The sequence below is a fragment of the Haliotis cracherodii genome, unplaced genomic scaffold (assembly GCF_022045235.1).
Source record: "Haliotis cracherodii isolate W230 unplaced genomic scaffold, xgHalCrac1.p SCAF_19, whole genome shotgun sequence".
Taxonomy (NCBI): Eukaryota; Metazoa; Mollusca; class Gastropoda; order Lepetellida; family Haliotidae; genus Haliotis; species Haliotis cracherodii.
The window spans coordinates 14,864,412-15,101,330 of record NW_027266274.1 but is presented as its reverse complement, the minus strand read 5'-3'; the positions used below and the strand labels follow the sequence as shown (position 1 = coordinate 15,101,330).

The following is a 236,919-nucleotide window of genomic DNA, read 5'->3' as shown; positions in this document are numbered from 1 at the left end:
TATTTTCTATTCCGAAATTAAATTTTCTCACGTAATACGCCCCAGTGAACAGCAATTCGTTCGTGATTTTGCAAATAAAAAAGTGATTGTGAAATCGAAATAATATGAAAAAGGCCAAACTTAATTAAGGTCAGTATTCAGTATTCTATGGTACATTTTGTATGACGCGTGTACAACAATCAACAGTAGACAAATGTAAACCTAAATATATGCGTAAATTCAATATTTACGAAAGAGCCATTGTACCCTAAATTTCACGTGTTGAAAGTTATTGTTTTTTCATCAGATCGTTACTATCAGAAAGGTGAAGATTAAGGCCATCATACCCAGTGGTAATCTGATTACGGTTCAGTGTCGCCCCTTGTCAAGTTGTTGTTGTTGTTTGGACGTACACACATTGGGCATGACATCAATCTCATTAAAATCAGGACCCACTCGCACAAAACGATCTTAGGGCTAAGACTATCGTAAGCCTATGTTAAAGAATGGGAGTTACGATCATCTTAGCGCTAAGATCGCTTTGTGCAAGTGGGCCCTGCTGATCTAAGTTCTCGCTGCCGCTAAACAAATCTGATTTTAATGAGATTGGGCATGAAATAGGCTGACAGATCTTCACATGAAATTGATGGGTGTAGTTTTTCAAGCTGATCTCAAGTTCATACATTGGAAGCAGAACTACATTTCCAGTATGTATAGGCATGATACATAATTTTACTTTCAACAATGTATTCATCTAGAATATTTTCATGCCAAAGTTGAGAGGAAGATTCACATAACCATACTGACTTTCTTCTTGTTTAACGCCACACTTAGCAATGGCGACTTGGACCAGACAAACAAGTGATTGATATAACGAGCAATACCCTACGCCATTGAGGCGTGATGACACGCAATCATCCTGGAAACGCCAGTGCTATAAGAACAATCTCATCATGATGATAAGCTCACCTACCAAAAGCGCAATGCCACCACGTTATCATGATTATAGGTGGAGGATGTGTATTGTTGTGACGAGTTTGTTTGTTTGTTTGTTTGTTGTTTAACACCGCACTCAGCAATATTCCAGCTATATGACGGCGGTCTGGAAATAATCGAGTCTGGACCAGACAATCCAGAGATTAATATCATGAGCATCGATCCACGTAATTGGGATCGATGACATGTATCAACCAAGTGAGCGAGCCTGACCACCCGATCCCGTTAGTCGCCTTTTACGACAAGCATAGTGGCCTTTTACGGCAAGTATGGGTTGCTGAAGACCTATTCTACCCCAGAATCTTCTCGGGTCTGTTGTGACGAGTATATAATGGATGTTTTTGACACATCTAACATTTATAGTGCATGACATGTAGCATTTGATGTGTCAGTACTGTCATCAAATCTTTGTTTCCGATTATAATTCAAAGGTACCACAGGCTTTTATTCGCATGCACAATCAATTATTCAGCTACATCCAAGCAAACCTAAAAACGACAACTCTCACTTGATTTTATCTTGATCACATGTTTCATTTGCAATTGAAAATATCTTAGGTTAGCGATACATCCAAAACATTAACTGTATTGGCACTTAGTAGCATTCAAAGAATACTTCTGCATCGTTTTTTTTTCTTTTGTAAAATTTAATTTGGTTTTAAAGTTTTAAAATAATAAAATTGCATTATACACAACTGCCGATTGGTATCTTAGACATTTTATCTTTGAAAATTAATAAATTTGCTCAAATTCCACACAAAATCATCCAGCCACAGATAACCTTTTACAAACTGTTACAGGAATGGGTGATGGTTAAACATAACCAAATTGCTTGGTTGGTTTGTTGTTTAACGCCTAACTCAGCAATATTCCAGCTATATGACGGCGGTCTGTAAATATTCGAGTCTCGACCAGACAATCCAGTGATTAATATCATGAGCATCAATCCGCGCAATTGGGATCGATGACGTGCATCAACCACTTCAGCGAGTCTGACCACCCGATTCCGTTAGTCGCCTTTTACGACAAACATAGTCGCCTTTTACGGCAAGCATGGGTTGCTGAAGACCTATTCCACCCCGGAATCTTCACTTGTCTCCACGCAATTGGGATCGATGACATGCATCAACCAAGTCAGCGAGTCTGACCACCCGATCCCGTTAGTCGCCTTTTACGACAAGCATAGTCCCCTTTAACGGCAAGCATGGGTTGCTGAAGACCTATTCTACCACGGAATCTTCACGGGTCGATTAGGTCCAGTGTTGCCCCTTGTCAAGTTGTTGTTTGGACGTTCATACATTGGGCATGACATCAATCTAATTAATTGGTATCTTAGGCATTTTATCTTTGAAAATTAATAAATTTGCTCAAATTCCACACAAAATCACCCAGCCACAGATAACCTTTTACAAACTGTTACAGGAATGGGTGATGGTTAAACATAACCAAATTCAACAGTTCTTTCAATTTTCAATTACATATAAAACATTTCTTGTTTCACACAGTTTATGTTCAGTGTCGAACGAAGAAATAATATTTAATTATTCAAATAGCTGGAAAAGTTCTACCAGTTAGGAAGCATATTTTATAATGAACCTACTTAACAAAATAATAACTGATATTTATGATTGGAATATTGATATGTATGGTATGTAGGCTATTAATTTCTAAAGAAAACGCAATAAATTCTAATGAAAGGAACAAATAGACTTTGTTGATGCATGTCATCGTATCCCAATCGATGTGCATGATATTAATCACTGGATTGTCTGGTCCAGACTCGATTATGTACAGACCGCCGTCATTTAGCTGGAATATTGCTGAGTGCGGCATTAAACAACAAACAAACAAACAAACAAAACACACAAAAATATAAAACCGTCAAACATACAACCCCACAGTTCCTTGTTTAAATATACAAAAATCGTAAAGGTAATTTCACTTTCTATTTTTACACCAAAGAACAAATTATCAAATTAAGATATGAATGATTTATATGGCGTTGTCGCACAAGGGCACTTGTGACGAACATCGCACTTGTGTTGGCAAGTGAAGTCCGGGCGGAAACAGGTAGAGGTATTTTACGTGCGCATCTGAAGGGAATCCAGAGGATATTCTATTAACAAAAGATTAATATTTTGATCCGGAAAGTTGTAAACTTAATTCCCTCCAAACACGTTGATCGGAAGGGAATCCAGAGGATATTCTATTAACAAAAGATTAATATTTTGATCCGGAAAGTTGTAAACTTAATTCTCTCCAAACACGTTGATCGGAAGTGAATCCAGAGGATATTCTATTAACAAAAGATTAATATTTTGATCCGGAAAGTTGTAAACTTAATTCTATCCAAACACGTTGAGGGTCTAAACATATGAAAGGAGCTATCGTCTCACAGCGCTACAACATTCCTATAATCTAAACGTGTTTAGATAGAAGATCGTTTAGGATTTAAACACATTCCTAAACATGTTTAGATCTAAATATGTCCTGCATGCGTTTTCACTCTAAACACATTGTTTTACAATGTATGAAGATTACCATCAAGTACCCCATTAACGAGAGAATGAATTATATCGTAGCATTGTTTATTTCTACATTTTCATGTTAATATTGTAGCATACCCGTGAAGAACCGGGTGGAAATAGGTCTTCGGCAACCCATGCTTGTCGTTAGAGGCGACTAACAGGATCGGGTGGTCAGAATCGCTGACTTGGTCGTTGCATGTCATCGTATCCCAATTGCGTGGATCGATGCTCATGATATTACTCACTGGACTGTCTGGTCCGGACTCGAGACCGCCATCATATAGCTGGAATATTGCTGGGTGCTGCTTTAAACAACCATCAAGAACACAAGCAAAATATTGCACTAATTTCATTGTACCTCCTAGTGGTATGCGTGATGCAAGTTGAAATTTGACGACATAACTGCGTTTGGGAGCGTTAAGTACCCTACATCAGTGACCTAAGCGTATTGGCGTTCCGTGTCGTCATGGGCAATGTCAGCCATGACTCTGCAATTGGCTTTGCCTGGAGAGGGTCTCTAAGTCAAGTAGTAAGTGGTCTGACGACCTTTACTCCTAACTGTTCATGTACCGGTGCAAACACATACAAGGATAAACACGACACAAGTTTGATACTCACAGAACTTAACCAAGCTCAAGTCCATCTCTCAATACACAAATACTTGGATAGAACAGGCAGGAAACTGGAAAGATCGATGCAAGTCAATCTCCTCACTTTGGAACTGCGCACTACTCTGCTAGTGTTGAAAGTATCTTTTCAAAGTGTTTGAGCCTGTCCCGGTTTAATCACATGTCCTGATCCATCAATTTGATTCGTTTTGTCATATCAGACCATGAACTGATGTTTGTGTCATAATGGAAACATAATGGAACCTACGTGACAGGTTATGCATCTCTATTGATTAAATGGCGAAGACAGGATCGAAGCAATCAAACAGAAATAGAAATGTCATTTCTCTATCGATTCCCTCAAATCCGAGACTCCGATCCGATCTCGACGGTAACCAACATTTTAAAGGTTGAATTTGTCACACTTTTCTAAAAAAAAATTCGGATGCCTTTTTACCTTATAACAGTATTCACTGTGTCTGTTATTTATCAATCAGACATGTCGACCAGAGAGGATGTCCATGCATAACTCGAAGTAAGGCACTGATACAACAATCAATTGTTGCTTTGATTCCAATGAATAAATCTTCCCGCGACTCAGGGTTAGGATCATTCGTGACCAACTGGTGTTATTCCGGGACAAGCCGAATAGCGACTCTTGACCCTCTCATGGCCATTTTTTCGACCGGGTTCCGTCTTAGCGCAAACGGGCATACCTGAAATAATTGTCAGCTCGTCGCGTTATGGTTCACATATATGTTCCCATATATTATATATATTTGAGATGCAATTTAAAGCACATCTCGACATGCGGAATTATACAGTATGATTGAACACATTTAACTGTGTGTTGGGTATATTTTTAGATACAAGACATATGTAAAATCAAATATTATTTCTGAGGGATTCTTTGACGAAGAACTTGAAACCATACGCGCATTCTGATTGGTTTGTCGTATTTTCGCACATAACATTCATCGACAGGGGAACGAGTTTTCTTGCAGGTGACGGAAAGGCTCGAGTGGTGACGAATGGGTTAGCATGGGCCACAGCAACCTTCGCTGGTCATAAGGTGATCGGGCGGTCAGGTCGTTGTGAAGCAGTGATGTTTGTTGGCACCCTGACAGCGTAGACCGTTGCTGATGATATCAATCACTGGATTGTATGGTCCAGGCTCGATTATTTACAGGCCGCCCCATAAGCTGTAACGTTGCTGATGACAATAATAAACACACACGCACACGCACACGCACACGCAGGGACGCAGGCACTGAGGCACACACGCACGCACGCCCCAACACACGCACGCACGCACACCCACACACACGCTGAATACATCGTCATCAGAAAACAAACTTCTGGTTTGTAAAGATTGGTGATAGGTATATGGGTAGAAATAAAAAAAACAAGCAGTATGTACACACATGTTCTTTATTAAAAGAGTATGAAACAATGATACACAACAGAGTTAGGGGGGCCAGGAAACAAACGTCCTCATCAGTAGAGAAGGCGCGACAATCAGAATACTGATGACTTGATAGTACATATGTATCTATTCATATGAAGCATATTCTGAGGGTAATGAAAGAGATGAATATCGAACATATCGATTTATAATCAAGAGTATTATGGCACGATCCATGTGTATATAATCTGCAAAATAGTTTATTCACACATTGATATTGATACAAATATGTATATGTTCTTTCACACATCCCCGCACGCACGCACGCACGCACGCACGCACACACACACACACCCACACACACACCCACACACACACACACACAAAAGCACCAGGTAGATAAATATTGATTTAGTGTACCGACGAAGTATTATAAAAAAGTAAATGCTACTACATATACGTACATATAGGCTTTCAGAATTTTCTGCTACTGCCTCATAATAACTCACTATTGCTGCAGCTATTCTAATGTTGTCATACCCTTAGGGAGCCCGCTGGTTTTTGTCGTTTAAGTCTGTGCAGAGATGGTAAACGACTGAGACCAGTATCACTTTGGGCTTTGCTCCCACTTTAAGCTCACCAGCCGTGATATAACTAGAATACTGTTAAAATTGGCTTTGCACCAAACTCACTCACTCACTCACTCACTCACTCATACCTTTATGGAGTATTAGTATGCAGTGATATAAAATGTATTGACCACATTCACAAGAGTGAAAATGTCTTGTGAATGAACTAATGTTATGATTATCGCAATAGCGTCAAATGTCACAATAGTGAAAATTAATATTGGCTCTGAAGAATATACTGGAACCTCTTTCGCCATGGTTCCGAGGTCAAATGCCATGGTGATAAAGCATAAAGGCTCGTCATTTTAATAAGTTTGATGTTTTATTTAAAAGTCGTAAGATAACGTCTTATGATTCAAATGACCGACCATGTTACTGGCAGTAAACGGCGGAATAACCTCTATTTCATGAGGTAAGTTTGTTTGTTTTTGTTTAACGCCACACTCAGTAATATTCCAGCAACATGGCGGCATTCTGTAAATATTCGAGTCTGGACCAGACAATCCGTGTGATTGACGTCATGAACATCGATCTACGCAATGGGGATCGACGACATGCATCAATCACGTCAGCGAGCCTGACCACCCGGTCTCGTTTGTGGCCTCTTACGACAAGCATAGTTGCAGAAGACCTATTCTAACGCTGACCTTCAAGGGTGTGTATTAACATTGTAAACTTTCGTATCATTTATGAATATAACGGAATGGGGCGAGTGGTGCAGTACCGCTTGCATGTTAATTCTTCCCGGGAATACCAGTCCATGATCACCCCACAGGGAAACTAACGTCAGAAAGTTTGCTGACGTCACTTACACTTTGGTGAAAAGAGGGGCGATGGTGTTTGTCACGTCACGAAAATTGGAAGCAAACGTTGATGTTTACACCTCTTACATATTTGAACAAACAAAAAGGTTATTTGATGGATATTAGCTACTTCGAAATGAACAGCTTTGGAAGTTGATACAGATGAATTGATATGGACCATACCCATCTTTTAAAGCTGATACTGGCTTACACGAGATGTCTGCGAAAACCTATAGTCTCATGTACGTCAATCCTGCTGCCAACGTCTCCCTAACATACACAGAGAGGGTCGCAGAGTCACACCCAACACGTCTAGACGGAGACCGATCACCGGATCCTGGTCTCCGTATCCTGGACGAGACCTGATGGCGTGAGCAGGCTAGTGAACGTCACGACCTTGTAAACAGTTGTTGTAGAATAACATATTGTCTGATTTTACACACTTAAAACTTCTCGCGATGAATATACATGAGATGTGACAAGGTATGGACGAGCCTCTGTTATATGTACAATGAATGTTTATATAAAGCTGCAGTGAAAATGTACAAATTCTGTTAACTAAAGATCATTTCTATTCTTCAGTGCAGGTTGTCCATTTATTGTTCATGCGGTATATGTGTTATTGTTTGTGGAACGTCTTTAATGGTTGGAATGATACACCAAGGTATCAATACCTGTATACTTGATTCTACATATACTATGCATGCGCAGCCCACGACGCCCCAAACCCTTATCTACACCTGAATATCAAATGTTTGCACTCTATTCGAGCCACGTTGCAAAGGTACCTACACTTTGTGAACAAAGTCGATACGGTAAATAATATCATTGAGATCAACATGATGGTGTACCAGCTGATTAGGAACTCGTTCTGTTGTTATTACTTGAAGGATCAGAGGGGCACGTGTCCCCTTTGTCTTGTTCCTCTTGTTCATTTGCCACAACTTGACGCAGATGTTACATCAGACACAGGCTGACCACAGCCCCGACCAGCGCCAGTAGAATCGTTCCAGTCTGAGTAGCTGCACCTGAAGAGGAACATTTGTTTTAGTACTGTCTGAATTGAACTAAAATGAACTTTTTCCACCCTGGCCGCTATCAGCGGCATTAGAGGTACAGCATTGATACATCAACTTATACATCAACTTATACATCAACATATACATCACTATATACATCACTATATACCGAGCAGTCGCTTCAGTAAATAAAGATACTGTAAAGGGTTCAGCTATGAGTGAGTGAGTGAGTTGGGTTTAACGCCGCTTTTAACAGTATTCCAGTTATATCACGGCGTGTCAGCTTAATGTGGGAGGAAAGCCCGAAGTGATGCAGGTCTCAGACGTTTACCACTTCGGTGAAACCCACGAGCACGGGTATGGTGCTGATAAACCTAGAAACATAATTGGGACGAACCGGGATTCGAACCCAAAATCATAGGTTTCTGGCGTGCCCAAGGGACGCAACTCTGCACAGCGAATCACGGCGCCTTAAACGACTGTGCCACCCGTGCCCCCACCCGGTTCAGCTATGAGACATTGATGGGGTTAAATAGCAGCATTGTAATTTTACAAAATTTGGATAATTTTCCAAGTGTTTTTTTCATCTTTTACTATTAAAAAGCAAACTAAATTCATTTTGTACATGTGTGCAATGTTGCGCTTGTTTAATGCAATGAAATGCTTAATCAGTTTTGTTTTAAGAACAGAATTGAATTTAAGACATACTCATAATATATAATGAACAACATATAATTATTTCTTCTTATGTAACAGTTGCATAAAAAATAGTCTACTTTCCGTTTCTGATAAGGACACAATTATTTCTGATAAAAAGGAAGCTACTTATACTAATTCCTTCCGCTAGAACTCGGGCGAAGTATACATGGAGTGAAGTGCATTCTTAGTACCCCATGTGGCTTAAGGATGTGATATCCGCTCTAGCAGTAGAGTCCGGGCAGCCATAGTGACCCGTTGGTAAACTATGTTTCATATATGCAACCATCAACCATCCGTTATCTGCCCACGAGTGACATTGTGAGCGAGTTCCAGGCGATCTATTCCGTTGGGGGCGGTGGGGTAGCCTAGTGGTTAAAGCGTTCGGTCGTCACGCCGAAGACGCGGGTTCGATTCCCGACATGGGTACAATGTGTGAAGCCCATTTCTGGTGTCCCCCGCCGTGATATTGCTATTGCTAAAAGCGGCGTAAAACCATACTCACTCACTCACTCACTCACTCTTACCTGTTGTGGGGCACTCGTTTCCGCAGGATCTGTTCTGAGATTCTCTCCCTTCCCCAGGGCAGTCCGTACCATCTGTACAGAATCTGGTTCTGATGACGGTGTGTCTGGCTGCAGGGCCGCACGAGGCAGAACAAAGAGGGCTACTCCACTGTGACCACTCACTCCAGGAGCTGTAGATTACACCTGGAATCAAAGACACAACTGCGGAATACAAGTTGTCATTTATCTTATTCCAGCGCCGAGATGTTTTCTGGAACATATGTCTTTACCCTGACCTCCGAAGACATCAATAAGCATCTGTTGTCAATGTCTCGGAGGATTGTTTCTACGAAGATTTCAAAGAGTGTCTTTCGACTCTTGCTCAAAAGTTGTTTGATCAAGGTAACAACATTCAGTGCCGCAGTTCAGCTTTCAAAAGTTTGATGCTAGACACGTAGAAGACATTTCAAAATCAGTGACAAATATTATGTCCGAAGCAAATCCTTATTTTGACTTGTACCATATGTTCCCGTTTATTACCGTGAACAACTGACTTGGCTTTGCTTGTGTTTGTGATGGGTGTCACAGGTGGGGCAGGATACGTTCGCCTGATTCACGAAAGCGTGATATCATCACTATTTGATAGTGATTCATAAAAAAAATGCTAATGTTGGAATAGTACAGTCTACTCTGATTTTAGAAGAAATGCCTTGTGAATATAGAAAAGGGTTTTGTAGATTTTATTTACAAGTTCCACATTCGTTCTGCAAGTTCTAGGTGAGAGGTGAAGGAGATTGTGTAAATATTAAACGTCAACGCCAGTGAATGACCAGTCTCGATTATCCGACGCAACAGATTCCACTGAGCGTAATATGGAAACAATAGCGGTGAAAACTTTATGAATGGAACACTGAAAATGAGCGATGACAACAGATCTTCGCCAAAAATGATTCTGTGTCACAGATGATTCTGTAACTGATAGATGAACCACCTCAACATTTTGACCCGTGGAGATCCGGGGTAGAATAGGTCTTCAGCAACCCATGCTTGCCGTAAAAAGCGTCTGTGCTTGTCGTAAAAGGCGACTAACGGGATCGGATGACTTGGTTGATGCATGTCATCGAATCTCAATAGCGTGGATCGATGCTCATGATATCAATCACTGGATTGTCTGGTCCAGACTCGATTATTTACAGACCGCCGTTATATAGCTGGAATATTGCTGAGTGCGGCATTAAACAAACAAACAAACAAACAAAAGAAACCTCAACCTTTAACACATAAGAGGTTTATCTCCACTCTACCATGCCTAAAATGTGTGTTTTTATACGGACTCTTTCTTGAGCACAAATTCAGTGCAGTGAAGCCGTCGGAATGTCGTTGTCGCCATTTTCTTGGAATCGCAATGATACAGCCCATCGTTGGGACAAGATCACTGATCTGGGGAGATTGTGTAACTGATTCTGGTTCATCGCACCCTCATGTTGTAGTTAAGTTATCATGCTACATGCACCAACCACGGTGTGCACTCAGGGCAGCTGAGGACCTAGATCGTTCAGTTGCAAGACGTATAAATACTGCCCACAATCATTGCACCAGTCCCATCACATGACAAACCGCGTTGACCTCTAACTTGGCAAAACGGTTTCTTGTGCGTCAGGAGGTAATTATCAACGTGTTTCTTAACATGTATCACATGCAAATATCCTGGGTTACTACAGGGTCTATAGGGAACATCACATAAGTGATTGATTTATGTTATTATCTCAGAACAAGTTCATGTTCATATATTTCAACCGCCGTGATGCTGGAATATTGCTAACAGCGGCATCAAGCCATGCTCGCTCGCTCACTCACTCACTCACTTACTCACTCGGTAACTCACTCACTCACTCACTCACTCACTCACCCACTCACCAACTCACTCGGTAACTCACTCACTCACACACTCACTCGGTAACTCGGTAACTCACTCACTCACTCACTCACTCACTCACTCACTCACCCAAACACCCACCCGCTCACACATTTATTCATATCTAACGCTAACGTTTACCAGAAAACTATGGCGTAATACTGACCTTGACAAACAGGAAGGTCACAGGCCTTCACTTCACTCTGAGTGTTGTTTCCAGGGCAGGTGGGTTGACCTGGCTTCTGGTCACAGGTCCTGGTTCTAGCGGACGTCCACTTGACCCCTACACCGCACGTGACACCACACCCTGTATTGACCCATTGCCCCCATTCGCTCCAAGAAACGGCTGTTTCTGAAATGGAAGCAGATTGTTGAGGAGAATAAAACACATGTTTGAGAGTAGGTACAATGTAAACATACTTGCTGTACGAAAAGAAACTAATGTACCACAGAATGACTTCACCAAGCTGACATCAACTATTGTCTGCTAAATGTATATTTGTCTGCAAATAAACTTCACATTCACATCTGACACCAACAAACCAAACCATTATTTTATTTCAATGTCATATTGATTAATTACTTTAAATATCATATTTTACTACTACTACTACTACTACTACTACTACTACTACTACTGCTACTGTTGCTGCTGCTACTACTACTACTAATACTGTTGCTGCTGCTGCTTCTACTACTACTACTACTACTACCACTGTTGCTGCTACTACCACTACTTCTACTACGACTGCTACTTCTACTGCTACGACTAGTACTACTACCACCGCTACTGATACTACTGCTACTTCTACCACTACCACTACCACTACCATTACAATTACCACTACTGCTACTTCTACCACTGCAGCTACTACAACTACTACCGTCACTACTGCTACTGCTACTACTTCTCCTCATACTACTACTACCACCATAACAGCTACTACGGCTGTTTGTAATACCGCAACAACAACAACTACAACTACTACTACTGTCACTACTGCTACTGCTACTTTAACTGTTAACATACCACACACAGAAGCTGCCCCACAGTCTCGGGTTTGCATCTCACTGTTGTCACCAGGACAAGTGGCGCCAGCATTCCTGGGAGGTGGATTATTACAGGACCTGGCTCTGGTGACGGTGTGTCTGGCTGTAGGGCCACACGTGGCAGGACAGGAGGGTCCACCCCACGATGTCCACTCACCCCAGTTCCCGTTCACAGCCGACCCTGTATAAAAATGCAAATGTCGTTTGACATTGTGGCAGTCTCTATGACATTATTACACTGATGATGATGAAGACCTGCTGGATATTGATTGCCTTGTATATCATGTTCTCAAAATATTTTTGGAAGGATTTTAGAATGCAAAAATGTATTAAAAAAGTATATTAAAATTAAAAAACAACAACATTCATATATTTTTCTAAATTTTAAGAAACGAAAAGGCTCATTAAACTGTATTATTACTGGCAGCCAAATCTAGCTCTCTGATTGGTCAGTCACATTCCGATACATGTCAGCTGGCCAGGCTGAATGGATATGATGGGATGGTGGTTGATGTGACGTCACTTTCTTGTCACCTCACAATTGACCCATACCCCTATTGAGTGATACTGTTCGACGGCGGAACCTATGTATATCTTTAGTCGCGTATGCATATTTCACTGAACATTCTTTATTCTTGTGATCTTGTAGTGATAGATCGCTACATGTGACAGCTGAGGGTTGAAGGGGAGTTTACGTGCTGCAAGGTCGTGTACAGACCTTGACCGTCGGTTTCGAAGAGCAAAAGGTCATTCAGGTCATAAGATCCCCCAACTCGCTTTGCAGAGTTGCGTCCCTTGGGCACGCCTGAAACCTATGATTGTGGGTTCGAATCTCCGTTCGCCCCGATTATGTTTCTAGGTTTGTTAGCACCATACCCGTGCTCGTGGGTTTCACCGAAGTGGTAAACGTCTGAGATCTGCATCACTTCGGGCTTTCCTCCCACATTAAGCTGACACGCCGTGATATAACTAGAATACTGTTAAAAGCGGCTTTAAACCCAATTCACTCACTCATTCACGTTCAAATGTAACTGATACTTCACATTGGGAATGGTAAACCTCTCCTGTACATGTTTCATAATGGTAACGGGGAACGGGTGGCCCAGTCGTCTGAGGCACCTCTTTTCGCTGTGCAGAGTTGCGTCCCTTGGACACGTAAGATCGTAAGATCGTTCGAATCCCGGTTCGCCCTAAGTAGATTTTTAGGTTTATCAGCACCTGTACTCGTGGGATTTCCTCCCACATAAAGCTGACACACCGTGATATAACTGGAATACTGTTCAAAGCGATGTTATACCTAACTCACTCACTCATAATCACTCGCTCCACTTTACTGTCTTACATGTCAGAATAAAGTAAGAAAGAAGTGAGTTGAGGTGAAATGGGGTTTAACGTGGCGTTCAGAATTATTGCACCAATAGCGGTGTACATGGACATGTGTGTGGCTGCTTGTTCTAAGCAGTTGGTTGTATAGTAGTAGCACACTGAGAATACCCAAATCAGACACGGTAAATTGACTTTGAGCCGACCAGTCCTTGTTTTACCCCCTTAATGCCGAGTGCCTGGCAGGGGTAACAATAAGTACCATCTTTTTACGTCTTTGGTAAGAGGCGGTCGGTTATCGAACCGCCGACCTTCTGCTGGCCGGACACAACCACTAGACCACGGAAGCGGTCAAAGAGTGAGTGAGTGAGTTTGTTTGTTTTTATGCCGCTTTTAGCAATATTCCAGCAATATCATGGCGGGGGACACCAGAAATGTGCTTCACGCATTGTACCCATGTCGGGAATCGAACCCGGGTCTTCGGCTTGACGAGCGAACGCTTTAACCACAAGGCTACCCTACCGCCCCGGTCAATGAAAGAATTAATATAACAGTAAGCATTTCTTACGAACTTGAAAACAAAATATTCGTGGTGCATATGGACAACAATGCACACATTTTTTTGAACATAATGGGTCCCTACCTGTACAATTAACAGGCACAACACAAGAGTCCTGCTTTTGCTGGAGAGTGTCGCCCTGGCAAGTCCTCCCGTTGAAGGCGGGGGTCGGGTTGTTGCAGCTACGGGTCCGGATGAGTGTCTTCAGCTCACGTTCACACGTTCCCGTGCAGACGTTGTACGTCACCCACACGCCCCACGGAGAAAACCCGCCATCAACTGTTGATCAAAGGTATATCATGAAAACACTTAAGATGAAAATATTTATGATGTATGCAATTAAGATTAATACACTTAAGATGAATGCAATAACGATGAATATACTTAAAATGAATGCGATTACGATGAATACACATGTGATGAATGCAATTACGATGAATACACTTATGATGAATGCAATTTCGATGAATACTCTTATGATGAATGCAATTTCGATTAATACACTTATGATGAATGCAATTTCGATGAATACACTTATGATGAATGCAATTTCTATGAATACACTTATGATGAATACACTTATGATGAATGCAATTACGATGAATTCACATAAGATGCATGCAATTACGATGAATACAATTAAGATGAATGCAATTACGATTAATACACTTATGATGAATGCAATTTCGATGAATACACTTATGATGAATGCAATTTCGATTAATACACTTATGATGAATGCAATTTCGATGAATACACTTATGATGAATACACGTAAGATGAATGCGATTACGATGAACACACGTAAGATGAATGCAATAACGATGAATATACTTAAGATGAATACAATTACGATGAATACTCTTATGATGAATGCGATTACGATGAATACACTTAAGATGAATGCAATTACGATGAATACATTTAAAATGAATACAATTACGATGAATACACTTATGATGAATACAATGAAGATGAATGCACTTATGATGAACATACTTAAGGTGAATACAATTACGATGAATACAATAAAGATGAATACAATAATGATGTGGATGCCGAAAAAGAAAGCAGATAGTTGCGGCAGAGTGTTTTGCTTTGTTTTTTGTTGTTGTTTAACGCTGCACACTACATGACAGATATATGACGGTCTGTAAATAATAGAGTCTTGGCCTGACAATCCATCGATTAACATCATAAGCGCCTACGCAATTAGGATACGATGACATGCATCAACCAGGTCATCTTCTCTGACCATCTGATCCCGTTAGTCGCCTCTTACGACAAGTATAGGTTGCTGAAGATCAATTCTAACGGTTGATGATACGAAAGTGGAATGGATGGATTTCGATGCTGATGTGGGAAAGGAATGCCTTGAGATGTGTATTGGATGAGGAAGAGGAAAAATGAATGTGGATGATGTGAGCGCGGATGGAGTGATTGTTTTACGCCGCTTTTAGCAATATTCCAGCAATATCACGGCGGAGGACACCAGAAATAGGCTTCCCACAATGTACCCATGAGGGGAATCGAACCGAATGTTGGGCATGGCGACCGAACACTTTAACCACTAGGCTACCCCACCGCCCGAGCACGGAGGGATGATGCAGACAAAGTGAGTATGGATGGATGGAAATTATGTGTATATGAATGGCGGTGTGGATAGTGAAGGATTGCTGGTTGCGTAGAAATAACAATCAATCAATACGAAATGATTACCTGGGCATAAAATGTCGACACAGGTAAAGTTCCGTGTCTCTCGGAGCGAGACTCCGCATGTGCTATCGCTGCCACTCGGGTTGAGCACCCTGCATGTTCTGGAACGTTCCTGGGTGATGGTCACGTGACGGCCACAAGTAGACGGGCAGCTGGGGCCGATCCAGGTGCTCCACGCAGATTCTGGGAACAACATGATGGGGTTCAGAACACAGAGTGACAGTTAACCCTTAATCCTTTAACTGGACATCTTTGTGTGTCTCTCTCTCTATATGTAGCAAAAACAGAGTCCAGATATTCGTGCTTGTCAAAACTCATAAATATATACACACAAATAGGGTAAATGTTCACTCGGTGTACATGTAATATATAATAAAATAATAAAGTCTGAAACTGATATAAAGAAGATGTTGGACTAACGTGGACTTTATTATTTTATCACTTCCTATACCAGTGGATCCGCTTACATTCCAGTTATCATTCTCAACTCCCTTGGGAGTATGCGGTGAAGAAGTAAGTTTAAGGTTAAAGACCGTTATCGATAATAAGGTCGAACATAGACATTCACTTTATCTCAAACTACAGAAGATTCTTTGTATCATTGGCTGGCCTTAGGGATTTGAGTTAAGGAAGCTTCTCTGTAGACGTACATTGGAAATTGACGTAGCCTTTCTAATGATTTACGAAAGAAACGACATTACAGCCAAATGCCCCATTTTCAAGAAATATTATTTATAATAAGTTACCGTACCCGTATATTTACCTACGTTTACATATCACTGTCCCCGCCTATTTACCGACCTGTGATGTCACAATACCTCCCTCTGTTTACCAGCCTACACACGACGCTGTCCCCGATTATTTACTCACCTATAGATGACACTGTTCTCGTCTATTTACCTACCTATACCTGTCACTTTACCCGTCTATTTACCCACCTATACATGTCACTATACCTGTCTATTTACCTACCTATACCTATCACTGTTCCCGTCTATTTACCCACATATACACGTCACTATACCCGTCTATTTACCCACCTATACACGTCACTATACCCGTCTATTTACCCACTTATACACGTCACTATACCTGTCTATTTACCTACCTATACCTGTCACTGTTCCCGTCTATTTACGTACCAATGCACGTCACTATACCCGTCTGTTTACCTACCTATACCTGTCACTTTACCCGTCTATTTACGTACCAATGCACGTCACTATACCCGTCTGTTTACCTACCTATACCTGTCACTTTACCCGTCTATTTACCCACCTATACATGTCACTATACCTGTCTATTTACCTACCTATACCTATCACTGTTCCCGTCTATTTACCCACATATACACGTCACTATACCCGTCTATTTACCCACCTATACACGTCACTATACCCGTCTATTTACCCACTTATACACGTCACTATACCTGTCTATTTACCTACCTATACCTGTCACTGTTCCCGTCTATTTACGTACCAATGCACGTCACTATACCCGTCTGTTTACCTACCTATACCTGTCACTTTACCCGTCTATTTACGTACCAATGCACGTCACTATACCCGTCTGTTTACCTACCTATACCTGTCACTTTACCCGTCTATTTACCCACCTATACATGTCACTATACCTGTCTATTTACCTACCTATACCTGTCACTGTTCCCGTCTATTTACCCACCTATACACGTCAGTATACCCGTCTATTTACCCACCTATTCACGTCACTATACCTGTCTATTTACCTACCCATACCTGTCACTGTTCCCGTCTATTTACGTACCAATACACGTCACTATACACGTCTGTTGACCTACCTATACCTGTCACTTTACCTGCTATTTACGTACCAGTACACGTCACTATACCCGTCTATTTACCTACCTATACCTGTCATTATACCTGTCTATTTACCCACCTATACACGTCACTATACCCGTCTATTTACCTACCTATACACGTCACTATACACGTCTATTTACCCACCCATGCACGTCGCTATACCCGTCTATTTACCTACCTATAAATGTCACTATACCCGTATATTTACCAACCTACACATGCCACTTTACCCGTCTATTTACTCTCCTATACACGTCACTATACCCGTCTATTTACTCACCTACGCATGTCACTATACCCGTCTATTTACTCACCTAAACACGTCACTATACCCGTCTATTTACTCACCTATACCTGTCACTATAACCGTCTATTTACCCACCCATGCACGTCGCTATACCCGTCTATTTACTCACCTACACATGTCACTTTACCCGTCTATTTACCCACCTATACATGTCACTATACCCATCTATTTACTCACCTACACATGTCACTTTATCCGTCTATTTACTCACCTACACATGTCACTATACCCGTCTATTTACTCACCTACACATGTCACTTTATCCGTCTATTTACCTACCTATACCTATCACTGTTCCCGTCTATTTACTCACCTATACACGTCAGTATACCCGTCTATGTACCCACCCATGCACGTCACTATACCCGTCTATTTACTCACCTACACATGTCACTATACCCGTCAATTTACTCACCTACACATGTCACTTTACCCGTCTATTTACCTACCTATACCTGTCACTTTACCCGTCTATTTACTCACCTACACATGTAGCTATACCCGTCTATTTACTCACCTACACATGTCACTTTACCCGTCTATCTACCCACCTACACATGCCACTATACCCGTCTATTTACCCACCTATACCTGTCACTTTACCCGTCTTTTAACCCACCTATACATGTCACTATACCCGTCTATTTACTCACCTACACATGTCACTATACCCGTCTATTTACTCACCTACACATGTCACTGTACCCGTCTATTTACTCACCTACACATGTAACTATACCCGTCTATTTACTCACCTTCACACGTCACTGTCCTCGACTATTTACTCACATACACTTGTCACTGTACCCGTTTTTTTACTCACCTACACTTGTCACTGTACCCGTCTATTTACTCACCTACACATGTCACTGTCCCCGACTATTTACTCACCTACACATGTTGCTGTACCCGACTGTTTACTCACCTACACATGTCACTATCCCCGCCTATTTACTCACCTACACATGTCACTGTCCCCGACTATTTACTCACCTACACATGTCACTGTCCCCGACTATTTACTCACCTACACATGTCACTGTCCCCGACTATTTACTCACCTACACATGTCACTGTCCCCGACTATTTACTCACCTACACATGTCACTATACCCGTCTGTTTACTCACCTACACTTGTCACTGTCCCCGACTATTTACTCACCTACACATGTCACTGTCCCCGACTGTTTACTCACCTACACATGTAACTATACCCGTCTATTTACTCACCTTCACACGTCACTGTCCCCGACTATTTACTCACATACACTTGTCACTGTACCCGTCTATTTACTCACCTACACATGTCACTGTACCCGTCTATTTACTCACCTACACATGTCACTGTCCCCGATTATTTACTCACATACACATGTCACTGTACCCGTCTATTTACTCACCTACACATGTCACTGTCCCCGACTATTTACTCACCTACACATGTTGCTATACCCGACAACTTACTCACCTACACATGTCACTATCCTCGCCTATTTACTCACCTACACATGTCACTGTCCCCGACTATTTACTCACCTACACATGTCACTGTCCCCGACTATTTACTCACCTACACATGTCACTGTCCCTGACTATTTACCCACCTACATATGTCACTATACCCGTCTGTTTACTCACCTACACTTGTCACTGTCCTCGACTATTTACTCACCTATACACGTCACTGTCCCCGTCTATTTACTCACCTACACATGTCACTGTCCCCGACTATTTACTCACCTACACATGTCACTGTCCCCGACTATTTACTCACCTACACATGTCACTGTCCCCGACTGTTTACTCACCTACACGTGTCACTGTCCCCGACTATTTAGTCACCTACACATGTCACTGTCCCCGACTATTTACTCACCTATACACGTCACTGTCCCCGTCTATTTACTCACCTACACATGTCACTGTCCCCGACTATTTACTCACCTACACATGTCACTGTCCCCGACTGTTTACTCACATACACATGTCACTATGCCCGTCTATTTACTCACCTACACAGGTCACCGTGCATGGTGCTGTTCGATTCTCTGTAGCTGGCCCTGCACATGGCAGACCTCCGTTCTGTGGAGTAGGTTCAGTACACGAGCGCGTCCGTGTGTCTGTCTTCAGCCCATCTCCACAACGCACTGAACACTGACCAGCTCTCCATATGCTCCACTGACTGAAGCCGCCATCGATTGTAATATTTGCTGAAACATAAATACCACATGAGTCGAAATCGACAAAAACACATGCCAGCAAGCAATATCCGCAAGCAGCAGAACTCATTGTACGATTCCGACAAAATCATAAGCATGTGTTTCTAAATCATTAATTTATCAAATAGTGATGTTACCAGGTCATGAAAAGGTATGCGTACCCTACCTGACTGTAGGCAACTGTAACAAACACACGCTCAGGCAAGTCAATTATTCGCCTAAATTGACCTCACACCCCGACTTCATATACTAGCATATTTTCAGAAAAGGTAATCCAGTCGGGAATACATTTTGTTTACTTTTGAATGGAATGAATACATGTACATAGAGACCATCCACGAGTGCCAGTCTAGGAATGGAAGCAGTGACGATCTATTAAAGGATCAGCAATGATTTTATATGTACATGCATGAACAAGTACCACCTGCTAATAACCACTAGTAATTCTGTCTCTACTTATATACAAATTCTGTTGTTAGCCTCCATTTCAGCCTTGTATGCAGACCTTATTGAACAAACAAGCACGAATTCAGACAAGTGATGTTGTGCAATGTACGACTGATAAAGTTTAAACAAAACAGTTTACATACCACAAACTGACGGTCCACACGATAAGTCTTGTGTTTCTCTGGCTAGACCAGCACAGAATACTCCACCATTGCTGGGAGCTGGGTTTTCACAGGACCTGGTTCTGGAGACGGTGCGTCTGGCTGTCGGTCCACACGTAGCAGGACAGGAGGGATCAGTCCACTGTGACCACTGACCCCAGTTCCCGTTAACTGAAACAAATAATAAAACCACAGGTAAGCCAAGTTGTACATGTTGCTGTATTAAATATACATACCAATTGTACATATAATGTTATCACTGAAGTGCCCTTCCCCACATACGATTCAAACAGGTTGTAGTTGGTTCAATAAAAGGTTGTAGTTACACAATGAAAGTTATGTTACTGGTGTTAATACTGATGTTATAACACCCCAACCCACCCCTCACACCCTCAGGGTGCACGGGTGGCCCAGTCGTCTAAGGCGCCGCAATTCGCTGTGTAGAGTTGCGTCCCTTCGGAACGCCAGAAACGTATGATTGTGGGGTCGAGTCCCGGTTCGCTCCAATTATGTTTCTCGGTTCGTCAGCACCATGCCCATGCTCGTGGGTTTCAACGAAGTGGTAAACGTCTGATACCTGCATCACTTCGGGCTTTTCCCCCACGTTTAGCTGACACGCCGTGATATAACTGGAATACTGTTAAAAGCGGCGTTAAACCAAACTCACACCCTCACTCACTATGCCACCTTATTGATTATCATATTGCCAAAAAAGGTAAACTTTTCATGATAATTGTTCGTATACTTCACTTTTGAATCTCTTTATTTAAAGGCACATCATTTAGATTCTATATTGTTTGTTATGTACATTATATATGATTTTTGTATTCTACTAGATTATCTATTCTGTTAGAATAGAATTGTTACTGGTGTGGCAGGCAGGCACAAGCAGGATTTAACTCCGAATCCCCTAAATGAGTGTATTGTTGCCATAAACGTAAACCTTTCCTGATATGTCTTTGTTCGCTTACATTTTGCCTCCAGTGAACACATTGTGTGACATATGCGGTACGTGTGAATACGTCAGGGAACATATCATTACCCATGTCAGCAGTGATGAAGCTATGTATGGGTTTCAAATGTGTATGTGCCAGCATTGACTTAAATTCAGTTGCATTCGATGATTGACATTCTTGATTCTGACGAGATTCTCGTCATTCTTACACTTGCCAAGTTGCAATGAAATGTATAATTCAGCATAGCTTTCTACCGAACGACAGATGGTTTGCCTTCTTATGTGTTTGTTAAGATAAATGTCCCTGTCTAAGTTTTATTCTAAAGCAAGGTTATATATTTTGTCATACAGTAGACATACATCGCATGTTCCTTACCTGGGCACAGGGGAAGGCTGCACACCCTAACCTCGGAGTCCGTGCTAGAACCAGAACAGAACGGTTGACCTGCCTGTTGGTTGCAGGTCCTACTTCGAGTGGCAGTTCGTGTCAAATCAGCACCGCATGATACAGAACAACCGGGATCGACCCATTGGCCCCAGTTGTTCCATGTGGAAGTCACGGTTTCTGTTACATGATACAATTGTACGTTGTCATGGTCCTTATAGGGCAAAACGCTTTCCTTACAAGCTGTTTGGATATTATTGTCAAAACACATGCTTTTCTTCTGAAGACAAAGTTAGGTTTATAGTAGAAATTCATCATGAAACTAGTGTGAAAAAAAGGGGATTCATTTGAGATAAACGTAGCCTATACTAAACAAATCTCTCAAAAATGTTTTTCTTCATTATCAAAATGTGTTTACTCATGATTAAATCATTTGAGTTTCCAATCTTTATACCTGGCCCAATACACAACCCGATTCATTTTACTGTCTTGTAAATTCATATCTACCAGGAAACTAATTATTGATAGAGTTTATTATAGAATGAAGGAAATGCAATACAACCCTTCTACAAGAACCAAACCAAACCTGAGAGTACACAGGGATGCACATTTTGGAATACACACCACACGTTGACGGTCCACACGATACGGCATCAGTTACTTCGGCTTGACCAGGACAGGTAGCTCCACCATTGCTGGGAGGTGGATCAGTACAGAACCTGCTTCTGGTGATGGTGCGTCTGGCTGTGGGACCACACGTGACAGAACAGGAGGGACCACTCCACTGTGACCACTGAGCCCAGTTCCCGTTTACTGAAAGCAATAATAAAACAACAGGTAAACCAAGGATCACATGTTGTTGTAATAAGATGCATCAACAGCACATATATTTTCAGCGAACACTTTTTCTTTTGTGTTCTATTCAAACAACGTGTCGTAGTAAACTATTCATAGATATTGAAGCTGTAGCTTTGCAGTTGTTATTGGTGTTTCAAACATTATTGTACATTCCGAAACATTTTATTTATTTATATTCAATTATATAAAAAAATAACTGTCCCTGATTTTTCACTATTGACTTCCCTTTTGAGATCCGACGAATCAATATGATGATATGCTATTATCTAAGGCGTGTTCCTCACCTGGGCACAGAGGAAGGCTGCACACCCTAACCTCGGAGTCCGTGCTAGAACCAGAACAGAAGGGTTGACCTGCCTGCTGGTTGCAGGTCCTGCTTCGAGTGGCAGTCTGTGTCACACCAACACCACATGTTGCAGGACAACTGGAATCGATCCACTGGCCCCAGTTATTCCATGTTGATTGTACTGTTTTAAAAATGACATGGTTCAGTGAATGTATATGCAAGCTTTACATAGTTTTGGGTCTTGATTGGGGAACAGGATTTACACTATCCCCGTGTTATGGGTTTTCAAATGCTTAAGAAACATTCGTACATTTTGCTCGCTAATCACAAGAACAACCGTGAAACATTATCACTCTCTTATAAAAGACAACTTTATTTCAAAATCAAGCTATCATCTGAGTATTTACTGTCTGTCTGTCTGTCTGTGCTACTTCTTACTGAGTAGATAATACACATCGCATGTTCCTTACCTGGGCACAGAGGAAGGCTGCACACCCTAACCTCGGAGTCTGTGCTAGAACCAGAACAGAAGGGTTGACCTGCCTGCTGGTTGCAGGTCCTGCTTCGAGTGGCAGTCTGTGTCACACCAACACCACATGTTGTAGGACATCTGGAATCGATCCACTGGCCCCAGTTGTTCCATGTTGATTGTACTGTTTTAAAAATGACATGGTTCAGTGAATGTATATGCAAGCTTTATATAGATTTGGGTCTTGATTGGGGAACAGGATTTACACTATCCCCGTGTTATGGGTTTTCAAATGCTTAAGAAACATTCGTACATTTTGCTCGCTAATCACAAGAACAACCGTGAAACATTATCACTCTCTTATAAAAGACAACTTTATTTTAAAATCAAGCTATCATCTGAGTATTTACTGTCTGTCTGTCTGTCTGTCTGTCTGTCTGTCTGTCTGTGCTACTTCTTACTGAGTAGATAATACACATCGCATGTTCCTTACCTGGGCACAGAGGAAGGCTGCACACCCTAACCTCGGAGTCTGTGCTTGAACCAGAACAGAAGGGTTGACCTGCCTGCTGGTTGCAGGTCCTGCTTCGAGTGGCAGTCTGTGTCACACCAACACCACATGTTGCAGGACAACTGGAATCGATCCACTGGCCCCAGTTATTCCATGTTGATTGTACTGTTTTAAAAATGACATGGTTCAGTGAATGTATATGCAAGCTTTATATAGATTTGGTCTTAATAGGGCAACAGTAATTGCATTGGTTTTCGGACGTTTAAGAAACATTCGTAGTTTTTGCTCGCTAATCACAAGAACAACCGTAAAACATAACTTTAAAAAGACAGCTTTATTTGAAATCAAACCATCATCTGAGTTTTTACAATGTCTGTGTGACACCGCAACCCTCGCTATTGCAGGAGTACTCGCGATAAGCATGGCCGCCCTAAAATAAATGATGTCCTAAAACATATGATCCGATGATAATACTGTCAGGCTGCTATTATGTAAACAAATGATGATCACATCGCGTGACTAGACAGATATAATATTTGAAATATAACAGTTTACATACCACAAACTGACGGCCCACACGATAAGTCTTGTGTTTCTCTGGCTAGACCAGCACAGAATACTCCACCATTGCTGGGAGCTGGGTTGTCACAGGACCTGGCTCTGGCGATGGTACGTCTGGCTGTCGGTCCACACGAAGCAGGACAGGAGGGATCAGTCCACTGTGACCACTGACCCCAGTTCCCGTTAACTGAAACAAATAATAAAACCACAGGTAAGCCAACATTTACACGTTGCTGTATCAAATATACATATAAATAGCACTTTCCTTGAAGCGCCTTTGCCCTTTCTATAAGATTCTAATAGAGTGTAGTAGATGTAATATTTTAGTTTGTTTGCCAGCTACAGTCCGTCTACATGACAGCGGTCTGTAAATAATCGAGTCTCGAACAGACAATCCAGTGATTGACATCATGAGCATCGATCCAGGCAATTGGGATACGATGACATGCCTCAACCAAGTCAGCTCGCTTGACCACCCTATCCTGTTAGTCTCCTATTAAGACAAGCATAGTTGCCTTTTACGTCAAGGATAGGTTTTTCTTCCCGGGTGAGATGTTAAAGAAACAAAACGTGAAGTTACACAGTTGACAAAAAAAGTTAATTCCAAACCTCTCATTGACTAAAATATTGCACAAAAAGTAACCTTTCCCGATAAGTGTTGATTTAATTTTATTTATGAATCCAATGAATACATTATGTGACATATGTGGTCTGTGTAATACCACCTCCCTGAGACATCAGAAGAACATATTTTTAATCTGTAAGGTAGTGATGATTCTTTGAATAAATTCTCATGTATTTGGGCTCGGAATGACATACACAGATGCACTTTATGATGACTTCCGTGATTCTGTCTGTGTTAAACTTACCACTTACACTAACACTCGCTATTAATGGATATTTCAGTACCTCTATCGATATAATGACAAATCATATATATTCTATGAATATGTTTGTTGTGTTTTGATTTATTGTATGTCCAATTGAGTAGATATTCATCGCATGTTCCTCACCTGGGCACAGGGGCAGGCTGCATGCCCTGACCTCAGAGTCTGTGCTAGAACCAGAACAGAACGGTTGACCTGACGGCTGGTTGCAGGTCCTGCTTCGAGTGGCAGTCCGTGTCACACCAACACCACATGATGCAGAACAGCCGGGATCGAACCATTGGCCCCAGTTATTCCATGTGGAAGTCACAGTTTCTGTTACATGATAAGATTTCCTTTGTAACCCCATAAGGATGCATTATGTTTGAAATGAACACATGTTTTTGCGAATATATTTCAATCTAGTGTGGAATAATCAATGCTTAGCACAACATGAATTCTTTATGTTTCTTAATGTGTCCATGGAAACGGAACAAATTAAAAAAATTCAGAATCTTCAAACTAGCAAAAGACACAAGTACTCAGTGTGGTAAATGAGTGTAGCACGTTTGGTTAAGCTAGGGTGCATGGTTAAAAAGTTATGGGCCGTACAAAAGCTCGGACAGAAGGACGGATGGAAGGATGGACAGACGGAACGCTATATCCGCCCGGAGGTATAATACCAGTCTTTATACATTACCCCTTATACAACAACATCCTCATACAGTAACTTTATATTCATATTCTAATGATTAAAAACAGAAAAAACGTATGCGATACATTTGGAAAATAGAGCCATGCTACAAGAACAAAATATAATGTAAGAGTATACAATGATATCATTGATTTTAGGAGTACACACCACAAGTTGACGGTCCACACGATATGGCATCAGTTACTATGGCTTGACCTGGACAGCTAGCTCCACCATTGCTGGGAGGTGGGTTACTACAGGACCTGCTTCTGGTGATGGTGCGTCTGGCTGTAGGACCGCACGTGACAGAACAGGAGGGACCACTCCACTGTGACCACTGAGCCCAGTTCCCGTTTACTGAAAGCGTTCATTAAACTGTAGGTAAGCTACGGTTTACACGTTGCTTTTCAAATATATAGAGTGAGTGAGTGAGTATGGTTTTACGCCGCTTTTAGCAATATTCCAGCAATATCACGGCGGGGGACACCAGAAATGGCCTTCACACATTGTACCCATGTCGGGAATCGAACCAGGGTCTTCGGCGTGACGAGCGAACGCTTAAACCACAAGGCTACCCGACCGCCCCTCAAATATATAGAATAACAGGAGATGCAATTTCACCTAAGCATATTTCTCTTATAGTTTATTAAAATGAGATGTATGAGTATGCTATTTAGACGGACATTATACAGTTGGCAATGAAAGAGATGTTACCAGTGATGAAACATATGTAAAGTTTAATTCGCAGTCCTCCAAGTTGATTATAGCACTGAAATAAGTAAACTGGCTCCGATGTCATACTATGTATTATTTAAGAGATATTCATCGCACATCTTCCTTACCTGGGCAGAGAGGCAGGCTGCATGCCCTAACCTCGAAGTCTGTGCTAGAACCAGAACAGAAGGGTTGACCTGACGGCTGGTTGCAGGTCCTGCTTCGAGTGGCAGTCCGTGTCACACCAACACCACACGTTGCAGGGCAACCGGGATCGACCCATTGGCCCCAGTTATTCCATGTTGATTGTACTGTTTTAATAATATGATGGTGAATATAGATGCAGTATTTACACATACTTTGAGTCTGATTATTTGATTTACATACAGGACATTTGGTTACTATCTTGAAAACAACAGGTGATTTCATTTCGTGACGAGACAGAGCTGATATTTGAATTGTAAAAATGTCAGTTCTCTAGATAAAATACAAAATGCAATTGACAAAAACAAGCAGGGTTTTCTACATTTAATGTGTTGTTCACCTGATCTTAGCCTGAGGCTATATAGTTACAGAGACTTCCTTACCAAAAGGAGAGAGTAAGCAAAGGAAGGTGACCCTTTCACAAAGAGGATAAAGATGAGTTCCTGGAAGGCATGTTATCTGACTAAATTGAAACATAGTTTACTCATTTTAGATGAATATAATATAGTTTGTTGTCAAATAACATGTTCATCTCATCGACTGACCTGCCACATAAATATTTTCATCAGAGTGAAAAGAGTTTATGGAAATGAGTTTTCATCTAAACTCAATTTTCAAGTACGCACCACAAATTGACGGTCCACACGATACTTCATTAGTCCCAGTGGCTTGACCTGGACAGTCAGCTCCGCCATTGCTGGGAGCTGGGTTATTACAGAACCTGGTCCTGCTGAGGGTACGTCTGGCTGCGGGACCGCATGTAGCAGAACAAGGGGGATCACTCCACTGTGACCACCCACCCCAGTTCCCGTTTACTGAAGACGATAATAAGACAACAGTTCAGCCAGGTTTCCATGTGGCTGTATTAAAGTAACATGCCAATATTACTTGTACTTTTCACCGAAACGCACCCTTTTTATGAGAGTGTAACAGTAAGATATTAGAAATTCAAGTTTCAGTTTCACAGTTGACTATGAAAGAAGTGTTATTCACATATACATTGCATGTTCCTCACCTGGGCACAGGGACAGGCTGCATTCCCTAACCTCGAAGTCTGTGCTTGAACCAGAACAGAAAGGTTGACCTGACGGCTGGTTGCAGGTCCTGCTTCGAGTGGCAGTCTGTGTCACACCAACACCACATGTTGCAGGACAGCTTGAATCGATCCACTGGCCCCAGTTATTCCAAGTGGAAGTCACAGTTTCTGTTACACAATAGGATTGTCGAGTCATGAAAGCTTTGTATATAACAGTATTTCGATAGAGGCTATGAGGGTAGTATTGTCAAAACATATGCTTTTCTCATCGCGTTGCCAGGTAGAGCTGATATTTGAAAAAGAAAAATGACAACTTTCATGATATATGACAGAAATAATATTCTCAAAATAAAGACTTCTTAAATTGTATTCACCACCTGATCTAAGCCTGCAAAAGATAGAGTTACCGACACAATAATAAGAACAGATGTCTTATCCAACTCAAGTTCAATAAAAACGTTTATTTATTTCAATTAAATATAGCCCGTTATAAAGAATTCTTTAATCATTTTGTTTGCATGAACATTTCATTTGAAAGGAGATTACAATCATTACATATTACTGTATGCACAACTGGAATCTCATAAAGTGTCTTGTTAATTCATGTTCGAATGATTTGAAAGAGAAAATAAATCATTAATACAGTTTTTATTCATTTGAGATGGATAAACGATAGTTTGCGAATATCATGTTTATCTCATCGACTGACCTGACAAAATCAATATGTTCATCAATGGCGCAGACACGAGTGAAAATGTATCATTTGTATTTATTTAGATCAAAACATGATCATCACAATAAACAATAAATTAGCCCATCATCATTAAATCTCTGAAATGTTTGTATATTTCATCGGGGCACTCAAAGCATAGAAAACCTGTTTTATGGAAAAGAGTTTTCATTGAAACAGCTCAATTTTCAAGTACATACCACAAGTTGACGGTCCACACGATAAGTCATTAGTCTCAGTGGCTTGACCTGGACAGTTAGCTCCGCCATTGCTGGGAGGTGGGTTACTACAGGACCTGCTCCTGGTGATGGTGCGTCTGGCTGTAGGACCGCACGTGACAGAACAGGAGGGACCACTCCACTGTGACCACTGAGCCCAGTTCCCGTTTACTGAAAGCGTTAATTTTAATGTAGGTAAGCTACTATTGTCATGTGGCTGTATTAATAGAGCTTGTATTGCATGCGTCAGCACGTTCTTAATTACAAAGTCCCCCACAGATTAGATTATTGCCAAACAAATAAATAGTGTGAATCCGTTTTAAACATTGTGTGGCATATGTGATTCCATCAATGATATCAGGGAACATCACTCTTAATCATGTAAGTAGTCATAATTCTTTGAATGGATTTCAAATGTGTCAAAATACAAGAACTATTCTTCTGATTATTCTGGAGCAAGGTTATACATTCTGTCATTGAGTAGATATACATCGCATGTTCCTCACCTGGGCACAGGGGAAGGCTGCACACCCTAACCTCAGAGTCTGTGCTTGAACCAGAACAGAACGGTTGACCTGCCTGCTGGTTGCAGGTCCTGCTTCGAGTGGCAGTCTGTGTCACATCAACACCACATGTTGCAGGACAACTGGAATCGATCCACTGGCCCCAGTTGTTCCATGTGGAAACTACATAATTAGAAGTGCTAAGTGAATGTTGATGCGTACCTTGCACATGATATGTACAAAGGGGATACTATGCGATAACACATGCCTGATAGTGTTGACATTTGACATGTACAAATGTATGATAACTAAATTCAGGAGATACGACAATAAAACGCTTCTGGTCTTTACATGGCATTTAGAAGTGAACCACAATAGGAAGAGTGAGTGAGTGAGTGAGTGAGTGAGTAAGTGAGTTAGTTGGTTTAACACCGCTTTTATCAGTATTCCAGTTAGACCACATCGTGTCAGCTTAATGTGGGAGGAAAGCCCGAAGTGATGCAGGTCTCGGACGTTTACCTCTTCGGTGAAACACACGAGCACGGGTATGGTGCTGACAAACCTAGAAACATAATCGGGGCGAACCGGGATTCGAACCCACAATCATAGGTTTCTGGCGTGAGAAGGGACGCAACTCTGCACAGCAAATCGCGGCGCCTTGGGCGTCTGGGCCACCCGTGGAAGAGTTCACAACGTTTCGAAGCATATACTTACTCAATCGCTGATAAAAGGAATAAGTACATACTCCGAAACGTTGTGTTTCTCATAAAGAAGTTGACGTCTATAACTTCTCTTCTGTAATAAAACGCTTTTGTTTTATTCATTATTTATTATCTACCTGAACTGCCACATTAACATCAAAAGACGCGCGTGCAACGGGAGGTAACCCGTTAAGGTACATGTACATGTTCGGTTGCAAAAGAGAAAGATTTTCATTTAAGAATGTTACAACTGAATATAGGAAAGTTAGGTAATTAATTGTTTTTATTATGAGAAGATAGTTACCGTTATATAAGTATATTTGCCTGCTTTATTAATTCTATGTAGACAATATGTGGTTATCAGCCTAAAGCAGGATTAACCATTGTCCTCCTTGTCCAGTTCCAAATTGACTTCAATAAAATGAAGGATTTTCCATCCACCAATTACAATTCTTCATCAACAACCAACGAGAAAAATAACACTCAGATATCAAATCTGAAATATTTTTAATGATTGCTTTGAGTGAATTACAGGAGACTTTTGATAATGTTTATTGTGATATTACCATTGATTAAGCTGTCAGTATTCATGCAGGACATATGTGAATAGCAATGCTGACTGTAAATAGTTGTCTTTGTCTTCAACTGTTGACTTTATATATATGTGTCAACTTCTGGCACTACTAATAACAATGCTACCACCACCGCGTTGTATCCCTTAAGATTGCCATAATGTTGTTGTCGTTGGTTCCAATTAAGATAATGAATCCTGGTATCTCAGCATCATACCCGCGCTGGCTGGTTTCTCAAAATAGTAATATCTAAAATTAGCATCAATAATATGCTGTAAAGCGGTGATAACCTCCATCACTGTCAAGTCTAGCTCGCATATTGTTAAAGAAAGTCAACGAACAAAAAACACAAACTAATGTGTACATACCACAGACAGATGGCCCACATTGTTGCTCTCCACTTTGACCGCTATCACCTGAGCAGGTAGCTCCACCATTGCTGGGAGCTGGGTTATTACAGGATCTGATTCTGCTGGCGGTGTGCCTGGCTGTAGGACCACACGTGGCAGGACAGGGGGGACCACTCCACTGTCCCCATGCACCCCAGTTGCCGTTTATAGGGCCTGGAAACACACGTGTTCATGTTTTTGTTATAATAAATGCATAGAGTACTTGGAGATATATCGTCACTGATTCCTAAAAATATATATACAATCCTCGAAAACTGCCAACAGGGTGAGGGTAGTTATTTTTCAATTGCATCCATCAAACCGACGGGGGTTGACACTGATGTTGTTAAACCATCACTGTTCTGAATTATTGTGTTGCAACTCTCACCACTCCCAGAACGACGTAGTTAATATGTATGTAAATAATTATTTATAAAAATTTATATATAAAATTATATATAAAATTGTATATAACTTTGTAAAAATTAGTATTTAGTATAGCGACATGAATTTTGCATTTATTTTGTATCGTGTGTAATTAACATGTTTTGTCAGAAATAGAATTGAAATATGTTTCGCTGCACTGGACTCAGTGGACACACCACGTTAGCCATTGTACCATGAGTTCATTAGAATTTCGGGATCACAAATGTCTCACAAAAGTTTGGGGAAACGTAGAAAGTGCCTCCTAGAATTACCAACTACCGAATCTATTTCCATAAACATGTGTTTTCATGTGTGTAACCTCAGCATAAGACTTCGTTCAGATTTAGAAGATAAATACTTTGTGTGAGTCTATTTCCGGGATTTTATCGAGTATTTGCAGCTTGGAAATTCATCACGAGACCCGAAAGCGTTAGACACACACATAGTATTTATCGATATTTTATGTGTAAACCTATGGTTTAATTAGTATGTTAATACCATGTTAATTAGTATGCAAAAATTGCTGAGTAATTATGTATTCCTACACAGTGATTCGGTCGCTTGCTTCAGGGAATGCAAATCATATTTTCACCCTTTGACATTTGGTCATGTGACCCAAATTAGCCAATCACAACACAGAACACACTTTCTATAGGTTTACAATACAGTGTGAACACTCTCATGATATCTAAGAAACTGAACGAGTTCGAACATCAGCTCTGTCTTCTCAGGACACACGTTTAGGTATATATATGAGTTTATCATGGTACAAAACTGTTCCAAGTACAGAGAAGACCATACTGGGTCCAATATGCTGTCATAGCTCCAATCAAAGCACTTTCCATCCTCTGCCACGACAGCACTGCATTTGAAACCTAACGTTTGTGTATTCAATTTAGCGCCATCAAAGCTACACGTGACACTGTTCTACATTATCTGCAAATTGATGAAATCAGTCCTTTTTTAAAATTCATGACATAATTAAACCGACAAGGTTTTGACTCAAACTGCAAACTACCTCCAGACAAATGACGGCTGGTCCCTATGTGTCGTATGAGGCGACTAACGGGATCGTGTGGTTAGGCTCGCTGACTTGGTTGATGCATGTCATCGATACCAATTGCGCGGATCGATGCTCATGATATTAATCACTGGATTGTCTGGTCCAGACTCGATTATTATCTGTGGATGGATGGTCATCATGCTGTAATCAAAGCAATCAGTTCTGAGCCTTACTGGACATACCTGAGCCAACTGTCAACTGGGCTGCGGTCGTCTCTCCTTCAAAAGTGTAGGAATACCGCCCAGAGTCCGAGACTTGTAGATTTGTTATATACAGGTACTGACTACTGCCAGCGGACGCGATGATATAGTTGCCACCATTTGCAATGACCACATCATTCTTTCTCCATGTGCCTATTACACTTGTAGCAGTTGACTGAATAAACTCCACCTGGAATAGCACCTGCTCACCAACAGCTCGACTCTCGCTTGAGAGACCTACCTTGAAGATGCTTGGCGCTGTAAAAAAGGTTTAATTTAGAATGTATGTGATTCATTTACACCTGTACTGATAAAAAATATGTGTTACCAATTGATTCAGGGGCATATCTTCATACTATTACTACTACTTCTACTACAACAACTACTACTACTACTACTATTACTACTACTACTTCTGACCCGTGAAGATCCGAGTTAGAATTGGTATTCAGCAACCCATGCTTGTCATGAGACGCGACTATACTTGTTGTAGGAGGCGACAAACGGGCTTGGTTGATGCAGGTCAGCGTATCCAAATTGCGTGGATCGATGCTCATGATATCAACCACTGGATTGTCTTGTCCAGACTCGATTATTTACAGACCGCCGTCATATAGCTGGAATATTGCTGAGTGCGGCGTTAAACAACAAACAAACAGAACTACTACTACTACTACTACTACTACTACTACTACTACTACTACTACTACTACTACCACTACTACTACTTCTACTACTACTACTACTACTACTACTATTGCATCAACAACTACAAGTTCTACATCTGCTTCTACTCTTACTTCTGCTACAGTTACTACTACGACGACAACTTCTACTTCCACTCCTGCTGCAACTACTACTACTACTACTACTACTACTACTATTACTACTACTACTACTACTACACTAGGAATTATGTGTACATACCACAAGAAGCCGGCCCACACTCTAAGTTTTGACTTTGAGTAGTTTCTCCAGAACAGGGGGCGCCGCCATCCCTTGGAGCTGGGTTATTGCAGGACCTGGATCTGGAGAGGGTGCGTCTGGCTGTAGGACCACACGTGGCAGAACAGGGGGGACCACTCCACTGTGTCCACTCACCCCAGTTCCCGTTTACTGCACCTAAAATATGCGTAGGCTTGAATGTATACATGCTCCAGTATTCTAGATACACAGCGGTCGGGTGCCAATGTCGTAACAAACATTTCGCTCCTGTTATTTTAATTGCTAATTTTAATGAACGCCTTTAAAAACATAGTTAGAAACATTACATATATATTTCAAAAATTAAAAAAAAATATATTCGCACTTGTTTTAGCTCTGCAAGGATTAAGAACAGGTAGACATAAGGCTTTCATTGACACAATGCTACCAACTGCCACCGTCTGGCCATTGAGTGTGTGTGAGTGTCCAGAGTTGGTGGTATTGTATATGTTATATGTGGGGTGAGGTGAAATAGGCTTTAACGTCGCGTCTAAGATTATTGCACTTACATAGCGACGTGCATGCACGTGTGTGTGTGTGTCTGCTTGTACTAGACCGGACTGATGCCGATTCATAGTGCTAGCCCACTGAGATACCATGCTGCAGTTTAACATTAATACCGTACTCAGACACATTATACTGACTCCGAGCCGACCAGTCCTTGTTTTAGCCCCTTAATGCCGAGCGTCGGACAGGGCAACAACAAATACCATCTTTTAACGGCTTTTGGTATGACGCGGTCGGGGATCGAACCCCGGACCTTCCGCTCTCCGGGCGGACGCTTTACCACTAGACCACGGAGGCGGTCCATTATGTTGTGGGCAAAACATTGTTTTAACTTGATGCAAAGAATGAATGTTGGAGAGAGGATTGACTATTTCTGTAGTGTCGTTGTCTTCCCTTGCTTTATTGTTTGACCTTGCCGATGTGAACTTGGCCTATTTCCTTCTAAACTATTATTACTTCTGTCATCATGCTATTTCATTTTGATGAAAGCTAGTAATTTTTTTGTCATATTCATATTTTGTGCATAGACAGTCATGAAGATATATTTGCAAGATGTTGATTTGGTTTGGTTTTGACGTGTAGGGTGAGAGTATATGTCATCCTCCCCAGTCCAGTTTCCACGCTAGCCGAACAAGGCTGGAATTATGTGTTGGCTGGACTAACGAGTCTATGCATAGTCCAATCAAAATCGCGTAACGAAATCGACGCCCGGTCAGTAAACTGCCGTGCAGATGTAGGTCGATTGCAGGAGTTAAGCATTTGTATCGTCACCTGGGCATCTACACATATTTCATGTTGGTAATCAAGTTGCTAATGTAATGTGTTGCATTTCGCGAGGTAAGACCCGTTTTATTAAAATATAGATCCTTGTTATCGATCAGATAGCCTTGACGAGGCGCCGCCATGTTTTTAAGCAAATTCATATGATAGGTGGAATATGATTGGTCAATAGGAGAGACGTAGAAGGGACATAATTGCCACAGGTGGCGCTACGATCGAACCACGGAATTCTAGCCTAGTTTGGCAAGGGTGGAAACTTGACTTTTATTGACACTTAATTCCCTTGCCTCGTGAAGATGGGTATATGTTAACATTGTAGTTTAGCACAAAATTTGTTATCCAGAACGTCAAAGTAATTCACATTGTTTACTAGCATATACTCCATACAGTATTATTTCCAACTTAATATTTAGCTGAAGATGGCCCGGTCCAGACTCGATTATTTACAGACAGTCACCATATAGCTGGAATATTGCCGAGAGCGGCGTTGAACAACAAACAAACAAACATAATATAGCACAAACCACTTCAGTTCTTTTATGGTTTGGAAAGCTACCAATACAGAATAAAATGATACAGATGTGTATTCGAAGACAAGTCTTCATATTTTATGGCTACATTATCTTCAGTGATATAAAACTTCCTACTCTATTTCAGTATTTCGTGACCGCCACGGTGGTCTAGTGGAAGAGCGTCCGCCCGGAGAGTGGAAGGTCCGAGCTTCGATCCCCGACCGCGTCATACCAAAAGAAGTTAAATGATGTTACTTGTTTTACCCTGTCTGGCGCTCGGCATTGAGGGGCTAAAACAAGGACTGTTCGGCTCGGAGTCAGTATACTGTGTCTGAGTGGCGTATTCATGTTAAACAGCGGCATGGTATCTCAGTGGGTACAAGCAGTCACACCATCTCTCTCTCTCTCTCTCTCTCTCTCTCTCTCTCTCTCTCTCTCTCTCTCTCTCTCTCTCTCACACACACACACACACACGCACACACACATGCTATGTACGCGACGTTAATCCCCTTTTCACATCATCTCAGTATCCCGTGTTTCATCTTTAAACTGAGTGAATAGTAATATTGTATATTTTCACGCACTAGGTATATGCATGTAGCCATACACCTTCAGTGAGAAAGTTTAATTAAATTGAATTAATAAATTGTTTAAAAAATCGGTCTCAATGTAGCTAACGGGGAGTTTATATACCATACAAAAAACAACAATTCATACCACATGCTGGTGCACACGATCTCATTTCGCTCTGACTCCCTTCTCCAGCACAGGAATTTTCAAATGAGCAGGATCTGCTTCTGCTGGCGGCGTGCGTGGCTGTAGGACCACACGTGGCAGGGCAGGGGGGACCACTCCACTGTGTCCACTCCCCCCACACTCCGACTACAACATCTGAAATCAGACAAACGTTATTGCTTCACACGAAAACGACGAAGAACATCATAATGCTATTAATATGTGCTTCTTCCCGAATAACATAGTAAATCCACGTCTATTTAAGCAGAGCAAGCCCGCGCACACATGACGCTCAAAGTATCCAAAGTATCAAATACATCACCATCGAATAACTATTTCTTGTTTGTTTCATAGTCAGCCACGATCAAGAATGGACGTCTACCTTCCTTAGCCCTATAGTTTATATGGTTCAAGTTTCTATGTTCTGACCAATTGGTTCTTTAAGAAAATCTTTAAAACGTTTTGTTCTGAAAATTCGAATTTCGTAATCAAGCTTTTTAATAATGACAATAATATCTTTGGAATAGGTCCGTATACAGCCTAAGACGTATCCAGGCCAACAAATCTGATCTTGTCCTTTTTAATAAATCCAATGCAATCATTAATATTATTGAATTTTCTGTCCCTTTTGACACTTATGTGATTGACAGGAAACAGACAAAACATGGCAAATATGCAGACCTCGCTTTCGAAATGTCACGCTTGCATCCATAGTACCACGTTGTCCGACTACCCATTGTTCTTGGTGCCTTAGATTTCGTACCTCCCATTCATTGCGAGAGTACCCGGGTTCGCTACAAGGAATACAGCCCTTCTGACAATCTGGGTAATGCAGAAGGCTGCAATGTTTGGGAGAGTGCACATTCTCCGATAAGTTCTGGGTGGGTTTGACTGTAGGCAGCGCTTCCTGGGAGAAGTCCCAATCGCTGTCTGGGCTGCGTGTAGAGGGGGCAACAGCCCTGAGCTGATGGTGAGCCTAACCAGTCTGACTGTGCCAGGATCGCCCAAACCCTCTTTGCTACATTTTTCATTTTAATCTGCACATAATAATACTTATAATACTAATAATAATAATTTAAACAGGCACAGTGTCTACATATGGCACAAGGCACGCATTCATAATGTAGACTTAAAAACACACAGTACCGGGACACATAGAGCACGCCTCCTCATCACGACAGATCAACATCCGTCTAATCATCATATAATGGAAGTGTTATCGATAAACTAATGTGAAAAACTTTCAGATTCGATATATATGCAAATGAGATCACCTTGCATTAAATACTTTCAAGTTCAATAAATAAAATGTCAACGTGCTAAAATTACCTCACAATTACCAATTGTTCAATAAGGTGACTTTCAAGTTTAGAAAGCTTTTTGTCCAATGCGTATACGATTATGTAGACACATGTGAATACGGTTCCCTCAAACATTGCATTCAAACGCTGATTATAAATTACTTCATTGAACATCGATTATTTTTAGTATGACATTATACGATAAAGAGGGGGCACCGGTGGCCCAGTCGTCTTAGGCTGTGCAGAGTTGCGTCCCTTGGACACGCCAGAAACCTATGATTGTGGGTTCGAATCCCGGTTCGCCCCGATTATGTTTCTAGGTTTGTCAGCACCATACCCATGCTTGTGGGTTTCACCGAAGTGGTAAACGTCTGAGACCTGCATCACTTCGGGCTTTCCTCCCACATTAATCTGACATGCCGTGATATAACTGGAATACTGTTAAAAGCGGCCTTAAACCAAACTCACTCACTCACTATACGATAAAAAGATTATAACTCTAGTTTGTTTCCCTGTCGCAAATATCTTGTATATTTAATAAGAAAAACCATAATGCTTTATTTTGGCGTTTTTATGCAGAAATCCATTCGGCTAATTGTATCTATGTAGCATTGCTACATCACCTACCTCCCACTGTTAAGAAGGCTGAAGTGGTCTGTCCCCGAAGGCTGAAGCTGTATCGTCCAGTATCAGACACAAGAATGTTAAAGATGACCAGTTGACGTAATTGACCAGAAACCGCAATTTGCAGTTTGCCGGGTATATCAAACAGTTCTACTCCGTCCTTAAACCATTGTCCCGCATCTGTTATCCCGGGGCTGACTTGAAGTACAAGGTTACCGAAACTTCCTGGATCAACGTTGGTATCTGTCAAGGATTGCTGAAACACTGAGATACATAATTTGATGAAGAACGTTTCAGGTCGTTTGAATAATATATATAATTCACTCATAGTTTATTCGTATATTTATTTAAGAAAAGTAAGTAACCTGTAAAGGGAAAACTTGAAGGCGTTCGGTATGACGTTGGTTTGTGCCGGTATCTTGTGGCATTTGGGAATTTGCGTTGAAGGGAATTGTTACACAGAGCTACGACTATTGTGTTCATTTAGGATGAAGATTATATTGTAGCCTTTGATGTACGGCTGGATATATAATGTGTTTTGGTTAGGTTGATTTTCTGTGAGTGAGTGAGTGAGTGAATGGGAGGGTAGGTGAGTGAGTGAGTGGTTGGGTAGGGAGTGAGTGAGTGAGTGAGTGAGTGAGTGAGTGGATGGGAGGGTAGGTGAGTGAGTGAGTGTAAGGGTAGTGAATGAGTGAGTGAGTGGGTGTAAGGGTAGGGGATGAGTGAGTGAGTGAGTGAATGGGATGGTAGGTGAGTGAGTGAGTGTAAGGGTAGTGAATGAGTGCGTGAGTGGGTGTAAGGGTAGGGGATGAGTGAGTGAGTGGGTGTAAGGGTAGGGGATGAGTGAGTGAGTGAGTGAATGGGAGGGTAGGTGAGTGAGTGAGTGTAAGGTTAGGGGATGAGTGAGTGAGTGAGTATAAGGATAGGGGATGAGTGAGTGAGTGAGTGTAAGGTTAGGGGATGAGTGAGTGAGTGAGTGTAAGGTTAGGGGATGAGTGAGTGAGTGAGTGGGATGGTAGGTGAGTGAGTGTAAGGGTAGGTGAGTGAGTGAGTGAGTGAGTGGGTAGGTGAGTGAGTGGGTGAGTGAGTGAGTGAGTGAGTGAGTGAGTGAGTGGGATGGTAGGTGAGTGAGTGTAAGGGTAGGTGAGTGAGTGAGTGAGTGAGTGGGTAGGTGAGTGAGTGGGTGAGTGAGTGAGTGAGTGAGCGAGTGAATGGGAGGGTAGGTGAGTGAGTGTAAGGGTAGGTGAGTGAGTGAGTGAGTGAGTGGGTAGGTGAGTGAGTGAGTGAGTGAGTGGGTAGGTGAGTGAGTGGGTAGGTGAGTGATTGAGTGAGTGAGTGAATGGGAGGGTAGGTGAGTGAGTGAGTGAGTGGGTAGGTGAGTGAGTGGGTAGGAACGTGAGTGAGTGAGTGAGTGAGTGAGGTACAAAAAGGAGTTATATCCATCCTTCTGTTAACAGTATAATTATTGAATGAATATTAACTGCCGCATAACAGAAAGTATACACTTTAAAATGCACCCTTTACTCTGCCCACTACAGAGTCCTGCGAACATGTTACTTCATGACGTCATGCATGCGCACGTCACCTGTTGTGGGGTACTCATTGAGATGATGCATGTTATGTCGCATGTGATACCCGCATGAATTCACATCACCATCACCAATAACCATGTCTTGTTTCTCCATCAAACATCGGTGAACATTTTCTTATTCCCGGTATTTATAGACATGTAATCTGCATAACCTCATTATAACGCCCCGCTTGTGACGATAGATAGCGATGTGACATTTTTAGAGAATAGGCGCTATGCAGACATACGAATATTAACTGTCAATGCAAGAGAATAGCCAGCCTAGTTTTTCTGCCGAAACTGATTCCTCTTGGCGTAAAGGGCAAATAGCTGTGAAAATTATATGAATGACCACTGAAACACAGTGATGACACAAGGCGTGCGCGAAAACGGTAATCATGTCCCGCCCTACAGGCAGCACCCGCCAAGTGCAGAGATTCTGCCGCTAATAAGTACAGAAAAACATTAAGAAATATCTTCGTTTTGCAAGTCAGAGGGGCGCAGTTTTAAAGTCACGCCTCAAACGCATCTTGTCGTTGACTCAGCATAGATAGCACATCTTCAATTCCCACAATAAATAATGTTTCAGACAGGTGAGTATTATCATCAGGTATAGCCGTCTAGAAATCTTGATAGCTATGTTTATAGCACAAGCTCAGTTAAAGTTCATTCATGCAAGGGAGGACTAAACCTGTTTATTTCAAAGGCGCTATTGTAAGTAACTTCTTCCGCGTCCTATACTTACAAGAATCAGTTCTGTATTAAAGCGAAGAGCGTTTCGACATTATGTAAACATAAAGGGCGGTGAGCGGAATTTCAACAAATTATTATCAGTTAAAAGATAACTCCTGTAGGCCCTAAGGCACAGTAAACCTGTTCCTAATATTTCCCACATGACTCATATTATGAAATACTTAAGTGCAGCCTATGCGTAACGTTAATGCGTCAACAATCGGCACAGCGGGCAGCACGAGGTGAATGCAACCGTCAGTGTCTTCTTGAGACTGTCAATCGGGTCTGTTAGGCGTCATTTCGTCGCACAGTGGAGATACCCACACCCGTTTGGGAAGGGGCCGTTGTCAACACCGACCCGGGATTGTCGGTTGTCAATGACATTCCGTACCTTTTTCCCGTCAAAGGGATATATGCGTGAATACCTCTTTGAAGTGTTACGTTTTATTGTCAATGTCCCCAGTTGTTCGTCGGGTATAGGGCGCGTTCAGATTCAGTGTTATTTACAGCTGACCTACAGAGGATTGTTGAGGAACAACGGGGTATTGTCAGATTCCAGAACATTCACCTGATCACTATTCCATCTCATAATCGTGCTAGAAACGTGTAAGATTGAGTGGAATCAATGTCCTCCCAATTGTAATACTTTGTCAGCACCATACCTGTGCTAGTGGGTTTCACGTTGGTTGTAAACGCCTCTCTAGGGTTTCCTCATATATCAATATGCCACGCCGTGATATAATAGAACAACTTTTCATAGGGGCGTGAAACAACTCGCACACTCACTATTACTCATTCATGTTTTTCGAACAAAAAACTACAAAATATGTATGTAAATGTGAGTCATTGTAAAGTGTACATTTGAAAATAAATATTACCATTCTGTTGATAAGTGACTTGTAGGCTGATAATCAGACAATATCCTGCCACAATTAGGTATTGCTGTGGGGACGTCATCTGTAACGAAACGAGTGCTACTCAAACATCTGACATATTTATCAACGTAATTCATGATTTATCTTATAAAATTACAAATAAACTTTGAACCAGTCAACAAGAGTGGATGACAAGGAACATGTCTGTTGAAACAGATTTGTCAAAAACGTACATCCGTAATATCTAAGACATGTAAATAGTATTACCGCATTACGTTGACGACAAAAGTCTTACCTCTGATGTTGAAGGTGAAGCCTCTAAGCATGGATTGTATACGTATCACCCGTGCCTTCCAAGGCGTTGTTTCAGTAGCGGTTAGGTCTCAACAAGCCGGCATTCCGTCACACCCAGTCCACTATGCAGTGCGTCACGAAATGTATAGTCAGCTACCGTTAAACTGAATAGCGTTGTATAACCACACGGGGGACTGTATACGTTTCCCGACTCTCTTGTATGCCTTTGTATATTTTCCACAATCAAAACAGCAATAGAATCAATATACCGGGTGGTTAAACGGGTATGTGGGACAGAGCCTCGCTTCAATCATCATGCACTGGGGCAGGCAGACATGTTCAACTGGTTTCATTTTCTCGCTGCGCAGCTCGAGTCGTGTCAGGGTTCGCGAACTCCATCACGAAATGGCAGCAATTCCAAGATCATTAAACCCCGGGGGACATCGTGGAAGAATGGATACCTAGCACGCAATGTTTGTTGTAAAATAAGGGGGTTAAAGCATGTAGCTAGTGGTATAATCTCTTCTGTCGCATAAGCTATATGTGACTGGGCGTTGCCTATATACTTGTATACTATCGCGGATTGTATATAAGCCACCGAATGTTTTAATGTTTTAAACGTAAATAGCGTCGCAATACATAGAGTCAATAAGCTATATCTATCTCGCTCTCTCTCTCTCTCTCTCTCTCTCTCTCTCTCTATATATATATATATATATATATATATATATACAGAGAGAGAGCGAGAGAGCGAGAGAAAGAGACAGACAGACAGACAGATATATATATATATATAACAAACACTAACACACACATATATATGTATATATATATATATATATATATATATATATATACATATATAAACCAATATACATTCTCTCTCTCTCGCTCTCTCACTCGCTCTCTCTCTCTCTCTCTCTCTCTCTCTCTCTATATATATATATATATATATATATATATATATATATATATATGTGTGTGTATGTGTGTGTGTGTGTGTGTGTGTGTGTGTGTGTGTGTGTGTATGTATACCATACCCGCATATGTAATATATACCAACATTAAATGTGTATCACCTTTTCGCGAACGCCTGGTATCATCACTATTTGATAATGTTTCATAAACACATTCCCATGATACACTCGGAAGATTTCTTGTGGCTGTGGAAAGGGTTTTGTCGCTTGTATCTGTCTCCTCACATCCCACTGCCTTCACCTCATCCTGACCTGCACCCCTGGGGTGGACATCTGCCCCTTTAACACAGGCTTTTTGCTGCAGGCGGTTGTGTTCGCCCTGAGTGTTGAATGAACTTCCTGTCATCCGTGGGTTGGCTGTTGTTTCACGACAGTGTTCTGGTGTGTAGTGAGTGAGTGAGTGAGTGAGTGAGTATTGTTTTACGCCACGTTTAGCAATATTCCAGCAATATCACAGAAATGGGCTTCACACATTGTACCCATGTCGGGAATCGAACCTGGGTCATCGGCGTGACGAGCGAACGCTTTAACCACTAGGCTACCCGTCCGCCCTGGTGTGCATCTCATGCATGGGGGCCTATTGTGCCCTGGAACTCCTGTGGATGATAAGGGTGTAAACATGTTTGAATAGATATTAAATTATTCTCTGACTGATATCTCAGAGTTACATACATTTCGTGAAAACTGTAATTTGGGCAATAGCGAAACGATTGGTGTTTGATGGGTAAAACAATACGAACACGAGCACCCGTGTCATAATACCCAGCCTAGATTCAAGTACTTCATTTCAGTCACACGATCGACATCTCTTCTTACAACTATCTATGTTCAAATAGTGTTTCTCTCCAATGTCTACAGGATACATGCCATAGAAGTGACGATATCCCCCTGGTCAGGCAATCGAGACCTTGGTGTAAGACTTCAGTTCTAAATTCTATAATCTCATCGGTAGTTTAGTCCCCATCAGAGTCCTCGTCCCCAGGTGACTGCTTGTCTGTACAGTATACTCAACACTAGTTTTACAGATTATTGTCACCGGCAGAGGCCACCAGTGTTTTATGTTCCCGCTCTGTGTGTCGAAACTTACTTTGTGTTATAAGGGAACCCTTTGCACTGCCAGTACTCGACTGTCAGGCACAACTGTGTGGGCGGACCCTTGCATGTGTGTTGATAAAATATACTAAGGCATATAATGCTGTAACACTGATCAAACAGCTCTCGAGCAAGGGTCGTATGAGGCCCCATAACATCTCCGTAGATGCTTGATTGTACCTCAAAGGTAGACACCAAGGGTTGGAGCTGCTGGAAAATTGCTCAACATAAAGGAAAGTTGACTGTTGCCAAGCTGAAGTCCTCCCTCTAGTCACACAGTCTTGTGGATAGTCTATTGCTACTCCGAAACTTTGTAAACTTCAGATCACATTTGATTCCATTTATGAAACATTCCTGGACCTCTGAAGATAGTAATGCAGCAATATCTATGGTCACGCATAGAAACAAATAAATATAGGAATGAACTTCTTCCTTAAGTTTGTCGTGTTGGTTAGTGGTTGAAAAACATGACAAATACAATGTGACAGAATTGATCTTGGTTCTTTCTGAGATTGGAAAAGCTCAGGCACATCCATGTAGTTTTGAGAATCCACATGGTATTTGTTACGTCAAGAAACACACTATGCTGATACTCTCTAATCAAAGGTTTATTCCCGTTTTTCGTTCGTACAAGATCATGTGTCCTTGTAACGTTGTAGCGTTGCAGCGTTAGCGTTATTAAATATACTTGACCGATGATGAGGTAGGTCAGCAGGCTTACTCTAAACGATAACTTAATTGTGGTAGTTTACTGATGTTACAATTTTATTACCATGCAAACATACTGAGACTTTCTTGTTTCATAGTTTGTTATATGTACGCTGTGCCCTAAATGTCATCCTGACACATATCACAGTAACATTTCATACGTTTAAATGTGCTATTAGACTATAAAAAATTTCTGAAGGTTATTTAAAAAAATATAAGTTCAATAGACATCAAACGCCCTATGAACTATATGGATAGAATTGGGTTGTTTACAATCTTACTTTATGTTCAAAACAGGGAATCTGAACGAAACGGATTCGGTCGCATTTTCGATTCAACATATAATCCGACGACCCTTCTTCCAACTCGACAGCCATTACCAGGACATTGGACCGCCTCCGTGGTCTAGTGGAAGAGCGTCCGCCCGGAGAGTGGAAGGTCCGGGGTTCGATCCCCGACCGCGTCATACCAAAAGACGTTAAAAGATGGTACTTGTTGTTACCCTGTCTGGCGCTCGGCATTAAGGGGCTTAAACAAGGACTGGTCGGCTCGGAGTCAGTATACTGTGTCTGTTAAGCTGCGGCATGGTATCTCAGTGTGCTAGCACTATAAATCGGCATCAGTCCGGACTAGTACAAGCAGCCACACACAAACACACACACGGACAGGCACGTCGCTATACAAGTGCAATAATCTTAGACGCGACGTTAAACCCCATTTCACCTCACCTCACCTCACCAGGACGTTGCATAGACTGTTCATGCATATTCAAGTCTGTATTCCCCTGTGTGGGTTTAATCGATATGCATGTAAGGCGGCCAAGGTGATTAATCATTTACAAAGCCATTAAGGAGAATATCAATCACAGGTGATGTGAGCAGAAGAAATGTATTTTAGTCGATAGCCTGACACAGGTCTTAAAACACGTGGTAGCACTTTTCGCAAGAGGCGTTTTTTGTTTGAATTCGGTCTCCGAGTAGTGATTTGGTACCCGTGAAGATCAGATGGCACTGTGACCACAAACATACGCCTGAATATACATTTGAATGCCCACTGGTCCGTTAACTGGGTATCGTTTCACCATGAACATCCATCAGTGCGTGGCCATTGTTCATTATAAATACGCATGATGAGTACATTGTAATCAATAATGATGTATGTTTATTTACGATCTTGTCGTTACTCGTTGTCATGAAAGTTAAGGCCTTGATGCGTTACTATTCGTGGCTCTGTCACCGGTAAACAAATTAAAGAAGAGAATATATTGACAACTTCTATATTTTGAGGAACAGAACGTTTCGGAGTATATGCTTATTCCTTCATCGTGTTCCTCATGATAAAGAAGTTGACATCCATACATTCTCTTCCATATGTTTATCACTTTTATCTTTCATAGATCTGGTAAACAAGGGGCGGTCGGGTAGCCTGGTGGTTAAAGCGTTCGCTCGTCACGCCGAAGACGCGGGTTCGATTCCCGACATGGGTACAATGTGTGAAGCCCATTTCTGGTGTCCCCCGCCGTGATATTGTTGGAATATTGCTAAAAACGGCGTAAAACCACACTCACTCACCTTGGGAAACAAATTGCATGTACACGTGGTATAAATAGTCACACTCGTCAGGTGATATTTTGCTTATTTGTGTCTGCAACTTTTACATGTGTACAATGCCTAAAGCCAATCGTTTTCCCGGGTAGATGTTGCTAGGATGTTGCTAGATGTTGCTAGAATGTTGCTAGATGTTGCTAGCATGTTGCTATATGTTGCTGGAATGTTGCTTAAAGGTGGGTCAAATCTAAACAGAGACCACAATGTTTTTGTTATTCGTGTTATTATTTTTGTTTAACGCCGCACTCAGGTATTTTACAGCTATATGACGGCGGCCTGTAAATAGTCGGGTCTGGCCAGACAATCCAGTGATCGACATCATGAGGATCGTTCTGCGCAATCGGCATATGATGACATGCATGACCCAATTCAACGAGCCTGACCACCTCTTCAGTCACCTTTTGCCTCAGACCGATTATAAAAACTGAATTGTCAAAAATGTTTCTCGAAAGGATATCTAGCAATAACAATTAGAAATTGAGAAGTTCAATATTAGCATTATGAGGAAGTATGATATAAAGAATTATGAAATATTTGCGATCAGGTTATCTACATCATGCTTTATTCTTTACTCAATGTACATAATAAACAGATATTCTCAGTATAGCTACAGTGCAGATGAGGTAATCACAAAAATGCATGGTACAAAGGTAAGTATTTACCAAATGTAAATTCACTCGGAATAATAGTGTAAACAAAATATGTGACATAATGTATAATGTACATGTTATTGGAACATAAAAATACATATTTAAAAAGAATTATGGACATAGTGAAAACGATATATTAAAAAAATATACACCGATATTAAAGTGACTGATTCGTCACCCATAACGGGTTGACGTCGGGGTCCATTTCATCCCGCTGTAGAAAGATGATGAGACGGACGCTGATCCCCGAAACTGGCAAGGAGTGTGGTGTCATGGAATGTGCACCGTCACGGTTCGTGTTGCTATGTTGCGTTATTTTCATACAAATGGAAGGACAGGAGGATACCATTGCATTCATCAAAATATATTAACTTCCTATAGACATAGCAAGGATGTGAAGGAATAAATCATCTTAATGCCATCCCCCAGCAATCTGCAGCAAAGGGTAGGGTTCCTCTTCCCTCTGACTGTGGTTGTTTCAGTAGAAGGACCCAGGGTTACTGCGGAACACGTGCAACTAAAACACAAAGCACAGGAGCTGGTTAACTCACCTTTTTATTTTTTAGACACTTAGTTTTGTGGAAATTGTGAGTAGCGGGTGCTACCGGTAGAGGAGGACATGCACTTGCATACGACAGACGTTATTCTAAATTTACATATCTTGTTTAAAAAACAGTAAAGGCACTGTCACGGGAGGTTTTGGGTCCATTACGTCATTGGTTCGTTTCCAGGATGCCGTGGCACGGCAGGAGTACTTTTGTGTGGCACCAGGCAACAGACAAACACATACCCCTTGGCGCAAAGATTATGGCGGGTGCTGCACATGCAAATTGCGAACCTGCGTTCTTTACCACGACCATAGGTTGCTGGCATGTCCAAGGGGCGCAACTCTGCACAGCGAATTGGGTGCCTCAGAGGACTGGGCCCCCGTGCCCACGTGACCCCGTGCCCAGGTGACCCCTGTATATAGCAGCTGTGAAGGTAATACTCACAACCATACTCAAAGTAAACTTACATAATCTAAGGAACCGATAAACGCCGATGCTGTTGTTGACGACTCGTCTGTACCAAAATGCAGGCCACACTCAAGGATGTGGGCGTCAGAAGCTTTGGGGAAATAAAATAATATTTGCATCATGACCATATGTTTACATGTCGATGATTTGTACCGACGACTATAGTAGAAGAGGCAAAAGCATTGCAAGATAAAATAGAGATCTGGATATTAAAATTATCACAAGAGCAAATCTTGGAATTGCAAGGGGTCATATTCTCCACACTACGGATGCCGTGCGAAACGTCTTACGTTTGTTTTAATTCGTTTTGTTGATAAACGCCGCACTCAGTATTATTCCAGCTTGATGACGGCGTAAATCTGTAAATAATCGAGTCTGGACCAGACAATGCAGTGACTGACAACATGGATATAGATTGGGATACGATGACCACCCGATCCCGTTAGTCGCCTTTTACGGAAAGCATGGTTTTGTTTGCTTGTTGTTTAACGCCGCACTCAGCAATATTCCAGCTTTATGACGGCTGTCTGTAAATAATCGAGTCTGCACCAGACAATCCAGTGATTGAAATCACGAGCATCGATCCACCCAATTGGGATACGATGACATGCATCAACCAGGTCAGCGAGCCTGACCACCCGATCCCGTTAGTCGCCTTTTACGACAAGCATAGTCTCCTTTTACGGCAAGCATGGGTTGCTGAAGACCTATTCTACCCCGGAATCTTCACGGGTCCATGGATTACTGAAGACCTATTGTCTACCCGGATCAAACAAAACAAACATACATTTCTAAGTAACCCCCATCCTCTCACTTCTTGTCTTACCAAATATCTTGGATATGTAGACACTGGAGCCAGAGGCAACCACACCCATCAGCTCTCGCCCATCGTACATGATGCTGACAGTCGTCCACTCCGACCGTGACATGCCCTGGAGAAGAAACACCAAGATGGCAGAAACACAGCCTCAAGAATACAAACTCACCACGCGATTCCACACGCTTTGTTGTGCTACCTACCCATAGCTGGAGACCGCCTCCGTGGTCTAGTGGTAGCGCCTCCGCCAGGAGAGTGGAAGGTCCGGGGTTCGATCCCCGACCGCGTCATACCAAAACACATTAAAAGATGGTACTTGTTGTTACACTGTCTGGCGCTCGGCATTAAGGGGCTAAAACAAGGACTGGTCGGCTCGGAGTCAGTATAATGTGTCTGAGTGGGGCATTCATGTTAAACTGCGGCATGGTATCTCAGTGGGCTAGCACTATAAATCGGCATCAGTACGGACTAGTACAAGCAGCCCCACAAACACACACACTTACATGCACGTCGCTATATCAGTGCAATAGTCTTGGACGCGACGTTAAACCCCATTTCACCTCACCTCAACTAGAGCTGGAGCAACACTGGGGTAGTGATATCACACGATATTACAATATTGCATCAGCTTCCCAATAGTTTACTTTCCCTCTATGTCAGGCATCATATCAGCAACAGCAACCTTTGGTGTCTAAATTTCACAACTTTTTCACGTAGAATCGAGGATGCTATTCCAATGAAGTTTTCAAGGAGCGTGGAACGACTTTTTACAAAGGCCTCAGTGAGGCTTTCGAAGAACTTTTATTGTAAACATGAGTACATTTCCAAATTTGACGCATCAGTGACAAAAATGATTTCCGATGCCATTCCCTATTATAAATTGTGCCATATGTTCCCGTGTTTTGGCAGGTGAACAATTGACTTGCCTTTGCATGTGTTTGTGACAGGTGCGACCGATGGGGCAGGATATGTTTACACTTTCGCGACCAGTATGACTAATTGATAGTGGTTCATGAAACACATGCTTCTGGTATTGTCGGAATCGTACTCTGCCTAAAGCGGAGATTTATTTATGATTTTGGAAAGTGTTCTTGACGATTCAAGCCATACAGCGTGACAGATGCTTTTGAAAAAAAACTTCTTTTTTCAAACGTAATAAAAATAAGGCGTATATAGTTTTGGGGAAAAGACATCAGTTAATTGGTCACGACAACCACAAGGTTGTATCGTGTATTCGTGTATTCATTGTGTGCGTGACAATTTCAAACATTGATTTTTCCCAACGTTTGCCGAGATGACTTACGGGATCTAAATTTGTTACGTTACAAATTTGTTACGCTATCCATCCAAAAATGTAGATGTTTACAATTGGTAGTATATCGTCTCTTATAACACAATACGAATTATACACAAGATGTTTTTTTGCGGTAAAGTAAATTGGACAGCAATAAGGCCAATCGAGGTATCCCGCCACAATCCCCCTACATGTACGGAACGCTAGTGGTGCCAACTGATTGAATCTGTCACGGACAACGTGAGGTGAAGTGAGGTGAGGTGAGGTGAGGTGAGGTGAGGTGAGATAAGGTTCCACGTCGCGTCCAAGTTTATTGCACCGACGTGCATGTACGTGTGTGTGTGTGTGTGGCTGTTTGTACTAGTCCGGACTGATGTCGATTTTATACTGCTAGCTCAATAAGCTACCATGCCGCAGTTTAACATGAATACCCCACTCAGACACAGTATACTGACTCCGAGCCGACCAGTCCTTGTTTTAGCCCCTTAATGCCGAGCGCCAGGCAGGGTAACAACAAGTACCATCTTTTAACTTTTTTGGTATGACGCAGACGGGGATCGTACCCCGGACCTTCCGCTCTCCGGGCGGACGCTCTACAACTAGACCACGGAGGCGGTCCACGGACAACATACCCTTGTATATACGTACACGCCATAAGGGAAAAAGTAAAATGATCAGCATACCTGAGTAAAAATGGTCATCCTGGTAATGTCACCATACCACGACCATATGTTAAAATGTACACCGTCGTCGTCGACAGTGAGGAGCAAACTGTTGCCTCGCTTGCAGTTGCTGCTACGGATCAGTACCCTGCTCCCTGACGGGGCAGCAGCTTCCTTGAAGCGGAACCGGACTGTGACTGGCGTGGAGGTTGTCATCTTCAAGTCGAGGTAGACGCTGCTGCTTGCGTCGAGGTTGGCCATGCCGGTGTTGATGCTGACGTTAGTGGCGGTCAGCCAGGATGGGGAGGTATCAGAGGCAAAGTCCAGCGTATGACTAGGACTACTGGTTTCTGCAAGATGTTTTGAAAATGAAATAATCAGATGTTTCTTTGCGTGACTTTCGAGTCAGTCATGGAAAATCATTCAACCACACTTACACTCACAATCCCATCGCATCCTGTTCCCGACCCCAACTAGACCCTGTTGCTTGATCGCCTAATCCCCGTTGCCAACTTTATTCTTCTCTTCTTACTACTCTCGATCTGTTCCATGTTACCCGCTACCCCACCCGCTCCCATGTCCACTACCCCGCCCCACCCGCTCCCAGTTTCCCACTACCCTGCCCCACCCGCTTCCAGTTCCCCACTTCCCTCCCCCATCCGCTCCCAGTTTCCCACTACTCTGCCCCACCCACTACCAGTTCCCCACTACCCCGCCCCACCCGCTCCCAGTTTCCCACTACCCTGCCCCACCCGCTTCCAGTTCCCCACTACCCTCCCCCATCCGCTCCCATGCCCACTACCCTGCCCCACCCGCTCCCAGTTTCCCACTACCCTGCCCCACCCGCTCCGAGTTCACCACTACTCTGCCCCACCCGCTCCGTGTTCCCCACTACTCTGCCCCACCAGCTCCCAGTTTCCCACTACCCTGCCCCACCCGCTCCGAGTTCACCACTACTCTGCCCCACCCGCTCCGTGTTCCCCACTACTCTGCCCCACCCGCTCCCAGTTTCCCACTACCCTGCCCCACCCGCTCCGAGTTCACCACTACTCTGCCCCACCCGCTCCGTGTTCCCCACTACTCTGCCCCACCCGCTCCCAGTTTCCCACTACCATCCCCCATCCGCTTCCAGTTCCCCAATACTCTGCCCCACCCGCTTCCAGTTCACCACTAATCTGCAACACCCGCTTCCAGTTTCCCACTACTCTCCCCCGCCTGCTCCGAGTTCACCACTACTCTACCCCAACCGCTCCGTGTTCACCACAACCCTACCCCACCCGCTCCGTGTTCCCCACTACTCTGCCCCACCTGCTCCGTGTTCCCCACTACTCTGCCTCACCCGCTCCGTGTTCCCCACTACTCTGCCCCACCCGCTCCGTGTTCACCACTACTCTGCGTCACCCGCTCCGTGTTCCCCACTACTCTACCCACCCGCTCCGTGTTCACCACTACTCTGCCCCACTCGCTTCCAGTTCCCAACTACTCTGCCCCACCCGCTCCGTGTTCCCCACTACTCTGCCCCACCCGCCCACCTTCCCCACCCGTGACCTGTACCCCGCTGACCAACCCCAACTTTTCCAAACAAACTCCACCAGTTACTCATCCCTATCCGCTCCGAGTTTTCTCCTCCCCACCCGACCCCCAATTCCCCACCTGCCTCCAGTTCCCCGCTCACCACCCCCACCTGCACAAGTTCCCCTCTCCCAGTATCCAGCTCACGACCTCCGACCGTTTTCAAACACCCCCGCTTTCCACCAACCCGCTTTAAAATAAATTCACAAGTCCCCATTCCGTATCACCGATGTGTTACTGTGTATACAGCCCGGGATAATCCAGGTCAGAATAGGTCTTAAGCAACCCATGAATGCCGTAACAGGCGGCTATACTTGTCGTAAGAGGCAACTAACGGAATCGGGTAGTCAGGCTCGCTGATTAGGGCTGGGACGAGTCCAAATTTACTATCTGGGTACCCATCCCCCTATTACCCGGCCCTACCCGGGAACCAACTGTAGGTCTCAGGAGAGAGAGAGTATTTAGATACATGTATGAAAAAATCGGGTCATTCATACACTGAAGCTGAATTAAGTCAACCACATGAAAAATCAGAAGGAATGGGTGCATAGTCAGAAAGCGAACATTAGTGACTTGTAGTGTAACCATAGAGTTCCAGATAATTTTTGTCATTAAACAATATATCACGTGACTAACCACAGGTCCGGGTAGTTCTGTGGGTACCCGGGTCCTACTCAGTACCCACCCGACCCGGGTACCCGAGTTACCCGCCCAGCCCTATCGCTGATGCATGTGATCGTGTCCCAATTGCGTGGATCGATGCTCATGATGTCAATCACTGGATTGTCTGGTCCATACTCGAGTATTTACATACCGCCGTCATATTTAAGCAGGAATATTGCTGAGTGCGGAGTTAAACACAAACAAACAAACATTTGGTTTGATGTTTAACGCCGCACTCAGCAATATTCCAGCTATATGATGGCGGTCTGTAAATAATAGAGTCTGAACCAGACAATACAGTGATTAATATCATGAGCATCGATCCACGCAATTGGGAAAGATGACATGCATCAACCAAGTCAGCGAGCCTGACCACCCGATCCCGTTAGTCGCCTTTTACGACAAGCCTCGTCGCCTTTTACGGCAAGCATGGGTTGCTGAATGCCTTTTCTACCCCGGAATCTTCAAGGGTGTAAACAAACAAAAAAAACTGTGCAAACAAACAAACACAGCTGTGTATACCATTTGATTGGTCATTGCAACCACAGTCGAGGAGGTCGAAGTCAGTTCCCGTTGCACACGACGTTGCCTGCCAGCCGAATGACCCAGCGTGGAAGTGGTATGCCGTGGAAACACCGCTCCAGTCGGGTCGCTTGTCACAAACATCTGCAACAGAAAATAGCGTTGGAGGATTCTATTATATTTATTACTGAGTGTATTCGTCTCGCATATATACACGTAGGCACCGCCTATTCGTTATACTCTGGTATTCTATTATCAACCTCCAGTAACCCCATCCCTTGTCATTTGGTCATTGTATATCTTCGTAGAACCTGCTTTGACGTAACCCTTTTATTTTTAGGAGACTTGCGTTCGAGTGAGTATGGTTTTACGCCGCTTTTAGCAATATTCCAGCAATATCACGGCGGGGGAGACCAGAAATGGGCTTCACACATTGTACCCATGTCGGGAATCGAACCCGGGTCTTCGGCGTGACGAGCGAACGCTTTAACCACTAGGCTACCCGACGGCCCCCCCTTGCGTTCGAAAATAACCTTTCAGCTGATACTTTCTATAGAGTATCCCTCCGTTCCAGTGATATTCCAGAGAAACTCCTTTTATCCCATAAATATATTCTGCATTTGAACACAATCCAGTAGAACCATCTTCCCAAGGCAAGGGAGTTAACGGATCATAAAAGTCCAGTTTTCACACTTGCCGAACAAGGCTGGAATTATAGAAGTATATTTTGGCTGGACTAACGAGTCTGTGCATTGTCCAATCAAAATCGCTTGAGGAAAGCGACATCAAGTTCGTAAACTGCCGTGCAGATTTCGGTTGATTGCAGAATTTCTTAAGCAAGTGTACCGACAACTCTTCGTTTATATATATTTTCCAAATCTTTTCATGTTTTTAATCAAGGTGCACGCGTGGTTTGATGAATTTCCCGAAGTAAGACCCGTTTTATCACAATATAGATTTTGATTGTCGATCAGATCGTCTTGACTCGGCGCCGCCATTTTGTTTGAAGCAAATGCAAGTGATATGAGAGGCGGGATCTGATTGGTCAGAAAGGTGGGGCATAGAAAGGCCATAACTCGCAATAGCAACTGGTGGCGCTACAATCGAGCCCGGCAATTCCAGTTCAGTTCGGCAAGATGGAAACTGGAATTTTACAGTCAGTTGACTCCCTTGTCTCGGGAAGATGAGAAAAACACGCATTACAATTCTAATGTGTGGAATCAGGTCAAATCAAACGACAAATGTTACTTATATTTCAGTAGAATCGAACCGGTATTCGTATCTGTAGCCTAGTGAGTGAACTACATGGCTAAGCGCTGATAACCATGATGTTTTAAACAATCTTCTTCATTTTATGGACCGCCTCCGTGGTCTAGTGGTAGGGCGTCCGCCCGGAGAGTGGAAGGTCCGGGGTTTGATCCCCAGCCGCGTCATACCAAAAGACGTTAAAATATGGTACTTGTTGTTACCCTGGCGTTGTCTGGCGCTCGGCATTAAGGGGCTAAAACAAGGACTGGTCGGCTCGGAGTCAGTATAATGTGTCTGAGTGGGGTATTCATGTTAAACTGCAGCATGGTATCTCAGTGGGCTAGCACTATAAATCGGCATCAGTCCGAACTAGTACAAGCAGCCACACACACGTGCATGCACGTCGCTATATAAGTGCAATAATCTTAGACGCGACGTTAAACCCAATTTCTCCTCACCTCACCTCTTCATTTTATGTACGTCAGCAAGGGATATTTTACGTCCGTTTCCTGAGGTCCATGGTAAGTGTGTTGGAATCTATTGACAAATGTTGATTCACTTTACTTTCGGCTTATAACCCAGATAAAACACTGTCTCTGGGTTTTGCAATAAAATGTAAACCCTTACCCTTAGTGATGAAAGGGTGTTAAATCTTACACGTGACTGCCTTCAGTTGTCTGCATGCTGCCGAGGACTTTTCTCGCCCAATGAATCGAATTCGTTTTATACCGCGACAGCGCTATTGTTTCACTATAAGATATACCGATGTCTTTTTAATTCTTTCTGTTAGTATTTTGCATCTATGTTCATAAGTTGAATAAAACACTTTTCCTAGGTTTGGGTTGAAAATGTAAACACACTCGTGGTCGGGAAGAGCATTTGAGGCTTCGGTCCGCGGGCTGTTCCTGTGTTTACTTTTGCAACGAAAGCCTCAGAGGCGTGTTTTATCCACAGGTCTAGTCTGGGAATATGTGCACGTGACATTGATATCAAAGTTGAAGATAAAGAGACTCTCACCCCATGTTTGCTTATATCAAATATATCAACCCGACCGTATAAAAGTTAACCGAGGCTACCGAGGAGATTTAGATTTGAATTTGAATTTGAATATCAAAAGACACAGGGTGAAATTCTATTTAACATCCAAATCATTCACGAAGTTCCATATTTTTCAGTTTGTAAACAGTAATAAACAGTATCTTGAGTGTAAATAATACAATAACTAGCTCCAGATGCAGAGAGTGTCATCCCACTGAGATACCATGCCGCAGTTTAACATAAATACCCCACTTACACACAATATACTGACTCCGAGCCGACCAGTCCTTGTTTTAGCCCACAAATGCCGAGGGACAGACAGGGTAACAACTACCATCGTCTAACGTCTTTTGGTCAGACGCGGCCGGGGATCGAACCCAGGACTGGGCGGATGCTCTACTACTAGACCACAGAGGCGGTCTGATGCATATCATCGCACCCCAATTGTGTAGATCGATGCTCATGCTGTCAATCCCTCTTGTCCAGTTTCGACTATTTACAGACTTCCGTCACACCTGGAAAATTGCTGAGTGCGACATTAAACGACGAAAAGCAAAAACCCAACTCTATTGTTCTCACCTCTAGGTATATAGGGGGTGGGGCATATATCATCGCAGTAGAAGTTGGGGCGACACCCGTGGCCTGGGGAGAAACCGAATCCGTCGGGACAGCAGCGGGGCTCTGACGTCTTGCCATCACACACCCAGTAGGACCTGCAGCTTCCCTCCATCTTGTAGCTGGCCACACAGGGGCTGCTGCACTTCTCTTGGAAATAGATATTAGTAAGATAAGATGACCATACCGGCGATAGCCTTATGGTGCCACTTCGATGGCAATAATTTATTTTTAAATAGACAAATATTATTTAGTATTTCAAATAATTTCTCGAAATTTCGATTTTTTTCACCTTGCTCCGATTATTTGCTCGTCACTTCAAATATTTTCTCGAAATAACGATTTTATTATTGTTGCTTTGACTATTTTCTCCTTATTTTGATCATTTTCTCATCAGGGTATCGATTATTTTCTCGTTGCTTCGAGATTTTCTCTCGTTATTTCGATCATTTTCTCATTATGTCGATTATTTTCTCGTTGCATAGAGTTTTTTCTCGTTACTTCGATTATTTTGTCGTTATTTCAAATAAAGTTTGCTCAAATAACAAGTCGAGTTAAGGATGTCAAATTAATACATTTTCGCTGTATCAGGATGTATGTTGGTTGGTTGGCTTGTTTGTTGTTTAACGCCGCACTCAGCAATATTCCAGCTATATGATGGCGGTCTGTATAAATAATCAAGTCTGGACCAGACAATCCAGTGATTGATATCATGAGCATCCATCCACGCAATTTGGCTCGATGACATGCATCAACCAAGTCAGCGAGTCTGATCACCCGATCCCGTTAGTCGCCTTTTACGACAAGCATAGTCACCTTTTACGGCAAGCATGAGTTGCTAGAGACCTATTCTACCCTGGAATAGGATGTATGTAATCATTACGTGATACAGGTCGTTGTATGACACTCTGAAATATTCTGTGTGCCATGTTCTACTGTGAGTGAGTGAGTGACTGAATTCGGTTTTAACGCCGCTTTGAACAATATTGCAGTTATATCACGGCCTGTCAGCTTAATGTGGGAGGAAAGCCCGAAGTGATGCAAGTCTTAGACGTTTACCACTTTGGTGAAACCCACGAGCGCGGGTATGGTGCTGACAAACCAAGAAACATGATCGGAGAGAATCGAGATTCAAACCCACGATCATAGCTATCTTGCTTCTGGTTTGTTCAAGGGACGCAACTCTGCACAGCTATTTGCGGCGCCTTAGACGACTAATGAAAGATCATTTCATAGAGTTAGTGGGTGAATATTGCTTAACGCCCAAACTGAAATTTACAATGAGCACTGGAATATACAGTAAACTACGGTTGTGACGACAACGTTTATAACGAACTGATGGATATATCGAATCTATTTTTTGGTCCCGTATTTGATTTATATATGCTTATAACGAACTACGGTTATAAGGAACTAGAATTGGCCGTCCCTTTGAGTTCGTTTGAACCGTAGTTTACTAAACAGCGCTGGTATGGTGCTGGTGCTGACAAACCTAGAAATATAAGCGGGGCGAACCTGGATTCGAACCCACGACCAAAGTTTACAAACGTTCGCTGCACATATAGAGATGAGCGGGAAGAGCATTGTATAGTGAGGGTGCGCGGCAGCAGTGAGATATATTTAGTCATACCGATTGGACAGGTGACCTTCCATGACTCGGCACATCGGAATGTGTCTTGGTTCCAGTAGAAACCAAAGGGGCATCTTCTGAAGACGGCGATGACGCTTCCATTAGGGTTGTAGAAACACTGGATGTATTTGTCACAGTCAGTGGGATGATAGCGGTATCCCACGTCGTTCCTTCTCTGCGCACTGTCACACAAGCCGGTTGCTGGGAGAAAAGGCGTGTGTCAGAACTACGTGTATATTCCGTGTACATGTGAATGTATATGTGTATATTTGATAATAATTCCACACACGCACACCCGCGCACACACAGAGAAAGTGAGAGTTATTTACGTGTTACACGTTAGATGTGCAATAGATTTAAAGCATTAAAACAAGTATGATGATTTTATACAATAGGCGATATAATTCTTGCATAAAGTTAACCCCCACTCATGTATTACATTGGAACCGACCATTTGATACTGGGGATTTTATCGAAAAAACATTTTTTTCCCAAAATATCTTGAATAATATAATCATGCTTCAAACTGTTGAAAAAAAAATGCCTGCCACAAAACTCACATCGTTACAAGTTGTTTTTCTTTTTTTTTAAATCAGGCTCATGGTTCTAAATAAAATAAAAAATCTGGTTTGGTAGCTTTAGCTAAAAAATATCTAATCCTGGTACAAAATCCCTGCCACAAAACATACATTGTTGCATGTTTTTCTTGAAAAAAAAACAGGCTCATACTTTTAAACAATAAAACAAATCTGGTCCAGACGCTGCAGCAATACCAGAATATCAAAAGGTCGGTCCCTTGTGACACACGAGAGAAGACACGAGTTTGCGTTAAATACTGATTTTACGAAACTTGTATCAATACGCTTCTATTTTCCGGGCGCAACCAAAGTAAAACAAACATCTGGTACAAGTTTCATAAAATCCCTATGATGCAGACACAAATGTAATCATGCATAAGCTTTAAGGTAAGCGAGTGAGTGAGTGAGTGAGTGAGTATGGTTTTACGCCACGTTTAGCAATATTCCAGCATTATCACGGCGGGGGACACCAGAAATGAGCTTCACACATTGTACCCAAGTCGTGAATCGAACCCGGGTCTTCGGCGTGACGAGCGAATGCTTTAACCATTAGGCTACCTGACCGCCCCTTTAAGGTAAGCAATAGCGAGATCGTAGTATGGTGTTGTATACAACTGAGTCGTCCAAAATGACGTCGATGATGAAGGATTGCTTAACACAAGTTTAACCTCCCAAAGCCTTTAACGTAACTTCTGGTTGGATTAATAGCATTAAAAATCGTTCAGTGATTTAAGTGTTAAGTACCCATCCAGTGGCAAGACACTATACAAGTATGACTGATGGTTCGTTTAATGTTCTTCTGAACAATCAGGTTCGTCGGCACAGGATATCCCACGGTGGTACACGCAACTTCAATGTGCAAACGTGTGTACTGATTGGTCAATGCGGATAAAAAATAAATAAACTGCCGGCGAAAGAAAATATAAACGTGAAAATTGGATTTGACCACAAATTACAAACTTTATCAAAACGTTACAAGGCTGAAAAGAGTCACCGAAACGCTGAAAACTTAAGGTCTCAACTATGACACTCATATCAAATACAACACCATCGTAGAACCATTTATTGATTGTTTTCGATAGGCATTAGAAGTTGGGAGAACATGAATACATAATACTTTTTTTTATGGAAAACGACTTCTTTTATTCTTTGTACGTTTTATTCACCTGTTGAAGGAACAAGAAGTAGCTTTGAAACGTACAAGGAATAAAAGAAAGTTGCTATCCATAAAAAAGTGTCGTGTATTTATTTCTTGATGGTTTCATTCCAGCCACCATCAAACATGGGTGTATATTTTCTTTTGCCCGGTAGTTTAGATGCCTTTGTAATGTGTATTTAAGGGTTCAACTTACTTGTGCAAAGTTGTAGTCCACAGCTTTCAGTCCTTGTGTCGGTCAGCGACCCGTTACACACTGACCCTCCATTCGCTGGCGGCGGGTTTGTGCATGTCCTGGTCCTTGTCGCAACCTTCTCGGCAGACACGCCACATGTCCGAGAGCACGAAGGGGCAGCCCAGGCACTCCACGACGAGAAGCCACCATGAACTTGAAATAATCGTAAAAACACCAGGGGCTATAAATTATAAATTATCAACGCCACAGAATAACCAGCCTCGATTATCCGACACAGATTCCACTGGCGTTAAATGTGAAACTTATATGTATAGATCATTGAAAATAAGTGATGACACCAGATGTTCGCGAAAAAAGGGTAAGCATGTCCTGCCCCCACGGCTTGTAAGGAGGGACTGTCAAGAGATTTTGGTTTCACGGAGATCACATGCAGAAATATGAAGCGTGAGAAGAGCAGAGAGATTGGGATGACAGGTTTGTTTGTTTGTTGTTTAACGCCGCACTCAGCAATATTCCAGCTATATGACGGCGGTCTGTAAATTATAGAGTCTGTACCAGACAATCCAGTGATTGACATTATGAGCATCGATCCACGCAATTGGGATACGGTGACATGCATCAACCAAGTCAGCGAGCCTGACCACCCGATCCCGTTAATCGCCTCTTACAAGCATAGTCGCCCTTTACGGCAAGCATGGGTTGCTGAAGACCTATTCTAGCCCGGATCGTCACGGGTCGGGCATGACTGGTACCATGAAGACAACTATGGGGTAGACAAAGCAGTTTGACGTTTCTTTGAGGGGCAGTGAGTTGCTTTGTGTCAGGTGTGACATTGGGCCATCTACTGATGATTCATGCTGCTGAATTTGGAATGTTGTGAGTAATCTTGACTGATATCAGATAGAAGACAATACAATAATCAAGCCGAGGTATCATGAGTGAAGGGCAAGACTTGGGACACCAGAACTTAAACCGACGTCTTCTGTGTAACAAGTACCCCCATTACCTCCAGATATTGTGATAGGCAGGCTGGCCTTTAGGTTTTGAGTGGTGGCTCGTCACGCCCGGGTTTGATTTTAAACAGTGTACAATGTTAGAAGCCCATTTCTGGCTCCGGTGGTCGGATTGCTTCAGTACTAATTAGATGTCATAACTCCCTACTTAATCATGATAATAATGTAACAAATTGAGTTTAATATGAAAGCACAATTTCTTAACGCAAACAATGAGGGTACCAGGAGAACCCCAGGAGTGAGCGAGTTTGGTTTTACGCCGCCTTTACCAGAACTCAAGTAATACCACGAGTGGGGCACCGAAAATGTGCTTAATGCATTATACCCATGAGGGGAATCGAACCAGGGTCTTCAGCGTGACGAGCGAACGCTTTACCCACTAGCTGGGCTACCCTACCGCCCCTCCCCAGGAGCGATCAGCTATTTGTCTACCAAATAATTCCTTCTTACCAACAGTTGCCAGAACTTTAAGGTATCCTACTGAGTTCCCTCTCCCGTGGACATAGATGTACATCCCCTCGTCCGCTGTGTTGGCACCGGTGATGGTAAGTCTGTGACGAAGGCCCGACACGGAGTACTTGGTTCTATCACTGTCTGGCACGGGGACGCTTTGTTTGTACCACGTCCCCTGCTGCTGGGCCCCCGAGAACGTCACCTCGAGAGTTACCGTAGATCCCACAGTAGTCGTGACGTTGTTTTGCAGTTGTTGAAAACCACCTGTAATGACCAATGTAACTTCATCAAATGACGTGCTGGTGAAATTTGTCTTTCCTATTCAAGAACACATCAACTTGCGTTTAATATATTCAGTGTATGAATATCGCTTTGTGGTGATCTGTTTTTGAATATTTGAAGTAGAAGTGGCATATTCTCTGTTATGCGATACACACGCCATAACACATGACGCTATCTATCATCTATATATGTTACAGTCAATGTGTAAAATGACTTAGGCAATTACAAAAAGCCTAAACATTTCAGTTATTTTACAATCATTATTTTTTTTACATTATTATGTTTTATTATTAACAAATTCGACATAATTTGATGCTAAATTTCATCACCCAACTGAAAATGATGGGATTAAAAGAAAACGAAAGTTAATGTGTGTGTATATATGTTTTGACTTCTAATCCTAGCATAATCAGTCTATTGTGATATTTTAAGCCCTTACCAACTTCTTAATGTACCATATCCATAATGATCCATTCGATCTATCCAAGTATATTATACACGGGGCGGTGGGGTAGCCTAGTGGTTAAAACGTTCTTTCATCAAGCCGAAGCCTCGGATCCGATTCCCGACAAGGGTACAATGTGTGAAGCCCACATCTGGTGTCCCCCGCCGTGATATTGCTGGAATATTGCTAAAAGCGGCGTAAAATCATACTCACTTACTCACGCACTTTAATATACACTACAGGACATAAACAACTACCTTCACACGTCGGGATGTTGCACAGCTCTGATTGTTCCTGTAGGCTGAAGCCGCTGCAGGGAGCACCGCCGAACTGCGGGACGGGACTGTCACACTGCCGGGTTTTCTGCAGTATCCTTGTCACGTTAGTTCCGCACGTGACGGCGCAGTCCACAGCAGTCCATTCGCTCCATTCTCCATATCCACCGTCCACTGCACGTGACAGCGTGATTAGCATACACGGAACAACCCATATACATTGCTACCTTGATATAAATACTAAACAAAACCGTGACGATCCGGGGTAGAATAGGTCTTCAACAAACCATGCTTGCTGTAAAAGGCGACTATGCTTGTCGTGAGAGGCGACTAACGGGATCGGGTGGTCAGGCTCGCTGACTTGGTTCATGCATGTCTGGTCCAGACTCGATTATTTATAGACCGCCGTCATATAGCTGGAATATTGCTGAGTGCGGCGTTAAACAACAAACAAACAAACAAACAAACAAACAACATCCGAACTGAGTCATAAGGGACGCGGGGGCATTGGTAACCCAGTCCTTACCGCCGCCGCAATTCGCTGTGTAAAGTTGCATGCCTTAGCTTGGTACGCCACAAACCTTTCATTGTGGGTTCGAATCCCGGCTCACCCTAATAATGTTTTTAGGTTTGTCAGCACCATACCCGTGCTAGTGGGTTTCACCGAAGTGGTGAAGGTCACTTCAGACTTTCCTCCCACATTGAACTGACAAGCCGTGATAAAACTGGAATACTTTTCACAGCGGTGTTAAACCCACACACTCACTCACACTGCGAGCTCTCCCTCAACATTATGTTGACATACCGCGATGTTGGAGAACTTCAGCTCTACATTCTACAAACATGGCACACGCTAATTACATAATAAATCACGTTGGACTCGATTGGGCGATGGTCGCCTTGTTATGAAGGTAACCTGACGGGAAAAATAAAGGATACACCTATGTATGATGGCGGCTAAAAATGAAACAATCAAGAATTGGTTCTTCGATGGTGATGTATTTGATACGGATATCATAGTTGTGTTTCGCACCTGAAGTTTGCATTGTCAAGCTAGGAACGTTTAGATAACGTTTGTATTTTTTGGTCAAATCCAACATTTAAGCGTATACTTGCTTTTGCACGGCAGTGTATTTTAGACCACTTATAAAATTAAGGTAACTGGAAACAGAAACTGCTATTAATAAAATGGAACAAAAGCCGCCACGTATGGTATGTTGGTTGTTTACCTGGACAATTAGGCAAACTACATCTCCCTGTGGAAAAGTCTTCATACGTCCCTGCACAGACTCGTCCACCAAACTGTGGGGATGGTCTTGTACAAGTCCGGTTCCGTCTCGTCGCCCCGTTCACAAGTGACCCGCAGGTTTCCGTGCACACTGCAGCTGACCACTGGCCCCACTCGGAGAAGCCCCCGTCGACTGAAAGCAGAGACAGTACAAATTACCTTTCTGAAACACTTTGCAAGAATCTGGCCTCTAAACTCCGGTGGAAGGTTATATTATGAGGTTTGGTTTGTTTGTTGTTTAACGCCGCACTCAGCAATATTCTAGCTATATGACGGCGGTCGGTAAATAATCGAGTCTGGACCAGACAATCCAAGGTCGACATCAAGAGCATCGATCCACACAATTGGGATACGATGACAAGCATCTACCAAGTCAGCAAGCATGACCACCCGATCCCGTTAGTTGCCTCTTAACCAACGCCCAAGTCTTGGGAATCAAAGAGACATAACATGTCATAGGCCTTTTTAGGAAGACATAATTTGATATATGAATAAGTGACAAACAATATTTAATTTATTCAGAAAGACGTTATTATGTACTCTATGATGTCTATATTTCCCTTACTTGGGCATCTGGGCACTGTACAGGTCCTAGATTCTGTCTCCTCCGAGGCTCCATCACAAGCACGGCCATTGTTCTGAGGTGTGGGTGACGTACATGCCCGCCTTCTGGAGGCAACTCTCACGACATTCACACCACATGTTTCCTGGCAGGCACCAAAGGTCCAGGGCATCCATGGCGACCAACCACCATCCACTGCAACAGACAACAGACATTACACTTCCTGTGTGGTATGGAAGTCGGTCTTTTGCCTTCGGCCAAACTCGCCCCCTTCCAACCTGCCGTCCGCCATAAATAGCCGTGAAGATGGTGCCGCCAACGAATATCTTTGGCTACACTGTAAAAATATGTTTACATTACCCTAAACACGTTTAACTGTTAAAAATCATCATTAACATGTTAGGACCTAAACTTGTCAAATTATGGGAAAATCGTTTTTGTTTATGATCTGAACACATTTGACTGTGTACGTGATTTGAAAAAGGGGAGCTTTCTATGTCTTCATAAACGTTACATAAGGACACAGATGTGTGTCTCTTTGTACGTCTGTGTGGCATAAAAGCTATTTTAGCTGTTTAAATAGATTTGTTCAAGGAGGGGAGAAGTAAATAAGATTATGGGTCTAACATAGTAATCAGACTTTCATTATCAGCTTCTTGTGTGGGAGAAATACTATTCCTCGCAAAGAACACATTTACGAACATATAGATTTTCAAACCACGGCGCAATACGAACCAGAAAACTATTGCTTTTAGTCCTTCGTGCTACCACCTGTGCGCTACGGAGACTGTTGTCGTCATTAGTGGCCATTTCCTAGTCCCTATAAATCGAGTGTGGTTAAGGTGTACATTTGTATTTTAATATTGTACCAAGTTCGTTGTAAGTCCTGGTGGCATACGTGTTATGCAAGTGCCCGTGAATCTGATTTGCACATCTAATTACAATATATATTATACATCTTATATCATATCAATAAATATTTATCCACATTTGTCAGAACGCATAATGATATGCATGTTATTTGAACGTATTTGAATTCTGAACATGTTTAAATTCTAAATATGTGTTCACTTTAAACATGTGTAAACGTGTTAAAGTTCTTCATATGCTCAAACATGAATAACTTCTAAATTTGTTTAAACGTAAGGAAGAGAATTTATGGATGTCAACTCCTTTATTATGAGGAACACAACGTTTCTGAGTGTATACTTACTCCTTCATCAGGTGTATCACTTCTAAACGCCTTTCAAAAACTTGATGCTTAAACGTGTTAAATCATAATTATTAGGATGTTGCGTTTGGCTGGTGTAATAGGCTGTGGGACGACAGCTCATTTGATGTGTGCAAACCCTGACCAAGTTCGTTGTATGACCCGGTTGCATACATGTTATGCTATTGCTTTTGAATCTCATTTGCACATCTGATGTCAATCAATATTATACATTCTATGCATATTTGACTTAATGTCAAATGGTATGCAATTTATGTAAACCTGTTTAAACACTTAACCTGTTCAAAAATGTTTAAACGTGTTTGGTCTGTTAATCTTTCAATATATTGGCATCATAGGTTCTGATCCTTATTAGGCTGTTGCTTCAGCATGGATGATATATGGCGCTCTATTAAGATAAAGTAGATTCAGTTATTTACATTTGGAACTCGGCAAATTGGATACGATTACATGCACAAACGAAGTCAGCGAGCCTGCCCACCGATTCCGTTCGCCGCCTCTCACGATAAACATGGGTTGCTGAAGACCAATCCTAACCCTGGCCTTGACGGGGGTACCGAGTATCGTAATGCTTTGCTTGTTGGTTGTTAAACGCCGCACTCAGCAATGTTCAAGTTATGTGACGGCGGTCTGTAAATAATCGAGTCTGGACCAGACAATCAAGTGATTGACATCGTCAGTATCACACCACGCAACTGAGATGCGATGAATCAACCGAGTCAGCGAGCCTGACCACCCGATCCCGTTAATCGCCTCTTACGACAAGCATAGTCGCCTTTTACGGCAAGCAGACCAATTCTACCCCGGGTGTTCACGGGTGGAGTATCGTAATGCAAAGTAAGATAAAGAACAATGTGAAGTATTACATCAAAGACCAAGCAAATATTCTTACCTGTAATGTTGCATATCCCATTCATAAGGTCGAAGCTATTACTAAACGCAATCATGTCGTCGTATTCAACCACACTGGCTGCATCGGTGGCGATAGCACCAAGATCAGCTTTAAATCTGCTGTAGAGGAAGGACACTGTCTTGTAGAACCCAATGATGCCAAGGGCTTTCACCTTGATTCCTGCTTGACGCGCTGCCTCTCCGGCTGACACTGTCTCTGAGGGAGAGCTTGTTGTAGATCCCAGGATGGCCACAATGTGTTTAGGAACTGACAACCGATCTGCCGTTAGAAGAGTGCGCGCCTGATCCAGGCCTAGATTGACATACGTGGCGCCTCCTGGTTGAGAAATGGAATCCATTTGTACCCGTAAAGAAGCATAGTTTGAACTTAGAGGAATGACGGCTGAAACGTTTGTCCCATACACTACCATTCCGAATCTAACCGTTCCAAGCTGTTGCAAGGCAGCGCTAATTTGTTGTTTCAGCAATTCTTTGATTGTGTTAAAGTTGGCTGGCGTTATAACAAACCGTGATCCATCAAGCAGAACCACGACGTCCGCCGGGCATGCTGTAAAAATAAAAATAAATTAAGTTGTAAAATCTGACATCACAATAATGATCCGGCAAAATCACAGTACTTTTCTGGCAATATCACAAATACTGTTCCGGCAATATCACAATAATGTTCCGGCAATGTCACAAATACGGTTGCAGCAATTTCACAATGATGTTGCGGCAAAATTAAAATAATGTTTCGTCAATTTCACAATAACGTTCCGGCTTTATCACAAATAGTGTTTCGTCAATTTCACAAATAACTTTCCGGCAACATCATACTGTTCTGGCAATATTATAATAATGTTACGGCAATATCACAATAATGTCCCGGCTATATCCCAAATAGTATTCCGGTAATCATACAATAATGTTACGGCAATATCACAGTACTGTTCCGGCAATATTACGAATACTGTTCCGGCAATAATGCAATAATGTTCTGGCAATATCACAATAATGTTCCGGCAATTTCCCAATAATGCTACGGCAATATCAAAATAATGTTCCAGTAATATCACAATAATGTTCTGGCTTTATCACAAATAATGTTCCGGCAACATCATAGATGCTGTTCCGGCAATATCGCAATAATGTTCCGGTAATATATCACAATAATGTTCCGGAAATATCACAATAATGTTCCGGAAATATCACAATGATGTTCCGGCAATGTCAGCTTAGTGTTGCGGCCTTTTCAACATAGTGTTTCCTCAATATCACAACAATGCTCCGGCAATATCACAATATTTCTTCGGATATTTCACAATAATTTATAATGTTGCGGCAATATCACAACAATGTTGCGGCACCATCAAATAGCAAGAATGGATTTTAAACGCTTTAACCACTATGCTATTACGAGCTGACGAAAGAAAAAGTGCAAAACAGTCTGTGCAACTTATTATATATTATTTTAATATTACTAATATCATTATATTTTCCAATACAATTTTCTAATGAGTTTGGATAAGGTGAGGTGAAATGAGGTTTAACTTCGCATTCAAGATTTTTTCGCTGATATAGCCAGCATTTTTTTTGTTTTAACCCCTAATGCAGAGCGCCAGGCAGGATAACAAGTACCATCTATTAACGCGGCCTGGGGATTGAACCACCGACTTTCCGGGGTTTGGATAAAGTTTTGTTTGTTGTTTAACGCCGCACTAAGCAAATTCCAGCCATATGAAGGCGGTCTGAAAATAATCGAGTCTGGACCAGACAATCCAGTGATTAACATCATGAACGCAACTGGGTTACGATGACATGCGTCAACCAAGTCAGCGAGCCTGACCACCCGATCCCGTTAGTCGCCTCTTACCATGCTTACGACAAGCATAGTCGCCTCTTGCGGCAAGCATGGTTGCTGAAGACCCACTTTCTATCGGGGTCTTCACGGGTCAGATTTGCTAAAGAAGAAGCACACATTTTCTGAAAGATACAATCTCACCTATAGGTAAAACTGTGAGATAAGCTTGAGTGGTCATCCCGTCCATTCTGTAGCTGTACAGGCCAGAGTCCACCAGTTGACCATTCACAACGACCAACGTCTGGACAGTGTCCCTTGTTGTGATCTGGATCTTCTCTGAGTTGGCTAGCGGGACATTATCTTTGTACCACGTGCCCCTTGTTATACCAGCTTCAGAAAGATTTACTTGGAAGGTTCCCAAATATCCAGTTTGTATCGTCTGGTTGATTAAGTCGTTCATGAACTGGAGACCTGGAGAAGCACAATGAGAAATCTGTATTGGTTTGAATAACATCCTTGGTACGAGGTTCTAGGACGGCACTTATGACATGGTAGTTTATATTCATATCAATAAGTAATAGTTACATTAATAGTCAGTCACAGTTTTCGAGACGGAACATTTATTTTGCTCACCCAATCAAAAAAAAATATTTCCTTCTTTTTTAAAATGAGTACCAGAACGTTTGGCGCTCATTTTTAGGTCATCAAGTGAATTATTTTGTGTGTGTGTATATTGGTTTAATTATTTGCTCTGTGAACTGTCTATAACAATGCAACAGCATGTACATGTCTGGACTAATGCCATTTATGATAAAGAAGTCAGCATTTCACTTTGAATACACAATGCCATTTAGAAAGTGGTCAAATGTAACAAATATATTTGGGATAACACTTTCTAAGTAAAGTGCAGATTCTAATCCGGGATTCTAACCCACACTCATAGAGTTAGGCACCTAATATCCAGCACACAAAGTCGGCGATCTGACCCACTCAGCCACTAAAGCTTCCATAAAATGAAGGGTACACAAATAACGTGATTTGGATTACCAGCATTTCATTTTTGTGGAAGCCTCGGCGGCTGAGTGGATCAGATCGCTGACTTTGTTAGCCTTTCAATTTAACAAGTGTCTTGTGTTGGTTTGGTACACATGGTCTGAGTAGTCTCCGAAGTGATATGGGATGACCATCAGAAGGACACATTTAAAACGACAGAGCATCACAGACATGGAAATGGCAACACAAACGGTGATTTCTCAGAACGATGGAATCAGATACTAGTACCTTGTTATCTGGATAAATGCGAATGCTTACGTTGACTGTTATGATTGTAACGTTTCAGGCATAAATCAGATTGATAGTTTGTAGATAAGTTAATTGCATAATATTACCAAGATACTTAATAGTTCATTTGGAAAATAATGAAAAATCTGCGGATATACATCTTTGAATCAATAACATTATTTCCCAATTTCATACCATGCAACATGTTCAGTGTCTCTATATAGAGACTATGCTTGCCGTAAAAGGCGACTAACGGGATCGGGTGGTTAGGCTCGCTGACTTGGTTGATGCATGTCATCGATCCCAATTGCGTGGCTCGATGCTCATGATATTAATCACTGGATTGACTGGTCCAGACTCGATTATTTACAGACCGCCGTCATATAGCTGGGATATTGCTGAGTGAGGCGTTAAACAACCAACCAACCAACCAACCATATAGCCATAGGCATGGTGACTTATGTTTCTTCAGATCCCGTTTACCATCATGTGAGTGAGTGAGTGTGGTTATACGTCGTTTTTAGAATTTCCAACAATATCTCGGGAGAGGACACCGGAAATGGGTTTGACAAATTCTACTCAAGTGAGGAATCGAACTCAGGCCACCGGCGTGACGAGCGAACGCTTCAGCAACTATGCTACCCCACCCGACCCGTTTATCATCAGAGTGAGTGAGGGTGTGAGTGAGTTTGGTTTGAACTCCACTTGATGATGAACAGTATCTCAGGTGTGTCGAGGTGTGTCAGCTTAATGACGGGGGAGGGGTGGTGTGGATGGTCTAGGGGATCCCAAAATGATGCAGGTCTTTACTACATTGGTGAAATAAAAGTGACAAAACCCTTTTCATGTTTATAATCTCTGCTAAAGCAGAATCGATTGTACAATTCCGACTATATCATGAGCATGTGTTTATGAATCAACAATAGTGATGACACCACGTGAGCGTATCCTGCCCCGCCGATGGCACCCATCACAAATACATGCAAAGGCAAGACAAGTGTTCATGTGTATGGTGGCGCTGACAAACCATAACCCCATGGTATTTTTGGAGTAAAACCAGACTCGCTCATCAGAAGCATAACCATGACTTACGAACCTACTAGCATACGTTTCTAAGGGACGCAACTCTGCACGGTTTAGCGGCGCTTCAGACGATAGGCCTTTCGTTCTCCGTGGGGCACAGGTGGCCCATACGTCTAAAGCGCCGCGATTCGCTGTGCAGAGGTGCGTCCCTTGGGCACGCCAGAAACCTATGATTGTGGGTTCGAATCCCGGTTCGCCCCGATTATGTTTCTAGGTTGTCAGCACCATGACCGTGCTCGTGGGTTTCACCGAAATGGTAAACGTCTGAGACCTGCATCACTTCGGGGTTTCCTCCCACATTAAGCTGACACGCCGTGATATAACTGGAATACTGTTAAAAGCGGCGTTAAACCCAACTCACTCACTCACTCGCTTTCATTTTCCAGATCATTAACGAGCTATAGTAATAACACTTGATGCGGCAGATTTCCCGTAATTTATATTAGGAGACAGACTGTTAAAGTGTTGGAAGATGAAACCCACTTTCTCATTTTCTGTAATGTTTATTCAATCAGCGGTTTTATCGTTATATCCGTTTGTTTGCTCTATCCGTGTTCGTTATATCCATGTTCTACTGTACTACAAAAAGCAAAGGCATTTAACCATGCATTTTGTATTTATTCAAAAAGCCATAAGTTAACTTACATTTTGCAGCAAGACCATTTACTGACGTTTCTATCAGTTACTCTCGTTGATAATACTTTTACTGGTGCTTGAGGCACCCACTTCAGAACTCTATAAACACCAAGTACGTAGCTGATGAATGTAAAAAATGCACGTATTTTACAATACACCTACATTACAATGGTTGGTGGGTTTTAATATAATTTATATGGTTTAATCATGTTTTAAAACGTGTGTCGTAAGCCTTTACCGGATGGATATTGTATATTTGTTGCTTAAATATCATGTTATATTAAAATAATGAACAGTATGTGACACTATAATAAAATATATCTCATCTCATCTCTTCTCATCTCATCTTATCTCATCTTGCTCATCTCATCTCTTCTCATCTTGCTCATCTCATCTCATCTCATCTCAGGGGCGGTCGGATAGCCTAGTGGTTAAAGCGTTCGCTCGTCACCGCGAAGACCCTGGTTCGATTCCCGACATGGGTACAATGTGAGAAGCCCATTTCTGGTGTCCCCCGCCGTGATATTGCTGGAATATTGCTAAAAGCGGCGTAAAACCATACTCACTCACTCACTCATCTCATCTCATCTTGGTCATCTCATCTCATCTCAATTCTTCTCATCTCATCTCATGTCATCTCATCTCATTTCACTCATCTCATCTCATCTCTTCTCATCTTATGTCATCTCATCTCATCTCATCTCATCTCATCTCATCTCACTCATGTCATCTCATCTAATCTATGATAAAATATTCTCATCTCATCTTTTCTCGCTCATCTCATCTCATCTATAAAAACACATTCTCATCTCATCTCACTCATCTCATCTCACTCATGTCGTCTCATCTCATCTATAATAAAATATTCTCATCTCATCTCATCTCATCTCATCTTATCCATAATACATACCCGAGCACAGCGGCACGGAACAGGCTATTTCCTCCACTTCCGTCAGAGTGTCACTACACTGTTTCCCGCCGTTTTGAGGTGGGGGCAAGTTACATTGCCTGGATCTCGTCCTCCGCCTTGTGATGGAGCGTCCACACGTACTTGAGCATTCTGAGGTCACCCATTGTCCCCATGGACCGATCCCTCCGTCCACTGAAAGCATCACCGAATTAACCAATAGACACAAACTTAGCCCTCAGCATCAAGATTTGTCTGAATCAATACCCAACAAAACAACATTCAGCAAGCAGCTGTTGTTGACACAAACAACAGTGATCAGTGTCATTTGTAGATGTAGGAACTAGGTTAACAATAAGTCATGTGACGCCATTCGACATTCGATTTGTATAGCTAAAAAAACATCAATGTTGACGTTTTCGTTTATAACGTTATTATAAATACAGTTGACACTTTCAATTCGAAGTTCTGACCATTACATAAAAAAGCGATCAAACCGGTTCCATATCCAATAAATCTCTGCATAGCAGAGTCGATTGTACCAGTCCGACTATATCATGAGCATGTGTTTATAAATCACTATCAAATCGTGATAGTACCAGGTGTTCGCGAAAAGGTGAGCGTATCCTGCCCCACCCACGGCACCCGTCACAAACACATGCAACGGCAAGTCAATTGTTCACCCGAAAACACACGGGAACATATATAGTACAAGTCAAAATAGGGAATAGCATCATTTTTGACACTGATGCGTCAAATTTGGAAATGTCCTCCACATGTCTACCATATAACTTTTTGAAAGCTTTACTGAAGCCTTGAATGTTGTAACCTTGATCAAACAACTTCTGAGCAAGAGTCGCATTACACTCTTTGAAATCTTGGTAGAAAGTGCATGCTTGATTGTATCTCAAAAGTGGCGAAATGCACAAAGCAAAGGCTGGAACGCTGCAAAAGTAATGACTAATACACCTCTCCAAATACAATCCCTAAAGTTTTCACACCATTTCTATGTGCAAACCTCTACATCAGTGTGATACCTTCAAAGGATGTGTAATCTCTGCATTCCATGTTTGGGCTGCTATATCAGATATTCTTAAAGAAATGGCCGATTCATGGACATTAGGAAGACCTGCTTGTTGGCATTTTATGTCTAATTTGGATATTTGGGACTCCCAAATAAGTTCGAGACATCCGGAATTTCACATCCAAGTTCGACACAACGTTATTCGACTGTATATATATATCTTTATATACCAAATATCAACATGTAGTCGCATGTAGTGTATGTACTTACCTGGACACAGCGGCACATTGCATATTGTTCGCTCTGTTTGAAAATTCTCTCCATAACACAATCTGCCGCCATTGCTAGAGGGAGGGTTATTACATGCCCTTGATCTTGTCCTGATTCCTCTTACACCTAAGCCACACGTTGACTGGCAGGTTTCCTCCCATTCACTCCAACCGGACCAGTTACCATCAACTGAGAACATCAGACACAGTGCGATATTCAAACAAGTATTCTTGCGCCTCAAAAGACGCCAGTTTGAGTGAGTGAGTGAGTTTGGTTTAACGCCGTCGGGAACAGTGTTCCAGATATATGACGCCGTTCCAGCTTAACTTGGGATGAAAGCCCCAAGCGATACAGGTCTGAGACTTTGCTGAAACCCACAATCACGAGTATGATGCCATAAAGTCTTGAAACATAACCAGGGCGAATCAAGGATTGATCCAATGGTCGTGGGTTTCTGGTGCGCAAAGGGCTTTGATGCACTTATGTCCTCATGTACGGAAACCAGCAATCCAGCCCTCCACGGGGTTCACAATAGTTTAAGAGTGAAAAGGTATCAGCTTCCTCGTGGGCCCCGAGTTAGACTCGACTCATACATCTTTATTAATCAAACGTTTGTTGTTTAACACCACACTCAGCACTGGAAAAACTTGAACAATGATCACCATAATTGTCAATCCATTGTGCCACTTTGCCAAATATCACTTCTGCGTTCTATTCAGTTTGTGCCTTATGTGTAAATATAAGACCTCCATTTCTGGAGATTCGCTCGCAACTTGATGACGTCGTATTGTGGACGACGTTAGTTTTTAGAGGGGAGTGTCTAGTGAATTGTTCCCCATTGATGCAGTTTGACAACGCAAATAAACGATCGAATTCAAAAGCGGGGGAGATATGAGAATCGGCATTGGGAGAAAGGGTACAGGTAATCGACGTAAGGATTGTGAGAATATGTGGAAAATACCACACTTAACCCACTTGTTCGTAAAATGGACTTTTCTGACAATGTCGAGGTCGGATTCTATTGAGGGAGTCATCATTATTAATATACGGGTAAATATTTCAAAACTTTTCATCCTCATCCTCAAGGAGGCTGTACATAATGTTGATATCTCATAAAAGAAACGACTTTTTATGGGACACAAGAAATGTGCTTTACACATTGTGCCCATGTGGAGAATCAAACCCGGTCATTCGGCGTGACCACTAGGCTGCCCCACCGGCCCTGTTCATGTAAGAAATACAGGCACATAGGATGGGGAGGGGGTTTGGTATCCATAATGGATATTTTCTCAGTTACAGCTACAAATCAGATTCTTTTCTTAATGATAAACACCTTGCAACAACGTAAATTATGTAGCATTTCTTTTCAACAGTCTAAAGCATAACTATGTTTTTCCAGAATTTCGGACATAATTTATTTTTTTCGACAAAATCAGATGTGATTTAAAAGCACTTCTGTACCTACTGGTACACTCACTGGGCTACAGCTACGAAGGTTGCGTGTTCCATCCTCGCAAATATAAAGAAAACATGGGTCATTTGATTTGTCATTGTATTACATTGTGTTCAAATGCAAATTAAATTCCTAGCGAGAAACATTAATGTGTTACAATCTTAACGGAAGTTGTATTCATAGTAACACCGGGTATTAAATCCCATTGGATGCCGTCACTGGAAGATTTTAAGTTACATATGCAAGTCCGCCGTGATATTGCTCAGATATTTAGATACTTTTACTAAAAGCGGAGTAAAACCATACTTACTCGCTCACTCACTATAAATTCAAGTATCGAATGAGTTGATTTTGATCATGACTTACTTGGGCAGTTGTTCTGTAACTGACAGCTGACTGCCTTGCTCTCCACCCTGGTTCCTTGGCAGTCCTGTCCTCCATTAGAGGGTGGGGGGTTGGAACATGTCCTGATGCGACTGATGGGTTTCGTTGCCTCTCGCCCGCAGGTCACAGGACAGACCACAGCAGCCGGATTCCAGGCTGCCCATTCAGAAAACCCACCATTCACAATACCACCTGTAATAAGATGTTGTTAGGACTTATCGGGGTGTCAATAGGAATCATCAGAATGTCATTAGGAATCATCAGAATGTCATTAGGAATCATCAGAATGTCATTAGGAATCTTTAGGATTACATTAGAAATCACGGCATTAAGAATAATTGTGATATCATTAGGAATATTGAGGAAGTCATTAGGAATAGTGATAATGTCATCAGGAATCACGAGGAAGTCATTAGGAATAATAATAATAATGTCATCAAGAATCACGAGGAAGTAATTAGGAATAGTAACACTGTCATCAGGAATCACGAGTAGGTCATTAGGAATAGTAATAATGTCATCAGGAATCACGAGGAGGTCATTGGGAATAGTAATAATGGCATCAGGAATCACGAGGAGGTCATTAGGAATAGTAATAATGTCGTCAGGAATCATGAGGAAGTCATTAAGAATGATAATTATGTCATCAGGAATCACGTGGAGGTCATTAGGAATAGTAATAATGTCATCAGGAATCACGAGGAAGTCATTAGGAATAGTAATAATGTCGTCAGGAATCACGAGAAAGTCATTAGGAATCATCATGCCATGACAGATTTACTCTAGATACATGAAAGAATTGGGTGGTCCTTAAATTCCGTCGACTAGTATACTCAAACGTTAAACCCAACTGTTTAACTTCTTCAGACTCTTTCGTTGACATACTATTTCAAAATGACGATCTTGATGGACAAAGCGTAAAAGTTTCCACAGAGAGGACATGAAACATGATATGCCTCTTTATGAAAACCAAATGTAGGATACTGTAGGCAGTAAAATTATCTGGCACAGGGTATTCATATTTAGGTCACCTCCCTTTTGTATATAGTAGTTCCGCCCTTGACATGAAAGAAACAAGTAATTGTGGTCCAGCCACTCGCCTACCTGATACTGTCAGGTATCCATTTGTGGGGAGGTTTTTGACGGTGTAAGTGTAACTTCCTTCGTCAGCCTCCTGTGCATTTCGGATGAGCAACTGCCGTATGTCACCGGCTTGTACTAAACTGTACTTTGATCCTGCAGTCAGCGGCACACCATTCCTGGACCAGACACCGGTGGGCGACCCTACAGGGGACACGCGGGTCTGGAAGACCGCATCAGTTCCCAATGTGGCTGTGATGCTGTTCAGAGGAGCTGGAACAAAACGACGAAGTGAGGGAGTGAAATTCTATAATCTTCATGTGTATTCAATCAATAACGGAATCATCCTCGATGTTATTTTCCATTGACCGACACTATAAGGAACCAACTATTTGAAATTCGGGGGTGGTGGGGTAGGGGGTTAAAGGGTGTGAGCCTGGTTTGGCTGAGATTTCGCCTGGAGATGAGATATTTATTCAGTTGCGGCTGCAAAACCATATATTTTTTTAATTAAAACCACGAGCCTGATTTTCTTTTTAAGAAGAATGTAATTTTTGTTTCAGTCAATTTCTTTTCTTCAACAGTCTGAAGCATAATTCATTTTTTCTCAAGAATTTTCTTGGACAGTTTATTTTTTGCGAGAAAATCCCAGCCCCCTCACCCCATCCCGAATATCAAAAGGTCGGTCCCGGAATTGACGTCAACATTCCAATCTCCTATCACGAAAAGAGTACATTATTTCACCGCTTGAATCAATCAAGTGTAATCTGAATAAACGGCTGTTTCTAGCGTCCTGTTATTCGATCGTACCCTAAAAGAAGCTGTAGTGGCGAATAGGTCCAGTATATCCTTCATAATGGAACAACAATAAAGGCATATGTAGCGGGTCAGCGTATCAATGAACATACACACAACAGTGAGGGTGGCCTGGCGTACATCCCCGTCAACGACGACACTGTAGTCACCAGCGTCTGAATGCTGTACGTTGGGGATGGTCAACCTGCGATCAGCACCGTTGACGCTCTTCACATATCTGGTGTCACTTGACAGGTCCATATCTCGGGTCCGCCACATGATGTTGAAAGCATCAGTGCGACTGAGGGTGGCCTGGAAGATGCCTGAGTTACCCACGAGTACGGTAAAGTCCCCTGGAGGGCTGAGGATGATCACTGAAACACACAGAGAAAATATTGCATACTCACCCAGTTCACAAAGCCTAGGGATAGAGTAAAGGGGTTTGTGATATGAACATTCAAACTAAATTGCAATTTGATTTTCATCAAAGTGTAACAGGAGATCTAATATTCCTTCACAGGGGATTCAGTATTCGTTCACAGAAGATCTAATATTCCTTCACACGAGATCTAATATTCCTTCACACGAGATCTAATATTCCTTCACATGAGATCTAGTATTTGTTCACAGGAGATCTAATATTCCTTCACAGGGGATCTAGTATTCGTTCACATGAGATCTCATATTCCTTCACAGGAGATCTGATATTCGTTCACAGGAGATCTAATATTTGTTCATAGGAGACTAAATATTCGTTTACATGAGATCTAATATTCGTTCACAAAAGATCTAATATTTGTTCCGAGGAGACTAAATATTCGTTCACATAAAGATCTAATATTCGTTCACAGAAGATCTAGTATTCATTCACATGAAAACTAATATTCGTTCACAGGAGATCTAAAATTCCACAGGAAATCTAATATTCCTTCTTATGAGATCTAATATTCCTTCAAGGGAGAAATCATATACCTTAACAGGAGATTTAGTATTCGTTCACAGGAGATCTGCGTGCACAAATATGGCTTACCGAGACACGCTAACGCTGTCGACATTATAGCAATTTAATATTAAATATATGTGTGTTATCAGCCACTTCAGCTGTACATAAGTTAGCATAAATTATCAATGACAGAGAATAATCAGCCCAGATTGTCCGCCGAAACAGATTACAATTTGGCGTAAAGGGCAAATAGTTGTGAAAATTAAATGGACCACTGAAAATCAGTGATGACATGTACCCCAGGTGTTCGCAAAAGAGTAGGCATGACCTGCCCTACCGGTAGCACCCGCCATTCACACAAATTGCATGCAATAAGTAAGTATTTATTGCTTGACGCCGCACAGCAGTAGTCCTGTCATGCGACGGCGGCTTGTAAACAAAACAGACAATCAAGTGATCGATCAAGCAGAAAATCTTGCGACACGATAGTGTATTTTTTGTTGCAGCTGATGAACACGATATGTAAATTTTGAACTGTGGCTGTTGTTTACAAGTGCAGGGACCCTGCAGCTTAACAGAAATGAAAACGTGTATGAAATATGTTCGTTTTGCAACCGGGAGAGGACGGTTTAATTAAATAATTCCTTTGGAGTTGACTCAACAAAGATAATGACATATTAAACGAAATAAAACTCGTCTTCAGCAGGTCCCAAAAGCAAGGCGTGGCGAAGTTATGTTTGGTGAATAGTTTTCGGCTTCTAATAAATACACATTGGATCAGTAAGTGTCATATTTTGAAATGCTTTCCAAAACATAATATAAATGTCGAACTTAATGCTTGCTTTACTATAACAAACTCATTGCACGTTTGCTAACATCATATCACTTGACAAAGTAGAAACAATTTATGAATAACAACTTCTTTATTTACTGTAAAGGCGACGTTTCGGTATAGATCCTTATACCGTTGTCAAGCAACGTACTTACTTAGTTTGGGTTTTAACGTATTCTATCCGACATATAGGTATTTCGCGCCCATATGCAAGGCAAATACAGAATATATATAGTAGATGGAGGATTAACAGTAAAAACAATTGCATAGATTTACGTGAGTAGGTTAAACACCTCATCCCACCTGTGTATACTTAATCCTGTTTAATTGGTTTCCTGTCTTATTGGCTTCCTCCTCCTCCTCCTCCTCCTCCTCCTCATCATCATCATCATCATCATTATTCAGCCTTGCTTGATAGCGGTATAAGGATCTATACCGAAACTTCTAAGTAATGCCTATCAAACAATTGACCACATGTTCTTGGTTTAGATAAAAAAAACACATTGATAACATATTTACGTTGCTAAAATTACACAACACTTTTATCGTGAATAATGTTCTTTTAAACATCGCAAACAAACATTTAACATGTGAGAAACTATACAATACATCCCTAACGGTATATATGGAGCACAGTAAAAATGTGCTTACAAGTGTTAAACAAAGTCACACACAACTTCACCCAACAGAAAGTATATAGAAAAACACATTGAAAACGTATAAAACACTGGATTAAAAAAAACAAAACACGTTCGTTCTGTTTCGCCATTGACATAAATACATTACCTGTCTCCTTAGTGAGGGCTGACCTGTGCAATGCCGTGACAATGTCCGAAGCATGTCCAGACAGTTCCTCAAAGTTCGCCATCTGAATCACTGACTCGTTCGAACTAGCAATACCTTGAAGTTCACTCCTGTATTTTCGATAAATTGACTTGAACTGTTTGACATATACATCTATCCCAACAGCCAGGATGAACACCCCAGCTGATTTCGAGCTTGACGCAGCCGCCAGGGTGTCTTGTGGGTAATTAGAGACACCGTCGGTGATGACCACCATGGCCTGAGAGTTTGATGATGGCTCTTCCAGCAGCAATGTCAGCGCTCTCTGTATCCCTACATCAGTAGACGACCCCCCGCCAGGATAGTCCACCCCGTCTATTTGTCTGAGTAGGGAGCTGGAGTTGGATGAAGCTTGAATAACATCAGTTACAACACTGCCGAATACCACAATACCGACCCTGGTGCCATTGTTCCTGGTAAAGGTTTCCTCTACAATTCGTTTCAGAGCCTCTTGGATCAGACGGAAATTGTCCGTTTTGACACTATGTGATCCATCAACGATATAATATACAGTATACGGTGAAGAGTCATCTACAAAGAAAATAAGACTTTTATCAGAATATTGCTATACAGATTTTGATTGTAATTGTCGATACAGTATAAGTTGTAGCAGGATCACTCGGGGTACATGGGCTTTTATGCGACCCTTATTAGGTTTTATGCCACGAGACGGAAGAGCTGTAACCAATTTATCTTACCGACATAATTTGATATGACATTGTGAAATAATTCAAACAAATTCAAAATTAAGAGAAAACAGCTGTTCGATTAAGCCTAGGTGACCTTGCGCTATTTCAGGTGAATTCCATTGACTCGGAAAAAGAGTGCGGCTCTTTGCTTTGAGTGAGTGAGATGGGTTTAACGCTGCTTTTAACAGTATACCAGTTATATCACGGCGTACCAGCTTAATGTGGGAGGAAAGCCTGAAGTGATGCAGGTCTTTGACGTTTAACACTTCGGTGAAACCCACGAGCACGGGTATGGTGCTGACAGGCCTAGAAACATAATCGGGTCGAACCGGGATTCGAACCCACAATCATCTGCACAGCGAATGGCGGCGCCTTAGACGACTGGGCCACCTGTGCCCCCTTCTTTGCTTTGAAGCGGGGTAAAAGGGATTTGTTCTGCCATCAGAAAACCACGTGCAGCCTGACTTGCACGTGGCGGGTATCAGGGATGTATTCCCCGCTGAGAATGTTTTTCCCCTCCAAGGTGAGATACACAGTAATTAATCAAGTCCACGTGGACCAATCAGATCTCATCATTCCGACTTGGGGGCATGATGTTTGCTTGTATCACAAGAAGTTATTTTGTCATGACGATGGATAATTGGACAAAAATCATGAATATGACTGATACAATAGCAAGAGAATATGCTATCATTCATAACTGCACTTTGTAGATTTCACAACGTAATGTGATGTGAAAGTGATACAACTGATAGAAGAAAATGTGATTGTCACAAGTGTCGGATAACAAGGTTGACACAATTTTATAGACAACTTCTTTAATACTGTAAAAAGCGACGTTTCGGTGTAGATCCTTAAACTGTTGTCAAGCAAGACAACGGTTTAAGGATCTATACCGAAACGACGCTTTTTACAGTATTAAAGAAGTTGTTATCCATAACATTGTGTCTACCTTGTTATCCGTCAACTTCTAAGTAATGCCTATCAAACAATTTAAGGTGTCGGATAAGTGAGCGATCATCTCACAGTTGAAGGGAGGTAAATCCGGTAACCATAGATGGATCTTACAGACGACCGAAATACCCACACAACAAAACCCAACTGCCACTACCACTACCACTACGACTACAACACCTCGTTGTCCATCACTATCACCTATCAGCGCTAATTAACTGTTAAGTGTAGGCTTTCATTTGTCCATTGCGAATCACCTTTTAGAGCCAATTAACTGTTGACTTCCCTTGTTATGTTTCCATCTTTGTGATCTTACTACCTTTGTTGTTCAGATACATATATATTCTATCTGCTTCACAGCATTTAGTTACCCCATGAAAGAATAAGTATATACTCCGAAACGTTGTGCGTTTTGTTTCTCATGATAAATGTTTAGAAGTTGACATTCATAATTCTCTCCTTAAGTGTATCACTTTTAAATGCCAATCAAAGACTGAACAGTAAAGTAGTGCTTACCTTGTATTGAAAGATGCAGAAGGATCAGTGTCATCACAAACAAACACACAACAGGCTCTGTCCTCAATGTCATTGCTGGAAAATGAATGATCATGAATTCAGTCAGAAAATGCAAACTCTACTTGCTTTCTCATTCTGGATTAGAAAACAACCATATGTTACCAAAGTAGACCTTAAACGTTTTGTGCCATAAATTAAACCAAGTTCAAGTAAACAATTTCATTATCTATTTAGTGATGAAATGTTACATATATCACTTTATTTATTAATATTTCAATCGAGAGAAATAACATTTTAAGCGGAACTACCGACTTAACACTTAAGATTTCAGTAGTGGGTCATGCATGAACTACTTTGCAAATAATATGTTTGTCTTTTTTGGTCAAAAATGTTTATCTGATGAACATATTAACATCGCAGATCACTCGATGAGCCAAACTATTCTCAATGAATAATAATCTTCTGGAAACAACGACATTGGTGTGACTGAAGATGCTTACCGATATGTCGCTCCCGTCTCTTCTTCCCTGAGTACGAAATGACTCCATTCGCGCTATTTTTTCACTTGAGAAAATATACGATAATGTATACACAGTGACCCCTTTAAATCGCTCCACGACATACTGATTGTGTCTCTGTAGTCAAGCCTTTGTTCATTTGCATCTGAAGAATAGCCTGGGTGTTAATAGTCAGTTTGTTCCCATCGCAAGTATAGGGTAGTCGATGTTATCTTTATACGTAACATAGCAACACCTATATACACAAACCTACATACATAAAGCCAACCTCCGTTATACGAACACCTCTGGATAACCAGTTCGTGATGTGCGAACTTCGTAACTGAATAACAGTTTGAATAACTCCTCGAGATCAGGAATGCATTGTGACGACTTTTCGAGATATCCGAATTCGTGTTGTAATGTGTATCACCATACGAAACATATTCGAATGATCGAATTCATGCCGATCACTTGTGCAGTTGTACCCATATTTAAACCGGTGATATTGACACTCACACACACACACACACACACACACACACACACACACACACACACACACACACACACACACACACACACACACATATATATATATATATATATATATATATATATATATATATATATATATATATATATATATATATATATATTGTACCAGATATGTTGTTCGACACATCCGGTCGACATTACTACCTAGCCATCAGACGACAGAAAGCAAATGTAACATCGTGGATGCTTGTAAATACCATTTTTATATATTAAGAAATATAAGAGGAAGCATATTACATCTACGTTTATACATCTACATGCAATTTATACTAAGACGACAAATTGTCTCATCAAGGTAAGTTGTAATTTATTTTGAAGTCTTCGAGACACATCCGGGTAATTATAGTGGTAAATATAGTAAGATTTTCTCGGGACCAGACTGTGAGTTCGACACAACCGAGGAATCGACACATCCGATTTTGAGAGAACGTGGCGCTTCTGTACATGCAACGCTTCTTAAAGTCATAAGGTATGGTGTTTATTGACATTTTTCAATGTAAACATGTGCAATGAATCAGGTGTGTAAGGTTCTTTCAGACAATATATACATAGTGCTTTAAAAGTGCTTTAACATGATAATACTAGTGAAGATATTCCCCGTACGTGTGTACGTGCACAAGTACATGTTGAAACACCATGCATTTAACGAGGTATATATTATGGTGACATCAGCGGGGTGATTTCTTACTTGACTGAACAAAGAATACTACCTTTTGAAAAAAGTGTTCAGGTCAAGCCGGGCGTGGGAAGCCATTGATGAAATGAATTTGTCTGTATTTTAATGCGGCTAATGCTTTCAATCTGTCAAACTGGCAAAGCGCGACGGTGTAAAAAGAACTGAACTCTCATTGATGGCAAGACCAGCTTGTGGACAAAAATAAACATTGAATTTCTCGCAGAGCGTAACGCAGGTCTACATAGAGATCACCACCCAGTATATATACTAAATAGGAGTGAATGTGTTTGTGTAATTATTCAACAATTTATCACTGTACGTGTCAGGTAGGTTTGTTACAAGAGTACAAAGAGAGCTCCTTGGCTTGTAGACGGAGAAAAGTACATTAAATGTTGACAAAACCAGTAGGTTTAGCATGGCAAACGAACAGTCTAAAAGCATTAGACAAACTTTTAGAAGTCGAATTTTCGGTTTTCTCGAACTGAATGCTCCGATCCAAGCATTTCGTTTTTCCTTGTCAATTGAGTGAGTGAGTGTGTGAGTGAGTAAGTGAGTGAGTGAGTGAGTGATGGAAGGTCACATAACCATTTCATTCTACCGGGTACCCATTCACTGCTGGGTGAACAGAGGCATATTTATAAGTCACTACCCTAAGGAGACACATACCAAAGGAACTACACGTGATTCATAAAGCTCACGCCTCGTCCAATATTTTTCTGCAAACCTAATATGACACCGTATACGGCAACTAAAGACACCATAACTAATAATATATCGCCCTTCCATAAGGTAGGCAGTGCCTTGATACAGGTCCCACCACACGGAATTAGAAGGAGTGTGTAGTGGGGTATATAGCAGCTGTGATTGGATAATATTGTATAAGATTTTGATGTTTTTTATATCTACATCTACCCAGTAACCATGATCTTCAAAATGTAATCCTGTTGATTGGTAATCACTACGTAGACTGAATGTGCCCGCATATTTTTGTGTATATTTTTGTGTATCTTTAGGTTGAGACCTGCTGTTGGTGTGTGTAACTCTCTTGATAGGAAATGGGCTTGGCAAGATATATATTTTAGCTTTAAGGCCCTGGATGTGGAATGTAGGCCTCGGAATGGCTGTTGAATGCCTAATGGTTTATAAAAAAGATAACTGTGGTGTTGAAGTCACTTAGTTGTGTGTCATTGAAAAGGAATATAAGTAAAGGGAGACATTACTTGTAGGCTTCAAATTAGTAATCGTTGTTTTGTTCTAAGAGAGAAAACACGTTTACCTTTTGCAGGACATTCGTTAGTCAATCCACAGGTGTCTTCCCTGGACTGCCTGCCCTCTCCCTGGCAAAACTGGCCATTGAACAGCGTGGAAGGACTGTCACAGTTCCTGAACCTGAACACCACCTTCATGGCTGTAGTGCCACATGACACCGGACAGATCGTTGAAGCAGTGTTCCAACCTCCCCAGACACCCCATTGACCATCTCGATCTGAAATACAGACATAACCATTGATTATCTCGATCTGAAATACAGACATAACCATTGATCATCTCGATCTGAAATACAGACATAACCATTGATTATCTCGATCTGAAATACAGACATAACCATTGATCACCTCGATCTGAAATACAGACATAATCATTCACCATCTCAATCTCAAATACAGACAACACCAGTGACCATCTCGATCTGAAATACAGACAAAACCATTAACCATCTCGATAAAAAATACAGACAGAATCACTGACCATCTCGGTCTGAAATACAGACATAACCATTGAAAACTCTCGATCTGAAATACAGACATAAACATTCACCATCTCGATCTGAAATACAGACAAAATCACTGACCACCTCGATCAAAAATACAGACAAAATCACTGACCATCTCGATCTGAAATACAGACATAAACATTGAAAAATCTCGATCTGAAATACAGACATAACCATTGATCATCTCGATCTGAAATACAGACAAAATCACTGACCACCTCGATCAAAAATACAGATAGAATCACTGACCATCTCGATCTGAAATACAGACATAACCATTGATCATCTCGATATGAAATACAGACATAATCATTCACCATCTCAATCTCAAATACAGACAACACCAGTGACCATCTCGATCTGAAATACAGACAAAACCATTAACCATTTCGATAAAAAATACAGACAGAATCACTGAACATTTCGATCTGAAATACAGACATAAACATTGAAAAATCTCGCTCTGAAATACTGACATAACCATTCACCATCTCGATCTGAAATACAGACAGAATCACTGACCATCTCGATCTGAAATAGAGAACATAACCATTGAAGAATCTCGATCTGAAATACAGACATAAACATTCACCATCTCGATCTGAAACATAGACAGACCATTGACCATCTCGATCTGAAATACAGACAGAACCACTGACCATCTCAATCTGAAATACAGACAGCGCCTCTGACCTTCAGGAACTGAAGTATAGACACATTCAGTAATCATCTCAAACTTAGCCAAATACAACCCGGACAACTACATCGTCTCTCAGTGACATACCCCAACACTTCAGTTGGGAGTACTGGTAAGAAATGGTCATAAGCAACATATGACCTGTCGTACGAGATGGATGGGGTGAACAGGCTTGGTGATTTGAGAGGCATCGTATCCTGACGGCGCGGGACATTACACATAACATCACTACTAGTCTGAGCTTGAACAACGACAATATAGAGCTTATGGGTTTCATAAGACTTTATCAATTCTAAGAACATGTGAACATTTTTCTGTTTTACAATTAAACACCTTCTTTCTTGTAGGAAATGAAATGAAAGAAATTACTTTGAATTAGTCAATATGTCAGATGATTTTACACATTTGTATTAATATGACCACTTTCATTAGTTGTCATTGATAAATGATAATAGGAAAATGCATATATCTACACCAAAAGAAGATTCTTTCATTTAGAGTTTTTATTAACATTGATTGCTTTTGCGTGACAATTGGATAGTCAGTAATACGTGTCTTGTTCATAAAAATAGTATATAATTGTTGTTCGAGAGTAATGCAAGTTTAGAAACTTGTTTTGTTTGTTTGTTTGTTTGGTTTGTTCTATAACGTCACACGTAGCAATATTCCAGCTATATTACAGCTAACTGAGTCTAGACCAGAAAGTCCAGTGATTGACATCACGAGCATCGATCCACGCAATTGGGATACGATGACTTGCATCATCCAAGTCAGCGAGTCTTACCACCCGTTCCCGTTAGTCGCCTCTTACGACAAACATAGTCACCTTTTCGGCAAGCATGGGTTGCTGAAGACCTATTCTACCCCGGATCTCCAAGGGTTTTAGAAAGATGCGGAATGAAATCTAGTGATGGACATTTCAGTACCTTGACAGGTGTCTCCTCCAAATCCTGCTGGACAGACACACTGGCAGGAGAATACGTTCAGAACGCCGCCATTTTGACAGTTCTTCGTACAAGCTACAAAAAACAGTATATGATCAAATACTGATTACAAAACTGTATGAGTGAAACAAGGTGAGTTAAATACATATATTAGATAAGGCTTCCTTGGGTTCTTAAAATGATTTAATGACATGAAATTTGAGCATTAGGTTTGGAAGACCAACGTGACAAAGACACTCGCCACGTTGAGGCTTGTTGTGATATTTTTATATACACTACTCGTACATCATCATCATCATCATCATCATCATCATAATAATAATAATAATAATAATAATAATGATGATGATGATGATGATGATGATGATGGTGGTGGTGGTGGTGGTGATGATGATGATGATGATGATGATGATGATGATGATGATGATGATGATGATGATGATGGTGATGATGATGATTACAAATTCTAACCTGGTGGACACTGGCTGAGTCCACAGTTGTCATTTCTCGATTCTCTTGACAAGCCCGGGCAAAACTGACCATCATTCAGAGGGAACGGACTATCACACTGTCTGTACCTGTACACGACCTTAGTCTCATCTACTCCACAGCTCACTCGGCAGATACTGGAAGCTGTGTCCCAGCCTCCCCACAAACCCCAGTTTCCATTCCGGTCTGAAACAAGAAAATATTTTATTATTTCTTACTTAAAGTGACTTGATGAACGTCTTTTTGCATGTTATTTCAGTGGAATCACGGTGATGCAGCTTAATGTCGGTAGAAATCCTGAAGTGAAGCAAACATTCACGGTTATGGTTTTGACAGCCCAAACGGTCAGGGGATCCTGGCACGCCAAAGGGAAGCAACTTTGCACATATCATTTGGATGCCTTAATGCCACTTGGCAACCCGTTCCTCGTATTCATATAACAGTTAACAATGTAACAATGGGTTTCCAGTAAATCTGGTACTTCGAAGGATGCGCCCATGCATATAAAACAATGGTACCTCGTTAATTTGGACGAAATACTTCATACTAACAAATCATAGGAACATAGTAATGTATCAATGTATCGACCGAGCTTAATGACTTACAGGGTTAGAAATAGTTACAAAAGTATCATTGTTTGTGGCATGTTTCATGTTACAGTTATTAGTTGTGTCTTCCTTGATGGCCTACTGTGGACCTTATTAGATACTTACTCTTATCATATTTTGCGAAATGTGTGAATACTACAAACCTTACCTTGACAAAAGTCGCCCCCGTAATCTGTCTGGCACACACACACACAGGAGAGAGCGTTCAGAATGCCGCCATTTTGACAGAACTTTGTACACGCTAGAATTGAAATAAACCTTATTGTTAATTATTCTGTTATGGCATAAGAATGAATGAAAACAGGTTTTGTGGAGAACAGTAACATGGCTGAAGACTGCATGCGTAAGCGTATTTTAAGAGATTCGTTTTGTTCTAACCGTAACTTCATATGTACAAGGAAACAGCTTTTATGTATAAAATGTACGAGCGGACAGATAAGGGTGAATATATCGGTTAAACATATTACGACTGCTTAGAATTTATATCTCCGTAGATGTAAACTCCGGGGACCCAGCACCAAGTACACTGTACACCAGAACTTAGCACCCAGTACTAAGCACCGAGAACTCAGCACCCAGTACTTAGCACCCAGAACTCAGCACCCGATACTCAGCACCCAGTACTCAGCTCCCAGAACCCAGCACCCAGTACTCAGCACCCAGTACTCAGCACCCAGTACTCCGCACCCAGTACTCCGCACCCAGTACCCCCTAGTACTCAGCACACAGTACGCAGCACCCAGCACTCAGCACCAGCACCAAGCACCCAACACCAAGCACCCAACACCCAACACCCAACACCCGGCACCCAACACCCGGCACCCAACACCCAGCATCCAGCATCCAGCACCAAGCACCCAACACCAAGCACCAAACACCCAACACCCAACACCCAACACCCAACACCAAGCACCCAACACCCGGCACCCAACACCCGGCACCCAACACCCAGCACCAGCACAAAGCACCCAACACCCAACACCCGGCACCCAACACCCAGCACCCAACACCCAGCACCCAACACCCGGCAACCAACACCCAACACCCAACACCCAACACCCGGCACCCAACACCCGGCACCAGCACCAAGCACCCAACACCCAACACCCGGCACCCAACACCCAGCACCCAACACCCAGCACCCAACACCCAGCACCCAACACCCGGCACCCAACACCCGGCACCCAACACCCAGCACCCAACACCCGGCACCCAACACCCAGCATCCAGCACCAAGCACCCCATTTCTCACAATGGAGCCAGGAGCTGCTGTTGCATGTACAGCTAGTGTTTCATCACCAAGTAACCTTGTCCACATTGTGAGCAGCATGCATATTTTCAGCGACGATGGTTAGTACGACAGAGCTGACAGTCAGCAAAAGGAGTCCACATTTCCACCGCAAACTCAATACTCACTTTGTGGACATTGTTGTAGCTGACAGTTATCATTGCGCGAATCCGTATCACTTCCCGCGCACGTCCGGCCATTGTTCAGAGGAATAGGACTGTTACAAGATCTGTAACGGTTGACGACCTTCGTGGCAGAGGTTCCGCACGTGACGGGACAGGCAGTGGAGGCTGTGTTCCATCCTCCCCACTGTCCCCAGTTACCATCCACATCTGCAACAAACGCCAACCTCTCTTATACACTGAAACCCGTTAGTCCAGATCTGGCATCATTACTTTCAAGACACTGCAGGAACATCTACAGCTATACAAAGAACACAACTGCTCAACAACACTTTGGTATTCCAGAAATGTCCCTGGTCAAGTGAATATGAACTTCTTTTCCTTGTATTCTTCAATCAAATATGTATTCATTTTCTGAAAAGGTTATTTTAATAATATTAATCTCCGTATTGCTGATTTTGGCCAATGCATGTAGTTATCTGCCTTCATTGTTTGTCAAAGGTAAACTGTTTGAAAGGACATATTCAGCAATGTATTGATAAATCCAACGTAGATGTCATTTAGGAGATGACCTTTATGTATTGTCAGATTTGCGAGTTTTATTTCGTAATCGATGACCGGACATTCTATTTGAAACTGACGGCGTGTATTGACATCGTAACATGTAAAATGTATCCGTCATTTTCTGAAGCACTGTGAACTCTCACAACTTGGAGACATGAAGTCACTCTGGAATGTTATGACGATATTGTGGAATGCTTTGGCATCAATCTGTAATGCCATGACGTCACTCTGGAATGTTATGACGTCACTCTGAAATGCTATGACGTGACTCTGGAATGTTATGACACCACTGTGATGTTAAGACGTCACTCTGGAATGTTATGACGTCAATCTGGAATGTTATGACATCACTCTGGAATGTTATGACATCACTCTAGAATGTTATGACATCAACCTGGAATTTGATGGAGACATGAATGATGTTCCGAGATAACTGCGTGATAAGTAGAACGTGAAAAAAACTCAACTCTTTCACCACGACCGTCTGGTTCCATAAAGTGATATTATCTCTAAGACGATCTTTGCTCCCACTATTAAGCATAGACTAAGGGCAGTTGTACCTCTAAGGCCCAGGATACTCCCGGCATCGAATCCCATTTAATCCAATTTTTCGTCTAAAAATAGAAATAAACCGTCGTGAGAGACAAACTGTTCTTTGCAAAAAAATTATAACTACACGTGGTGCACTACCGTATTCGACCAGGCTTTCAATATTATCTTTTACTGCCTCACCATTCGTAAGGGTCCAATATCTGGATATTCTTGGTGTGCCTTGGAGGTTTTTGTGAAAAAAAGTAGTATTACTGTTATTCCGAAAATTGTGAAAAAAATGGTATCCCCAGGTCGTACAAAAACAGATCGTGCACTGGGCATGGATGTTCAAGAAAGAATTCTTGTGACCCAACTCCCACCACCCCACCCCGTCCCTCAATTCTTTGTCTCCCCTTTTGGAGTTAAACTCTGACTGGGAAAAAAAGACAAAACAACTCAAACATAAATCTCAGCCTTCCGCAGAAGATCGTTCTCTAAATTCTGGAATAATCTTACCCTGGCATTGGTCTCCGCCAGTTCCTATCGGGCAGCTACATCGACAGGAGCCAGCATTCAGGGCACCATTATTTTGGCATATTCTGTTACAGGCTGCAAACACATACATATAGATAAGTGGGCATGACCATATTCTTAACAGCAGGCAAGTAGGATATTGCATGATTATTATAAGGGTAACGCTATTTTTCAGAGCATTATCATTTGCAGAAGCCCGAGGTCTTCCATGAACTGCCCACGAACTACGGCAGTTGAAAAGGCCGAGGGATTCTGCAAATAATGCCCTGAAAAATAGCGTTACCGGTATTATAGCTAAAATGTGTAGAATTGGTTATCAAATAAAATCGGCTTTGAAACATTAACTGCAATCAACACACAACGAATGTCACTGACCCACTTTTACAAATATGGCAACGTCATAGAACAAACCAGATGACGTCACTATTGAACATCAATATGACGTCGGCTAACAGCAGGCCTGATAATTGCCCGTCGTCAAGAAATATGAGGGTATTATCAAGTTACAGTGGCCCACTCATTTTTCATAACATTCTGTTTAATGAAAATTCTATCCATTTTAGCTATAATATATTTTTACATTACCACAGAGGAACACAGGAGTTAAATCTTGTAGTTGACATTTTACATGTGAGTATAGCGTTCGCAAACATCCGTGTTAGAATTGATCTTCAGCAAACCATGTTGCCGTAAGAGGCGACTAGCGGGATCGAGTGGTCAGGCCCGCTCACTTGGTTGATAAATGTCATTGATCCCAATTGTGTTGATCGACGTTCTTGATGGTCCAGACTCGATTATTTACAAACAACTGTCATAAAGCTGGACTATTGCTGAGTGCGGAGTTAAATATCTCACAGGCACACACACAAAATGTGTGTACAGTAAAAGCATTTTGCATGTTGGATCCGTTTTTGTGTATAGCAAACATACATACGTCATTTCAACCCTGACGTATACACTGTGAAATGTGCAAAGGTATCAAACACATACTGGGCATGTTTAGCTTTCAACGTGTTTTGGCCGCCCGGAGAGCGGAAGGTTCGGGGTTCGATCCCGGCCGCGTCATATCAAAAGACGTTAGAAGATGAAACTTGTTGTTACCCTGTCTGGCGCCCGGCCTCATGGGGGTAAAACAAGGACTGGTCGGCTCGGAGTCAGTATACTGTGTCTGAGTGGGGTATTCATGTTAAACTGTCATGGTGTCTCAGTTAGCTAGCACTATAACATCGGCATTAGTCCAGACTTCTACCAGCAGCCACACACACATGCAGGTCGCTGTATAAGTTCAATAATCTTGGACGCGACGTTGAACCCCTTTTCACCTCACCACCTCGACGTGCTTATGATTGTTTGCGTGAACACTTTTGGGATCTAAACCCATGAAAGGATTAATTTCACACCCATAACATATCAACCCAGTTCTGAACAAATAATTTATGTCATAAACATGCTGTGGTCTCTGAAGCCTTTCCAAACTAAACCGTTATTTGCAGCGTAGTGTGCATGTCTTCTTGGACCATTCGAGAACGTAAACATTGACTCACAAAGATACAGGAATTAAAGAAATCTTACTTTGACAGAAGTCCCCTCCAAAGCCTGATGGACAGGAACACGTGCAGGTAACTGCATTCAGACCGCCGCCGTTTTGACATGACTTTGTACAAGCTACGACAGAAATATTAATGATAAAAGTTTCGGTATACAAAATAAATGCTGATATAACTGAAATATTGTTCAAAGCGGCGTTGAAACTCACCCACTCAATCACTCACTCACTAAACCTATGAGTTTATAGATTATCAGGATCAAGTGAGTAAGCATGAAGATTGTTGTTCGAGTAAATTGTTTCAATATAAGTTGACGCTGGATCACTGTGGGTACATGGGGTTTTATATATAGGCGTCCCGCGTTAGGTTTTATACAACAAGCCAGAGGAAATGGTATAAACCCTACCGCGGTGCGCATAAAACCGCCCGTACCACGAGTGATCCTGCTACAACGAATTTATCTTACCGACATATTTTAATATGACATTGTATAATAATTAAAATAAATTTTTGAAATTTGATAGAAAACAGCTGTTTGATTAAAGCTGAGGTTAACTTGTGCTATGTCGCGTGACTCTCATTGACTCAAAAAAGCATGCGGCTTTTTGCTTCAAAGCGGGGTATAAGGGATTTTTTTCTGCCACTGAGAAATCAACATGCATCTTGTTTTCTTCGTGGCGGGGTATAAGGGATTTACTCCCCCGCTGAGAAAATTATTTCCCTCCAAGGCGGGATGCAACGTATTTTATCAAGATCACGTGAACCAATCAGATCTCATCATTCTGACATGGAGGGATGATAATCAGTGTTATTAGACGACAGTTTCCATAATGTTTCATCCTTCAAGCATGTAAATGTTTTCCACAAAGCCAAAGGAATAAGACGAAGCTTACTTTCACAGAGGTCGCCCCCATATCCTGCTGGACAGGCGCACTGGCAGGTAGCAGTGTTCAGACCGCCGCCATTTTGACATGACTTTGTGCAAGCTACAACCGAAATATTAATGATAAAAAATTGTTTAACAAAACTAAATGCAGAGGAAGTTAAAAACACAATGATCTCCTTATCTTCTTTTCAAATTAATCAATTTATCTGGCAAGGTAGATTGGCGGCAAAAAAGTCTTCAAGGCTCGATTACATTATCAGTGTCCTCTTCACAGTTTGGTATATTGGAAAGTATAACATCCTGCATTAGGTTTGATAACACTTAGGGTAGACTGGTGATAAAGGTAATTATTCATGTATTATTGGAGAATATTAATACTGCCTTACAACAACAAACAAACACAAAACTTACTTTCACAGAGGTCGCCCCCATAGCCCGATAGACATCCGCACTGGCAAGCATTAGAGTTGAGAATGCCGCCATTTTGACACGATTTGGTGCAACCTAAAACGGAAAGAGTATGGACGTTATTCATGAAAAATAGTTGCAAAGACAATAACTAGAAAAAATATAATTTATACTACTTTCAGAGAGCAGTATCGAGAGTTAGATTATAAATATATAAAATCTTTTATTTCCAAAATTAAATTTGTATTTTAATAAGAGATTGTGTAAAGACATATCACAGGTCGTAATGTAACCATTTGTAAACAATATAGTTATTTATATATATTTTTAGGGCTTTTACGTCCGATATAGGGATTGGGTGGCCCTGTTGTGTTTGTCTCCACAATGTGCGTCCTCGCGTGAAGGACTGGATCCAGGAATCCCCCTGATTATTATTCGTGGTTTCTGAGCACCGACGTCAACACAACGTCGAGCTTTCCGCCCACATGTTCGAAGCGTCATTAAACCCAATTCCCTCCCACAACCGTCAACACCCTACGTATTACTTACCACCCGGGGTGTCTGCAACAGAACAAAAAAGATTCAGGGTTTAATAATGTCATTATCAGTATCTACAATAAAAAATAAATCAAATAGAAAGAAATATTTATTTTTGAACAGGTCATCAGGGCGAAATAATGTGGAGTACGAGCTTCCAACGGCAAACTGTTATGGTGGATTTCGCAGATATGTATTTGCCAGCCGTCTTCGTCCTTGATAAGTATCGTGACACTTTCAAATCTAAGAATGATTTCTTTCCCAAAATACAAATATGTATAGACAGACAACACTTCATAACATAAAATAATTGTGGTTTTGCTCAAGTGTAAAATGTTACGGTAAAATGAACATTCTATACAGAAATGCAAATGTAATGGTAAACTGCAGATGATACATACAAATACAAAATGAAACTGAAGAGAAATGTTTGTGCCTACACTTGATAAGAGAGACTAAACCCTGTCCATGGTTCCAGCGTTCAAAAACCCTTTTATGCCTACACTTAAAACATGTAAAGGTGTAGTGCTGCCTACAAATAGAACATGAAACTGTATACATCTACGTATGCCTACATTTAAACATGAAACAGTATATTGCTGTTAATCCATACTTACTCTGGCAGAGGTCGCCACTGTAGCCAGAAGGACAATTGCACAGACACGGCAAGGAGTTGAGGTTCCCACCATTTTGACACACCTTGGTGCAGGCTAAAACACAAATGAGAGTTTGAGTGAGTTGGGCGAAACGTCTCTTTGAATAACATTACCATAATATCAAAGTGTGCAAGCTTGATGTGAGACGAACGCCTGAAGTGATGTAGGTCTTAAGCCATAAACATAATCAGGTAGACTATGGGATTCGAACACACGATCATAAGTTTCTGGCACGTCAGGGACGCAACTATACACATCGAAATGCGACGCCTTACACAACAGGGCCACCCATGTATTTCACATAGGAACATAGCTAAACATATTACAAACGACAATATTATCACATATCCAGCAAGACAGGTCACGAGTGAAGAGTAAGACTCAGAGGCGGGTCTAGAGAGAGTTCAGGGGGGTCGGTACCCCCCTCCCAACCCCTTTGAAAACCAAATGTAGTATGTTGTTGGTAGTAACATTATCTGAGAGAGGATTTTGCTATTTTGGACCCCTCCCTTTTAGAAATGCTGGATCGGCCCTTGAGAACGCATGACATGCTGAAGGCAATGCAAAGCTTCGTGTGGGTGGGTTGTACCGGTTCAAGAATTATATAATTTCAACGTCTGCAATTATGTGGCCATCTTTTACGAACAATTTGTATATATTATAGTAATAGAACCCTTTACATGTAAGAATACGAGAAAGCATATACCTGAAGTCGTATTATACACTCACTTGCTGGGCAGCTGCCGCATGTGTAGGGGCAGCCGCTCTTATAGTTGTCGAATCGACAGTTTGTGGTACCGCTACAAAAGAATTGGTCACCTGCCGGACACTGGACTGAAAAATAGATGATAAAACTTGTTTGAAGAGAAATTTAAAAAAAAATACATTTAGTTATATCTAAATGTAACTTAACAACTTGTAATCATGCGATACCGGACCAATGGCTCCTCACAAGACCTGTAATACTTCAACAATGACTATGGGGAGACAATACTCACATGTTTCACAGTTTGGGCCGGAGAAACCACTAATGCATTCACATGTACATGTGGCAAGTTTCAATGTTCCTGAGTTGAGGCAGACTCTCCCCCCGCAATCTGAATGACAAGACAGACAATATCAGTAGTGTCCTCCTCGACGTATAATCAGTAGACAACTACTGGGATAATGTCAACAGACATCAGACAGTACACACAATATCAACTGTGTTCTACTGGTCTTCATGTCAATACATACCAGACAGTATCACTTGTGTTCCACTGGGATAATATCAACAGACACCTGACAATATTAATTGTGAATTACTGGGATAATATCAACAAACATCAGACAATATTAATTGTGTTCCACGGGATAATAACAACAGACACCAGACAACATCCCTTGTGTTCTACTGGGATAATATCAACAAACACCAGACAATATCACTTGTGTTCTACTGGGATAATATCAACAAACACCAGACAATATCACTTGTGTTCTACTGGGATAATATCAACAAACACCAGACAATATCACTTGTTTTCTACCGGGATAATATTAACTGAGACCAGGCAACATCACTTGTGTTCTACTGGGATCATATCAACAAACACCAGACAATATCACTTCATGACTATACCAGATAACTGGTAATTATACCAGGCAACTTCACTCGTGTTCTACCCTACTTCTTGTCAAAGCTATCAGACATCAGCAGTTTACTGTTTGGCCTCTTGACGACAGACAACATACACATTTTGTGGACGAGTCAACTTTTTGTCAGACGATACTTGACGATATCCCTAATGTTCGACACAATGTTTCAAGAAAATACAAACAGTACATATGATATATAGTTCATAGACAGTTTAATCGATGGATATTTCCGTTTACCACATTGTGCTTTTTGCGCCTTTTGCAGACAGTATTTAGGACATACATATATATTCTTCAGCTGGTTAATGTAATAAAAAATCTCTATTTCTGCCGATTATAAAGCTGATTATTCCTAACTTTTTGACTAATAGTTTAATACTTAGCCATGGGATAAAGAATGAATGTATGCAATCCAGTAGATATTGATTGTCTTCAGTGTTATGGCTGTTAGTATTATTGTTGTTATTATTATCATAACTATAACTAAACTCACCGCAGAGCCCCTCAGTTGATCGTTTTAAGCAGCCGCTGCTACAGGTAGTTGTCGCATCACTAACTTTACACCACGGCTTGCTCACCTCCGTACTTCTCTGTCTGAAATAATTATGTCAAATACGATGTCGGACACCGTTAGTCCATGGCCTATCATTTTTTCTGAGGGAGGGGATGGTGTAGTACCTATTTGTCCCCGAAAATGATCATGAAAAAGGCCTTTAATTTTATTGATATTTTGGTCATATTTTCAAATGCAGATATTGCAAAGTAGGAATATTACTGGATGACAGTCATCCAACTGCTACATTCTACTTATCATATATATATAGTCATTTCAATGTACATATAATTACTATCTAAGGCAATAAATATATTAATTATTCTGCATAGTGGTTATTCAATGGTTAAAAGACAGTTTCTATTATACCAGTCTAAAGGTAAGAGGACATTAACAGTTTAAACATCTCTATTTTAAAATAAATAAATGCAGCGTAGACAAATCGTGAAACACAACTTTCTTTAGCGCTCTGAATACATTTTGTAGTGTCATGATATCGAATAATTTCTCGTTTAATGCGTTCTATACTTGGAATAAATTCTTCTCTACAACATCAATAAATAATTTCTTTGACTAATGAAATAATACTAATATAGTAGCTGGCCATTATTCGCTATGGGAAAATTTCAAACTATTATGGAACTTACGATCTAACATAGTTGCAAACATAGTAATTTGCCCGATTTCCAGCGATTTCACACAATGCTTGACCGCACCCAATTCTAGCCAGGGCATCAATAGTCATCTGTAACACAATAACACATAAAGCTCACAAGAACAGAATGCATAAATTCACTGGTTTGTGTCATTCTGACAAACTAGAATCAATCTGACAAACCAAACTGAAAAAAACGACAACTTTCATTAAACATTGTTCGCTATTAAGCTTTTTCAATATCCACAATAATAATAATAATAATAATAATAATAATAATAATAATAGCAACAACAACAAGAACAAGAACAACAACAACAACAACAATAATAATAATAATAATAATAATAATAATAATAATAATAATAATGATAATAATAATAATCATCATCATCATCATCATCATAATCATCATCATCATCAGAATTAATTTGTAAAGCGCCTAATATCCAACCAGTGCTGAACGCTGGCGCTGTTTCATAGTACTGCCCCGGTCAATGGATCAGTGTGCTCTCGCAATTCATTTCATCTCCCTGGGGATTATACAACCCAAGCTGCCTGTGAGGTGCTAGAAGGTTAACAGTCACACTACAATCTACCGTGTACCCATTCACTGCTGGGTATAGTGAGGCATATCATGAACAAAGTCACTTGCCGAAGGAGACACCGCATAGTCACATATAACCACAAGCGATGCACCTGCTAATTCAATACATCTAGTTGCTGGTCCTCTTACATTAGTCACCACAAGTGATGATTATCGGTCAAACACAGACTGACAGATTGATATGTTTATTCTATTTGCATTCCATGAATGAAAATATAGACACTATGCTTCCATTAAAACCCCCTACATAGCAGAGAAATGGAATACTGTAGAGTTACGTATACAAACGGTCGAAGTACTTGAATATGAGATCATCAGGTTATAAGGATTGGATGATTGACAACAAATACATCACTGTATCACTGTAGTGGTGTTCCACAAGTACCTGTGTGTCTTACCTGTGTATAGTGGCGAACTTCCTCGCCATTAACAGAACCGAAGCCGAACTGGAAAAACTCGATTTCATCATACCAGGCTGCTAGAGCCGTCAAGAAGCTGTCCTGTCCAAAGGCAATGTTCTGTCCAATTGGAATACCCGGAAGCCCTGTGAACACAAATACATACGCAACCTATCATAGAAGCGTCATCGTATGCAGCGAGCGTACTGACATCATATTGGCATGCAACTTACTATTCTAGATTCATTACACAACTTACTATTCTAGTTGCATCATGCCACTTACTATTCTAGCTAATTTCATCATAAAACTTACTATTCTAGATTCATCATGAAACTTACTATTCTAGTTTCATTACGCAACTTTCTATTCTAGTTTTATCATGCAACTTAATATTCTAGTTTTATCATGCAACTTAATATTCTAGTTTCATCATGCAACTTACTATTCTAGTTTCATTACGCAACTTATTATTCTTGTTTTGTCAAGCAACTTAATATTCTTGTATCATTACGCAACTTACTATTCTAGTTTCATCATGCAACTTACTATTTTAGTTTCATCCCGCAACTTACTATTCTAGTTTCATCATGCAACTTACTATTTTAGTTTCATCACGCAACTTACTATTCTAGTTTCATCACGCAACTTACTATTCTAGTTCCAACATGCAACTTACTATTCTAGTTTTAACATGCAACTTACTATTCTAGTTTCATCACGCAACTTACTATCCTAGTTCCAACATGCAACTTACTATTCTAGTTTCAACATGCAACTTAATATTGTAGATTCATCATGCAACATTTTCGGGTATCGTATGCTTCTGTGCATGACTCTCGAACATCTGTTTTGAGTTCGTACCCACTCTTTCAGTACATAGTCAATTGATGTTCCTGGCAACAGCAAACAACCGATGGTAATTTAGTAATCATTTGCCCTGTTTACAAATTATATTAAAATACACCAGGGAAACTTTTTCCATTTTCCCTTTCATATTAATATAGTTAGTCTGTCATGCCTGGACAGATTAACTATAGAATTATGTAAGAATCAGCCATGACAGATTAACCTCAGTAATATGAAAGAATAGGGTGGTCCTTGACGTATTTTGAGTGGTATTTTAACTCTTGTTATGTTTGAGAGAAGGAGAGGAACCTACTTGGTACCCTTCTCAGTAGCTCTGTACTTTCGTGGCTGAGCGAGCATTGCCGTGCCCATTTAGCTGCAACTTCAGCAACATCGTCGTCCCATACCTGCAGATGAATACAGAGAACATAGTGTTAGTTTGAATTCACTTAATTCGATCGCCTTATGCGAGGGATTAATCAGTCGGGATTATCTGCGAAAGAGATACTGTTGGGCGTAACAGGCAAAATAGCGGTGAAAACTTTATGAATAGATCACTGGAAATCAGTGATGACACCAGGTGTTTGCGAATAGGGTGAGCACGTAGCACCCTCCATTATCACAGTTGACATAGATAAGTAAATGTTTGTTTGTTGCCCAAACAAACAACGAATATACAGGTTCACAGTGAAGATAAACATACAAGTGGCGTAGTGAGATTGTGATTCTACAAAGATGCTGATACATGATCCATTTTCATTAATAGGTGGAAGATAGATGGACAAAAAACTTAATCCAGCGCTGGATAGCCCTTTGAAACGACACAAAAAGCGAGTCTTTTGATGCCTCATTTAATTCGAACAGCACATAAGCATACAGTAAACTAGCTAGAATATGTAACTATTTCATCAGATGCTTTTATTTTCAACTGTAAATATCTGAAGTTAGCGATATCATATCCAATAAACGAACTGTACTGATGCTTAGTCAGCACTCCAAAAATACTTCTACAAATAATTTTAAAATATGATTTATTACTTTCAAAAATGAAAACAATACATTATTATCAATTGCTGATGGGTATCTTACGTGACATCTTATCTTTGAAAATCAATATATTTTTTTAGGCACAAATGTACAACATTTACGACATGGTAGAGCTATATGGTTGGAAAATTTAGTTCTTACCCCAGTCTTCATTGAACCAATTCATTTTTACAGAAAATTACCCGGCCACAGATTACTTTTCACAAACTGTTGCAGGCACGAGAAATGGTTAAAAGACAATCATATTTAACGAGAGTTCTTCCAACATAAAAAATATCGGTATACTTTTTTTGCCCCTTACCGCAGATAAAACAATCAAGTCCAATACAGCTAAGGCTTGATTTAATATCAGTTAAGACATCAGTGATTTATGAATTCCAACTTCTTCTTTTGCAGGTATTTATCGCTGGAATATTTGTTGTCTGTCATAGACGGAATATTAATGAGTGAGTGGGTACGGTTTTACGCCGCATTTAGCAATATGGCAAGCAATATCACGGCGGGGGACACCAGAAATGGGTTTCACACATTGTCTTCGGCGTGACTACCGAATGCTTTAATCACAAGGCAACCCGACCGCCCCGACAGAATATTAAGCGAGCTATTTGGTTTCGCCAATATTGCACAATCGCAACCATGTTATGGTGGCCGAGTATGATTGAAGAGGGTCAGGAAAATTCCAGCCATGTCAAGACGGATTGTAAATAATGCGGTACAAATAATGTAAGACACAGTCAACCAAGTCGCAAAGCCTCGCCACACCACACCATTGTACGATGAGACACGGTCAACCCTGTCACAGAACCTCACCACACCACACCATTGTACGATGAGACACAGTCACACCTGTCACAGAGCCTCACCATACCCGACCATTGTAAGATGAGACACAGTCACACCTGTCACAGAACCTCACCACACCACACCATTGTACGATGAGACACAGACACACCTGTCACAGAGCCTCACCACCCCACACCATTGTACGATGAGACACAGTTACACCTGTCGCAGAGCCTCACCATACCCGACCATTGTACGATGAGACACAGTCACACCTGTCACAGAACCTCATAATACCACATCATTGTACGATGAGACACAGTCACACCTGTCACAGAACCTCACAATACCACCCCATTGCACGATGAGACACAGTCACACCTGTCACAGAACCTCACCACACTACCCCATTGTATGATGAAACACAGTCAACCCTGTCACAGAGCCTCACCACACCACACCATTGTACGATGAGACACAGTCAACCCTGTCACAGAACCTCACCACACCACCCCAGTGTACGATGAGACACATTCAACCCTGTCACAGAGCCTCACCACACCACACCACACCATTGTACGATGAGACACAGTCACACCTGTCACAGAACCTCACCATACCACACCATTTTACGATGCGACACAGTTACACCTGTCACAGAACCTCACCACACTACCCCAGTGTATGATGAAACACAGTCAACCCTGTTCCAGAGCTTCACCACACCACACCATTGTACGATGAGACACAGTTACACCTGTCACAGAGCCTCACCATACCCGACCATTGTACGATGAGACACAGTCACACCTGTCACAGAACCTCACAATACCACACCACTGTTCGATGAGATACAGTCAACCCTGTCACAGAACCTCACCATACCACACCATTGTACGATGAGACACAGTCACACCTGTCACAGAACCTCACCACACTACCCCATTGTATGATGAAACACAGTCAACCCTGTCACAGAGCCTCACCACACTACCCCATTGTATGATGAAACACAGTCAACCCTGTCACAGAGCCTCACCACACCACACCATTGTACGATGAGACACAGTCAACCCTGTCACAGAACCTCACCACACCACACCATCGTACGATGAGACACATTCAACCCTGTCACAGAGCCTCACCACACCACACCATTGTACGATGAGACACAGTCACACCTGTCACAGAACCTCACCATACCACACCATTTTACGATGCGACACAGTTACACCTGTCACAGAACCTCACCACACTACCCCAGTGTATGATGAAACACAGTCAACCCTGTTCCAGAGCTTCACCACACCACACCATTGTACGATGAGACACAGTTACACCTGTCACAGAGCCTCACCATACCCGACCATTGTACGATGAGACACAGTCACACCTGTCACAGAACCTCACAATACCACACCACTGTTCGATGAGACACAGTCAACCCTGTCACAGAACCTTACAATACCACCCCATTGTACGATGAGACACAGTCACACCTGTCACAGAACCTCACCACACTACCCCATTGTATGATGAAACACAGTCAACCCTGTCACAGAGCCTCACCACACTACCCCATTGTATGATGAAACACAGTCAACCCTGTCACAGAGCCTCACCACACCACCCAGTGTACGATCAGACACAGTCAACCCTGTCACAGAACCTCACCACACCACACCATTGTACGAAAGGACGCAGTCAACCCTGTCACAGAACCTCACCACACCACCCCCGTGTACGATGAGACAGTCAACCCTGTCAAAGAAACTCACCACACCACCCCATTGTACGATGAGACACAGTCAACTCTATCACAGAGCATCACCACCCCACCACCATTGTATTCGTCTCTTACGACAAACGTGATATATTGGCAACCAACTCCACCCAGTAAATCCCAACGGGGGTCTTGGTCATACATGATTAAAAACAACCCTAACGGTCACCGAGCTGAAAGGAACAACTATTCCTACATCAAGCACAGCGAGATCCGGGTCGTCTACAAAGAAGATCAGAGGACAGGAGTTTCATATGTCCCACCATGAATAGACGACGCACCATGACTGTGTACAAGGACATAAAAATATCAATATCATGCGTTCACAATAATTGAGTGGACGACGGTGGGGGTGGGGGGTATGTTTTAAGCTGCTGTTAGTCTGAAACTATTTAGTTAGTGGGTCTACTTACAACATACTGCATGTTTGTCGCATCTGATGTGTCTCCTCGGTAAAAGTTATGTTTGTTGAGAATTTCCAGTTTCGCTTGCTCCGTCAACGTAACAGCAGTAACATCAGCGTTGTCGGTAAGACACATGGTGTGACCAGCGTCGATGGCAGTGAAAAGTGCACTACATGTCTAAAAGGATACAATAATTCATAATTTATTAACCATCGACCGCGAAGAATGCTTCGGAACATCAGAAATCCCTAATTTCCAGGTAAAAGGAACCGATACAACAATTGCAATTAGAGTTTTTGAAATAAGACTGCCTATAGTCTCTTTGAGTTTTCAATTACATGATAACCACGAATCGTGAACATCACGAAAATTACACATTCATATGAGTTAAAGTGAATAAAGTATTCGGATCGATCAAAAATACAAGTGAGAATGTTTGTTTGTTTATTATTTTTGCAATATTTCAGTCACATGACGGCAGTCCCGTTGAGAATGACTAGGTAGGCACACTAAGGTGTAGCTCATTTAAGATTTGATTTCCATATTTTTTGGCGTTTATTAACGTGAAAGCCGCTGTGCACAAAGTATAGATCCGGGGAGCAGAGGGGGTAACTATTGTAACATAACAACCAAGCCAAACTTGTATACCTGTCTCTTCTGTCGCAGATGTCGGGTAACTGAAACCAAGATACGTATTATTACAAACCTCGTCTCATGTGAAAATATATAAATCTATAAATATGTTGATGAAAAACATGTCAGTATGGGAATACGTTTAAGCACTAAACAACATAGTGAATGCAGGAACGAAACAGGAAATTATTTTAGAAGTATAATTAAAAACGCACCTGGATGTACGTGACCTGGCATGTCTTCAATTATATAGGCAGTCTGTTATTGTCTATTTGTTTGAAGATACATTGTATTCGTACACGTTTAACGTGACGCATATTCATCAATTGAGAGATCGTTATGGTGTCTTGTACGAAAGTGTATGAACTGTACTGTGCTCTGATACATTGTAGAAATGTGGCTGATGTGACGGTAAATATTAATTCACTCACTCTTATACATGCAGAAAGGGAAATGTGAGATAGAGGTGTTGAGAAATGAAATTAACGTCTCTTCCAAGGTTCAAGTAATTATTTAGCGACATGTACGTGTGTGTATGTGTGTGAGTATGGGTGTGTGTACGTGTTGGTGGGTGCATGTGTTAGTGTGTGTGTGAGTGTGTATGAGTGTGTTTGAGTGTTTTTGAGTGTGTGTGTATATGTGTGGGTGCGCGTGTGCGTGTGAGTGTTAGTCGGGATGTGTATGTGTGTGGATAGTGTGAGAGAGAGTGTGTGTACGCGTTAGTGTGTGTGTGTGTGAGTGGGTGTGTGTATGAGTGTTGGTGTTGGTGTGAGAGAGTGTGTGTGTTTGTGAGTGTATGTACGTGTTAGTGTGTGTAAGTGTGTGTGTGTAGCAGTGTTGGTGTGTGTGTGTGTGTGTGAGAGAGAGAGAGAGTTAGTATTAGTGTTAGTGTGTGTGAGTGAGTATGTATGAGTGTGTGTGTGTGTAAGAGTGTGCGTGTGTGTGCGTGCGTGCGCGTGCGTGCGTGCGTGCGTGCGTGCGTGCGTGCGTGCGTGCGTGCGTGCGTGCGTGTGTGCGTGTGTGTGTGTGTGAATGTAAGTGTGAGCGTTCGCTCGTAACGCCAAAGACCCGGATTCGACTCCCGACATGGGTACAATGTGTGAAGCCCATTTCTGGTGGCCCCCATTGCTGGAATATTGCTAATAGCGACGTAAAACCGTACTCAGCCAGTCAGTCTTTGTTATATCCACTTAATGCCGGGCAGAGGCTCTATCCACAAGACCACACATTTGTATTGAAGTGTAGTCTATGACTATTCATTGAGGAATGTTACACACAACAAAGATCTACTTACAGAAAAATAATCACGAGTGTATGAGCGTATGTCACAAAATTGTGGAATGTTCTAACGACAATGGGGGAAATACGTGAATTCTAACAAATGTTTGTCAAAAGCCTCAGCATACACATACGATTGCAGTAATTGCCTTATTAATCACAATTTGGGATCAGCTGTAGAGAAGATATATGTATTTTCTTCTATGTTGACAATAGTGCCGAGTAACCTAAAATTATCAACAGGACAACAGTTGTGACGTCATCAGCTAATATTAAGTCATTCCGTCAGCGACGTCTGTGTGACGTCAACAATGGAACAGGTTCTCATCAATACACATCTTTGATTCGTATATCATTTTATAACTCTGTATCTTGAACCATCTGAAAAACATGGCTGACTCCATTTTGTGAAATGTAGATGGACTTTAAATACTTTTTTTTTTTCTTTTTTTAAATCTTTTTTTTCATTATTCCATTTCATGTATATTGTTACAAGTGTAGGTATTAACATGTATATATATGACAGTATTAACACAAGTTATAGTTTTCATAGGTGAGGACAGGCAGGTTGTGTAGGATATGTCGTCTTCTCAAATTGAGAGGGAGATTATAAGTATTCGTTTACAAGAAATAGATGATTACTAATTAACAGGTAGTATGTTTCAACTGCTTCGTTAGATTATGAGATGTAAGTTTTGCCATTTCTGAGCATATTGGTTAAATTGGACTTTAAATACGTCATACAATGTTGTTTACTAGCCTTCCACGAGCACTTCAAGCGTGGCTACAAGTAAAGGTCGCAGTGGAGACCCGTCTATTATTGTCTGTCCTTTTGGAAAACGGGTAGAACGGGTTTCCCGTCAAAACTGCTCTTGTCAACAAGATTATTCAGCAGTCATTAGAGTTCCCTAGAATAGATAATGGCAGCAGAACAATTAATTAAAACATTTGTAGGGAGACCAAAAATAAACCCTGACTGTTGCCCCCTTATGACACATATCCCCAATATGACATGTATTGATTCTTAACATAGGAGGCTTATGACACATATCCCCAATATGACATATATTGTTTCTTAACATAGGAGGCTTATGACACATATCCCCAATATGACATATATTGTTTCTTAACATAGGAGGCAGCAGCACTAGCGTATACTGCATACCTTCTTTTTCCCCCGTAGAAGTTAACAGCACTAGCGTATAGCACATACCTTGTTCTTCTGTAGGAGGCAATATCACTAGCGTATACCACATACCTTGTTTCTTCTGTAGGAGGTAGCAGCACTATCGTATACCACATACCGTGTTTCTCAACATCAGAGGCAGCAGTATACCGTATACCACATACCTTGTTTCTTAACATAGGAGGCAGCAGTATACCGTATACCACATACCTTGTTTCTCAACATAGGTAGCAGCAGCACTAGCGTGTACCACATACCTTGTTTCTCAACATAGGAGGCCGCAGCACTAGCGTATACCACATACCTTGTTTCTCAACATAGGAGGCAGCAGCACTAGCGTATACCACATACCTTGTTTCTTAACATAGGAGGCAGCAGCATTACCGTATACCACATACCTTGTTTCTTAACATAGGAGGTAGCACCACTACCGTTTACCGCATACCTTATTTCTCAACATAGGAGGCAGCAGCACTACCGTATACCACATACCATGTTCCTTCACATAGGAAGCAGCAGCACTAGCGTATACCACATACCTTGTTTCTCCCCATAGGAGGCAGCAATCAAGCACGGGAACACAATCCGAAATATAAATACAGAGAGATCCATCTGTCTAGATCCCGATATGTTTACGAACTATGTTCCAAGTACACAGCTATACCACACAGCTAAACCACACATGTCAAGTATAAGACACACGCACGGCGCCCTGTTCTCAGTTTAAGAGCAACTGGCAAACTTCATACATTGTGGTACATATCCCATTGACTTCCAGATCAAATTGAATACATATCGCACCCTTTCATCTTTGTATTCTGCGGACTAGAATGGATTGAAAAGAATCGGGGCACGGTTTAAATATATATTGTATACAGCTCGTTAGGCAGGATCTCGCCTTCGTGCACACGCGTAAAGGATACACACCGAACGCTTGCGAATGGTGTTTGTCATAAAGCGGTTGACGAACAGTCTTGGTGGTTTTGTATAAGCACAAAATGATACCCGGATCATACACTTCATGTATGCTTCATCCTGTTGCGTTGTCACCTCCACGACAGTTACGTATATAGATTCTCTATGTACGTATGTGAGTGAGGTGTGTTTTACGCCGCGTTCCAGTATATCATGACGTGTCAACTCCATGTGGGAGGAGTCCGAAGGCATATTGGAAAGCCTGGGTCCCGTTGCACAATGCGATCTTAGCACTAACACGATCGTAACTCACATACAGTAAACTACGATTATAACGAACTCAAAGGGACCACTCATTTTCGTTCGTTATAACCGTAGTTCGTTATAAGCATATATGCAGCATTCATACAAGTGGCCGGGACTAAAAATAAGTTCGTTATATCGGTCATTTCGTTATAAGCGTGTTCGTCATAACCGTAGTTTACTATAGACTTAACATAGACTTAACATAGACTTACGATAGGCGTAGCCCTAAGGTCGCTTTGTACAACGGCGCCCTGGCAGTAAACGTTACCAAAATTGATGTAACTCTGATGTAACTTGCGAGCTCGGGTACGCCACGGAACTACTTATAGCCATTTCGGTATTTGCAAACGGAAAGACATGTCTTTCCATCCCACTAATTCACGGAAACTAGACATTATTCAAACCAGTGAAAACCGCCTCATCTGTTTCATAATAATGTATGTGTAAAGATCCATAATGACTAAAATATGAAGTGGGGAGACTTCCCCATAGTCAACTTTCCCTTCATGTCGAGCGATAGTCCTGCGGCTCCAGCCCTTGGTGTCTACAATTCACAACTTTTAAAATACAATCTAGCACGCTTGTTCTACCATGATTTGAAAGAGTGTCATATGACTCTTGCTCAAAGATATTTGATAAGGGTTACAACACTCAAAGCCTCAGTTTAGCTTGATAAATGTCAGATGCAATCCTGCATTTTGATTTGTACCATTTGTGATCGGGTTTTTGAGGTAAACAGTTGACTTGCCTTTGCATGTGTTTGTGACGGATAACGGGGGGGGGGGGGGGTTAATTTCTGTAGAATATAGTTCTGTGGATCTATTGTAATAAGGATAAACATCTACCATTCAATTGATTGCCAATTTAAACAAACAAAAAACACAAACAAACAAATCGTTCCTGTTTATGCAAACTGTGACAGTGGCGGTCAGGACATCCTTACCCTTTCGCGAACTGGTGTCATCACTGATTTTCCGTAATCCTTTCATATAGTTCTTACCGCCATTTTCCTTAATATAATTAATCTAAAGCGTTGACTTTATATATTTACTTAAATATCAAATATCAGCTGAAAACAAGATTATCTTCACATCTCCTCAAAACCTTTCTGGACGGTTTACTTCATACGATTTCCTTCGACTGTGGTATGTGCATAAATTATACGAAAACCGACAGTCTGAATATTACATAGAATAGGAATATTATGTACAATGTCCCACACATAAATAACAGTTTATGGGCAGGGCTAGGCAAACATACGCGCCCTCAAGTGATTAACATGAATGGATTCACCGAGTCGGTAAACAAACTATATACCTAAGCACCAATGTCCATCTCCAAACACAGAAAGTGTCAATACTTTCGCTACCGTGAGTAATATTCTTTCTACAATGGAATCGTGATCGTAAGAGGAATATTTAGACTGTGAGAGATAGATACGCCAAGTTATGAAATGGTATCGATAAAGGCTGACATGGCCGTGAGGATCACTACTGATTTGACATGAATCATAATGAAACACGTCGACATACTCAAACCATTTCGGTGGATTTTTGCACTGGTTCGAAAGTTCACCAACACAATAGCGCCCGCCTGCCCTAGAAAGTAATGGGTTTCTACGCAGATCTTAGCTTGCTGGGATTTCCCAATTTATCACTATAGCCATAATGAACCCCTCATGCCAAGAACGCCATCTTCATAAAGCCTTGACCGGTTCTGACAAAGAAGGATCATATAGTTCAGCAAATGAATATGTACACTTGCGCCGGAGAGGGGAATATCCCTTTTACTACATAGCAAACACAATACCATGGGAATCTGTGTTTGTAGTATATTGCTTACGCCGGCGTGTCGGCGACCGATGAATAGTCAGACTGTTAATCCTTGAGTCACGTCGTCGAGTGACACGTCAAACATGAACGTCGGAACAATCTGCTTAATGCTTCCTATTCAATGAGTGCTCGATTTCGACATTGGATATAGTATGGTTTTTATTGTGTAGATTTTTCGTCAATCGTTGATTTGTATTTGAACGAGAGCCAGTCTGAACCGTCAAGGAATATTAATAGTGTTGAGTTTTTGAAAGCGGGCCACTGTACGTGGCAAACGTTGAACTGGAACGCCATGGGATACCACGCCGTTATAAAGAAATGCTCATTTAATTATTTAGACTGATACAAATTTGACGATTGTAAACAAGACTGACCTCCCCTCTTTGAAACTAAAGTGTTTCACCGTGTTTACTACGGCAACGACTGACCTTCTCTCTCTCTCTTTTACCGTGTTAACAACGGCAAAGACAGACCTCGCTTTTATCCCACTCTCTATCCATAACTGTTGAAAGTGCTGCACGTCTATCGACCCTGCTGCCATATTCGTACACATTGAATACGGTAACAATGAATTCCATAAAGAGTAGATTTTGTTATCTTTTTATTTTTTTTATTTGTTGTTTAACGCCGCACCCAGCAATATTCCAGCTATATGACGGCGGTCTGTAAAATAATCGAGTCTGGACCAGACAATCCAGTGATTAATATCATGAGCATCGATCCACGCAATTGGGATCGATGACATGCATCAACCAAGTCAGAGAGCCTGACCACCCGATCACTGCAGATGAAGGCTGTCGTGCTAACTTCTACTGTGAGGATGTTTGTCCAACTCCCTACATTGCTCGAGGTAAGGTGTGGTACAATTGGGGAAGAAGTCAGAGTTAACAATGTACGACTACGGACACATTGTTAGACAATATGAACAAAAAATACTCTTCTTTATAGAATAAACATGGCAGTAGTATTCTATTCCTCGTCAAATTTGTTTGTTTGTTTGTTTCTTGTTTAACGCCGCACTCAGCAATATTCCAGCTATATGACGGCGGTCTGTAAAATAATCGAGTCTGGACCAGACAATCCAGTGATTAATATCATGAGCATCGATCCACGCAATTGGGATCGATGACATGCATCAACCAAGTCAGAGAGCCTGACCATCCGATCCCGTTAGTCGCCTTTTACGACAAGCATAGTCGCCTTTTGCGGTGTGTAAGGGTTGCTCAAGACCTATTCCACCCCGGAATCTTCACGGGTAGTAGATTTCTGGTGATGACAATAAGTAAAGATACTCGTCTAAAGACGGTTTTGTCACCAACCGATCAAGCGTTAAGTGATACAGGATAATCACAGAAATGTGGGTGTGTGGGTGTGACACTATGCGGAAAGGAATTATGTATTCTTTATTACTCAAGAGGGGTGGCTAGTGTTCAGTTTCGTTAGCCGAGTAACGACAGCAGAAGAATAAGATTAGACGTAACAGGATCACTTTGTAAGCGTCCCACATCCGTGTCAAACCACGGTCAACTGAATGCTAACAATAGTCACGATCTGACAAACACACAGTAAAAAACAGCCTTTATTGAATCTGTGATCTTATCTTTATTCTGGAAAGAAAAGGGGCGGCCGGGTTACCTAGTGGTTAAAGCGTTCGCTTGCACGCCGAAGACCCGGATTCGATTCCCGCTATGGGTACAATGTGTGAAGCTCATTTCTGGTGTCCCCCGCCGTGATATTACTGGAGTTTTGATAAAAGCGGCGTTAAACTATATTCAATCACTGTAAAGAAAACATAAAGGTGTGGAAGCATTTCCCGGGTTTTAAAACTATTTACAGTAAACTACGGTTATAACGAACTCAAGGAGACTACTAATTTTAGTTCGTTATAACCGTAGTTCGATATAATTACATATATAGCATGAAAAGTAAGTTCGTTATATCCGTCAGTTCGTTATAAGCGTGTTCGTTACAACCGTAGTTTACTGTATATACAAAGACTTGCCAATAAAGAGGTGTGGAGAACCAAAGTGGATCAACATCAATGCCCAAGAGATTAAAGATTATCATTGACGCACAATTTTCTCATCTTCACGGGAGCATTAACCGTGAGTGAGTGAGTTGATGTTTAACATCGCTTTTTACAGTATTTATCACGGCGTGTCAGCCTGCTGTGTGAGGAACTCCCGTAGTGAGGCAGGTGTCAGGTGTCACCACTTTGGTGAAACCCACAAAGACGGGTAACGGGTATGGTGCTCACAAACCTGGAACAGAAAATCGAGCACTTGTTTCTGATGTGTTCAAGGAACGCAACGCTGCACAGGAAAGTGCGGCGCTTTAGACAACTTGTTGGCCACCGTGCACTCCTCACAGCCCCACCCCTCAACTAACCGTGAGCACAACCTACATAATTGAGTCTTTCAATTGCCGTGTGCTTGAGCGGGAGATGGACCCCGCTTTAAACAGTAATATGAGAGGAGAGTTCATCGTGACGACTGGTTCGTAAGTTTGAACAGGTGAAGGTGGCTTAACCTCACTGTGCCCTCACTCCAAATGTGGCTATAGTGGATTATAGGGGATTAAGAGACACAAATCACTTGATCGCTTGGTATAGTCTGTGTCATTGAAGTGAACCCTCTTCTGAGGTTGAACTCTGTTCCATTAGTGTCTAACTGTTGTTTGATGATAATAGCTGAACAGTTTTCTCATGTACATGATTAAATGCATAGGGATGATTAAACTTATATATGAGTGATTGATGTCAATCTTGGCTGAACATAATGTTGATATTTCATAAGAAATGAACAACTCGTGGTTGTTGTTTATCGTACAATAAAAGACTGCAGGGAGAATAAACCCCTCAGTTGCAGTTTGTACCCCAAGCGAGCAACACCTCCCAAGCCAGCACAGAGCATTGCCTGATAGCCAGCCAAGGAGAACTCCAACATCGGTAATTATCACGTCATCCTTTCAGCCTTATTCACATACTCTTACAATCACTCTCACCGTTTGTTTGTTTGTTGTTTAACGCCGAACCTAGCAGTGTTCCAGCTACAGGACAGCGGTTTGAAAATAAACGAGTCTTGGCCAGACAATCAGTTGCAGTTTGTACTCCCAGCGAGCAACACTTCCCAAGCCAGCACAGAGCATTGCCTGATAGCCAGCCAAGGAAACTCCATCATCGGTAATTATCACGTTATCCTTATTCACATACTCTTAAAATCACTCTCACCGAATTAATCATAAAACCCCTAAATCCTTAAAAAACAACAACACTAAATAACCAACACCTTATCCTACCCAATCTCCCTAACACAGCTCGCACTCATTTCTACTCACACCCACGCCCACCACTCAAACACACCCTTTGACCCAACTCCTAAAAGCAAAAAACACCTAATCCCCCCTTCTCCTAAACACAACGCTCGCTCTTTCCTACTCACCACCCACGCCCACCACTCACATACCTCCACTCCTTCGACTAAATATCTCTGAATCCCCGCTTTCCACTTGTCTCACCTTATCCCAGCCTTCCAGAATCAAACTTAATCTTCAATAAATAATCCATTTCCCAAACCCTCCTACTAAAACCAACAACAAATAACCACCGCAACCTCCTCCGCCTCCTAAACACAAATCACCAAGTAAAAACAACAAACCAACTCACCTCCCCAAAACCACCACCACTCACCACAACACACGCTCTCCAACACAACACCCAAACAATATGACTGACACCCGCAACGCCACACTCGCAGACATTCCAGCTCCTTACTCACCCACGCCTGCGGAAGCGCACAACACTTCTGGGAGGTCACTCGAAAACATCGTCCCGACCGAGTATGGCGAAAACACGACATACACCACCCCAACCAAACCAGCTAACTCGCCACCACAAAACACCAAAAAACGCAAACTCGACACATCCACTCCACCTCCATCGCCAACACCCTCCCCGGCCGCCTTCCTCACCACCTTCGCCCTCTACTTCTTCTCAGCAGGCTCAGGCACCACTCTCTCACTAGAACTTTCGGCAGACAAAATAGGACTTTGGTTCAAAAGACAAAAAATAAATTACAACAATATTAAAAAAGCCAACAAAGGATACCAGATAATCTTTCCTAACCGAGAATCTTACAACGCAGCAAATAAAATAACTCAAATATTCCACGTCACGGTAATCAAACAAACACCTAATTGGCAACAATATACACGAGGCGTAATAAGGGTTAACCCAAGGGAAACAACTGAGGACTTACAATTATACTCTCTAGAAGCTAACATAAACCAAGACCAAAACCCTCAACCCCTAATCACCAGCACGCGCAGAATAACCTCAACTAGAAACGGAAAAACGGTCCCAACCTCCATTGTCATAATCAACTTTAAAAAAACCGCTAAATTCCCTGAAGCCCCCAAACACATATCCTTCGGAGCCCACACAAACTTAGAAGTCAAACCCTATATAAAGCAGGTTAAGCAATGTTCAAAGTGCCTCAAATACAACCACACTGCTTCCCAATGCACCTACCCTAAAACTAAATGTAAAAAATGCGCACAAACAGACTGCCCAGGCACATGCACACCCTGGTGCATCCACTGCAAATCCACCCAACACACTTCACTTTCAAACCAATGCCCACACAGACACACACTCACCCAGCAGGCCAACAAACACATAAACATAGAAACGGCTAAAATCCAAACACGAAAATTTGCTACACCTGCATCTAAACCACTCCTCCCTACACCACACCCAAACACCATCCCACAAACAAACACCACACCCATAACCGACAGCTCTGTCTGGGACCCCTACCGAGAAACCGCACCCACCTCACACACACAAGCAGCCACTCAACCAACCACGAACCCTCCCAAAACATCAACCCCCGCATGCAAAACAAACCTCAAAATGACCACCACAACACGACCCTCATCCAAGCACCCTACAGCCCATATGGCAACAACGCTCTCCCACAAGCAAGCACAACAACAAAACACAAACACTAAGAAAACATCAGCTACACCCATCCCGCCAACACCTTCACAACCCTCCACATCACATGCCTCCCCCATGGAAACTCAACCAGCTAAACCTAATCCAACCCATGACGAAGATTTCTCCACTACTGAGGAAACAATAGACACTACTCCAACTAAAACAAACCAAACTTCCCAACCAGCCAACACCCCAAACCTAAATAACCTCACCTTACTCCTAGCATATATGCATAGTCAAAACTCACCAAAAGCTAGTGAGGTGAAATTGGGTTTAACGTCGCGTCCAAGATTATTGCACTTATATAGCGACGTGCATGCACGTGTATGTGTGTGTGTGGCTGCTTGTACTAGTCCGGACTGATGCCGATTTATAGTGCTAGCTCACTGAGATACCATGCCGCAGTTTAACATGAATACCCCACTCAGACACAGTATACTGACTCCGAGCCGACCAGTCCTTGTTTTAGCCCTTTAATGCCGAGCGCCAGACAGGGTAACAACAAGTACAATCTTTTAACGTCTTTTTGTATGACGCGGCCCGGGATCGAACCCTGGACCTTCCGCTCTCCGGGCGGACGCTCTACCACAGGACCATGGAGGCGGTCCAAAAGCTAGTATGGAATCCTTCCACAAAGTAGCTTTCAATCTAAAATTAACCGATCTTCCCTTCTTCCTCTTTAACCTCCATCTAAAAGAACTCACCGAATAAAATAAAAACTAAAAACTAAATCACCAATCACCCGAACCCAATATTCGAAGGACTAAATATTTTTCAGTGGAACGCCAACGGACTCACCTCCCACGGCCATGAACTAAAAACTAAATTTAAACTAAATAAAGGCCCTCACATTGCTTGTATACAGGAAACCAAATTCTCAAAAAAATCGAAATTCACACTACCTAACTACAACTCAGTTAGAACTGACAGAGCTAAACCGAAAACAAGAAGAGCCGCAGGAGGACTAATCATATTTATCAGGGAAGATATAAATTACGAAGAAATAAAAATAGACACGCCAAACCTAGAAGCCAACGGCATTAAAATCACATTAAATAACCGAAACATAAACATCATAAATATTTACCACTGGGCGGAACAAAAAGTCCAACCTGAGGATCTAAACAAACTACTCAAAATAAGCGATAAATCTACTATATTCCTAGGAGACTTTAACGCTCACCATCCTACATGGAGCATAGATGATAAAATAGATACTCATGGCAAATTAATCTCCGAATGGATAGAAACAAACGACCTAGTACTCCTTAATAGCAACCAACCCACGAGGTACGATAAGATAAACCAAAAAATGTCGGCTATCGACCTAACCATATGCACCGCAGATCTAGCCCAAAGCACTCAATGGGAAGTGCACGACGTCCCGCTAGGTAGCGACCACTTCCCCATAAACATAACCATAGGAAATACAAACGTACCAATCCAAACAGAAAACCAAGAACCAAAATTCCATTACAACAAAGCTAACTGGGACCAATTCCAAGATATCTGCAACGAAGCTAACTTAAACGAAATAGAAAATAATGATCCAGAAACCTATTGTAAAAACCTAACAGACTATATAATAAACGCAGCCAAAACCTCCATCCCCTTCAAAGTATCTAAGACAGGCAAACGACGGTACCATGGTGGAATGAGGAAATAGAACAGACTAGACGAAAACGTAAATCAGCCTTCAATAAAGCAAAACGCGACTACAAATATTTAAACATAGCCCACGAACTAAACCACCAGGTTCAAAAACTAGTCCAAATAGCCAAAAGTAGAGACTGGAAAAAATTCTGCGAAGGTATAAATAACCGTACAGATGCCAGAACGGTCTGGCGCAAAATCCACGCCATTAGAGGCTTAAAACGACATAAAAAAAACCCTAACATTAACAACTCAACCAACCCCGCCCAAAAAGCAAACAATCTCGCCAACCACTTTTCGGCCGTTAGCAGTAACAGCAACTTCAGCCAAAAATTCCAAGATAAACTTAAAACAGAAAACAAACCCACAAAAGAACCAAACAATAACAATCTAGAAATAAATCAACCCTACACAATGGAGGAGCTCCTCTACGTAATCCAAAACAGGAAAAAGGGCACAGCCCCAGGATTAGACCTAACCTCTTACCAAATAATTAAAAAACTCCCCCTAAAACTGCTCCAGGCACTACTCAAACTATACAATCTCATCTACCTAAACGGACAGGTTCCTACACCCTGGAAACAGGCCCTAGTCATACCAATCCCTAAACCTAATAAACCAGCTAATCAAGCTAACTCATATAGACCAATATCCCTAACTTCAAACTTATGTAAAGTAATGGAATCAATGGCTAAAAATAGATTACAACATTACTTAACCCAAAATAACACCATAAACCCAGATCAAAGCGGTTTCACTCCTGGCCGCTCAACCCTAGATAACCTCGCCCGACTAGAACAAGATATTAAGACAGGACAACTAAATAAACAATATACCACAGGCATCTTCTTAGACTTCTCTAAAGCTTTCGACATGGTATGGCACGATGGGCTAATACAAAAACTTAAAAAAATAGGACTCAAAGGTCAGATAATAAACTACATCCAGGACTTCCTAAACAATCGTAAAATAACCGTGTGTATAGACCAAACTCTATCGGACCAATGTCCCCTAGAAAATGGCACTCCACAGGGCAGTATCCTCAGCCCCACCCTCTTCAATATAATGATAAACGATCTATTCGAGGGTCTATCCCCTAAAGTAAACACATCAAAATTCGCGGATGATGGAGCCATCTGGATCCGCACTAAAAGCATGAAAATGGCCACAAATCTACTCCAAAAATCTCTTAATAAAATACAACAATGGGCTGACAAATGGGGCTTCTCCCTTAACTCAGAAAAAACAACAGGAATAGTATTCAAACATAAAAACATGAAACCCGCCTCCCCAATCCTCCAGCTAAACAACCAAACAATCAAATTTCAAAAACAAACCAAATTCTTAGGACTTATTTTCGATGAACATCTCACCTGGGATGCTCACATCCAAAACCTAACAACTAAATGCAGTAAAGACCTAAACACCCTAAGATGCCTAACTGGCTCTAACTGGGGAGCCTCCAAAGATACTCTCCTCTCTCTCTACATATCCCTAATTAGATCAAAACTAGACTACGGCTGCGCCATATACAACACCCTAAACAACTCTCTATCCAAAAAACTTGACTCAATACAATATCAGGCTCTCAAACTCATTACACGCACCCAACATGGCACCTCCTACACCTCACTTCAGGCCTTAACAGGAGAAATGCCACTAAGTCTACGCAGGGAACAGCTAAGCTTAAATTTCTGGGCCGCGTCCCAATCAAACCCTCTCATCCAAAACTTAATAAACCAAAACATCAGCCCTAAAAACCAAGCTCTAGCTCGTAAACACCCCTTACTTACCCCAATATCCCAAAGAATAACAAACTACCTAAATGAACACCAAATTAAAAATCTTAAACAAAACTGCAAACAATCAAATATCTTCACCCCTAAACTTAAAATACCCAAAATAGACACAACACTAGCTAGCCAAATAAATAAACAAACCGACCCAAACATAGCTAAAACTACCACACTAGCATACATACACAAAAATTGGCCAAATTGGTGTCACATTTACACGGACGGATCCTCAGATCCGACCTCCAAACACACGGGTTTCGGAGTCCATACCACACAACCAACTAAAACCACACAATCCTTCCGACTCCCAAATAACCAATCAATATTCACGGCCGAACTAATGGGCATGGCCTCAGCCCTCCACAATCAAGAATCCAAAAACAACCAAAAAATCCTAATACTTACTGACTCCCTAAGTGGACTACAAGCCCTCCAAAACAAAAATACCAAAAACCGACCTAAATTAATAAATCAAATACTTAAAAGCTCCAACGACCTAACAAAAGCAGGCAAACAAATAACCTTCTTGTGGATACCCGCCCACGTAGGAATATACGGTAATGAAAACGCCGATAAAGCAGCTAAACTATCCCTTAAAATCCCAGAAATAAGCTTAAACTTACCCATCTCAAAAACAGAAATTAAAAGTGTAAACAAACAAAAAATCACAAAAAAATGGCATAACCTATATCTAAACTCAAATAGCAAAATCAAAAGAGTGCTCAGCAAACCACTAACCAAACCAAAAATTCTCCATCCATCAAAAAAAATCGACAGAGTAATCACTAAACTCCAAACAGGACACACCAACCTAAATAACCACCTAAAAAATTTTAAAAAACACACTACAGGTAACTGCCCACACTGCAAACAACCAGAAACCCCAGAACACGCACTCATCCACTGCACACACTACCTAACACATCGAACCGCATTACAAACCACCCTCAATCTAAACAAGGCTCTCACTCTAGAAGCAATACTAAACCCACAAAATAAACTAGAAAACTTCAAGGCCTTAGGCGTATTCTTAATAAAAACGGAACTAATAAAACGCATCTAAAACCATAATAACCTACCAAATCAAAATCACATAAACAAACAATCATCCACCATACCCAGCTCCCTTAGTTCTCCTCCCCAACCCCATCAGCATCTATTCCAAATCTCAAAATTCCCAAATTCTATATAAGCAACCCCTAAAGCCCCCTCTTGGGTTGCACAGACCACCCTCGCCCCTTTCGGAAACACATTAAATGGCCTGGCCGGGCCCGTGTGCGAAATACGCATCAGTCGGAAAGCGCACGTTAAATCTCCAAAGTAAGTAAGTAAGTAAGTAAGGAATAAACCCCTCGCGGCTGCGCCTCCTATGTCTTATTTTCCCTGCAGTCTTTTATTGTAGGATATACAACTCCAACTCGTCGTCTATTTCTAAAATCTAATAATGAAGACACCCGGTGTTCGTGAAAAGGCAAGCGTGTCCTCTTCCACAAAAGATACCCGTCACAAGCACAAGGTCATGCAGTGGTCAGTCAATACTGCATCTAAAAAAGCCACGGTAACATATGGTACAAGTGGATATCATTTGTCCCTGGTGCGTCCCATTTGGACATTTTCTTCACATGTCGAAAATAAGGACTATTAAAAGCTTTGCTGATGCATTGAATGATCAAACAACTTTACAGCAAGAGTTGTCTGACGCTCATTGAACTCTAAGGAAGTGAGTGAGTGAGTGAGTGAGTGAATATGGTTTAACGCCGCTTTTAGCAATATTCCAGCAATATCACGGCGGGGGACACCAGAAATGGGCTTCACACATTGTACCCATGTCGGGAATCGAACCCGGGTCTTCGGCGTGACGAGCGAACGCTTTAACCACCAGGCTACCCGACCGCCCCCTCTAAGGAAGAGCATGCTCGATTGTACCTCAAAACGCTTTAGCGTCTTTAACCATCTACTTACCAATATTGTTATATGGCAGTGTATTGTACTGTTTAACAGTGATTGTATTTGTGTTACATCGTTTTTGGTTGAGATTCGGTAGACGCTCATTGCATTGTATTTGGACAGTGACCAGTCGTCAGGAAATTACTATATTTAGATGCTTGTGTAAACTTCCGGTCCGGTATACCGCGGACGGTGATAGTATGTTATTGAAATGTCTTTTATGTTCTAGTCCCGATGGATTGGGGAGGGCACTGTGTGGAACATTCCAGTGGCTGGGTATGTTGTATATAAGGGGACATTAGCGTCCTTACGGATCACTCACGCATTTCATCGATTCAGTAACAGCTTTCATGTGAGGATCGCTCATTATCCCTGTTTTCCTGCCTTGCCCATCTGGGGAGCTTGACCACTTCACCGGGTGAATATACATTAATATCACTGACTTTCGCTTTCACCACTATTTTTGTGTTTTGATACTGACCACTGCTATCATATTATTTATTTCAATTGAATATTGCACTACCACTCTAATGTGTACTGCCATTGTAAGTGCAACGCAGTAATTTGCATTGATGTGTAAACCTTGTTAAGTTTTGTAATACATTTGTTGATTGTAAACCACTTACTGCTTGTTTGTTGGTTTCACACTGGGTTCTTTGTGTACAGATTTCTGGGTTAACATATGTTTCAATTTGAGAAAAAGACACGTAACAATATCGAATCCCAAACAATCGAATACAGGTAAAGAACAATCAATATTTAAAATTGTTCCTTAACTGTCAGTCTTCTGGCTCAAAATTGATGTAGCTTCCAATATAAATCAACCCATATTTTCTCCAAGTTGAAAAGATAGTTGTCTCTCCCAGTTGAAACACTATAATCTTCCAAGAGGTATATGTCCTTGAAGTAGAAGATGGAATCGACAAAGAACCTTCACTCACGAATCGCTAAAAAATAACAATAATGGTAACAGGTCTTTGCTAATTAATATTTTGGGTGAGGCGGAGTTTGTTCTTGTGACAATAATAATTTACAGTGAACCTAAAATGACACACGACGAATTCTTTTAATATTTTTATTAATGTTTTTCTCGACAGATACACTCAACATGTACATCGAATACATTTACAGTATGTACAAATATGTATATTATTTCCAGATTACTTCGCTCTTATTTAATGATTTATCAGTTGTGTTTTAATTAATTTTCACGGAAATGTGTACCACAATAAAAATGAGTGAGTTTCTTTTAATGTTGATTTGATGAGTATTTCAGTCCAATTACATTGTGTCGTTTTAATACAGGAGGAAAGTCCTAAGAAGATCCAGTTCGCTGATATCTACCACTTCGGTAAACCCTACGTTAAGAGCTGATACAAAGAGGAAGATATCGACTTGATTCAGCCATTCGAACTCCAGATGAAAAACGTTGAAATTGCCGTCTTATTACTTAGCTATCCTTAAATTCCATATGTGTTGTGGAGAAATCGAAAAAAAGTTGTATTGAAGATCGTTAAATGCGATGGTAGCATCTTCTGCATCAATCTCATATACTCAGATCATGTGGGATTCAGGAAGGCACAATATGTCTATGGGTACGTGGTGCTTCCAGCTGCTTCAGATGAGATTGCCAGGAACACATTTGTATATTGACACCTGCAATAAAGAATTAATATGTAATACGTGTGAAAAATCCTAAAAAAACGGATAGATAGTGTATGGTATAAAATTAAATCAGTGTGACAAAACACTCTCCGTATTATGAAGAAATTCTGAAAGAGTCCATTTAACAATTCCGACAATATAAAAACTACTACTACTACTACTATTACTACTACTACTATTACTACTACGACTACTTGTGACATATATTGGCAAAAGCATATGCATACATATACGTACATCAATGCATATAACAATCAATTTGGACCAAGTCAATTCAAATCCTTCGGGAAGTTTCAAAGTGTCGAAAGCATGTTTATTTTCATGTTCTTACCAAGCGTGGAAAGAATTAATTGGCATCCGTTGAACATTACAGCAAATATATTTACATCTGGAACAGAGGTGGGCATGGTACGTTCCTATAAATATATTCCGAAGATGCTGAAGCTGTCCAAAGGATACCAATGATCTCAATGTGTGGGTGAACATACCATCAATATACCTACAGTATCTATGAACCTACCATGCCAACATCTACAATGTCCATCATTATAACGACAGTAAATATGAACGTACCATGCCAATATCCTCAGTGTCTAAGAAGTTAGGAATAGCTTGTTTTAATCTAATACATTATTTATGAACCTACCATGTCTACGTCGCCAACAAAAGCTGTACTGGAGGTCCCATCAGATCCTATAGTGAGACCACACGCCATGATGCTCACGTCAGGGGCTGAAAAGTGGCAAATGAATCCTTTTCAAAACCCAAATTATATAGGAGGAATGGGAATTTTAAAAGCCTACCACAAAGCATGACATACGAATATTACAACAGAAATATAAATCCAAAACGCCAACCCCAGAGAATTTTAAGTCTATCTGCCGAAGAAGATTCCATTAGTAATGAAAGGCAAAATAGTGAGGAAAATTTATGAATGGGATTACTGAATCTTAATGGTGACACCAGAGTCAGCATGTCCTGCCCTACGGGTGGCCGTTCATAATATTTGAAATTGATATCAAATCGAGACATATTCAATGACTGGACTTACCATGCAACTGTGAAATGTATTTGACGTTGTCGCTCTCAATCACACCGATCAGATAGTTGTCTTTATACAGCACGCTCACTGTCTTCAGCTGGCTTCTAGGAATTCCCTAATCGGGAAAACACGTTTTGCTATATTCGTACATTAGTGGAGTGGTGTGACAATGGCCCTGTATGGCACATAGGATCTTCATAATCTAAAACAATAGCAACACTCAAAGAAAGTATGATCGTATGAATTAGAACTAGATGTTGCTGTTTAAGACACAGGCATGTTTTGGATTGATAACAACCAACACTAAATGCATATGGTAACGTTAAAACGTATCGCAAAGGCTGATTGTTTAAGTTTTGAAGGAAGCAGGTTTGAAAATTTGAACAAAAGCAAATCTGATTATCCTAGGAGCTGTAGATAAGGAGAGTACAAACATAACGTAATGAAATCATCTTGGTCACACGCTCATGCTCAGAATAGAATATCTCCTGAATTTGGAAACATAGGTCTTATCGCTCATTCAAGCCATTCGTGTGCACTTGGACCAGAATGAAAAGACTAGCAAAGTGTAAGACAGGAAAAGAGGCTACTTGTCACTAATTGAACATGTGTCATAATATTCATTACAAGTTTTCTGCAAATGTAAAATTTGACTTTCCAGTGGGACGAAGCAGTCCCTTACCTCCTGTGTCCTTCGACTTCAAAGTGGTTTTGAACATTATTTTAAGTTATATCATGACGTTTCATCTTGAGAGGAAAGAGTCTTTATTGTGTATGGAGCTGGTAGACGATATGTAAGTGGATACGGGCGCGTCTACGGAATGGAAGCCAGTTATCATTCAGTTGTGCCTTACCTGTGTTGACATGAACATCCTCGAGACGTGTCCGTACCACGACACTGTTTCAAACTGTATGCCGGCGTCATCAGCTACGACGAGTAATGTGTTGCCTTCTTTACAATCACTGCTGCTTGCAAGAACTCGACGTCCAGTAACAGCTGCTGATTCCCGGAATGTCAGCTTCAGAACAGGACACTCGGTCGATTTTACCTTGACGTCGAGATTCATGAGACTGTTCTGGAGGAAGCGAGCCATGCCACCAGATACGACAACGTTGCTCACATTCAACCAAGATGGCATTGCTGTTGAAGTGAAGCTTTCTTCATTACTTGCAACGCAGGTATCTGAAATATGTGTGGTTGGACCAATCATATATGTAGGCTTAATATCGCAATGGGAACAAACATGATTATGATCGAAAAGTCTTATTATGACAAAGACAAATACCTGATTCTGGGCACAGAGCGTGCCATGCAAATCTATACCTTTGAGATTGAAAAAATGAAGAAAAAGGGTTATTTGATTTTATCACTGTTGATACACATTTCATGAATTTACTATTTTTCTCACCCTCATTGAACGTACATATCAGGCATAGGATTGCTCTTTCTGATATTTTCAATTCTCTTTATATACGAAGACATAAGCCAAAACCAAACAGCAGATTTTAGTATTGAGAATATCACTATGACAGTATGGTACTGAGAACAGGGTGGAATTGTGTACCTTGAGCTGTCTCAACACAACCGCAATCCAGGAGGTCGAATGCCGTTCTCGATGCACACGTGGCCTGTTGCCATCCAAGGTTGCCGACGAAGAAGTTATATTCTGTCGGATTGTTCCAGCTCGGCCGCTTATCACATACCTCTGTAAAAATCGTACTTAAATGTCAATGTTCACGAAAACGTGCGCTAAAATAGTCAAGTATATATCAACCATTTGATCTTCTAAACAGACAATTGGATGACGTTAAATGTTCTTGAAAATAAATAATGGCCGCTTCTAACGGACAATGCCAATACTTCTTCACATCGTGGACTCACAAGTGGAAAATTTTACTAAGATGCTAAAATGCAATATAATGAAAACTGGTGTTGGTAATGCTTCTACTGATGCCTCTGTGTACACGGGGAGTTGTGACTGTATGAAAGAACATTTGCAGCCATACAAGCAAACACTACAACATGTCAATAGGACTAATTTATTGACCCCAACTTCGGAGTGTCGGAGTATATGCTTACTCCTTCATCAGGTGATCAGGAACGTTGTGTTCCTCACAAGAAAGAAGTTGACATCCATAAATTCTCTTCCTTATGTGTAACACTTCTAAATGTCTATCAAAGACTTAGTAGGACTACTTGACTAGGAACAGAATCCTACTGCCATGTTTATTCTATAAAGAAGAGTATTTTCTGTTCATATTGTCTAACAATGTGTCTGTAGTCGTACATTGTTAACTCTGACTTCTTCCCCAATTGTACCACACCTTACCTCGAGCAATGTAGGGAGTTGGACAAACATCCTCACAGTAGAAGTTAGCACGACAGCCTTCATCTGCAGTGAAACTGAACCCCTTGGGGCAACATCTGGCCTCAGTCCTGTTCTGACCACACTTCCAGTATGACCTGCAACTCCCCTCCATCTTGTAATTTGCCTTACACGCACCTGTGCACTTCTCTGAAAATGAATCAGAGGTATGCTGATCAATTGCTATCCCTCTGGGTTTCTAATCCTTCTTCTGGATGTGCATACATAAGGGACAAAACGTTTCCATGATTATATGAAACATGTGGTACAAGTCAAGAAAGGAACTTGCATCAACATGTTTTGTCACTGTTGCTTCAAATACGGAAATGGCTGAAACCCTCGACATGAAACCATGAATCCGTTTAAAAGCTTTATAGTGGACTCTGCGTCTTGCAAAGATTTCTTATGATCATGGAAGGAGTTTGGTCACGTATATTAAACATAAACCCATTATTAAAGAGTTAGAGGGGTTTTTTTATATCTCGGCCCAACATTTCTGTCGTAGATGACTCAGTATAGATAATTGTTCCTGAGGTTATGATGAAACTCAGTGACTTCAGTCACCATCTGAAACATCAACACAGTTCAAGTAAAAATAAAACGTCAATGCAAGAGAATAACCAGCCTCGACTTTCTGCCGGATATCAGCAGAAACAGATTCCACTTGGCATAAAGGGTCAACTAGCTTAGAAAATGATATGAATAGACTACTAAAAATCAGCGATAACACATCATTCACCCCGATAATAACACATGTTAATGATCCATGAATTATACAGGATATACTTTACAAATACAGTGGTAACATTGGCCTATACTTTACCCAGAGGACAGGAAACCTTCCAGGATGCAACACATCTGAAGGTAACTTGGTTCCAGTAGTAGCCAAAGGGACAGCTTCTGTAAACACCGAGGACGTTACCATTGGGGTTGTAGAAGCACATAATGTACTTGTCACAGTCAGTGGGATGGTAGCGGTAGCCGACTTCCGAACTCCTCACAACATCATTGCAAATCCCCGAACCTGTCATCAAAGTTGCAATGGCTATAGGCATAGTTAAATCATACATACTGGTTTCGCAACAAATATTATCGGACAATGTGCCTTGGTCAAGAGTTCCCTTGGTCCAGTTGTCCATTCTACGTTTCCAACTCTACCATTAGCGTGTGCTTATGAATCACTACCAAATATTTATCATATCAGGTGTGAAGAATAAGTTATACATGTTTGAAGTAAATTGCTGGGCAAAAGAATCAGTATACACCTCACGTTTAACAGTGGCTAAAATGAAACAAACAAGAAATGATTTTTCGATGGAGATGTACATGTATTTGATACAGGTATCATAGTTGTGTTTTGGAGACCGTATTCAGTCTAGTTACATTTATACAACGCTTGTAAGCGTTTGGTCAAATCCAATTTGCAAGGGTACACATTAATTTTCCCAGCAGTTATTTAGATAGAGTCTGTAAGAACAAACTAACTGACATGTTATTATTGGGTTCCAACCATTAATGTGGAGAGGCACTACATTACTACAAGCGCGAGCGCCCTCGGAAGGCTGACAGAACGAATCAGATTTGCGCTTCTGAGTGAATTGCGACCTTTAGAGTGACAGCCAAATTTTAAAAAGCATCATCGTTGAGGATTTCATTTTTGGGCAAACACTTATTGTTCTCTCCCAGAATTGAAGTTTGAATTCAGCTCAACGCCAACATGCTTTGTATTCTTCACCACTGGCTTCTTCTTTCCATATAATTGTATGTGACATGGGACGTCTCTTGATGCAAGGAATGGCATCACTCAGCTCTTGGATGGGGAAAAGGTGAAGCGTAGATTATTTATGTATAATTGGCAGATTATCGAGGAGATTTTGTTGAGCAAACTTCTTTGGTTAACACCTCTCTCAAGGTTGAACCAATGAGACTGGGTGTTGTTAGCCAATCAGTGTTTCCATTCAGAGTAAAGGTTCTTATCCTCCATGTTGCGGTAGGTAGTTCTTTAAGTTTCCAGAATGTAACTGGCACCAAATGTTTTGCTGCTGTCTAAGAAAACCACCTTCTGTGTGTTTCCCGTCTTAGTAGTGTTGAACTGTTTCTTGGAGTATCAAGGAAGCATGGAGAGATGAAAGGCCTTTCTGAAATCCGCATTGGTGTGGATCCGGGAAGTATTTGCAGTTAAATTCTGGAACCATTTCATATGGTGAGATGACCGCTAGAAGAGCTTCTTATATTTGAACAATTAGAACATTACTTAATAATATATCCAGTGGTCAAGATTCGGTTGAAGAACTCTGATGGGTACATGCAGAACCCGCCATACTTCAATTGTTCATAACACAAGCCATAAAGTCCTGCTGCCTTGTCTGTCAGGGAATTGCACAAGGCTTCGGACTCTTTGATAGATGTGAGTCGTGTACATCGTGATCATGGGATCGTTGATCGTCTTACCACATATGGTGAGTCATAGCATTGCAGATCTCTTTAGGGTCCATTGTCAGTTTATCACCCATGAAGATTTATGTAATGTAACACTGACCAGAAACCTTCTGATAAAACATCATAGAGTTTCTAGAGGTTACTGAAGTGAATGTTTTCAAAGTCTTTTGCAGACTTGACAAGGATTAACTGTGTTGTGGAAGGGACTTGGTTATGTTTGTACATTATTCCCATCGGGGGCATGGGTGGCCCTGTCGTCAAAGACGCCGCATTTAGCTGTGCAGAGTTGTGTTCCTTGGGCACGCCAGAAACCTATGATTGTGGGTTCGAATCCCGGTTCTCCCCGATCTTTTTTCTAGGTTTGTCAGCACCATACCCGTGCTCGTGGGTTTCACCGAAGTGGGAAACGTCTGAGACCTGCATCACTTCGGGCTTTCCTCCCACATTAAGCTGACACGCCGTGATATGACTGGACTACTGTTAAAAGCGGCGTTAAACACAACCCACTCACTCACTCACATTATGCCCATCGCTAGTACTTCACGGGTATACACAGATTTCCCCCATCACACGCAAATACATACAATCATGTCACTGAAGCATATTAGTACAAACCCGTAACGATTCCAGGGCCAGGGTAGAACAGGTCTACAGCAATCCATGCTTGCCGTAAAAGGCGATTATGCTTGTCGTAAAAGGCGACTAACGGAATCGGGTGGTCAGACTCGCTGACTTGATTGATGCATCGAATCGATCCCAATTGCGTGGCTCAATGCTCATGCTGTCAATCACTGGATTGTGTGGTCCAGACTTGATTATTTTACAGACCGCCGTCATATAGCTGGAATATTGCTGAGTGCGGCGTTTAACAATAAACAAACATATTAGTACATATTATTGTTTGCAGCTTATGCCCATCGTCAGTTCTTCAGGTAAACACGAAGTCCGTCCATCACCCGTGAATTCATACAATCATATCACTGCCTGTTTCCAACCTGAGAGAAGAACTCAGACAAAAGAACGCTCAGTTTATATCGCACAAACGGCACTATTCCTCATGCAGTTCACACAAACCCACGGAATAGCGCTTATTTGACTTCCGTTAGTCATACACGGCCCCTCCATTGCTTGACTTAAAAGAAACTATGTAATCCTGTGTATTCACGGTTGATTGGGAGATGTTGTCTATACAAACCCTTGAAGTACTGACAATGACAATGTAACAGTTTGTGTTTCAGTAGATTTTAGAGCATACCTGGACAAGGGTTTATTTCACACAGGGTCTGTTTCTCCTCCTGGGTGTCCCCAGTACAGGGGGCGCCATTATTCTGGGGGATGGGGTTGTCACAGGCCCGTGCCCTCGTGGCGGTTGTCATGATGTTAGAACCACATGTCTGACTGCACTGGGCCACGTTCCACTGGCTCCACTCGCTGAACCCGCCGTTAACTGCGACACGAAAACATTCCTGTTTAACGCGACAATATTATAATCTTACCAGGAACCGGATTAAACAAAACAGCGAAACCTCGTTAACTCTCATGGGGCACGGGTGGCCCAGTCGTCTAAGGCGCCGCGATTCGCTGTGCAGAGTTGCGTCCCTTGGACACGCCAGAAACCTATGATTGTGGGTTCGAATCCCGGTTCACCCTGATTATGTTTCTAGGTTTGTCAGCACCATACCCGTGCTCGTGGGTTTCACCGAAGTGGTAAACGTCCGAGACCTGCATCACTTCGGGCTTTCCTCCCACATTAAGCTGGCACGCCGCGATATAACTGGAATACTGTTAAAAGCGGCGTTAAACCAAACTCACTCACTCACTCACATTAACGTGTACTGAACAACAAAAGTTAACTCTCACATAATCTTTCAAGGCTATGTAACTTTAGCCTCATAAACGATGCTTTCAAGATTATTACACTTATATAGCCACGTGCATGCACGAGTGTGAGGCTATTACTACTTGTCGAGACTAATACCGGTATTATTGTGCTACCCTAGTGAGATGATAAATGTGTCTCCGAATCTCTTATCATCAGCTGACCTTTTACTGTGATCTAGTGGATAGATTGTCTGCCTGGGGAACGGAAGGTCGGGGTTCAAAAGCAAATTATTGTAACGAACTGATTCGGTCGACTTCGTGGTTTGGAGGTTGTATATCTTACTTGGACAGGGACCCCGCACGCAGACCCGTGAAACTGTCTCGGTCAGTGGATCTGGGCAGATCTGTCCGCCGTATCGAGGCGCAGGGTTGTTGCAAAGGCGGGAACGTGTTAACGTTATCGTGCCGTTCCCGCAGGTGACGGAGCAGCTGGGATTGTTCCAGGGGTTCCACTCAGAAAGACCTCCATTAACTGCAATAAGAACGTTAGTTACTCAGGGGCATTCCTATTCGTATTTCTATCACGAAAACATGGAAGAAACGATACTGATACACATTATCACAAGCCTTGTTCCTTATTGTGGACTGGGGCGGTCGGGTAGCCTAGTGGTTAAAGCGTTCGCTCCTTACGCCGAAGACCCGGGTTCGATTGCCGACATGGGTACAATGTGTGAAGCCCATTTCTGGTGTCCCCCGCCGTGATATTGCTGGAATATTGCTAAAAGCGGCGTAAAACCATTCTCACTCTCTTATTTTGGACTGATTGAAAACAGTATTTAAACAAAAGACATTTTACAAACCGACACGAAATATCCCTTATTGATAAGATACTTTGTGCTATCTATTTCCTGGCGTCATGGAACCCTCTTCTGAGCTATTGTACAAGTCCTTTACAATATAATATAGCTAGTGTCCTGTATGCTACAATAATAATACTGATATGCAGCTGAAACTGACAAAATTTTGGTTCAGAGGAATAATTATCAACAGAGGGACAACAAACATAGAAAATGTAATGGTTACCCTTCTTTTCTGCCAATGAATATTATGTTACCTATGTTTACAACGCTAAACTAAAAGCTTGGCATTACAAGAATTTGTTGACTTACACTAACAAAGGAAGATTCATTTTACTGTTCATCATTCAGATAATACTGATTTTTATTAAAACTTAATATTGCCTGGGATGACATTAACTGCAATAAACTACGATCATAACGATTATGCTTTTAACGAACTGACGGATATAACGAACTTACTTTTTGGTCCCGACTATTTGCTGTAGTAATGCTGTAAATATGCATATAACGAACTATGGCTATAACAAACTAAAATTAGTGGTCCCTTTGAGTTCGTTATAACCGTAGTATACTTGAACAGCAATTGACAAAATAAAAAATAAAGTTTTGTGTTCCCTTGGTGTTCACAAAATATCATACCTGGTTCATGTACTGTAAGGAAGCCCGATTTGACAATTGCAGGGCTTACAAATGTGTTAAAATAAATATATGAAGCAGCATCGCCCGACACAGCGCCAGTGATGGTCAGTTGGTGCATGACGCCGGAAATGGACACCGAGTATCTTGCCATCCCTGTGACGGGAACTCCATTCTTGTACCAGAATCCTTGGGCGACGCCCGCGGCCATGGGCACTTGGAGCGTTACTGTGCCACCGACATACGTCTCCGGGCTGCCTTCCAGGGGTTGAATAGGGTCTGCAACATGTGACTTTGTTAATGTAGATAGATAATTTAAAGTTTGGTTATAGCAGTTTAAACAATATAATCGGGACGAATCTGAGATTCGAACTCACGCCCAGCTAAATCCGACCTGTCTGACGGCAATCAAAGTTTTAAGATATCAACTCCTTGAACTATTTTAGTTAGAATAGGAGGTATCTTTTTTACAAAACACAAACTGTCGGTGCCTTGATCATTCGCGGTCATGTCAGAAGATATCCGTGAAGATCCGGGGTAGAATAGGTCTTCATCAACCCATGCTTGCCGTGAAAGGCGACTATGTTTGTCGTAAGAGGCGACTAAGGGAATCGGGTTGTTTGGCTCGCTGACGTGATCGATGCATGTCATCGTATCCCAATTGCGTGGATCGATGCTCATGATGTCAATCACTGGATTGTCTTGTCCAGACTCGATTATTTACAAATCGCCGTCATATAGCTGTAATATTGCTCAGTGCGGCGTTAAACAACAACAAAAAAAGAAAAAAAACACAAAAAACGAACACACAACATGTTAAGGAACCAACAATTATTGTTAATGTGTTTGAGTAATATATGTCCCGAGTCTTTACCTTGCTGGAGAGAAGTTCCAACCAGCATCAGAAGCAGACCGCAAATAAATCCATAGCGTTCTGGAAACATGGTTTCTGGAATACAAATGTTATATAACACATCACCGGATTGACTGGTCCAGGCTCGAAACTATACAGGCGGCAGCGTTAAACAGTAAACAAATAAATCTTCTATTCATTTTGACATCTGAGCAGCGTACCTAGACTTACCAATTTTTGTTAGATATCAATAGAAATATCAAAAGCACCAAATACTACCAGCACCATACACAGCAGCAAAAACCGCTATTATCTAAATTTATCGACATAAATCATTGTAATAATGACAAACGCCCCGTGAAGATCCGGGGTAGAATAGGCCTTCAGCAACCCATGCTTGCTGTAAAAGGCGACTATGCTTGCCGTAAAAGGCGACTAACGGGATCGGGTGGTCAGGCTCGCTGACTTGGTTGATGCATGTCATCGATCCCAATTGCGCGGATCGATTTTCATGATATTAATCACTGGATTGTCTGGTCAGACTCGATTATTTACAGACCGCAGTCATATAGCTGGAATATTGCTGTGTGCGGCGTTAAACAACAAACAAAACAAACAAAACAAAAATAATGACAAACAAATAAAACAATTTATCAAATGATTTTCATGATTCAACTGTTACAGATATGTGAACTGACAATAGAAACATAACACAAGACAACGAAGGAAATATGTGCTACTTACTTGCGGGTACAGTCAAGACAGGGAAAACCTTCAACCCAATGCACAGCCTCGAGGACTGAATGTGTACGTACACTGTCGTTCACTCGGGAGCTTTTTATGCAACCGTCAATACACGGCTATTCACTTGTACTTTACCTTGTCATATACATATCTACAAAAGCTCTGGGAAACATTATGAATAACAAAAGAGAGGTTACCTCAATTGAGATTCAGTTTCGTCGATTCAAAATGATATTCTGGGCCACAAGGTCCTGGGATCTGGAAAAGGTTTAATAGATGTGTTTTGAATAAGCACGGCATTTTGCCTATCGCTTATATATACATACTTGCACATCGTGACACACTCAATTGAATGAAAGATCAGTGATCCATTCGTAAAGTGTCACAGGTATGCCCTTTACCCTCAATGGAATCTGTTTCGGCCGGTAAGCGAGATTTATTATTCTGTGGCAGTTTATTTCAGAGTTTAATGTCGGATATGTACTACGGGTATTGATCCTTTCTACCTCGCGTTCTGATTAGGAGACAATCTCTGCACTTGTACACAGCAGACGTAATTCATAAGTAACATACCGTTTTTATTAGTTTCAACAAAATCAGTACTGGTACTCTCGTGTCACGTTATTCTCTGGTTCATCGCTGATTGTCTGGTTTGTTCATATTCCCGAGGGTAAAGAGTTAACTGACTATAAAAGTCCAGTTTCCACCCTTGCCGAACTAGGCTGGTATTATGGAGTTACATTTTGATTGGACTAACAAGTCTATGCATAGTCCAATCAAAATCCCGCACCGAATTCGAAATCGAAATCCGGCTCGTAAACTGTCATGCAGATTTCGGTCGATTACAGGATTTTGCAAAGCCTGTGCCCTATGCCTATTCATGTTTTTAATCAAGGTGCTCACGTGATTTGATGCATTTTGCGATGTTAGACTCGGTTTATCAGAAAATAGATCTTGATTATCGATCAAATCGTCCTGACCGGGCGCCACCATTTTGTGTGAAGCAAAACGCGAGGGGTGGAATCTGATTGGTCCATAGGAGATGCGTAGAAGGCTTTGGCTCGTCAGATACCAGAACTATTCACTCGTTTCATAAAATTCTGGTACCGATCATTTTGCGTTCAGAGTTGGATCTGCTTTGTACTTTTGTTCATAAAGGGCATATCGATAGCATAGAATTCAAATCTATGGTTATTTTGCGTTCATCGCTATATATATGAGATAATCTCGAACGCGACGAAAAACCAAATCGCACCTCACCTCAAACATTTACCGATTTATACATCCTACAAGGATTTCACAAGTTAATATTCTGGCTTCCTCCCGACAAAATTGTGACAACCACCACTACCGCCACGAATATTAAATACTCGGCCGAAAAATTCAATTTTCATACTTTGGGTAATGCTGTATTGTTTGGGAGTGTTGGATTATGCTGGATTGGGTCGGATTATGCTGAATCGTGCTTGATTGTGTCGATTATGCTTGAATGTACCGGATTGAGTTGTCTTGTGCTGGAGTGTGTTGGCTTGTGCTGGATTGTGATGGTTTGTGCTGAATTGTGTTAGCTTGTGCTGAATTGTGTTGGTTTGTGCTGAATTGTGATGGTTTGTGCTGAATTGTGATGGTTTGTGCTGAATTGTGTTGCTTTGTGCTGAATTGTGATGGTTTGTGCTGAATTGTGATGGTTTGTGCTGAATTGTGATGGTTTGTGCTGAATTGTGTTGGCTTTTGCTGAATTGTGATGGTTTGTGCTGAATTGTGTTGGTTTGTGCTGAATTGTTTTTGCTTGTGCTGGATTGTGTTTGCTTGTGCCGGATTGTGTTTGCTTGTTTCGGATTGTGTGGGCTTGTGCCGGATTGTGTTGGCTTGTGCTGGATTGTGTTGGCTTGTGCTGGCTTGTGCTGTATTGTGTTGGCTTGTGCCGGATTGTGTTGGCTTGTGTCGGATCGTGTTGGCTTGTGCTGAATTGTGTTGGCTTGTGCCGGATTGTATTGGCTTCTGCTGAATTGTGTTGGCTTGTGCCGGATTGTGTTGGTTTGTGGTGACTTGTGTTTGATTGTGCTGGCTTGTGCCGGATTGTGTTGGCTTGTGCTGGCTTGGGCTGGATTGTGTTGGCTTGTGCTGGCTTGTGTTGACTTGTCTTGGTTTGTGCTGACTTGTGCCGGATTGTGTTGGCTTGTGCCGGATTGTGTTGGCTTGTGCTGGCTTGTGCTGGCTTGTGTTGGCTTGTGCTTTGTGTTGGCTTGTGCTGAATTGTGTTGGCTTGTTTCGGATTGTGTTGGCTTCTGCCGGAGTGTGTTGGTTTGTGCTGAATTGTGTTGGTCTGTGTTGAATTGTGTTGGCTTGTGTCTGATTGTGTTGGCTTGTGTCGGATCGTGTTGGCTTGTGCCGGATTGTGTTGGCTTTTTTTTTAATTGTGTTGGCTTGTGCTGGATTGTGTTGGCTTCTGCTGGAGTGTGTTGGCTTGTGCTGGATTGTGTTGGCTTGTGATGAATTGTGTTGGCTTGTGTCGGATTGTGTTTGCTTGTGCTGAATTGTGTTGGCTTGTGCTGGATTGTGTTGGCTTCTGCTGGAGTGTGTTGGCTTGTGCTGGATTGTGTTGGCTTGTGCTGAATTGTGTTGGCTTGTGTCGGATTGTGTTAGCTTGTGCTGAATTGTGTTGGCTTGTGCTGGGTTGTGTTGGCTTCTGCCGGAGTGTGTTGGTTTGTGCTGAATTGTGTTGGTTTGTGCTGAATTGTGTAAGCTTTTGCTGAATTGTGTTGGTCTGTGCTGAATTGTGTTAGCTTGTGCTGAATTGTGTTAGCTTGTGCTGAATTGTGTTTGCTTGTGCTGGATTGTGTTAGCTTGTGCCGGATTGTGTTTGCTTGTGTTGGCTTGAGTCGGATTGTGTTGGCTTGTGTCGGATTGTGTTGGCTTGTGCTGAATTGTGTTGGCTTGTGCCGGATTGTGTTGGCTTGTGCTGAATTGTGTTGGCTTGTGCTGAATTGTGTTAGCTTGTGCTGAATTGTGTTTGCTTGTGCTGGATTGTGTTAGCTTGTGCCGGATTGTGTTTGCTTGTGTTGGCTTGAGTCGGATTGTGTTGACTTGTGTCGGATTATGTTGGCTTGTGCTGAATTGTGTTGGCTTGTGCCAGATTGTGTTTGCTTGTGCTGAATTGTGTTTGCGTGTGCTGAATTGTGTTGGCTTGTGCCGGATTGTGTTGGCTTATGCTGGAATGTGTTGGCTCGTGCTGGATTGTGGCGAATTATGTAAAGGTGTTTCGGACACAGTGATATATCATCTATTGCATCTGTATTAATATATAAGCATCATCTGGGTAGCTGTATTTTCTTGGTTTAAAACAATCTAATTAAGTTATATCTATGATGTTAACTTTCTTTTTTGCAATATCAGAATGTAGATCTTCTGTAAACAACGTTATACATATCTCTTCCTCATTCTAATGTATAAGTAAAAGCGACTAACCACTTAACTGACTTTTGATATTGCAAATCGTGTGAGGTGTCCCGATGGCCTCAATCCAGATTTGTCACGACGAGAAAAGCATGGAAAGAAAAGATTATTTACGCATTCGAGACACGATTTTCTTTGAATATTACTATGGGTATTCAGGAGCTTGACTTGTGACCCACTGTTGACGGATCGGCAGCTAATGTAATCTCCATATAATAAGATTGATGTTCATACACATACACTCTTGAGTGTCTAACAACTTAAGCGGGTTACCATGCCCACCGTCCCAAACACATCACTGTCAGGTTTGTAAAAATGAATAAATCGACACGGATAATTTTAATTTGTTTAACAAATATTCATTTTTGCTTTAAGACTTTTTTTAAATGCACATACCCATTGGGGTACGCGTGGCCCAGTCTTCTAAACGCCGCGATTCGCTGTGTAGAGTTGCGTCCCTTGGGCACACCAAAAACCTATGATCGTGGGTTCGAATTCCGGTTCGCTCCGATTATCTTTCTAGACTTGTCAGCACCATACCCGTGCTTGTGGTAAACGTCTGAGACATGCGTCACTTCGGACTTTCCTCCCACATCAAGCTGACACGCCGTGATATAAGCGGAATATTGTTCAAAGCGGCTTTGGGGGCACGGGTGGCCCTGTCGTCTAAGGCGCCGCGATTCGCTGTGCAGAGTTGCGTCCCTTGGGCACGCCAGAAACCTATGATTGTGGGTTCGAATCCCGGTTCGCCCCGATTATGTTTCTAGGTTTGTTAGCACCATACCCGTGCTCGTGGGTTTCACCGAAGTGGTAAATGTCCGAGACCTGCATCACTTCGGGCTTTCCTCCCACATTAAGCTGACACACCGCGATATAACTGTAATACTGTTAAAAGCGGCGTTAAACCCAACTCACTCACTCACTCAAAGCGGCTTTAAACCCAACTCACTCACATACGAATATATTACACTAAAACTTCTAATACAAGAACACATATATTACTATATAATTATGATAATATAAATAACGGGAAATACACATATGAATGGTTCAAAATGTATTTTCATTTTTCAAAATCCACAAATATCAACAATTATTTTTCTTAGAATTAACACCCCTAATTATGTATATCGTGGGAGGTAGGTTCCGAATACATTTATAGTTTCAGCGATGTATATATGAGTGGGAGAAGTTGTTGAGGTTAAGTCCGCTTAAACGATAAGTGTAACATGCCAAGTATAACAGTCCAGGGAATTCCGGGATTCGAACTCATGAAGAGGAAGGGAAGAACGCATGAAGACAAAGGGAAGAACGCATGAAGAGGAAGGGAAGAACTGATGAAGAGGAAGGGAAGAACTCATGAAGGGGAAGGGAAGAACTCATGAAGAGGAAGGGAAAAACACATGAAGAGGAAGGGACGAACTCATGAAGAGGAAGAGGAAGAGAAGAACTCATGAAGGGGAAGGGAAGAACTGATGAAGAGGAAGGGAAAAACTCATGAAGAGAAAGGGAAGAACTGATGAAGAGGAAGGGAAGAACTGATGAAGAGGAAGGGAAAAACTCATGAAGAGAAAGGGAAGAACTGATGGAGAGGAAGGAAAGAACTGATGAAGAGGAAGGGAAGAACTGATGAAGAGGAAGGGAAGAACTGATGAAGAGGAAGGGAAGAACTCATGAAGAGGAAGGGAAGAACGCATGAAGAGGAAGGGAAGAACTCATAAAGAGGAAGGGAAAAACAGATGAAGAGGAAGGGAAGAACTCATGAAGAGGAAGGGACGAACTCATGAAGAGGAAGGGACGAACTCATGAAGAGGAAGAGGAAGGGATGAACTCATGAAGGGGAAGGGAAGAACTGATGAAGAGGAAGGGAAAAATTCATGAAGAGAAAGGGAAGAACTGATGAAGAAAAAGGGAAGAACTGATTAAGAGGAAGGGAAGAACGCATGAAGAGGAAGGGAAAAACTCACGAAGAGGAAGGGAAGAACTCATGAAGAGGAAGGGAAAAACACATGAAGAGGAAGGGAAGAACTCATGAAGAGGAAGGGAAAAACTGATGAAGAGGAAGGGAAGAACTGATGAAGAGGAAGGGAAAAACTCATGAAGAGGAAGGGAAAAACTGATGAAGAGGAAGGGAAGAACTGATGAAGAGGAAGGGAAAAACTGATGAAGAGGAAGGGAAGAACTGATGAAGAGGAAGGGAAGAACTGATGAAGAGGAAGGGAAGAACTGATGAAGAGGAAGGGAAAAACTCACGAAGAGGAAGGGAAGAACTGATGAAGAGGAAGGGAAAAAACACATGAAGAGGAAGGGAAGAACTCATGAAGAGGAAGGGAAAAACTCATGAAGAGGAAGGGAAGAACTCATGAAGAGGAAGGGAAAAACTCATGAAGAGGAAGGGAAAAACTGATGAAGAGGAAGGGACGCAACTCATGAAGAGGAAGGGAAGAACTCATGAAGAGGAAGGGACGCAACTCCACACAGTTGGCTGGGTCGCCCATACAGCAATCGTAACGTCAAATGCATTTTAAACCCGAATTCTTTAGGACAATCGAAACATTATATATTATTTCGAGAATGCGGTAAATATAAAACATCATCGCCAGAGATCAATCAGTTTCTACAACCCACCGAAACAGATTCCAATGGGCGTAAAAGCCAAAATAGTGATTATAATTGTATGTTTAGACCTCAGAAACCATATGAATGACAAACAAACATCGTCTTGAACGATAATCCGAGTTATTAAAGTTAACGATGTTATAATGTACACCGCTAAATCTAAATTATGCTAATAACTAAAAGTACCAGAGAGTACCTAAGACTTCTGAGATGACAAATCTGGGTTAATAGCACAGCACAGCAATATCTTCCTGGTATGGCTATCACGAACCTATGTGTAACTCCTAAACATGTCCCGATTGTAATGTATGACGAATAATCCGTATTTTCATATTCGTGGAGCTGTTAACAATAACACACGAATCTATTCCCAAGGTTCGGTTAAACGATCAACGGCTGTGCAGAAAGGATCCGGCTGAGCGCTGACCCGTGAGATTCCAGTGTCACGATCTGCATTGAGTACAGAGGCGCGTTAGCTGGCGGTGTCTAAAGTAGTGGAAGGGTGGTTGAAGTGTGATCTTTGACGGGGTGTGACTGTGATTTGACCCATGACAGCAATACAGTAATAGGTGGAAGTAGTCTCGCCGACCGCAGCGAATGAGATCGTTTCATTCTCGAATATTGTTAAGGACAGTAGCGAATTTGTTTGGTAAACTATTGAAATATTGTAATGTTAAAACGTGAAAAATAGAAAATTTTCCAAAGAATAAAAAAGTGATAAGAGAAAACGTAAATGCGAAAATGAGTATGGCATGATTATGGCATACTATCATGTGAGACCCCTGGACTCCTTCTGGATCCCTGCTCTGTATCCTTTGGATCCGCCTATGGCCTGAATGTTAGAGTCACCAAATCTCGATAAAATCCAATGGTGATCGGACAAACGCATTTATCAAACACCAGTCAGAAACCTCTGTCGCCAAGGTGCAGCTAGAATAATGCCGAATGTGTGACTGATTTATCTAAAAGCTGCGAAAACCATACTCACTCACTCCCCTTATTTTAAGTTAAGGGTGGTTGAGGGTTGTTTTAACGCTTATCTTAATGCATTTCACTTATGTATCACGGCGTGCCAGCATTAATATGGATTGGAAAGCCAAAACAACTCAGGAAAGCCAACCGACGAGCAGGCGTATTGGGCAGACACACATAACAAACAGGGCGAAAAAGCAATTTGACTCTGAGAGCTGCTGATCCTGAACAGCTTAAAGATGCAACTCGAATGAGGGAATTTGACTACTTGGCCAACCGTCACTGCGAGTGAGTGTGTGAGTATGGTTTTACGCCGCTTCTAGCAATATTCCAGCAATATCACGGCGGGGGACACGAGAAATGGGCTTCACACATTGTACCCATGTCGGGAATCGAACCCGGTTCTTCGGCGTGACGAGCGAACGCTTTAACCACTAGGCTACCCGACCGCCCCTTTTACAAGTGGACGCGGCAACAAGAACTTTCATTATCCAGTGCATGTTTTGCCAGTAGTGTGTCCACTGTACTTTCTATGGGAACGGTACCGAATTAAGAAAATGTGACGATGGACGATATGCGTAATCTCATTCCAGGGTCAAAACTACCACCGCAATAGAAAAACAATTGCTTACACCTAAGAAGTAAGCATACTTGTTTTACACCTAAAGAAGCACAATAAGTAAACCTCAATTTACCATCTACATGTATTCAGTAAATTATCAATACACAGAAATATATATATCACCAACACATTTACACTAAAGTTTCAGTGATTCCAATAAGTTAAAGCAAAAAAACCCTTTTCCTCTTCGATTGAAATGTCTTCATAAAGTAGAGTTCATTGTACGATTCCGACTACATCATGAGCATTTGCTTATGAACCACTATCAAATAGTGATGATACCAGGTGTTCGCGTTAAGGTGACCGAATTAGCTCCACATGTGGCACCCATCACAAACACATACAAAGGCAAGTCAATTGTTCATCCCTAAAAAACACGGGATCATATGGTACAAGTCAAAATAGGGAATTTCATAGGACATCATGTTCGTCACTGATGCGTCAAATTTGGAAATGTCAAAGAATTCAACTTGCATATTCAAGGTCCAGATGATTACATTTATAAATCAGGGATAGGATTAGGGTTAGGGAACATTTTCAATGTGAAATTTACACTGGACCTTAAACACATAGGGAACAGCAGGGAACAGCAGGGAACAGAATTCCCCGGTCCCCAGTGAAAACTGTTTCCCAGTCAAAACTGTTCCATGGGAATAATTCACCAAGAGAAAAAAAGTACAAGGAACATTTACATTCACTTCGGGAACAGAAACTCTTATATTACTTCTGAACTCGAAATTATTAGTCTTTGTACAACCCGGTCCAGGCGAGACTGATACGTTGTGTTACTGATATCAACCAACTGTAACTAAACTTTAACCAACATGGTTGTATGAATAATTCAGATCCTTATGGATGTTGCAATACTCACAGCGCCGATTTTTCAACCATTACCAATTCTTTGGAATGACATCATTCTATACGTACCTTGACCTATGATGACTATACCATGCATGTGAGGATCGTATATTAATCAAAGAGACAAAACCCTTTCCAATCATAAGAAATATACTGCCCAATGAATGATCCCTACTATAATGAGCATGTGCTTATGACCACAATGCAATACTGATGATACGAAGTGTACGTGAAGTGGGAAAGGTATCCTGCACCAACGGTGGCCCCCATCACAAACACGTGCAAAGGCGAGTGAGTCGTTCATCTAAACTGACCCTTCATCCATTAATCACCTAATTCGACACGGGACCATATAGTACAAGTCAAAATAAGGAATGGCTTTAGACATAATTTATTTTACTAACGCGTTAACTTTAGAATTGTCATCCACAAAGCTATTTGGGAGCTTTACTGAGGGTTTGAAATCTGTATGTTTGATCAAACCACTTTTGAGCAAGAGTCGAATGACTCTCTTTGAAAGAGAAAGAGCATGCTGGATTGTTCGTCAAAAGTAGAAACGTAGACACCAAAGACTGGAGCTGCAGGACCATTGCTCGATCTAAAGGCAAAGTTGACTGTTGGTAAGTTAAAATCATCCTTCTTGCCATACAGTCTTGAGGAAATATTTTTGTCACTCTGAATCTGTATGCATAGAAAGGTTTTACTAGTTTCTTATACTTCCAGTTCAGGTGGATATGAAATCATATCATGTCATCGATATCAATACATCCCCATGGTTCATATATATTGACCTCTGTTTGTTATTTCACGCTTTGAAAAAAACAAACAATTAATTCCAGTCCCATCAACCCTTGTTCTAATGTTATTCAAATAACGTATTAATCTGTTCCACTTTATATTTCATTTAATGAAAACTACACTGACACCCAGATTTCCGATAAAACATTGTCATTCTAGATCATGTTATGTAAGAAGAGTCCGCCTCCGTGGTCTAGTGGTAGAGCGGCCGCCCGGAGAGTGGAAGGTCCGGGGTTCGATCCTCGGCCGCGTCATACGAAAAGACGTTAAAAGATGGTACTTGTTGTTACCCTGTCTGTCGCTCGGCATTAAGGGGCTAAAACAAGGACTGGTCGGCTCGGAGTCAGTATACTGTGTCTGCGTGGGGTATTCATGTTAAACTGCGGCATGGTATCTCAGTGAGCTAGCCCTATAAATCGGCATCAGTCCGGACTAGTACAAGCAGCCACACAAACACACACACGTGCATGCACGTCGCTATATAAGTGCAATAATCTTGGACGCGACGTTAAACCCCTTTTCACCTCACCTGAGAGAAGATGTGATTCGTTCTCCACAAAGTGTAGCACTCAATTGCTGGAATCGTATCTCCGATCAATTGTCGGTAACGTTGCTTTCAAGACAGTTCCTCTAAAGTTTTTAGCACGTTTTATTGACTCTTCAAAAGGAAGCGTCAATTTAAATGAGTTACAAAACACCGTTCACTGCCTTTGCCGTCGAGGGAGGATCGAGGACATACGAAAAAAGGTCGTTTTCACTTATATCACTGTTATTTCTGTCAATATCTCGAAGAACATTCTAGTAAGTAATAAATTGTAGAACCATGTGACCTATGACTTTAGTAAAAGCACAAAACGTTACTGGCATCTCTTGAAACTGTCAAGTTATTGGATTAGCCGGTGAGGAACAATTAGTCAGAAGATTTTGTTTTCAATAATTATGTTTTATTTGTTTCCCTGTCGTGTTCAGAGATTTGGGTCTCCAATTTGTCAGAACGCTGAACAGTCATAGTCACTGGTTTCTGAGTTACATTTGGTTACAAACGATGCATTTGAGACATGAGACAAAGCCAGGTCAAGCTCGATCTCCTTACAAAAATACCTTTAACACTAGCAGAGTTGTGCGGGCTTTGCAGTTGACTGAGGCACATGCCACAGTTTTGATTTCCCACTCTGTGATGAGTCTACCCTGTCCTGTTTAGAAGTTGTTGTTTTTAGCAGCGGACTGAAGCTTTGTAAATTCATATAAGTGTAAACTTGTGGTGTGTGTGTACAGCCGGTACAAGAATGCTGATGAGGGCATCTCAGAGTAACAGCTGATAGACCAATCACTCCTAGACTTACATGACACTTTCAAGACCCGGGGGCACGGGTGGCCCAGTCGTCTATGGCGCCGAGATTCGCTGTGCAGAGCTACGTCCCTTAGGCACGCCAGAAACCTATGATTGTGGGTTCAAGTCCCGGTTTGACCTAATTATGTTTCTAGGCTTGTCAGCACCATGCCCTCACTCTTGGGTTTCACAGAAGTGTTAATGGTCTGAGACCTGCATCACTTCGGCGCTAACTCCCATGTTTAGCTAACACGTTTCGATATAACTGGAATACTGTTAAAAGCGGCTTTAAACCCAACTCACTCACGTCAGGACCAGGCGAGTTGTAGTCATGGCTTTCATTGACCATGATGAGATGAAACGGCAATACGTTTCGTAGTGTTAGTGTGCTCTTGCAGTGTCCCTTATAGGCCCAAAACGTAGTTATGACAGTACTCATGCTGAATTGTGGCATGGTGTCTCAGTGGGCATCAGTCCGGACTTCTACCAGCAGCCACACACACATTCACGTCACTGAAGGAAACCACTTTACATCACTGATTCAGTGTACAACATTATGGTACATATGAAAAGGGACACAACAGCCTTTGAAACTAAACAAGCATAGGATCCTCGCATTTGGCACAGCAATGTAGAATAGAAGACAACTGTGCTCTGAGTAAAGATATTACTTTGGATCAGCATGGTCGTGCGTACCTGGGTGTTTGACACAACATACAATAAGTATGTGCAGTTTCTAATTTTTGTAGGCTTTGAACATGAAATGTGAGACACATGTAGATCGTTTTAAATTTGTGGTAAACACAAAGCAATAATGGTATACTAGTATAAATGATATCCAGATTTACAAAGAACAACTGGTATCACCACTATGTCATAATGATTCATAAGAGGCGGTGGGGTAGTCTGGTGGTGAAAGCATTCGCTCTTCTCGGCGAAGAACCAGGTTCGATTCCCCACATGGTTAGGATGTCATCCGCCATGATATTGCTGGAATATGGCTAAAAGCGACGTAAAACCAAACTCACTCACTCATAAACACATGCTTATGCTATAGTCGGAGTCAGACATTTCTTATGGAAAAGGTTTACTCTTAATGTCGAGCGTCAAGCATGGGACCAACAAGCACCATTTGTAAATACATGTGGGGCGGTCGGGTAGCCTAGTGGTTAAAGCGTTAGCTAGTCACGCCGAAGACCCGGGTTCGATATTGATGGAATATTGCTAGAAGCGGCGTAAAACCGTACTCACTCACTCACTCGCAGTGACGGTTGGCCAAGTAGTCAAATTCCCTCATTCGAGTTGCATCCTTAAGCTGTTCAGGATCAGCAGCTCTCAAAGTCAAATTGCTTTTTCGCCCTGTTTGTTATGTGTGTCTGCCCAATACGCCTGCTCGTCGGTTGGCTTTCCTGTGTTGTTTTGGCTTTCCAATCCATATCAATGCTGGCACGCCGTGATACATAAGTGAAATGCATTAAGATAAGCGTTAAAACAACCCTCAACCACCCTTAACTTAAAATAAGGGGAGTGATTGAGTATGGTTTTCGCAGCTTTTATCATTATTCCAGCAATATCACCGTGATATTGCTGGAATATTGCTAAAAGCGGCGTAAAACCTCACTCACTCACTCACTGTAAATACATGTTGGCGTGAAGTGGGCAGGGGATCGAACTACCATCCTTCCGCTCACAGGACAGACACTATATCCACTCCATTATGGAGGACATATGAGTATTAAATTTCATATTGAGTTCACAAAGCTCTGAGGAACTGAAGGTAACAGGAACAAGATACAGATGGAAAGAAATATTTATTTCTGAAACCTGATTCAGATGGTCCTGCTCAGATGTACCTGCAAGGCAATTCCTGAGATGAGGCAGTGAAACAGTCGTTAGCATTTTATGAAATGGTGACATGACAAACACGAGCTGTAGTAGAGCTATGTAAGAATACAAAAATGGAGGAAGGTGTCACTTATAAAAAAGTCAGCACTGCCGGGTCAGTCACTGAGGTAACCATGTTCTTTAATAAATAAAAGCGAAACGTTCGATTGATCATGCATGTCTTATCTTCGTCTGAAAGCCGGTGTGTCGATGAGGCAGGATTACAGTTCCAGGAGAAAGTGATATTTCATTATGTTTTGTCGATCCATGCTGTTTATTTAATAAACTTCGACTTGTGCAGATGGTGTGGTGTCAGACGACCGACTTGAAGCATGCGTATGTAAAATGAAATCCCATAACTAGTCTAACAAAATTAATTGATTTAAAGAGGAAGTACAAAAGACGTATACCTCTCACACAGGTAAACTATATGAATGAATAGCAAGGCTGCTGTTCCTAATTATACTGCCTGACAAAATACAAATTGATGCAAAAAGTTTTTAATAAAGGGTGGTGCAGCTGTATGGATAGTGTTCATGGAAACGTATATAAATGGACTCCTTCCTAGGGAGCTGAGAATGCAAAATGAAGTCACACTTGTCTTTTGAACGTACTTCCTTGTAGATCTAGCGCTTTACAATGTATTAGTATTGTCATCATAATTATTATCACTGGTGCAGTCAGATGCACAAAGTTTGCTTCCAATTTCATGCAATGATGGAATCTCCTTTCGTACATTGATACAATTCTGTGTAATACACATAACAAATACGTGTACAAAGTAGTACAATACAAGGCAACAACCATCCAGGCAATACATCTCCCAGTGCTACCACAGTGTATCATCTCAAGAAAAAATAGAACTGTCTAATTGAGTCAATGTCTAAGTTTAGCTGATGTGGAGGATGATGGTAGCCTCATTTTCAGACCAGGATGCCAGGGTCGCACTTGTAGACGGATACCTGAAACAGATTGACACACTTCAGGTATAACCTCGTCATTGTCCGAATTTGAAACACTATTACATATCTTGAGAATGTAATTGCCACGTTATTTTATAGTGGAATCGTATTGAATCCAATCACAGCTTTGTTATGGACTTTCTGAGCGAGTATGTTTGGTTGAACAGTATGTCAGACAGATTACGGTGTGTCGAGGTAATGTTGGAAGAAAAGTGAACTTTATTGTAAGCAAGTTAAATCCACGATCATGGGTAATACTATTGTGGTTCTACTTAACGATCATCGCATCCTGCAACAACTCAGGGACCCGTAGTCACTTGTAGCGCCTTACTTAGGAAGACAATGTGTGTGTGTGTGTGTGTGAGTGAGTGAGTGAGTGAGTGAGTGAGTGAGTGAGTGAGTGAGTGAGTGAGTGAGTGTGTGTGTGTGTGAGTGAGTGAGTGAGTGAGTGAGTGAGTGAGTGAGTGAGTGAGTGAGTGAGTGAGTGAGTGAGTGAGTGTGTGTGTGTGTGTATGTGTGTGTGTGAGTGTGCGTGAGTGTGTGTGTGAGTGTGTGTGTGTGTGAGTGTGTGTGTGAGTGTGTGTGTGTGTGTGTGTGTGTGTGTGAGTGAGTGAGTGAGTGAGTGTATGTGTGTGAGTGTATGTGTGTGTGTGTGTGTGTGTGAGCGTATGTGAGGGTATGAGAGTGTGCATGAGTGTGTGTGTGTGAGTGTATGTGTGTATGTGTGTGTATGAGTGTATGTGAGTGTATGTGAGGGTATGAGAGTGTGCATGAGTGTGTGTGTGAGTGTGTATGAATGTGTGTATGTGTTATTGTGTGTGTGAGTGAGACGATGGCTTGTATAAGTAATCGACCAGATATCCAGAAATTGATGTTGTGGGCATACGATCCACGCAGTCGGGGTACGATCCCCACAACCGATTCACTGGACGTGTCATACAAATGCCACACTAGAGGCTACTTACCCTGCCTACATCCCCAACGAATGGCATGCCTGGGACACGCGAAGCATCCGACCCAATCGTCAGTCCGTCCGACAAGATGTTAGTATCTTTTACTGAAGGGAAATAATTTACATGTAAATATCTTCATAGTGACTCAATCTAGTGACAAGAACTTATTCTAATCCAATTAATACAGTGGTCCATAAAGTATATTTAGGGTTTCCTCTAAACGTATCTTAGTAAGAACCTGTTCTTATGTGTTTCATCACCTGTCCATTTTGACCATCTGCCTTCATTTTTGTAGTCATAATAAACCTGTTTTAAATCCAATACATCTATCATTTGGCTTTTCCTCGGTCACGCTGGTATGTCCATGTTAAACACCTTTCGAGTTCTAATAATAATTCATACGAAATATATGACGCATATGTTGAGCTTGCATTCACTATGGAGTCAAGTAAAGAGAACACTCACCGAGCACTCTGTCCATGTACTTGACGTTGTTGTTCGAGACAGTGCCAACCAGGTACTTGCACGTGTACATCACACTCACTGTCTTCCACTCGTTTAGAGGCATTCCCTGGCAACAGAAGATCATGACAATAGCTATGGACAAAGATAATTACTCATCTAGATATTCGTTTATCAGGAAGGCACTGGCTAATGGAGAACTCGTCCGTAAATCGTACAGTAACAATGTCCCAGTACACATCGTCCGAAAAGAAGTAAAACCAAATTGGAATTGAAATTCTTGCTATTAAGTGTACTTTAGCTTGCTATTTGGTGCAAGTTAGCTTTAGCACTTTAGCTTCCATCTCAATGTTCTTTAGCTTGCTATTAAGTGTAATTGTGCTTGCTATTAAGTGTACTTTAGCTTGCTATTAAGCGTACCTTAGCTTGCTATTAAGTGTACTTTAGCATGCTATTAAGCGTAATTTATCCAGCTATTAAATGTACTTTAGCATGCTATTAAGTGTAATTGTGCTTGCTATTAAGCTCGCTCTAAGTGTTATTTGTGGTGGCATTATTATACCGTGCAGACATGATTCTTTACAACGCCATATTTCGTCCCATATGCAGCTGAAATGGCGATAACGGTTCACAGCAGACTGAAACCAATTTCACTTACTCTGAACATTTCATACGAACAGCAGCCAAAGGAGTACTATGATATATTACATTCACGTGAACATAGAACACAAACGATAATATATGCTGATACTTACATCCGTGGACAGTATCATTCTGGTAACATCTCCATACCATGAGGTGATGGTGAAGAGGACGCCCTTTGGCTCAGTTGACACCACCAGCCTGTCCTTGCTGCTCGCCAACACACGGCTTTTGTTGGACACGACAGTCTCCCTGTACGTGAAGGTGAACACGATGGGGCTGTCGGCGACTGTCATCTTGATGTCAAGATGCACTTTGCTCTTGTTGGTGAGCGACAGAGCCCCCACCCGGTTGTTGACTTGCTCCAATTGAACCCATGAAGGGCGTGTCCCGGCCACGAAGTCGTAGCTGGCTGCACATGTCGCTGAATAATGATGGTAAATGACAAGTGGTTTCAGTAGACAGTAGTTTTATAATTAACTATTTTAACAATATTAATTGTTGTAGTTGATTTATATATTTGAGACCACTGCATTGCACTTTTTGCAATGCTCCAATAATGTCACGCCTGGGGACATCGAATAAAGGTTTTCACACATTTTACCCATGTGGGGAATCGAACCCGTTCTTCTGTGAAACGAGCTAACACTTTTACGACTGGGCTATTCAATACCCCTGTCAACAGGTGACATGCAATGTAATCCTTACATTATTGAAAAAGAATATGTTCTACCTTTGTGAAGTTTATTATCCACGTGTTTAGTAAACACTGCAAAAAATAACTGGATATTTTGGAGTTATTTAATGCTGGTCACGACTATATCTCATTACGTGTATTCTGATGCTGATTCGAAAATTAAACAAACGGAATGGACAAAAGTTTAGTTCCTACCATTGCTATGCTTGCTACATGAAAATCTTATAAAGACATAAAGCTGCAAACCCAACAGTTCCTCTAATCAAGTCTTTGAAAGACATTTAGAAGAGTTATACATAAGGAAGAGAATTTCAGGATGTCAACTGATCTATCATCAGGAACACAACGTTTCGGAGTATATGCTTACTCCTTCATCGGGTGAATGAATGATATGAGGCAGGGGGCATATATATGTACACATAAGAACAAGGAGAGTAATATGATAACAAAAGGTGGAAACTTAACAAGGGAAGCCAACAGATAATTGGCGCTGATAGGCGATTAGCATTAGACAATGGAAACCAACACTGTACAGTAATTAGCGTTGATAGTTATGGACGAATGAAAGCCAATCCTGATGAAGGATTAACCTTCTCCGAAAAGTTGAATTTCTGATAATAAAACATCCTTAAATTCTCTTCCTTAACTCCTCTAATGTTTTTTTTATCGATGTTTCAGGGCTACATCGAAAAGTTATGAACAAAAAAAGATGTTATCCATAACAAGGCGCATGTCTTAATGATCTTCAAACTTCTAAATGTCTTTCAAATACATTAATCATCTATCTTTTTAAATGATATCACCAGTATCTATAGCGTCCTAAGCAAGGAAATTTTACCATATCGCTGTCAATGCATGATAATGTCTTAAAGATGTGTGTTGTAACTAATGATGATAGTTACTATTGTTTCTTAAAACGGGTGCTATTGTCAACAATGATACGAAAGCGATGATGTTAGTGCACAAAAGCACAATACGTTAGGTTTGCGACAATGCAGGTAAATATCCATTCAAAAAGTCATCAACGGAATAAATATTACATTCTGCCAAAGAACCAGTTGAGAAATGTAGGAGATGTTGGGTCCACCTGAGATTAACGATGACTTGTCTAATGTTTTGAATTTATAACCCATGGTACCTTAAGACGTTTTCTATTGTCAACGATACTGGAAAATATGACACAATATACTATTATCAGCATACACTATAATCAGGGTTAGGCAAATTTCTCTGGCATTTGACAATGCACAATTTTCAAACTGGCCCTGTGGGTATGGCTTATCTTTAGGCAATCTGCAATTATCTCATCGTGACAAGTAAAATCCCTGCTTGAATGTTTTATTGTTGAATCATAAGTTTCAAATCACAATAACTACCTCTGACTAAAACGGCGAAAAATATCAAAGTATTTTTTATTGGTCATTGTCGGTAGGCATTTCGAAAGAACCATATTTACAATTTTAGGTTACAAAAATAAGAGTATCGGTTCCTGTCAGCAGGAAGGGGAGTAAGTACGATAGAAATCAACTAAGACGTTCTCGTACTGAGACACGCACACGGGGTTTCTCTAGGAAAGCAAACCCTCTTCTGGTTCTATCTCCATCATATTGACTTTATACAAGTGACTGGTCCTCACCTGGACTGACTTGTGTACATCCGCAATCAAGAATGTTGAAGAAACTGTTTGCAGGGCAGGACATCGACCTCCATCCCAAGTCCCCCAATGAGATGTTGTAGGAGTTGGTGTTCCCCCAGTTAGGATGCTTGTCACATACATCTGGGACAGAATATAAAGAGGTAAAAAATATATTCACATTGTACACTATACAAGTCTATCTAAAAACGAATAATGTAATGATGATGATTAACTGTGACATATATACAAAGTGTATAATCTTAGGAGGAGAATACCTCGTAAAGTTAAACTAAGGTGTACAGCCTAACCGTTATACTTTGTTCGTTCAGGACCGCCTCTGCAAATAGCCGATGCATTTCAAGTCCTCGTAAGGACCATAAACAGGCTCCATCAACGGTACCAGAACACCAGCACTTCAGATGACCGACCAGGTAGTGGGAGATCAAGGATAACCACCCGACGTCAGGATCGTCAGATTGTGCGACAACATCTTCAAGATCGCTTTGTTACTTCTGCGGAAACTGCTCGACATGGGGACACAGCAGCGACACATTAGTGCGGACACAGTGCGTCGATGATTGATGAGCAGACACCTCCACCACACGCCATACCTCATTTGGCACGTCGCCACAAACACGAGTTTCAGCATGATAACGCCCATGCACACACTGCGACAAGTGACTTCCTCCAGTAAAATGGAATCAGAACCATGCAGTGGCCTGCCCTCAGTCCCGATTTAAATCCCACTGAACACCTGAGATTCAAGATTCAAAGACGGGAGAATGACGTCCGACCAAGGCCGACAACTGCAGGTGAACTGCGTCAGGCGTTCCTCAGAGTGGGGGCTCAAGTGCCTGTGGCCTTCATCAACCGCCTCATCCATTCCATGTATCAACGTTGCGCGGTAGTCATCAATGCACATGGCGGACACACGAGATACTGACTTGTGATGCCATTTTTCAGAGACAAGTGTTGTGTTTCACTTTAAGAATATTTGACACTTTAATTCCAACCTTGATTATCAGTTTTGCCAAGCTTCATCTTCTCAATATGTTTCAAAGTATGTTTACAGTTTTTAGACATGGTTTAGATTTTAAGGTTTCTAATATATATATATAATATATATATATATATATATATATATATATATATATATATATATATATATATATATATATATATATCCATGGTGACGTTTCTTTTCGGTTCAGTATATAATAACTTGTCTCTTATGATTGGTTGGTTGGTTTGTTGTTTTACGCCGCACTCAGCAATATTGGAGCTATATAACGACGGTCTGTAAATAATCGAGTCTGGACCAGACAATCCAGTGATTAATATCATGAGCATCGATCCACGCAATTTGGACCGATGACATGCATCAACCAAGTCAGCGAGCCTGACATCCCGATCCCGTTTGTCGCCTTATACGACGAGCATAGTCACCTTGTCTCTTTTGAATCGCCAACACACAAGATTGACCCTTTGCCGCTGCAGTAACACATGCTTTGTTTTATTTACCTCTGGAAACGTAGAGAGAGGGGCACTCATCGTCACAGTATAAGTTGAAATAACATCCATCCCCTGGGGAGAAGCTGAATCCCCTGGGACAACACCTGGCCACGGACTTTCCGTCATCACACTTCCAGTAGGACCTGCAGCTTCCCGCCATCTTGTAGCTCGCACCGCACGACCCTTTACATCGCTCTGAAACCACAGCAGGCACAGGCATGGGTGGCACACATTTGAGAGAAACCCTTTAAATGTCGATTCCCCGGACAGGAGCCAAAAGCAACGAAATATTTACAGAAATCGGAAGTTTGGATTACATAGGGTATGCCTTTTCTATGGAATCCTAGAAAGGATACTGTCGAACTTTGAGTAAAACAAATAAACATTTCTCAAACGCGAAAAGCGACAATGCGACAGATGGGTAAAATGTTGCATTGTCGCGCTTTGGTTAATTTTGACAGTTTCTGCTTGTTTTTATAAGGTGACATTGCGACCATGTCACATCTAGGATTTACATTGAGGAAAACGTAATTATTAACAATGTCTCCATTGACAGAAGTGAGTGAGTGAGTGAGTGAGTATGGTTTTAATATGCTTTGACCAATATTTCAGCAATGACACGACGGGGACACCAGAAATGGGCTTCACACATTGTACCCATGTGGGGAATCGGACCCGTTTATCGTATGCCCCACCGCCCAACACTGATAAAATAAAATGAAATAGGACATTCGCTTTACCTAGAGGACAATCCACCTTCCACGACTCCGTACATCTAAAGGTGTCTTGGTTCCAGTAGTAGCCGAAGGGGCAGCTTCTGTAGACGCCGATGGCGATTCCTCTAGGGTTGTCGTAGCACTGGATGTACTTGTCACAGTCTGTGGGGTGATAGCGGTAGCCAACTCCGTACTGTTTCTTCACGTCGTCACAGAGGGCTGTCACTGAATATTCAGGTTTCATGATTAAATCATCTTGTTTGGTTTGGTTTGGTTTGTTTGTTGTTTAACGCCGCACTCAGCAATATTCCAGCTATATGACGGCGGTCTGTAAATAGTCTGGACAAGACAATCCAGTGATTGATATCATGAGCATCCATCCATGCAATTGGGATTGATGACATGCATCAACCAAGTCAGCGAGCCTGACCACCCGATCCCGTTAGTCGCCTCTTACAACAAGCATAGTCCCCGGGATCTTCACGGGTGAATTCATCTCTATTCACATTGTCTTTGTCACTTGTGAGTGAGTGAGTGAGTGAGTGAGTGAGTGAGTGAGTGAGTACTGGTCTACGCCGCTTTTACAATATCACGGAGGGGGGACACCCATGTCGGGAATCGAAACCGGGCTTTCGGCGTGACGAGCGAATGCTTTAACCACGACGCTACCCCACAGCCCCAACGTTTTATAGTAAGATAGTGCAAGACATTTCAGGAAAAGCAGGAAGAACAACGTGTAAAACCTATAACCTATGTTGTTTCTTTGCACAATGCTGCCGGCTGCAATATCCTTTAGACCACACTGTGTGAGTGAGTGAGTATAGTATTACGCCGCATTTAGCAATATTCCTGCAATATCACGCGGGATACGTAACCTAGCAACTTCCCATTGTATGGTATATAGCGGCGTTAAACAGAACACATTCACCTCTTTATTTCATGTTTCAATCTTAAGGAGCTGATGTAAAAAGGAAACACTTAACATATTGGAAAGGAAAGAACAGTAATCCCCATTGGAGAAACAACGGTTTCACTCAAACAGATAATTCCTTTACTTCTGTTTCGAAAGAAAATGAATCATCATTCTTAGAAATCCAATATAATTATAGATGTTGCCTGCAGTGTCAGCATCATCACCGCCCCCATACACTACCGCGACTGCATGAACACAATCATTACATGTAGGTAATTGGGCGGTTTGCTGAAAATACCTTGACATTCGGGCACTGAGCAAAGCTGGTTACTGGTGTCGTTCCTCGGTCCAATGCAGTCGCGCCCACCATTAGCAGGGGCGGGGTTGTTGCACAGACGTTGCCGGGACAACATCCGGGTCACGTTTCTCCCACAAGTAGCCGAGCAGGGGGATACTGTCCATGAATTCCATTGGCCGAAGCCGCCATTAACCTCGCCTGTAACATGATTTTATACATAGCATAACACATATAGAAGCTACAATGACAAACATATTTCCCCGTGACGAAGGCCCCCAAAATCCACAGTTAAAGTAAAACATCAACGCCATCCTATTATCAGCCTGGATCATCAACCGAAATAGATTCTATTGGTCGTAATAGCGGTGATCAAAGGGATCACTTAAAATCAGTGATGACACCTGGTGTTCGCGAAAAGGGTAAAATATACCACAACACGTCGGTGAGATTATTAATATTGCCCAGGCATTGCTCGTATATGCAGATTATCATTCAGCATAATATTCCGTTACTTTTAAAATGATCGTATGGTGATGCATCGTCATTACCTTGACATTAAACTCTTCTTTTGTCAAAATTATTATAATACTGTTCTTTAATACAAAGTACTAAGACGCAGTGATTAAAATATAGCAATTATTAGGGTAAAATCATCTAGGCCTTTTGTGTCCTAAATATTATTTTAGTTTGGATATAAATATTATGATATATTACCAATGTATGGTAATCACGGGACAAAATTATGCTATTCAGAACTAACAGTTAATATTTGTCACATGTGAAAAGGTCGACACATTCATATAGGGGTGTTAGTGTATACATTCCTGACCTATGAGTGGAAGGACGGTTTAGATGTTTACATACCATCGCAAGGAGAGAGCCCGCATGTCTTCAGTTCAGTTTCCTGGAAGTTTCCTTGGCATGAGTTGCCACCAAACGATGGCGATGGATTTGTACATGTTCTCCGTCGGATTACTGTAGCCATGACACCTGATCCACACAACGCGGTACACTGGGGGGTCGACCACTGCGTCCACACTGACCAGCTTCCATTAACTACAACACAATAGACACATGAATACCCGGGGTAGAATAGGTCATCAGCAACCCATGCTTGCCGTAAAAGGCGACTATGCTTGTCGTAAGAGGCTACTAACGGGATCGGGTGGTCAGGCTCGCTTCACTTGGTTGATGCATGTCATCATATCCCAATTGCGTGGATCAGTGCTCATGGTGTCAATCACTTGACTGTCTGGTCCAGACTCGATTATATACAGACCGCAGTCATCAAACAAAAAATCCAAACAAACAAACAACACAATACTACTTAAAACCGGGCAAATATTAACACTTGTGTCCAATATTTGGAGCCTTAAAGTAAAATTTTAAAAGTTTCTTGTAAATAACAACAATTTCTAATCTGCGCACGGCCTTTACAGTTGACACAAAATAATCCGCTTCTGCGAATGATAAGTAATGATTGATGGACTATCTGCACATTGCAAATGTCCATGATCCATGTCTCTTAAACAATATTAGTATATTGTTATTAAAATTTGACACAATGGGTAGTCTTGAGTTATGTCGATGTGAACTATTGAGATTGAGGCTGCATTGTCATCGCAGACATGAATCATTTCAATGCTTCGAAATTCAGCATGCGTGTTTCAATTACTTACTTGGGCAAGGATTGAAGCCACAGTTCCGTCTTATCACTTCCATGTTGTTTCCAACACAACTGTTTCCATTTAACGATGGTGCTGGGTCGGTGCATGTTCTCGTTCTGTTGGATGTTCCCATGATGCTCAACCCACAGGTCCCCGAACACCGGGTGTCTGACCATGGTCCCCAGCTTGCCCAGTTTCCATTGACTGCAACAAAATATTGCCCTCTCAGATTTCTCTTTATAAATGTGTGTTGGAGTGTTCGTTTGTTTGTTTGTTTGTTTGTTTGTTGTTTAACGCCGCACTCAGCAATATTCAAGCTATATGACGGCGATCTGTAAATAATCGAGTCTGCACCAGACAATCCAGTGCTGGACACCACGAGCATCGATCCACGCAAGTCAGCGTGCCTGACTACCCGATCCCGTTAGTCGCCTCTTAAGACAAGCATAGTCGCCTTTCACGCCCAGTATGTGTTGCTGATGACCTAATCTACCCCGGATCTTCACGGGTATGTTGTGGTGTATAATATTGGGGATTCTTATATGAAATCACGTATAGTCCTGGTAACCTTTGAGATTAATATCAACACTATTTTTTTCTAAATTAATACCAATTAGAATAATAGGATTATTAAGAAAGATATAAGATAAAAATGGACATCATAGTGTTAGTATTGTTATCAACATCCAAACTATCAGTATTGTATATAAAATAACAGTCATTGAACGTGATTTGAATGTTACAAAAGAGAATATACCCAATGTACTTACCAGTTCCCCGACACAAGATTTGGCTTATGTTGTTTAAGGAGTTCGTCAAGACATTAAAGTTTGCAATTTCGATTGCTGTAGTATTCGACGAAGCGATAGACAGTAGTTCCGCTTGAAAACGTTGCCGAATCGATGGGAAGTTGAGGGCAAGGACACCAACGGCGAACACCGTTATCCCGGAGTTCCTCGCTTCAGCAGCAGCGACACGAGTTTCGTTAGGTAAATTAGACAGGCCGTCAGTTATTACAACCATCACCCTAGGATAATTAGATGTGCCTTGATTTAAGTACTGGGTTGCCCTCCGAATGCCCAGATGAGTGCTTGTTCCACCGTTGGGTGGCGTCAGTGTAAAATTAATGGCGGCTTGAAGTGAGCTAATATCGCTGGTATCCCTGATGAACGAAGTCACATTACTGCTGAAACCTATGACTCCAACTCTGATGTTGTTGTTTCTAGAAATAATGCTGGAAACAAAACTGTTCAACGCTGCCTTGACGAGTTGGAAATCTGCAGTACGGACACTTTCTGATTGGTCAACCACGAAATAGATGGTTGCTTCAGGGCATCCTGTAACAAGAACAATGTAATGTTTTAGAGGCACAAATTAAGTTATTCTGATTTTGATCTAAATACCTGAGTCAACAGAAAAGTAACCTTAATGAAACATGATATCCCATTGTATGGTATATAGCGGCGTTAAACAGAACACATTCACCTCTTTATTTCATGTTTCAATCTTAAGGAGCTGATGTAAAAAGGAAACACTTAACATATTGGAAAGGAAAGAACAGTAATACCCATTGGAGAAACAACGGTTTCACTCAAACAGAGAATTCCTTTACTTCTGTTTCGAAAGAAAATGAATCATCATTCTTAGAAATCCAATATAATTATAGATGTTGCCTGCAGTGTCAGCATCATCACCGCCCCCATACACTACCGCGACTGCATGAACACAATCATTACATGTAGGTAATTGGGCGGTTTGCTGAAAATACCTTGACATTCGGGCACTGAGCAGAGCTGGTTACTGGTGTCGTTCCTCGGTCCTATGCAGTCGCGCCCACCGTTAGCAGGGGCGGGGTTGTTGCACAGACGTTGCCGGGACAACATTCGGGTCACGTTTCTCCCACAAGTAGCCGAGCAGGGGGATACTGTCCATGCATTCCATTGGCCGAAGCCGCCATTAACCTCGCCTGTAACATGATTTTATACATAGCATAACACATATAGAAGCTACAATGACAAACATATTTCCCCGTGACGAAGGCCCCCAAAATCCACAGTTAAAGTAAAACATCAACGCCATCTAATTATCAACCTGGATCATCAACCGAAATAGATTCTATTGGTCGTAATAGCGGTGATCAAAGGGATCACTGAAAATCAGTGATGACACCAGGTGTTCGCGAAAAGGGTAAAATATACCACAACACGTCGGTGAGATTATTAATATTACCCAGGCATTGCTCGTATATGCAGATTATCATTCAGCATAATATTCCGTTACTTTTAAAATGATCGTATGGTGATGCATCGTCATTACCTTGACATTAAACTCTTCTTTTGTCAAAATTATTATAATACTGTTCTTTAATACAAAGTACTAAGACGCAGTGATTAAAATATAGCAATTATTAGGGTAAAATCATCTAGGCCTTTTGTGTCCTAAATATTATTTTAGTTTGGATATAAATATTATGATATATTACCAATGTATGGTAATCACGGGACAAAATTATGCTATTCAGAACTAACAGTTAATATTTGTCATATGTGAAAAGGTCGACACATTCATATAGGGGTGTTAGTGTATACATTCCTGACCTATGAGTGGAAGGACGGTTTAGATGTTTACATACCATCGCAAGGAGAGAGCCCGCATGTCTTCAGTTCAGTTTCCTGGAAGTTTCCTTGGCATGAGTTGCCACCAAACGATGGCGATGGATTTGTACATGTTCTCCGTCGGATTACTGTAGCCATGACACCTGATCCACACAACGCGGTACACTGGGGGGTCGACCACTGCGTCCACACTGACCAGCTTCCATTAACTACAACACAATAGACACATGAATACCCGGGGTAGAATAGGTCATCAGCAACCCATGCTTGCCGTAAAAGGCGACTATGCTTGTCGTAAGAGGCTACTAACGGGATCGGGTGGTCAGGTTCGCTTCACTTGGTTGATGCATGTCATCATATCCCAATTGCGTGGATCAGTGCTCATGGTGTCAATCACTTGACTGTCTGGTCCAGACTCGATTATATACAGACCGCAGTCATATAGCTGGAATATTGCTAAGTGCGGCGTTAAACAACAAACAAAAAACCTAAACAAACAAACAACACAATACTACATCAAGCTGGACATATGTTCAATATTTGGAGGGGTAAAGTAAAATTTCGAACGTTTCTTGTAAGTAACAACAACTTCTATTCTGCGTATGGAAGTTACAGTTGACACAACATAATCCGCTTCTGCGAATAATAAGTAACGATTGATCGACTATCTGCACATTGCAAATGTCCATGAACCGGCAGCAATAAATTGATGAAAGGTTAAGACCCTTGGGACAATAGTTTCATCAATATCACGTCAGTCCGATAGTGAATACATATTGATGTATGTTTACACCCATCAATAACACCTGCTAACTTGTTGCCAGGGACTGATCATAGCTATCCCTAACTACCTCCACACACACTGGAGAAGGTAGAAAATGGCCGAAATGAAAGGAAAGTCATGAACATCTCTTAAACAATATTAGTATATAGTTATTTACATTTGACACAATGGGTAGCCTTGTGTTATGTCGATGTCAACTATTGAGATTAAGTTGCATTGTCATCACAGACATGAATCATTTCAATGCTTCAGCATGTGTGTTTCAATTACTTACTTGGGCAAGGATTGAAGCCACAGTTCCGTCTTATCACCTCCATGCTGTTTCCAACACAACTGTTTCCATTTAACGATGGTGCTGGGTTGGTGCATGTTCTCGTTCTGTTGGCTGTTCCGAAGATGCTCGTCCCACAGGTCCCCGAACACCGGGTGTCTGACCATGGTCCCCAGCTTGCCCAGTTTCCATTGACTGCAACAAAATATTGCCCTCTCAGCTTTCTCTTTATAAATGTGTGTTGGATTGTTTGTTTGTTTGTTTGTTTGTTGTTTAACGCCGCACTCAGCAATATTCAAGCTATATGACGGCGATCTGTAAATAATCGAGTCTGGACCAGACAATCCAGTGCTGGACATCACGAGCATCGATCCACGCAATTGGAATACGATGACATGCATCAACGGATGACATGCATCAACCAAATCATCAACCGATCCCGTTAGTCGCCTCTTACAACAAGCATCGTCGCCTTTCATTTCCAGTATGTGTTGTTGAAGACCTATACGAACCCGGATCTTCACGGTTCTGTTGTGATGTATAATATTGGGGATTCGTATATGAAATCACGTGTAGTCCTGGTAACATTTGAGATTATTATCATCACTAATACAAACTTTAAAAATGATTTTTTTCTAAATTAATACGATTAGAATAATAGAATTATTAAAAAAGATCTAAGATAAAAATGAACATCATAGTGTTAGTATTGTTATCAACATCCAAACTATCAGTATTGTTTATGAAATAACAGTCATCGAACTTGATTTGAATGTTACAAAAGAGAACCAACCCAATGTACTTACCAGTCCCCCGACACAAGATTTGGCTTATGTTGTTTAAGGAGTTGGTTAAAACATTAAAGTTTGCAATTTCGATTGCTGTAGCATTCGACGAGGCAATAGACAGTAGTTCCGCTTGAAAACGTTGCCGAATCGATGGGATGTTGAGGGCAAGGACACCAACGGCGAACACCGTTATCCCGGAGTTCCTCGCTTCAGCTGCAGCGACACGTGTTTCGTTAGGTAAATTGGACAGGCCGTCAGTTATTACAACCATCACCCTAGGATAATTAGATGTGCCTTGATTTAAGTTCTGGGTAGCCCTCCGAATGCCCAGATGAGTGTTTGTTCCACCGTTGGGTGGCGTCAGTGTAAAATTAATGGCGGCTTGAAGTAAGCTAATATCGCTGGTATCCCTGATGAACGAAGTCACATTACTGCTGAAACCTATGACACCAACTCTGATGTTGTTGTTTCTAGAAATAATGCTGGAAACAAAACTGTTCAACGCTGCCTTGACGAGTTGGAAATTTTCAGTACCGACACTCTGTGATTGGTCAACCACGAAATAGATGGTTGCTTCAGGGCATCCTGTAACAAGAACAATGTAATGTTTTAGAGGCACAAATTAAGTTATTCTGATTTTGATCTAAATACCCGAGTCAACAGAAATGTGACCTTAATGAAACATGATACCCCATTGTATGGTATATAGCGGTGTTAAACAGAACACATTCACCTCTTTATTTCATGTTTCAATCTTAAGGAGCTGATGTAAAAAGGAAACACTTAACATATTGGAAAGGAAAGAACAGTAATACCCATTGGAGAAACAACGGTTTCACTCAAACAGAGAATTCCTTTAGTTCTGTTTCGAAAGAAAATGAATCATCATTCTTAGAAATCCAATATAATTATAGCAGTCGCACATTTGGAACTGAACTGAAATCTTGGCCTTATTCCCTAAAGTGTCACATTTGCATATTTGTCTTCTAATTAGAAGTATGCCAACGTTTGGTATTTTTGGTTGAAAACAGGTGCAGATCTCTTTTACCCAGTAATCATCTCCTTATGCTTGATACAAACGAATTTCGACCTGTTTCGAGAGAGTTCACCTTTGCTACTGTAACGCCATCTTACCTGTGCATGCGGCAAGGTTACAGCTCCTTGTTGCCGTCTGAGTCCGTGATCCAACACATTGTCTTCCACCAAATTGAGGAGAGGGGCTTGAACACGTCCTTACTCTTGAGACGACTTTGGATAAATTCCCACATGACCCGGAACATGGAGGGTTGCTCCACTGACTCCATGGACTGTAGCCACCGTCAACTGCAACCCGAAAAAAACGTCGACATTGTAACTTTGGCTCTTATGGTCTACAGGATATGAATTTTTAAATATTGGTCGATCTGTTCGTAATTCTATTATTAATACTACTACCTCTGCTATCATCCTAAATATAAGTTATCATAACACTACAGTGTATAATAGAACGTCGGAATCCAAATCAATCCAAATTCCTAATTCCACCCTAATTCGGTTCATGTCAAGTCACAGGGCATAGGTGGCCCCGTCGACTGAGGCGCCGCGATTCGCTGTGAAGAGTTGCGTCCCTTTGGCACGCCAGAAACCTATCGTTTTGGGCGTCATTTTTACCAAATCGGTAATCTGAGACCTGGGCTTTCCTCCCACATTAAGCTGACACGCCGTCATATAACTGGAATACTGTTGAAAGCGCCGTTAAACCAAACTCACTCATGTCAAGTCATCCGACAATTGAACAATCTATACATGAAATGATGTGAACTGATCATTTATTGAAAAGATAATCCTTTGTTCTTGTGTTCGCCTCTAATTCTTATCAAACTACGTCACAATGATTTAAAAGTTCTTAATTGCCTGTGGGATACCATGAAGGCAGATATAAATAAAGCAACAGACCCTTTCCATATCCAATAGAAATACCTGCATAAAGCAGAGTCGATTGTACAATTCCGACTATATCATGCGCATGTGTTTTTGAATCACTATCAAATAAGAATGATACCAGATGTTTTTGAAAAGGTGAGCGTATCCTGCCCAACCGGTGGCACCCCGTACCCCATGCTTGTAAAGCCCAAGCAAGGATCTGATGTATAAACTGGCTGACAATGTCCTCGTTCATGTTGGCTATGTTATCAATATGTTCTAGTTGTTTTCGCAATATGGTTGAAATAGTGCGGCATAAAACAACATTTTGTCTACCATAAGAAACATTTGTGACAAGTGTGGAGCGGTCTTAAATATTTGTCATTATCTGTTATACAATCTATATATATGTTAATGACCAGTCACCATCTTATGCAAACATTAATTTTGTGTTTATGAAATGGTTATAACCTCGTTACTTGTCCTAAGGAGTATGTGTATCATATAAGAAAAAGACATCGCGTTGTGCTTTAAACCCCTTTCAACATTAAGTTCCATGTTCCAGAATCGATGTACTTTTATATTAACAGGTTTATCTTGGTGGACTGCTAATTATACCCAAGGGTATCAAATCCTTTGTACCCGTGAATCAATATTAATACAGTAAAGTACGGTTATAACGAACTCAAAGGGACTACTAATTTTAGTTCGTTATAACCGTAGTTCGTTATAAGCACAAATACAGCATACCAACAGCAAATAGTCGGGACCAAAAAGTAAGTTCGTTATATCCGTCAGTTCGTTATAAGCGTGTTCCCTATAACTGTAGTTGACTGAAGTGATAACGTTGATATTTTGATTAGCTTATATAGGTCAGTGTGCATGATCTATCTTTTAAATATGTTCACAGGAAACCTCAATCTTGAGTAGGATGTGTATTATTGAAAACATTTGGTGTAAAAATAAAAAAATACCCCCCTCCCCCCCTCCCCGCCCCAAACTGAGATATATCGGTTTATATTTGGGAATGAAATTCTAAATGTACGTGAAGGATAAATCAACTACAAGGTTAAATTTACATTTCAAAACTTGAATTTGTTAAATGTCGGCTTAAAACTTAAGTAAAAAAAGTAAAGATATCAGTGCACTTTAAAACACCCAAGAAAAAGTGTATATATCAGTTACAAACTCGTATAATTAATAAACCAAATAGTATTGTTCCTACCTGGACAGTTTGCCAAAGAACACGTAATTCGCATGGTATCTTCTTTTGTCTCGGAACAAGTTCGTCCTCCAAACTGTGGAACTGGCTGTGTGCATGTCCTGTTTCGGGAAAGGGAGCGAATTCCTTGTCCACATGTTACTGGACATGGAGGGTTGTTCCATGGACCCCATTGAGATATTCCACCGTGGACTACAATAAAATCAATACTCCGTGAATGTGACTGACATTTTATTTTATCCCATCCAAGATCACCCAAAATAAACAGGACCAACTGTCGCTATTTTAGGATAACAAGGATTAACAAGGAGATAGTGGATGATAGCTTGTATACGTGCTGTGATTTGATGACCAAGAAGGTAAGAGACACATTGCACGTGTTATGATTTGAATGTTATGGTATGTGATGCTACATTGAGATAGGACTCTTCAGGTTTCAGTTTCATAGATGCCCTGGAGGAACACCTACTCGTAGGAGTGAAATGACCTTAGAAAAGTTAAAGACAATTGAGATGTTTTCACGTTGATAGAAAAGTGCACATCAGTCCTACGTATCACATCGTAGAAATGTAGAAATGTAGAAACGTTATGCATCAAACAGCATGTCACAGACCCTGATTGAGACGTGCAAATTTCTAAGTTCTCTCTGTAGAATATGAAAACATATTTCAGCGTATTTCTTTTCACAATGTGGTGCTATGATTGAAGGGAACAACAACCATGTGAGCACAATTCCCTATTGAGTGCGTTGAAGAAGAGAGGGTAGTAAGTCCACCTTTGCAGTGATGCAGTGATTTGACACAGGGGTATGCTGCTGTGACTTTATACCCTTGAGGAACCAATCGGAATCGAGGATTCACAATTCAAAGGCGAATCAACAACAGCTCAAGTCATCAAAGCATTCGAGCACCACTACTACCATTGCGATATACATGTACACATATAAACAACAACAGATACAAACGCGTTGTTGACTTGATTTAACCATATACCCTGTCGTCATCCATCGCCTCACACTCTGCTTTTATAGTCCAGAAACAATTATGATATCATATACTCTTTAAAGATGAACTGGCACTGTGATGACGTTACCTGGAGACATGATGGTAAGGTCGCCTTGTGTGTTGGTTCCTGCTGCAATGTAGAAATAAATCCCGGCATCTTCTGCTGTGACATTAATGAGGGTGAGCCGATGGATGTTCCCGTCAACAGAGAGCACGGTCCTCGCAGTGGCAGTCACGACGTTTAAGACTCCTTCAGATTGTCTGTACCAAGCTCCCAGAGCCTGTGCTGGTGGTCCTGGCACTGACACTTGCAGACTGATAGTCGCCCCTATGTAAGTCTGTGGATTGCTTTCCAACATGGCAACACCTTAAAACAATCGAATCAGTGAGCACATATTACAAAGTAACACCGCATTGTGATAAAGGGATGGATAAAGGCACAATGATATATATATATTTAAACACAAAAAATGTAGATTTCAAAATAATTTCATTTTACCTGTCATAAACCACTTGACAGTTGTATGTGTTTGGCTGAATACATAAGATACATTTAGTGTGTTTTTGTAATATATCGATCGTTTTATTTTATATTCCATCTGGTATAGCTATTATATTCGTCAAGCAATCCAGCACGGATATGCATTTATACTATTTATAAAGCTTATGCAACAATTATTAATTTAAAATATTTGAATGGTTATTCTGCCATTCCTACAATCTATGAAGTATGGCTATGTCACATAAGTATAGTATATCTAGCTGGTTTTAATAGATTCATATCGGCTCCCTTGTGTAACTTGAATGCATTGCAAGTCTCTGATGCGTAAACTGCTTATTGCAAAGGAACAACAAAACCATTTCCATAATCATAAAATCATTAAAGCAGAGACCATTTGTATTTGAATCCGAAATCTTAAACAAGTATTTTGAATCACTATCAGATATCAGTGGGGTTATCGGGTGTGTACGAAAAGGTAGAAGTATCCAACCTCATCGAAAGCAACAATAACAAACACATGCAAAGGCAAGTGTTCATCTGAACAAACACAGGAACAAATGGTTGAAGTAGAAATAAGGAATTGCATCGGACATCGCCTTGGTCACTGATGCGCCAAATCCTGAATGACCTCCACACGTACATGAGTCACATAAAGCTTTTGAAAGTTTTACAAGGGCCTTGAATGTTATAATACCCGTCAGACCACCCCGTTAATCCGCCACAATCTGTGTTCTTACAATCTGTCTAAACTTACTTTGACAAGCAGTCAGGTTGCAGTTAACTTGCTGAGTCTCTGCAAATTGCCCTGTACAGTTTCTACCACCAAATTGTGGGGCAGGATTGCTGCAGAATCTGCTTCTGGTTCTCAGCTTAGTAGCGGATGTGCCACAGGTGACAGGACAGGCGGATGGCTGCCAAACACCCCACATGCTAAATCCTCCATCGACTGGAAATCAAATAGGAACGTATAGATTAATGCTAGTATATGAGGTTTTTGCGTTTAAGGTATGTTTGGAAAGTTTTGCAGTTACATCACGGCGTGTCTTTGATTCCAGGTATTGCTTGACTTCAGGGTTGCTGGGTACAAAGGATACAACCATAATCACATTCGGAAGTGGAATCGTATGTCAGAAGGACTCTTATGCGTCCCAGAACTATTACTACTGCTTTTTTGGGTGCTTCTTCTGATCCTACTGCTACTGCTGCTACTACTACCACTACTTCTGCTAGTACTACTATTGCTACTTGTTCCATTGTTGCTTCTGCTAATACTACTACGACTGCTGCTAATACTACTGCATCCACTACTATTACAACTGCTTTGCTGCTGTTGCTTCTGACGTTACTACTTCTGCTACTTCTACTGCTAGTACTACCACAAACTCGTCTAATTAATAAACCAAATAGTATTGTTCCTACTTGGACAGTTTGCCAAAGAACACGTAATTCGCATGGTATCTTCTTTTGTCTCGGAACAAGTTCGTCCTCCAAACTGTGGAACTGGCTCTGTGCATGTCCTGTTTCGGGAAAGGGAGCGAATTCCTTGTCCACATGTTACTGGACATGGAGGGTTGTTCCATGGACCCCACTGAGATATTCCACCGTGGACTACAATAAAATCAATACTCCGTGAATGTGACTGACATTTTATTTTATCCCATCCAAGATCACCCAAGATAAACAGGACCAACTGTCGCTATTTTAGGATAACAAGGATTAACAAGGAGATAGTGGATGATAGCTTGTATACGTGCTGTGATTTGATGACCAAGAAGGTAAGAGACACATTGCACGTGTTATGATTTGAATGTTATGGTATGTGATGCTACATTGAGATAGGACTCTTCAGGTTTCAGTTTCATAGATGCCCTGGAGGTATATTCAGGAACACCTACTCCTAGGAGTGAAATGTCCTTAGAAAAGTTAAAGACAATCGAGATGTTTTCACGTTGATAGAAAAGTGCACATCAGTCCTACGTATCACATCGTAGAAATGAAGAAATGTAGAAATGTTATGCATCAAACAGGATGTCACAGACCCTGATTGAGACGTGCACATTTCTAAGTTCTCTCTGTAGAATATGAAAAACATTTTTCAGCGTATTTCTTTTCACAATGTGGTGCTATGATTGAAGGGAACAACAACCCTGTGAGCACAATTCCCTATTGAGTGCGTTGAAGAATAGAGGGTAGTAAGTCCATCTTTGCAGTGATGCAGTGATTTGACACAGGGGTATGCTGCTGTGACTTTATATCCTTGAGGAACCAATCGGAATCGTGGATTCACAATTCAAAGGCGAATCAACAACAGCTCAAGTCATCAACGCATTCGAGCACCAAGACTACCATTGCGATATACATGTACAAATATACACAACAACAGATACAAACGCGTTGTGGACTTGATTTAACCATATACCCTGTCGTCATCCATCGCCTCACACTCTGCTTTTATAGTCCAGAAACAATTATGATATCATATACTCTTTAAATATGAACTGGCACTGTGATGACGTTACCTGGAGACATAATGGTAAGGTCGCCTTGTGTGTTGGTTCCTGCTGCAATGTAGAAATAAGTCCCGGCATCTTCTGCTGTGACATTAATGAGGGTGAGCTGATGGATGTTCCCGTCAACAGAGAGCACGGTCCTCGCAGTGGCAGTCACGACGTTGAAAACTCCTTCAGATTGTCTGTACCAAGCTCCCAGAGCCTGTGCTGGTGGTCCTGGCACTGACACTTGCAGACTGATAGTCGCCCCTATGTAAGTCTGTGGATTGCTTTCCAACATGGCAACACCTTAAAACAATCGAATCAGTGAGCACATATTACAAAGTAACACCGCATTGTGATAAAGGGATGGATAAAGGCACAATGATATATATATATTTAAACACAAAAAATGTAGATTTCAAAATAATTTCATTTTACCTGTCATAAACCACTTGACAGTTGTATGTGTTTGGCTGAATACATGAGATACATTTAGTGTGTTTTTGTAATATATCGATCGTTTTATTTTATATTCCATCTGGTATAGCTATTATATTCGTCAAGCAATCCAGCACGGATATGCATTTATACTATTTATAAAGCTTATGCAACAATTATTAATTTAAAATATTTGAATGGTTATTCTGCCATTCCTACAATCTATGAAGTATGGCTATGTCACATAAGTATAGTATATCTAGCTGGTTTTAATAGATTCATATCGGCTCCCTTGTGTAACTTGAATGCATTGCAAGTCTCTGATGCGTAAACTGCTTATTGCAAAGGAACAACAAAACCATTTCCATAATCATAAAATCATTAAAGCAGAGACCATTTGTATTTGAATCCGAAATCTTAAACAAGTATTTTGAATCACTATCAGATATCAGTGGGGTTATCGGGTGTGTACGAAAAGGTAGAAGTATCCAACCTCATCGAAAGCAACAATAACAAACACATGCAAAGGCAAGTGTTCATCTGAACAAACACAGGAACAAATGGTTGAAGTAGAAATAAGGAATTGCATCGGACATCGCCTTGGTCACTGATGCGCCAAATCCTGAATGACCTCCACACGTACATGAGTCACATAAAGCTTTTGAAAGTTTTACAAGGGCCTTGAATGTTATAATACCCGTCAGACCACCCCGTTAATCCGCCACAATCTGTGTTCTTACAATCTGTCTAAACTTACTTTGACAAGCAGTCAGGTTGCAGTTAACTTGCTGAGTCTCTGCAAATGGCCCTGTACAGTTTCTACCACCAAATTGTGGGGCAGGATTGCTGCAGAATCTGCTTCTGGTTCTCAGCTTAGTAGCGGATGTGCCACAGGTGACAGGACAGGCGGATGGCTGCCAAACACCCCACATGCTAAATCCTCCATCGACTGGAAATCAAATAGGAACGTATAGATTCATGCTAGTATATGAGGTTTTTGTGTTTAAGGTATGTTTGGAAAGTTTTGCAGTTACATCACGGCGTGTCTTTGATTCCAGGTATTGCTTGACTTCAGGGTTGCTGGGTACAAAGGATACAACCATAATCACATTCGGAAGTGGAATCGTATGTCAGAAGGACTCTTATGCGTCCCAGAACTATTACTACTGCTTTTTTGGGTGCTTCTTCTGATCCTACTGCTACTGCTGCTACTACTACCACTACTTCTGCTAGTACTACTATTGCTACTTGTTCCATTGTTGCTTCTGCTAATACTACTACGACTGCTGCTAATACTACTGCATCCACTACTATTACAACTGCTTTGCTGCTGTTGCTTCTGACGTTACTACTTCTGCTACTTCTACTGCTAGTACTACCACAAACTCGTCTAATTAATAAACCAAATAGTATTGTTCCTACTTGGACAGTTTGCCAAAGAACACGTAATTCGTATGGTATCTTCTTTTGTCTCGGAACAAGTTCGTCCTCCAAACTGTGGAACTGGCTCTGTGCATGTCCTGTTTCGGGAAAGGGAGCGAATTCCTTGTCCACATGTTACTGGACATGGAGGGTTGTTCCATGGACCCCACTGAGATATTCCACCGTGGACTACAATAAAATCAATACTCCGTGAATGTGACTGACATTTTATTTTATCCCATCCAAGATCACCCAAGATAAACAGGACCAACTGTCGCTATTTTAGGATAACAAGGATTAACAAGGAGATAGTGGATGATAGCTTGTATACGTGCTGTGATTTGATGACCAAGAAGGTAAGAGACACATTGCACGTGTTATGATTTGAATGTTATGGTATGTGATGCTACATTGAGATAGGACTCTTCAGGTTTCAGTTTCATAGATGCCCTGGAGGTATATTCAGGAACACCTACTCCTAGGAGTGAAATGTCCTTAGAAAAGTTAAAGACAATCGAGATGTTTTCACGTTGATAGAAAAGTGCACATCAGTCCTACGTATCACATCGTAGAAATGAAGAAATGTAGAAATGTTATGCATCAAACAGGATGTCACAGACCCTGATTGAGACGTGCACATTTCTAAGTTCTCTCTGTAGAATATGAAAAACATTTTTCAGCGTATTTCTTTTCACAATGTGGTGCTATGATTGAAGGGAACAACAACCCTGTGAGCACAATTCCCTATTGAGTGCGTTGAAGAAGAGAGGGTAGTAAGTCCATCTTTGCAGTGATGCAGTGATTTGACACAGGGGTATGCTGCTGTGACTTTATATCCTTGAGGAACCAATCGGAATCGTGGATTCACAATTCAAAGGCGAATCAACAACAGCTCAAGTCATCAACGCATTCGAGCACCACGACTACCATTGCGATATACATGTACACATATAAACAACAACAGATACAAACGCGTTGTGGACTTGATTTAACCATATACCCTGTCGTCATCCATCGCCTCACACTCTGCTTTTATAGTCCAGAAACAATTATGATATCATATACTCTTTAAATATGAACTGGCACTGTGATGACGTTACCTGGAGACATAATGGTAAGGTCGCCTTGTGTGTTGGTTCCTGCTGCAATGTAGAAATAAGTCCCGGCATCTTCTGCTGTGACATTAATGAGGGTGAGCTGATGGATGTTCCCGTCAACAGAGAGCACGGTCCTCGCAGTGGCAGTCACGACGTTGAAAACTCCTTCAGATTGTCTGTACCAAGCTCCCAGAGCCTGTGCTGGTGGTCCTGGCACTGACACTTGCAGACTGATAGTCGCCCCTATGTAAGTCTGTGGATTGCTTTCCAACATTGCAACACCTTAAAACAATCGATTCAGTGAGCACATATTACAAAGTAACACCGCAGTAACATATATATATATATATATATAAACACATAAAATGTAGATTTCAAAATAGTTTCATTTTACAGTTACATTTTATGTTTTTGACACGTGTTGATTACCTTCTTAATCATTTATAGACCCAATGTTTTATGTGTTTAAACGTTTAAACGTATATATATATATATATATATTTAAACACATAAAATGTAGATTTCAAAATAGTTTCATTTTACAGTTACAGTTTGCCTGTCATAAACCACTAGACAGTTGTATGTGTTTGGCTGAATACATGTGATACATGTTTTTGTAATATATCGATCGTTTTATTTTACATTCCATCTGGTATGGCTATTATATTCGTCAAGCAATCCAGCACGGATATGCATTTATACTATTTATTACGCTTATGCAACAATTATTAATTCAAAATATTTGAATGGTTATTCTGCCATTCCTACAATCTATGAAGGATGGCTATGTCACATAAGTATAGTATATCTAGCTGGTTTTAAAAAATTCATATCGGCTCCCTTGTGTAACTTGAATGCATTGCAAGTCTCTGATGCGTAAACTGCTTTTTGCAAAGGAACAACAAAACCATTTCCATAATCATAAAATCATTAAAGCAGAGACCATTTGTATTTGAATCCGAAATTTTAAACAAGTACGAGTATCTTGAATCACTATCAGATATCAGTGGGGATATCGGGTGTTCGCGAAAAGGTGAAAGTATCCTGCCTCATCGATAGCAACAATAACAAACACGTGCAAAGGCAAGTGTTCATCTGAACAAACACGGGAACAAATGGTTGAAGTAGAAATAAGGAATTGCATCGGACATCGCCTTGGTCACTGATGCGCCAAATCCTGAATGACCTCCACACGTACATGAGTCACATAAAGCTTTTGAAAGTTTTACAAGGGCCTTGAATGTTATAATACCCGTCAGACCACCCCGTTAATCCGCCACAATCAGTGTTCTTACAATCTGTCTAAACTTACTTTGACAAGCAGTCAGGTTGCAGTTAACTTGCTGAGTCTCTGCAAATGGCCCTGTACAGTTTCTACCACCAAACTGTGGGGCAGGATTGCTGCAGAATCTGCTTCTGGTTCTCAGCTTAGTAGCGGATGTGCCACAGGTGACAGGACAGGCGGATGTCTGCCAAACACCCCACATGCTAAATCCTCCATCGACTGGAAATCAAATAGGAACGTATAGATTCATGCTAGTATATGAGGTTTTTGTGTTTAAGGTATGTTTGGAAAGTTTTGCAGTTACATCACGGCGTGTCTTTGATTCCGGTATTGCTTGACTTCAGGGTTGCTGGGTACAAAGGATACAACAATTATCACATTCGGAAGTGGAATCGTATGTCAGAAGGACTCTTGGGTCTATAAATGATTAAGAAGGTAATCAACACGTGTCAAAAACATAAAAATGTGGAGAACAATTTCTCTCCTGAAAACGGGACGTGAAATATAATTTAGGCAATAAAGTTCGAATAAAGTTGACTCGGTTTCGCCACTTTTCTAGCCCGATTTGTGTGATATTGAAGCTCTGTCTTCATGTAAGTACAGTAATATCCTGTAGCTAGACCGGTTTGTGTGCAATTGAAGCACTGTCTTTATGTAGGTACAGTAATATCCTATAGTTAGACCGATTTGTGTGCAATTGAAGCACTGTCTTTATGTAGGTACAGTTATATCCTATAGTTAGACCGATTTGTGTGTAATTGAAGCACTGTCTTTATGTAGGTACAGTAATATCCTATAGTTAGACCGATTTGTGTGCAATTGAAGCACTGTCTTTATGTAGGTACAGTAATATCCCATATCTAGACCGATTTGTGTGCAATTGAAGCAATGTCTTTATGTAATTACAGTAATATCCTATAGTTAGACTGATTTGTGTGCAATTGAACTTGATTATGTCCCCATTTCACATGCGAGTAAATATTTTAGTATCAGACAGCCAATTAATCAATTCTTTGCCCACTGTACAATTATTTGTATGATACTATTGACGGATGATAGTCGTAAATGTTAATATGGTTTGAGGTAAGTATAAAAGCAGAAAGGTCCTGATTCCCGTAAACAATGAATGACCAACCATGAAATACTCGACTGAACACATTCCTATATCATTGCCGGTCTGCAAAAGTTCAACGCTTCCACCGATGGCTTGGAAGCACTTATCGCGTTTTGATTTGGTGAATAAGGAAACTAGTGGCAAGACAATCAAATCAAGTTGAATTTTATGAAATTTGGTTGACTTTGAACCCGAGACGTCAGCACAGTGTTGCACTGACCGGTTGACAAGCTGACTGACAAGCGCGCATCGTGAGGATAAAAAACCGAGACTATCAATTTTGTGTCCATCCCAGAACAAAAAACTGATCAAGCTTACAACAGGTGATTAAACTTGCATTGCAACCTCTTCCAGCCTTGAAATACCGTATTTTAAAACAATAATTACAGACAACATGAAACGTTTTATGCTACGTGATCTAAATCGAATGCAACATTTCAACGTGTGGTATGTTGCAAACACTGGTAATCAAATATGAATAGGTACAGTAAATATTACCTTTGCACACAAACTCGGAGTCATTTCTTCTGGACAGCATTAATATCTTTCAAAGTTTTATATTTTAAAAGGGCCGATCGGGTAGCCTCGTGCTTAAAGCGTTCGCTCGTCACGCCCGAAGACCCGTGTTCGAATCCCGACATAGGTACAATGTGTGAAGCCCATTTCTGGAGTCCCCCGCCGTGATATTGCTGGAAAATTGCTAAAAGCGGCATAAAACCAGACACACTAACTCACTCACTCTTAATTCAAAATGCGTATATGCGTCCGTGTTTTGGAGTTGCACCATGTTCTCAGGATTCAACATTCAGACGTCCCCACAACGTTAATGCTATTACAGAAATTGAAGGGAAGCATTTATTCACTTAGTAACAGCTACCCTAAAACTTACTAGGACATTGGTTAAGTTGGCAGTTGATAAGCCTGCTTTCGAACGTTGCACCGTCGCATTGCCCGCTACCGGCCAGACACGTTCTTGTTCTGGAGGTGAATCTCGTTATAGCAGTTCCACACGTGACCGCACAGGAGGTGTTGGTCCAGGCCGTCCAAGTCGAAAAGGCAGCTGGGTGTTAGAAAAAAAAGTTATAATACAGTCGACTACCAATAAAACGAAATCGGAAAAAAGCGATTGGTTAAACCATCGCAAATGGCAGTTGGAGTTGACAAATTTCCACACAAAACAACCATAAACTCTCAGCATGTGATAGAATCCAAACATTTGGGAACTTTAATTATTCTGATTTTAAATGACGTGCCTACGCTAAAATGGAAAAATGTTTGTGAATAATGTTGTTTAGGCCTTGTATTATATTCGATATTCCCGATATATAAATAAATCACTGGCCAATATGGCCGACGACAGACAAGGTAATATAAGATAGCAGCGGCACTGCAGTCCTATTTTGACCCAGAATTTAAATGGATTAAATACGAAGAGAAAGTGAATGGATTTGCATTGGATAAACAGAACGGATGTTGAATTTTTGTACACATCGCCATGCCTCAAACATTACATGATCTGGTAATGCTGGGTTCGAACCCCGGATTTCCCCCAGAGAATGGTTTGTAAACACGATTGAGTGAGTGAGTATGGTTTTACGCCGCTTTTAGCAAATATTCCAGCAATATCACGGCGGGGGACACCAGAAATGGGCTTCACACATTGTACCCATGTCGGGAATCGAACCCGGGTCTTCGGCGTGACGAGCGAACGCTTTAACCACTAGGCTACCCGACCGCCCCTGTTAACACGAAAACCTACAAGTCTATAGTTATGACCGTTACCATTGACTTTCCACCTATGCTGAAACAGTTGTACTACTACTACATCAATAACTACCGATAGCACAACTATAACTTCTACTACAACTCCTATCACTACTACTGCACCTAGGGCGGTGGAGTAGCCTGGTGGTTAAAGCGTTCGCCGGTCATGCCGAAAAACCGGGTTCGATTCCTGACATGGGAACACTGTGTGGAGCCCAATTCTGGTGTCCCCTGTCGTGATATTGCTGGAATATTGCAATGAGTATTGCTAATAGCGACGTACAACAATACTCACTCACTCACACTCACTACTACAACCACTATTATCATACCTCCATGTCAGAATGATGAAATCTGATTGGTCCACGTGATCTTGATAAAATACAATGTAACCCGCCTTGGAGGGTAATACATTTCTCTTATACCCCACCACGAGCACTACAGGCTGCAAGTGCATTTCTGAGAGACAGAATAAATCCTTTATACCCGGCTTCAATGCAAAAAGCCGCACGCTTTTCCAAACCAATGGATGTCACGTGACATAGCGCAAGCTAACCTCAGCTCAATCGAGCAGCTGCTTTCTATCTATTTGAAATTTATTTGAATTATTTTACAAAGTCACATTAAAACACGTCATTACGATAAATTTGTTGTATCGGGATCAGTCGGGGTACATGGGGTTTTATGCGTCCCAGAACTATTACTACTGCTTTTTGGGGTGCTTCTACTGATCCTACTGCTACTGCTGCTACTACTGCCACTACTTCTGCTAGTATTACTATTGCTACTTGTTCCATTGTTGCTTCTGCTAATACTACTACGACTGCTGCTAATACTACTGCATCCACTACTATTACAACTGCTTTGCTGCTGTTGCTTCTGACGTTACTACTTCTGCTACTTCTACTGCTAGTACTACCACTATTGTGTACTTCTGCTACTACTGCTACTACTACTACTACCACAGGAGGCAGGACAGGAGGGACCACTCCACTGTGTCCACTCACCCCAGTTGCCGTCTCCTTCAGAAACCATACATTTGGATAATGATATGACTTTCTTATCCCTGAGTCACAATACTTAATTGTTCACATTTGTTGGAAAGTACTGGAAACATCCCCCGAAAGTTATTTAATGGCAGTCAGAAATATTATTATTGGCACATTGACACTTGTAAGTTTTCCACTTCTGAGGCCCACTTCCATTTTGGAAACACATACATAAGAAAAAAACTTTAAATATACATACGTTCAATAATATTATAGTGATACGGATTGTGTTTAACAACGCTTTTTAAAATATTTAAACTAAGTCGTGTCGGGTTAATGTGAGGAAAAAAATATCATTCAAATATGAAACCAAGACCTTTAAGCCTGATTTTTTAAAGAAGAGTGACTCATGATTCACATTGTTTCAACGGTGTTTACCTTATACCTACTACATTGGATGATTCTAAAGGCGAAGATCTTTAAAGGAATTTAAATGAAAACAATCCTACAAATGTGACGTCTACAATATGGCCACTGAATGATGTTAGTGTCCTGATGAAGTCGTGGCTCAGAACTCTAATGAATGGTCACAACCTTTCACCTTATCACCGGACCTTTGCCTCCTGTGTTAAGAATGTGTTAAGATTGTTAATGGCACATATTTCACCTGTCTCGCCTGTACATGCGGGTAGGTTACATGGCCTCATCGATGTTTCGCTGAGTGGGGAGCTACAAAATAAGCCACCGTTTGCAGTTGAGGGGTTGGAGCATGTTCTTGTACGTACAGATGGACCAGTTGCTCCGACGCCACAAATCTGTGTACATGTTGGTGGACTCCATGATCCCCACAACGAGACACCGCCATTAACTGCGGAGCAAAACACACAATTGAAGGAACAGTATTTTGTAAAAACATCATCATCCATCAATTTTGTTTTATGTGACATAGTACCGGTATTTCTGTCATGTTACATGAATATGTAGCGAAGTGCGATATGTTATTGTTACATTGATTTATTATTATGATTATGGTTATGATTAGTAGTAGTAGCAGTACTAGTAGTAGTAGTAGTAGTAGTAGCAGTAGTAGTATTTACAGATTGAAATAAAAAATACAGCAAAGAGGGTTTGGCTGGTCCTGGCAGAGTCAGGGTGGATAGGCTCATCATCAGCTCAGGGCTGTTGCCCCCTCTACACGCAGCCCAGACAGCGAATGGGACTTCTCCCAGGAGGCCCTGCCTAGTCAAACCCACCCAGAACTTTTCGGAGAATGTGAAGACTCCCTAACACTGCAGCCTTCTGCATTACCCAGATTGTCAGAAGGGCTGTATTCTTGGTAGCAATCCCGGGTACTCTCCCAGTGTCAGTCAACAGATTGGGAGGTACCAAACCTAAGGCACCGAGAACAATGGGGAGTCGGACAACGTGGTACTTGGGGTGCAAGCGTAACATTTCAAAAACGAGGACCGCATATTTGCCATGTTTTTCTTCAATCTTGTCAATCACATTAGTGTCAATGGGAACAGAAAATTCAATGATATAAATGATTTCATTGGATACCCATATCACATACACGTAAATATTTATGTATCAGACAGCCAATTTATCAATTCTGACGGAGGGGTCAGAAAGATTTATCTTTCCCCACTGTACAGTTATCTGTATGATACTACTGACGGATAATTGTCGTTTATGTTAATATGGTTTGAGGTAAGTTTAAAAGCAGAAAGTTCCTGATTCCCGTAAACAATGAATGACCAACCATGAAATACTCGACTGAACACGTTCCTATATCATTGCCGGTCTGCAAAAGTTCAACGCTTCCACCGATGGCTTGGTAGCACTTTTCGCGTTTTGAAACAAATGGCAAGACAATCAAATCAAGTTGAATGTTCTACAATTTGGTTGACTTTGAACCCGAGACGTCAGCACAGTGTTGCACTGGCCGGCTCACAAGCTGACTGACAAGCGCGCATCATGAGGATTAAAAACCGAGACTATCCATTTTGTGTCCATCCCAGAACAAAAAATTAATCAAGCTTACAACAGGTGATTAAACTTGCATTGCAACCTCTTCCAGCCTTGAAATACCGTATTTTAACACAATATTTACAGACAAAATGAAAACGTTTCATGCTAGGTGATCTAAATCGAATGCAACATTTCAACGTGTGGTAATATTGCAATTAAGGTTTGACTGTGTTTTGTTTTCGGTTCATTGAGGTATGAATCGAAAATCCGAGGTGCAAACTGTATGAATCCGCGTAGTGGATTCTTACAAAAGTTTGCACATTGGTTTTCCGAGTCATACCTCAATGAACCGAAAACAAAACACAGTCAATGCTTATAATTAAATTCGACAACGTAAAACATGTTTTATCTACAATAGTTTAAACAAAAACAGTTGTATATATCAAAACAGACAAAAATGACGAGATTGATAAACATTCCAGGTGTGGGAATACATACTGTGGCGTGACATGAATCAGGTGATCGTTTAATCTATGCACATAACTTGACACGCCTACACAGTCAGTAGCCAATCAACGGAGAGTATGATCAAAACAATGTTCATAAGACCTGTCAAGAAGATATATGGCCGGGAGAAGGCGGCTTTTTCAAATAACATGGTCACTTACCGCCAGATTCAAACATTACGTCCATGATTACGGGAAAACTTAGTTGGAGAAATGCTATTTAGAAATGAAACCAGAAGACATGAAAATTGAATCAAGGCGAGCAGGAAAAAAACAGGCGAGCGAGCCTGCATGTTTGCTGTTTCATTCATTCTCGGCCTTTGGTCTCAAAGGGTAGTTTGGACAATGAATATGCATGAAAGTCGCTAAATGTCCTGTGCATGACGATACACTTGAGCATTTATTCACTTAGTAATAGCTACCCTAAAACTTACTAGGACATTGGTTAAGTTGGCAGTTGATAAGCCTGCTTTCGAACGTTTCACCGTCGCATTGCCCGCTACCGGCCAGACACGTTCTTGTTCTGGACGTGAGTCTCGTTACAGCAGTTCCACACGTGACCGCACAGGAGGTGTTGGTCCAGGCCGTCCAAGGCGAAAAGGCAGCTGGATGTTAGAAATAAAAATTATAATACAGTCGACTAACAATTTCTTGTTTCGCCCAATCAACAACACCACGTACCTCCCACTGTTAAGTACCCTGTTGATTGTTGTCCCTTCACACGATACACGTACCTGTTGATTGTTGTCCCTTCACACGATACACGTACCTGTTGATTGTTGTCCCTTCACACGGTACATGTACCTCCAACTGTTAAGAACCTGTTGATTGTTGTCCCTTCACACTGTACACGTACCTCCCACTGTTAAGAACCCTGTGGATTGTTGTCCCTTCACACGGCACACGTACCTGTTGATTGTTGTCCCTTCACACTGTACACGTACCTCCCACTGTTAAGAACCCTGTGGATTGTTGTCCCTTCACACGGCACACGTACCTGTTGATTGTTGTCCCTTCACACTGTACACGTACCTCCCACTGTTAAGAACCCTGTGGATTGTTGTCCCTTCACACGGCACACGTACCTGTTGATTGTTGTCCCTTCACACTGTACACGTACCTCCCACTGTTAAGAACCCTGTGGATTGTTGTCCCTTCACACGGCACACGTACCTGTTGATTGTTGTCCCTTCACACTGTACACGTACCTCCCACTGTTAAGAACCCTGTGGATTGTTGTCCCTTCACACGGCACACGTACCTGTTGATTGTTGTCCCTTCACACTGTACACGTACCTCCCACTGTTAAGAACCCTGTGGATTGTTGTCCCTTCACACGGCACACGTACCTGTTGATTGTTGTCCCTTCACACTGTACACGTACCTCCCACTGTTAAGAACCCTGTGGATTGTTGTCCCTTCACACGGCACACGTACCTGTTGATTGTTGTCCCTTCACACTGTACACGTACCTCCCACTGTTAAGTACCCTGTGGATTGTTGTCCCTTCACACGGTACACGTACCTCCCACTGTTAAGTACCCTGTGGATTGTTGTCCCTTCACACGGCACACGTACCTGTTGATTGTTGTCCCTTCACACTGTACACGTACCTCCCACTGTTAAGTACCCTGTGGATTGTTGTCCTTTCACACGGTACACGTACCTCCCACTGTTAAGTACCTTGTTGATTGTTGTCCCTTCACACTGTACACGTACCTCCCACTGTTAAGAACCCTGATGATTGTTGTCCCTTCACACTGTACACGTACCTGTTGATTGTTGTCCCTTCACACTGTACACGTACCTGTTGATTGTTGTCCCTTCACACTGTACACGTACCTCCCACTGTTAAGAACCCAGATGATTGTTGTCCGTTAACGCTGTACACGTACGCCCCAGCGTCGGCAGTCTGGGCGTTGCGTACAAGAAGACGTCGTGACTGTCCATTACTGCTCTGTGTGATTTGGTACTTGGAACTGTCAGCGATCTGCACATTGTTCCTGGACCATGATCCCCCTGCGTTGCCCGGAAAGACGTTCAAAGTGAAACTCACATCAATTCCGACGCTTCCCGTAACGTTCCCAAGTCGCCCTACAACAAAGAATAGTACAATCACACTTCAACCTCTATTAGATTCCCTGTCAATTAATAATATAACAACAAAAGAAATGTTAACTAATAGACCAAATACTGTTACGCGAGAGGACATCGAATCCAATTGGATCTGTAAATATATTCGAAAACGTCCAATACGTTCATGTTTGTTGTGGAATAAATGAACCACTTTAAAATAAAAGCACTTGTTCGGAGTTCTCTCATCTCAGTAAAAGTGCGTCTATTAACAAACATGGTCAACAGTTGGTCATGTTACATAAGTGTGGTAAGATTCCAGGTATTAGTACGTCCGGGCAAATTACGTCACTTCCTGTTTCTGAAAGGATATGTTCAAACCAAAACGCCCCTTGCACACAGCTTACTTTGTAACAAAGATAGATGCACTTCCGGTTCTGATAATGTCAGTTCCATGAAAGTCAAACTACTCTTGTTAACTAATTCAATAGTTACATCGTTCCCATTGATGCACACGCAGCCAAAGGGGGGTAATACAATGTATGGTGGCTGGCCACCTGTCCTGGGACCCAATCCTGTCACCGTACATCTTGTCAAAGATTGCAACACCTTGGTGAAGCTTATTCGGGGGAATGCTACCAATGATGCTTTAATAAATAAACTCAGAATCTCTCTGACAGACGTCAGTACATGTTCTTGTTTTTGTAAGAACAGAAAATTAACTGTAAGCGAATTATTCTTTAGAAGTTGAACTGTAAATGTGTCATTGATTCGACCAATGTAAGCTAAAATGCTAGCAATAAATCTGGGAAAAGAGCACAGACATTTAAAGAGGATTTGAATTCTAAAATATTGCTTTACAATAAGCGTTAGATGTAACATAACATTTAATAAAGTTACTTCAGTCAGAGCATGTCCTTACCGACAACTGTGAGCGTGGCCTGTGTTGAAGCCCCGCCAACTGTGTAGATGTATGTGCCTGCTTGAGTTGTTTGAACGTTCTGGATGTCCAATGTCTGAGTGAAACCGGAAGTAGTAATTGTGTAGCCGGCAGCATTGGTCAGGACAGTTGTTCCCTGCTTCCATACGCCATTCGTGACACCCTCAGTACTGACAGTCGTTGTCATGGAAGAGTTACTGCCTTCGAGGGCTGTCACGTCTCCCATGGTGCCTATGATCGACACTGCAGCTGAAATTGACATTTGTCATTTAGAATACAGGTAACATCTTTGTTTTTTCGACCCAAATTTCCAAATTTTGAATTAACATTCACTTCGTTTACTTCCCCTGTTTCATTAATAAACATACTCAACATTTGATACATCTGAGGGGGGAAATAACTCTCTAGGAGAAACTCTCTAGTATTTCTGACGGCCATCACTGCCATCTTTCAAGTTTAAACATTATGGCCAAGTGTAGAGGGAATGATTTGGGATCAAACCAAATACTATTTTGCAACTGAAGTGAAACTAAAATTGCCATGTCGATTATCCATTCAATTTTATATTTATAACATATCCTCCTTATTTATCGTTTAGTATGTATAAAGATATGATTTGTGTCGATGATTATGTTTCGCTGCGTCCCGGTGCATTTGTGAATCGCTTATATCAATGCATACTTCGCCCACATAGGACTAGTTAATAGGAGTACATGTGCAAATACACTGACGTAATGTTTAACAATGTTCTTCAAATCTATCCAAATGTTTTAACCCTTTATTAATTTAAAAACGATGATCTTTAAAACGTCATAGTTACACAAAATCAAGCCCAAACCTTTTATGCTTTTACAAGGGTGAAATATATCAAGTAAAAACGAAATTATGAAAATCACCTTTTCAGTTTTAAACCTCGACTCCGCACAAATTGTAGGTTAAGCTCAACTTCACGAAATTCAGTAGACTTTTTGTCCACAAGACATGCACACATATCATATGACCAAGAGATATCCAATAACTTAGTGCTGAAGTATCTCCATCTCAAATTATCATAATGTTCTACATCATTTTGGCCAATGTTCTTTATTCCAACACATCAGTGTACCAGTCCTTATTACACGCTATTCCGGTTTCCTTTTATTCTAATCGGCTTTGGGGTTTACTTCGCAATAGCAAATACTGATGTTTCAAAAGCTGTAAACTCTGGATGCAATGTATAAGAACATCCTTTACCTTGGGTTGCAACTGTAACCGCCCCTTGAGTGACTACTCCTTGTCCATGTACGTAGTAGTACCGCCCTTCATCTGACGCCACCACATTGCTGATAGTGAGTCGGTGGAACAGGCCGGACACGGAGTATCTGGTTCTATCGTTGTTTGGCAACTGACGCACCGGGCTCGGTGAAGCCAAAAGGTACCATGTTCCTGCTGCCAGATCGGCTGTCGCAGCTGTTACTTGCAGAGAAACATCAGAGCCCGCGTTGATGGTGGGATTATCCACTAGCTGTTGTATATCTGCAAACAAAAGTACCCGAAGGCGGACTTTTCAGTAGGAATACGGTAACTATATGCATACATTGGGTATAGCAGTTATTGTACATGGGCGATGGAATACTACCATGACAGCTGTTTGACACAGACCTTAAAAGATATGTACATCCAAAACCGGCTTGGTTCCTTGTCCAGTTCTAGAAAAGCAAATTACTACACTACATTTAAGACTACTATTATACTAGAACCTTATCTTTTAAGTGTAAATTTACTTAAGTTTAGAACAGCTCTTTCTCGATTTCGTTGTGGCTCGCATGATCTATGTATTGAAACAGGCAGATATGGATGTATTGCAAGAGAACATATTCTTTGTAGAATTTATAAAACTGATTGTATTGATCTTTTTATGTGAATGTCCAGTGCATAATGATTTAAGAGCAAAATATCTGAATAACTATTTCTACCACAACCAACATGGTAACAAATTCTGTTAATTAATGACATGTGATTGTACAGAAACTATGAGAAATTGTTTCAACGTTCATTCATCATGCTATGAAACCAAGAAACTGTATGAATTTGTAACACGCAACAGACAATGTACTATAGGTCTTTGGCCTCATCAGTACCATCAATAATATTGTTTGATTGACAGCTGTAGTATGTACCATTGCTTATATGTACATAATAGACGCCTAGTATATCTACGTTTCACTGGTGCAACCACCTTATGTGCTCTATGTATCACAAGTTAGCCTTACTGTGTTTAAAGGTACGAATCGAGGTGTTTTTACTAAAAGCAGGAACACCAAATTATAAGAAAACACCTTTTCTAAACAATTACATATTCCTATCAAATGTGAACCAGTGACTGTCGATGTCCTCTCCACTACAGGCAGTGTGTCCAGAAGTGCTTGTTGTTCGTTCTTCTTAAAGGTGTTGTAAACATAAAGCTGTTGATGCTCATCTAGTTCCTATTCATTTAGATTACTTCTGAGATTTATATAGCCACTAGGCCTAAGCTGCAAAGGTGTCCATACAAGAAGGGAGAAGTTTGGAAAATAATTATTTATAAATAGTTATTCTGAGTAAAATGCAGAAAAGAAGATGAAGATAAAGATGAAGAAAACGAAAACAAATTTAACGTTTACATGCTAATCATGATCATACCTTGAGAGACAGTCTGCCGGAACGCCACCAGCAGCACCCCAACAAGCAGCCATTCCCGTCTCGAACAAAGCATCTCGAACGAACTGTAATGAAAATGATGCCAGCTTGAAAATAAAGATTTTTCATGTACACTGATATGCCAGAAATGTTCGTATTTTTCATTAGGCCTAATCAGCCTAATCAGTCCTAGTACCTCCATTATACAGCTTGCTTATAAAGTGCCTCTGTACTAGCTAGATCACGATGAGACGGCGTCGGGAATCGTAGATGTCAGGAGTCGGACCCGGTTCTTCTGTTGACAAGGATTTAACCACTATGGTATAGGTTACCCGACCACCCCTATATAAATCGTTGAAATGCAAACCTAAAGATGAAATAGATACACGTGTATAGCCACACACATAGAAACAAATAATATATAAATAAAAAATCTTAACTACGAATGTCTTCAGTGTTGAAAGACAAACACGTAATATATGTGGACATGCAGGGAATATAAAGAAAGTCTAAAGGTAATAACTGATAGTGTGTCAGATGCATAGTTTCACAGGTATTGTCAACATAGGCTTGCTTAAGACTGATAAGACGTGAAGTACAACATATATTTATATATCTTACGTTTATGCAAGACGATAAAGAGTGTCTCCTCCCCACTTGCTCTTCTTGTCGAGACTGACAGGCTCCTAGCTTGGGAAGGCTTTATACGTTGTGGGACAGAGTCACACAACCGCCTTTCAAATTTAGATATGAACTAACACTCTGACAACTGAGATTTTGTCCCATTCAACGCTGTAGAGGTTCAACAGTGTATTCGATGAGCTTGAATACAAAGGAGTGTCAGATGCGTGAATTCCCTTGACACTCGTTGGTGTATTAATGTATTAATTATTCATATACGTGTGTACACGTGACTAACAGACTAACAGACACAGACTAACTTTCAAAAATATCTCAGGTAATGTAATCTTATAAGCATTGAACATGAATATATACCCAGATAAAATCAAACAATTTATCGTTTCAATAGAGTGTGGCGATTCATATCATGGCGGGGTTGATCTATTTAGGCACAATATCATCGTGACGACCAAGTGCGTTTTGAAGTCTCACGCCTTGACTACCAGTTTACACGTTTGGAAAATCCCGGGTCTGTCCCGTGTGTGCTCTGCTCACGATTTGTATTAAGCTAAAGGAGAGTGTATAGTGTATGTATTGAACACAGGCCTATACTAGATACCTAACTCTAAATACATTGATGTATGGAGTCACGAGCTAGACTTTTTTAACCATAGAAAAGGCGGTTATGGGTCAGTGCCGTTCAAATATAAAGTGGCAACACGACATCGTACGTGACTTCCATGACATGTATTCAGTCAGTGCTGAGTAACCAATGCATGGTGTAATGGACAATTGGGGATACATCGTGACAAAATTAGCTGAAATTGTAAGAATAGACTATAAACGATTCCACTCGCACTGCGAAGCAGTCAGTCCTTGCTTTGTCCCCTTAATGTCGAGGGCGACAAACACAAGCAGCCCCTCCCCACCACAGAGAGAGAGAGAGAGACAGAGAGACACAGAGAGAGAGAGAGAGAGAGAGATGTGGTCGGAGGGTCCACACACACACCACACACATATTTATTGGCCGATTCTTTAGGCCCGGATGATGAATTGGTCAGATGATTACTTAAATGATGGTGTGAGTGAGTGATTTAGTTTGGTTTAACGCCGCTTTGTACAGTATATCTGTTATATCATGGCGTGTTACCGTCAGCATCAGGCACGGCTAACTTGGTGCGGACAATATCTGAGGTTTGGAGGACACGACTGGGACAGTATAATGTTCACAGATGAGAGCAGCTAGGATTCATCTGGACAGCTCTGGTGGTCTTCAAACGTAAAGGAGACTCAAAGTTGCGCGTCCTGTAACAGACTTGTTGAGGCAAAATAACATTGTTGGCCGACTGTTCCTCCAGGCTTCTCCTCCACAGAACATGTATGGGATGAGATGGAGCAACGCCTAAGACAGGATCAGAACCGGCCGGTAAAGATAGCTCAGTTGAACCAATCTTTGGTTGCAATTTAAAACAACATCCCCAATGCTGTTTGAAACAAGCTAGTGTCTTCAATGCGCCGCCGCTACCTCGTCTGTATCAACGCAAATCCGATATTGACATTGTTAACTGAGTTACACCACCCCTCTTTACCAGATATGGTTTTCTCAATGCATTTAATTTGTTGTGATGAAGCATTGATCAGACGAATGACCAACTATTTTGTTTTGAATTTCAATAACATAACATTTTCACAACTTTATAAGAAGCTAAGTTACTTTTTCCGTTGAGTATACAGGAATTGTTCGAAAATGATGACCTGATGCAACTTAATGATGTACAGTCAAGTCTCGCTAATCCGACACTCGTTAATCCGACAATCGGCTTTATCTGATACTAATGATGGGAACCGATTAAATCAGTGCTATTTAGACTGGTTAATCCGACAGTCTCGCACTCCGACTCCGACACACCTAATTTGCAACGAAATCCTGAAATCACTCATTAATCAGTCTCCTTTAATCCGACACAGTGATAAGCGTACTCAATGGTCATCTGCCCACGACTACACAGCCCCGTGTTTTGATGCGGGACGAGTCGGCAAGTAGATGCATATTTCAACGGCTGTACTGGCACATGTTAATGTATATGAATTTATATGAATGCTAAAATGATGTAAAGTACTGATGAATTGATGTAAATGACTGGCATACTCATGATTTAAATTAATGCTGTACTTTTGTAAATGCATAATATAGCGATATATATGAATGAGGTACTGATGTAAATAAATGATTTAGTGACGTAAATTAATTATAATCTGATGCACATTAATTATTTATCAATGTAAATGAATGACATTCTGATGTAAATGAATGATGTACTTTAGTGAATGAATATAAAAGCTATATACAGGAATGATGTACTAATGTATTGAATGATATGCTCAACTTAATGAATGACATATTGTTGAACTAGAAATATTTTACTGGTCTACGTGAATGATATACTAATGTACGTAAATGATTTACTGATGTAAATGAATGATAATCTGATGCACATGAATGATGTACTGATGTAAATGAATGATGCACTGATGTAAATGAATGATGTATTGATGTAAATGAATGATGTACTGATGTAAATGAATGATGTACTGATGTAAATGAAGGATGTACTGATGTAAATGAATGACATACTGATGTAAATGAACAAAGTACTGAAGTACATGAACGATGTACTGATGTAAATGAACGATGTACTGATGTAAATGAACGATGTACATGTACTGATGTAAATGAATGATGTACTGATGTAAATGAATGATGTACTGATGTAAATGAATGATGTACCGATGTAAATGAATGATATACTGATGTAAATGAATGATGTATTGATGTAAATGAATGATGTACCGATGTAAATGAACGATGTACTAATGTAAATGAACGATGTACTGATGCAAATGAATGATGTACTGATGTAAATCAACGATGTACTTATGTTAATGAAAACGCTGAAGAAATATGTACTAGCATCTGAATCCCCTCTTTATGATTATACGACATAACATAACGTTACGTAACTCAACATACGCAACGCAACACGATACGACCTCGACACGACACAACACAATACAACGTAAAGCAGTACAACAAAATACAACGTAACGTAATTTAGTGCAGTAGCAAACAACGTCATACGACGCAACGCAACGTAAACACAACGTAACGCAACATAAAAAAACCGTAACGTAACGTAACGCAACATAACACAGCGTAACGTAACGTACCCCACGTTGCATGTATTCGTCATACCACACATGTACATCGGACGTTTCTCCTACTGTCGTGACTTTCATCATAAAGTAATTCATTCTCTAAATGATGAGGGGGCACGGGTGGCCCAGTCGTCTAAGGCGCCGCGATTCGCTGTGCATAGTTGCGTCCCTTGGGCACGCCAGAAACCTATGATTGTGGGTTCGAATCCCGGTTCGCCCCAATTATGTTTCTAGGTTTGTCAGCACCATACCCGTGCTCGTGGGTTTCACCGAAGTGGTAAACGTCTGAGACCTGCATCACTTCGGGCTTTCCTCCCACATTAAGCTGACACGCCGCGATATAACTGGAATACTGTTAAAAGCGGCGTTAAACCAAACTCACTCACTCACTCTAAATGATGAAAATACACCTTCAATACAGCTTTAATACAGCTTCAATACATCTTCAACACAGGTGAGGTGAGGTGAAATTGGGTTTAACGTCGCGTCCAAGAATTATTGCACTTATATAGCGACGTGCATGCACGTGTATGTGTGTGTGTGGCTGCTTGTACTAGTCCGGACTGATGCCGATTTATAGTGCTAGCAAACTGAGATACCATGCCGCAGTTTAACATGAATACCCCACTCAGACACAGTATACTGACTCCGAGCCGACCAGTCCTTGTTTTAGCCCCTTAATGCCGAGCGCCAGACAGGGTAACAACAAGTACAATCTTTTAACGTCTTTTTGTATGACGCGGCCCGGGATCGAACCCTGGACCTTCTGCTCTCCGGGCGGACGCTCTACCACTAGACCACGGAGGCGGTCTCTTCAACACAGCCTATACATGCACCTACAGTGGAGTTTGTATGGACGTCACGATTTTAATCAAGCGGATATGGTAACAAGAAACCAACCAATACAGGACCTAGTGTACTTCGGGTGTACAGCGTACACAGTTGTTGCGACAAAAAAACCACGTGTACAAAGCAAGCCAAGCAGCGCACACGAACATGTTGCTGGTCACGAAAAAGATAATTCCTTAATCCCCATTCTGCGTATCAGATATTTCAGCAATACAGTTTACACAATACGGTATGTGTTAAGCGAGATTTAATGTTACGTTTCACGCTCGTTTAGTTAAGCGCGCTTGAACTGTGCAACCTCCCCTACCCAATAACTCTTAAAGGCATTGATATAGGGCAGAGTACGGACCATTTACTGATCAAGACAACGAGGTACTGACAAAGCATTAGCTCAACGCAGATAAAACGTTCTAACTTATTGACAGGAATTATTATACTCTGGACTAATAAGGAGAATTAAATATTATTTTCCCAAAAGGTATGATATAGTATCTGAATTATACAAATTAATAGAATGACCAGTTGCATCGGATATGTCTGATATCGACCTTTATTTAAATTTGTGGCAACACACGTAGGGACATGTAGGTCGTCTATGTTCAACGTCCGAGTCAGCACTGTTAGACCAACATGTACATCACTGATCAAGTCGTGACTTGGACACTGCATGACGAACGATCAGCGCCATCGCAATCTTATTAAAATCAGACCTTAGTTCTCGCTACCGCTAAACAGAGATCTGAAGACAGCACATTAGGGGTTACGTCAGAACGACCTTTCATCCGACCAATCAGAGCGTCATAAAAGTGACAGTCGGAATGTGATTTCTAATCATACAACCTCGAAAACTTTAACACGGGGTATTCCGAAAGATAGTTACGGGTTTAACGAGTGACTCTATACAATCTAGACATCTATTTGCCATTCCAGAATGTTCTTTTGTTCAGGTTTCAAATTAGTAATCGAGAATTTGTCAAAATATGTTACGAAGCGTAGTCCCCAATTTGAAATTAGTGCCGTAAAGCACGAGAAAGCTGCCTTATGATTCGCGCAAGGTCGGTCTGACGTGACCCATAATGGTATGTCCTCAGATCTTTGTTGAGAGGTAGCGAGAACTAAAAGATCTGAATTTGATGAGATCAGCTCATGTGCAGAGTTGCGCCCCTTTGGTGAGCGTTCGAATCCCAGGTTCTTCTTATTATTATTATGATGCAAGGTCTGTCAGATCCATACTCATGGTACTAACGAACTATTCACTAAAATATTAAAGAAATACCCCAAACATCTGTGATCAGTGGACCATGTTTTTTATAATTTTATTTTAATTGAAGTCCGTCTTTACGAAACTATATCAAATTCCATTTCGGAAAAAGTGAAACAGTTGCCGTTTAAAACGAGTGGTACCTGTCATGATTAACGTTACTTTGGACCTTCCCATATTCAGCTGACATTTCCTTGTATAGTTATTGATACATTTGAAACCAAATCCTACCATGAATTGATCAATCCTCGATTGTTACAATGTATTACAAACCTAATCAGTTAAGATAAATCATTCGCAACCACAGCTTCTTTTACAATCACACTATCTCTGAACATAACATATAATACAGGACACGGGTGGCCCAGTCGTCTAGCATGCCACAACTATCTGTGTAGGTTTGAATTGTGTCCCTTGAGCATTCTAGAAACCTATGATTGTGGGTTCGAATCCCGGATCACAAGTGCCCCGGTGCCCGTGGGTTTCACTGACTGACTGACTGACGGACGGACGGACGGACGGACGGACTGACTGACTGACTGACTCACTCACTCACTCACTGACTCACTCACTCACTGACGCACTCACTCACTCACTCACTCACTCTTGGGTCAGAATTGTCTTAAGAGGCGACTAACGGGATCGGGTGTACAGACTCGTTGACTTGGTTGATGCATGTCATCGTATCTCAATTGCGTAGATCCATGCTCGATCACTAGATTGTCTGGTCCAGATTTGATTATTTACAGACTGCCGTCATAAAGCTGGAATATTGCTGGGTGCGGGAGTTGAACAACAAACATACAAACAAACAAAGACCTGATATCTGCAGTGTTTATTTTTACTCATATCGCTACAATTATGAGAGGGAGACATTTCACATGGCTGTAAACTATGAACTAGCACACGTACACAAAATAGTGATAACTTGATGAACTTATGGACGCGTTGGTTTACCACAGTTTTCCGCTGAACGTTTTCAAACACTATTTCTGCTTTTGCAACTCAATAATTGTCTGTCATCAAACACCATTGGTTTTGGCGGCAATATGCACGCTTTACGGTTGTCTTATCCTTCTTCAGTTGAGATGAATAAACACACCTTCCGGCTTACATAGAGTTCCCATAGTTGGAACCGGTGGCCCAGTCGTCTAAGACGCCGCGATTCGCTGTGCAGGGTTGCGTCCCTTGGGCACGCCAGAAACTTATGATATTGGGTTCGAATCCCTTACCCGTGCTCATGGGTTTCACCGAAGTGGTAAACGTCTGAGACCTGCATCACTTCGGGCTTTTTCCCCTCACATTATACTGACACGCCGTGATATAATTGGAATACAGTTGAAAGCGGCGTTAAACTAAACTTATTCACTCACTCACTCACGATTCCATAAACACGTGAAACTCGAGATAAGCCACTGGACATTGAATGATGAGGTTCTCATAAACGGTTTATGTTGTTTCAAGACACTCACAGTTTCCAGAACACACTAGAGCTGGTATACATATCGTTCCTAGTTATTACAAGAACAGATAAGTCTCTACTACATTAGAGTAGATTATGATATGGAATCAAATGGCTTAAGCTGCACGTAGATGTGTTTATCATTCACAATTTAGCATGCAATACAAATATAAAACGTCAATGACAGAGAATAACCAGTCTCGACTGTCTGCCGAAACCAAACTTCTATTGAGGGTACAGGCAAAATAGCGGTGCAATGTATATGAATGGATCACTGAACATCTGTGAAGACACCGGGTGTTCCCGAAAAGGATAAGCATAAAAACGTGTTTGTTGCCTGACGCTGCACATCAGTAAGAAATCTCTACCCGATCCACCCGATCCACCCGATCACCCGATCACCCGATCACTACGATCAGTGATATAGACTGCCAATGGATTTCTACAAATGAACTTGCGCTGCCTGGCCAAATGGTCTAACCCTTTCCTAACAATGGTGGCCCCGTGAAGATCCAGATTTGAATTGGTCTCCAACAACCATTGCTTGTTCGAGGGTCCAGCTAATGGGATAGGGTGGTCACAGTCGCTGACTTGGTTCATGCATGTCATCGTACCTAGATCGATGCTCATCGTATCAATCCCTGGATTTTCTTATCCAGACTCGATTATTTAGAGACCACAGTCATATAGCTGAATAATGCTAAATGTGGCGTTAACTGCAATAAAAGCCAACAAACCCAACAATGGCTTCAGAGCAAGACGAGAAATAGGGTAGTGAGTGAGTGGGTTGGAGTGGTACTTGCAATTCGATGTACTACCCAATACATGTAGAGCAAAACACATCGCTGACTACTTCTCTCCACGTTACTCCCTGATGCTACACGTCGGATAAAGTATTCAGAGTTTGGTTATGTTTTAAATTTTGAATATATATATTTACAAAACAGAGTCAAGATATGTGTGCTTGCCAAAACTCTTTTATGCACACCTTAATGCTTATTAAATATTTAACGCTTAAACACCTGAAGAAATCAGTTGTTTGTTCACACATACAGACATACGTACGTGTACACACACACACACACACACACACACACACACACACACACACACACACACACACACACACACACACACACACACACACACACACACACACACACACACACTCATACATACATACATACATACATACATACATACATACATACATACATACATACATACATACATACATACATACAAAATCACCAGCAAACAAGAATCATATCTGATCCACTTGTGTGCAAGAACTTAACTCATTCAACAAACTTTTGAAAATATATTTTATTTTTATGTATACATATATTTAGAAAAGTATATGAGAAAATATTTTTGCGTAAAGAAACTAGCTTACACTTTTAAACATGCGCGGTAAGTGAACAAGTTAACAGCCATTAATATACAATAGGTCCACGTGTATGTACAATATACCTAGATGAATCTGATACGTGATGTGTAAATGAGACATCCAAGGATGCTTCATCAACGACATTTGAGTAAGTGCTTTCTACTATACTACCAGCAGCTAACACTGTTCATACACGAATCTTGACATGGGTGTGCTTTTGCATTTTGCAGCATTTGTACACGTGATTATGAAATTGAAAAATATGTCATCGTGTTTTGATATTTAGAATTTTCGAACTCATGTTTGTTATAAAAATCTCAAAGAATATTTCCGGGATTACAGGAATAAACCGCAATCTGAAAACACAAGAAACTGAATTAGAAAAGGAAAACAGATAAACGTAGCTAAACATATATGGTATTGCAATGTTACCCAATTGCACAGTATAAGGGAGATAACTCGTTTAACCACATCCATTAAAATGTTCTCCTCTCTTAAGAACTCAAACAGTTTTATTTGCACTAATCGTGAACAAAGGCTGATTTTGAAAGTGTTTCCAATACAGGAAATATGACATATAGCTTATCAATTCTAAACGTAACGAGTATTTTCGAAATTTCGAAATCTTTTCATTGACTAGATATTATTCTGTTCATATTTGCATGTAATACAGGAACAGAACTTCGCAACTGAACCAGACCTTCAAACACTGCAATATTAAACTAATGTCAAAAAGAAAGTATACCAGCTGAAAATGTTTCCACTATTTTGAAAACTTAAAAAATCATAATAAATTAAAACTGACAATTTTGCATTTTGCCACAAGGACTTTGGGTTACGTAGGACAATATGCACGTGCAAAAGTTATGTTATGCAAACACTGGTGACGTTATGACCACATCAACAAAACGCACCATGAACATATGTTACATTTAACCGCCGCTCTACAGAGGGAGAAAGCCGTTGGTATGGAGCAACAAGGATCCACGCACGCGAAAATGCATACGTCAAGGCTCACACAGAACGTTCTGAACAACACAGTTCACGTTTTACACTGGCCAGCATGTTCTAATATGAAGCCAATCTAACATGTATGGGATAACTTTGACCGACTGATCAGAAGACGACCAGCGGCTTCAGTCAACCGTCATGAACTGGTACCATGTCTTCTTGACGAATGGCAGCAGGTTTCGCCCAACGTCATCCGACGTTTGACGTCAGCGGTGCGTCGTCGTGTTCAGGCGTACATTAATGCACGGGATGGACATACTCGAATGCGCTTTCAGAGAAAACACAAGTTTGGTGACAGTGATATTGTGAGACTTGTCATTTTCGAACCCCACGTGTCCTTGTGTCTCAGTCAGTCGTAAAGATTTTTGTTAGAATAACATGAGGAGTTTTTCACGTTATGTTTTAAGCACAACTCTAATGAATCATCTATATATGGACTTCCCACATGATTTTGTTTTTCTGTCATAGTCTTACTCTTGGTATACTTTTGTTTCGACATGAGTTTAGTTTTTGTAACGAACGTCATCTATCAAGATCGTTACGATGAGGCTAATCTAGCAATGCACGTTACCTCATCGAGTTCTCCCACGAATTTCGCTCCTGAGGTTCCGGACCCATCATATCCAAAGTGCAGTCCACACTCGATGATGTTGGAATCGGATGCTGTGGAGTGCAAGATACAGATCAGCACAGAACGGAATATTTCGGAGATGAATGTCTAGTTATTACATTGTTCATCTTCCCGAGGCAAAGGAGTTAACTGACTATAAAAGTCCAGTTTCCACTCTTGCCAAACTCGGCTAGAATTATGTCAATGTAGCGTCAACATATTTATGACAAATCTTTTCTTATTTTTAGACAAGGTGTCGTGAAGTAAGACCCGTTTTATTACAGTAAAGTTCTTGATTATAGATCAGATCGCCTTCACTGGGCGCCGCCATTTTGTTTGAGGCAATTGCAAGTGATATGAGAGGTGGTATCTGGAGGGATATAGAAGGGACATAATTCGTAATAGCCACGGGTGGCACTAAGATCGAAATTACAGCCAAGTTCGGCAAGTGTGGAAACTGGACTTTCACAGTCAGTTAACTCCCTGCCCGAGAAGATGTACATTGTTCAAATATACAAATGAGGACAGTGCCCGAGGAGAGAGAAAAGTCGAACCAAATTGGAAGTGTCATTTTAAGATCCTACTCTTGTCAAGTTACAGCGATAACACCGGGTGTTCGTTATGGATATTTGTTAAATATATAATTACCTCACCCACATACATATAGGCAAAACGTCGAAGTCACATCTAGAGACAAAACTATTAAGATTTTGATTGTGATTTGTTCATTTAACCACATGTTCATGATATGGTCGGAATCGTACAATCGCCTCTGCTTTTGGCAGAGTTTCATATCAATAGGGAGGTGAGGTGCAATGGGTTTAACGTCGCGTCCAAGACTATTTCACTTGCATAGCGACGTGCATGCATGTGTGTGTGGCTGCTTGTAAAAGTCCGGACTAATGCCGTTTTTAAAGTGCTAGCCAACTAAGATATCATGCCGCAGTGTAACATGACTACCCCACACAGACACAGTATACTAACTCCGAGCCGACCAGTCCTTGTTTTAGCCCCTTAATGCCGAACGCCAGGCAGGGTCACAACAAGTACCATCTTTTAACGTCTTTTGGTATGACGCAGCCGGAGGGATCGATCCCGGCATCTTCCGCATCCCGGGAGCACGCTCTACCACTAGAAAACGGTCTTATGAATATGGAAAGGGTTTTCAAGCTTTTATTCAGATAGCTGTGTAGATGTGTAGTCACGAATCACCGACTTACCATACACCCGGGCTGTATATTTGATATTTTCTGACTCTATGGAAGCAACTATGTCATAGCCACTGTATATCATGGTAACTCTCTTCCAGGAATATCTCGACATGCCCTGTAAAGAAACGTACGACAGGAATAAGAAGACAGCCACCAGAGACATTGTCTTTATCAACGTGATTGTACAAACTGACTACTTTGAAGAGAACAATAGCATCTTTGAATGTAATACTGTGTTGAGACCAATAACCATCACCTCTTTAAGTGCGACCTACGCGGTGATGTGCAGAGTACAATAACCATCACATCTAATGCTACCTGTGCACTACTGTGATATATAGTATGATATAATATGTTATGTCTGTATTGTATATAATATGTCATATCTGTATTGTTTATAATATCTTGTACTTGTCTTGGATATAATGTGTTATATCTGTATTGTTTATAATATGTTGTACTTGTCTTGTATATAATATATTATATCTGTATTGTTTATAATATATTGTACTTGTATTGTATATAATATATTATATCTATATTGTTTATAATATGCCATATCTGTATTGTATATATTATGTTGTATCTGTATTGTATGTAATATGTTGTATCTGTATTGTTGATAATATGTTGTATCTGTATTGTTTATAATATGTTGTATCTGTATTTTATATAATATGTTGTATCTGTATTGTTTATAATATGTTGTACTTGTATTGTATATAATGTGTTATATCTGTGTTGTTTATAATATGTTGTACTTGTATTGTATATAATATATTATATCTGTATTGTTTATAATATGTTGTATCTGTATTGTATATAATATGTTGTATCTGTATTGTATATAATATGTTGTACTTGTATTGTATATAATGTGTTATATCAGTATTGTATGTAATATGTTGTATCTGTATTGTTTATAATATGCCATATCTGTATTGTATGTAATATGTTGTATCTGTATTGTTTATGATATGCCATATCTGTATTGTATGTAATATGTTGTATCTGTATTGTTTATAATATGTTGTATCTGTATTGTTTATAATATGCCTTATCTGTATTGTATATAATATGTTGTATCTGTATTGTATATAATATGTCATATCTGTATTGTTTATAATATGTTGTACTTGTATTGTATATAATATGTTGTATCTGTATTGTATATAATATGTTGTATCTGTATTGTATATAATATGACATATCTATATTGTTTATCTGTTATGCTTTTGTTGACAATAAATACAACATTGCTGTTTGCTGTCATTGATGTTGGCAATGAATGTTTGTATGCTGTTGGTAATCTATACCTTCTTCTTGTTGGTTACACATATGTTCTCGATGTTTGTGGTAAGTTATTTCATAATAATTCCTGTTGTATGATATTGTTTTCGTACAACTCTTACTTTCAGTTGATGTTGAGCGATGGTTTAAATGTGTACTGGAACTTATGACTAGGCATGTGACATTCATTCTAAAAACGTGATATTTGATGACTTTAAACCACTTACCGCTGTTGAAATTGGCAGCTTAACAGTGTTGCCGTAGCGGGACATCACCTCAAATGTGAGGTATTCATTATCAATGGCGATAACGAGGCTGTTCTTGTTCCCGCAGTTGCTACCACTGACAAGAACACGACGATCGCCGGATGTGGAAGACTCCCGGTAACGAAACCGGACAATGTTAGGATGGGTGGTGTTGATGTTGCTGATGGAGATGTTGGCATGGAACATGCTGTTGTCGTTAAAGGTGGCAATGCCGTTTGCAACAGTGACGTTACTGTATGTCAAATACGTTGCACGGGCAAAATTCAGAGCTCCCTGATCATTGAAAGTCAGCTCATATTGAGGACTACAGCCTGAAACAGGAGATGTTTAGTGTAAGAGCAAAATATCCAGGACACCAGCTTATAAATATGTTTGTGTGCATATAATCGTGCTGTATGAAACTATATTATGTACTTAAACAACGTTGTTATAACGATATGTTTTGTAAATAGTTTATCTGTATTGAAAATGTATGACGACATACAAGGGATGTAAGCTTACTTGTTGCACGTTTTGTCATGCAACTCATTCAAGCTCTCATAAAATACATTCTTATTTCTACTGTAGTAGTAATGTCTATGTGGGTTCTCAGTGATGTTTATATAGGATGTCAACCATATAAGTACCACACATGTACTGTAGGCCGGAGACCTGAGGTGTTGAAAAGACTTGATGTTCGTCTTATACTGTACGTTATTAGAATAACCTTAATCGATTTGACCAAACTGCTCAGTAACAAGTTGCAAGTACCTGTATGTTATAATAGCTGATAGACACAACTATAAAAAACTACAGCACAAATTGTGGCCTCTCCAGTCTTAAAGTAGGCAACTGAAAATTATTAATGGTATGCGTGTGCAATTCCTATTTGCACAATGCGCCGAAACAAAGATATGCTGAGTTGGGATCTGTTCGTGAAAATTTCGAATCCCAGTATTTGCCAGATCCATGATGTGTCAGCGCTATTCCGGTGCTTGCGGGTTTGTAACTTGGGACTTGTCACATCAAGCTGCAACGCTGCCATATAACTGTAATACCGTGTAGAGACGGGTACAACGCGGAACCTTTATTCTCTTTGATAGTGGAAATAAAAGTGGAAGCAAGCGCCTGGTCGTTATGCTGGTCACCCTAGCATTGATAGTCGCATGGGCAACATGAGTGCAACCAAATCTTGTTACCCAATAGTTAAACCTTGTGTGAATACAACTAGTCCACTTAGAAGTAAAAAAGGTTCAAACTTTCGTTCATTATCATCTGTCGCCACCACAATCCTAGACGCACCTGAGTCGAGGAAGCTGCAGCCGCAGTCTGAGACGTCGAAGTAGGAGCTGAACCGACATGAAGTCGCCATCACGCCGAGGAAACCCACAGTGACGTTGTAGGAGGCGATATCGTTGTCCCAGTTCGGGACCTTAGCACAGACGGCTGTGTAAACAAAGGGACACACCACAATAAGATACATGGACCAAACGTATAGATAAACTTAGTATATTAATAATTTAATATGATGAATCAAAACCACTGCACGTTAGGGAACACATGGATACCAACAAGTCATTTGTCATTTCGAAAGGGAAACCTTTCCACCTGACTCACTTGTTAACAACTTTGTCCATTTTGTATCATTCCAAATGTAGAAACAGAATACCATGTTTGTTTAGTTTGTCCGTTTTATGACGATCTTAGAAGGAACTTGCTGCCAAGTTATTATTATACATCTCCATCAGAGCATAAATGTAAAGTTTTATTTACCACCAGTAATGCTTTCACAATCAATAATCTTGCCAAGTTTACATTCTTTGCTCTTAAAATGAGTAGCAAGCAGTTGTCCATTATATAAACTATTAATTCTACCACCATATGTATATGGTCTCAGATACCCTTGTACTGATTAGTATTGATATTACTACATGCACTTGTGGCGGAAGATGTTTGAATGCTTGAATATATATTGCAAAATGGGCCTGTGGCCTGATTTACTGAAATAAACCACTACCACTACTCGTAAACAGGATCAGTGCGTAAGGTTTACATTCAGCTCTTCTTCATAAGCTTGTAAAAGCTTCCGTTAGGTTTAAAACATGCCTGTGCATAAAGGTTTACGCTTTTCATGAGCTAGCAGTGGTGTGGTTTGATTCACATTGGTACAATGTCTCTAATCGTTGTCGCATCTACATTGCAATATATGGTGTGAAACTTTAGTCACTGACGTTCTTCCTTTATCTCACCTGAATCTCCACAGGACGAAGGGCAGGTGTCACGACAGAAGAAGTTGGGTCTGCATCCTTCATCCTGCACGTACATGAACCCTTGGTTACAACACTTGGCGACTGACCCTCCTCTGGAACACTCCCAGTAGGACCTGCAACCGCCGTCCATCTTGTAGTGAGGTTTACATTTGCCCGTGCATCGTTCTGAAACATATATGCATCTACAGTCAAGTGCGTTCTGGATCTTCATCCGTAACGGGGAACAAGGGTGGCCCTGCGGTCTGAGGCGCCGCGATTCGTTGTGCAGTGTTGCGTCCCTTGGGCACACCAGAAACCTATGATTGTGGGTTCGAATCCCGGTTCCCCCCAATTATGTTTCTAGGTTTGTCAACACCTTACACGTGCTCGTGGGTTTCACCGAAGTGGTAAACGTCCGAGATCCGAATCACTTCAGGCTTTCCTCCCACAGTAATCTGACACGCCACGATATAACTGGAATACTGTTAAAAGCGGCGTTAAACCCAACTCACTCACTCACTCATCCGTAACGTCATACTGGTTGCGATGGACATTAGACACATTCATCAAGTACTGGTGGACACCCCAGTGTAACATGGTTCAAATTCTATGATATTCATAGTGAGACAAAAGCGACAAAACCATTTCCATACACATAAGAAATCTCTCACAAAAGCAGAGAAGACTGTATAATTCCGACTATATCACGAGCATGTACATATGAATCACTATCAAATAGTGAAGATACACGGTGTTCGCGATGAGGAAACTGTATCCTGTTCCACCGGTAAGCTTTACTGAGGCCTGGAATGTTGTACCCAGGGGTTGTTGTTGGAGGATTCGCGTGTTTCACAAGATATGGAAGCAAAGCCCGAAGCGATGAATATCTGAGATGGTTATCACTTTGGTGAAACCCACGAGCACCATGGTGCTAACAAAAACAGAAACGTAATCGGATCCAACTGGCGATCGTGGGTGCCTACCTTGCTAAGTGGGGTAACTCTGCACACTGAACTTTGGCAACTTAGATGACTGAGTGAGTGAGTGAGTTGGGATTAACGCCGCTTTTAACATTATTCCAGTTATATCGCGGCCTTTCAGCTTAATGTGGGAGGAAAGCCCGAAGTGATGCAGGTCTCAGACGTTTACCAGTTCGGTGAAACCCACGAGCATGGGTATGGTGCTGACAAACCTAGAAACATAATCGGGGCGAACCGGGATTCGAACCCACAATCATAGGTTTCTGGCGTGTCCAAGGGACGCAACTCTGCACAGCGAATCGCGGCGCCCTAGACGACTGGGCCACCCGTGCCCCCTCTTAGATGACTGTGCAAATAAAGGTAAGGTAGGGGATTCGTCAATGATGCAGCGATGTACCGGGTAATATATAGTAAACTAGGGTTATAACGAACTCAAAGGGACTACAATTTTAGTTCGTTATAACCGTAGTTCGTTATAAGCACATATACAGCATGACTACAGCAAGTAGTCGGGACCAAAAAGTAAGTTCGTTATATCCGTCAGTTCGTTATAAGCGTGTTCGTTATAACCGTAGTTACTGTATTTGCATTTGGTTTCTGTAAAGATAGCATTTAACAGTATTTCACATGCAAAAACTGGGACTTCTAGTGTTCCGGAATGTCTCCTTGACGATTCTGTCTGTATAAACTGAATTGATCCTACAAAAGTTGTTTGATCAGTGTCACAACATTTAGCATTATCTTGGTGGTAGAACTGTGTTGCGGACATTTCAAATTTGACGCATCAGTGACAAAATCATGTCCGGTGCAATATTCAGGTGTAAAATTGACTTGCCTTTGCCTGTATTTGTGACGGGGAAGATAAGGACAGGATACGTTCAACTTATACGAACACCTGGTATCATCACTTTTTGATAGTGATTCCAAAATACATGCTCATGATATAGTCTATGATATGATATAGACTCTGCTTTCAGATGAGATTTCTGATGATTGTGGAATGGGTAGCTGTTCATTCCTTTGAACTGACGTCTATATGATATCCGTTTTTTTTGTCACGTATTTATGTAATTAAAACACAAATGTTGAACCTTCTGAAGATGTTGATAAAAGACATTTACCAAGAGGACACGTGACCTTCCAGTTTTCGTCACACTTGAGATTGGTCTGGTCCCAGTAGTAGCCAGTGGGGCAGGTTCTGTAGACACCGATGATGTTGCCGTTGGGGTTATAGTAGCACTGCACGTACTTGTCACAGTCCATAGGATGACGTCGATACCCGATGCCATTACTGTTCTGAGCGTTTCTGCATAGATCTGTAGAGAATTTAACAGAAACTATCACAGGCCTGTTTAATACCTAACGGAAGCTGTAACAGATATGGCGAAGAGGTGAGGTGTTCTGAAATAGGGTTGTACGCCGCGTCCAAAATTATTGCACTTATTAAGCGACGTACATGCATGTGTGTGTATGTGTATGTGTATGTGGCTGCTTGGGATAGCAATGCCGATTTTATAGCGTTAGCCCAGGGAGATACCACGCCGCATTCCGAGCAGTCCTTGTTTAAGCCCCTAATGCCGAGAGCCAGGCAGGGTAACAAAAAGTACCATCTTTTAACGTCTTTTGGTATGACGCATCCGCCAATCAATCCCCGGACCTTCCGCTCTGCGTTCGGATGCTCTACCACTAGATCACTGACTTGGTCTTTGACGAATATATAGCATAACTTATCACATATATGCTTACGATGTAACCCAAACTACCACATATATGTTACTATTCCAGTTCTGTTGAAATATTTGTGAATATATAACAAAAGCAATCATAAATCTTCTGAAGATATCCTCCAATTATTTCATGTCCTTTGAAGATGCAATACATTGTCGTGTGACAGTGTACTGTAACCGTGTAAAGAAATTAATAATTAGACACACGTAAAACCTCAACATACGTTAGACCCGTGAAGATCTGGGATAGAATAGGTCTTCATGATCAACAACCCATGCTTGCCGTAAAGGCGACTATGAATGTCGTAAGAGGTGACTAACGAGATTGGTTGGTCAGGCTCGCTGACTAGCAATTGGTTGATGCTTGTCGAGTCCAAATTTGGGGGATCGATACTCATGTCAACCACTGGATTGTCTGGTTCAGACTCGATTATTCACAGACCGCCGTCATATAGCTGGAATATATATTGCTGAGTGCGGCGTTAAATAACAAACAAACAAATCAATATAAGTTAGTTTATGCTTGACAGGCGCTTGCAACTCTGCCACACTGCCACTCTGTTCAAACATTGATGCAATGCTGTTAGAAAGGCGGGGCAGTGTGATATGTGACAAGGCACGTTGGTCTATCAGTAGATATTGGACATTCAATACAACTTGTGAATGGTGTAACTCAAGTACTCACGATTGGCTGGATCTGAAAGAGAGAGAAGACAGATGCATAAACATGAGCATTTCAGCGTTTTCAAAATAGTACTATGACATTGGCTCGACACAAATGATTTTCAATTTAGTTATGGTATAAATGTTAAGTTCATGTATCATTATAGCCATATTTGAGAATAGTGCCCTACTTACCAACACATAGGGCAAGTGTACAGGGTTGAAATTTTATTTCTGAGTTTTCCCCTGTGCATTGTTGACCGCCATTGATGGGGACGGGGTTGTTGCACTCTCTTGTCCTTGTCCGCTGAACGCTCGGTCCAGTTCCACAGGTGACGCTGCAGGGGGGGCCGGTCCACTGTGTCCACTCGGAGTATCCACCATCAACTGGGGCTGTGGTGACAGCATTTCAGTATAGTTAAAACAGTCAGTGACGTCACTCGATAAATGAAACTTCATATCTAAAATTGTTCAACCGCTCCAAACCCGGATTTTTTTCCTTCCCAAAACAAGTACATTTAAAAAAAATCAGATAAACATTAATGCATGAAGCAAACGGATTTTTCCAGACAACACAGTTCGTAATTAATCAATATAATGTAAAGCAGGGAGCCTAAAGCAATCCATGTGTTGGGATTATCATGTAAAGGATGACACATGGACTTTAGGACATAATAATCGTCACTTTACACGTGAAAGCTCTGAATTCATTCTGTACGTTCCGAAGCATACCAAATTTTCCCAGTGCATTTGGTATGTAAACCCGGAATGTCTCATCGTGTGTTGGCACACGCATATACAATTAGTTTTACAACAAGCATTCGTAGATTTAAACTGAAAGACCAATGAGTCATCAACAGTAGCCATGATACCAACCAATCCACTGAGTAATACTTATAAATTATTGTCAGATAGAAAGCCTGATCGCTCAAGAAGATAGGTCATTTGATCAATACTGGGAGCTCAGAACTGATATCATACATGCCACTTGTCACCCGCGAACATTATTGTACAAAGTTTTGCGTCATCGTGCCAAAACAACCTGCATTTCATGATAAGAAAATATTTGAACACGTGATACATATTTATGGATAACAGTTTCTTTATTCCTTGGTACCCATGTACTCATGTTATTCCAGCTTCAAAATGCTGATAGAATCTTTCAAGAAAATCTGAGTTTTTGCTTTATGAAATTTATCAAATCATTGCAAGTACTTATTGAAAGATTGAGCGAGTCTATCACTTCGACGTGGCGGTCTTCTCAATCTGTTGTTAAACCTTAAGATACGTCAGTGAGTACATGTGTAAATGAAAACGAAAAACATTATCTAGTCTCTATACATATTCCAAAAACATAAATTGATCTTGAACATTCTTGAAAAAAATTTACTGTTTCAGGCTGTTAAAATAAAATTATCTAACACAACAATTACATTGTGGGAAGGTTTTTTGTTTAAATAATAATTAGGCTCGAAGTTTTAAGAAAACAATTATCTGGTTTTGCAGATGTAGCAGAAAAATATCTAATCTTCTTTCAAAATCCAAAGTTAATATGTAGCTCGATAGCTCGAATATCATATCGTTATGTCTTATATCGAATACGATCGAGGTTTATCCACTTTCGCCTTTTGAGCCATTGGTGCAAATTTGACGTCCATAGTCTACTCTTCACAAAACCAAAGCCTCACATGATATCCAAAAGGCTCAAGTGATGGTTACCCCCCTTGAAATAATTTAGACGAGTTGAAATAGTGAAACAGTTAAATGTTCTTCAACCAAAGACCTCTAATTATATTCAGCGCTGCTGATGAAAAACCATTCGTTTATAGTTACAGTTGTATTATAAGTCGATAGATTCTTATTTGTTGTGTTTTCACAGTCATTCCAAAATGTAGTATACTTCAATGTTTAGGTTTCTGTGTGTATTGTCGTTCTTTAAACTTTAAGATTGACATGAGTATGAAACAATTCTTACATTGATCAATTTTTGAAAAATACAACATGATCACTGCCGTGATATTGCTGGAATATTGCTACACGCGGCGTAAAACTATACTCACTCACTCAACATAATCAGAACGTTTTCCCTTTGGTCACTTTTATCTGTTAAGGATAATTTGAGAAAGTAAACGCCAAACAAATCCTGATGGATCATCTTTCATATTGCATGTTTAGTTACTTCCCCAAATACAGTTATTTTCATTGAACGCAAGACGACTACTCTACACACATCAGTAGCAAACATTGATGTGTTTGACAATTTGCTTAATGCTGGTTTTAAGCGAAAGGTGATATGAAATAGATCGGTTTTTACCTCCTTGTACTGTCAGTGTTCCTGTTGTTGTCAGAGAGCCAACCTGATAGGTGTATTGCCCCGCATCAGAGGACTGGGCGTCTGTGATGACCAAACGTTGAGTCTGTCCTACCACTGTGATCTGATACTTGGCAGAGCTGGTTAGCACCACTCCATTCCTTGTCCACGTTCCGCTGTTGACATTTGCTTGGGACAGTGATGTCTCAAAGGTTATTGTTGCTCCAGGTGCTACATTGAAGCTCTGCAGTCCGTTAAGTATGCTCAGCGCTGTTGATGAAAAATATCACTGGTTTATATTTACAGATGTGGTATTCGTCGATATACCTTTATTTGTTAATTGGGTGCAAATGTAGCTCCACCGTTTAAGGACACCATATTTTGCTATGCTTGTATCCAGGGTTCTTGGAATCTTGAGTTCCAATTCCATTCTTGAAAATTATGGTCCTTGCTGTGCAGCACCATAGCCCTGCTGATGGCTCTCATCAAAACGGTAAACGTCTGATATATGCAACACTCTAGACTTTGCTGGCCAAACATGGTATCCACTAGTTTCAGATGGGTGTTACTCCCTCTGTTACATGTTACATAGCATTGTCATCAATCATCTTAGCAGCCCATGTACTGTGGAATTGTAAATGGAATGGTCCAACACGAACTAAGAGACTAGCAATTCCATTAGGCTTACTTGACAACATTCAGTATGATTAAATTCCCATGATTTCATGCTAGGAAGTTATTAAATAACGTCCAATGGATCCCCGTGTACAAGGGTTCAAATATCAGTGACACTTGATATAGTCAGAAAACTAGTTTTCAGCATCAAATGGTTAAACATCTCTTCAGGATCGATCGCAATAGCTATCTCGACGTTTAGTAAGATTGATACAAAATTTGTGTAGATCTTGCTCACCAGTTTTGCATTTGCCTATCCGATGAAATTGTGCTTTCTCAGTCATTACTAAGCATAGTATCTTGTACATCGAATGTTAATGTTTCTGTGTATATTGTCTTTCTTTGGATTTCAAGATTAACACGAGAATGAAACAATTCGTACATTGACAACTTATTGATCAAAGATATGATCAGAACATATGAGAATTTTTCTTTTGGTCACTTTTACTTATTTTGAATAATGTGAGAAAGTGAAATAAAGCAAAACCTGATGGATCATTTGTAATATTGCATGTTTAGCTTCCTTCACATCTACAATTAGTTTGATTGAACGCAAAACGACTGCTCTACACACATAAGTAGCAAACGTTAATGTGTTTGGAAAATTGGTAAATGCTGCTTGTCATAGGAAATGAAATATGACATAGATCGATTCTTACCTGTTTGTACTGTCAGTGTTCCCGTTGTTGTCAGGGAGCCAACCTGATAGGTGTATTGCCCCACATCAGAGGACTGGACGTTTGTGATGACCAAACGTTGAGTTTGTCCTACCACTGTGATCTGATACTTGGCAGAGCTGGTTAGCACCACTCCATTCCTTCTCCACGTTCCGCTGTTGACATTTGCTTGGGACAGTGATGTCTCAAAGGTTATTGTTGCTCCAGGTGCTACATTGAAGCTCTGCAGTCCGTTAAGTATGCTCAGCGCTGTTGATGAAAAATATCACTGGTTTATATTTACAGATGTGGTATTCGTCGATATACCTTTATTTGTTAATTGGGTGCAAATGTAGCTCCACCGTTTAAGGACACCATATTTTGCTATGCCTGTATCCAGGGTTCTTGGAATCTTGGGTTCCAATTCCATTCTAGAAAATTATGGTCCTTGCTGTGCAGCACCATAGCCCTGCTGATGGCTCTCATCAAAACGGTAAACGTCTGATATATGCAACACTCTAGACTTTGCTGGCCAAACATGGTATCCACTAGTTTCAGATGGGTGTTACTCCCTCTGTTACATGTTACTTAGCATTGTCATCAATCATCTTAGCAGCCCATGTACTGTGGAATTGTAAATGGAATGGTCCAACACGAACTAAGAGACTAGCAGTTCCATTAGGCTTACTTGACAACATTCAGTATGATTAAATTCCCATGATTTCATGCTAGGAAGTTATTAAATAACGTCCAATGGATCCCAGTGTACAAGTGTTCAAATATCAGTGACACTTGATATAGTCAGAAAACTAGTTTTCAGCATCAAATGGTTAAACATCTCTTCAGGATCGATCGCAATAGCTATCTCGACGTTTAGTAAGATTGATACAAAATTTGTGTAGATCTTGCTCACCAGTTTTGCATTTGCCTATCCGATGAAATTGTGCTTTCTCAGTCATTACTAAGCATAGTATCTTGTACATCGAATGTTAATGTTTCTGTGTATATTGTCTTTCTTTGGATTTTAAGATTAACACGAGAATGAAACAATTCGTACATTGACAACTTATTGATCAAAGATATGATCAGAACATATGAGAATTTTTCTTTTGGTCACTTTTACTTATTTTGAATAATGTGAGAAAGTGAAATAAAGCAAAACCTGATGGATCATTTGTAATATTGCATGTTTAGCTTCCTTCACATCTACAATTAGTTTGATTGAACGCAAAACGACTGCTCTACACACATAAGTAGCAAACGTTAATGTGTTTGGAAAATTGGTAAATGCTGCTTGTCATAGGAAATGAAATAAGACATAGATCGATTCTTACCTGTTTGTACTGTCAGTGTTCCCGTTGTTGTCAGGGAGCCAACCTGATAGGTGTATTGCCCCACATCAGAGGACTGGACGTTTGTGATGACCAAACGTTGAGTTTGTCCTACCACTGTGATCTGATACTTGGCAGAGCTGGTTAGCACCACTCCATTCCTTGTCCACGTTCCGCTGTTGACATTTGCTTGGGAGAGTGATGTATCAAAGGTCACTGTTGTTCCCGGTGCTACATTGAAGCTCTGCAGTCCGTTAAGTATGCTCAGTGCTGTTGATACAAAATATCACTGGTTTATATTTACAGATGTAGTATTCGTCGAAGTATCCTTATTTGTTAATTGGGTGCAAATGTAGCTCCACCGTTTAAAGACACCATACTTTGCTATGCCTGTATCCAGTTATCTTGGGTTCGAATTCCATTCTCGAAAATTATGGTCCTTGCTGTGCAGCACCATATCTGTGCTGATGGCTCTCACCAAAACGGTAAAGGTCTAATGTATGCAACATTCTAGACTTTCCTGGCCCACCATGGTATCCACTAGTTTCAGAGGGGTGTTACTCCTTCTGTTCCATTTTACTAAGCATTGTCATCAATCGTCTTAGCAGCCCATGTACTGTAAAATTTTAAATGGAATGGACCAATACGAATTAAGAGACTTGACGTTTAATCATGCTTACTTGACAACATTCAGTATGATTAAATTCCCATGCTTTCATGCGAGGAAGTATAAATAACATCTAATGGATCCCCGTGTACAAGGGTTCAAATATCACTGACACTTGATATGGTCATCATCATCATTACATGAAAGAAAAGTAGTTTCCAGCAAGCAATGGTTAAACATCTATTAAGGATCGATCGCAATTGTTATCTCGAGGTTAAGTAAGATTGATACAAAATTTGTGTAGATCTAGCTCACCAGTTTTGCATTTACCTATCCGATGAAATTGTGCTTTCAAAGTCATTACTAAGTGTAGTATCTTGTACATCGAATGTTAATGTTTGTGAGTGTATTGTCTTTCTTTGGGTTTCAAGATTAAAACGAGAATGAAACAATTCGTACATTGACAACTTATTGATCCAAGATATGATCAGAGCATGTGAGAATTTTTCTTTTGGTCACTTTTACTTATTTTGAATAATGTGAGAAAGTGAAATAAAGCAAAGCCTGGTGGAACATTTGTAATATTGCATGTTTAGTTTCCTTCACATCTACAGTTAGTTTGATTGAACGCAAAACAACTGCTCTACACACATAAGTGGCAAACATTAATGTGTTTGGAAAATTGGTAAATGTTGCTTGTCATAGGAAATGAAATATGACATAGATCGATTCTTACCTGTTTGTACTGTCAGTGTTCCTGTTGTTGTCAGAGAGCCAACCTGATAGGTGTATTGCCCCGCATCAGAGGACTGGACGTTTGTGATGACCAAACGTTGAGTTTGTCCTACCACTGCGATCTGATACTTGGCAGAGCTGGTTAGCACCACTCCATTCCTTCTCCACGTTCCGCCGTTGACATTTGCTTGAGAGAGTGATGTATCAAAGGTCACAGTTGTTCCCGGTGCTACATTGAAGCTCTGCAGTCCGTTAAGTACGCTCAGTGCTGTTGATGAAAAATATCACTGATTTATATTTACAGATGTAGTATTCGTCGAAGTATCCTTATTTGTTAATTAGGTGCAAATGTAGCTCCAACGTTTAAGGACACCATACTTTGCTATGCCTTGGTCCAGTTATCTTGGGTTCGAATTCCATTCTCGAAAATTATGGTCCTTGCTGTGCAACACCATATCTGTGCTGATGGCTCTCACCAAAACGGTACAGGTCAGATATATGCAACGCTCTAGACTTTCCTGGCCCACCATGGTATCCACTAGTTTCAGTGAGGTGTAACTCCCTCTGTTACATGTTACTTAGCATTGTCATCAATCATCTTAGGAGCCCATGTACTGTGAAATTGTAAATGGAATGGTCAAACCCATCGAATGGTAATGTTTCTGTGTATATTGTCTTTCTTTGGATTTCAAGATTAACACGAGAATGAAACAATTCGTACACTGTCTACTTCATGATCAAAGACATGATCAGAGCATATGAGAATTTCCCCTTTGGTCACTTTTACTTATTTTGAACAATGTGAGAAAGTGAAATAAACCAGAGCCTGATGGATCATCTTTCATATTGCATGTTTAGTTTCCTTCACTTCGACAGTTAGTTTGATTGCACGCAAAACGACTGCTCTACACACATAAGTAGCAAACGTTAATGTGTTTGGCAAATTGTTAAATGCTGCTTGTCATAGGAAATGAAATATGACATAGATCGATTCTTACCTGTTTGTACTGTCAGTGTTCCCGTTGTTGTCAGAGAGCCAACCTGATAGGTGTATTGCCCCGCATCAGAGGACTGGACGTTTGTGATGACCAAACGTTGAGTTTGTCCTACCACTGTGATCTGATACTTGGCAGAGCTGGTTAGCACCACTCCATTCCTTGTCCACGTTCCGCTGTTGACATTTGTTTGGGAGAGTGATGTATCAAAGGTCACTGTTGCTCCCGGTGCTACATTGAAGCTCTGCAGTCCGTTAAGTATGCTCAGTGCTGTTGATGAAAAATATCACTGGTTTATATTTACAGATGTAGTATTCGTCAATATACCTGTATTTGTTAATTGGGTGCAATGTAGCTCCACCATTTAAGGACACCATAGTAAGCTGTACCTGGATCCAGTTATCTTGGTTTCGAATTCCATTCTCGAAAATTATGGTCCTTGCTGTGCAGCACCATATCTGTGCTGATGGCTCTCATCAAAACGGTAAAGGTCTGATATATGCAACACTCTAGACTTTCCTGGCCCACCATGGTATCCATTTGTTTCAAAGGGACGTTACTCCCTCTGATACATCTTACTTAGCACTGTCATCAATCATCTTAGCAGCCCATGTACTGTGAAATTGTAAATGGAATGGTCCACCAACACGAACTAAGAGACTTGCAGTTCAAATAGGCTTATTTGGCAACATTCAGTATGATTGAATTCCCATGATTTCATGCTAAGACACATTATAATCATTACATGAAAGAAATCTAGTTTTCTGCATGAAATGGTTAAACATCTATTAAAGATCGATCGCAATAGTTTTCGATGTTCAGTAAGATTGATACAAAATTTGTGTAGATCTTGCTCACCTGTTTTGCATTTGCCTATCCGATGAAATTGTGCTTTCACAGTCATTACTAAGCATAGTACATGGTGCATTGACTCTTAATGCTTGTGTGTATTGTCTTTCTTTGGATTTCAAGATTAACACGAGAATGAAACAATTCGTACATTGACCACTTCATGATCAAAGACATGATCAGAACATATGAGAATTTTCCCTTTGGTCACTTTTACTTGTTTTGAACAATGTGAGAAAGTGAAATAAAACAGAGCCTGATTGATCATTTGTAATATTGCACGTCAAGCTTCCTTCACATATATGGTTAGTTTGATTGAACACAAAACGAGTGCTCTACACACATAAGTAGCAAACATTAATGTGTTTGGCAAATTGGTAAATGTTGCTTGTCATAGGAAATGAAATATGACATAGATCGATTCTTACCTGCTTGTACTGTCAGTGTTCCCGTTGTTGTCAGAGAGCCAACCTGATAGGTGTATTGCCCCGCATCAGAGGACTGGACGTTTGTGATGACCAAACGTTGAGTTTGTCCTACCACTGTGATCTGATACTTGGCAGAGCTGGTTAGCACCACTCCATTCCTTCTCCACGTTCCGCTGTTGACATTTGCTTGGGAGAGTGATGTATCAAAGGTCACTGTTGTTCCCGGTGCTACATTGAAGCTCTGCAGTCCGTTAAGTATGCTCAGTGCTGTTGATGAAAAATATCACTGATTTATATTTACAGATGTAGTATTCGTCGAAGTATCCTTATTTGTTAATTAGGTGCAAATGTATCTCCATCGTTTAAGGACACCATACTTTGCTATGCCTGGATCCAGTTATCTTGGGTTCGAATTCCATTCTCGAAAATTATGGTCCTTGCCGTGCAGCACTATATCTGTGCTGATGGCTCTCACCAAAACGGTACACGTCAGATATATGCAACGCTCTAGACTTTCCTGGCCCACCATGGTATCCACTAGTTTCAGTGGGGTGTTACTCCCTCTGTTACATGTTACTTAGCATTGTCATCAATCATCTTAGCAGCCCATGTACTGGGAAATTGTAAATGGAATGGTTCAACACGAACTAAGACACTTGCTGTTCAATCATGCTTACTTGACAACATTCAGTATGATTAAATTCCCATGCTTTCAGGCTAGGACACTTGATATCGTCATTATCATCATTACATGAATAAATCTAGTTTTTTGCATGCGATGATTAAACATCTATTAAAGATCGATCGCAATAGTTATTCGACGTTTAGTAAGATTGATACAAAATTTGTGTACATCTTGCTCACCAGTTTTTGCATTTGCCTATCCGATAAAATTTTGCTTTCTCAGTCATTATTAAGCATAGTACATGGTGGATTGACTGTTAATGCTTGTGTGTGTATTGTCGTTCTTTGGATTTCAAGATTAACACGAAATTAAGATAATTCGTACGTTGACCACTTCATGATCAAAGACATGATCAGAACATATGAGAATGTTCCCTTTGGTCACTTTTACTTATTTTGAATAAAGTGAGAAAGTGAAATAAAACAAAGACTGATGGATCATTTGTAATATTGCATGTTTAGTTTCCTTCACATCTATGGTTATTTTGACTGAACGCAAAATGACTGCTCTACACACATAAGCAGCAAACATTATTGTGTTTGACAAATTGGTAAATGTTGCTGGTCATAGGAAATGAAATATGACACAGATCGATTCTTACCTGTTTGTACTGTCAGTGTTCCTGTTGTTGTCAGGGAGCCAACCTGGTAGGTGTATTGCCCCGCGTCAGAGGACTGGACGTTTGTGATGACCAAACGTTGAGTTTGTCCTACCACTGTGATCTGATACTTGGCAGAGCTGGTTAGCACCACTCCATTCCTTCTCCACGTTCCGCTGTTGACATTTGCTTGAGAGAGTGATGTATCAAAGGTCACTGTTGTTCCCGGTGCTACATTGAAGCTCTGCAGTCCGTTAAGTACGCTCAGCGCTGTTGATGAAAAATATCACTGGTTTATGTTTAAAGATGTAGTATTCGTCGAAGTATCCTTATTTGTTAATTAGGTGCAAATGTAGCTCCATCGTTTAAGGACACCATACTTTGCTATGCCTGGATCCAGTTATCTTGGTTTCGAAAACCATTCTCGAAAATTATGGTCCTTGCTGTGCAGCACCATATCTGTGCTGATGGTCTCTCACCAAAACGGTAAACGTCAGATATATGCAACACTCTAGACTTTCCTGGCCCACCATGGTATCCACTAGTTTCAGATGGGTGTTACTCCCTCTGTTACATGTTACTTAGCATTGTCATCAATCATCTTAGGAGCCCGTGTACTGGGAAATTGTAAATGGAATGGTCCACCAACACAAACTGTTGAGATTCTTGAAGTTCATTTAGGTTTACTTAACAACATTCAGTATGATTAAATTTCCATGCGTTCATGCATGGAAGCATAAATAACGTCCAATGGATCCCTGTGTTCAACGGTTCGAATATGATTGAAACTTGATATTGTCATTATCATCATTACATGAAGGAAATTTAGTTTTCTGCATGAAATGGTTAAACATCTATTCAGGATCGATCGCAATAGTTATACGACGTTTAGTAAGATTGATACAAAATTTGTGTACATCTTGCTCACCAGTTTTGCATTTGCCTGTCCGATGAAATTGTGCTTTCTCAGTCATTATTAAGCATAGTACATGGTGGATTGACTGTTAATGCATGTGTGTGTATTGTCTTTCTTTGGATTTCAAGATTAACACGAGAATGAAACAATTCGTACATTGACCACTTCATGATCAAAGACATGATCAGAACATATGAGAATTTTCCCTTTGGTCACTTTTACTTATTTTGAACAATGTGAGAAAGTGAAATATAACAAATCCTGGTGGATCATTTGTAATATTGCAAGTTTAACTTCCTTCGCATGTATGGTTATTTTGATTGGACGCAAAACGACTGCTCTACACACATAAGTAGTAAACATTAATGTGTTTGGCAAATTGGTAAATGTTGCTGGTCATAGGAAATGAAATATGACACAGATCGATTCTTACCTGTTTGTACTGTCAGTGTTCCCGTTGTTGTCAGAGAGCCGACCTGATAGGTGTATTGCCCCGCATCAGAGGACTGGACGTTTGTGATGACCAAACGTTGAGTTTGTCCTACCACTGTGATCTGATACTTGGCAGAGCTGGTTAGCACCACTCCATTCCTTCTCCAAGTTCCGCTGTTGACATTTGCTTGGGAGAGTGATGTATCAAAGGTCACTGTTGTTCCCGGTGCTACATTGAAGCTCTGCAGTCCGTTAAGTATGCTCAGCGCTGTTGATGAAAAATATCACTGGTTTATATTTACAGTTGTAGTATTCGTCGAAGTATCCTTATTTGTTAATTAGGTGCAAATGTAGCTCCATCGTTTAAAGACACCATACTTTGCTATGCCTGTATCCAGTTATCTTGGGTTCGAATTCCATTCTCGAAAATTATGGTCCTTGCCGTGCAGCACTATATCTGTGCTGATGGCTCTCACCAAAACGGTAAACGTCAGATATATGCAACACTCTAGACTTTCCTGGCCCACCATGGTATCCACTAGTTTCAGAGGGACGTTACTCCCTCTGTTACATGTTACTTAGCATTGTCATCAATCATCTTAGCAGCCCATGTACTGTGGAATTGTAAATGGAATGGTCCACCAACACGAACTGTTGAGATTCTTGAAGTTCATTTAGGTTTACTTAACAACATTCAGTATGATTAAATTTCCACGCATGATCAGAACATATGAGAATTTTCCCTTTGGTCAATTTTACGTATTTTGAATAAAGTGAGAAAGTGAAACAAAACAAAGACTGATGGATCATTTGTAATATTGCATGTTTAGCTTCCTTCACATTTATGGTTATTTTGATTGAACGCAAAATGACTGCTCTACACACATAAATAGTAAACGTCAATGTGTTTGACAAATTGGTAAATGCTGCTGGTCATAGGAAATGAAATATGACATAGATCGATTCTTACCTGTTTGTACTGTCAGTGTTCCCGTTGTTGTCAGAGAGCCAACCTGATAGGTGTATTGCCCCGCATCAGAGGACTGGACGTTTGTGATGACCAAACGTTGAATTTGTCCTACCACTGTGATCTGATACTTGGCAGAGCTTGTTAGCCCCACTCCATTCCTTCTCCACGTTCCGCTGTTGACATTTGCTTGGGAGAGTGTTGTCTCAAAGGTCACTGTTGCTCCCGGTGCTTCACTGAAGCTCTGTAGTCCAGTTTGGATGGAAAGTGTAACCCCTGTATTCCCTGAAGCCGAACATTGCGTGAGTCACGTGCACGATCTCTATGCCTTTTATCATTCTTATAACCCCTTGTTGTTGACTGCTGTGTAAAAGTACAATATTTCCCATCAAATTAGATAGATAGTCGTACATGTCCCTTTTACAGGGTGTCTGTTAATATCCGATTTTACGCCCAGTGTTTCATTTCTTCTGAACAATACATGATGCCATCCATTGTTCGTTGATAACAATACGTAATCTGAACAACAAGCAACAATTACTCTGTAGGATTGATTCATACGTGTTTTCCGTCTTCGACTGACAGTGTGTAACATATGGCATAATCTACGTGAAACTCGGAATAAGGGTGATCTGTCCATCGTGGATGAATTCTGCATGCCCAAAATCGAGGCTTACGACATTGATTCAGTTGGTGATTCAGTCATTAATTCGTCGTATATCTCTAGTTAATTCACTCACTGCACTCACCTTCATATGTGTGCATGTTGTAAGCAACAAAAATATACTTTCTGCACAAATTGTGTCGGTCACAGGTGCTACTGACAGAGCAGCACATGAGTATTCTTTACGCGAAGACCACATAAGTTGCATTACTGTTTTGCCCTTACGCGTAGACATATGTTTGGGCAGATTTAGCACAGTCATTTTGTCACCTATGGCACCCTTCTATATGAGATACTGCCTACATGTCGACAATAGAAATAATAACACTGTTCTTGTACATATTTATATCTACTGATACAACCTTAAATTTAAGTTCCCTGTCCTTCCCTGATATATTCTCAATATTTTTATTTGTGCATTCATAGACTAGATATTTTGGAACCATCTTGGTAGATGATTCCCAACCTACGTCCACCTGAGAAAGACATTATCCTGCATGATGTATTAAGCACAGTTAATACATCAAAACATGTCCCATTAATTGCAAGACGTGCCTCCTATAGTTTTAATGTAAGATACGAAATAACCCACACTTGCATCTTACATTCGGCCTGGGTTATATCATACCTTCAACTTATCATACCTCCTATATTTTAAATGTAAGATACGAAATAACCCATACTTACATCTTACATTCGGCCTGGGTTATATCATACCTTCAACTTATCACACCTCCTCTATTTTAAATGTAAGATACGAAATAACCCACACTTACATCTTACATTCGGCCTGGGTTATATCATACCTTCAACTTATCATACCTCCTATATTTTAAATGTAAGATACGAAATAACCCACACTTACATCTTACATTCGGCCTGGGTTATATCATACCTTCAACTTATCATACCTCCTATATTTCAAATGTAAGATACGAAATAACCCACACTTACATCTTACATTCGGCCTGGGTTATATCATACCTTCAACTTATCATACCTCCTATATTTTAAATGTAAGATACGAAATAACCCACACTTACATCTTACATTCGGCCTGGGTTATATCATACCTTCAACTTATCATACCTCCTATATTTTAAATGTAAGATACGAAATAACCCACACTTACATCTTACATTCGGCCTGGGTTATATCATACCTTCAAATTATCATACCTCCTATATTTCAAATATAAGATACGAAATAACCCACACTTACATCTTACATTCGGCCTGGGTTATATTATACCTTCAACTTATCATACCTCCTATATTTCAAATGTAAGATACGAAATAACCCACACTTACATCTTACATTCGGCCTGGGTTATATCATACCTTCAACTTATCACACCTCCTATATTTTAAATGTAAGATACGAAATAACCCACACTTACATCTTACATTCGGCCTGGGTTATATCATACATTCAACTTATCATACCTCCTATATTTTAAATGTAAGATAGGAAATAACCCACACTTACATCTTACATTCGGCCTGGGTTATATCATACCTTCAACTTATCATACCTCCTATATTTTAAATGTAAGATACGAATTAACCCACACTTACATCTTACATTCGGCCTGGGTTATATCATACCTTCAACTTATCATACCTCCTATATTTCAAATGTAAGATACGAAATAACACACACTTACATCTTACATTCGGCCTGGGTTGTATAATACCTTCAACTTATCATACCTCCTATCTTTTTAATGTAAGATACGAAATAACCCACACTTACATCTTACATTCGGCCTGGGTTATATCATACCTTCAACTTATCATACCTCCTATATTTTAAATGTAAGATACGAAATAACCCACACTTACATCTTACATTCGGCCTGGGTTATATCATACCTTCAACTTATCATACCTCCTATATTTTAAATGTAAGATACGAAATAACACACACTTACATCTTACATTCGGCCTGGGTTATATCATACCTTCAACTTATCATACCTCCTATATTTCAAATGTAAGATACGAAATAACCCACACATACATCTTACATTCGGCCTGGGTTATATCATACCTTCAACTTATCATACCTCCTATATTTTAAACGTAAGATACGAAATAACCCACACTTACATCTTACATTCGGCCTGGGTTATATCATACCTTCAACTTATCATACCTCCTCTATTTTAAATGTAAGATACGAAATAACCCACACTTACATCTTACATTCGGCCTGGGTTATATCATACCTTCAACTTATCATACCTCCTATATTTTAAATGTAAGATACGAAATAACCCATACTTACATCTTACATTCGGCCTGGTTTATATCATACCTTCAACTTATCATACCTCCTATATTTCAAATGTAAGATACGAAATAACCCACATTTACATCTTACATTCGGCCTGGGTTATATCATACCTTCAACTTAACATACCTCCTATATTTTAAATGTAAGATACGAAATAACCCACACTTACATCTTACATTCGGCCTGGGTTATATCATACCTTCAACTTATCATACCTCCTATATTTTAAATGTAAGATACGAAATAACCCACACTTACATCTTACATTCGGCCTGGGTTATATCATACCTTCAACTTATCATACCCCTTATATTTTAAATGTAAGATACGAAATAACCCACACTTACATCTTACATTCGGCCTGGGTTATATCATACCTTCAACTTATCATACCTCCTATATTTTAAATGTAAGATACGAAATAACCCACACTTACATCTTACATTCGGCCTGGGTTATATCATACCTTCAACTTATCGTACCTCCTATATTTTAAATGTAAGATACGAAATAACCCACACTTACATCTTACATTCGGCCTGGGTTATATCATACCTTCAACTTATCATACCTTCTATATTTTAAATGTAAGATACGAAATAACCCACACTTACATCTTACATTCGGCCTGGGTTATATCATACCTTCAACTTATCATACCTCCTATATTTTAAATGTAAGATACGAAATAACCCACACTTACATCTTACATTCGGCCTGGGTTATATCATACCTTCAACTTAACATACCTCCTATATTTTAAATGTAAGATACGAAATAACACACACTTACATCTTACATTCGGCCTGGGTTATATCATACCTTCAACTTATCATACCTCCTATATTTCAAATGTAAGATACGAAATAACACACACTTACATCTTACATTCGGCCTGGGTTATATCATACCTTCAACTTATCATACCTCCTATATTTCAAATGTAAGATACGAAATAACACACACTTACATCTTACATTCGGCCTGGGTTATATCATACCTTCAAAATTATCTATGACACGTTTGTGTAACCAAAAGACTCACGCGTTTGCTCTTCAAGTCGAAAACCCGGGATCGAATCCACGGTCACATGGGCGAAACGGACACGCACTTGTATGGTTAAAGTGGAATATTGCTGCAAACGTTGTGAAACATACTCCTTTACTGAGTAAACTGTATATCTTACCGTCTACATTGAGGACAGCTGATACCTCAAAGTTATTTACACGGAATGTGTAGGTACCAGCGTCTGCCGCCACGATGCTCTGAATGACGATTTGTCTAACGTCACCCGAGATTGTTATGAATATCTTGTTGGGGACCGGGCTCAATGCGACGTTGTTTCTGTACCAGGTCCCATCTCCTGTGACTCCAGCGGCTACAATCAGCTGGAAGAAGGCAAACCCTCCAGTGTTGCTGCTGTAGTCAGCAGGATCCAACTGAAAACCTGATGAACATAGATACGTTAGTTGAGTGATATGTTCTGTATGGTAAATCCCACGTTTAAATTTCGTATCCCTAAACAATGAGTTGAAGCAGCGGCTACATCTTACATGGAGCCAATAGTTGTAATACAGAACTTGAAGGATTTATACAAAAGTCAGAATACGTCGAGTACTAAATACATGCATATCGAAAAAGACACGTGGATATTTGACCACGTTGTTGCCTAGTTACCTTGCGTTTGCTGCTGTGATGGCGTTACACAGCAGAGGACCACGCATACCAACGGTAACAACATTCCTGTGTACATCGTCAGTCGGCACCCTGAAACACTACCAACACACTAAGTTTAGATTCACTGCAACGTCATCAATTACATCCGTGTACCGTTATCGGTACACTACCAACACACTAATACCTCGCGCACATGCACAACACTTACCAACGTAAGTAATTTTACACATGTGTATAACCATACATACATGCCTATATGTAAATTTACTATGCGTTCACATGAAACCTTTAGAATCTGTAGATATTAATCAGATCATCTTGTTACGTTGACATATAAACGGTCACGTTGCAACATATACACACAGTGCAAATTTACATTTACATGTGCACCTGCTCAAGACATGATGCTAATTTGCTCCTGGTGTAAATATACACACATGAGTAAACGCGTTCAGATGACAAGTATACTCACGTATGTATTTCTACACACGTATGCACATATACAGACATATGTTTAGAGGCGCATGTGAACGGGGTTAAGTGGAGATACATTGCAATGGCATCAATTACATCCGTGTATCGTTATCGGTGACTCTACCAACACGTTAAGTGTAGATACTTTGCAAAGGCATCAATTACATCCGTGTACCGTTATCGGTGACACTACCAACACGTTAAGTGGAGATACATTGCAATGGCATCAGTTACATCCGTGTACCGTTATCGGTGACAGTACCAACACGTTAAGTGTAGATACATTGCAAAAGCATCAATTACATCCGTGTATCGTTATCGGTGACACTACCAACACGTTAAGTGTAGATATTTTTCAAAGGCACCAATTACATCCGTGTACCGTTATCGGTGACACTACCAACACGTTAAGTGCACGTTAAGTGTAGATACATTGCAAAGGCATCAATTACATCAGTGTATCGTTATCGGTGACACTGCCAACACGTTAAGTGGAGATACTTTGCAAAGGCATCAATTACATCCGTGTACCGTTATCGGTGACTCTACCAACACGTTAAGTGGAGATACATTGCAAAGGCATCAATTACATCAGTGTATCGTTATCGGTGACACTGCCAACACGTTAAGTGGAGATACTTTGCAAAGGCATCAATTACATCCGTGTACCGTTATCGGTGACTCTACCAACACGTTAAGTGGAGATACATTGCAAATGCATCAATTACATCAGTGTATCGTTATCGGTGACACTGCCAACACGTTAAGTGGAGATACTTTGCAACGGCATCCATGTACCTCGTATGGGTAACTAACACCCAAGATTACATCCAGTTAACAAGTAACTACAGTGCGCATTTCAAAGTTTTTTCTTTACAGTAACAGCTTCATCTAGATCCCCCAATGCATGACATAAATAGCATAATTTAAATAAATTATAACATTGATATATTCTGTGAAATGATTAATGTTATTAATGATGAAAATATCTATGTTTATAAACTGATGTATTTTAAGCAAATATCTGACTCTGATAAAATCCTGAACACAATATCCTGTTCATATACTGGTGTATATCAAGTAACTATCTTACTCTGACACAATCATAGACACAATACTTGGTATATATATATATTCGTGTGTGAAGTAGATATCTTACTCTGATAAAATCATGAACACAATTCTGGGTATATATATTGGATCATGATGTATAGTTCATTGTATATTACACATGACATTATTACTTGTTCATTTCATGAATGTCATGCTATGGACTTAATATCATAATCAATATCCCCGGTTCATATACTTGTTATGACATTATCGTTATTAATGGTCCCGGTTGTCTGACAGCATGATATGACATACATCTTATTAACTATACACGGTAAAATCACTTGCCCCTTCAAGTTAAGGCTATGTCGAGGCATATTATGACCAACAGATCCAGCATATATACTGGTGACTGGAGTAAATATATCGTTTTGACAAAAACATACGATGAAATTATCGTAGTCAACATTTCAGGCGTAAACACTGGCATGTTATGCAAATACCACTGAAATTATCGTTATCAACATAACCGGTGCACATATAGGTGAATTATGCAAACGTCATACGTTGAAATTGTCATAATCAATATAACTGATGCACATAAAGGTGTATTATGCAAACGTCATACGTTGGAATTGTCATAATCAATATAACTGATGCACATAAAGGTGTATTATGCAAACGCCATACGTTGAAATTGTCATAATAAATATAACTGATGCACATAAAGCTGTATTATGCAAACATCACACGATGAAATTATCATAATCAACATAACCGATGCACATACTGATAAATTGTCCTTGTCACCATAACCGGTATAAATATTTATGTACATAACAGGCGTATAATTTTTGCATGATACCACCATAATAAGATGCCATTACCATACTAGATGTTTAGGTGTACATACTAGTGTATGATCAAAACAGAAATTGCTGAGCATAAATTAATTAATCATCGTAATGTATCCGGAACGAGCAGCACCAGTGTGTGTTTACAACCAACCTTCAATGATGACGTTCCCAGTCAAATCAGCCCTGTTCAAGTACAGTGTGATGTATAAGCAACCATTGCCTAACCACACCCTAACGATTGCAATTCTTTTAATCTCAACGATTACGCCAAACTCGCCAATCATATGACTGTATACTTACATCCTGCGATTATGCAATACTGTTCATAGAAAAAAGAACTTAATGCCTCCATTCTTATTGTGAAAGAACACGGCCCTCTCATTCAAAGCCACGGTTGTCAGATATCACTCGGACCGGGGAAACCGGTCCAGAACCCACTGTGCTATATATGTGCGCATCGCCTGAGCAGTCGCCCATTCATTATAAGTTTGGGCCTTTTGTCCTTGAGAGTAATAGAATCCTGATTCCCTTTGTACAGTCTTCAACACTAGGATTAGTCTCACACCATGGGGTTTACATAAAGCATTATACTTCTCTGCGCCTCTTCCTGGTAATAATAAGCAACTAATTGAGAACCGGTACAGCAGGGGTCTAAGGTCATGGTATATTGGTTACAGAGAACTAAATGTGCATGAGGATGCATTGTAGCGTCTACGCCGTGACGCAACTCGTTATCGAAACTGGATTCTCATCGATTGCACAGGTATTCAGGAAACAGAACGTTTTCCTGCGTGATGAGTGAGTATGGTTTTACGCTGCTTTTAGCAACATTCCAGCAATATCACGGCGGGGGACACCAGAAATGGGCTTCACACATTGTACCCATGTCGGAATTCCGACGAGATGAACGCACACTTTAAGCAAAAGCTCATCAATAGTGCTGTCTATATGGGCTATTCTCATTTTGCCTACACGCCATTTTGCTTTCGCTTTAATATGCCTACAGGTTCTTTGTACTCGCTTAGGCACACCCTATGTCACGATGTCATTAAGGACAATAATTTTTAAAAAGTTTAAAACATTTCACAGTCGATGAGACTACAGAAATTGACAGTTTTATCTCACAGTAAAAAAAGATAAAGAAACTGCTTTTGATCACATTGTCAATTACAGACTGTTTTTGGATATCATTATCATAAATAAACTGTGTCGCAAATAGACTGTTAACACGGGTTCAATATTCATTACATTAAAACACCTCATTGTTCATGAAGAGAAAAGGGTAAATGACTACACCTGTACATATTGTCAATGACAGATTTTTGAGTTTATGGTTAATAAGCGGACAGTCGGATTAAAGGATTATATTCGTTGGATTAACAAGTGAGTAGGAGTTTACTAACACAACGTTTGATGCTTATCTGAAGAAAAAGATGCATTTTACTTCTCGTTTACTTCTCAATTAAGGTTCTCAAAACGAGAGATATAAAGTAAGAGCCCATCTATTAACAGAGCAGCCAAAGATAAAAATGAAATCATATCAACATACGAAAATTTAAATCTTAAGAATACAAAAACCGAAATTCTATGAATACCCAAAACTCACAATAGATGTGTGTACCCTACTCAAACATATCACAGCCGAAACCTCATTAATATATAATTATTCCTGATGTATTGATAATGTTAAAAATCCGGGTGGACGCTCTACCACTAGACCACGGAGACGGTCCTATATACCATACGATTCAGGAATGCATAATATTAGTTATTAAGGGATTTAAGGGAGCTGAGATGGAACCAGGGATCTACATCCCCCTAGAAAAACTACGAGTGTAATTAAACTGAGGTAGTCTGTGTTCAGGATTATGCTTCGAACATGGCAAAGATTCAATCACATGCCATTGTAACGATTTTTACAATTACCTGTTCATACAAGCCGTGGAATTATTAGTGACTACACCTCCATTTGACCCTGACCTTGCATACGGATAGATAAATATCCGAACAACGACGTTGAATGTCCGGTTCTTTTGTTCACGCGTTCCTGAGTTGTTAGTGAGCGAGATTGGTTACACGCCGCTAAGAGCAGTCTTTCCTTAACTTGACGGCGTGTCAGAATAACGTTGGAACACAACGTGATGCAAGCCTTAGAGAGAGAGAGAGAGGGTGAGAGAGAGAGGGGGGGGGGGAGGGAGGGAGAGAGAGAGAGTTATTCTATTAGCGTGTCACGTGTTACAAAAGAGAGCTATATACATGTTCTTTGGCATATTAAAAAGTAAGCCCCAGCCATAAGGCTTATAATTATGAGACACAATAAAACATATACATTATATTCTATATAACACATTGACAATAACATTTACGTATACATGTCTAGCTAAATGCCAAGCTAAATGAGTGCTTACGTTAAAACATCTTTAAAAGTGTACAGGCTAACAAAGGTTGAATTTCTTTACATTTTAAAAAATAAATGAAAGCGTCATCAACGCTACTATTTTCAAATAACGGATTTAAAACAATACATTCTCTAAATAAACTACTTCTAAGGTCTTCATATAAAGGACATTACATTAAAAAGCGGAATTCATCTTCGACAAACTTTTGATGAACAAATTTAAAACAGTTTTTTTTATTATTATTATTATTATTATTATTATTATTATTATTATTATTTTATTTATTTTTTATTTTATTTTTTATTTTTTTTATTTTATTTTATTTTTATAAAAGGGTTGGTGGAGTTGTAAAACGTCCTGTTTCGATAGCCAGGGGTGAAGATCAATATCTAAAATTAGCTAAAATGACCATCGATCTTATATCTAATTCGGTGAAACCCACGAGAGCTGGTATGGTGCTGACAAACGTGGAAAGATGATCAAGCGAATATTTATGTTTGACATAGTAAGTTACTTTTTGTGATATATCGAATCGACGCCCACGCAAACTATATGAATAGTGAATATGCATGTGTGCGCTGTGTGTGGTTTTCGAAGCGGTCGTAAAATATCCTTACTGACTGAAAGCAATGGATGGGTGTTCTCGCTTTCTTCTTGTTTGTTTGTTGTTTAACGTCCGACTCAGCAATATTACAGCTATATGACGGCTGGTGTAAATAATCGAGTTTGGACCAGCCAATCCAGCATCGTTCCACGCAGTTGAGACACGACGACATGTATCGACCAAGTCAGCGAGCCTGACCACCTGATCACGTTAGTCGTCTCTTACGACAAGCATGGGTTGCTGAAGACCTATTCTAACCTGGATCTTTACGGGTCTTTTCTTCTTGCTCGAGATACAAGAGCGACCACACACACATGGTTTATGTTTCATAAATAATTCCATACACATTGCTGAAATCGCAGTGTCATTGAAGGTAGAAAGTGTCTTGTTCATAATATATACCATGTGTAAATAAACTGTTTGTGTAAACATTACCCTGACTGTCCGCGAGGGAAATAAAACACACCTCTTATCTCACTGTTGACTCAGCAGGATATACACACTCAGATCCATATAACCACAACCACTCCTAATGCAGGGGGCATGCATTTACGCATAGCACTTGTAATATTAAATGGTTCAGTCCCGTTTCAGTAGTGTGTGGGTTTTTTTAACGCCACACTCCACAATACTCAAGCTATATGACAGCGGTCTATAAATAATCCAGTGGTTGATATTGTGAGCAGCGATCCACGCCGTCGGGGTACGATGACACACAGTCAGCCAAGTCACAGAGCCTGATCACCATGGTCACATCTCCCGAGCATCAGAGGCTGCTGGGAATCAAGTTTCACCCGGACTCCAAATGGTGTCAGGGGTTGACGCGAGTGCCCTGCGGTAGTATCACCACGTGTCTCTAAATGGTCCAGGCTAACATCCACAACTCCAACATAATTTTGCAATTTTTATCCCACAAAAAATATGTTGTTTTATGTCACAATAATAACATAAAAAAACTCGAGTGAATTGACGGTTGAATCAACAACATCAAAAAAAGGAAACATAAATATCATCACAATCAATCTAATAGGAATCAACTGATTACAGCTTGCCTCAGACAAAGATATCCCCATACTAAAATCATGCATCACCTGACATGATATATTCCAGCTATATGACGGCGGTCAGTAAATATTCGAGTCTAGACCAAACAATCCAGTGATTAATGTCGTGAGCATCGATCCACCCAAATATACCAACGATAACATGCATCCAAGTCAGCGAGCCTGACCAACCGATCCCGTTAGTCGCCTCTTACGACAGGCATAGCCGCATTTACGACAAGCACAGTCGCCTTTTACGGCAAGCATGGGTTGCTGAAGGCCTTTTCTAACCTGGATCTTCACGGGGCGTTTATTAATTGTATACATGGTACATTCCTTCATAATTCCTATGATGTGATATTCTATTGTGCTTTCATCTATTGCTTTAATGCTTACTTAAGCAAAAACTTACTTTTTTAATACATACGTCATGATTACGTAAGTGACTGGTAGGACATGCTTGCCCTTTTTGCGAACAAATGGTGTCATCACCCATTTTCAGTCATCCATTATATACAGTAAACTACGTTTATAACGAACACACTTATAACGAACTGGCGGATATAACGAACTGGCGGATATAACGAACTGGCGGATATAACGAACTGGTTTTAGGTCCCTACCATATGCCGTCTGTATGCTGTATATATCCTTATAACGAACTACTGTTATAACGAACTAAAATGTGTGGCCGCTTTGAGTTCGCTATAACCGTAGTTTACTTTATTTTGTTCTTTACACCCAATTAAATCTGTTTTGGTGAGTAATCGAGACTGTTATTTTCTGGCTATGACGTTTTATATTGATACAATGTTTCCTACTTACGGGATCGGGTGGTCAGGCTCGCTGACTTGGTATGCATGTCATCGTATCCCAATTGCGTATATCGATGCTCACGACATCAATCACAAGATTGTCTGGTCCAGACTCGATTATTTACAGACCGCCGTCATATAGCTGGAATATTGCTGAGTGCAGCGTTACACAACAAACGACTGGATCTGCAGCCATGATGAGAGAACTGTCTATGCGGTGCATTGAAGCATGAACTACCAGTGCAGGAAGAAGTCATGGACTATCAATCTTTTTCATACAGATCGATCATGAAGCTGATCAGTATCTGATCATAGACAGAAATAAACAGAGTCGATCGACACGTTGCATACTCGGTAAAGAGCCTAAAGAGTGTGCCTTTGTGAACACATGACAACAAGCAGTGTCTTAAACTATGACATTGTCGGAGTCGAAAAGGTTGTCACTAAATTACGCAATATAATTATTACCGGTCAAGAAAATATATGAAGTAGCTACAATTTAGACCGACGCAGTAATATCTTTATGTTATCAATATATTAATCCTTATTAGCTATATATTATCTGCACCAACGTATCTTTATATTTATATGTTACCATCCGATGCAAGTAACGCTTGTGGATGTTAAACGCCAATGTTTGAAGTATGTTAAGTCCATACAATTTGTACATTATCATAAATTTCATATACGATAAATGTAAATACAATCACAGTAACTGCCCTGAGGTATTGTGAACTACTCAGAACATAAAACAGACGCTTTGTTAATGGAGACTATTCAAAGATGATCCGCCATCGATAGGGGTCAGTGAGGTACAAGATCTCATACACTATTAATTGCAAAGCTTAAACCGCCCGTAATTACTAAAATAAACGTTACCCACGAACAGATAACATACCGATAACTATACACACATCTGTAACTTTCCCTACTTTTACGGCAACCGTGAGTATATAAAATGGTGTATCTAATATATCGTCCTTCCATGTAGTATTTAACACATAACAGAGCCATTCACTTCTGTAAAACAAAACAAATATCTTCAAATATAATTCAACTAACAAACACATTGTCATACGAACAATGTCTGCAATGTCAAATGACAATTCAATGATAGACAGATACACATCTGAAACATAAATTTTCAACTTACCCTTCGAAATTGATGGAGTCGATAGTCCTGTCCTATCCTGCTAAACCTACACCACACCCACACTACACAACCCTCAAGGCATCCACCCGTCGACACAGAAACAAGCCGAGCTCAACAGGTTGTCCGGGTATATGGTACGTGTGCCCCCAGTCGTCACAGCCTCGTGGACGCGCGATTGCCTTACAAATGCGCCAATGTCGTCCCGGGGAGAGAGGAGCGTTCTTCAGACCGGCCTGTTCTTAATTCGCCTTGCTTTAAATAAACAGTTCGGTCTAATGGCATTTGGCTTGTAGGCACAGCTGAAGAATTAAGGTGTTTAGTTACTAAAGCTGATCTATTACAGTATTCAGGATTCACACTCGAATGGGTTTTATGAAACAAATTCAAAGGTTACAAATTTAGACTAGCAAAATGTTAAAAATCCGGGCGTGACACAGGAGTATGTGGACAAGTTTGACGAGTCAAAATGTTTCATCTTGCGTGGTTTGAACTGGTTAGTCAATATCAAAATTATACTTTAGACATGTTGTTCATTGTCATATTGAATTGCCTGATATACCGTGGGTTAAAGAAACGCAGATCTTGTGATAACTGGTTTGACGGGTTCTGACAGCGTGGCAGCCATTGTGGAGACATACAACGCACATCACTGCTAGAGAACCCTTGTATACAAACCAGTTTATTACAATAGAACTATTTTAGAACTGCCGAGTATGAGAGGCCGAGTTAGTAATGTCACGGAACGAGCCCCGCTGTTTTAAATATACGAGTTATTCGTACTGTGTTTATTAGGCATATTTGATAAAGATCCATAACATTTTATAATATCAAATATAAAACGACCAAACGAACATCGATGTACGAATATTAAGTCTCCACATAAAAGTTATTAGTCAAGTAAGGAATGAATAAGTAGACAGACATATTCTTTTAAGTTGTTTTATATTTCAGTCATTGGTTTGCTTGTCCATTTTTGATTATTTACAAGCCGCCGTTGGTTATAACGACTGCGGCGTAAAAAACTTTTATTTCACTCACTCCTCCAAACATCAACCCCAATTGCACACATGGTAGAATCCTTCGTATTTACTATGTAATGATATACTATTGTGCTTTCGTCTATTATTTTTAATTCTTACTTTTTTATTCAGATTATGTGGGCGGCTGGCACAAGGGTGTGTGGGGCGATGTGGGTGTGGGGTGTGTGGTTGGGGGGTGGGGGTGGTGGTGCTGGTGTGGTTCTTGGGGCAGGACATACTTACCCTTTTTCCGAATACCTGGTATCATCACTTACCAGTTAAACAGTGACGGTTATCACTTATATGTTGACATTAAACTTAACAGCTTACGAACACAAATATTTCATACATATATATGTACATAGATATTGAACGTAAATATCCCCCTCGTGTGTTTTCTATTTACCTAAATTATTGTTGTCTTAAGCTATCCTTCTTGTTAATTCTTTTTTATATTATTAAATATGCTTAAATAGTTCCATTCAAGTCAAGCACTCAATACAATCACCCCTAATTAACCTGAAAGTGTTCATTCATATACGAAGTTATCGTGCATTTGTGCTTGAAGTCTATTCCGGGTGGTACAAGTCTTTAAGCCCAACACATGATTAATTAAGTATGTTATGTATACAGCTGGGCATTCGTCCTTGGATGGCAAAGGTCATCCGCCATGCATCACTACACCACACGAAATTACTACCAAAGTAATGCAGGGTTATACAGAACACCCCGACTCAACGCCAACCGGTTTGTCCAGATGGGCGTGTGTTCTCTGTGTAGTCAAAAATATAGAGTATCAACGCAGCCCTAAAAACACATTACTAACATGTGGGTGCTCCTTCAAGTCATATATTTTGTTATTGAAAGTTAAGCCTAACTTGCTATATTTGATCTGAACGCAGGAGTTTGCCCTGAATGCAAATAGTAGAAGCAAGTATTACACTCGACAAATAATAGTGATTCTTCTATTTAACACCTGTTATGTAACATACATCGACTGATCCGCACCTATTCTTTTCCATAACCCCAGGCGCCCTGGCGTACAGATTGTATAGACGTGAATGCTTATCTAATGTCCTTTGTACTCTAACGACTGAGCCAGTATCCCCGAAGGGGTACATGTAAAGGCAGCTCACGTAATGTATTTATACCCCCTAAGGTCATCTGGTACCAGTTTGACAAGTTTCAAAATGTTCGCCTCATTTCAATTAGTCATACAGTTTTAAGATTATTTAATGTCATCTTTTGGCCTTATTACAATTTCTATCGACAACGGACGATCTATGATAAAACAGGAACCTGTGACAGTATGGTAGTGACATTGTGTATTGTATTTCATGCTAAACATTTTATTATATAATTACGTCGCTCACAATCCCGTAAGGGATGGCTCAGTTATGTATCGTTGTATGTGTTGTTTTTATCTGTACCGGGGGTGTGACGAAAATAAAATATTCTGTCTTTCTGTTTATGACATGTTCATTGCTACTAATACTCCAGTATTGCTGATAACTATCTGAATGTCTCTCAAGGTTTCCATATATTATATCCTTTCAGTATCATAGGTTGATGTAGGGTTCAGCATTCTTGGGGCAATCATGCGTTTCAGAGCTAGGCAGGCATACCCCTGGTTAATAGAATCTTATAGAAGACAGAGGCATCTTGCTATCTGAAGGCCTTGCTATCATATATCGCTTTGGTATTAGCTTTTCAAAACTTGTAGAGCGTAACGATATTTTCGAGTAAGTTGTTAAGTGGACAGATATATTGATGAGGTTCGTACTCACACTCTGCTATACCTCTAGGGGGCTGCTTTCATGGACAAAAGCATTCCATTTGTGACTGCTTTAAGTTTGGAAACAGCATGGTATATGGTAAAGCAAGGCTGTTCCTTGAATTATAATTCATCAACTTGTGGGGGAGCAAAAGATCAAACATCAGGACAAAAAGATGTCGCCGAGACAGGCAGCTTGGTTTCTTCGGTAACATAAGACGTCATCTACTTTTTAAGGTCGTCGTTGAAGGGTAGTACAAAACATGCGCATATATTAAAAATAATTTTTTTGAACAAATAGCGCCCGAAATATTAAACTTTATATTTGTTTTCTGACTTGCCTTTGCATGTGTTTGTGACGGGTGCCACCGGTGGGGCAGGATACGCTCACCTTTTCGCGAACACCTGGTACTATCACGATTTGATAGTGATTTATAAACACATACTCATGATACGGTCGGAGTCGTACAAACGACTCTGCTGTTGGAATCAAATAGCGATGATACCAGGTGTTTGTGAAAAGATCATTGGACTTGACCGCCTCCGTGGTCTAGTGGTAGAGCGGCCGCCCGGAGAGCGGAAGGTCCGGGGTTCAATCCCCGGCCGCGTCATACGAAAAGACGTTAAAAGATGGTACTTGTTGTTACCCTATCTGGCGCGCGGCATTATGGGGCTAAAACAAGGACTGATCGGCTCGGAGTCAGTATACTGTGTCTGAGTGTGGTATTCATGTTAAACTGCGGCATGGTATCTCAGTGGGCTAGCACTATAAATCGGCATCAGTCCGGACTAGTACAAGCAGCCACACATACACACGCATGCATGCACGTCGCTATATAAGTGCAATAATCATGGACGCAACGTTAAACCCAATTTCCCCTCACCTCACCTACAAGCTGGACTCAAGGCCAAACTATTTGGTACTTTGACCAGGTACATGTTAAGTTTATTCTTGAGTAAAGCAAGAATAAGCATTAGATGTTATTTTCGTAAACCTTATGTTTCGGGATTCGATTTGTTATCAGTGACACGGTTTACCATCAGTTAAACATGTCCTCTGTTGTTAACAACTGTAGTCCATCGTACGTCTGTAAGTTGTTCTTTTGAACGATTGATAATGAGAAGAGGAAGAAGAAGAAGAAGAGGAGGAGGAGGAGGAAGAGGTAGAAGAAGAGGAGGAGGAGGAAGAGGTAGAAGAAGAGGACGACGAGGAGGAAGAGGTAGAAGAAGAGGACGAGGAGGAAGAGGTAGAAGCAGAGGACGAGGAGGAAGAGGTAGAAGAAGAGGTAGAGGAGGAGGAAGATGTAGAAGAAGAGGACGAGGAGGAAGAGGTAGAGGAAGAGGAAGAGGAGGAAGAAGAGGACGAGGAGGAAGAGGTAGAAGAAGAGGACGAGGAGGAAGAGGTAGAAGAAGAGGACGTGGAGGAAGAGGTAGAAGAAGAGGAAGAGGAGGAAGAAGAAGACGAAGAAGAAGGAGGTGCGATTTAAATAAGGACAGAGATTTGATGTCTTTCGTGTATTCTGGAGTTTCAGTCCACGTTCTGATAGCCGTCACTTGAGAAACTTTGTATGACTTCAGTGTCAACTGAATATCTAACAGTTTTTTGTTGTTGCTGGTTCTCAGGCATCTCTTGGGCTGATGCTGGGCCAGAGGCTGCATGATAAGGATCTCAGTCTATATAACCAACATGGGGTTTCTTCTACAGAACAATTGTTCCTCATACCGGCCGTAAGGAGACACTACTGGGGGTAGCCGAGTGCCACAATCGCAACTCAGCTTGCCGTTACACGGTCCAGTGGTACATGCACATAGCTTCATGTGCCATTGTGCATATTTGCCATACTTCGATCGTCGGGGTTTTGACTTCATGATTCGCCCCAGTAGTCATCTTTGGTGCAAGCATCATTCCCGTGCTCGGTTTCACCAGAGGCCATATATCTATTATCTGGTCTCTGGTTTCACACAATGCACGCCCTTCTTCGCGTGTTAGGCAATGTGACAACCGGGACATTGTGGAACCTGTCCCCATGTTTTAATTCGCTGCTGTGATAATGTCGTGCAATACTGTTATGTATAATTATTCTTGTGTGCACACTAATCCAGTGACCGGGGTAATAATAGCATTTTGAGCATGCCCCTGATTGGTGTGGAAATATGAGAAAAAATATGACCTATTATTTTTTTTTTTTAATGTCTTACACTACTGTTATAATGTCGTGCCCCCCCCCCCCCCCCGTGAAAATCCGGATTAGAATTGGTTTTCAACAAGCCATGCTTGTCGTTGGAGACAACTTACGGAATCGCTTACTTGGTTGATGCATGTCATCATATCCCTTTTGCGTGGATAGATCCTGATGATGTCAATCACTGGATTGCCTGGTCCAGACTCGACTATTCACAGACCGCCGTCATTATAACTGTAATAATGCTGAGTGCAGCGTTAAACAACAAAATAACAACAACAATAGTCCGAATTGAAGTAACGCCGTCAGGGGCGCTTAGATGCTTGCAGATGATCGTTAGGGAAAAATATACTCTGCAAAATAAATAAACGCAAAAGTAGTAAAATCGTAAATACTTCACAGAGTGTTATCAACATCCATGCAAAATTAATACAAAAAATGAATTGGTCATTTCTGCATGGATTTGAATTTTTTTTTGTGGAAAGATTGAGGTATTGCAGAAATTTGGTGAAAAGATGGAAAAATCGCACAAACACAACCACGCGAGAACCTGGCGCCGAAACACACCAACATGACATGCACATGCAGCACCACTTGTTCGGCTATAACACGTTGGGTTTCCATTTACATGCCATCACAACCTTACAACAAGTGAACAGCGAAACCATGACACTAGTGTCAGAAGCCCAACGCAAGAACGCCATCGGCCGACTGCAAACTGGAGAATCATCTCAAGTTGCAGCCAGATTTTTCCACGTAGCACCAAGCACCATTACACGACTGTGGAAACCTTTTATCAGATCGAGGGACAACACGTGACCTTCCCAGATCCGGTCGTTCACGTATCATAATAGAACAGACGACGGATGCATACGGCTACGTATACGTCAACTAGCGTAAAAAGACCTCTACAACTACAGCAGTACCGAGGATGTGGAGGGTAGAAGCTCAGACAGTGAGGAACCGTTTACGTGCTGAAGCTATTAACGCTAGATGACATGTTCGAGGTGTCATTTTGGCGGACCTGCATCGTCGGCTGCGACGTTAATGGTGTCAAGGTCACAGAGTATGGCCACAACTGCAATGGAGACAAGTTTGGTTTAGCGATGGGTAACCTAATGCTAGATATAATGAAATATTTTTTTTATATATTAATGTCCAAAAGAAAACATAGAAACTAATATAACATGTTTTCATCAACGGCAGCGACGGTACTGGGACACAGGGTCAGTCGACAGGCACTGTATGGGTGATTAAGAGAACGTGGTATAAAAGCACGTCGACCCCCGCGCGGAGTGACGTTAACACGTCAACACACAAGTAACAGGTTAAAGTGGGCCAGATGAGGTCGACGTGGCCAAGTGACGTGTCATGTTCTCAGATATGAGAGTAGATATTTCTTGTTCACAAATAAAGGTCGGCAGTGTGTGTACAGACGAGAAAATGAACGTGCAGCGTCAAATTGTGTTGAACTAGTTCAACGTTTTGGAGTGAGTGAGTTGGGTTAAACGCCGCTTTTAACATTATTCCAGTTATGTCACGGCGTTCAACCATTTGGAGGCGGTAGCGTCATGGTATTGGGAGGTCTGTGCGGTGATGTCAAAACGAGGCTAGTTATTATTCAGAAGGACGTAAATGCGCAGTGGTATGGGGGTGAAATGTGAAGAGCCGATGTGTAACCATTCATTCATTGTCTTCCAGCAAATCAATGCGAGACCGCATACGGCAAGACACACACACACAACTCTCTGAGCAACGCGAACATTCACGTTTTACCCTAGCCCGCATGTTCTCCTGATCGAACCCAATCGAACATTGATGGGATCACCTTGACCAACAGACCAGCGGCACCAGTCAACCGCCGGGAACTGGAATAATGAGGATTTACAACGAAACATTTTCAAGAGAGTAAACGAACGGCAAGAAGCTATATTAACTCCATAAATGACCATCTGTGATTATTTTGCCTTGTCAACGAGGAACTAACGTAAAAAGGATGTCAACAGTTTGTGTATGTGCTAGACAATTCTGATAAAGGGAGACAATTTGAGGGGAGATAACTCTTCCGTCAAACTGTTATGTTCACTACAATGGAATTATCACTTTTCTAAAATTCAGAAATCTCAGTCTTTCACATTGGAGATAATAAAATGGACATCATGTTGAAATGCTGGGAAATAATGCTGTCAGTTACCCTGGTTACACACACGCTTCATATCGTACTCAGACTGACACACCGACATAGGATGATGTTTGAAAGGCATGGCGTTCAGTGACTCGTTTTTCACGCATTTCATTGTCAAGTGTGTGCGCTCACAGGCAGAAAGCTGTATGTGTGCAGCAAGGCGGGGTGTGCAAGGAGGCCATGTAGGTGTTCTAAGTGTTTGTGCAGCCTTTCAGAACGAAGTTTGCTCCGCGTTACCTGCGTGCTGGTTTTATTATTGCAACCTACAGGGCGTGAGGGCACGTCCCTACCTTCTGTGGACGTTTCCGAGACGTGTCAATGAACAATATGCTGAGTTGAGATCTGGCGAGAGGTGTGGCGAGGCGAGGCGAGGCGTAAGTGAGAGGAAATGGGGTGTAAAGTCGTTTTCAAAATTATTGCACTTATACAGTGTCGTGCATGCACGCGCGCGTGTTTATATAGGTGCGTACCTGTCTGTTCTTGTCCTGTTGGTTTATTAGTATTAGTTCACTGAGATACCATGCCGCAGTTTAACATGAATACCCCACTCAGACACAGTATACTGACTCCGAGCCGAGCAGTCCTTGTTTTAGCCCATAATGCCGGGCACTATTCAGGGTAACAACAAGCACCATCTTTTAACGTCTTTTGGTATGACGAGGCGGCCATCGAACCACCGACCTTCCGCTCTCCTGGCAGATGCACCAGAAGACGGTCAGATCAGGCGAGATAGGTGTACGCGGTTAGCCACATCAGATAACATGTAGGGATAAGGGAGGTAGTTCAATGGTAACTATACACGTCGCTGCATTTTAGCAATTGACTTGCCATGATAGTGAGAAAGTTATGAGAGGTAGCCGAGCTGCTCCGACTGCATTGAGAATGCAACGCGTGAGCTTGAATAGTTCTTATTGTCAAAGGGAGATAAACATGCCACACATTTTCACGGACACTGATGGTTCTTTGGTACCCATAAATTGGTAGGATGGACACTCATGACAGTCCAGATTCGCTCAGCGGAGGTAGCGTATGTAGCTAGTTGGATGCGAGGAGGGTGTGATACAGCAGCTGTCAGTGCATTGGTGAGATGACGACAGTACAAAGCTCATCCAGTGAGAGGAACGCTGTTAATAAGGGAGACAACTTTTGACATACTAATGCTCTAAGCGTCACTAGCCATCTGAGTGTAGTCCTTAAAAAGTGTTGATGTTGAAATGATTTCTTTACTCTTTAGCGTCGCACAGGCGGATTTAAAGGAACCTGTCAATAATAACGGCAGTTACGACTTTTCACCTGTTACAATGAAGAGGAGCACGGTGGCACAGTTTACTAGGACACAGCAGTGTCATGTTGGTTCGAGTCCCGGATTAGCCCTACAATTTTGGTTTATCGGCACCCGTGCTCAGCGGTATGGTGTTAACGTCATCGTTCATCGAGATAATTAAAATAATGTTACTCACTCACTCACTCACTCACACCGTGGTTATTGCAGTCTACTTCTCATCAATATTAAGGTCAACTCGTACGTCTAACATGGGTATTGTAGACAGTCCAACTCTCATCAGTATTACAGTCAACTCGTACGTCTAACATGGGTATTGTTAACAGTCCAACACTCATCACTATTACAGTCAACTCGTACGTCTAACATGGGTATTGTTGACAGTCTACCTCTCATCAATAGTAAGGTCAACTCGTACGTCTAACATGGGTATTGTAGACAGCCCAACTCTCACCAGTATTACAGCCAACTCGTACGTCTAACATTGATATTGTAGACAGTCCAACTCTCATCAAAATTGCTGTCAACTCGTACGTCTAACATGGGTATTGTAGTCATTCCAACTCTCATCAGTATTACAGCCAACTCGTACGTCTAAAATGGGTATTGTAGACATTCCAACTCTCATCAGTATTACAGCCAACTCGTACGTCTAACATGGGTATTGTACGAGTAACATGTTCACAGAGCC

The 236,919-nt window shown here is 41.1% G+C and overlaps 7 protein-coding genes across 13 annotated transcripts; 1 reads left to right on the top strand and 6 right to left on the bottom strand.

Annotated features, from left to right (window-relative positions):
• Positions 1 to 5,527: 5,527 nt before the first annotated feature.
• Positions 5,528 to 42,268, bottom strand: LOC139466784 (SCO-spondin-like). 2 transcript variants are annotated; one of them, XM_071248464.1, is made up of 28 exons: positions 41,970 to 42,268; positions 41,678 to 41,756; positions 38,501 to 38,761; positions 36,555 to 36,728; positions 33,982 to 34,176; positions 33,037 to 33,312; positions 31,345 to 31,539; positions 29,707 to 29,886; positions 29,183 to 29,371; positions 28,232 to 28,420; positions 27,843 to 28,031; positions 27,141 to 27,323; positions 26,467 to 26,655; positions 25,752 to 25,940; positions 24,737 to 24,925; positions 24,160 to 24,342; positions 23,668 to 23,850; positions 23,196 to 23,378; positions 22,678 to 22,866; positions 22,045 to 22,233; positions 20,696 to 20,884; positions 19,899 to 20,096; positions 15,735 to 15,914; positions 14,100 to 14,294; positions 12,114 to 12,314; positions 11,250 to 11,435; positions 9,190 to 9,372; positions 5,528 to 7,975 (listed from the first exon to the last, which is right to left on the bottom strand). In XM_071248464.1, exons 2-28 carry the CDS (start codon positions 41,754 to 41,756, stop codon positions 7,905 to 7,907), a joined length of 5,007 nt encoding a protein of 1,668 aa, XP_071104565.1. In that variant the 5' UTR covers positions 41,970 to 42,268; the 3' UTR covers positions 5,528 to 7,904. The 2 variants fall into 2 exon arrangements, with proteins under 2 accessions (XP_071104565.1, XP_071104566.1); XM_071248465.1 differs by lacking the exon at positions 24,160 to 24,342.
• Positions 42,269 to 47,998: 5,730 nt separating this feature from the next.
• On the bottom strand, positions 47,999 to 107,878 carry LOC139466788 (SCO-spondin-like). Its single transcript, XM_071248474.1, has 38 exons — positions 107,610 to 107,878; positions 104,622 to 104,650; positions 103,983 to 104,150; positions 100,270 to 100,363; positions 99,108 to 99,253; positions 98,095 to 98,192; positions 97,388 to 97,488; positions 96,255 to 96,353; positions 95,986 to 96,090; positions 95,218 to 95,310; positions 94,613 to 94,624; positions 94,067 to 94,159; positions 93,663 to 93,755; positions 92,795 to 92,887; positions 91,205 to 91,297; positions 89,600 to 89,803; positions 88,332 to 88,424; positions 87,558 to 87,761; positions 87,069 to 87,161; positions 84,948 to 85,157; positions 77,277 to 77,537; positions 76,393 to 76,641; positions 75,271 to 75,480; positions 73,452 to 73,640; positions 72,161 to 72,352; positions 68,452 to 68,721; positions 66,451 to 67,017; positions 64,331 to 64,522; positions 63,707 to 63,898; positions 62,460 to 62,651; positions 61,473 to 61,739; positions 60,010 to 60,201; positions 58,080 to 58,280; positions 56,414 to 56,599; positions 53,549 to 53,692; positions 50,813 to 51,141; positions 48,845 to 48,950; positions 47,999 to 48,109 (listed from the first exon to the last, which is right to left on the bottom strand). Exons 1-38 carry the CDS (start codon positions 107,680 to 107,682, stop codon positions 48,003 to 48,005), a joined length of 6,240 nt encoding a protein of 2,079 aa, XP_071104575.1. The 5' UTR covers positions 107,683 to 107,878; the 3' UTR covers positions 47,999 to 48,002.
• Positions 107,879 to 121,691: 13,813 nt separating this feature from the next.
• On the bottom strand, positions 121,692 to 133,013 carry LOC139466787 (uncharacterized). Its single transcript, XM_071248473.1, has 12 exons — positions 132,945 to 133,013; positions 132,222 to 132,296; positions 131,351 to 131,626; positions 130,195 to 130,383; positions 129,286 to 129,477; positions 126,415 to 126,615; positions 125,556 to 125,741; positions 124,791 to 124,931; positions 124,080 to 124,408; positions 123,235 to 123,340; positions 122,830 to 122,915; positions 121,692 to 122,174 (listed from the first exon to the last, which is right to left on the bottom strand). Exons 2-12 carry the CDS (start codon positions 132,289 to 132,291, stop codon positions 122,136 to 122,138), a joined length of 1,815 nt encoding a protein of 604 aa, XP_071104574.1. The 5' UTR covers positions 132,292 to 132,296; positions 132,945 to 133,013; the 3' UTR covers positions 121,692 to 122,135.
• Positions 133,014 to 134,423: 1,410 nt separating this feature from the next.
• LOC139466978 (uncharacterized) lies at positions 134,424 to 136,800 on the bottom strand. Its single transcript, XM_071248690.1, has 2 exons — positions 136,797 to 136,800; positions 134,424 to 135,676 (listed from the first exon to the last, which is right to left on the bottom strand). The coding sequence occupies exons 1-2, from the start codon at positions 136,798 to 136,800 to the stop codon at positions 134,424 to 134,426; spliced, it is 1,257 nt and encodes a 418-aa protein (XP_071104791.1).
• Positions 136,801 to 145,395: 8,595 nt separating this feature from the next.
• LOC139466782 (SCO-spondin-like) lies at positions 145,396 to 184,470 on the bottom strand. Of its 2 annotated transcripts, none has more exons than XM_071248462.1 (26): positions 184,400 to 184,470; positions 183,782 to 183,864; positions 182,354 to 182,635; positions 181,103 to 181,369; positions 179,950 to 180,201; positions 178,542 to 178,712; positions 176,298 to 176,498; positions 171,791 to 171,982; positions 170,482 to 170,760; positions 169,382 to 169,570; positions 161,534 to 161,722; positions 160,418 to 160,984; positions 159,615 to 159,806; positions 158,574 to 158,765; positions 157,710 to 157,907; positions 156,712 to 157,278; positions 155,954 to 156,145; positions 155,139 to 155,330; positions 154,275 to 154,472; positions 153,088 to 153,288; positions 152,357 to 152,542; positions 150,836 to 150,976; positions 148,616 to 148,926; positions 147,864 to 147,969; positions 147,411 to 147,502; positions 145,396 to 146,445 (listed from the first exon to the last, which is right to left on the bottom strand). In XM_071248462.1, exons 2-26 carry the CDS (start codon positions 183,852 to 183,854, stop codon positions 146,407 to 146,409), a joined length of 5,469 nt encoding a protein of 1,822 aa, XP_071104563.1. In that variant the 5' UTR covers positions 183,855 to 183,864; positions 184,400 to 184,470; the 3' UTR covers positions 145,396 to 146,406. The 2 variants fall into 2 exon arrangements, with proteins under 2 accessions (XP_071104563.1, XP_071104564.1); XM_071248463.1 differs by lacking the exon at positions 176,298 to 176,498 and adding an exon at positions 173,767 to 173,937.
• Positions 184,471 to 192,531: 8,061 nt separating this feature from the next.
• On the bottom strand, positions 192,532 to 228,208 carry LOC139466785 (obscurin-like protein 1). 5 transcript variants are annotated; one of them, XM_071248468.1, is made up of 21 exons: positions 227,786 to 228,204; positions 219,388 to 219,477; positions 218,897 to 219,157; positions 214,752 to 215,033; positions 213,783 to 214,049; positions 212,437 to 212,703; positions 211,151 to 211,417; positions 209,877 to 210,143; positions 208,880 to 209,146; positions 207,540 to 207,806; positions 206,209 to 206,475; positions 204,878 to 205,144; positions 202,759 to 202,956; positions 202,586 to 202,597; positions 201,295 to 201,489; positions 199,194 to 199,379; positions 198,247 to 198,390; positions 196,927 to 197,276; positions 195,419 to 195,524; positions 194,160 to 194,251; positions 192,533 to 192,933 (listed from the first exon to the last, which is right to left on the bottom strand). In XM_071248468.1, exons 2-21 carry the CDS (start codon positions 219,461 to 219,463, stop codon positions 192,895 to 192,897), a joined length of 4,077 nt encoding a protein of 1,358 aa, XP_071104569.1. In that variant the 5' UTR covers positions 219,464 to 219,477; positions 227,786 to 228,204; the 3' UTR covers positions 192,533 to 192,894. The 5 variants fall into 5 exon arrangements, with proteins under 5 accessions (XP_071104572.1, XP_071104571.1, XP_071104569.1 ...); XM_071248466.1 differs by having other exon boundaries at positions 219,388 to 219,485; positions 227,786 to 228,203; XM_071248471.1 differs by lacking the exon at positions 207,540 to 207,806 and having other exon boundaries at positions 192,532 to 192,933; positions 219,388 to 219,485; positions 227,786 to 228,208.
• On the top strand, positions 225,521 to 232,239 carry LOC139466977 (acidic leucine-rich nuclear phosphoprotein 32 family member B-like). Its single transcript, XM_071248689.1, has 3 exons — positions 225,521 to 225,611; positions 231,704 to 232,054; positions 232,202 to 232,239. The coding sequence occupies exons 1-3, from the start codon at positions 225,521 to 225,523 to the stop codon at positions 232,237 to 232,239; spliced, it is 480 nt and encodes a 159-aa protein (XP_071104790.1).
• Positions 232,240 to 236,919: the final 4,680 nt, after the last annotated feature.

Bases quoted from the DNA above. Each gene is read 5' to 3' on its own strand.
- LOC139466787 (XM_071248473.1), bottom strand. From the start codon at position 132,291: ATGTTTCCAGAACGCTATGGATTTATTTGCGGTCTGCTTCTGATGCTG. The intron at 124,932-125,555 runs GTAAGGTGTGGT...CGATTTTTACAG, and splicing joins AACTCCCTACATTGCTCGAG to AGGTATGTGATAAGCGGCCG. The intron at 124,409-124,790 runs GTACACAATTCC...CACATATTTCAG, and splicing joins TTGTGTTGAGACAGCTCAAG to ATACCTGCGTTGCAAGTAAT.
- LOC139466977 (XM_071248689.1), top strand. From the start codon at position 225,521: ATGGTCACATCTCCCGAGCATCAGAGGCTGCTGGGAATCAAGTTTCAC. The intron at 225,612-231,703 runs GTAGTATCACCA...GATAATGAGAAG, and splicing joins GTTGACGCGAGTGCCCTGCG to AGGAAGAAGAAGAAGAAGAG. The intron at 232,055-232,201 runs GTGCGATTTAAA...GCTGGTTCTCAG, and splicing joins AGAAGACGAAGAAGAAGGAG to GCATCTCTTGGGCTGATGCT.
- LOC139466782 (XM_071248462.1), bottom strand. From the start codon at position 183,854: ATGCTTTGTTCGAGACGGGAATGGCTGCTTGTTGGGGTGCTGCTGGTG. The intron at 158,766-159,614 runs GTAAGTAATTGA...ATTGTGTTGTAG, and splicing joins TGGCTTCAATCCTTGCCCAA to TTAATGGAAGCTGGTCAGTG. The intron at 156,146-156,711 runs GTAAGTACATTG...ATTTTGTTGCAG, and splicing joins AATCTTGTGTCGGGGAACTG to TCAATGGAAACTGGGCAAGC.
- LOC139466788 (XM_071248474.1), bottom strand. From the start codon at position 107,682: ATGGATCTCTCTGTATTTATATTTCGGATTGTGTTCCCGTGCTTGATT. The intron at 93,756-94,066 runs GTAAGTTTTGTG...TTTCGGTTGTAG, and splicing joins TGGGGGCGACCTCTGTGAAA to CTTGCACAAAGTCATGTCAA. The intron at 87,762-88,331 runs GTAAGGTTTGTA...TTCTTGTTTCAG, and splicing joins CGGGGGCGACTTTTGTCAAG to ACCGGAATGGAAACTGGGGT.
- LOC139466784 (XM_071248464.1), bottom strand. From the start codon at position 41,756: ATGACGTCCCCACAGCAATACCTAATTGTGGCAGGATATTGTCTGATT. The intron at 33,313-33,981 runs GTATGTACACAT...CCTTTTTTACAG, and splicing joins GTGTGGGCCGGCTTCTTGTG to CGCCAAGCATCTTCAAGGTA. The intron at 27,324-27,842 runs GTGCGTACTTGA...TTATTAAAACAG, and splicing joins GTGTGGACCGTCAATTTGTG to TACAATCAACATGGAATAAC.
- LOC139466785 (XM_071248468.1), bottom strand. From the start codon at position 219,463: ATGTACACAGGAATGTTGTTACCGTTGGTATGCGTGGTCCTCTGCTGT. The intron at 212,704-213,782 runs GTAAGAATCGAT...TTTCATCAACAG, and splicing joins AACACTGACAGTACAAACAG to CGCTGAGCGTACTTAACGGA. The intron at 197,277-198,246 runs GTGCGTCTAGGA...CTCCTGTTTCAG, and splicing joins CTGCAGCTTCCTCGACTCAG to GCTGTAGTCCTCAATATGAG.